This window comes from Opisthocomus hoazin, chromosome 7 (genome assembly GCF_030867145.1).
Source record: "Opisthocomus hoazin isolate bOpiHoa1 chromosome 7, bOpiHoa1.hap1, whole genome shotgun sequence".
NCBI lineage: Eukaryota > Metazoa > Chordata > Aves > Opisthocomiformes > Opisthocomidae > Opisthocomus > Opisthocomus hoazin.
Window position 1 is genome coordinate 10,424,236 of NC_134420.1, and position 288,358 is coordinate 10,712,593.

At 39.0% G+C, this 288,358-nt stretch overlaps 1 protein-coding gene across 1 annotated transcript; it reads left to right on the top strand.

The window, feature by feature from the left end:
• Nucleotides 1-16,443: 16,443 nt before the first annotated feature.
• On the top strand, nucleotides 16,444-231,401 carry SPON1 (spondin 1). The gene is made up of 16 exons (XM_009937171.2): nucleotides 16,444-16,863; nucleotides 30,240-30,346; nucleotides 70,470-70,603; nucleotides 93,875-93,948; nucleotides 94,609-94,731; nucleotides 99,419-99,567; nucleotides 195,370-195,434; nucleotides 220,281-220,482; nucleotides 221,577-221,717; nucleotides 222,061-222,136; nucleotides 222,562-222,744; nucleotides 223,082-223,252; nucleotides 223,368-223,535; nucleotides 224,397-224,561; nucleotides 226,168-226,431; nucleotides 227,297-231,401. Exons 1-16 carry the CDS (start codon nucleotides 16,641-16,643, stop codon nucleotides 227,458-227,460), a joined length of 2,409 nt encoding a protein of 802 aa, XP_009935473.2. The 5' UTR covers nucleotides 16,444-16,640; the 3' UTR covers nucleotides 227,461-231,401.
• The last annotated feature ends 56,957 nt before the right edge of the window (nucleotides 231,402-288,358 follow it).

The following is a 288,358-nucleotide window of genomic DNA, read 5'->3' on the forward strand; positions in this document are numbered from 1 at the left end:
ATGGCATCCTGTCTTGTATCAGGAATAAAGTGACCAGCAGGAGTAAGGGAGTGATTGTCCCCCTGTACTCAGCACTGGTGAGGCCGCACCTCGAGTACTGTGTTCAGTTTTGGGCCCTTCACTACAAGAAAGACATTGAGATGCTGGAGGGTGTCCAGAGAAGGGCAACGAAGCTGTTGAAGGGCCTGGAGGCCTATGAGGAGCAGCTGAAGGAACTGTGGTTGCTTAGTCTGGAGAAGAGGAGGCTGAGGGGAGACCTTATCACTCTCCACAACTATCTGAGAGGAGGCTGTGGTGAGGTGGGTGTTGGTCTCTTTTTCCCAAGCAACAGTATGAGAGGAAATGGTTTCAAGTTGTGCCGGGGAGGTTTAGACTGGATATGAGGAAAAACTCCTTCCCTGCTTGACCACTCTTTCAGTAAAGTGGTGGAGTCACCATCCCTGGAGGTATTTAAAAGATGTATAGGCATGGTGCTTAGGGATATGGTTTAGTGGTGGACTTGGCAGTGTTAGGTTTACAGTCGGTCATGATGACCTTTGAGGTCTTTTCCAACATAAACGACTTTATGATTCCATGACCCTTCATCTGAAACCTGAAGGAAGTACATCTGAGTGTCTGGGAAGTTAAGTCAGAAAGCATTTTGACTCCCAAAAGGTTACTTTTTTCTTCAGAGTTTTTTCCAGCTCCGTGTCTTAGTGCTTTTACTGGGAATCAGTTATGGATAGACTCCATATATGATGATGCTTGTCCTGTAACGAAATGTCCAGGTACTGAAAAAAAATCTTCAAGTAAGAAGATCAGAGATTTATTTTTCTCTCAATTTCAGTGAGATCAGGCTGCAGCCTTTTTAAAAAATATGCTGCTTCCAAAGCTGCAAGTTTAAGTCACATTTTATGTCATTACCTTTATGTACACACTACAAAAATGTCTTGCGTTTTTTTTAGATAGTTTCAAATTTTAAATAATTCTGAGAACAAGATAAAAAATATTTTCTTTTCCAAATGCTGTAGGGTTTTCAAAAGCTCTTGCCTGTCTGTTCAGAATTTATGATCTTAAACAAGATTACATGTACTTTTTCCTTATCGAACAGTAGAAGGTAATAATATAGTGCTAAGATCATTGGGATTTAGTTAGTGACAAATCAAAAGGTACTTCTGTCCATGTCATTACACACCTTAATGCTTTTAAAAATATCTGTTGAAAGTTATATGGCCTACCCAGTGCATTCTTTGCTATAAAGTTTCATAGGATTATTCCAATTATTAAATCACAGTCATAAAGAGCGCATTTGTCAATAGTTGTATTCTGATTAATTTTTTATAAATGGAGTCCACTGTGGAACAATGTGAGTAGTAACATGCTGTATTTCACTAAGTGAAAGAACATAAAGTTTCTTATCACAAAATACTAAAACTTCACTTTACAACTTCTAGATTAAAGTCTCAAGTCATTAATAGTGTACTTAAGAAGCAGAGGATAATTATGAGTTCTTAATGATGGATCTAACAAATTTAGGTGGACATAAAATAGGAATAGAGATGCATTTATGTACCTCTATATACTGTAAAAAGATAACTAATTAAACTCTGCAGTGTGAAAATTACTTTTTTTCACACGTTTTACTAAAAAATCGTTATCTGTAGATGTACTTACTCTCTATAGTAATATCACAGTTTGTTGAACCTTCAAGTTCAAAAAGGGAAGTTCAGAATTTTCAAGGCCTTCATTCAAATAATTTGGGTGTGTGTTATTTTAGGAAGTTTATTTCAGTACAAATTCACTTGACTTGTAATTTTGGATCAGATTCCTAACAATTATAAAGACTTTGAAGTGCAATCGCTACAATAACTGCTTTAGCCCCATTTCCATTAAGTTTGTTCTGACTAAAATTCTAAAATGAGCAAATTGATCAGAACGTCTGTTATTTCTAATCCTACTGTAGTCATGCTGAAAACATTCAGGTGGATCTGTTTCTTGGGAGGGGAAGTCTGTTGTATGCTGAAGGTTTTAAAAATATTGGAGTGCATTAATAATGTCATACCATTTGTAATGAAAGAAACGGTCTGTTGTTGTACAGGTCTCTTAAACAGAATGAGGTATAAAAATTAATAATTAGTATTTTCCACTGAGGGTACTTTTCAAAAGTTACTTCACAGTACTCTTACACAGATCATCTTCATAATTACCAAGTAATTTTTTCAATAAAAATTGGTATATTCTGGTTTTGATCAACAGTGGTCCAAGAATAATCTATTCAGTTAAAACGCTTCTGACCTGTTCAGATTGCTTTGAAAGTGGTAACATCGGTTGAAAGATAAGTTGCAAGTGAGGCTGGATTTAAAACTGAACAGCATTTCTGAGACTTGGGTACAGGAAAACACTGTTTTTTTCAGTCTGATACAACTTTATATGGAGGCATGTTTATCTATTTGCATATGTGCACACCTGTGTTCATATTATCTTCTGTAATTTATAAACAAAATATATAGAATGCAATTACAATAGATCATGCTTATGCAAATAGTATGCACTCTATTAGAATGGTAAGACATGATCAACATCTGGATGTTCTTTTATATTCACCCATAATACAATTTCTGTACAGTACAAGTTTTTCATGACTGGAATTGGATTTTTGTCCATTTTTATAAAAGTTTGTGCTGGGTCAACTGAAATAAAAATATTTTGGACTGCTGAGCTTGTTCTGATAAGCTCAGTTCCACAATTTAATTACTTCATATCCTTACCTGTGAGAGTAATGGATTACTTAGTTCTCTTAGAGCCCTTCATCATAACTTTATTTTGAAACTGTTTTCCTGTAAGAAACCCTTGACTTAAAACAGAAAAAATGGAAGAAAAAGGATATTTTCATTTGTTTATAAGGAATAATACAATGCTTATGAGATGTATCACTGACATCATATAAAAGAGTTTAGAAGTAAATTGAAACAGAATACTTTGAAAAATAAACAGCAAATGAAACAAAATATTGGACTGTTCCTAAATCAGAATTTTTCTGTGAATTGGTGTCTGCCCATCTCCAGATCTAGATCCTAGCTGGGATAAGTAGTTAGACTATAAAGCAGATTTCTGCAAGATGGAAGCTAGTTTTCAACTAGCTTGGCTAAGTGGCCTATCTGATAACATCATATGCCTGTTTTTTCAAAGAATAACAAAAAGAAGAGCTGTAGGGGAATTGTATTATTTTGAAATACTTTGTATTCATGGTAGGAATAGTTGTCTTGGACAAAGAGGAGGTGACTCCTGATGTAGCAGTCATAATTCCCTCATTTGAGTACATTCAGTTCCAAACGTTTATTGGTTATAAACCAATATGGGTTGCAGACATATATTGGTTATAGCTTTACGAGTGTTCTTTAGGAAAGCTGTGCTAATGTACAACAGATCCAATACAGGATAGAAACTCAGACCTTCACATTAAACTCCGAGGCTTGGTGTAGAAATGTGATATATAAGGAGAGTTAAATGCTTCTGAACAAATTTTTAGATAAGATGACAGGAAGCAAAATAAATACCCTTTAATAAAATATGAAAATAATCATAGGAGTAAAGAAAAGAACTCAGGCTGCCCTGCTCTCAGCTGGGATTATTGACCCCAGGATTTAGAATTATTTCCTTTCTCACTTATTGTACATTATTTCCTACACTGTAGGATAAGCAGGATAGCCAGGGAAAGGGTGTAGAAGTTGCCATCTGTGAGGGCTAGATACAGGGGGGCATTAATTTTGCCAGCCACACCAGTGTAAATTGGTCCGTTCAGGCCTGAATTCCTTCTCTCTCCGTCAATGTTTATTCTGTTGCAGTTTGGGTTATTCAGCTATTTTATGACACTTTCCTATAGGGGTTCACACAATCTAATTAATCTCCATATGTTTCTTACGTGTCCAGGTTTCACAATAACAGGCAGTACTCTGTAAATTTAACTTTTTTGGACTCAAAGGTGTTTGGAAGATGTAAATGAAATTATTGTAAGCACTTTTTTTTTAGGCTATTTTGTCTACTTCCTGAATATATTAAACTCCTCAATACAAGCTTACTGATTTTGGCCACTGATATTTAGACATTGGCAATTTTTGATTTTTGCCGATTGTGAGGTTTTCCCTTTCTTTCTGGTCATCAGAGTTCCACAGTTCTTGAAGACTTTGAAAGGACTGAACATGTTCTAGGTGACTAGCTGCAGCAGTAGTAGCTGCAGATATTACAAAGGAGGTCATATGTTTACTTTTATGTTACTGTAAAGTCTGTTACCTCACAAATATTGTGTATTATCTTCCGTGCTTGCTTTTCTTGTGCTAGGAAGACATAAGATAACCTGGACACAAACATATCTTAATTTTATAGTCCTTTCTTGTGGTTTATGTGTATCATAGTTTTATGTCCCAGTATAAGATTTTATCAGCTGAAGGTTTTGCGAGTCAACATTACATTCTTGAAGAGCAAGCATTAATTACTTTCACAATACCATCTAAAATAACAAACTTACACTTTTCAGAGACAAGCATAGGAGGGTTTGCAAGCACAGTAGTAGTGAAAAGTAAAGCTTGTATTGATAGATGTATATTTTCCAAATAAACTGGAGAAATGATATGAAGTAAGTACAATGTAAATTTGTAAGGATGAATGGACCATGCAACAGATGGAAAGAATCAACTGTACAAGTAAAAGATGAGGAATGACTAGCAAGGCTGCAGAGCTGTTGAGGGAGGATGAGATGGGTACAATCAATGTAACACAAGACAAAAAATTTCACTATTTCCAAAGTAGCAGACACTTTCCTGCATAAAAAGACATGAATTGTTCAAGAATAGTTGTGAAAATGATGACCCTGCTTTGGTATATTTTGAAGACTCTTTCAGGTCTGTTTTCTGTGCTTTCCAATGTTTTATTTTAAAAAGGTCACAAAGTGATACAAGCTCTTCTTTGTACTACAAATGCACTTTAATAAAGTACTCTGCACAACTGCAACAGGTCAGTAAGCCAAACTGACTTCTGTTCCTTCTTACCCCATATGCTTCGCTTATTTGTGCTACCATGATTTCAAAGGGCATGTTCATCTTAAACTAAAGCTTCTCAAATTTGTTAGATTTGTCTCTATGTTATGAACTAATTTGGTAAAAAAGCTTTGCTTAGCAAGAAATATGCTCCAGGTCAGATCAACAGGAACTGCAGGGTACTCTAAAGTTTTTCTAAAAATATTGGAGAATGTTTTTTTGCTTCTGATGTTTGTCCAAGTGATATAATAGAATTTTTTTAGCTATTTGGGACTAAAAGCACCTATTGCCTTTTTAACTAAAATTAGAGGGGACTGAACTTAATGATCAAGTAATTCTCTCTAGCTATATGCTCTTCTCCCGGCACAGCTCATCAAGTTTATGGCTTTGCATTACTCACAGTCTATGGCATTAATTATTTTTTGTCATAGAAATGAAGACTGATTTCCTCAAGTATTCCTGAAGTTCTTGAGTGCATAGCAAATTTAAAAGCTTAATCAGTCATGTTTTGAGTTTTCTTGGAGGGACTGGATCTTTTCCAAGGGTATGCTACTGTCTCCAGATACCTTTGTGTTCCTGTGCTTTTTCCAGCTTACCCATTGCAGTGATGAAGGCTTCATTTCATGTGCTCTTTTTATTTTGGATTTATGAAAATCATCATGAAACTCGTTTCTATACCATTAGTCTTTTGAGATCGGTATGGCCTGTACAGCACATTCTGCTGTTCTTACTTGCAGCACCTACAACAATCCTTTCTGGAGTTCTTTCTCTAATTGTAATGACTTACTCTGTTTAATGTCATACTTATATTCTTTATCACATGCATCTTCATTATAGCCATTTTGTGGTTCCTTTCTTGTATTTTTGGGTTATATTTATATAATTTTCAAGTTTTCTAGTGCTCTAAAAATATCTTAGAAGACAATAATGATCCCAATTACATTTGGGAATATTGAGAACACAATGTGCGTGAATGCTTGCTAGCTCAGATCCCAAAAGAAACTGGGATGAAGAAATACCTCTTTTCCAAACTCTAGCGCTACTCAGGTCCAGATGTAGAGCATGATCTGTGTAAGGATCTGTTTAGGCTTGACAAAGAGGCAATATTTGGGCCTGTCATGGGACTCAATTAGAGTGCCTATACAGGAGGCTCTAAAAAGCCCAGCCAAGAAAAGGTGTCTAGGAGGGCAATAGTGACTGGGGAAATCTAAACTTCCCAGAAGTCCTGTTTTGGACAAGTAAAATTTTCACTGAGTCTAGACTGTTACGAACGTGCCTGTATTACTGATTTCATTATGATTACAAGAAATGCCCAGTCTCTAAGACTCATGTTTAGGAATCAAAGAAAAAAATTAAGAAATATAATTTAGCTTAAATTTTACATTGATAGTTTATAGTGCCATAATAGTATTTCTATAAAAGCTATTCCTAAGACAGCGTTAACAAAAAAAAAAAAAAATTTAGCTTTAAACATAGTTCCTACAGTAGCTATAGTAGCATAGCAGGATTGAGTAGCTACGTGTGTGTATATATTTATATATTTATTTTTAGGAAAAGAGAAAGCTTTAGAGTCACCGACAAGTTAATATTTGCATATCTATTACATTACATACCAAGTAGCAGTACCTGTACTTGATAGTGGTGGAATTACATGACAGCCCCCCCCCCTCCAAAAAAAAAAAACCAAAAAAACCAACAACAAAAAAAATCCCAACCCAAACCACCCAACTCTGTACAGTATTGTCTTCCTGTCACTCTGAAATATTGGGGTGCATATCTTTCATGGATTCTTACAAATGCTCTAACTATTATATAAAGTTATTCTGGACTGAAAGAAACATGTTCATGTTAGGAGGATGAAAGACGGTTTAGCTCGAGGTGTTAAGCGGATACAAGCAATGCAAGTTGAAATAAGTAGTTAATTTCTCAATATTTGTCCCCAAAGAAACAAATCCAAAACTAGGACTGCTATCTAGGGTGTCAGTTTTTCATATTACGATTGATATATATGTATCTGTGTACATAATCAAATTTATTTTCTTACATTGCTTTGTGAGCACAAGAGTGACTAATATGGTCCTTCATCAGTTGTCTAAGAATTAATGGATGTAAATAATTACCATAATTATCTAAATTCCGGTAACTTCATTTACTCACTTTTTCTGTACTTTGATACAGCTTGGACTGTGATATGTATCAGAAAAGATGATTTAATCAGCTAAAACCCACTAGTACTGCCTGCGTTTTGTTGCAGCTGTCTCAAGAATTTTGATGCTCTGCCCTGTGTGACTGTGGGAACGCTACACTATAACCTAAAGGCCTTTGTTAACTTGCAGTCAATATCGCAAGTAATCTTTAGCAATATTAAATAAAGTAGGTTTAAAAAAGAAGTATGTTTTACTAACAGTAGAAACATTTTGTTGTGTACATACAAAAAAGGTATTGGTATAAAATCAGTATTTTTGGACACTTAATTTTCATATTTGGCAGTGTAAAGTAATGATGAAAAAATCATAATGACTTAAGGGGGTTGATCACATATGGTATTATATAATATTTTGCTTTGGACAGAGAAGACAGGACACTTCATAGTTCAAGAAATCCATTCCACTTCATTGCTTCTGTGATCCAATTTAAATTAAAAAAAAAAACAAACAGACAGACATAATTTCATAAATGCATTGGATTCTAGGACTTTTGAGGATGGGGTCAGAGTAGTGTATGTATTTCAGTGTCCAGAATGTCTCTTCAGAATTATTCTGATTTACCTAGAATTATTCCACATGAATATCAGTCAGTTTACAGAACTGAAGTCCAGAAGCTGTCAGACATCATTGGCTGCTTAGGCAAAAGACGTGACCTGTGAAACTGATACTGAAAGGAAATACAAATTTGTTGGCAAATTGCGAGCCATCATTGTGTTTGTAGTTACTAATAGATTGAGTCTCAAAGAAAGTGACATTTTTTCCCAGTACACCAGGTGAACCTCTTTCAGGAGATCTATAAAGGACAAGACACCCAGCTGCCATTTCCAAACATTTCCCAGAAAACAGTCTCTCTGCCTCTAATATTCCTGTTCTTATCATCAAAGTAAACTTGCAAAATACTTTCCAAGCCTGAGCCTGCAAACTCAGTGTAGTGCAATATGGGACACCAAAACCCCAGAGCTCAGTAGAGACCCTGGTTTATGGCACACTCTGATCTTCCTCTCCCACGCTAACTTCTGTTTATTCTGTAGGCTATAAAATAACTTTTTCACTTACTTATCACCCTCCTCCTCTCTTTCTGACACCTCCCTCATTCCCTCCCTTTAGCATTCTCTTTACTTCATAGGTACCAATTACCTTTCTTCACAGATATAGTCTAATGAATGTGTAGCTAACTAAACTCACACATTGTTGTGACCATGCATTTAGCATTGTAAAATAGCTGTTTTTCAGACCTGCAGAAGGGCTGGTGTGTTTGAAAGCTTTTCCGTTTTTTTTTTTTTTCATACCAGCCGGTCTGGGAAAAGATCCTTCTTCCTCCCACAAAACCCTGTTTTGCATTACTGGTTTGAAATTTTAACGTCATATGCTGATGACGATTAAAAAAACATGACATGTCCACAGAACTTCCATGGCAAGTACATTGTTAGCATAGTACCTTTGCCTAATTGATCGTCCATCTGTTTACTAAGCTAGAAATACTAGCTTTTCACATGTTAATTTTTCCATGTGTATTAATATATGTATTTAAAAAATTTTCATAGATGTATTTTTCACTCATTTGCTGTCAGATAGCTTAGATTCCTTTCTAAATTGCAGCTACAAAAATTCCTTTGATATGAAAAAGAAATGGGTCTGTAAATCTTTGGAAGATTTCCCAAAGTTCCTTTTAGACCTGGAAATCTGAGATTTAAGAAACTGTGCTGGAGAACTGTTGGGGTTTGTTTTTTCCTGACATCCCCATCTGCAAAATCTCTCTGCAAAGGTTCTGTGGGTAGTGGCTATCTGTTCTTCATCTGCGTTCCTAGTGACCCACATGAATATCCAGCAATATTTGACATAAGTGAATTTCACAAATACACCAAAAGAAGACTTTCTAAAAATCTTTCAGTGCTCAAAAGCTGCTTTAAAACCATGTTCTGATACTTGTAGAGCTTCATCCATTGCATGCAGCATAATACATAGTTATTACTTGTTCTTTGGCCATGGTTTTTATCTATAGATCTCAGTGTGTTACAAGGATATTTTGCTATCCTATCTGACTGGGAACTGAGCTACAGAGACACAGCGAGCTCAGATTCAGCCCAGCTGTTCTGTGGCAGAATGAATTCTGAAACACAAGTCTCTTCTTAATCTTACACTCTCAACTTGGCCGTACTCTCTCCCTGCTAGTATGTTGCTGATGTCAGATTAACACACACACACCACTGCCTTAGAATTAATTGGACTTCCAAGTATTTAATTTGCATTGGGTTGAAGATATAAACATCTGATTTAGACTCCCAGGGACAATGGGTCTTGTAATGGAAGTGTCAACACTATGTAAACGAGAGAAGTGCTGCTGCTGACAGTCTGTGATTCAAATAAAGCAACCATCTAATAATATATGAAAAAATGATGCATCAGTTTGCATGTTACAGTAAATATTTTCTTTAAAAGGAAGAAGGGCTACTGAATTCAACAGGAGAACAAGGACAAAATAAATTCGTAACATATAGCAGGGAGTTGTAAAAAGCTCGCTTTGGGAGATGATTCTATTTTGTAAACATCAGCGTGCTTGAGTTATAGTCCCAGTTTGCAAATGTGTCAGCGAGTTCACTGGTGGCACTACCTTATATTTCCGTTTTCTTCTGTCTCTGTTTCATGGTCAGTGTCAGAAATCCCAAAGAATTTTTCATCCCCCCTCTCTCTGGTTGGTTGGGGTTTGGTGGTGACGTTCTCGGGTTTTTGGTTGGAGTGGGGTTTTTGGTTTCTTTGGGTTTTTTTTGTCTTTGAAGATGATGTAATTCTTGGGTTTGGGTCTTTTGTGTTTATAGGATGTGTTACGTCACAAGGAGCCTTTTCTTTCCACATTTAAGATTTAATTGCTACTGTAATCTGGGCAAGTATTCATGTAATTTAGTCCTATTCTTATTAGAGTTGATTAAAGATTTAAATACTTACTATATCACTATAAAAATGCTTTTTAAAAAAGAGGATGGATTGATTGAATAAATATTAGGCACACATAGACCTTGGTGAATGTTTTTATAAATTATTTGTCCAGATATAAACCAATCATTTTCTTTGACTGCATCAGTTTTTCTTCCTGGAAAAATGTCCAGCATGGGAATTGGTAAAAAAAGGAGTTCTTCTGCATGCAAAACTGAATTTATATCAATGTTTGCACTAAATTTTTATCCTGGCCATTTTTGAAAGCTCTTTGCAAATTTTGGAGTTCAGCTACTGAAAAAACAGAAGTTTTATTTCGTATCACATATTTTAAAGGAATAAAAAGGCAGGGTGAGCAAGTCAAAGCAATAGCCAACCTATGGGTGTTTAAAAATTCGAGATCTAAGATATGGTGATAAGAAAATGTTGAGTAGCTAGCTCTAAATAGCAAAGATGCTGAATTCAGTTTGATTATTGTTCATTAGTATTGTAGCCAGATTTGTCAAGTTGAAGCACTGAGGTTCAAGACTGTTGGAAGAGAACCAGCAAACATGTAAAATCAGTGAGAGGTGTTTGAATAAATTACCAAGATGCTACCTTTTGGGTTGGGATTAAGGCTTTAAATCAATACAAACCCTTGCAGACTTTTTGCTGTGTGGTTTAGTTTGGAAGGAGTGTAGATGAACTTAGTGGTTGGGGTTTTTTTGGTTGGTGGGTAGTTTTTTGTTGTTGATTTTTTTGTTGTTGATTTTTTTGTGTGGGGCTTTTTTTGTGTGTGGGTTTTCTTGTGTGTGGGTTTTTTTGTGTTGTTTGTTTCCTCCCCTAGAGCTGAACTTTTACTCTGTGGTAAAAGGTCCTGGCTGAGGTGACCGTGGACAGAGTGGTGCTGGGACCGTGGCAAGGCAGTAGTTCTGGTGGGCACCTGGGTGAGGTGCAGCAGGGAGGGTGGTGGCACAAGCACTACAAGGGAGCACCAGGGAACATATCCGTTCCTCCCCACCATGGAAACTGGGAAGATCCTAAAGGCAGGGGCTGGTAAGGGAGATAGTCAGGTGTAGCTGGAGGAGATGTGACCTAGAAATTTCTGGCCCTCCTTGTTTGCAGCAATGAATTTCCTTAGGGGTAAATGAAGCCTTATGCTGGGCTTGGAGAAACTGGTTCTGTTTAATCTACTCTTGAGAGTTTTTAGGGATTCCCAAAATAGCTCTTGAGTCATTGTGTGGGATAAAGGGAGAGATTTTTTTTTTTTTAAAGAACATATTTACTCTCTGGTATTGGAAGGAATCCTGAGTTTAAATATTCTAAGAAGCCTGGGTCTTTCCTTGGCAAACCTCCTCCCCAAAATAGACTGAGTGGAAGATGAGTTTCTGTCAACATTTGATGTTGAAAGATCCATTCAAGAGCAGCCTTAGTTTAAATCCCGTTCTGCCTGGGTTACCCTGAGCGCTAGCAAGACTCTTTTAGATCTTTTGCAGCCTCTGTGCTATTTCAAACACACATCTTGTCCCACGGTTTTCCAGCTTCATTCAGTTTTTGCCCCAGTTAAGCTCAAAATGAACCTTAACAGACCTTTTCTCTCTCCCCCTGTTTCTTTGCTAATATGTATGAAGCTATTCTCATCATGTCAGAACTGAATATTTCTGTAAAATGTATTAGAAATGAAAACTCTCTGTATTGTCAGTGTAAAAATATGCTGAAGACATGCATGACTAAATAGGCAAATGTAATTGAGCTACTGGGATGTTTAATATTGGAGATGCACTTTATTGACTGACAGTAGAATAAATGGTGAACAGACCTTTGCAAACATTTACTGTCATTACTCTTCACTTCTTAGATTCCTAAGCAAAAGGAAGTTGAGAAGAGTGCTACAGAGCCACAAGAAATAATCTTAAGTGTCTCCCAAGCCCTTTCCTTTGTCTGATAGAAAACAGGTATCTCCAGATCTTTTTCTAAATGGGCTTCAAAGACAGCATGGATCAATTGGTATTAGAAAAGCGCTATTCTTACTATAGATAGAGGGGAGTTTTAGTAGCAATGGGATTATTATTCCATCTAAACTAATAGAGGAAGTTTTTATCTTGTTTAAGAAAAACTGACTGTGACTGCTGGGGGGTAGCAAAGGAGATAGAGATGCAAATTAGACTTATAGCTAGATCTATAGTAAGACATAAAGGTATAAAGATGGGACAGGGATATTTGAAAGTGCAACCCTCAAATTACCTGCTTACCCTCCCAGTCATCAAAGCTTTTATTGCAGATTGTTTTGCAGTGTTATATGCCAGTCATCTGATGCACTCTTGCTTTGCCTGAGCAGCAGCATCCTCTGTCTTGGCAGTGGTGAGCAACTAAACATTTAGCCTCTTTTGGAGGCTCTCCTCAACTTATGTCTCTTAATTTGGTAGCTGTATTCAATATGTGCTTACTGCAAATTTCCAATGTTGAGTGATCATCTGAACACTGAATAGCTGTTGATCCCAATACAATTAATGTCTTCTGAGGAAGAAAAGGTACCTGAGATCTCAGTCTCCAGAAAATGCATCCTAATTGCCAGGGCACCATCGCTTTCCTTTCTCTCTGACCATTCATTTGAGCTTTGGCTTGACTTTAAAAGTCTAATATTTCCATGGGGAACTGGGGATGCTTCTGGAAGACTTAGAGCTTCACAGTTAGAAGCTTCCTGAAAAGTGAGAGGTGGGGATTAGAAAACCTGCAAACCAAGCAGTGAATTGAAACCCACGTCTCTGTCATCCTAAATGAGTATCTAATCACCAGCTCTTGTGTAAAAGAGCAGGCATCATTCTTGCCAGTCATTTTTGAAAGAGATGTATTCTCCTGTTATTATTACCATATTTATTTATCTAATGTATTGAAGCCAGACTTAAGTTTCCAGCTCCTGGGTTTGGAAAGGTGAATCCTACAGCCCAGTAAAGTTATGAAGCATCTGATGTCCATGAGATTTAGAGCACCTGTCCACTTGAGGCTTCTTATTGGCTAGTATTGGTGGCTTCTGCTCTGTGAACTGACTCTTCAAAGGAGTCTAATAATCTTGTAACCAGTTTAGACGTTTACCTGAAGGACTGGTTTACTTTGAGGGCTAGGGGCCTTAAAATCAGATGTTGCATAGCCAAGCATTTCATTGCACATGTCTCCTTGTAGATAATTCCAAAGACTTCAAATAGCTACTTGAAATCATAGAAGCAGAAGGAGAGGAAAGAAAAATTTTAAAATGTCACCTACAATATCTTCAAATCAACGCAGGGATATTCTGCACTAGTTAGTGCAGTCTTCTAAAATGCCATTTAAAAATGAACTCCTTATCGGAAAAGCAAAAACTAAGAAAGACTATAGATCTTGTGAAATGATGACATGTTTTTGTTAGGAAAGCCCACTTTGTTGGGATATGGGGGAGGGGTGAGAGTTTCCTCCAACCATTACAGCTCCATCAAATGCAATATTACCCCAGTAATAATTGTCAAGCCTAATAGTCATGGACAGCAACTTTATTCATCCCAGAAAGTACACAAAGAGAAGCAGCACTGCAGTCTCTAAGATACAAAGCTTTCTCTGTTAAATTTGCCATGGATGGTTGGATTCATCAGTTTGCATGTGTCTTTGACTGATACATCATGCTGGATGCTTTAGGCAAATACACACTAATTAGTAGAACAAATAGAAAACCCTGAGGATGCCCATGCTTAATGACATTTCCCATATTCTAAAATGTCTCTACTACAAATTACTCATTTCATGGCTGTAGGCAGTGCGAGTTAATTTATCTGCATCAGCTGCTAAGTTGAAGCATTCACTTTAACAAAATACTGTATTATACCTTTCTAGGAAACTTTCCAACACTTTAGCTTTTAAACAAAAAAGAAACTAGAAGTCACAGGCCAGGCCAATTAAGGGATAAAAAGGTAAGAGATATATGGTCTACTGTAAGTTTAAAGAATCAATAGAGGCTGATGAATTAATTAACTTTTATTTTGTTTGGTACCATATAGAAACCAAAAAATTGTGAAGAGGACTTGAAATGAAATTCTCAGAGGAGCTTGGAGTTAGAGCCCAGAACTCTGTCTCAGAACAAAGGGGGACTATTCAGAAACATGTGTGGTTCCCGCCGTGAATGCTTCAGTTGGGTAGCTGCTTTTCAGTCAACCTCAGCAAAAGAAATGAGAAGTCAAGTATGGAGGATAAAGAAAATTCGCAGGCATCTTATACCAGTGTAGTTATAGTTGTCTTGTCGTTTTCAGTTGTGTATTGGTTTGCTTTTCTTCACTGGTAAATTTGACTGAAGAACCCGGATAAAGCGAACCTCGTTCTCATAAAATGAATGAGGTGAACATAGCAGTCAAATGATACCCAAGAGTCTATAACACTGCTGAACTGTAGTCACTTAATTACCTAGATGAACACGGACCTTCGGAAGCATGCAACTAAATATCCTGCATAATCAAGCTAACTCAAAGCTTCAGTAGCAAAAGTGGACTGAATATTGCTGCCCTAAAGACAGTGGATCAAGTTGCCCTCCTACTGGCAGGTTGGATGGGAGGGTAACAGTGAAGGGTGCAGATTGAGTGGAGGCAGATGACACTGGAAAGTCAGGATTGCTCTTTCTGCCGCATTCACGCTGAGAGGAACAGAAAAAGCAACTTGCACTGGAAAGACCACTTATCCTCCCATAGTGGAACACTTTTTTTGGCAGTGGAAGTCTCTACAGTCAGCCTTGCTCTCCGAGTGGTCTGGCAGAAGCAATTAGATGGTACCACAGCCACTGTTGCAGGTACCTAAGCAGGCATGTGCTTAAGAATTGGATGCTACCATTCAGTGTGGATACAAAAGCTTTGACTGCCACCTCTTTGCAAGCATATGGATGGACATTGTCAGTAACTCCATATTTGTAATAAAAGCTAAAATCTCATCCAACTGTTAACACTATCTTTACTGAACATATATTTTGAGGCTGTGATGGCTTACTTTGTTTATAAACATGTAACATAAAGACTAAACTATAGGCAAGCTTACAGTAGCAAGCCTCTTGGTACGTAATCTTCCAGAAAGTAAAAGGCTTAGCGTACTCACAGAGACCTTGAAGAAACACCTTGATTTGGCAGACAAAACCAGGTTGTTGCTAAACGACTTCCAAAGGTAAGTTTGGAACCCCAAAATTTGCAAGTCTCATACTAGCAAATGCCGTAGTAGGTACCAGGAGGGTTTCAAGCTGCTTGCTGTTTCCCATACTTCCTTAGAAGTGGTGCTTAAATGCAGTTGTATTCATCAGTCTGTCAGAGTCTTGTCCCAGAGAAAGTGGTTAGAAAAGGGTTTGTGCCCTCTTGTACATCTGGTATCCTAGTATTCAGGTCCTGATTGAGGACATACTTTCTGACTTTCCCCTCCACTTAGAATGCAGAGGAGGGAGGGAGAGAAGAGCAGCGTTTGAGGATCAAAACTCTGGAGTTAAGGACCCCAGGGGTCTAGGTTCACTTTTTTTCCACTGCTGTAAACTTCTTTTGTGGATTTAGATAAGTCATTCAGTGTCATTGTGCCTCAGAGCGCCCTGTACAAAGACAAAATAATGAGACCTGCCTCTCTCCTTTCTTTCTCTTGTTTTCATCTGTTTGGATTTTTCCGAGTGTCAGAGCGGACCCCCCGTGTTCACCTAGGTGGACTGTGTCCACAGCTGTCCTGTGTGCGTGCTTGTACACTTACATAGCCTGCATCTGATATGCACAGTTGCAGGCTGGTGTAGAAATGAATTCCATGTTTCTGGCACATCCACCTCCCCGCATCTCTGTCCTCTGTGGTACTGGAGATGCTTACACCAAAGAAGCTGCAGCCGACGCTCCTCGTAGTCAAGGGTGCAGAGAGCAAGCGCTTGCCTTGGTCCATCTGTGCTGATTTAGCTGATAATGCTTACCATGTCTGCTGGTTTGGAGAAAGATGGGGGTGGTGGGGTGTCAGGAAATTCTTTGAGCCTTGTTATCCCTACAGTAACTATAGACTTTGGCAGGAATGCCGGTGATTAATTTCAGGTCTGCGGGCTCAGCCTGCGCGGCAGCAGCGCTCCCCGCCGCTGCGCTGGGTGTCTGGGAGACAGCAGCGTCCTCCACCAAACCCTCTGAATTCAGCTCGCCTAAATAAACATTACCGAGCTGCTAATCACACGCTCTGAAACAAAACAGCACTTCATTTCGGGATCTGGGCAAGATCAGACTTCCCTCCCGCTCCCTCCCTTCCTCCCTCCCCTCCCCTCCCCTCCCTCTCTGCCCCCTCCCTGCTTTTCCCCTCCCTCTCCCCGGCAGCCGCTGAGCCGGTCCCTCCGACCCGGCAGGCTCATGCTGGGGGCCGCTGCTGGCTGGGGCTGACCGAGCCCGCCCTGCCCTGCCCGCCCCCCGGCCCGGCACCCCCGGCCCGGCACCCCTCGCTCCGCCGCCGGGCTCCCAGGCTCCGTCGCCGCCCCGGCGATAAAAAGTTGTGCGGAGCGCCGAGGATGGGAGCGCATCTGCAGCCCCTAGCCCTGCGGCTTCTGGCGTTGACTTTCCCCTTGGTGGCGAAGGGTTTTACTGACGAAACCTTGGAGAAAGCCGCGAAATCCGAGGGATATTGCAGTCGGATCCTGCGAGCCCAAGGCACCCGGAGGGAAGGGTACAATGAATTTAGCCTCAGGGTGGAGGGTGATCCAGAATTTTACAAGCCTGGGAACAGTTACCGGGGTAAGTTGGCCATCCTCTACCTCCGATACTAACGATAATGTCAGGACAAGCGTCTCTCTTACAGTTTAACGTGTCTCTGCCTGTCATCTCTGTATCCCTTTTGGCGTATGTGTCTGTGACTGTGTGGGTTAAGACGGGGTAATATACTCCCACGCATTACTTTATTGGGGATGCTTTCATGACAAGTGAGAGGGAGTTGGATTTCGCGGTATCACTTTACTCCCAAACATTAACTCAGTATTAAGAGGAATTACCTTCTTTTATGAATCCTCTCTGCCGGCTCAGTGCTACCCCAAGATCACAAATTAATGTGATACAAATCACACACTCTTCCCTCATTACCTACTTCTATAGGGTTTCTTCCTATCCATTTAAATATGACACAGTGAATAGGAGAAAATTTAACGTTTGTCAGGAAGGAGAGGAAACTCGGACCTAATTGTTCTTGCCCTGAAATATGAATGTTATTATAGTGAGTTAGCATATGGGCAAACAGTGATGTAGCATGCTGCCAACTTCCCACATTTTCCACTTATGTTTATCCCACCCCCCCTTTTTTTTCTGGGGAAATGAACAGATGGCTCAAACAGGAAAGAGGCAGAGACGGTGCTAATGACCACTGTAAATAAGAGATGGAGGGATTCGTTCTCTGCTGAGTATTTCATATAAAATCCTTGAAATTAACTTCCAAAGCACATTTCAGCGTGTTTTTCTAATTAGTAGGCAAAGGCAGTTTTTTGGTCACTTTTCCTGCCTCACTGCATAATGCCTTTGGAAACAAACCTTCTTGGAGTGTACTGTTAACTTTGTATTTTAAAAGCATTTTGAAAAGAATTAGGATTTTATTAGGTACCATAACTAAGGTACTTTATAGGCATCACTTTGGAAAACAAATTTAGAGAGTTTCTTCTAAGCATTTCACCTTACCTTCCTTAGATTCTGTGTAAAGAGCAATGTTTTCCCATTGTATGAACGTGGGAATCTTGGTATAGATAGGGAGAATAAAAGTGTGCATGTAGCATAATTATCACGTTCCCTTAAATGCTGAAAAATACATCTGCAGCAGCCGTTAACCTGTTTTGAACATCAGCCTGATTTTTGATTACTTTTTTTATCTCGTGAACAACTTGTTTTAATGTGGTGTGAGGAAACGCATTTTTCCTACAAATTGATTAACTGTTCCAGACATTAGCCTTAGTACCTTGAGTCTAAAAGATTTTGTGTTGCATGTCAGTTTTAAACGTCTACTAAGCAGGACAAAGATAAGTGTTAAGCTCTTTGACAGTGGCAAATGTGAGTGTTCTTAAAAAAGTTTTGGAATATACTTCTGTGAAAGTATTAGTGGATGTTTCAGTCATCTACCAAATAAGTTTCTATTATGTGGAAAAGTAGGGGTAAAGAACCTCCCAGATGAATTAGCAGAACTAATTTTGTCGAGATATTAGGTCTTGGCTCAATTAATAAAATCACATTAGTATATTGTATCTTCTTGGAAGTGGGAAAATTACTGCTAATAGCAAAAAAAAATTAAAATGTAGACCAAAGCATGTGCCCAAGTTTTTGGTATTTAAGGTTGAAGTATTCAGGTAGCACATAAGCTTATCTAGATAGTCATTTAAGGATGCTTTCTGAATGGCTGGAAGAACATAAGTAAATGTTAACGTATACATTAGCTATGGCAATAGTTAAAGCTAACAGCATTACAGAAAGTTTCAAGAGCTCATTTTCAAAGGAAATTCTGTAGTACAACTGGAACGTAATTACTGTTTTATACAAAGGTTAGAAAATCCAGCTAATGATAAAAAAATGCGGGATGGTGGCAGGTCTGTGGGTTTTTTCAGTCTGTAATTTACTGGATGTACAACACTGCAAAAGATTTGCACAACCTCCATTGTGTTGGAGCCAAATGCGCCTGTTTCCATGGCCCCTGTTTGATTTAATGCAGTCTGGATCCTTGGCACATTCCCTAGCGGGCTCCTGGAATAAACTAGTATTTGTACAAGGTGGATAGTGCAGGAATTAACTGTACGTACAAATGCTGTACTCCACCAAATGGGCGGTGTAGAGGCATTCATTTATGTTTGTGACTCTCTCGATCTGTGGGTGACGTGACACCCACGTAAGACCCTCAAGCTGCAATAACTGGAGGAACCATTGTAGCACTCTTGCAGTGTGGGAATCAGAAGAACACAATTCACAGCTGCCATTTGTCTTTTGGAAAGTTTTTATCACTTTCCTGCTGTTACTTGCCTTTAGATCAACCAGGATCTATTTGCCCTAAGGGGAAATCCTGGGTGGATCTTCCTGTATGGAAGCCTTGGTTTTCCACCTCTCTGTAGCTGTGATGGGGAAAAATGGCCCTGAGCACAGAATAATCTCTTTGAATGGGCATGCGCCTCCTCTGGTCTGCAGACACTGGCAGCAGTAGATAAGGACACTTTCTTCTGCCTCAGAGGAGAAATGCAAATGGCCTTCATCTCTCTGGTCTGGTCTCAGGCTGGGTCTGGTCTGGTCTCAGGCTGGGATACTGTTGCCTCTCCTCATCTGGAGCAGGCAGCCAAATGCATGTGGTGGGCAGGTCTTCCTGCAGTACCAGGTTTGTGGACACACCATCTTGGGATCGAGGTCCTCTCCTACCTGCTGGTTAACTTAGACCTTGATGTAGCTGCTTTTGCTTCCACTGAAGGTCAAAGTTCCCATTGCATTTGAAGGGCACAAATGAGCCTTCAGTTTAGATGGTGTTACGGGGTAATGATCCTTGAAAGTACTCAGTCCTAGCTTTATTGATCTGTAGAGTTAGATTAACAATTGCATGAGATTTCCAAGAAAAATAGCGTAAATTTCATCCTATTAAAAATATAAATGAAATTGCTTCTAAAAAAAGGCAGTAGTATGTCCACTTCGCATGCTAACATGTGATGTACATCGTTTCCTCCCTAATATAATGAAATTGTTATTCAGATGAAGAAAATGAAAATTTGGATAATGTAGTGTTTAGATACCCCTTCATGTGGATGCTGTTTCTGATGGAATTGTCACTTGTAGGTCTGTTCACCTTCTCAGTTTTCAAGGACAAGCTCAGTTAACATTACACACTCCAATGCCTTAGTTTGGGGACTTCTAGGAAATGCTGAATCTTTTTCTTTCCATTTCTTTCTTTCCCCCCCCCCCCAACATGCAAACATGCTTTTCTATACTTTATGAACAAACCCTCATTCTGTAAATATTTTAGCAATTCTCGTGTTTCACAAATCATCAATAAAAGTAGACATTAGAAGTGTGTTTGTTGGTACTTGTGCAATGTACAACACAGGATGTACTGTAGCGTAGGATGTGGAAAGTCAGATTTCCTGCCTGAAACCAAAGGAGCAATTGCTTTGATAATCCCACCTTTAGCTGGGGACACGGGGGGGAAAGAGGAAAGTGTTGAAGGTGTGTGCCAAAGTGCAACGTATAGAGGTAATGAGAGATTTGCCAGAGGGGATGGAAGAAGTCAAAAGTAACTGTTGATATGTAATCTTTCTTTTAAAGTAAAACCTTATCTTTGAGACTTGCACTGAGAATTAACTGATCTTTACAGGAAGTTTGTATTGTTCCATGAACATTAATTAACGTGAACACAGTGTGAGCAGTACTCAGCTGTTCTCTAAAATGGCAGTTTAGCCCAAGAAGGAGAACTCACAACTCTTAGGCAACAAGGAGCTGCTATCTCTTGTGAAAACCAGATGTAGTCTCACAGCTTCCCACTGCTGCCTGGGCAATGCAAACCTCCTTCTGTGCTGAAACAAACAGCCCAGAGCCAGTGACTACAGAACCGTAACAAGGCTCTGTATTTAGGAGTGCTTCAAATAAAGCCTTGCCCTGCAATGTTATCTTAGCACGCTGGATAGTCCAGAGAACTGTCAGGAATTGTTACAGCTCGGATGTTAGCCTTTGTTCTGGCCTAGCTCAGGGGTGACCAAAGCACACATTCGTCTTGGTATCTGTAGTCTGAGGTTGCATGAACGCTTAAATCCCCCACAAGTGCACTCTGCTTCTGCGGGTCATCGCCCCCTGGCCCCTCTCGTGTACGCCCATCATCGGCAGAAGGGCTCCTGGGGCTGCACCGCGCAGCCACTCGGGGACTGGACCCAGCTGAACTCTCCGGTTGGGGGTTTTTTGTTTTGTTTTACATTTCAGCTGGATGTGTTCCCTAGTTCAGATGACAGCACAGCTGCGTAGATGCGGCTGCTGTGCAAGCAGTGCGGGCTGGCGGTGGGCAGGAGCACTCATGTTGGAGGAAGCATGGATTTATTCTGGGTTAAAATGACTGTGCAACCACAGCATGAGTATTGCTAACCTCAGGCATTCACAAACTATGAGTCAGGCTTTGGAATTACCTTCCTTTTTTTTTTTTTTTCCTCCCCCCCCCCCCCCGATGTTTTTGTAGCATTTCAGATGTCCTCTGTTTTCTAGGTAGGTGTTTTGTTCGGAATTTTGAAAACTGTTTGGTTTGATCTGCAAATTTGTGAGGAAAAAGATGAAAACCGTTGACTCAATTCACAGCTGGATTCTCTGTTTGCTTGCATAAGTATTTAATTATTTCTGGTGTAACCTTTTCCTCATAGTGATTCAGACTTTTGAATTACGTGGAATATATGGAAAAATTTGTTGCATGTAAAAGACTTTTATGGCAATTAGTTTCTAAGAATCAGTGTACAAGTGTAATGCGTTCATCCTTGTGGAGTTTAGCAGTGTAGCAGTGTGCTGTTCTCAATTACCGCAGCTGAGAGGCTGGCTGTGGATTTTCATTTAGATAAAGCTGCAAAAGTTTGCAAAATTTGGCTAATAATTCTAATTATTGGGCAGATAATGAATTAATGAATTGGAGCCATACTTCAAAACATAATCAGAAATTTTGCTGCTATTGTGCTACTACTCAGTTCCCATATATACAATGTGAAAGTTTGTTTCTCTCTAAAAATGGTGAGTTTTAACCCCGTAAAAAGGTTCCATGGAATGAAAAGTGTGCTAAAAGTCTTGAGAGTTGGGGGACTTGCTATTATGCCCATTGCTACTCTGGATTGTACAGGTGTTTGCAGGTGTACAGGTCTAAACACGGCACTTTCAGTTTTGAACATTTTGTGTATCTCTCCAGTCCTGCTTTTTTCACCTATACTCAGAAAAATTAGATTTTTGTTCAAACACCATTGTTTTTAGACCCAAATACAGCTGCATAATGCTAGAAATCTTCAAATATCCTAAGTTTTATTTTTCTAGTTTTGAATTTCTCGATCAAAGAGCTCTCCTTATGTTCCAAATGAACTCTGGACATGTTCTGAAATCCGTATCTTTTAAGGGCAATCTGTAACTTTTAATAATGTGTTTCAACCACTCACAGCCAATTTGTGTGAGAGGGAGTCTCTTGTGAATACTCTTCTATGAAGCAGCATTGGTAGTTGCAGTCTGCACACGAAAAGTCTGGGTGGTCTTCAGTTTTTATTGTTCTAGTCAGGGTTTGAGAGTGTGACAATAGTGTACTGCAAGCAAAGTTGTCTGCATTCTGCCTGAAGTAAAAGGCACTTAAAAGTATTAGTAGTCCAGTTTTCTGTCTCTCTTACTCTAATTCAACAAGAATTTTTCTCTAAAATTTACTTCTGTTTCAGAAAAGGATTCCTATAAGGTGCTGAAAAGGGTTCAGCAGTTTTAAAACTCCCCATCTTGTCTGAAAGTTCTGCCTCATTCTATCTTTCTGATAGCACTCTAAAGAGCCACATCTGATGTAATTCTAGTGTTGCTGAGTGGTGCTTAGGTACTGATGACGGCAAATAGAAAAATCATACAAAGGTGTCTTGCACTAGCAGAAAATGAGAGATGTAATCCTGATGCCAAGCATGGTAAGATCAGATTTGTCAGCCTTATGTTATTTGTTCCCTGCTGGTGGATCCAGTGACACCCTCCTGGTCAGGACTGGTGTGTGAAGAAGGCTGTTTTGCTGGTGTGTAGGATGCTTTGGCAATCAGAGCTGAGAGCACAATCTTTAGAGGTCAACTTTGGCCACAAGTTTATCTTTGTGTCCTGTTCTGCCCTGAGGTTAAGAGAGAGGAAGGGCAATTTTAACAAGACAGTCTCCATCAGCTGGAGTACTGGGTTGACTGTAGCTGAGCCGGGGCAGGCAGTATGCTCATCTTGCTTTACAGGTTGTTCTGGTTTGGGTGCAGCCGGCAACAGAAGCGTCACGCGGCTGCCCCTCCCCCCGCCAGGGTGCCGAGGAGAATGGAAAGAAACCAGCAGAAACTGGTGGGTCAGGATAAGGGCATTTTAACAGAACAGCAAACTCTAAGGGAACAGCAACAACAACGATACAGAAAAGGGGAATACACAAAACAAACCAGCAGAACAGAACCACTCTCTCAGACCGAACCACCGCTCTGCCCTCCCGAGTCGCGAGTGAGTTCCTGCCGCGCCGTCCCCCCACCGGAACCCAGCATGACAGCACATGGTATGGAATACCCTGCTCTGTTTGGCCAGGTTGGGGTTGGGTCAGCCCACCCGGCTGTGCCGCTTCCTGGATTCTGGTGAAAATTAACCCTGTCCTGGCCGAACCCAGGACATTATCCACCCCTTATTCCATACCATCTACGTCGTGCCCAGGTCCCCCATTGTCCAGTTGATCACCACCACTTCTCCTGTCTCCGGATATCATTCCCTTAGTCTATGGATCATCTCTCTAAAGTGTCCGTTGAGTTCATTTAATCCATGACTTCAGGCTCCATCTGTCGTAATGGTCTTCCGTGGCAGGAGAGGTGATGTGTGCTGATGGGCGGTCACTTGCTGTATCCGGAGCTCACGGCTGATGTATCTGGTGTGGCCTGTGACCACAGTCTGCAGGTTGGAGACGTCGATCTCGATGAAGTTGCTGGGTGCAAGTTGTTGAAAACCAGGTCCAGTCCCATCATCGCTGTGCTCTGCTAGGTTTTTCATCAAAAAGTCCATCCTTCTTTAATCTGGATGATTCTTACTACGATACTACTGGTACAACACATAAAAATTATAACAGTGATAACAGACAGTGACAGGGTTATTTAACAATTAACTTTATACAATTTATTTATTTATGGACTATTCTCACCCAAAATCAAATCCCCATGAGGTACATATCGGACTTCCCCATCCTTCTGCATTACCCACCAGGTACACCCAGGTCCTTGAGCAAAAGCAATCCCGCGGACGGGTTTGCCTTTGCCCGAGGCAGGACTAACCCAAACCGTCTTCCCTAACATGTTCCGCATGTGCACTACAGGGACTTTATCCCCTTTCACGGGGCGCTGAGGTTTTGACTGGGAAGGACCAGCCCGGTTGGTGGACCCTCTGGTGTTAACCAACCAGGTGGCCTTTGCTAAATGGGTATCCCAGTTTTTGAAAGTCCCATTCCCCATTGCTCTCAAAGTGGTTTTTAGCAGCCCATTGTACCGCTCCATCTTTCTAGAGGCTGGTGCATGGTAGGGGATGTGATACACCCACTGGATACCATGTTCTTTGGCCCAGGTGTCTATGAGGCTGTTGTGAAAGTGAGTCCCGTTGTCCGACTCAGTTCTTTCGGGAGTGCCATGTCGCCACAGGACTTGTTTTTCAAGGCCCAGGATGGTATTCCGGGCAGTGGCATGGGGCACAGGGTAGGTTTCCAGCCATCCGGTGGTGGCCTCCACCATTGTGAGCACATAGCGCTTGCCTTGGCGGGTTTGTGGCAGTGTGATGTAGTCAATCTGCCAAGCCTCCCCATATTTATATTTTAGCCATCATCCTCCATAGCACTGAGGCTTTACCCGCTTGGCTTGCTTGATTGCAGCGCATGTCTCACATTGATGGATAACCTGTGCGATGGTGTCCATGGTCAAGTCCACCCCTCGGTCACGAGCCCATCTGTATGTCGCGTCTCTTCCTTGGTGGCCCGAGGTGTCATGGGCCCACTGAGCTATGAAGAATTCACCCTTATGTTGCCAGTCCACATTCCCCTGAGCCACTTGAATCTTGGCAGCTTGGTCCACCTGGTGATTGTTTTCTTCTGTGGCCCTACTCTTAGGGATGTGGATGTCCACGTGATGGACTTTTACAACCAACTGCTCCAGACGGGCAGCAATATCTTGCCACAATGGGGCAGCCCAGATAGATTTGCCTCTGCGCTGCCAGTTTTTCTTCTTCCATTGCTGCAGCCACCCCCACAAGGCACTGGCCACCATCCAAGAATCGGTGTAAAGATAGAGCACTGGCCACTTCTCTCGACTGGCAATGTCTAAAGCCAGCTGGATGGCTTTCACCTCTGCAAACTGGCTTGACTCACCTTCTCCCTCGGCAGTTTCCACGACTTGTCGTGTAGGGCTCCACACGGCAGCCTTCCACCTCCGCTACTTCCCCACAATGCGACAGGACCCATCCGTGAACAGGGCATACCTGTTTCTTATCTTCTGGAAGCTGGTTATACAGTGGAACCTCTTCAGCACGTGTCACCTCCTCCTCTGGCCATGCTCCAAAATCTTTGCCTTCTGGCCAGTCCATGATGACCTCCAGAATTCCTGGGCGACTGGGGTTTCCCATTCGGGCGCGCTGGGTGATCAGCACGACCCACTTACTCCACGTAGCATAGGTGGCATGATGCATAGAGGGGACCCTCTCTTTGAACATCCAGCCCAGGACCGGCAATCATGGTGCTAGGAGGAGCTTCAGTGCCAACCACTTCTGAAGCAGCTCGAACGCCTTCATATGCTGCCAGAATCTCTTTTTCAGTGGGAGTATAGCGGGCCTCGGATCCTTTGCATCCCCGGCTCCAAAACCCCAGGGGTCCACCTCGAGTCTCCCCTGGTGCCTTCTGCCAGAGACTCCAGGTTGGGCCATTCTCCCTGGCTGCGGTGTAGAGCACGTTTTTAACATCTTGGCCTGACCGGACTGGACCAAGGGCTATGGCATGAACTGTCTCCCGTTTAATTTGTTCAAATGCCTGTCGTTGCTCAGGGCCCCATTCAAAATCATTTTTCTTCCAGGTCACGTGGTACAGAGGACTTACAATCTGGCTGTAATTTGGGATGTGCATCCTCCAAAAACCCACAACACCCAGGAAGGCCTGTGCTTCCTTTTTGCTGGTTGGTGGAGACATAGCTGCTATTTTGTTGATGACATCCATTGGGATTTGACGGCACCCATCCTGCCATTTTATTCCCAAAAACTGGATCTCTTGTGCAGGTCCCTTGACTTTACTTCGCTTAATGGCAAAACCGGCTTTCAGAAGGATCTGAACTATTTTCTCCCCTTTCTCAAAAACTTCCTCTGCTGTGTCACCCCATACAATGATGTCATCGATGTACTGCAGATGTTCTGGAGCTTCACCCTTTTCCAGTGAAGTCTGGATTAGTCCATGGCAAACGTTGGGACTGTGTTTCCACCCCTGGGGCAATCGATTCCAGGTGTACCGGACGCCCCTCCAGGTGAAAGCAAACTATGGCCTGCACTCTGCTGCCAAAGGGATGGAGAAGAATGCATTAGCGATGTCAATTGTAGCGTACCACTTGGCTGCCTTTGACTCCAGCTGATATTGAAGTTCTAGCATGTCTGGCACGGCAGCACTCAGCGGTGATGTGACTTCATTCAGGCCATGGTAGTCTATTGTCAGTCTCCACTCTCCAGTAGATTTTCTCACTGGCCATATGGGACTATTAAAGGGTGAGCGAGTTTTGGTGATCACTCCTTGACTCTCCAGCTGGCGGATCAGCTGATGAATGGGGAGAAGGGAGTCTCGGTTGGTACGATATTGTCGCCAGTGCACATGCCGGTGTGGTTGTGATTGGCACCTGTAGTTCTTCAACCCTCAGCAACCCCACAACAGAAGGATCCTCTGACAGACCAGGCAAAATGGACAGCTGTTTAATTTCTTCCGTCTCCAAAGCAGCTATGCCAAAAGCCCACCGATACCCCTTTGGGTCCTTGAAATACCCTCTCCTAAGATAGACTATACCAAGGATGCACGGAGCCTCAGGGCCTGTTACAATGGGGTGCTTCTGCCAGTCCTGCCCAGTGAGGCTCACTTCAGCCTCCAATACACTCAGCTCTTGGGACCCACCTGTCACTCCAGAAATGCAAATGGACTCTGACCCTTTGAAATCTGATGGCATTAAAGTACACTGTGCACCAGTGTCCACTAGAGCTTTATACTCTTGTGGATCCGATGTGCCAGGCCACCGAATCCAGATCTTCCAATAAACGCGTTTGTCCCTTTCCTCCACCTAGCTGGAAGCAGGGCCCCTCTAATTCTGGTCAGAGATTTTGCTGCTCACTTGCTGTAAAAATGACTTGGAGGTCCCTTCCAGAGGATCGGAATCAAGAACAAACTGTCTACCTGGTCTGGAGAGCTGGCTGCTGGAAACTGGAGCGGCATTTTTCCTAAGAGAATCCCCTTTTGTGATTGTTTTACCTCGCAACTCACGCACTCGTGCCTCTAGACTTGAGGTGGGTTTTCCATCCCACTTCCTCATGTCCTCTCCATGGTCACACAGGTAGAACCACAGGGTGCCCTGTGGTGTGTAGCCTCTGTATTCCCTCTCCTGAGCAGAGAAACACTTGTCCCTAATAGCTGAGATGCAGGCCCTCACAGGTGGGGAGTAGGACATATTCTCTTTGAATTGCTGGACCTTCTGGGACAATTTATTCACAGCTGAGACAAGGGAGGAAGAGAGACTTTCCTCATACTGCCAGAGTCTGACAGCCACCTCATCCACTGTTGGTGCCTCCTTACCTTTCCAGTTTACTACTGCCAGGGAGTTGGCATATGAGGAGGGTGCGTTCCACACAAACTTCCTCCACATAGATGCTGTGCACTGGAGTTCATCTGGGTCTGTAGGTACCTGCTCATCGTCTGGTTCATAGTAGACCAGCTCCCGCACAGCTAATTCCCTCAAGTACTGAATACCCCTTTCCATATTGGTCCACTTGCCAGGGTAGCATACGAAATCGTCACTGAAGGGGTACCTCTCCCTCACGCCTGACAGAAGTCTCCTCCAGAGGCTGAGGACTTGTTTCTTTTTCCCAATGGCCTTGTCAATGCCCCCATCCCTGGCCAGGAATCCCAGCTGCTTGGCTTCCTTGCCCTCTAACTCCAAGGTGCTGGCCCCGTTATCCCAGCACCACAGCAGCCAGGTGACAATGTGCTTGCCAGGGTGGTGGCTGAAATCTTTCCACAAGTCTAACAGTTCACTCAGGGACAGGGACTGGGTGATGGTCTCTGTCTCTATCTCCTGCAATGTCCCTGGCTCATTGTCATCCCTCCCGGAGCGATCTGCTCTCTTTGCGTCTTTCTTTAGTTTTACAGGGGCAACTACTACCGGCACAGGTTGGTCATTGGGCTCAGCCCCGATGCCTGTTGCTGGAGCTGGGGCTGCAGCAACTGCCGTGCCTGCTGGGGAAGCCGGGACAACGCCAGTGGCAGTGGCAGCCGTGGTGCCGGTCGGGGGGGCTATGACTGCCTGCTGGACTGGAGAGGCTGCAGGGCCGGCTGGCGGGGCAGCTCCAGCCGCAGTGCCTGCCGCTTCGTTTCCCCCCCTTTCCCCTTTAAGGCACTGAACAGTGTTGAACAGGGCTCGGTAGGCGTGGGCCAGACCCCAGCACGTTGCGGTGATTTGTGTCTCTCTGGAGTTCCCAGGGTGGCAGCACACTTTTTGCAGATATTTTATTAGTTTGTCCAGATCCTGCACTTGTTCAGGGGTGAGTTTAAAAAACATCGGGGGTGTCCACTGCCCTAGGTACTTGCCCATGCTGTTCCACACACCCAGCCACTCACAGCTCTCCGGTCCCAGGGCAGGTCGCTGCACGATGTTCTTAACTACTTGTTTAGCCCTAAACAAAACGTGCAACCCATTCAGGAAGCATAACAATAGAAACCCGCTGGCCTGAGCATCCCACGGGTACTCGAAATTCTCAAAAGCCATTAGGACCAGCCTGAAGGAGAGAGGGGAGGCGAAAGAGTGGGGGGAGGTATCCCCTCTGGTTTTCCCCACAGATTGGGTTTGATTATTAACAAATTCTGACACATAGGATCCGAGGTATGGAAATGACCGCAGTGCTGCATGCAAATACAAGCCTAATTTCATGCACAGTGATATTATCATGTCATAAATCGATATCATACAGTACAGTAAAATCATAATCCTGATCCTTTTTCCCGCGATGATAAACAACACGGCAAAGAACACATAAAGCAAGTACGGATTTAAATACCAGAGCCATCTGATCAAAGTCAGAAACATTTTTACCGGGGACTGTTTAACTAACACAGTAAAATGTGTATGATAAATTTTAACAAAATGTAAGAAAGCTGTTTTAACACACACTGCTCAGCCCTGCCGTTATCCCTGCCCCACGCTGGGCGCCAATTTAATGTTCTGGTTTGGGTGCAGCCGGCAACAAAAGCGCCACGCGGTTGCCCCTCCCCCCGCCAGGGTGCCGAGGAGAATGGAAAGAAACCAGCAGAAACTGGTGGGTCACGATAAAGGCATTTTAACAGAACAGCAAACTAAGGCAACAGCAACAACAACGATACAGAAAAGGGGAATACACAAAACAAACCAGCAGAACAGAACCCCTCTCTCGGACCGAACCACCGCTCCGCCCTCCCGAGTCGCGAGTGAGTTCCTGCCATGCCACCCCCCCCACCGGAACCCAGCATGACAGCACGTGGTATGGAATACCCTGCTCTGTTTGGCCAGGTTGGGGTTGGGTCAGCCCACCCGGCTGTGCCCCTTCCTGGATTCTGGTGAAAATTAACCCTGTCCTGGCGGAACCCAGGACACAGGTAAAGAAACTTTCTGTGTACTAAATGCTTAGATCCTTGTCTATGCTCAGAGCAGGACAAGAGCTGAAGCCCAATGTTCAGGAGATGTTCCCTCACATCTAAAAAAAATCCCAAAACCACCCAAAACCAAAAAATGAACACCCCCCCCCAAGCAAAAACAACATCAAAAAAACCCACAAGTAGCCCCAAAGAAAAAAAACCCAAACATGTGTGTCCCTGCCCCTAAACCACCACCACCACTACCAAAATAACCCTCCTGTAGATCTGAGCAGATGAGCAGTCTGCTTTGTTTTCTGTTTTTTTTTAAAAAAGGGGTGGTTGTGTGAGTGTGGAAAAAAATAGCTGAGGTATTTTATGTCATGCCAGTGTTCTTCAGGTTATGTGGAAACTTGAACTGAATGGTTTTGTATTCTGGCTAGCTTTGCTCTGTGTCGTTAGCACTCTAGCTTTTGCTAACACCAGCTTAAAACACACACCTTTCAAGTTGGAGTGTGAAATGATATGTGAGTGGCTGATTTCACAATACTATGTTTTCATTATTTCTGTATTTATTATCTCTTAGTGACACTTTCTGCTGCAACCCCTGCTTACTTCCGAGGATTCACATTGATTGCTCTTAAGGAAGGAAAAGAAGGTGACAAAGAAGATGACCATGCAGGAAGTTTTCAGGTGAGAGGACTTTCCCTCTAGGTGTCTTCCCTACTGTATGCTTGGCTCAACCGGAGATGTTATTTGCACAGCATGAAGCAGACTATGCTTATGTAAACATAAATATTTGTGGATGAAGACATGAGAACAACATAGCATATTTTATATTCTATGAAACCTCTTCAAGAGGTCAAGGCTTTTGTACTGTTTCTTCAGCTTGCCTTCCCTCATTATTACAGTTGAACTTGACAACAGTTATTTGAACTAGAGTCTAGAACACCTGAATTTGTTATCCAAAGTGAATATGAAAATTGGTTTATTCATATTTTGTTTGTATTTCTTTGCCTAGATATTTTTGTCCATTCAGATGTAGATTATGCCTCCGTAAAGTGTTTGCCACAGCTGTAATGACTGTTTTATCAGTCATAAATTAGACTCCACTGTTTTATTGCTGCTCAGTAGTATTTTACTTAACGAACACATTCAGTGGGATGAAATGTTGTTTATCGTTATTAAAATGATCAGAATCCAGAGTGATGATTCACAAAATTTCAAGATCATATTGTGTGAAAGGAATTCTGAAAATTGAAAATATGCGTATTATTTGTGAAAGTAGGTAGAAATTGTGTAGGTTTGTTGTATGTTGGTTCTCAGATGAGGTATTGCTTGCTATTTGACTTTCCAAACTTAGAAATATTTTTGAATGTTATTGGTTATATGGGTAATAATATTGATAATAATTTTAACAATGATTTATAGATAGAAGATTTCACTTGCCTCAGAGAAGCACTTCTATGTTTTCAAGGGAAATCTCAAAAGTTCTGATTTTGGTGATCTTCAAGGAGACAGAAATCAGCTTAATCCTAGCATCTCTTCCTGAAGCATCTTCTGGCTTTTGCATATGGCAAATATGATGCACAAACTCAATATGTATTTTCCCTGTTTTCCTATTGAGTTTGCCTAGAGGCCTCTTTCTGGTTTTCACACGTTTTGTAAGAAAATCTAAAATAAGTGAGAACTTATTTGACATTGGAAGAACTCCAGCTTCCTTAAAATGAAACAATTTCCTAATATTATTTGGGAGAAATTGGTTTAGCAAGGACAGGACTTAAAAAAAAAAAAAAAGCCAGAATTAAGCTGGGACATTAAGATGTCCCTGGTCATTGCAGCGGCTTGGACTAGATGACTTTTAAAGGTCCCTTCCAATACGAACTATTCTATGATTAAAGCATCAGCTAATGTTAAGAAGTAGCAATAGTGGTGCTTCATCTGTTTTGAAAGAAACTTGTCACCATTCATTTCTGTATTTCAGTTGTTAATGTCTCTATAGCTGTGGCTAATGCTAAAGACATGGCCTGAGTTTTGCCTTTACAGTGAGGCATACGTCTAACTCGTAATGTAGCAAGAAACTCGCTAAGCTTTGCTGACGTACAGAGGAGTTTTGAAGTCAGCAGAGTAGGATGCAAATGGAAATTCTATATAGATCAAAAAAAGCCAAATGGATCTCAGCAGAAGGAAGATTGTTTAATTAGCTTTATTGTATGGATTGCAATCTGAAATCAGTATTCTAATTAGCAGATAAGAGTTTCCAATTTTATGCATAACTAAATTTGTATTTGTGCGGCACAAGCAGTACTCATTGTGCTCACCCCGCATTAGCACAATTAACTGAAGTTTATTCAGATAGTGCCTGCCAGTTCTGCCTGTGTTGATGCAGATTTAAGATTCTTATTTAAGTATCCAATGAATGCTTACAGTGATAAATACCGATTTCGGTTGTGTCATGGTTAGGTGCTAGTAACTAGAGGAGAAAAAAAGAAATTTGGTTGAAAGATTTGCACTGTATTTTTATTATAATGTGAAGATCCTAATGGTGTCTAAACAGCTGTGCAGAGTAAGAAAAAAACCTGTGTTTACAATAACTTGTGTGCCACTCGCAGTTATGCATTTCTGGTGCTCAGATGGAGAATATGTTATTTAATGAATTACCTAGTGGAACAGAACTCAGTGAAAATTGCTTAATAGTGGCAAGAGACTAAATGCTACTTCTGGACTGCTGATGTAGGCTTCTGCCTCCGTGATGAGACATATTTACTGTTCAAATAATAGTCAAAACAAAGCACATGAACGCATTGCATGAAGCAAATAGCTTCATTCATATTAGCAAGACTTTGCAGTATAACCAGGACAGAAAGAAATGAAAGCTGACCAAGTAAGACATATGCTTTCCCTCCACACCTCAGAGACTGTAAACCACCATATTTTCAAGCTTGTGTGCGCCACTTGCAGATCATGAAGTATGTGTTGCAGTGTCTTTCATGGGGAAAACCTGAATCCACGGTCCGTACTCGGGTCAAGATCCTGTTGGGGCTGTGGCTTCTGTTTTGCACAGCTATCGAGTGTTAAACTGATCAACAGGTGTAATGCCTGAGTACTACAGAGGGGCATGTGCTAGAGCAGCAAGGTGTTAAATAGGGACTTACATCTCGGTGACTGATATGGACATGGTACACTCAGGCTGGAAAAACATTGCTTTCAGTGGTCACAGTCATGCTGCAGCAGGCTGAGTGCTGCAGCCCTTTGCAAAGGATGAACACGCAGTAAGAGGCTGCCATGAGTTCTCCCTGCAGCTGGTTTGCCCTGCCTTTTACAACCTCCTCATGGCTCATTTACTCTTGTCTGACTGCAAGTCAGCAGGTACAGTCAATCTTCATTAATCATTAAGTTGCAGGGTCTTGAGCCTATAAATAGCACAGCTGTTAAAATTCTTGGTCGGACAGGTACTTTTTTACTGTACTTTTTTGGTTACCTTTATACTTGCTGGGGAGTAGAGACCTTTAGAGAAGTGTAGTTTGGACTCCACCCTTCTAAATCTGTTTTTCTCCGAGAAAACAGAGACTTTTAAATCTGGTTTTACTGTTGTTTGTTTGTTTAATACTGCCAAACTTCTTTTTCTTTCTCCTTGTAGCACACCCAGGGCATAATTTGGCTTTAAAATAAACAAATCACATTGTCTCCCACAAACACAAAAACATATGTTAAATAGCTACATTAAATATGGTCAGGGATTACAGATGCCAAATTCAGTCCCAGAAGTTTGGGGGTATAATAATACAGCTCTTACTTATGCCAGTGGTAATTGTACAACTCAGGGGCACAGTGCAGCACTCTGAAAGCTTTGGATGTTGTGTCCCATTGGCCTCTTTACACAAGCCATTCTCAAATGCTGTCATGCAGACTGCTGATCTTTCTGTTTTGTAATGTTCAGCAACAGTCTGCAAATTGTTTGAAGGCAAATTATACTCGAGGGCAACAATCAAACGCTGATTGACTATAGAATGATATCTATACAGGCCATTTTAATTAACACATGTATGCAATGCAATAGATTTAGTCTGGTAAATAATGTGGAATAACAGGAATTCAGTGCTGAACCTCATCTCATCTATCTTGCTCATTCTCTGAGGAATAATAATACTCTAATAAAATTCTTGGTGGATTATATCTGAATCTGTTCCGAAGAAGTGATCAACAACAACAAATTTATCTTTCCAAGTGGCTAGTTCAAACACTTCACTATATTGTATTTTACAGAAAATGTAAGGAAAACTTTATAGCGCTTTTACTTACGTTTAAATTGAGTCTTCACTAGTAGTGGTTAAATTGCTTTCGTATCAGATTATCTTCCTAAATTAAGAATTTTCTTGATCTCTTATGAGCCAGGTATTCTGAAGTTTCCTGTATTCTTTCTCTAACTCCACACACTCTCTACCTGTTTCTTATTAAAATTTTCATGATTTCATTGTAGGGAAACTTTTTTCAATTTTGCCATTTCTGCAATCAAGTTAAGACTTCAGTCTTATTTGTATTCCCCAGAATTGTACGTAATAGTTGATCTGGACCCTCAGCATAAAATTGTATAGAATTTAGATACAATAATCCTTTGGAGGATCATAATTGCTTCACTTGTCTTCATGCAGAATCCTCTAAGTGTATGCAACTTGCTTTCATTGCAAGAGCAGCTTGGTATTGTACAGGAGGTCCATGATAAAGTCCTAAATACTTTCCTGCATGTACTGCTGCCTACATCGTGTTTCCTCATTTTCTGCCTGTGCATTTCATTCTTTCTAAGTGTAGAGCTTTGCATTTGTCTTCTGAATTTCATCTTGACTGCATCTTCAATTTATCAAGAAAGTTCTGTACTACAGTCCTATCTTTCAAAGTGCTCACCATTCCTCCAAAAATTGGAACTATTTGTGGACTTCATAAATACACGCTTGACAATCAGTTAACATAAAATACTGTGTGCAAATATAACCTACTTTCTTCATATACAGTGATAAATTGAGTCGTAGAGACTCCAAATTAGACACTGTTCTGATTGTTGTGGCATAATTTGTTGTTGGAGTCTTTTGTTATGTCCGTTATTTTTGTGATAGTGTGGTGTTAAATGCATTCATGATAGTAGTGTTCTTGGAGGCGTCCTTTTGACTTTCTTTGATGTAGAGTGAATCAAGAAATTCTTAGTTTAGGTTACTGAATTTAATGACCCACTACTACATAATCAATGTAAGAACATAAGCAGGCATGGTAATTTTAGGAACTCTGGAGTAGTGGTGAGATAAGCAAGGCAAGAGGTCCTTTATTCTAAGTCATCCTTCTCTAGGCTTACCCTGAAACAATAGCCCCAGACATTGCCTTTGTTTTTGAAGACATGCTGACTGGTAACCATTTCTTTTGATGTGTAGCTGACTGATGGGCTTACTAAAGCTTTTAGATTAAAAGGTATTTTTACAGGCTCTTAAAAAAGCAGTTCCTCAGTTGCTGTGTTCCGGCATTTTATAGGAATCTTATATCTTTTTAAGCAGTTGATATAGTGCATTTTGAAAGAAGCAGCCTTAAAAGGCTTTTAGCCATGTCTCATGATTTATTAGTTCTTATATTTATAAGCAAAGTTGGTTTATATTTAAAAAAAAAATGACTGCAATTATTTCTTAAGCTTGCTATATTAAAAATTAAGCTATGTTGATGTAATCTTGATGTTGCACTTAATTTGTATGTTTTGGGGTTTTTTTTATCCTTGTATCCCAATATAAGCACATCAGGCTACTCAGTAAATGGCTTATTCTGAGATGTAGTTTTGTTTAACAAGTGTTCAGAACTTCCAAGAATTTTGCTCATGTCTGCATTCTGTACATTACCTTTCCCAGCATCTTATTGCTGAAACTGAGTCTTACTGCTTATAAGCTTATGGAAGTAATATATTTTTACTCTGTTTTGATGCAAAATGTTCAATCACCAGTGGTCTGCAAATCAGAGGGGGATGAATTTCCAGTTCATAGTGAAACTACATAGTTTAGGTTTCTTAGTAAAGTTTCCTCACATTAGTGAATGAAAACAATGTTCCTATCTAATTAAAATTTCAAATTTTAAAAATTCTTCAGGATTTTCATGGAGGGGGTCTGAGCTGTTACAAGGAGGAAGCATAATCCTCAAGTAATATATGATGTGAGGGGGCAAAAAAGAAGAATGGACACTAATTATTTACTTGTGTCTTTAAACCTAGTAATTAGGTGGCCATGAAATATACATCTACTTTAGATTTATTGAACAGAAAAGAATACAAAGCTGTGTATGTTCGTTTGAGACAGATGCTGTACCTTCAAAAGAGAGGGATAAAACAGTTGTATCCAAACCCCTAAATGAAAATTCTCTTTTTGAAGTATTGATTAGCATTCTACTATCAGCAGGAGATAAATCAATGTGAAACAGCTGTACACAGTCATTAAATTCATGATCCAAAGCTATAATTACAGGAATAAGTTAAATATGAAAGAATCAGAATATGCCAGGTATGTGATTTGGAGACTGAGAAGTAGAAATGAATTCTGAGCCTGTAAAATTTAAGTCTCTTGGTCTTTTGCATTTGCAAGAGTATTTCTGAATTTTCTTTCTGTAAGAATTATTGCCTATATTATTCTAGACAGAAAAAAAATATAGTAAAACAAGGTCTAGTTCACCTTTGCTGTAGGGTGGAATTGATTATCCTTGTTAAAACTTTTACACATTTTTCTAAAACTCTCCGACTTCCATATCGTGATAGTCAGGGATTAAATATGAGCTTAAAAAAAAAAAAAAATAAAGGGTCCTGCCACAGCCAGTCCTAGCATTGATTGGAACAAGTGAACACTTTGAATGAGATTAAATACAAAAATCTCCGGTAAAATGGAGAAACCTTAAGCTGAACCACTTATTGGCAAGGTTTTGGTTAAAAATTGTCTCTGGAGATAATTATCTTGCTTTAGACAGTAAAAAATAATCATTTAAAATAACAGTGATAAGCACCAGAAACTTGCAGAAGAGAAACTTCTCTATGATAGTGATTATTTGCTGTTGATGAGGCTGTAGAAAAAGTAAACTAGATTCTAACCATGTAGGGTTTTTTTTTCCATCATTCCTGTACATTTATTTTGTTCATTCTGGTTTGGGCTTGTGTTATGAATGAGGCAAATTTTTTTTATATTGTAACATTTTCCAGTTTTTGCATATATTGAATGTTAGCTTGTTATGCCTTGGGAACTCCCTCAACTCATTGTATACATAGTTGCCATGTCTTTCAGAATTAATTACTGAAACCACAAAATTGTTATGTATTTGATTATAGTGGATCTTTGAAATACTAGGTAGAACACATTTGCAAAGAGGAAATAAATATTAAGTTGTACTTGCTTGCAATGTAACTTAGTTCACTAGTGAGCAAAAATGGGTTTTGATTTCTTAGCCTAGGCTCTTCTTTTGACAGCTTGCTTATTTCTACTCTGAGTTTTCATGTATCTTCCTGGTTTATGTAATAGGGAAAGAGCTGATATCCCTTTGGGATTTAAGTGGCCCAGACTCTTCCACCATGGATGCTGGGAGGATGAGAGTCAACAGGTACAAGCTGAAACAAGGCAGGGTAAGAGCAGATGTAAGGAAGAACTTTTTCTCTGCAAGGACAGTCAGGCAGCAGCAGAGATTGCCCAGAGAAGACGGTGCAGTCCTCCACTGTTGGAGGTTTTGAAGACTTGCCTGCGTACAAGTATTTGTATTTCTAGTAATGTATTTTGATAATTGGAATTATGAACAGATGCCAACACATACAGTAGTAGCCAGTCTCTAGTGCATACATGGTCCAGTACAGCTACACTGTCTGTGGTCTGAGATGTGTACTAACATTGTCTTATATGGACATTAATATCAAACTGATCAAGTTCATAACTTTATCATAAACTGATCAAGTTCATAAACTTGCCTATATGTACCTTTGTGCTAAATATTCCTACCCTGAGCACTCAAACCAGAGACCTCCTTCCCAGCCCCCTTTGATAGGGCATATGCATGCTGATGGAAGATTGATTGTGTAACCCTGACTTCCTCTCAGGCAGCTCAATTTTAAATATGCTGGAGTACCTTTTGTAAGGGTTTTCTTGCTGTGTCAATACCATCGCTTTGAAAATTTTATATTCTTTTTTGTTTTATTTATTTGGCTGTAGTTTCTCTTTCCAGCTACTGAAGGTGAAGGGCTCTGGAGCAGAGGCTCGTGCCGAGGGACCCTTTCTCCGCTGGCAAAACTGCAGCAGTGAGGCGGCAAAAAGCGCAGAGAGAGAGAGAGAGAGAGAGGAGACCCCAGCCCCGCCCCCCCCCCCCCCCCCCCCCCCAGCAGGAGAGTGAGAGGTGCCAGCGAGCAGCAGCTCTGACTCAGCGGGGGCGGAGTCGAGTGTGACAGCGGCCAAACCCCCTCACGGATAAGAGCAGCCCCCAGGGAGCGCGGGCGAACAGAGGCGGCAAACAGAGGCGGCAGAGGCGGCAAACAGAGGCGGCAGAGGCGGCAAACAGAGGCGGCAAACAGAGGCGGCGCAGCAGTTTGCGCGGCAGTTCGCGCAGGCAGGGCAAGCAGGGAAAGCGAGTGGGCAGGGTGCAGACGCCGCCCCTGGCAACTAAAATAGTGGGCATCGCCTATCCAGGAGATATTCCAGCCATGGTTACCACCTGTGGTAAAGCTCTTGCTAGAAGGAGTGTGGGGACCCAGACGGAGGCCCCACGCAAGAACGCAGGTGTCCAGGTCTCTGGCTGCAGGGAGTGCCTGAGCCTGGCGCTCGTACCGGAAGACAGCAGAGACAATGGCTGTCTTCGGTGCGAGCAGGTGAATGATCTGCTCAGCCTCGTGGCAGAGCTGAAAGAGGAAGTAGGGAGGTTGAGGAGCATCCGGGAGTGTGAGAGAGATCGACTGGTGGAGCCGCACCCTGCCCTCCCTGAGGCAGAGGCAGCAGGAGGCAGCTCCACGAAAAGCAGAGAACCCCCTACCCTCTTGCCACCGAGCAGAAAGAGGGGACTTAAGAGAAGGTGGGGAATGGAAACGGGTCCCTGCTTGGGGGGGCAAGCGAATCTCGCCCCGGCCTCCCTCATCTGCCCAGCTGCCCTTAAGCAACAGATACTGGGCTCTGGAATGTGAGGGACTGGCCACAGAGGAAGTGGGTGAAGGTGAAGCTCCATCCAGGGAGTTGCCTAGGACGAGTCAGTCAGCCCCACGTATTATGACTGCCTCAGCTCAGAAAAAAAGAAGGGTAATTGTCACAGGCGATTCCCTTCTGAGGGGAACAGAGGGCCCGATCTGCCGACCGGACCCATCCCACAGGGAAGTCTGTTGCCTCCCTGGGGCCCGGGTTAGGGATGTTGCGAAGAAACTCCCTGGTCTGGTGCGGCCTTCTGATTATTACCCCCTCTTGGTAGTGCAGGTTGGCGGGGACGAGATCTCAGAGAGAAGTCCCAAGGCCATCAAAAGGGACTTCAGGGCACTGGGGCGACTGGTTGAGGGATCAGGGGCGCAGGTGTTGTTTTCCTCCATCCCATCAGTGGCAGGGAACAGCACTGAAAGGGGCAGGAAAACGCGCCTGGTTAATAGGTGGCTCAGGGACTGGTGCCATCGGTCAAATTTTGGCTTCTTTGACCATGGGGAGGTGTACACAGCACCGGGCCTGCTGGCAACAGGTGCATCGCAGCTGTCTCAAACGGGAAAAAGGATTCTTGGCCACGAGCTGGAAGGGCTCATTGAGAGGGCTTTAAACTAGGTTTGAAGGGGGAAGGGGACATCGCCCAGCTCACTAGGGATGAACCCAGGCTTGGCGTGCCAGGGTCAGGGGTGAGATTGACAGCCCAGCTCAAGTGTGTCTATACCAACGCACGTAGCATGGGCAATAAACAGGAGGAGCTGGAAGCCATTATACAGCAGGACAGCTACAACGTGGTCGCCATAACAGAAATGTGGTGGGACAACTCGCATGACTGGCATGCTGTCATGGATGGCTACAGACTCTTTAGGAGAGACAGGCCAACAAGGAGAGGTGGGGGAGTTGCTCTATATGTGAAGGAGCAACTGGAATGCATTGAGCTTGGCCTGGGGGCAAATGAGGAATGAGCTGAGAGCTTGTGGGTTAGAATTAAGGGACAGGCTCACATGGGTGACATTACAGTGGGTGTGTACTACAGGCCACCTGACCAGGAGGAGGAAATTGATGAGGTCTTCTACAGGCAGCTGCAAGCAGCCTCACAATCACAGGCCCTGGTTCTGGTGGGGGACTTCAACCACCCTGACATCAGCTGGGAAGACCATACAGCTAGGCAGGTGCAATCCAGGAGGTTCCTACAGAGTATTGATGATAACTTTCTGATGCAGGTGGTGGAGGAACCAACAAGGAAAGGCACTCTGCTGGACCTTGTATTAACAAACAAGGAGGGACTGGTGGAGGATGCGAAGGTTAGAGGTAGACTCCGCTGCAGTGACCATGAAATGTTGGAGTTCAGGATCCTGAGTGGAGGAAGCAGGGCGATAAGCAGGATCAAAACCTTGGGCCTCAGGAGGGCTAACTTTGGCCTCTTCAGGGAGCTACTTGGAGGAATCCCATGGGACAGGGCTCTCGAAGGCAGGGGGGTCCAAGAGTGCTGGTCGCTGTTTAAACGTCACTTCCTCCATGCTCAGGAGCGGTGCATCCCCCTGAGCAAGAAATCGAGCAAAGGAGGCAGGAGACCTGCATGGATGAGCAAGGAGCTTCTAGCGGAGATCAGGTGGAAGAGAAAGGTCCATGGAATGTGGAAAGAGGGGCAGGCCACTTGGGAAGAGTACAGGAATGTGGTCAGAGCATGCAGGGATGCAACGAGGAAGGCCAAAGCCCACCTGGAACTGAATCTGGCAAGGGATGTCAAAAACAACAAGAAGGACTTCTTCAACTACATCAGCAGCAAAAGGAAAGCTAGGGACAATGTGGGGCTGCTGCTGAATCAGGCGGATGTCCTGGTGACGGAGGATGCAGAGAAGGCAGAGCCTTCTTTGCTTCAGTCTTCAGTGCCAAGGCAGACCCTCAGGAATCCCAGGCCCTGGAGGTAAGAGAGGAGGCCCACAGAGAGGACGACTTACCCTTGGTTGAGGAGGACTGTGTGAGGGATCGCTTAAGCGATCTGGATGTCCACAAATCCATGGGCCCAGATGGAATACACCCACGAGTGCAGAGGGAGCTGGCGGATGTCATTGCTGAGCCACTCTCCATCATCTTTGAGAGGTCCTGGAGGATAGGAGAGGTGCCCGAGGACTGGAGAAAGGCCAATGTCACTCCAATCTTCAAAAAGGGCAAAGAAGGAGCTTCAAGGAAACTACAGGCCGGTCAGCCTCACCTCCATCCCAGGAAAGGTGATGGAACAGCTTATCCTGGAGGTCATCAACAAACATGTAGATGAAAAGAAGGTTATCAGGAGCAGTCAGCGTGGATTCACCAAGGGGAAATCATGCCTGACCAATCTGATAGCTTTCTACGATGACATGACTGGCTGGGTAGATGAGGGGAGAGCCATGGATGTTGTCTACCTAGACTTCAGCAAGGCTTTCGACACGGTCTCCCATAACATCCTCCTAGGGAAGCTCAGGAAGTGTGGGCTGGATGAGTGGTCGGTGAAGTGGATTGAGAACTGGCTGAATGGCAGAACTCAGAGGGTTGTCATCAGCGGCGCTGAGTCTATTTGGAGGCTGGTAACTAGTGATGTCCCCCAGGGATCTGTACTGGGCCCAGTCTTGTTTAACTTCTTCATCAACTACCTGGACGAAGAGTTAAAATGTATCCTCAGCAAGTTTGCTGAGGACACCAAACTGGGAGGTGTGGTAGATACACCGGAAGGCTATGCTGCCATTCAGCGTGACCTGGACAGGCTGGAGAGTTGGACAGAGAGGAACCTGGTGAGGTTCAACACGGGCAAGTGCAGGGTCCTGCACCTGGTGAGGAACAACCCCATGCATCAGTACAGGCTTGGGGTAGACCTGCTGGTATGCAGCTCTCTGGACAGGGACCTGGGTGTCCTAGTGGACGACAGGTTCACAATGAGCCAGCAGTGTGCCCTGGCTGCCAAGAAGGCCAGTGGGATCCTGGGGTGCATTAAGAGGAGTGTGGCCAGCAGGTCGAGGGAGGTTCTCCTTCCTCTCTACACTGCCGCAGGGAGGCCTCATCTGGAGTACTCTGTCCAGTTCTGGGCAGTTCAAGAAAGATGAGGAGCTACTGGAAAGAGTCCAGTGGAGGGCTACAAGGATGGTGAGGGGACTGGAACATCTCCTACGAGGAGAGGCTGAGGGAGCTGGGCTTGTTCAGCCTGAAGAAGAGAAGGCTGAGAGGGGACCTAATACATACTTACAAATATCTGAAGTGTGGGTGTCAGGAGGATGGGGCCAAGCTCTTTTCAGTGGTGCCCAGTGACAGGACAAGGGGCAATGGGCACAAACTGAAGCACAGGAAGTTCTGTCTGAACATGAGGAAGTATTTCTTCCCTCTGAGGGTGACAGAGCACTGGAACAGGCTGCCCAGGGAGGTTGTGGAGTCACCTTCTCTGGAGATATTCAAGACCCACCTGGACAAGGTCCTCTACAGCCTGTTGTAGGTGACCCTTCTTCGGCGGGAGGGTTGGACTAGATGACCCACAGAGGTCCCTTCCAACGCGTACCATTCTGTGATTCTGTGACTGATTGTGTAACCCTGACTTCCTCTCAGGCAGCTCAATTTTAAATATGCTGGAGCACCTTTTGTAAGGGTTTTCTTGCTATGTCAATACTATCACTTTAAAAAACTTTATATTCTTTTTTGTTTTAGTGATTTGGCTTTAGTTTCTCTTCTACTTTTTTTTCTTTCTTTCTTTGCCTTTTTCCTGTCTCTCTGCTTGGCTGTGGAAAAGTCCATCTAGCTTACGGCCATGCAGTTTTTAGTCCTCTTTGTTTAATCTAATCTTATTTATTCTCTTTATAGCTATTTTTTTCTTCTTTTTTTTTTTTTTTTTTTTTTTTTTTTTGCCTGCTGGGGAAATGCTCTTTCCTGAGAAAGACCTGAGATGGTAATTGTGTCACAGTAAGAACTTATGTTTTTTGGAAAGGGTTATGCCTAATCAAGTATTTTATTTGTTGATGTTTCAAGTTCTGCTTTTAAAGAAAAAACAAACAAACAAACAAACAACAAACCCAACTCCCCCAAAAAACCCCCAAAACCCCCTTAAAAACCCCCAAACCCCCAAACCAGGAAGCAAGCCTCTTGAGAATATGTTAGATAAAATTTCAGACTCCTTTTCAGATCCATAAGTTGGGTTATCTCAAGTCTAACTTCTGCCCTGCCTTGCAGTCTGTTGATGCATGCAGCTTACCTCTGCAGTGCCAGACTACATCATGGTAAGATATCAGTTGTCAAATTAAATCTCTTGTTAAAAATGAAGCTCTACTTGTTTATTATGTTTCTTGGATTAGCACTAAACTGCAAGACTTTCTGTTTCTAAGAGCGCCTGAAGAGGCCTATTAGAGAATTGTTTCCTAGCATTTGGCACTGATACTTAACAAATCAGCTCCACTTTGTGGGAAGAAGTGAAGAGAGGAAATGACACTGGAAGCACTGTCCCTTTCTGCTTTGGAGACTCCAGTCTGCTCTTCAGACACATCAGCATTGGGAGTCCCCTTCTGAGCCAAAGTCCAGTTCTGGGACTGCAAATCCCACTAACTCTCCCTTGTCAATTGGTAGAAGCTGTATGTTCTTCCTCTGGTTTAAGAGGACTTATCTATCTTGGTGACTCTGAAGAAAAGTATTTCAAATACCCCTTTTCTCCAGCTCAGGTAATCTACTGATCTAATTGTTATTTCAGTGCCAATATTTCTTCAGATGGCAACTCACCTGGGACAGAAATTTTAGTAAAGACATTTGGCAACAACCAGATGATGTACAATTACCCTAGGGTAACTGTCATGGGTTATAACTCTAGATATATGTAGCCTCTGGGTTCATTGAAATGTCTGTTCAGCATTTCTTTTGTCATTCATAACGTTGCCATCAGGCTGTCCTTCCTAGATTTCCCTTTTGGTCTCCTCAGTATTTACTAGCTTCATCTAAGGCACTCATCAACGACTCTAGATTGTTTGTGGCTCTGCTGAGAAAGATCAGCACTCTTATTTCATAAGCTCTTATTATCCTTATTTAATGCTCTAAGAATTATCTCTGATGTAGTTATTTGCTATTCTGCAGCATGAGAAAACCTTCAGCGTGTCAGTTCGGATCAACAGCCCCTTAGAGCAAGTGTGTGTTCTCTGCACTTCTACTTTCCATCAGGTTACAAAGCTTTTATCGGGTATTCCCTACTGACCTGGACTTCTTCAGTTGTCACTGCCTGTAATCTGAACTATGATAGCTACAGATTTGGACAATCGTGCTATCATGACACAGGGCTTTTAAAAGGAAGGGTTATTCTGGGGGAATGTGCTTATTCTGACACTTCTCTCCAAATGAGCACTGCCAGCTACCAGGCTACAAAGACTAGACTATAGAAGTAACAGAATTATGTCTATACTTGCAAGTCTTTTCTCGTAGTGTGCTTTCTTTTCCCTTCAAGTGATTTGGGGTGGGGAAGGGAGGGGGAAGGTGTGGGTGAAGGTAATGTTAAAAGCTGAGGCTTAACTTGACAGTTTCTTCAGACTGTATGGACTTCTCTACTACTTTAAGAAAATCCTGCTGTAGTCCTCTTTTGAGGAAGGTACATGTGTCTTCAGAGAGGTTCTGGTGACTTAGAGATGGAATGGCTCTTTTAAGTTTTGGAATTTACCTGCTCAACTTGTTCATGAATGGATGTTGTAGGGAATATCCCTTCCTCTAGGCTTCAGAATTAAGTGGGGCAATCTGTTCTCATCACAACTCATTGCTGAAATGATTGCTACCAGACTAAATGTACTGCTTGCTATGCCAGTTGCCTTGAGAACTACTTTCTGAATTCAGAAGGCAATTTTCCATTGCCAAAGTGACAATGTGTTTAACTTTCATTATTCTAGACTGCATATGTACCCTACTCAGACTTAGATGCAGTCCGCTCTGACAGACCTACTCCTTTACAATTGCTCCTTTTCTAATGATGGTAGGGACCTCTCAGTATTTGCAAAGGGATACTGTTTCAACTTCCACTGCTGTCCTGAACAGTTGTAATTGATTATTCTCTTTGCTGTGATAGCTCTTTCTCATGACCTAACAACCCAGGATCATTAGTCATCTGATTGCAGTGTATTTACTCTACATCAGAATGATGCAAGATCTGTCCAGGGAAATGACCATATCTTTTGATACTGGTGCATTCAACATATTTGCCTTTCAGTGTTTTACACTAATATACCGTCATAGATGTTTTTAGTCACTTCGCTTCACGTAGTCACAAATGGAAATCTGTATTGATGTCCTCAGAATGATACGCAAGGACTCATACAACTGAAAAATACACCTTCTTATCCTAAACACATCAGATGTTTTGCTTCAGTGCTAGTCTTTACTCAAGAGACTTTGCATAAATGTTTGTGATTAGAATGCTTGATTTTCTTTGTTTCATTTTCTCTGAGAACTGTACATTAAGGCCAGGATGTAGCTTTAAGAAGTCTTCTTTCCCTGACCTGAGTGAGACTATTTGGAGTCCTAGACCAAAAAGCCATATAACATTGCTTTTCCTCTCACACCTACTCTTGCAGAGCTCCAGGAACTTGCATCATCCAGCATGATGCTGGATTGCTTCAATGTAAAGTGACCTTGTTCATCCCTGGCTTGTGAAGTCTGGGATTATAGTGGTATCACTGACTGAAAGTACTTATACAGAAGGATCACTTCAGACGTACAGACCAAGTTCAGTCATCAGAATTTCTCCTGGTCTGTCACCCCACATCCTGATTCTCTCCAATTGCTTGCCATCCACCTCAGCCTCTGCTTAATGATGACCTGAACACTATCTCCTTCCGTTAACGTAAAGTCCTGCTAGAAAGGTTCTCGGTGCTCATCTGCTATGTAACCGTAATTTTTCAAAGGCCTCCTGAGGCACCACCCCAGTGAGCTGTCTCACCATTGAGACTCTTATTCAGTCCTGTCTGTTCTCCTATGACCTTTCTGTTACCCACCTGCACTGATCCCAGCCCTACCCCCTGCATCTCAGCCTGCATGGATTTCCTGAATGTGGTCATTGCTGCGGTAAGAGTGATGCTTCTATGGATGATTTCTCATCTGCTAAATTGTTCTCTGACAGAATTGCTCCAGTACCTTTCCAGGAATGTCATCTTAATCAGTCAAAGCCAGGAGATCTGGCTTTTGCTTTAAGCAGGAGACAAGATTATTTCTGCTTTTCCCCTTCCATGACTTGCTCCTTTAGTTCTGAGACCTTCCTTAAGGACAGCTCTTGCCGTCCACATTGGCTAAACCAGGTCCTCTCATTTTTTTATGTCTCTAGCAAGGAGACGCCAGGGAAAAGCCATAAGGAGATACGGTCTTACAACTGAGATGACTTCAGAATCAGGTTATTTCTCAAGCCATGGCATGGATGCTTCCAGCTTAGATAGCATCAGGACAGCTACTTATAGGACTGACTTACTAATCAAACACTACAAAATCAAGGATATACCATCATCATCCTGGAATGATAGAATCGTAGAATGGTTTGGGTTGGAAGGGACCTTAAAGATCATCTAGTTCCAACCCCCTGCCATGGTCAGCGACATCTTCCACCAGACTAGGTTACTCAAAGCCCAATCCAACCTGGCCTTGAACACTGCCAGGGAGGGGGCAGCCACAGCTTCTCTGGGCAACCTGTTCCAGTGCCTCACTACCCTCAGAGTAAAGAATTTCTTCTTTATATCTAATCTAAACCTACCCTCTTCCGGTTTAACGCCATTACCCCTTGTCCTATCACTACATGCCCTTGTAAAAAGTTCCTCTCCAGCTTTCTTGTAGGCCCCCTTCATGTACTGGAAGGCTGCTCTAAGGCTGCAGTCTGGGAAGACCTTCTCTTCTGCAGGCTGAACAGCCCCAACTCTCTCAGCTTTTCCCCACAGGAGAGGTGTTCCATCCCTCTGACCATTTTTGTGGCCTCCTCTGGCCCCACTCCAACAGGTCCATGTCTTTCCTGTGCTGAGGGCTCCAGAGCTGACTGCAGGACTCGGGCGGGGTCTCACCAGAGTGGAGTAGAGGGACAGAATCCCCTCCCTTGACCTGCTGGTCATGCTTCTTTTGATGCAGCCCAGGATAGGGTTGGCCTTCTTGGTTGCAAGTGCACATTACTGGGTCTTCTGGAGCTTTTTATCCACCAGTACCACCAAGTCCTTCTTCAACAGGACTGCTCTCAATCCATTCTCCACCGAGCCTGTATTTGTGCTTGGGATTGCCCTGACCCAGGTGCAGGACCTTACACTTGGCCTTGTTGAACTTCATGAGGTTCACACAGGCCCACCTCTCAAGCCTGTCAGGGTCCCTCTGTATGGCACCCCTTCCACTCTAGCATGTTGGCCTGCACCACTTGCCGGTATAGTTATGTAGTTTTGTTTTCTGAAATTATTCTTGACTTCTACTTGAAGTAATTGTGCTTGTGGAAGGCCCTGTTGCTGGGAATCACCCATGGTGGTAACCTACATCTCAACAATCATTGAAAGGGGGCAGAAAAGTTACTTGTGAGAAATTAAGTGGGTTGCACTTGTTTTTTTTAAACTATGTATCTCCAACCATTCCTCCTACTGCTCTACTTGTCTCGCTTTTCCGTTGCTGTGAGAGAAACGTAAAATCATGTGTTCCACTTTGCTTTCTTCATGGCTGTATAAGGTGCAGGACATGAAGGTACACTACAAGTACTGTGGAAGCAGATTTTTCTGGCTTAGGTACTTTTGATTTTAATTGATATAGGCAAGTGAGTATATAATGAATACCTATATAGGCAAGTCATTTCAAGAAGCCATTATTACTGATAACCCATTGAACTTTCTATAGAAAAAAATTATTTTACCAAATAAATTCCCAAGCAAATATGCTGGACAATATTTTGGTGTTTTTATGCATAGTTACTTTTGATTATTAAATCAGTAGCATATTAAAATTAATTTTAAAATGAAAATAAATCAAGAATAGCAAAGAAATTTCTGATCCTGTTGCACAAAAGCTAATGTTTGGCTCCTGAGAATGCTTTTCATAGTACTCAGTAATTAGAAAGGGAAATTCCCTGCTGGTATAGAGCTACCATTTTGTTCCCCGTTCCCTGCATTGTCACTCTGGGTAGGGTTATTATGCAATCTCTGGCAAGCTCATCCTACCAGACTGCTTACTAATTTGTAGGCTGTAGGTGTAAATTGAAAAGCCTTCATCCTGCTTCTGTTTACTTCACAGACTGAACTGGGCTGCAATTATTCTCATCTATGTGAACTGAGGCTCTGTTGTTGCTCTTGCTTCTTTTTTTTTCCTTGTGGGTGGTCACAGCTCTTTTGGACCTGCATTTCTTTTGAAAAGAAACATTTGAAAGAATGTGTTGGTAAGAAGTAGTTTTAGTACTTACTGTTCTATAACTTTAATGATTATATATCTTGATACAGTCACAAGTGTAGTAGAGGTTCCTTAGGGTATTGCCAGTGTTTATTCATGGCTTGTCAGGCACACATCAGGGTTTTGTTCTCTTGAAACTCATTTAATTTTTTTTTCTTTTTTTTTTTTTTTTTAATTCCAATTGTATGAGTAAGCTGACTCTGATTGTATGGGAGGCTTAATTACACATGACACTGCTTGGTTTAGCATGTTTCTCACAAACTTATTTTAACTAACCTACTGCTTTTGAAAGACGAGGAAAACAGAACAGGAGAGAGGGGGCAGAAAGTAGCAAACAAATGCTGAAATGGAGAAATGCTTTATACTGCAACATTTATTGAGTAATAGATCACATTCATAGGAAAATTAGCTATCTATTTTATACTATTAATAGAAGAATGCTTTCTGGGAGCTTCAGGGAGGTATTCTAAATGGTTGCTAAGGCAGCAGTTTGCCTCTTATAGGTGGTCCTTTCGCTCTGGCCTCTCTGTACATGATAGTGTGGGAATCCCAGATGTACGAATAAAACAAGAACCTGCAGTTAGTAAATTACTCCCCACACGAATCCTACCTGTTAAGTAAATCTGCCCACACATTGTGATAAATCCCAGTATTAAGATATTCATAAATATTTTCTGTATTTGCTACATGCATAGGAGCAGTGTATTTTTGGGGAGTACGCAAAGTTTCTCAGCTTTGAGATTCCTTCAGTAACCTAGTTTTATTATCTATAAAGGTTATACAAAGTACTTATATGAATTAGAATTGCATTATGATATATTTAGACAGTGGGATTATAAAATAGCATTAGCTTCAAATACAGTGTGTTCCAAACAATAATTTGGAACTTTTTCTTAGAGGTTATATAAGATTTCTATAAAGGATGAAAAAGACCTGTATGCTACCTACTCAAAATTCTCTCTATATTAATCGAATTTTTTCTTTTAGTTTATCTGATGCTCATCATTAATTGCAAAATGCATTAAACACACATAATAAACAACCAGATTTGTATGTGGTGCGGATGTTATGCAACCGCCAGCTTCCACAGAAAGAACATAGTGTACATCACAACATGTTCTTAGGTTTCTAAACCCATTTAGCTCTAACTGCCTAATATGAAAGAGATTTGGCCTTTCTTTTTGGGAACAACACCTGGTACAACCTATATGAAAACTGATCTTGGAGTATGACCATTTCTGCTCATATTTTTACATCCATATGCATCATGTACAAAAAAAAGTTAGTTTATGCCTGAGCCAAATAAGCCAGAGTGACACAAGTACGGGAAGGAATGTTGCAAGATTAAAAATATGGTAAACTATAAAGTCAGAATAAAATTCTGAACTCACTGCTGTTAAGATACTTGACTGTTAATGAAACTCTAGTATGAATTTAGAGAAATCATGGGTACATTTTTTTTTCAATTAAATATACTGAATCTTGTCCTAATAATATTGTGTTGGCAGCGCTACCATCTTTGTGTTCACATTTATGGATATAATACAGCTTTCAAATGTGCTTTATATTGCTTTTCTGCTGAAAATTTCAAAGTTTTTGCATAAATTAAATTCCATAAGCATTTTTGTAGAGTGTGGATTTATCATAACCACTTTAGAAAAGAGTCAACAGTGAAGTAACTTACTCAAGATCACATATCACGCTTTAGCCGTGATTAAACTTCAGTAGTTCTGCTCTTCATGTATAATGTTTGCCTCCTGAGTCAGGAACGCTTAAGTAGTTCTGTCTTCTTGCGTGTAAATACTGTCCATGCTTAAATAACTAGTGCACGTAAAAGGTAGAACATTCCAAGCATTAGTGTAAAATATAACATGGGGATTTTAAAATATGGAAACACAGTCTAATTCTGTCTATGTGGTGGGGTCCCTAAAAACAATTCCAGTAGTCGTAGCTCTTGTGCTGGTATATATCAGAAAGGTGAGCAAGTCCTGCCTACTACAGGATTAAAATGACAAAACCCCTCTGAATACCCTCTTATTTAGCATTCTAGGCTTAGTTACTTAAATCAGTAAATGGGTTTGGATCCATACTACGTTTTAGTTCTTCCTGTTGCTGGCACAGAACTAGAAACAGGAGCATTAACATGTATTTTGGATTAGTAGACTGCATGTTGTAATGTATACTGAGATCTGTATAATATGGAAGTATTGTGTATTTAGAAAAAAAAGTTAAAATAATCCCAGAAGTAATAAGCTCCTCATCTATTAAATATGATTCCTGGCCTTTAATTTTAATACTTCTCTAATTACATGGTTCATGTTCTGCAGATAAGTTTCATTTATCAAGTGTTGGTATCTCCTGCAAATTAATTTTTACCTTATATGTGGTTGAATTTCTGACCATCAGAAGTTATTTTTCCATTAGTTGAGCCAAGTTTTTTTCCATACTTCTTTATTAAAGTTGCTTTACAGTTTTATACCTCATAGGATTGTTTTCTTCAGTACTGGTGCAAAATTTCTAAGATTAGTGCACAAAAGATGTAGAAGCACAGAAAAACAACTGATCCCGAGTGCTCACTTTGAGCTTTATACAGCTTTTAAGTGAAATTTATTGAGAATAATTCTACATAACATTGAAACTATCAAATGTAAGTCTTTGAATAAATACTAGTGTGACTGGTCTTCTGTAACCATTGAGGTGGACTTCCTACATGACCAAAATTCAGCATTAGAAGCGAAAGATGGCATAAGACATCTCATGAGCTAGAGATGACCTGCTGGACCATTTTTAGTTTTTGAATTCAAAATCTGTGTTATTTCTAGTGCTTCCATGCTCATGTTCTGCAAATGTTTGCATAGACTGGTTAGACTATTTGTGTCACTTATGTTGAAATTACAAGATTTTGGGTACATTCTGTTCTCAGATAAAAGCTTTCACAGTTATATGCTTCAGATTCTCACATGGCAATCTAGACGAAAGGGACAGCTGTTTATATTCCTACTTACCAACAATTCAGCAGTTTAAGAGAACACATGTTATTGTTTGGGCTTATTCAGTGCTGCACTTAATTTTTGCATTATACTTATTTCTTATGGGACCCCCCCCCAAAAACACACAAAGTTATGTGACTGAAAGAAGCTCTGGGGAGACCTTATAGCAGCCCTCCAGTGCCTGAAGGGAGCCTGTAGGAAAGATGGGGAAAATATTTTCAGCAGGGCTTGTTGCAATAGGACAAGGAGCAATGGCTTTAAACTAAGGAAGGGTAGATTTAGACTAGATAAAAGGAAGACATTTTTTACAATGAGAGTGGTGAAACACTGGCACAGGTTGCCCAGAGAGGTGGTCGATGCCCCATCCCTGGAAACATTCAAGACCAGGTTGGATGGGGCTCTGAGCAAACGGATGTAATTCAAGATGTCCCTACTCATTGCAGGGGAGTTAGGCTAGATGACCTCTAAAGGTCCCTTCCAACGCAAAACATTCTATGATTTTATTCTATTTGTTCAAGATTGGAAAAACTACCTGTAGCAGATTAAGTGTAGTAAACAAAGACAAGGAAGTGCAAAGAATCATTTTGTATTACATATAAAAAATGAGAAATTCATTTAGTGTGTACTTCATAAAATCATAGAACAACCGAGGTTGGAAGCAACTTTGAAAGATCATCTGGTCCAACCTTTTGTGGGAAAGGGAGCCTAGATGAGATTATCTAGCACCTTGTCTAACCACATCTTGAAAACCTCCTGTGATGGGGGCTCTACCACATCCCTGGGGAGTTTTTTCACTGATTGATTGTTCTTACTGTATTTTTTTTTCTTATATCAAGATGAAACATCTGGTGCAACATGTAGCCATTGCCTCTAATCTCCATGAGGCTTCTTGTGAAGACAGAGTTTTTGTCCGCTTTGTAGCTGCCCTTCAAGTAGTGGAATGCTGTCATGAGGTTCCCCCTGCGTCTTTTCTTCTACAGGGGGAGAAGTGGAGGGAAACCTAAGTCCTTCAGCCTTTCCTCACATGGCAGGTTCTCCAGCCCTTTGATCACCTGTGTGGGCTTCCTTTAGACCTTACCCACTCTGTCTGCTTTTCTTGAATTGTGGGAACCAGAACAGGATGCATTATTCTAGGTATGGTCTGACAAGCGCTGAGGGGAGTGGCATGATCATGTCTCTGTCTCTGCTAGTAACACCCCTGCAGATGCAGCCCAGGATTCAGTTTGCCTTTGTTGCTGCAGTGGCGCGCTGCTGACTCACATTTAGCTTGTTGTCTACCAGAACCCCCAGGTCCCTTTCAGCAAGCCTGCTCCACTGCCACAGAGATCCTAGCCTGTACTGGGCTCTTTGGTTGTGTCATCCTAGGTGCAGGATGCAGTTGTCTGTGTTAAACTTCATACAGTTCCTGCTTGCCCACTCTTCTAGCCTTTTTTGTCTACTCTTTGAGCCTGTCCAGGTCTCTCTCTAAGATGCCCCCCCCCTGCTTCTCACATGTCCACCTTGCCACTCCGTTTAGTGTCATCAGCAAACTTGATGAGGGTTCTTTCAGTTCCATCATTCAGGTAATTTATGAAGATACTGAACAGTGCAGGGCTCAGCATCGATACTTGTCACTGCGTATTCCGTATGATGAGACTGATGAAATGTTGTCTGCCAGTAAGAAAAAGTAAATAAATATATATATATATATAAAAAACTTGTTTGTATGTTACTTTGCAACTTTAGAACTTTTAATGCAAAAACTGTAAAAGTTGCTTCTGTTGATATTTTTCAGTCTTTTAATTGCTTGTCTTCGTTTTCTGGTTTAAAGTCTCCAGGGAAGCGTGGAATCACAGAGTCACAGAATGGTAGGGGTTGGAAGGGACCTCTGTGGGTCATCTAGTCCAACCCTCCTGCCGAAGCAGGGTCACCTACAGCAGGCTGCACAAGACCTTGTCCAGGCGGGTCTTGAATATCTCCAGAGAAGGAGACTCCACAACCTCCCTGGGCAGCCTGTTAAGCACCTGAACTTGATATCTCCACTTAGCTATAGAAGCTCTCATCATTGACATCTATTAAAATGCAGCTAGAATTGTAAGGTAAATACAGCAGTTGTAAGCCCACGTGCTACTTTCCAACTTCACTTCTGGCTAGAATTGCTCATGTGAATTGAGCCCCTCAGTAAGCTCATGAATAGCATATGTCATGCTGCAGTGCACACAATGAGCACGAAAGCGCTGTGGTTCTCCTGTGATTGTGCCTGTCCAGTTCCAGTTCCTGTATGCTGCCATTTAAACTCTCTGTAGAGTTACTGGGTCAGTCCATTTCCAGGGAAGTATCCGAATTTTTGTTGCTTTCAAAAGCATGAAGGAGAGCACATATAGGTGAAGTTCAGCTGCTTGGGACCTCAGTTCTCTCAGTCTTTTCAGATGGCTCTTAGAAGCACAGTAGAAGGATGTTACCTCTTATATTCAATGGAAAACTGATTATTTGCTAAAAGCAAAGTGAACACTTTACACTTTATGCATAACACCTTTGCTGCTGCCTTCTGCCTCATAACTGTTGCTGCCTCGGCATATTTGAATGACCAGTGAGCTGAATGCAAAGGATAAGGTTTCAAGATTTTTCAGAATCACGTGTAGTATCATTCTACAGGTAAATAGAAGGTGTATATCTTGTGACTATCCAAGTGTCAGTAGCACATGAACAACAGGACTGTGAGTGTATTGAAGACAGTTTTGATCAGCAGTGGAAAGCATAGGCAATTTTGCTTGCTTTGCAATCAATGTTACAGTTTTCTTCTGTTGGTACTATATGAAATGCCACACCCAAACAATACAGAAGGACTATTAGTAGTAAAAAGGGCTACACAGAGGTGTCCTTGAATAACATAAATAAAACTGGTTGAAATGAGAAATTTTTGCTGTCAAAATATGCTACAGTGCTAACTAATTAAACAATTAAATTACTTGGAAATTTCCAGTAGAAAGGTCGTCAGAACTTTACATGCGGATAAAACTCAAGTATACTATTTTTTTATTACATTATTTGAAATAGGTAAATATTACAAATAAAATATTGAAGCAACAATACTTGAGACAATGAAAAATCAAAACATTTAATTTCAGAATGAATTGTTTTGAATGCATTTAAACTTTTCCAAATGCTTTAAAATGATATTTCACTAAAATGACGTATTTCCAGAAGAAAAATTTATTTTGCCAAAATTATGCTTGGAAACTGGAAATAGTGTAAAAAAAAACCCCATTTTTTCCTTCTACTTGTGGTTAGTAGCGGTAGGAGTTCTAAAGCCTAAATTTCAGTGTAGCAAGAGATGCTACCAAGTCAATTAGAAACTTAGTTTATTTTATAAAATACATTTGAAATAATGGAATGTCTGGGGTTTGGGGTTGGATTTTTTTTTTTTGGTTGGCTGTTTTTTTTTAATCTATTGTGCTTCAAGTGGATTTGCTAAGAGCACGAAGGAAAGCCCTGGAAATAGAGCCAAGGTGAATACAGTTTTTGCTCATTTGATGCACATTATAATTTATTCCATTCTTCATGTTCTTGATTCCATATACATTTGCCTGTTTTGCAGTGATGGAATATTACTAAAAAGGTTGTTGATGCTAGGGATCTGCAATTTTAAATTTTCCTTGCTCATGTGTCAAATTGATTTGGAAAGGAATTTTCTGGTTTCTTAATGAGTATCACAAAAAGCTGGGTTTTTCCCCTAAGAAAATGTACTTAGGTCGCTCAGTCTACAGCTGCATATATTGAATTTCTACTTGCCCTAATGAAATTTCAAATGAAATCAGAATTAAATCCCTTTGAGATAAATTTGTGGTTTTTTGAAAGGTGTTGTGCTGTCAGCTGCACATATGGTAAGATGGGAGTAGAAATTATTAACTGGAAGATCTTTTATAGCCATAATGTTGACACACATAAAGACAGTTTGTATTTCAAAACAAAATGTGCCACAGCATCAGAAGATGAAAACTTAGTCTAATGTATATATAGAGGGCTGCTCTGAAATCTGCTTGCAGCTTTAGCTCTCCCGTAACCGTGCAGTCAACCTTAGATTTTTACTTTGCGTGCAGCTTGGCAGAGTCAAGGCAAGAGTAGGCAGGTCGCGTTCCACCTTCCTCCTCAGACTCCTTGCTCTTCTCGTTCCTTCAGCACCAGCCCAGAGCAGAGCTGCCAGCCTGGGACAGCGGCAGGGGCAGCAGCTGCAGTGACTGTGGCGCAGTGTGCGAGTGGCTGGGCTCCTGGCTGGCACCCTCTCGGCAGAATCTGGGTGCACAGATGCCCTCCTCACCTCTGCCTCACTGTGTTTCAGCCTTCTGTGTAGGAGGAAGCCGCTTTGTTGAGGCACACTTCTGATTGTCATGCCAGTTTTACTGAGTGAGAGCTGCGTTCAATAAACCACATCTTCAGCACTTTACCCTGCTTGGAATTAATACTGAAAGCAAGATACCACAACACATATATATATATATATGCATATTTTAATTTTATTTTTTAAACCTGGCAGAGGTTGTCAGTCCTTATAGTGTTAATCTATGAACAAGTAAAATTTGATACAGTTCAGTTTCAGTTTACAGCTCATTTTTGAGTGCTTCGATTTACAGCTAGGAAGAATTTTATTATAAATTTTTCCTGATATTATTTTTACTCTATTTTTCAGAATCCCTTTCTGATGTTTATTTCCTTTAAGAAGACTGTACAGCTCTCCAGCAGAAATCTCATACCATAATGAAATATATTGCTATATTCAAGAGAACATAGAACTGTTTTTTAAAAAGAAGACCCAAAATCCAACCCTTGAAGCTTTAAATTACTTTTCTTTCCTGATACTCATGTCATTGTTTTGTTCCCATAATGAACATTTTGTGCAACACAGTGCTCAAAAAAAATGTCCAAACCATATTTTAATACAGATGCAGTTTTAATATTCAACATCATGATGTTTTTGTTTAGCCACAGCACTTAGCCCACTTGGACGGCAGTCAGTGTTAGAGAGAGCCTACCAAACTCTTGAAAAGAGAACTGAAGTCTGCCCACTAGACTCTCCTTTTTGTCATACTACGGCTTCACTCTTAACTGACTGCAGTGTGTCCCTCTGAAGCAGAAACTTCTCATACTGGAAGGGAGAAAGCATAACTTTTTGCTTTCCTTGAAATGCTCAGGAGGCAGGTTTAACTTACCGGAAGGGTACTCTAGCAAAAGTGAAATTAGGCTTTATAGAAAACTTTGGACACAGAGGCAGGCAGGGGAATTGTTCATGAATAGACTGTAAAATCCCTGATGATCTCTAAGTAAGGAAACAATTTGAGAATTTGTGCATTAGTAGTTCATCAGCATATCAGAAGTAAAAGGAGCCATAGCCTGGATCACTACCTCTTGCCTCTGCCTAGCGTGCAGGTATACACTCATGCACACACAAAGAGCACAGTAACTTCATAATTGCTCACAACTACTGTCAGTGCTGCCAGAAACCCTTCCTGACTTTCTGCAGCTCTTCTGTATGAGAAGGTCCTGGTTCGAGAGTTGATGCAAATTGTGAAGCAAAAGATTTGAGAGCTCTTTTAAGGAGGTAAATGCCTTCTTAAATTTATCTACATAAAGCCTGTAGTTCCAGATCACCAGTATTTTTGCTCTAAGTATGGTTTTAGCAATGGATTATGTGTCTCTGAAATAGATTATGTTCTGTACACAGTCATCTGAAGGCTAAGGGAATTTGTGTGGAATCTGCTTGAACTAGGTCGGGATGTGTATTTTGGCATGAAGAACATTCATGAGGAACATGAATAATAGCACATGTGCCAGAGCTGCTGATGCTTCAAAGCTCCAACACCAAGCAGGACATTAATGCTATTAAAAATATGTATTTTCTATAATCCTTAAATCCCTTCTTAACTGAGGAGCTCCAAGTGAGGTAGCTATTCTTGGCAGTATATTCATAATGCTGAGCAGTGTAATATTTCCTAAAATGAAGAATAAATGAAAAGCCTGAACAAACTAAGCAATTGAGAAATGCTGATCCAGTAAAATGTGCAGACTCACATTTTAGTACGTATTTCAAATGACTTTCATCAATTCTGGTGTACCTAATAGTGGAAAAGGCATCTCCTTTGTACTTTACTATGAAGCGTTATATTGTATTGCAGAAAAGTGTTACCTCTACAATAACGTTGTTATTAGTTATATCAGTAAGGAAGCCTCATCTACATTTAAGCCCATGTTGCACTTTGTACTCCACAGAGTCATGGTTAGAAAAGGTTCCTTTGACTGACAGTTAACACTCAGACAAATGGAAGAGAGAGAAAGGTTGATGAGCAAAGCAGGCTGTTATCATCACTCTGCAGGGAGAACCTGAGACGTAGAAAGGTGGCTTCAGTAGAAGAGCTATATACGTTGTTTGACCAGCTGCTATAAAATTTCTTCCTTATCTGATGTTTTATGTGTCTCCCCACACTTAACGTTCCTTTTCCTTTGTTTGACTGGTCTTGCAACTGTCTTCTTATATGGGATGTTGTTCCTGAAATAAAAATGGCAGTTCCTGAGTTTTAAATTGAATTGACAATGAGCCTTGAGTTACTTGCCACAGAACTTGAATGAGCAGTGTCTGTGTGAGCAGAAGACAAGGTCCATGTCTTCTGCGTAAGCCCACAGCAAATATTTCTGTGGCACTCACATTACTTGTGCATTGCTCATTATGATGCTAAAAATATTGTCAGTATACAACTGTGGCAACAGTACAGGAAGAATGATAATCATATAGAATGATAATCATACCAAAAGGTAATCATATAAATAAATTCAAAAGGAAGAGTTGCACCTCAGCAGTATCGTTTAACACCAACCTTACCAAACTACTGAAATGCAGTAATTAGTAGACAACGACTCTCACCCGGTCCATGTGGTTTGTTCTGATACGAAGCTCAGATTTTCTTGGCTGCTCTTGGTTAAGCTTTCTAGAACTGATGATAAGAATGGTGGATTTAGGACTAGATCATGTTTTCTTGCTTAAGTATAGTTTCATTGTGAACATGAGAATGAAATTTTTTTGGTTATTTAGGTTTCTCATCTGTTTGAGTGCTTAAAGCTTATTTTTATGGTGGATAGAAGTTCTGGACCACTGAATTTAAAATATGTTATTGACTGAACTTGAATGGTGACTAGAGATTCTTACTAATGAAATATCTATTTTGGTGAAGGCAGTGAAGGCACATCCTGTCAAACATTTATAAATGGTTGTTTTCTGCAAAGAATTGTATGCATTGATAGAAGCAAAGACACATGGTCTCAGGCTGGTAAAGACGATGGCTGCAGAAATTGGGGATGAAAAGTTGTGATCAGTTTCATATGGTTTTGACAAATTATTAAGAATGTGCTGGCAAGATTTTAATTTGCATATACAGAAGTGTGAATGTTGATTTTGATCTGAGTTTACAAATATAGTGGAAAAACGTGCTCACAGCAATCAGGTAGTCCTTCAGCTTTCCACAAACATATCCGTAAACATAATTCTAATTTATCTTGGATTCAGTCTTGCAAGGTACTGAGCACCCTGCCTCTGACTTTTTAGTGACCGTAAATGCATGCTTTGCATAAGACCTGGAAGTTTGGATGCATATTTGTAAATCTTTGTTTTATGCTGAGACAGCAAGTATCTGAATGAATTCTTTACCATATGGATTTGGAAAACGTGGGGAAAAAAATATTTTTTGATGTTTTTTTAGGGTTTGTTTTATGTGCATTTACCTCTGCACGAGTGGCCCACTGTGTCAACAAGGATTAATCTTTTAATCTCTAAAAGATTTTAATGAATTTTTGGTGGTGCCAGATGCAGCACCGTGTGTGTGCCTATATACATATATGCTGTAGTAACGGGGCCAAAGTACTTATTTTGGCTTAAACATAAACTCTTGATAGAGACATGTAAAGAGAGACTACTGATGAGCCCCAGATCAAGACGACAGACAAGACCAAGTCTGGGGATGAAGCTCAAAGGTCTGTCTTGTTCCATTTCAGACAAGGGGATTTGTTTATGAGGGTCAGAAATAAATGCAGAAGGAGTTTTTTTACTTGTTTTTAATGAACATTTTTAAAAGTTCTATGTTAGTACTCTCAGAACTGGTGTGGATCTCAGTCTTGGACTAGCAAACTGATGGTAGCAGGGGTTCATGATATTTTGGGGAAATGTTTCGGTCTCTTGTCTCTCCAGAAACGTCAGTGTATTGACGCTTTTAGCAGAATATATCAGTTATCACAGTTATATTTTGGGGAAAACTTTCCATCCAGACATAATTTCCAGTTAGAAGAAGAGGTCCATCACAAGTGACAAGAGGCTGTCGGTCTCGATAGATAGTTTCAGGTGTCCGAGTCATTAGAACAGGGATTGCACCAGGGAGTTTTGCAGCCCTAAAGAATGCTTCTCCATGAAGCAACAGTATATTTCAGGATTGATGTCTCACAGCCTCTTCCTCTTGGATCCTTTTGCTTTGTAAAACTCGTAAAACACTTCACTAGGCCAGCAGAAGGGACACTGGCTTTGCAGCTTGGAGGGAAAATCATCAAAATAAACAGAGGAGACATCTGAAGATACTTCAGTGCTTTCATTACCCAACAGTCAAGCCAGTTTTTCCGCTTGGTTCAGTGACTATATATGTGAAGTAGAGCAGATCAGAAGAGAGACTGGCTGAAAGTTGCTCCTTTTGTAAAAGCTCACATTGACAGTGAACTGCCTGATTCAGGATGGATATATAAATTTGCATCATCTGTGTCAGAACTAGAGTCTTCAGTGCTGATCCCAGTGCATGCTCGACTAGAAGGTCTCTCAGCTTTTGCAAGATAAATAAGTAAACAAGGTTTGGCTTCTAATCCCGGTGTGCAGCAAAATGAACATATAAACATTTTTCGCAATGCAAGGTTCTTATATTTTAGCAATATTTAGATTTATATTTTAAATTAATTGTGCTACAATCCCTTGATAGGGTGAAAAAGCATTCTTGTGTGTGGAAGATACAATTGTCAAATTGGAGCTCTGCCAGTTTGGTTCTGCTTCCTGGGTTCTGTGGGCATCAATGCACCAAGCTAAGACCATTTACAGAATTTGGCAGGGATTTTGGGGGTGTTTTTTTGGTATTGTGGGTGGTTTTTTTCCAAAAGTGAGACATCAGGTTCATACACAGTGGGCCACCACAACTTTATGGCTTCCCTGGATTTCTCTGATTTGAATTCCTAGCTGATTCTCTAAGCACTTTTCCATCTAATTTTAGCTGCTGGCACATCACAGAGCAGGTTGAAGGTCTGGCATCTCATGTTTAATCTCCTCCCAGAGAACTCCTGTCTAAAGTCTGAGGCCAATTTGAGGTATAACAAGCTGTTAAAGATAATGATGTTTTTATAAAGCATTTAATACATTGTTTGGAAAAAGGAGCTCAATGTCTATATCCCCACTTCACAGTTGAGAAACAGGCTACACTAAAACGGTTTGAGAAAGGTTGCTTAGCGATAAAAGTCACGCCTTACTTCTAGTCAAGTGTTGTATCCACATTGCTTTATTTTATATCACTTTCTTTTATGAGGCTGTGAAAACATTTCTTTCTTTGCACAAGCTTCCAAAGCCTTTGAAATATATATATAAGCTTATACTGCTTTCAAGTGATTGTTATCTAAAAATCCTTGATTGTGAGGTGGTTTTTTATGTAACACCCCCTTCAGCAAGCAACGTTTCTGCCAGGGTGAAAGCGCCTGAGACATCACCTATCAAAATTTATTTTTTCCCTGTGAAAATTTCTTATCAGATTGAAATAGTGGTTATTTTTTGCCAGATAAATAGTGTTCATACTGAAAGTTTGACAACAATAACACTGCGTGTAAATAATACCTCTGCGAAAGTATTACTTTCAAACTTACATGTATCTTTGTTGAAATTCATCGTGGTTACAGTCTGATTTGAATTGAGCAGCTTAGTTTTGTAATCTTGGAAGAGATCCTTCAGTTATAAGGAGGAGAGAAACGAGAAATCCGTGCAAGCCAGTGAGAAGCCTAAGTGGTTGTGCTTGGTTGTGCTCCATTTTTGATTTTTTTTTTAAATTTTGTTTTTTAAATATTGGATTTGTTTCTCTGCGGTTGCTATTTTGATTTGGCCTTGGCTCAGGTGAAGGGAACTGCAGCTAGAGGATGGCTCTAATTAGTTCTGACTGTTCCGGAGTGGGGGGCAGCAAAGGATTGCCACAGCACGGCCTTGCTTTGTGTCTCCATCATCCTCACTGTTACTGTTCTGTCTCAGGGCTGCAATAGGCTAGTTCTGCTTCTTAATCGTGGAACAGAATTTTAAAAGTAATATTTCTTCATTTTCATTTGACTGAGTGCTCGTAAAATGTACCCTTTTTTCTTCTGCTTGTTTCATGCCTCCAAAAGTAAACTATATTTAGACCATAAAGTAACCCCGATCTCATTGAAAAGCAAGTTCAGACTTTGAGCTACTGCCTGAATGTAGCGAAAAAAACCCCAACCCACAAGTTAGTGTGTTTGAACTGTTCAGCACAAGAGTCTGTCAGTGAATTTAGGTCTAACTTGATGAATTTATATATCAAGGTGAGCCAGAAGTCCTGATTCTTTGAAACTAAAATTTTCACTTTTGCCCAGAATCCTAATACATGATTTGAAATGTTACAAAAGGAGCTGTGTAAACCGAAAACAAAGCATGAAGAACATAGTTAGGCCATTTGTCATGCAAGGCACAGAGTGACTCATTGCATTTGTACAAAACTTCACGAGAAGTTCCTGTACGCAATTTACTTGTGCCGATGTCCCTAATGCTGAGACTGATTTGTATGCTCGGTTGCTTATGCCAGGGCACTCTCTTGGGCGAGAGTCAGCTGGTGCACTTTGAATCTTTATGTGCCAAGGTGAGAAAAGCAAGTTCAGTCCTCAAAACAATTTCCTATTTCTGGTTGGGATTGTTGGATAGCATTGGCTGCGTTAAGAAACTAGAATCTTTGAAGGGATTTCATAAGATAATATTATTTAAAAAGACTGCTGTTTCCCTGCTGGCACTGAGTATTTACTAACAGCCTTGCAAACGTGAAATGAGAGGATTTTTCTTAGTCAAAATAGCTACTTTTTAAAGAAAGTTATAGATGGAACACAGTGAGGTTTATAGCTATGAGAATAATGACAGCTTTCTGTGCCTAATGCAGTTTTTCTGTTAGAGATTATAAAAGTAATGTTTTCTGGCAAAAGCTGGATTATTGGTCAATAATACCAGTAATACAGTCTGATAAAGTAGCTTAAATCAATTTATCCAGCTGTTTTCGCAAGAATGTTAATGTCACAGCCAAGGAGAGAAATTCATAGGAATCAAAGATTAAATGTTGGACCATAAATCCACGCTTAGTGACTACTTAGATGAAAACTGTCTCAGTTCACAGCAATCTAAGTTCCTTCATCTGAGTTTCATGGATAGCTTTAACTTTATTGGCCGTTTTGAATTTATAAGCATAAGCCTTCAGCATAAGCCTTATAATTCAACATATTACAATACTGAGTTAACTGAGAGTGGTTTAAACTCCAGAAAAAATATACACTATAACATTTTACATTTAATAAATGCTGTGAAATTGTTGTCTGTCTCAGTATACATCTTTGCTTTTCATATATATTGAATTAAGTAAAGAAGAAATTGCTGTTTGTTAAATTTTACATAGTCTCTCAGGCAGGAAAGGCTGTTTAGTGAAAAAGCTGGCAGTGCTTTATATTTAATACACTTCAGGTTCTTGTCACATTGAACTGCTTTCTTCCTCCTTTTGTTTGAGTTGCACCTTAGAATAGACCCTACTGCCTGCCTTACAACAAGTGCAATATAGCTCTTAGGTTTGCTTAGACTGAACACTAGCGTGCAGTACAGTATGACTATAAGATTCTTGATAGCAAAAATTTTTGGGACATAAGATTCTCAGACAGGATTGTCTAAGTAGCTGGTTTTCCCTTTGATCATCCAACACAGCCTTTTTGGCAATGAGCGAACTGTTAAAATTGTTTGTTTTGAAGACGAGAAGGGCAGTTGGGCAGCATTCAAATACTTTTCCTTAGTACATCTCACACACAGATGTTTGGTTGTGGAGTTTCTTTTTTTTTTTAATTTCTTGGAAGATGATTTATAAATCCTTTATTTTTTCCTTTCCTTTTGCTAATATACATCAAAGATTTGATCTGACTGTCTCACATCATACTGCTTTGTAGAACTGGAAGGATGCTTTTTTCCCCTCCGCGATTCCAACTACCTTGTGCCTCGGATGCAAAATGAGCAGGTAGATGGACACAGAGGCAGGTATGTGGAGAGGCGTATAACTTGTGCTGGTACTGCTTTAATGGAACTTACCATCATGTCGCCTAGTGCGTTTTGTCTTCGCTGGATAAAGTCTGTGCTCAGGTAATGATTACAGAACTAAATTTGATTTCCAATTGCAACATTGTAGGATATCTATATAAATCCTGTTCTAGAAGCTACCAGGACATACTGTTAATCTAAAAGTCTAATTTAGTAATGCCTTTCTTCGGTGGAGTTGTTTTTCCCCAGTGCTCTCAGGAGTGGCTAGTTATCAGACCACTCCAGTCTTCAGGTGCAGTGCTAAAGATGGGAAATCTTACTGAGACCCCAACAGTGCTTGGTGGTGCTGTACAGCTTTGAATCATAGTCTGCATCAAGATAGATTACTGACATGTCATAAAAAATCACAGTTCTGATTCTTCTGATTCTAAGCACAGACTCTGAAGGAAAGCCTTTGTCCATTAGCCAGAGAAATCGGTTATGTGAATCATATCTTTGAGGCAGACTTTTTTTTTTAAATTGACTTTGTTTATCATTAGTTTTTCCTTCCATTAAATAAGCTCTGTTCTAGATTAATCCTTAAAGGCCAAATATTGTTACCATTATGTAGACCCAGTGTTCTTTTTCTAATGAGAGTTTCCTCAAGGAGAAGATAGTTTTGCAACATTCTGGAAATCAGACTCCATATTAGCTCTTCCAGAGAATAAGACTGCAAAAATGCTTATCTTGTGAACTTTGTCTGGGGATTTTGTTTGTTTGTTTTTAAGCTCGGTTGTTCCAGTAGAACACAGCTGTTTCAGTGAGTGGAAAGCGATGATGTGTCCATAGAACAAGAAATGCTGCTGAAGATCCTAGCCAGTGGTTTAAAGTAAGGAAGTGGACACAAGCCAGTAGAGGATTTATGTGACTTCGCCTCCTTTTGTACTTAATACTAATTCCTTTATTTGCAGTTTGATAGCATTTTGACTTTTTAAAAATACTGTTATAAATTTAACAATAGAGAGGATAATTGCCTGATTTAGTTTGACTAACAGTTTATAGAAATCAGAAATAGATAGTAAGCTCTATCACTCAGCATAAAATGTCCCAATTCTGAGAAAAGAAAACCACTCATTCATCTGTTTACCAACTAAGCAGTTGTCCAGTCCTGCTTTTCAGGAACACCCAAAATTCATCCTCAAACTCTTCAGTGTTTGGAATATGGGAAGAATGCAAGACTGAGCCTGGAGCTGGTAAATTCTCCCTTTCAATATCCTTATTTCCATGTCTGTAGATTTACCCAAGTTCAGCCAAGTTCTACTTTCTGTGACACTCGTGGAAATCCAGGTTAACTCCAAGAGTCTGATTCAGGATTTACACTAGTCTCCCTGAGGGAATAAATTGGTCCAATAATACTGCAATCATAATAATAAAAAAACATCACCTCACACCAAAACCTAAATAGAACATTAAGACTTAATGTTATTGTGTTTGTGGATTCAAGAGAATTAGTCACATAGAGATCCCCCCTCTGAGACCTCAGATTCTTCAGCCAGGTGTTTATTTTACTTTTTATGATTTTGGTCCAACACGTAGTTAATTTGCTGGCCCATTCCTGAAAAAGTAAGGCTTCCCATTACAGATAACCTGGGGTTTAGCAAGCTGTAATTTTGCAAATGCTACATTTTAATCTGCACGCCTCTTCCCTGCCAGTTCTTTCCTTCATGCCTATGTGGTCAGACTGAATTCCAGAAGAAAAATCAGGATTGTATACTTTTCAGAGATTACGGATGTTCCACCCCGCCCTCCCCGCAAAGTTGGCCAGGATGCTCTTGCTTTCTCCTGTGTTGTGTGTGAGTGCAGTAATATCATCCACCACCCTGAAATATTGTGTTTGGAATCCTGTTGTACAAGTAGTGAACCCTTTCTGTACTCTCCCTAAGAAATTTTATAAAGAATCAAAGCTCCATGGATATGGAAAAATCCCCATCTTTTTCACAAATATATTTGAGACGGGTTTATATTTATCTGAACTCCTAGAATCTGGAGAATTGTTTTGAGTTTCATAAAATATCTTAAAATAACTTTTTTAAGTCCTCTCAGATAAGCTGGCATTTGAGTTTTTCCACCTACTGTAGGAGTTCTTTACTGTATTCTGTCAACATTAGGAGTCTTTATTAAGAAAACTTCTGTCTAATTTTTCTTCAAAGGAACTCTTTTTGAAGGACCTTATTCTTTTATGATCAGGTTTTCCTAGTGTACAATTATTGCATAAATCTTCTTGCTTTGATGATTAGTGATGCACGAAATCGTGAGGTAGCCTTGAGGTTCAACCACTTCCTGTTCTTCCAGCACTATGTTCTAAAATGGAACCAGAATTTTAAAATTATTTTATTGTAGGCATCTGTATTCCTTGAGAAAATTCATAACTTGCTAGGTTGCAGGAATTTGGTAGGCTATAGAAGTGCAAAATATGCCTGCATTTCTGTGTTCATTTGTTGCTGCTGGAAAAGGGTATGGATGTGCTCTAACCTGTTGATTATCTGGAATTCAGACAAGTATTTCAGGTTCTGGTTTTGCAGTAACCAGAAATTTTACTTGTAATAACTACTCACAGTTGCTTACAAGTGCTTCCTTAAATTGTTATTCTATTCATTGTTGAGGGGCAAGAAGCGGGATTGACTTACCTGGAAACAAGAATTTACTTAACATGGAAATGTATCACAGATGGGTCTACAACGATGACTGCTGGAGGAATGATGTTTATGGGTGTGAAAGCAGCGAAGTTCAGTAGCTGAAAGTAGCAACTCTATACTTTGAGAACACAGGTTCATTTCAGTTGGGCTTCTCAAGAAACATTCATTGATGAAGTGTGTCAGACAAGTTAAACTACAGTTGGAAAAATCAACATATGTGAAAGGTTCATCAATCATTTTTGAATAGCTTTTATCTGGTTAGTCTTAAAATGTTTACACTTACCTGTAATTACTTAATATTTCTTGACCTGAATTGAACATATATTTAAAGCTTTTATCCAAGGATATGATTTATACTACAGCAGCAGTTTCTGACAAGAGAATATAGAACTAGTGTAGCTTATAATTTGCAATATTTCTGTTTTTCTAGAAAAGCTGTCCTTTTTAAGAACTTTCAGATAACCTCCTAATAAGAATTTTCTTGCCTTTATATAATGTATAATAGTATTTCATTTTGTATGAGATGGTATAAAATCACCCATTCTTCACTCAGTTGGGTTTTGATTGAGAATGAATTACTGTGAGATATCGATAAAAGGTTAATTGATATGGTCCTGAATGACTGATACAGCATTTCTGAGAAATAAGTAAACAGTTTTATTTCTTTATTTTACTGTTGCAGGAAAAAGGCAGACAGAATAAATACAGTAGAAGGCCAAGACAGAATTATAGATTAGGGATCTCTTGATGCTCGAGTTAAGTTGCATCATGTGGAAGCAGAAACCATGCAGTGACAGCTTAAGCCTATGCTAGATCCCATGCGTCCCAATGCTTCATGTGGATTAAAATTTAGCAAAGCAGTAGCTGTACACGTAGTTACACGTATTCTATGAAGCGTTAAAAAAGTTGAAGAATATTAATGGCTTTCGATTTACAACTCACAGAATCACAGAATGTTAGGGGTTGGAAGGGACCTCTGTGGGTCATCTAGTCCAACCCCCCTGCCAAAGCAGGGTCACCTAGAGCAGGCTGCACAGGACCTTGTCCAGGTGGGTCTTGAATATCTCCAGAGAAGGAGACTCCACCACCTCCGTGGGCAGCCTGTTCCAGTGCTCTGTCACCCTCAGAGTGAAGGAGTTCTTTCTCTTGTTCAGACGGATTGTCCTATGCTTTAGTTTGTGCCCGTTGCCCCTTGTCCTGTCGCTGGGCACCACTGAAAAGAGTTTGGCCCCATCCTCTTGACACCCACCCTTAAGATGTTTATAAGCATTTGTAAGATCCCCTCTCAGACTTCCCTGCTTGAGGCTGAACAAGCCCAGCTCCCTCAGCCTCTCCTCGTAGGAGAGATGCTCCAGTCCCCTTATCATCCTCGTAGCCCTCCACTGGACTGTCTCCAGTAGCTCCTCATCTTTCTTGAACTGGGGAACCCAGAACTGGACAGAGTACTCCATATGGGGCCTCACTAGGGCAGTGTAGAGGGGAAGGAGAACCTCCCTCGACCTGCTGGCCACACCTCTTTATGCATCCCAGGATGCCATTGGCCTTCTTGGCAGCCAGGGCACACTTCTGGCTCATGGTCAACTTGTCATCCACCAGGACACCCAGGTCCCTCTCCACAGAGCTGCACTCCAGCAGGTCCGCCCCAAGCCTGTACTGGTGCATGGGGTTATTTCTCCCCAGGTGCAGGACCTTGCACGTGCCCTTGTTGAACCTCATCAGGTTCCTCTCTGCCCAACTTTCCAGCCTGTCCAGGTCTCATTGAATGGCAGCACATGCTTCCAGTGTATCCACCGCTCCTCCCATTTTTGTGTCATCAGCAAACTTGCTGAGGGTTGTTGCATTATAAGGGATGGAGGAATTTGGCAGAAAATAAACCCCCTTGCTTTCTAACTCTCCTCACCAGAGTGGGAGGCTAGGTGCGGCTAGGTTTAAATTCTGAGTGATATCCAATTTGCCACTACCAGTCCAGTTGCGTTTAATATGTATATTAAACTACCACGATTCTAGATACACTAATAGCGGTTTGCACCTTCAGTCCAGTTGTGCTCATGAACTAGAACGGCCGCGCTCTAGGATTCAGTCGCATTCAGTGAGAAACTGTGACAACTGGCTACTTAAACAATGCAGTTTTATTTGTGCAGCAGATATACAGGTTTTTTGAATTGCTGGTAATAGTGACTGTCTGCAAGAAAGCATGTGCAAATATGATGTTATTAAGTATAAAATGCGTGAAAAGGTTATAAATAATACAGCCTGGCTATAAACATTAGGGAGTAACTCTCTAGAGAGATTTCCAAGATTCCTCAGATAAGTGCTTAGTCTAAGTCTCACCCAAGGCGTCCCAAGGGGGAGAGAAGCAAGACTCAGACCGTTGGACGATCCTGGTTGTCGGAGGCAGTCTGAGATGGAGTTTCCCTTGACTTGCTCACGGTGTTATCTTCTTCTTCGAAAATCCCCTATTTCCCTGGCTATTTCTACATTTAAGGTGGAGTCTGAGTGACTGTAGCCATACATACCGTTTATCATGATTGGTGTAAAATTCTCTCGCTTCACGTTTAAAGTTATAGTTTACAAAAAATCGAGAGCGCAGACTTGAAGAGGAGTGGTTGTACCTCGGAGACAAGTAGCCTTCGGGATGGAGGTGTGTTTTGGTATTAAAATGATATTAAAATGAGCAAAGTTCATGAAAGGATAACATTTTGGCAAGGTTTTGAAAACCTGTTGGCTCAGGGGGCCAGATGAGCTGCTTATCAGTTCTAGAGAACCATTTCTTCCCGCTTTATCATCACAGAGCATGGCCATGGAATCTCCACTCTGCTCCATCCTCTATGGTATGTTGCAGGGAGTTGCTGTGTTAGTGGATTCCTCGCATGCCTGCTGCAGTTGTGTCCCATCCTCAGAGCTCCTTTTGATTTTATGCTTTTCCTCAATGGGTGAACAATGCTACGTTTTTCATATAAACCTTAATTTTAAGATGTAAACCTTAACTTTACTAATAATTCCACAAGGGTACACTCTAACTCTTTAACTTATTAACCATTACCCTATTGACCAGCTAAATAGAGTTTCTCAGCACTCCTCTGGGCCAGTGCCCCTTCATTCTGCCATGGAAAACTAGAAATGTTTCTTGGCTCAGCTAAAAACATTTGGGAATGCTGGCACTATCAGTGGTTGAGACAAAGTGGCTGCCTGCTCACTAAAGCAGATCTGATCAAACTATAGACATTACCACGTTTTCAGAACGTCATACTATTTTTTGTCAAAATTCTTGTTTAAAGGTATATTTAGTGCCAGAAGGTTTTTGTGTTTTTTTGATTTTGGTTTTTTTTTTATTTTCCAATTGTAACCTGGTAGAAGTGTGTGTTATTAGAACCAGAATTCTGAAAAGGCTCCTTTGGAGTTGAGTCTTGTTCTAAATCGAGAAATACATCTTCTTTCTGAAAACGGTAAGGTTTGTAATTCATTGCCTGAATCTTGACCCAACATGTAATGTGAATTGTGGCTTCATTGAATGAAAGTGGACCACTGAGTAATTTTGAAGAGAAAATTTGTAATACCACAGCATTGCCTGTTTCCTAATAAAATTTGGCAGCTTCTGATGAATTTTCTTTGAGATCTGATGAACAGAAGGCTTAAAGTACAATCCATGAAGCACATATGTAGCGAGAAAACTATTTTGTCACAGACACCTTTGAGTAAAATCCTTAGAACAACACCAGTTCCAAATCAGCCTCTCTGGTTCTGTGTTGACTTATACCACTTAAAACTTTATGTTGAACGTCGATGAAATAAAAAAGCAAAAAGGTATGCAGATTGGAATAAATGATGGGCTCTGAATTATAGATTATTATGATTCATATATTACCTTTCTTGACCTGGAGATTCTTTTGATCCCTGAAGAATAATACTGTTTAAACAAAGGTTAGTTTAAAAAGCAAACACAAAATAAACAAACTGAAATCGCTGCTTCTCTATCATGTTCCATCTGTCCTAGCCAGTTACCTTAACGTGAAAAAAAAAATAAAATTATGCATCTTTTATTATTTTCAGTTCATTAACATTTACAGGAAGCTTCAGTAATCAGAATCTACAAAAAAGGTTACTTGCAGCCACACTCAGAAGGGACTAGCTTCTGTTCATACGTTTTAAATAAATTTACCGATGTAGTGCTGAGCTAAGGAGAGAGTATTATAAATAATCCCACTGAAGGAAAACATGAACTGACAAAACATACTAGAGAGACGCTGGCTATGTACATCCTTACCTGTTCACATTCTTTTTTTATTTCCTTAGATCATAGATGAAGAAGAAACACAGTTCATGAGTAATTGTCCTGTTGCTGTTACTGAGAGCACACCTAGAAGAAGAACACGCATTCAAGTGTTTTGGACGGCTCCTCCTACCGGTACAGGCTGTGTAATTCTGAAGTAAGTATTTTAAAGCATATTAAACTAACCAGGAAAGTAAAATTCAATTAATAATAAATCTAATATTTAGGAGATTAAGACTGGAGTTCTTAGGTACTTTATTGTCTTTTGACATACTTGACCAAGGCTAGTTCTACTTGCACATTTAAATGTTAGCAAGTTAGCCCAAGTATTCAAAAGTTACTCCAAACCTTCCCTTACCATTGAACTGGTAACCCTAATTGAACTTGGTAGGCTCCCAGCCATTTAGTTCACCTAAAAATTCTGGATTTTTAAGATCAAAAATGCATCCATCTCGTTGAGATTTGTGTAAAAAACATGATCCTAGTTGAGATGAATAATAGGAACGTTCTGTAGAGTCAGGATTTTCTAAATGGACCTTTATCAGTAAAAACAGATCTATTTATTTAGAGGCGAGTGCTTTCATTTTAGAGCTGTTGATCTTTTACTGATGTTTTCCTATTATTTCTACTGTCTATTTCTAAATCACAGGTATTCGTGCTTTTTAAGCAATAGACAAAGGTAAGATTATGTAGGTGCACTTTGCTTCAGGGCCACTTGTTTTTCTGTAGAAACTTTAAGTCACTTCTTACTACGAAGAGTATCACAGGAAACTGTCAGAGAAACATTGCCTTGTCTCCTAAGATTTTGGTTGTCACGTTTAATAGGACAAATCGGTCAAATATGCATGGACCATTGCAATTTCTTTGCTTGTTTTGGATCTGTGTCTGGGATAAGCCTTTGCAATTTCTAACATGTGGCATGCATTAGACCAAAGAATTTCAGGGAGTCTTATCAGGACTAGGTATGCCTTTAGAGGCACGAAACACCTCTAGGCTTTTAAGGAGATGCTAGCACAAAAGTTGAGCTGAAGGTAGTTCAGGCCAGTTCTGGAAAATGTGTTAAAATTGAAACTGATTTCTGATAAGACTTCAAAATTGCCACCAGCAAAACTGATCTATGGCTGCCCTCCTCTCACCCTGTGTTTCACTTCCTTCTCCTTCTGCTGAGATGAACACAAGAGATGAACACCCTCCTCTCCTGCTTCTGGGATGGTGATCTAGCCCCAGCCCTAACACTGGCTGTGAAAGTCTCAGATCTTTGGCAGTGCACTTCTACCTGCTGCCTCTCGACATCAGTAAAATAAATTTGTGTAAGATCATCTGCTTTAGTGCTCACTGAAGCAGTTCAAGAATACACTTACAGTCTTTTCTTAAGCTCAAGACAGACGTGTACATTGGAATGCAGCAAAACTGTGAAGCCTGCTGCTTGCTGAATGGCCAAACAGGTTGTGTGTTGAAGTTTATATATGGAATTCTTCAAGCAGCAGTCAAAAAGATTCCTTCTGTTTTGCTGAGCTGTTTATCAGTAAAGACATTTGCCTTTCCCCTCGGGACTTCCCCTCTTAGTTGTATAATAAATATTGCTTGAGGCACTTACTAGTAGAGTAGTGTAATAATAAGGTAATGATGTTTTATACATCCTTTTAAACAGACAAGATTTAAACTTTAATCCAATAATGATATGCAACAACACAAGTTGATAGTGGGGTTTTTTTATTACTGTCCTAAGTAAAATTGCCATTAGTGAAAAAAATTTAAAAATACCTATACTTTTCTCACTGAAACTTTAACATCTGTGGCTGAAGTTGGTTCAGGAGCCTGCCTGGGTCTTGGCAGCAAAGGAACGTGGTACAGTACCACCAAATGCAGGAACCTTGACAAATGTTTCTTCTGTCTCCTCTCTGCCAGTCAAGTCATGCTGGATGTTCAATATTCACATTTTTACACTGTGAAGTACTCCTATTATTGCAGAAAACTCAATAGAGATTCCAAAAAGTAACACAGTCGTAGCTGCAGTTCTGATGTTATACACACAAAAGTATGAAATTGTCACTGGCTTAAAGAAAGTACAGATTAAATCAGCGGCATACAACCTTCTCAAACTGCTGGATGTACACCAGGAGTGCCAACAAAACGATGAAGTGCCAATATAGAGTTAAATTGGCTGATTGGCACCGGTTTCCATAATCCATTTGGGCAGCTAAAAGAACATCTTAGAAATTGAAGTTCATGGGGAAAGGAAAAATTTTGGTGTTATGACTGCTTATTGACAGTGCATGTGGGTATCTTGAGCATGTACGTGCTGGTGAAAGTGAAAGGAAGTTGTTAGGTGCTTTCCAGTAAAATTTATCTGAAAAATATGAGCTTGCTCCCAGTGGTTGCTTTATTAACCTCAGAGGGTAAGTGCGTGCTCTGTTCCTAAGGACATTTCAAAGAAAGAATGAAACAGTCAACATTACTACAAGTTGCTGATGCCAGAAATTAACCTCATAATGTGGCATTTGCACTGCGGTGCAGTCCTCCATGGCACCATACATAGCAGTCGCTGATGTGGTTTTGGCATTAACAACACTTACATTTTTTCTTTTGTATGTAAAGCTTTGACCACATCTGAATTAGAGTTTACGGTTATCGTTCTTTGTAAACCATCTTTTATGATTAGCTCCTATAGAATAGCATAGAAATGTTGGACGCAGTTCTCAAAATTATTCTCTCACTTGTGAGATGTTAATGGTATAATAAAAACAAAAGTCTGAAAAGCAGTTGTTATTATAAATAGTTAAGCCCAAACTGATCATGGAAAAATTCTGAAACCTTGAACTTTAGAAGAAGCAAAAGCTCTGCGTATTTTTCTTTTTTCTGTGTGTGGTGGAATGCAAATACGTTTTTATTATCAATATATATCTGTTTCAGAGAGTTCTGATCATTTTCTTTTAGAACTTGCAAAACAGAAAGGCAGTTTTTTGGAGCCTGTTCTGAATCATAAGGATATACTTCCTTTTCACTATGACTTGGTCTACTGACTACAATATATAGAAAAGTTAAATGTAGCCACAAGTTAACCATAGCTGATCCATAAAAACTTCTTACGGTTTTAGTGCCAAATACTGGCATTTTTTAGATTTATAATGGTATAATTAAGTATAGAGGCTTCCAGGTAGTCTTCCTTGGACTAGTGCTGAGGTTTAGGAACACCTTTTTTTTTTCTTGGTTTGTGAAGTGTGATACTTGTGATAAAAACATTTGATTGCCACATTTGGCTATTATTCTTCTCAGTGCTTTCTAGGCATAGTGCATGTGATCATCTTGGTTGCAGCAAGCATAAAATGACACAGACAAATGGTAATCTGTAGTTCTCAGGTTCAGCAAGGGATGCTAAATTGTTTGACATGAGCATATATGTGTGCAAGGCTAGCTTTGTGGGTGATTGCTACTTTGAGCACTACTTTGCTTTCTAAAGCATATCTTTCTGTGTGAAAACTTAGCACAGAGGGGAAAAAAGGAAAAAAAAGGAGGGAGAGGGTTTAACATATGATGTTGCACTGTAATTGCTTAGTCAAGAACAATTCCTCCATTCTCTTCATTCCCACTAAGTAGTGACAGTGAAATCGCCTAAAGGTTCGAATCCTTCCAGACTCTTTGTTGAAACTGCCAGTGTACTGAATGTACTTCCAACATGCAAGCAACAGCTGAGGCTCTATTTGTCCAAGTGTTTCAGCCTATGTTTGAGTCTTGCTGAAGACAGAAGACTTCGCTTAGATGTTACACATTACTTGGGAGATCCTCAAGCTTTAAGCCCGCTTTACTTGCCTGGTGTATGCTAGGAATGCTGTGCAGCTAAATCCAGTTATAGGAAGGTACACAGACTCCATTATACTAGCTCTTAAAATGATTTCTGCAGATGGATGAAATGGAGAAACAGCATATTGCTTTGGGGGTGGCCGCGGACGCTGCAACACAATTTTAAGCGCCTGGATTTTTAGAATGACTTAATGGAAATGGAATGCATCATTGGCTATCAGATAGTGTAGTTAGCCTTATCACCATACTCGGTATTTGAATAGAAAGTTTTGCTATGTGGAACGAAGTTATTATAAAAGATAAATCAACAGAATGCACTTGGATCTTACTTAGCAAGAAGGATTCACTTGGTTGCCTCAGTATCTGCTAGCTTCAGAAGTTACCCAAATATTAGCACGACCAGGAAAGTGCTTACAGCAATATCTTTCTTGCTTATGGTTAAAGATATCTATTTGGACCGTTCTGAGCTCTCATGCTGTGCTCAGTTGGCTTGTTTTCTTGTTCACAATGCATCATTTAATCTTTCTATCCCTATTTACTTCTGCTTGTTCCTTGTGATTGATCAGACACTAAGGTGCCATGTGGAAATATTTTATCTTCTGATAAAATTATCTGTTCTAAAAATGGTTTACTAGATTTCTGGGCTCTTCAGAATGCATTTGTTTTCTAGTTTCTTTGAAAACCTACTGTTAAAACTTTCTTGAGATATTTGTAATTGTTTCTGATATGTGCAATTTATATAAAAACTAGTTATATAGACAATAGAGCAGTAGCAGGGCCTAGTGGTATTTATATCATCACATGGAAGTGGAAAAATTCTCAGGGGTTTGAACCAAACTGTTTTAGTATCTTGTATAAGTGAGTCTGCAAACAGTTTTAACTTTTTATAAAAACTTTTTTCAAAATTTTTTTTCTGCGTGTAGACTGTCGTGCTAGGTTTAGCATGTTTTACTTTTCAGCAAAAGTAGAATAGCACATGTGCATTTTTTTGGTTTTATATCTGACCGCAAATATTCAGAGACTGTGCTTAATTCTGTAAAAAAAAAAAAAAGCTAATGAAGATTTATCTAGCTTAATGAGGAAGGTGGTAAATATGGATTTCATTAAGTGATTACACCATGGACCAAAAAAAGACAATAAATATTTATTAAAAATTTCTTAACAGTGATGGAGAATCACCTCTTTAAGCTGTTTTTTACCCCCAGATTTTTAGATTTGACTAGTTAGTTGTATTCCTTGAGATAAAGTGTCTCAGTTCAATGTGGTACTGAACAAGCAGGTGTAAAGGTCTGGCCCATGAAATTAATGGAAAATACAGAACAAAATAGGTTTCTGCAAGTACTTTTTGAACTGTGTAATATAAAACAAGAGTAAAGTTTTATAAATTGCCTTAGCGTGTCTAATATTAAAATTTTATGGTAGGAAGAATCATGTTAATACCCAAATTGATTAAATCTGTCAGCTGGTGTCAATCTCATGAAGAGTCAAGTATTGCTAGATAGTAATTATCTTTTTCTTCGTTAGCATTTGGTCATTTTCACTGAGTCTGAGATGAATTGTTAGTGTTGTAAATGATGGCCACATGCAGATAAGTTATATTCAATTTACCATTTAGAAAAGAAACCACAGTTCTCTAGTTGGCTCCTGGAATAATCGAATTCTCAGGCAATGGATGTGTCTTGAGTGGTAAGTGTAATGAAAGTTCTTGCTGACAAATTATTTACTTCTACTATACATATAATGCTTAAAGAACTGACAAATTAAAATCCCGTATCTGTAAATAGTGTTTATTACCATTACGCTTGCAGAAATCCACTGTGTTTATCGTAACGCCTCTGCTGTTTGTTTCTGGAAATGTTTTTTATATGTTCTATAAAACATCTGTAGGGAATTGTTTTATAATTTTTGAGGAAAAGTATGAAACTTACTGTTTTTCTGCATCTGTAATTGTCTTCATGATTTTAATTACATTGGTATTTTTTTGTATGTGGTTAAAGAGTAGAGGAATTCTAAAGAATTGTGGTCTTCCAAACAAAAACTATGATATGTTTAGTATATCAAGTATGTATTGGGTAGTTGTGCTGTTGTAGCAAAGCTGTCACACCTATGAGGACAACTTCAATTCTACTCCATGGGTCTATGCCTTAGATATAATACTCAGTTTCCAACCTCCGCATGGATTCCAGCAGTCCTTTTTCTATGGAGCCTTCAAAGCTCTGAGGGTGAATGAACTCCAGCTAGAGGTTTCTGAACATGTACTTTTTGATTTCTTGTAGCTTCAAGCATAATATTCATTCAGGTCACTTGGCATCTCACTCTGAGTAAACACTACACTGAAATGTGATGTTGGAAAGACTAAAAGAAGAACCAAATGCAAAGGAACCAAATGTCACAAAACCCCATGAGTTCATAACTACATGTACGTACTGATACTGTCTTGATATGCAGCCAGATCTCTTCTCTACACTCGAAACTCATGATGACATCCAACCAGGGAGTCCTTGGGCCAGAAACAGAGCGTGAGGCATCTGGATAACAAAATCCACAAAATGCAAGAGCAGCTCTGTGGTGTGTAAATTAATATATGACCAACTCAGTAACACTGTATTAAGAGAAGTTTTTATCAAAAATGCCACATTGAAATGGTTAGAATGAAATGCATTTCAGAATTAATCTCTCTTACTCAAAGTGTTGGTATTATGATTCTCTGTCACAAAACCAAGTTGCACAAATTTACTCCTACCAGAAAGAAGTTCCATTTGTCAATGAGCTACTGAGTGGGCTTGTGTCAGTTGGACTCCTTTAAATGGGTGGAAGTTAAAGTGCTGCTTCTGAAATTGTTGCCAGTCATGTAGAAGGAACCTCTGATAAATAATCACAGAGTTGATCTTAAAAAAAAACAGTAAAGAAAGAAGAATGATGTACAGTTATGGCTGACAAATTTATATGTTACTTTTCAGGCTTGTCCCAAATGCCTGATCAGTATTCGTCAGTATCTATGAGGTGGCACAGGGAGGAGAGGTGGGGCAAGGTTTGAAATTATTCAGGTTGCTGGACTAAGGTGATTAAGCAGTGTAAGTAGATTCTTTGCTCCTCTCTGATGCTCTCACCACTAAAATATTTTGTTTTCTGTGCTAGGCTGTACTTACTTCAATGTGTGAGGTTTTCCTTGATTTGTCGGGATACTTACCTGAGTAACGTATAGCTCACGTCTTTTTGCGTGTGCTTAATTGGGTGTTTCTTTAAATGCTTTAAATGGGGTATATTCTTTAAATGCATCCTATTTGTTACAAAACACATGAAATACGATGATTACTTGTGGGTTGTATTTCTTAAAAAAGAGATTTGTGGATTTGTACTTCTTGAAAAATCACACTATTTATTTTGAAGCAGATGAGCTAACAGTACATAGTTGAAAAGCTATGAGGAATTCACTATAAAATTGTGCCTCTAAATATTCGAAGTGTAAAAACAAATAACAGAAAAAAACCCTGCTTGTTTGAATGGGATATTAAGCTTGTTATTCAGTCTTTTTCACTTATCCTTTCAGTCTTCTGGTGTGATTGTCCAGATACTTACATGTCAACAACTTTACATGACTGTTTATTAGAATACTAATACTGGAGCAATTGAGCACAGTTGTAAAGCATTTACTGAAAGCTTTCCATTATGACTACACATAACGACCAAGGAAAATGGAGAACAGTCTGCTTGCTTTGCCTAGCAAGAGCTCTCAGTAACAATTATATGCCGTTTATGGAATAGTAGAATATAAGAATTCTCATATTAGAAATAGGTATATTGATTTTTCCCAGTAGAATTAATGAGTCTTCTACATGCAGAGAAATTATCAAAATTCCTGTACTAATAGTTTTAAAGAAATAAATTTGTAATTTCCAGTTAACACATGACAACAACAGTAGCTTCTGAACTTCATTTTTGATAGAGATAATCGCAGTATAGCTTAATATTCCTTTGTGCATAGCCTAAAATATTTTATGTAGGCATTTATGTGTTTCTACACAATTAAGATAGCAATCTAAGATATCTCTGTACATCCTAACAGTTCTTAGAACAAATATAAGCTTTGATACATAGAAAATGTACTAATTTTCCATATGCGATTCTTTTGACCTGCTTTCATTTTTCCCCGTTCTTCACTTTTAGGAGTCGATGTAACAGAAATGTGCACAGCTTTAAAAGGCTAGAGACATAGATTGGAAGCGAGTAGATTTTGGTCCATTCCTGTCTTCTACACTGGGTTATCATAAACAGCTCAGCTCAATTTTTCAATGCCTCTCTTTTCTCAAAACCAGCTAGAGGCTAGTGACTATATACTACTGCAGGATAGAAAAGATAAAGTGTTAGTATTGCACTATTCTAATTCCTTAAAAATAATTTAAATGTTTTCTTTGTCCTCTTTTTTTTCCAGAACGAATAGGACAAAAATTTAAACTTTGCAATATGACTAACTTACAGTCATGTATGTCATTTTTTAGGCTAAATGCCCATGGGAGTTTACTTGTATTAGGAAGGAAGAATAACCTTCTGCATTTCTATACAACTCCTATATTTATATCAGCTCTAATTTTAGATTGTAAAAATGCATATTTTCATTTTAATATATACAGTAGCAGCCCCCTGGATCTACTGACTAAACACATCTACATTTAAAACAAAAATCCATTTCACTTTCACTTTCTCACAGATTTAATATTGTTTCTTTAACTTCACAATGGGAGCACATGAATTTGGAAAGTGTTGTAAATGTATTTTCTTGTAACTTTATGTTTCTCTAAATAATATTTTTTACAGCACAATTAATATAGTAATCCTATATATAATATATAATATATATATATATAAAATATATATAATCCTAGTTATACTGGTTTGTTTGCAAAGGCATAGTGTTGCTAAGCAGCTTAATGGTTTTGCTACTGAAAGACTTATTCCTTGAGGAGTGCAAAGCAACAGAAAAACAGTATTGAAAAAAAAAAGAGCAAGGAGAGGATGATGGCCTTTCCTCTAGTGGTAGGGGGAATATAGTTATGAAAGATAATATTTTTAACTATTTCACACTGTACCTTGAAAATACCTGATAATTGCATATTAAAAAAGAAAAAAAATCAGTGTTATGGTACACTTTGTGGTAAATGGAAGTAACGTGAAATTACTCTCATTGGTCTATATGGTTATTATTTTGCATGAATACTTGTATTTTTGTAAAATAAGCTATTTTTCAAATATAAAATATTGTGTCCTTTGATACGTAGTGGGGTAGGAATGCAGGCACTAGAAAAGTACATAATATTTTATGATAAGACACTGATATCTTTTCTCTTTTTGATCATCATTGTGTTTTCTCTAGACTTTCTGGGGAAATTCTTTGATTAAGATTAATCGTTAAGGTTAAGAGTTGACACAAACTCAAACAGAACTGATCAGAAGTCAATTGTATTCTCGCTTTATACTCAGCAAATATATAATCTTTCATTTTTATTTCTTAACAATTATACATGCGGAATTTCTTGGTCCTTCTAGATTCTCAACACTGTTCTAAAGATACTTACTACGTCTTTAAATTGTGCGCTCGGAAAAATCATATGAAGTAGCAAGCCAGGTATAGTGCTTTCTAGTAATTCTACTTTCTGGTCCAAAACTTTAAGATAAATACTGAAGCCAAAGCAAGTGGCGTTAGAAGGGACTTTGGTGAAATACCCAAGTCTTTTACTGTACATACAACAGCATGACAATAGGATGAACTGTGATTGGGTTGCCACTGTCCATTTCTGCTCTTCTTAAAGGTGGAGCCTTGGCAGTCCCCATAAGGAAGTGGTGCTAATACTTGCCCGTCATTGCCACTGTTTTCCTAAAATGATGATCCCTATTCTCAAGTGCAGTTACCCTTCTTTCAACCCAGGCCTTCCTTCAGTCTTCTTTCTGTGATTCTGTAATTCTTTTCTCTAGGCTACTCAACCCCAGCTCCTTCAATCTTTTTCCCCTTCTAGATATCCAGTTGTTCTCATTAGTCTTGTCTGAACTTTCTCCAAATGATCCATACCCTTGAAGTATGGTGCCCAAAACTGGTCATTGCAATTCTACAGATGCCTTACGTGACTCCACACGGTCTTAGAGAATGTGTTTCCACTGTGCTGTTTGCTGTTACACGGTCTTAGAGAAAGTGCTTCCACTGTGGTGTTTGCTGTTTTTCATAAAAAGAATAACATTTACTTATGTTCGTCTCATGATCCCACTAGACTTCCTTCATCCTGCTATCAAATACTTCTCCCATCAACTTTTTCCTTTCTGTCTTTGTGCAAATAATTACTCTTATCTAACACTAGGACTTTGTGTTTAACATTATGCCTCAGATTTATGAACTATTTTGCATTTTAAGCAACTGCAGCTTGATACATTCTGCAGTCAGCAGTCAGTAACTTGTTCTCTGTTCCATCATTCAAGTTATTAATGAAAATATCAAAGTATGCCTAATGGCACTGAACTTGAAACTTCAGTGAGTTCCAGCTGAGTTCTAAACATATGAAAAAGCAAATGAATTTGTTTTAAACATATGAATGTTGGTGACTAAAAAATCCTGCTATCTAATTCTGATGTGATTAATATGTATGCATTTTAAAAAAAATTATGAAAAATCTGCTAGCTTGATGTATCTGAGTATTTATGAATCTGAAAAGATGTATGAAAAATGAAGACAATGTTTTTATTCAATATTGACAAATTTGTGTTGGAGAAAGATACATCCTCAAAGAATTATTACACCTTATTTGCACATCCTGGAAAGGAAATGCAAAAGAACTTAAGACATGTAAGGATGGAAGTTCCCTGAAGTTTCTTGCACTGAAATCTGATTTTGTCTGAATTTTGCTCCCAGTAAGTGGGGAAATAAAACAGTAAACTCTGATTTCTTTCTGGCTAAGTCTCTAGCAGAGTCTGTATTTTCATAAATTTTAAGTAGTGGGATGAAAAAAAAAAGACTCCACAATTTTCTTGTTGTTTGTGGTTTGTAAATGAAAATCATTGTTAATTTAGGAGCCTGACAGCTGTAGAACATTTTCCATTTGGCAGCAGCTGTCAGTAGCACTCCAGTTTATTTTACAAACAGATGTTTAATTTGACTTCAATGCCATTGTCAGTTTTTGAGGGGAAACAAAGAGGAAAGGAGTAGAAATAATCATGATAGTCATAATTTGATTTCCTCTCAAAACGTAAAGCACAATCACTATTGATGACTTCAAAAGTGTTTTCATTTTTTATTACTGAATATTTTAAATCACTTTTCTTTTTATAACCACTTGAACTGAATTTAAGCTTTCTCAATGCATGGTAATTCATGTTAAGGAAATTATTTGTCTTATTCCAGGAACTGAAGGCATTATTTTAATGTAGTATACTACATTTTAAAAATATGTATTTTATTTATGAATCAAAATGTCATACTATTTCTACAGTCTACAGATAAGGAGATTTTTTTCTCTATATTGAAACAAGTGTACCAGTGGGCCACGCTCGCACAAACATAGTGTTGTTTTCTGTGGTCTCATAGTATTCTCATTTCACATTATTGAAAGTGAAGGGCAAATTGGGTCCAGTAATGATGAAATGAGATAATGAAAAAGCTAAGTAACATAATGGGGTTAGTTTTTAATTTTAGTAACCAATGATTTTATCCAGTATGTGCCCAGTGACTAGAAGGCTTTAATAAAATGTCCTGTTAGAATATCTTGGCAAGATCTTCTGTTACTCAAAGTATCTATAGACTCAGACAAGAGAGATGAAATTAGCAGTGTATGGTCTCAATCCTAAAACACTTTGGCAATTCTTAGATGTTACAAAGTCTAGTTTAAATTAGTCATGAAGATGGCACATCTTAGTGGTCATTTGCTCCTTTGTAATAGAATCTGTTCAGGTATTTCAAGACTGTGTTTCTATGGGGGTGTATAAGTAAACCTATAGTCAAATTTAAGAAAGAATACTGGGTGTGCCGCTTTGTATGAAATTTTCTACGTTAGCAAAATTTTTCTAGCATTCTGAGTTCAATATGTGCTGAACTGTCTGCATGCCCACAAAGACCTGGAACAGCTCTGCATAGCATATTTGACAGCTAAAATTTCAAGCACAGCTATATTTCAGTATGAAAGTCAAATGGCTGAATTAACAAAGTGTCAGATTCTGCCATCTTTACTTATATTGAATAGTATTTAAACTTTCATGTGGATTTAAATATATTAACTGGAGACTCTGTAAGGGTAATATATAGATAAGGGTCTCAGAACCTGAACACTACACTTCTCTTGATTCTTTTTTTCATATGAAGCACTGCAAAATCAATCCTGATTAGTTTGCTTAAAGGACCAGCTACATGTATTATTGCAGTTCTTTAGACATTATGAAAGGAAAAAAACACGTAGAAAAAGGAATTGTTCTTCATGTAAGCTGATCCTTGAATTGATTCTTGTTGTCTTTCTACTTATCTGGTTTGACAATTTTTTTAAGGGATTTGTGAAAAGATTGAAATATTAAATTCAATCAACAATTGGCTGGACTATTCTTTTCTTTCCCTTGCAGCAATTAAGTATCCACTTTTTCTGCCTTTTCTGCTTCATTAGATATGCATTAAGTATCTTTGGTGTCTGAACAGCAGCAGTCTGAGTGCTTTTTGCACTGTTTTTGTGAAGCAATGGATTTGTTGCTCAGTCAATTCACTGCTTCAGCAGAATTTAGTTTAAAGTCTTGCAATGCACCAGAAAGTGCACTTGATATTATTTTTTTTAATGGTTTCTGGGTTTTCATTTGCTGCAGAAAGAATGGAATTGCAGACATAGGGGCCTGTGTCTGGAGAAGGAATCAGCTGTTCATTAGGAGGATAATGAACTTGACACTCGTTCACTGCACAGACCGTGTAGGTAGCCTGGTGATACCCTTGCTATGTACCAACAACTCATTTAAGTTCTACAGATTACCTATCATAATGTCTCTTCCTGTAGAGTTCTCTGAAAATGGAATATACGCTCATTCTGTACGTAAAAAAAGGTGTGCTCTCTCATGCTGCCATTGCCTTGCAGTTGTTTGCTGTATTAAATATATGATGAGACAAGGAACTCGCATACGAAACAGAAAAATGTTCCACACTGTGAAGTTGATGCCATGTATTGAGGTACCACCATTTCATGACTGTTCGTAAAGAAATTCTCTTGTTCATCAGAGTTACTTTAGATAAAAAATACTAATGAACAGACATTTATCGAATTTCTCTGAGTAAATTATTGTCTTCAGTACAGTGAAGAAACACTCTTCGTTCTTGCCAGTTTTATAGCAATAGTGTGTATTTCTGCAGCACATAGTTCTACTCGCAAAGTACCAACTACGTTCAGGCAAGTAAATAAAATAAAGCTAAACTTATGAAAAGGAGACGAATTTCACAGATACTGGGATATGAGTTTTCTGCATTGTTTTTATTGGAAAGCAACTTGGCTCAGCAAGAGTAAAATTTTAAGTGCTGTCTTTGTAATTTTCTAGTTTTCCAGTGGCTACTCATGCATGAGAAGAAATTCAGGCTGTGATTCTCTTCTAATTAAGTGAAACTGAAGTTGATAATTGATTTCAATAGAAGGTTGGTCGGTTCTTACTAGAGTGTCATCTCACAATCAACAGCAGCATAAATTTGCAGGGCACGTAGGTTTTCAAAACACCCTCAACATCAATGTATCTGGTAATTGTACGTCTTAAATTTTCAAAGCATGTATTTTTACTCTTTCTGTGTGTTTGGTGGGAGCAAGTGATGACTGCTGTTAAGAGCAAAGTCAAATAAGTACACCTTATGTTTTTGTCTTGAAGATCAGGAGATTTGTTTTCCTTGTTGCTTCAGTTTTGAAATCTAAACCAACTATTGGAAAAGTTTAAATTGCACTGCTTGGCTGTCAGTCTCAAACATAATCAATCCACCTATTTCCCATACATCTGAAGGATCACCCCTACTTGTCTTTACAGGGCTTGATACCTTCCTTGCTCTGTTTCCTTCCATATCTCTAATTGCACTTTGTGCATCTCAGTTATCCACATTAAAATGTCTCCCTCTCAGACTTTCTAATGAAGTTAAGAATCTAATTAACTGCACTTTTGTTCCAAATAAAACTTGGCAGGGCTGGATTCCAGTTGCTAGTCTATGCCTACTTCTCAGAGCTGTTAATATAAAAGGTAATTTATCATCTTAATCCTTTTCATTACTACTTAACTACTATTCACAATGCTCCTTTAATATCTCTCTTCATGTGCTTTCCTTGTCCTGATGATTGAGGGAGATACGGACTGTGTAGCTTTTGCTTAATCCCTGATCCTTTAAGCATAGTTGTAATCACTTCCTCCATGAAATGAAGACTTTTATCTGGGTCAACAAGACTTCAGGATCCCCACAGAGGCAAAAGGCTTCTTGATACTGTTGGGTTTTTTCCCTCTCCCTGCTGCCATGTGTTGTTTTATAGAAAAGGCTTCAATACAAACCACATTCAGAAGGAACCGGTCACTTCTAAGGAGTTTCTTTGTCCCAGACTGTTTTGAGGAGCTAATCTATATCTATGTAATCATATCCGCAGTCGGACAACCCACTGCTGCAGCAGATACGCCTAGACTTTGTTCTTGCCCTTCTTGAGTATCTCTCAGACAAGTTTTGATCTATTTCCTAACCCCTATTTCTGTACCTTTCAGCATTGCTATTTCCTTAACCCTAAGAATATTTTTCTGATTTTTATGTAGTGTGTTTAGCAATTCTTTTTTCTTCATTTAGTTTCTTGATCCTTTTGTTTCCACTGTGCTCTAGTAACAGCTGTTATTGTTTACTTCCTATGTCCCAGGACGTCAGCTGCTTTAGATGCTGAATCTACCTTATCATCCTGTTCAGCTTCCTGATTCTGGTTCCTCTGAGCCTTTAGATGCCTAATTCACAACTAATCCCTATGGCAATTCCCGTGCTTATAAATCTCTTCTGCAACAATCCTTATTCAATAATAGCTCTGTCGCCCAGCCTTTACCTTTTTCTAACCTGGTCAAACATTCAATATCCTGTTGCCTTCACACAATCTGAATCAGGTAAAATCACAACCAACTCAGCCTTTTGTTATCTTCAAACTTCAGGGATTACTGTAGTCTGTTTGCTGGGCTGACCTCCTTAGTGTTCCTTGTATGTTGTCCTATTCGGGTCCTGGACACCATTTCCATCAACATACTTTGAAATTCCACCAGTGAACCAAAGGTGATTTGTGCTGTAACTTTGTACTGAAATCCTTCAAAATCTTCCTCAATCCCATGTGTAGGTGTTGTTTGTGAATGATTTGGCATTGACCTGGTACCAGGTTGATTAGGGCACAATAAAAGAGATCAGGTTACTGAAAGTTTCTGAGGCTAATCTGTGGTTCATTAATATTAATGTTCACAGAGCAATATAAGTATTGGAAGCTCTGTGTTTCCTGTCAATGATCCTGGCAGAGTATACTTTAAAGGAGACATCTTATTTGCATCGTGATAGGGGCAGTACATGCAAGTATTCCATTTTTGTGTTGTCCAAGCAGTTGGTAAGCATTCCCAAACATATACTGAAGACCACAGCTCTGGTATTGCTATTTTTATGTATTCATAGGTTACTGGGGCCAGCTTGGTTTTTTGATCTGTTGTAGCAAAACTGCTACCAGTGTTACTGGTGTGGCAGCTAATCAGACATAGGAAGGTTGTATTGAATTTGGCATTTTTAGGGCTGAAGCAGGAAGAGTGAAAACCCTGCTGTACAGATTCCCTGCCATTTCATTCTCCAAAAATCTATGTATAAAAGTTTTGCAACAATATTTGCTACAAATCCTTACTGCAACTAATTTTTGCAACCAGAACAATGGCATGAACTAGAGAATACCCTAACACTGTCCTCAGCCACAAACTTGTTGCAGCAGATGTTGGACAAAGAGTAAGAGAAGCTTGGTGAAAATCTCTCTAAGGACGTAGAATAATTGTATGGATTGATTTGATCATGCTTTGATAAGCATACGTTGCATGAGCAGCGTGGCCTTTCAGCTATTTCTCAAATGCAATTTGAATGTGCCTTCTTCCTATATACTGTCCCTTCAGAATGAGGAAAGTGGAAAAGTTACAAATCTCAACCCTTTTATCTTTATTGGTTCATTCTTTTTTTTCATTTCTCTGCACTCATATCTTTCAGCATAAACAACCAGTATCTCCTGGCATTAGCTGTCTGAATGTTAAGTAGGCTGCAGACTCAACTGTCAGCAAAAGCTCTTAGAAAAGCCCAGGTAGAAGAGATTCAGTTGATATAGGTATTAACTCTTGAAAGGTGAAAATTGTGTCTCAGCTGCACTAAGGAAAATGCAAATTTCTTCTTCATGGTTCCAGATACAGGTCCAATGAATTTGTGGTGTCAGACTTAATCTCAAGTACTAAAGTTACTGCATCAAAATTAAACTTCCTTAGGCAAATACATTCATAATATTAAGGTCTCTTTTAAGAAGTAATATTTAGCATTTTAACAGCAAATCAAGTTAGCTTAATTTCAGTGAGTGCTAATTTGTTCTGTCACCTATTGTGGCTCTTTAACCTCCAGGCTCCTGTCAACTGAAATGAGGTGAAGATTTTTCTGGATTTGAAAACATCAAATACTTTATTCCAATTTGGATTCCTGCTACTAAATACTCAATAGTCAGTATTTTAAAGTGGGTGGACCTTGTTAGGATGTTGCTCTTGACATACAATTTTTGTCTGCACAAGCAAATAATTTACTCATTAAGTTATAACTTCGTATATTGCTAGTTGACACCTCTTCCAAAACAAAAGTTGGAGAATGACAGCTCTGGTACATTTGGTTTTGTCTACTAATTCTCTTCCTTCCTTCCTGAATTCCCTAAGAATATTAAAGATTTAGAACTACGTTTCTGAAGTTTTGGGGAATTTTTTCAAGCTTCCTTAACTGGGCACTCATGATGATGTTTAACTTATTTTGCTTTTTTAATATAACACAGACCCCCCCCCCCCAACTTTATCCACCCAACTGGAGCCAGGGAAGGTGGCTTAAGAGGGGAGAGGAATATGTGTAGGATATAAAGATTGAAAGAAATACTGTAAAAAGGTAAATATGCTGCTTACTGTGTTACGGCTGTCCACGCTTGCTGTGCAATAATGGCAAAATCAGCACAGGCCAAGTAGTGACACTAAGGAACTTGAGGACTGGTGAAGAGTAGCACAAGTGGGAGGATTTGAAATGTGGCCTTTTCTTGTGGGATGTGTTTTCTGCCATGTCCTGGCATAGCAGGTAAAGCAGGCTACAGACTGAAAACGGGGGCATGGTTGCCTCTTTCATTTCTTGCTTCTCTTGAACACCCAGAGGAATCAAGTCTTTGAGTTCCCTGTGCAAGTGGGTGAGTGTCATACAGGTTGCATACGCCTTTTAAGCAGAAATAAAACAATGCTTGATAAGTTTTATTTTTTGTTTTATTTTTTCATTTTGATTTTAGGATTTGTTCGTTAATATGCAAGTCCTTTACATCAGTTCTTATCACAAGTTAGCTCAATGAATATAGCTATCAGGTAACACAACTTTGGGCTCACTAGCTTCAGAAAAACTATACTCCCACCTTTGATAGATTGTTTCCATCTGCTATACAAAAACGGTATTTAGAATAACAAAACAAATATATCCTCCAACCATCTAATCCTATCCAATCTTTTCTGACTTTTCTTTACAGTGTAATTTATAATACTTAGTTTTGCAGCTCAAGGAGATGCTATTTGCCACAAAAAATGGTGGCTAGCAAAATACCTAGTGAAGATAGAGCCTACAAATAGCAATGGACTTTAAGCAATGTGAAATTTTCTCAAGAGTTCTAGACAAACTCATTTGATTTTAGATTTAATATTTAATATAATTAATATTTAATATTTATGTCTTGTGGCCATTCAAGCAAAGAACAGAGAGCTTTTCTGAGGACAAATACAAGATAGCAGCATATATAATTGTGTTTTTCCTTAAAGCTTTTTCTTGTATTATATATGACGGCCAAATCAGTCCTGAAGTCAGTGAGCTCCCATGTATGCGTGTGATGGTAGACCCAAGTATGATGTAAAGGACAACCAAAAGGATTCTGAAGTTAGAGCAAATTTGTAAGACAAGTTTAGAGTACTTTGCTCTTGCTGTAGGGCTTTTGTCAGTGAAATTTTTTGGTAGTATGGGTGAAATGTTGAAAAATAAAACTGAAGAAGGATATTCTGTTGTATATATATGCACTGAATTTTTTAGAAGTGAGCAGTTTTTATTGTTTCTTATCTGACTAATCTATTAGAGAAAAGGTACTCAACCTGTGCGGGGAACTAAATGTTGAATTACAGCAACATTAATAAATTTAAATGTTGAATTACGGCAACATTCATAAACTTCACATTAATATTACTTTGTTTTATCCAACATCAAATATCATCTGTTTTTTTTCGCTCAAACCGTGTTAACAACGTACTTAAAAACAAACAAGTGAACAAACCCAACAAAATGACAACAAAAAATGCACCATCTGTGTTAGTTCCTATGTTAGGCATCAAGAAAGAAAAAATGTTACTCCAGAACTGACCCTTGCCAATGACTGCTGATGACAAAAATAGATTCTGGTGTAGATGGAGATTGTTCTTTGGTGAGACTGAGTGCAGTTTCCTAGTTGAAAATTATTTTAAAGAATGTAGTTGTCAAATATCCTACCAGTATAAAAATTGCTGGGCATCTAATGGCTAAAGAGTTGTATATGCTTTTAGAGGAATTTTAATTTATTTTTAATAAAAGTTCCCCTTAAATATTAGAAAGAGAAGTAAATGTTATTGGTAAACTTCTAGGAGTTTGCACATTTCCTGACCTTGTAAGTGTTTGACAGAAATGTAGGTTTGTTTTTTTCTAGGACAACACAGAAGGAAATAAACCAAGAACGTCCTAAATAATGCATTAAAGTTATGAAATCCACTGGCATGAAGAAAATTACAGCAGGTGTAAATATATGGTTTTCACCTCACTTTCTAGTGAGAAGATAAATGGTACATTTAGAAATTCTTTATCTCCAAAAGACAACAAAATCAAAAAAGCAAAAAAGATTGACATCATGTTAATTATTATTGTTCCTGATAATTTTCTGGGGTGGGAAACAACTTGTAATAGTGTAATTAAATTAGCAAGGCATGGAATAATTAAGGAAAATAATGTTTATGGCTGGAAGGGCAAGGTAAGGTTAACTCGTAAGTAATATAGAGCAGAAAAAGTTTCTTACCTGCAGCCCAATAGTTTATGATTATTTCTCAATATCCATGTGAAACTTAGGGTATCCTCACCAGCTCTGGCAAAACCTCTTTTATTAAAGCGTAACTCTAATATTGTATTTAATGGTTTTGATGTAAGCTTAAAAAATATTATAGGAACAATTCTTATACATCCTCTTCCTTCTTTTGTCACATCATTACACCCACAGAGGCAATTTAAAATAAGAATATTTCTGTTGATGTTAGGATTTGACAAAAAGAGTAAGGAAGGTGATCTAAAGCTGTTTCCATGGAAGAAAGAAAGAAAAAAAACACCAAACCCAAACCCAACTGTTTCTGGTATGACTTGAAGCGTTCCCCAGGCTGCTCTGAATTTTTATAATTTATGACGTTTCCTGTTTGTTAAATATCCCCAATGCAATTTACGTGACTTTAGTAGAGTTTTCACAGCAGGATGGTGCAATCATTGTGGAACAGTTGTGGAAAGGGAACTTCCATTTCCAGAGAAACCTTTCAGGGAAGGTCTCACTCCCCTCATGCTCAGGTGTGGTCTGACCAGGCTGAGACTCTGACCTGCTTGTATCCAACCTACAAAGTGCTGAAGTAGTATTGCCAGAACAAATATTACAGAAGTTACCACATATTCCTTGATTTTGCTGAGAGAACTACAAAACAGAAATAAAAAGTAACAATTTTAGGAGGTTTTTAAAAATAAAAACAGGTGCTACTAGGTGTATATATGTCTGTAACATAAGGTTTTGCTCCTTAGTCTGGTGATGGAAAACCTTTAACACAAATCCAGAAGCATCACTTTGAAGATAATAGGAAATAAACAGATTTTTGAAGTCATATTTTTTTCCTTTTTCTTTTTTATTCCATGGTATGTTGACAGTCAAAGAGAGAAATAGTCAGTTAAAGATCCACTTAAATCTGCTAATGTGTAGGGAAAAGCAATCGGATCTCCCCTTCACATAAAGTTCAGACAGCACTGGAGGTTGGAAATGGCAGGAAGGATTTGTGCAGACTAAGCAGATGTGTACCTTGTGTAAATTCTTAAGAGCTTTCTTGCCTCTCTGTACAAGTTAGCCTTTCCATTTTTAAGCTATTTTTGTAAGCCTCAATACCGAAGGAAAGAATCTTTAGTCCAAATCAGAACTTTGTAGAGAAATAAAACATCAAAAAAAAAAAGGGAGGGGGGGGGATGGAACAAAAGATAGTGATAGAAACTAGGCAAATACACTGATCAGATACTTTGGTCTGTCTTCAATCTAGAAGCTGATCATTGAAACTATGAATATTTTAAAATTTAAATTAATATTGTTTCTGTCTGTGTATTTGTGAAGTTGTGTACCTGCTTTCCGGTATTTATGCAGCCATCTGATATATCAATCTTGTTCCACTTTGAATCAGTAACATAACTCCCTTTTAGATTATTTGCTCCATATATAATTTTAAACACAGCTGAAGAGACAATGACTCAGAAAGCTGTGAAGCTTTTGTTGTTAGAAAAGGAACTGTTCCCTTGACATTTCACAGTGACAAGCTAACTGCAGCAAAAAGAATAATATAAGTACACTTCAGGCTTCACACAATCTTTTTACATTTCATTTCTAAAATAATAGCTTCTGAAATTAAATACTCATAATATCTTTGTTATCTGCGTATTTGGGAGCTCCTTTATCAAGCAACTGATTTCTTGTTTGTTTGGATTTTCCAAGTGTGGTGTTTTGTTTTGAGGTTTATTTTGTTTTGAGTAAGCTTTGGAAAACCTGTTCTTTAAAATTATATTTAAGGCACAGGATCATAGAATAATTTAGGTTGGAAGCGACCTCTGGAAGTCAGTTAGTCCACCTGCTTGATTGAAGTAGGTGTAGTTACATCAGGTGGATTGAGGAGGTTGCTCAGGGATGTGTCTGATCAAGTTTTGAATGTCTCCAGGGATGGAGGTTGCACAACATGCCTAGGCAGCCTGTTCCAGTGTTCGATCACTTAGAACATCCTTGTGCTGAGAAAGGTTTTCCTTGTATCTGCGTGGCATTTATTGCGTCCTCACTTGCCTGTTGCCTTGCATTGTACCACCATGCACTTCTCAGAAACATTTGGCTCTACCTCTTCTGTATCTTTCCAATAGGCTGTTGAAGACAACAAGCAGTAAGATCCTTCCTTTGCATCTTCTTCTTTAGACTGAGTGAACTCAGTTCTCTCAGCCTCTCCTCAGACATCATGGGCTCCATTCCCCTAATCATATTGGTGGCCCTTCACTGGACTTTCTCTAGTAATGCAATGTCTTTCTTCAGCTGGGCAACCCAAAACTGGCTGTAATAATCCAGATGTGATCTCACAAGTACCAACTGGAGAAATCATGTTTCTTGACTGGCTTGCTGTGCTTTTGCTGCAACCACGCAGCAGGCTGGTGGTTGCCTTGGCTGCAAAGGTGCACTTCTGGCTCATGGTCAGCTTGTCCACCAGGACCCCCAAGGCTTTTTCTGCCAACTTGCTCTCTGGCTAGCAGTTGCCCTGTACTGTACTGCTGTAACTGCATTATTGTATCCTATGTGCAAGACTGACATTTCGTGGGGTTCATGCCAACCCATTTCTCATCTGTTGCAATCTGCTTGTCTACTATTTAGTAGCTTTACCCTCTGGCATGTCAACTGCTTCCCCAATTTAGTATGATCTGCAAACTTGTTGAGGTTGCATTCCACCCCCAACTACGTCAATGAAGATGCTATTGCTCTAGTATCAATCCTGGAAGATGGCTGCTGGTAATTGGCCAGTGTATAACAAGATGAAGTGTCTTGACAATATATGAGTTGTGATGATGCATGTACATTTCAGCTTAGGTTGCTGCCACTTTACATTTTATTAATCGTCCTGCATGACTGTTTTCCAGTTTTATGGTACAGTTTGAAGAACCATGATTGATTGTGTATCAAAAATTGTAGGTGTTTCATTGAGTCTGTGTGAAAGTATTGCTTCTCAATTGCAGAGTAGCATCCAAGAAGTCTTTGAAATTGTCTTTGGTTTTGAATGCGAAGTCTGGAAAAACTAGCATAGAATGCCACTGTCACAGGATGGCCATTGGGCTCATATTCTTGCTAATAGTTGTTTGGGTGGTTTTCTTTGTTTTATTTTTCCCCCTTATTTTTTGTTAGAAACCTTGAAAAAGTTTTCTCAGAAAGCTTTCATTCTGCTTCTCACATACTTGGTCAGTCTTTTCTGGCAGCATTTACATTGTGCCATAACAGTTCTTGTATGAGTAAAAGACAGATTTAGCTAACTCTAGGTTTCATTCACTTTCTGGTATGTGCTGCAGGCTCGTATTTGTCCCTATTGTAGACACTTATAAAAAGAAGATAAAGTTTACATGTGAATGAAATTTTTATAGTTAAAAAGTGGTCAACAAAGCTAGTTAAGTTTATTTAGGACTGGAAGGGATCACCTGAGCCATTTGAACATACTTTCCAGTTTATTATAGTTTTTGACATTTACAAGATGATGGTTATAATACCAATCTGCAAGAAGAACTTGACCTTGGTGCTTTGCTGACTTACAGATCTTTGATGCAGATTATGGTCTCTCAGATGGGAGGCTAAAAATTAGCTACATTTCAGCAGTACAATTCCAGCTCTAAAAAATAAAGTTGCACAGTAACTCTGGTTTTCCCCTTATCATTTTCAGATTCAACCTCCCTGCCCTCCCCCTCCTTGCCCCAGACTAAGGCTTATAAACTTACATTTTGTTTGAACTATAAGCCTTAATAAAATATTCTAAATTTAATGAATTTTAAAGTGGCTTTTCTTTTGGAACCTTTGAATTGTTTTTAAAGACTTTAGCTTATGCTAGGTCTTTTTCTAACTTCTATTTTACATGATATTTGCACTGAATTGCTGTCATATATTGAAGTATTTGTCTCTTCAGAATGCCGTGTAATTTCCTACAACAGCTGCTTGCTTTAGCTGTGCTATTTTTCTGAAATTAAATATAATTTCAGTATTTTAATATAAGATTTGATTGAAATATTGAATATTCAGTTGATTGTCATGCGTTTCCAGAGTACAGATCTTCACCATATGACTATGATCACTTCTCTAGAGGTAATAACATTCTAATTTTCTCTAAAACATGACGAAACTCAAGTGCAAGTTGAAATAAAAATACTCTATGTGTAGTCCCGTGTTGTGTACATGTATTGTCAGAAGAGGGGAAATATGCCTAGGTCTTAACAGACTAGTTCTGTTCTTTTGCTACTTTATCATGCATTATCTTCTTCCTTTATGGAATAAATGTATTTAAAACCTTTTTTTTTTCCCCTTTATAGAGCCAGTATTGTGCAGAAGCGCATAATTTATTTTCAAGATGAGGGTTCTCTCACCAAAAAAATTTGTGAACAAGGTAAGGTAAAGTAAAACATCTTTCTTATCTCCTTATCATGTTCTACATATTTCTTTTAATTTATTATATCAAATTTAAATTTTGAGGCCTTGAACAGTTTCATCTGTGTTCAGATTTGGGATCTTCCATTCAATTATGTTCTTCCTTATCACGTACACTGTTCCTCATTCAATCTTCCTTGCCTTCTCCTATATGTGATACTTGCAACTTTTTACCTGGTCTTCGTGTGAAGCCCGTTTGCCTCCCGGGCACTCAGTTTATTGAATCCTTGGCTATTTCATCCTTGCCTAAGACTAAGTATTGCACTTCGTTATTGCATCCCGCTGGAGAATTTATATGCTTTGGCTGTCCAGAATTTTCAAGCCTATTTTGTTTTGAGGTCCATGTCAGATAAAAATCAGAAACAAATGCATTTTGAATCTGAAGATGACTGAAATAGTAGCACCTTCTTACTTAAAAATGTAGATTTAAGCCATTACATCCACTTATAAATATGATCCAGGTATTTCAGGATTCTAGTTTAGTGTAGCCCAACTTAAACAACAAAAAAATGTGTTTAACTTAGGTTTATTTACTGGAGTATTTAGTATGGCAACTTTGCTGTAATCTGTTGATTTAGAGTTGTAACCATTTTCTGTGGGTACTCTGCTGCTTTTTCAGACTCAGCCTCAGAAGGTGTGACTGACAAACCTATTTTAGATTGCTGTGCCTGTGGAACTGCCAAATACAGGCTAACTTTTTATGGAAACTGGTCAGAAAAAACACATCCCAAGGATTTTCCACGTGAGTATCATTCTTTTACTATTGTTGTACCATATAGGGATTGTGAAGAAGGTTGGAGCTTGTTGTATGACACAATGTTACTTATTTAGAGCTCAGCAGTGTAAATTACGACATACATGGAACACTGCTAACATTCAGTATTGAAAAGTCCATGAATCTTTCTGTGAATGTTATACATATAAATTATATTGATTTGTCTGACGTTTGTAACTGAGGTGTGTATGAGATCACATTTCTGAGATTTATTTGTGGTGAGAAAGGTTACTTTTTATTTTTTGTTTTAATTTTGTATTTTTTATTGAAAGCTTGGACTGGCTTATAGTGTACAGCTACGAAATGAGATTTTAAGAAAGAGGCCACAAAGAATGGGCAACACACTAACAATCTGATTTACAATCTAGCTAATCTAGCAAGCGTGTTTTCATTCAAAGTTTTGCTGAGCGCTGAATCGTGCTGCCCAAGGACATTAATTGGATGTATAGACCTTAGGTTATTCTGTCTGCTTTGTTGGTTGAGTAGACAGATAAAATACACATTCTGAGCTTTGCCTGTCTGGGTTTTTAAAGTTTCTGAACTACAGAATCAGGATTCTTGTTGCAATAACCCAAGTAGCTGTAACTGTAAAAAGCTAAAGTTACACAAACGTGTATTATGCATTTCTTTTTTCATTATTGACTCCACTGTCTGTGGCAATAAAGGCTAGGAAATTATTTGAGAACATGAGTCACATTTACTGGTCTTTAAACTTTGTTATGTTTTTTGTGGCTGATGTTTATTATATAGACTTTATATGGTTTTTATTATTATTTTCAAGATGTCAAAATATCATAATTCAAATATGGTCTGTGTGTCAATCAGCTCGTAGTTTTAACAGCCTAAGCAATATTGGTTATGTTGAGTCTCTCATAGATTTTAAGTTGAAGGTAGCATTGTTCAAATATTTTTGTCAGCCTTATACATGGGAGATAAAATAAGCCAAAACCAATAATTGCAGGACTGCTTGTTTAGGTTGTCGATTGATTTGTATATCTACTGAGTTTGACACTTTGTATGCATTATTTGTATGGATTCAGTTGGTGGTCAGAAATCGAGCATGGTTAGAAACGATTGAAAACTATGAAACTACTGTGACTTATTGATGTAATATTGGGGATAAGTGACTTTTTTCTTTTAAATCCAAGTCAGTGAGCACACAGAGAATGTGGATGCATGACTGAAAGTAAGCAAGTTGCAATAATTTGCCACATTAGTGGCAAACTCTGTAGACTGTTATCTCTCCCGAGGTACAAAGTGGTGAATTACAGTAGTGTTTTATTTTAAAAACTGGAAAAGTGTAAAGATAACCATATAATACTTCCAGGATTAAGTCCAGTAATAACAGCTGATAAGATTTTACAACGAAATTTCTGCAAGTTGAGAAAAAGGTCTCATCCAGATGTAGTGATGTTAAAAATGAAAAATAGTCATCGACATTATTCTTTAAAATGTTGAACTTGTGTAGTAATTGCTTTAAAATAAAATGCTACTCATGATGGACTGTGGTAAATCACTAGTTATTTGCTAAGCCATCACATAAAAAATTCTGCTCTACTCTTATACCATGAGTATGGCTGAAATAGAAAGCAGATCATAAAACTTCTATTTTGCATCTTTAATTTATGTTTTGAACTGTTGATAGAAATGTTTCTGGAAGGTACAGTGCAAAACTTTAAACGCTGGGAAACTATTTTGAAGTTTTCACAGATTCTACAGATCAGGAATAATTTTACATTTATTATACTAGTGCAATTAAAATACCTCTGTTTCATTAAATTTAAAAGCATATTGTCTGTTTAAAAGTTATCAGATGTGTAGGTGACCCTGCTTCGGCAGGAGGGTTGGACTAGATGACCCACAGAGGTCCCTTCCAACCCCTACCATTCTGTGATTCTGTGATTCTGTGTGTAGTCTATAAAGCATTGCATAGAATGAAACCACTGCAACACAATCTTGTCCTGAGTGTGCCAACCATCCAGTGAATGGAGAGAGGTGTACCACAGCTGTAGAAAAGGTCCAAAAGCTATTTATGAGAAGAATTTTGCTTTTGTGGATCTCAGACTGAAAAAAAAAAAAAATTAAACTGATTTGTAAACAAAGACTTAAAAAAAGTGAGCATGCTTTTCGGGTAATTTTTGCAACTTATCACAACTCCTGATAATAGGACTAGTGGAAGCTGAGTATTTAATTTGTCATTAAATCTGGGTCAAGGGGAACTATTAAATTTCCTATCACATTTTGGCAGACAGAAATATTTGTATTCACATATGATCTGTGGCTTAAAAGCATTTATACTCTCTGGGTATCACTCATATGATAACAGACATCTTATACTGCTCAGATCATTTCACGTAGACAAATTTCTTTGATGCTTAGAGGAAAAGGTTTAAGAGACTATTGAGATGTCTCTTCATTGTCATCAGAAATGGGAGGTTCAAGGTGAGGAGTGAAACATTTGCAAATGTTGCATGAATTTGTGAAAGTTTTAAGGTAGATGTGGTATATTTTGAACAGCTCATGTAGGCAAGTAGATGGGCCCAGCTGCTTTCTCTGCAGAGCTAGTATCTATAGGGAAAGGTGTTTGGTGGAAGAGGCTGGGCTCTGATTGCAAAGATATCAAATGTTCTTGATCTGTTTAGGATGGGGAGTGTGCGAAGCTTTGAGGCACATGGAACAGTTCACTGTCCATTTTAATAAAGATTTAAAGGCACTCTGGTTCCTCTCTGTAGTGACACGTTTTTCTTTTGTACGCACTATGTGGAACCTTCTCTTGTGAAAAGTTTCAGTAAGTGTCACTTACTGTATTTCAGGGAAAGCTGCTGTCTATGACTTGTGAGATAATTAGACCTGTGTGCTAGGAAAAAAGAATGGGCAAAACTGGTGGCCCTGTCACTGGGGCTGAAGGACAGAATCTCTCTGTGGTATGACAAGGTGCCAGTGTATATTTCAGGAACAATTGCTAGATCTTAGACCAAGAAACCATCTTCTGACACTGTAGTCTATTCAGCTATTACCTGTGGGGGAAGGGAGGTTTAGTTTTGCTTTATTTCCATTTGGGGATCAATTACTGCTTTAATGAACTCCGAACGCGTGAAGCATGCTACAGTCAGTAAGTATATTTTGGTCCAAGTTTAGCACTAAGAAAACTATGGAGGCTCTGTTTGCTGTGTTGCTAGGCCATCTCCCTCATCTATCTATTCTGTTTGCTATATTTTTCTAGCTTTTTTCCCCTACCATTGGAGTTCATTTTTTATTTCTAATCTATTTTCTATTCTCCTGTGATTAGGTTCCTGCATCTGACTTTATTCAATTCTCTACATTGTCTTTTTCAATTTCATTGTCCCACCTTTCACATCTTGAACTTGCATTCCTTTTGTTTACTTCATTATTCATTCTTCATTCATTTATTCTAGTTTTCAGCTGATTTTACTTCTACTCTCTACCTTTTGCATTGCAAAGAAGAATGTTAACTATTGTCTCATTCCATCATTCTGTCTCACTCATTTCCTAGTCTTTGCACTGTTACCAGACTGTCTGCTTAAGTGAGCAATTCATTTTCTCATCCTTTTCCTTTAAGCCCATATCTTTGCAGAGTGTTATCTGATACTGAAGCAAAATCATTTTTATTTCCAGTACTTCTGTGACTCCTTATTTCTGCTGAATTCTCTTTTAGATTCCATCATGCTTCTTGAACATTTTAAACTTTTACATTTTTTTCTTTTTTTGTTCAAGAAGTCCAGGAATTTGAGCAAGCAAACTCAGCGAACATGGAAGCGCCAGAATTCACTTTGCTCACTTCCTAAATTAAATGGAAGCCCTACTAAGGGTCAGGGTGAGGATGGGGGAAGGAGACATGTATACATGTATAATTTAAGTATGCAGAAGCAGAAAAGCAGCTATGTCAGTGCCAATAAAAGCAGTTCTTTACCAGCATTTCAAAAGTTTCCTGGAAGAAGTGCTGGACACCATTTGCCCACGCAAAGCGAATGTTTCACCTCTGTTTCAGCTGGAAGCTGCTATGGGAAGTTTCTGGCTGTAAGCCCTTTGTAGTTCCGTGTCTGATAACGTTCGGGCACAAAGCTATAAACAAAAATCTGTATGATAGTGTCATCACGCTTACATCTATCTTTTGCTGATAATCTGCTGTCACCACTCAAATGCAAATCTAGTGGACTGTTAGAAACCAGTAAGGAAAATGACTTGATGTTAAATCTTTGTGTCACCACTGAAGTCTTCCCTTGCAGGTTTCATCCTCAAAAATGTTTTACATGGAAACTTAAAATGAAAGAATTCTTAATCTTCCCGAAGAAGTGAAGTACCCAGAGAAGAAAAAAATATACTCAGCCTATCTAGGGGGGGCTGCTTGATTAGGCAGAATACAATCTTTCTTACTATTTCTGCCTGTGTTGTTATATCACATAATTACTGATGCACTATGCTATATTTCTGTAGTTCACTGGATTATTCTTATTACTCTAAAGATACGGTGTATTGATGTAGTCAGAACTGACAGTTTGCAACACATGCAAACCTTGGTACTGGTAAAGACTGGGCACTTCAAACCTTTCACTTTAAAAAAAAATTAGGAATTATACTTTGAGGCTGTCTTGATGGCTGATGTATTTTAGTTTATTTTTTTCCCCCCTGAAAGGACGCACCAACCACTGGTCTGCGATCATCGGTAGTTCTCACTCGAAGAACTACATCCTTTGGGAGTATGGAGGATATGCTAGTGAAGGTGTCAAACAAGTCGCAGAGTTGGGGTCCCCAGTAAAGATGGAAGAAGAAATTCGACAGCAAGTAGGTGTAATTTAGTGCATGCTTTATGAAATGCATCCTGCCTTGGACTGTGAATGATTTGTCATTGACAATGTTGGTGAATGTCATTTTGCTGGCTAATTTTCAGTTAAGCAGATTAGGAGATCTGCCTGTCTTTCTAGACTCATTCTTACTCTGGCAAAGATTTTTGTCTCTGAAAGGACAAGTAAGTCATGGTATTCTGAACTTAGAGAATCTATGTGTCATGCCAGATACAAGTCAGAGGTAGAAAAGTAAAACTCATCTTTCCAGGCCTAATCATGAAGATACATAGAGTTTGTTAACGGAATACCTTGAAGATAGCAAGAAGCGTGACTTATTGTTTTTTGAGGTGGTGATTTTTATTTTATAGTATATTGTAGAGATTTTTTTTTTTTGGTCCTTATAAGCACCTTTGCAGTTTTCTTCAGATTCATACAAGTTAGAATTGCTCTTACAGGAGAGTGAGGTGATTTTTGTTGCTGAGCAGGAAAACTTTACACAACTGCACCAACAAAATTTGGTGAATCGGGATTATGGTTTAAGGGCAAAAGAGCCTTAACAGTGTATCATCTTATAAGGGATTGATTCAGCTGAACAGAAATAAATCTGTTTAGTTTATAGATGATTTGCATTTTGTTACATCAAGGAACAAGGAACCAAAATGAAATATAGCAGGACACAGTATTACTATTAGGACGTCTACCTCCATGAAATGTAAGGACTCACTGGAAACTGAGCTCAGTTATAAGACAGAAAAAATGTAAATATTATTACACATAATAGAATTATACGTATGATTTTGTGTAGATGTATGTGTGTAGGTAAGTGTATATATAATATATAGTGATGATTGCTCCACATGGGAGAGAAGGCAGAAATTGCCCCCAACAGCTTACTGCCTTGTACAGACAAGACAGGAGCAGAAGCGAAACAGCATTCGGTAAGAGAAGTTACAGACAGATCTGGTTTACTGGAGCCCCTGTCTGATTCCACTTTCCTGACCTTCCCCCCAAACCGATAAAGTGGTACAGGTGAGGAGGCGGCCTAATCCTGTCATGAATGAGTGGTTTAGGCCGCTTAAAGAATAAATGTCAAAGGTATAAGCAAAAGTGGTTTTAATAGGAATTGATCAAAGTGTGATTTAACGAAGTTCGATAGGAAGGTTCACTCTGTTACTTACTACATGGAAGGAACGTACAAAGGAAAATCGAGGTAGAATTGAGGTAGAATGATTTACACAGAGATTGAAGATGGAAAAGGGGAAGGGAGACCCTCCCGTTGAGTCACAAGGTTCAGAATGGACCCCCTTTCTTTCTAAACTCATTCTCAGAGAGGAGCCTAGGTGTGGCTGGATCCAGACTTAGACCCAGACTTGTTCAGTGGTTTATGTCTAAAGGATTATATCTGTATGTTTCATTAGCATTAATTCAGCATGCAATCAAAGTTACCAAGACAAAATCAAAGTTACCATACTACAGGGTTATGCACAATGTCAGTCGCTTACCAAAGCGCTGCCATTGGTGAAAGATCTCTCTGCCTCAAGGAGCGTACCTTGAGGGGGGTCCTGGCTCAAGGGGAGATCACCGCTGTGCAGCCACACTGCACTAAGAAGGCTCACTAAGGCTTGTCATATTTATGGAATAAAGTGGTTGGCTTGTAGTCAACTTACATGCGGTGGGAAAGGTATACATGAGACTCCTTGTACTCACAGCTAACTTCGTTCCTTGATAAACAAGTCTTGGAAAAGCCACCCGCTATTCATGAGTTGATTGCATGATCAGTGTTCCAAGCTCATAAGCATCGATGCTGACTGCATCACTCTGCTCCCTTGTGGGTTTTCAGGGGACAGATTGAAACTAGAGGAGTTCTTGGCCCAGCTATAGCTCGGGCCTTTACCTCCTTCAGAGTCTGCACCAAACCACCGCCAGTCTGGTCAAGGGGTCGAGTGTACTCACCACAAGTCCGAGGAGGAACAGTAGGGTGGGACAGCAGGGACACACTGCTAGGGAGAGCAAAATGGGAGCCAAAGGGCTTGTTTTGGCATTTCATGTGCCTGCTTTTCTGTGCCAGCCTTTAGTGTGCTGTGAGAGGTGTGACCTAATATTTTATTGATATGCAATATTTTTAATGTATTCCTGGGACACTTTCTTCTTCTGCCAAGGGTAGTAAGAATTAAAGATTTCAAAACAGCTGGAATTTATGGAAGTATTTCTTTTTCAGTCATTCAGTGCCTGCAATAATTCCTCTGATTCTCCTGGTTCGCTCTAATCCAAGTAATGAACCAGTGTTATGACTGGATATTACCTAGAACAATGCAGCATATTAACAAATGCCATAACATTTTTATCAAGTTTATTTGACTTTTTTTTCCTTTTAACAAGTGTTTAAGCTGTGCTAATATTTTTAAGAGATACTGAGGTAAAGTTCTGCAGTCAAGACAACAGAGCTAGTATTGCCAGGAGCTAATTTGCCAACATTTCATTCAGGCTTTTCTCTTTCTTTACTGCAGTTTCTCCCTTGCAATATCCTTGCCTGCCTTGAAATTTGGTAGCATTGTTTCATTCCTCATGCTTCCCAGTCTGCCTCAGGATCCATTTCCCCCTTTTCCATTTCTTATTCTACCTTTATTTCCTGTATCTGTCTTCCTCCCAGCCTTCTGTTGTGGGGTGGTGGAAGGATGCAGTTCATTAAAACCACTCTCCCAAGCTGCTGTTCAGCTTTCTGAAAACACCAGAAAGACAGTTTGTGTGTTAATTTCTGGTGCCCGGACCCAGACCTCTATGCAGCAATGCAGGGCTGGGGCCTCAGCCCTCGCATGCAACACACCCACTGTGGGTAATACACTTCTTAAAAGGGTGGACTTGGATTTGGAAATCTGCTGTGCGTCTATTGTGTTTTGTTGGCAGTTTCTTAGGTGAATACATAGACGTATTTATGTAACTGGCATCTGTGGAATTAACATCATCTAAGGTTTTATTCAGGGGGAAAAATATCTATCTAATGATTTTTATGAATTTTTACTAAAAATTTACTATCCGTGTATGACACAAAAAAAGGCTTACTTAAAGTGAAGCTTTATTAGGAATTGTCCTAACTAGTATTCCTCGTTAACTAAAGATTCTCAAGTATGAGCATTTCTGCTCCCCATTTGACAGACTGATGAGTCATCATCAGCTTTTTTTCTTGATAGAGCACCTTTAAGTGTTCTGATTTGTGTAGTTACTGCAAAAAACCTATGTGATATTTTTGCCTGATTGGTCCTGGGTACTGTAAACTTGCTTTTTAGTTTGTTTACCTGGGAGAACTTAAAGGAACTAATCAGCGTTTTTGTTAAACTTTTCCTGGCAGCCTGGAAGGAAAGCCCATAAGAGTTTTACTAAAACAATCTGTCAAGTGGTTGATGTGTACAATAGGACTTGACAATCTGTCAAGTGGTTGATGTGTACAATAGGATAATTCATGCGTTACACTTCAGAGGTTATAAATGAACAATCAAAGGATAGAAAAGGAATTATGTGAGCAAAAGAATGTTCACTGATCTCATGTATTTCTGAAATACGTTCACTTTTTCATGTTGTTTTCAGAAAGTCTGATTTGTCCAGAACCTGTTATTTCATAAACTCCCTGGACAGAAACAAATACAAAATTTGAAAGGGGAATTAGAATGAAGTGTAATGCCAAATGTCGTATCCTAGGCAGATGAAACAAGATTAAAATAGAGACATAGTAATTTCTCTTTAATTTAAATGTCTCACACCGTAAGATAACTCATTTGGCTTTGCCTGATTATTTTAGGATAAATACTAAGTCATTTTGCCTCCATTTTATTTTAAAACTGGGGTAAGTAACACTGTGTACTTTGCCACTATCTCAATGAAATGCAGTTTGTACTCTCTGCTTATTCCCTATGGACACATAGATGAAATTCTTACAGGTTTGGTTTAATACTCTCTGAAATGTCAGTAAGTGGAATGACTTTTTCCATTGTATTCAGTGGTCTCAGATTAGAGCAGACTGTCTCCAGACTTTTGAGAAGAGCATTTTCTGCTTTCCAGTAAGATGCTTGTAAATTTTTTGACACACGATAACCTGTGAAGAGAATTTTTTAACTAAAGCTGAAACCTGAAATACATGAAACTTTCTACAGAATAAAATAAGAAATTTTAATTACTCTATCCAAACATTTATTTTTGCAAAATAGTTCTGGTTTGGATTTTTAAAAATATATCCCCGTAATTAAAAAAACAAAAGAGAAGGGAGTCAAAATTAAAGTAATTTCCTTGTTGGATCGATCCTGATTTATTTTTTTGAGAAATGTAATTTCAGGATTTCAGTTGAATAATTACCATTTCATTACCTGTTTTGTAACACAGCACTGTGTTCTTCCATGGAAAAATGATGTCATTAGATTTTTCTGACTGAAGCTGGTAAATCACCTGAATTACAAAGAAGAATCTGCAATATATTGATTACTTTTTGTTATATTGCTAGGCAAATTATTATTGTGTGTACTTAAACGGGCTCAAACTTTTGCTTTTTGAATTATCTGTTGTCGTGTACTTATAAAGTTTAAAATTAGCTAACCAACCAGGGAGGTTCCACTGAGTTGCACTTGTGCTTGACAGAGCAGCTAAAAATTGTCCCTGAACACTTAAGAGACCATGATACCCCTGACATTGTTTGAGAAGAAGGCTACTTTGCATTTGAAAGCTGTGATTGCTGCTGGAGTAGTTTAATCTCTGCTTGTTTAAAGCAACTAAAAAATAGAAGTAATTGCCCAACTGGGATGTCTGTTTTTGCTTAACCAAACCTTCAGTGAATGGCATCAACATCCCCACAGGGACCCCTTCCTCCTCGGTCCCCAGGGAAGGGATTTGAGTTCCCAGCCACTTTTCGGAGGCACCATCCTCTCTCTGTTGGAAAGACAGGAACACATAGGAAATACTAGTGTGGCCATAAAGTTTAATATGACAAGCACAGTTACTATTCTTACAAATAATCCAAAAGACCTTTAGGTGTCTGTGCAAAGCCCACGGAAATTTTCAGCAGATTTTGGACTTGGTCCCACAGTGAAGTAGTAAAACACTGTCCCAGCATGCTTTCTACTTTAGTTACAGCCTGTCTGTAGGTTTTTAATGTGATATTTAATCTAATTCTGGACAGATCAAGCTACTGGATTGTAAATTCATATCCAGACTTTTGTTTGCTGAGTTAGAGTCCTCTATTGCTCCATGCATACACCTCTACTGTGAATTATGGTACTTTTTATACCTTTTGAAAATGTTAAGTGGTAGATTTTCCATCCTTTCCTTTTGGGAGATATACCTTATGCAGTAATTTAAAATTTCTGGCATTTTTAAAATTAGAAGTTTTGAAACACCTGTTTGGTGTGCTAAATTTCATAAAGTATTTCTGCCAAAAAGAAATTGTTGTCTATGTCATAAAGGGAGACTTTGTCTACAAGTAAATAACTCGTACAACAGGGTTCAGAACACGTATTCTAGGGTGGCTTCTATCTTTTAATAAACTTCTGTTAGAAACTGTAATTAGGATGATTCACAGTTTGTGTTGCTTTCATTGAAAAACGAACAAACACTGTTCATTCCAATAGCATTCTTTTTTAGTACCTGATGATAATAAAGATGTGCTTCTCTAATAAGAAATGAAGCTGATGGTGTGTGCTGTGCCATTTTGCTCTTTGTGGACATATGATTAATTGCTGTGACCATGAGACCAATGTAGGCCAAAATACAGCATTCATTTTGAAAAGACATGTGTTTAAAAGGTGCCTTTTTTTCTGACAACTATTAAAATACACCAAAAAACCCTTTAAAAATAATATTTAATTTTCTTTTATATCTCATTAGTGACTTATAAGGCAGATACTTAGAGGTCGCTTCATTTTAAAGGAAAGGAAGAAGGAGAAAATCAACATTTTTCCTGATGTAACAGTAAATAAATTGTGTTTCTGCAAATCTTTATTTTTCTGAAGAAAATGTGGAAAACCACAGATTTTAATTTCTTCACTGAGTTTTATTTCCGTAGGCTTATATAAACAACATAGTCACTGTATTTTCCCATCAGTAAGCTAGTATATGGTTTCAGTGGTTACTGTAGTCTAATTGGAATTACACTGCAAAAGTTTTGATTACTTGTGCAACTGTTAAGCAGTCATGTTTTAGCTTTAAAAACAACTATACACATGGAATGCTTACTTTGAGATACCAAAAAGAAAAGAAACATTATGGTATGAAGATGAAAAAAAAGTCGTGTCTGTTTTTAATGAAAGCTTCACTTCCATTTGAGTCAGAAAAACTATTGTTTTGTTGGTGAAAATAGTGCCTGTAAATACTGGAAAATATGTCTCATTTGTACATATTTGAATAGTCCCAAAGCACCTTCGAGTAGTCTAAAAACCATTGAAGTTAATTTCTCTTTTACAAAAGTAAGCTCTGACAAATAAATATTAAGTGGTGTCTTATTATCTGGGCCAAAACATGAAAGATTCAACACACATATAATAGTTCATGCAGTCAGACAATAAAAATGAATAGGCAATTTTGTGCTTATTTGAGTACATTGAAAATATAATTTTGTTATGGATAAGCTCTTAATCATTAGAGTACAGTCCTTATGCTACAGTTACTCAAAGTATGGTTCTTCTATTTGGAGGATTGTGAGAGCTGGCAGATATTGAACACATTTTGTGCAAAATGTCCTTTTTATGATTGTGATAATCTCCCTGTTTATAGCACCAGGCGAAATATCATTTCGAAATTTTATTGAGCCTTGGGTCAAAACTTTAGCAGTATAGTGGCTTGTTTAATAGTGCTTTTTCAAGTTTTGTCAAGCTGCTTTTTGCCAGGTTTAGTAATGAGAACAGGAAAATGCCGTAAAGTTGCTGCAACTCATTCTCTTTGTCAGTAGAACTGTAGATCTTCGTGAAACATTCTAGTTACCATTGCTCATTTGGATTTGTGGTACATCTTTAATCCAGTTCTGTTAGTTATGTACAGAGCTAGGCTGGGTGCCTTATTGTCACAGAGAAATGAAGGACAGAGAATTTTACACCCGTGATCTACAAACTGTTAAACAACTGCTGTTTAGTTCCATGGTGGATGGGTATTTCCCTTGCAAGAAACAACTTTTGAGATTTCGTGTTACTGGTACAGTCGTGCCATAAAGAAGATGACAGATGTTGCTATTGTTGTTTCAAAAATGCTGTCTCAATATATTGGGATGTATGTTGCATTGCAGGCAATATCTTCATCTGCTTAAAATTAGAAAATGCTTTCGGAAATTGTCACCACTGAACAGACTCCTGTTAGGATGTTGTTTTTGTAGGAAGAATCTCCTGCTGACTTGTGCACACTGCCTGTAGCTATGCCATGCAAATGAAGCATCAAAAGCACTTCTGCCTCCCCACATTGAACACCTGGCTTGTGCTCTCTCCACAAAGTGATCTCCAGTCTGCTCAGAAATGTGGAATTTCCCCCAGTGAAAGTGACCTCCAGTCCAGCATTTCCATTCTAAAAGACAAATAATTTAAAGGAGTGATATTCTGTCAATGTCCAGGACACTGGTACCCTTCTTGGCATCCATGAGTCAATGGTGTTTGTAAGGACAGGCGGGTTTCTCTCCACCAGCTGCTGGGAGAAGGTGCAGGAGGTTGCTGGCCAAGGCTGCCTTTCTTAACCCCTTTTCTCAAAAGGTACTGACAATCTCCTATCTTGCCTCTTTCCTTGTCAGCTGGGGACTGCAGGTTGTCCTGGTAATAGACAAGTAGAGATGATATGGGGGAAAAAAAAATCCTTTTTTTAATTTATTTTCTGTGCTTTTAACAGCAGTTACTATTTGATAATAAAGAAGGCAGCTTGATTTTTAAAACTCCACGTTGCAAGCTGTCATCTTGCCTAACGAATTCCAGAGGTTTCACACCTCTAACTTGTGTGGGAGTCTTGGAAGTTTTGCCCTCTGAATAATTACTCAGTTATTGATGTGAAACAATCTACATAACCAAACAATGAGTTAGGGTTTTAACAGTTAGTTCAACAGTTATTTTTCCTTTCATTTACCTTAATTTGCCTTACTGCTTATTTTCTTCCATTTATCACAGATGCTCCATTGCTAATATAAACCAGCAAGAAATACAACTTTTCAGTGAAGTCCAATAATCAGGTTCTCTTTGAATAAAAAGCCTTCAAACAAGGTAGAATTCTTTTTGCAGAAGACAGACTCTTCAAGAAAAAAAGTGAAGTTTAACTCAAAGACTAGTCTTTCCTCAGTGAATTCTGGTGCTAAATCTTGCAGAAATGGGACCAGCAAAACTTCCTATGCTTTTTTAATGTCTATTAATGTTGAGAGGCCCATCAAAGCTTATAAAGATTTTCTGTGCCTCTTTGATAACTGCCTAGATTGCAGTAAAGCAATGCTAAAAGAGGGAAACGTTTGTTTCTGCTCATGGTAGATTCATTCATTTGGACAGTATGCAATAATTTTAGCTCTCCAGTACACAGACATAAAAGTCACTAGGAAGTGTCATCTGTTCAAGGCAATATGACTGGATTGCTAGACATTATTTGCTAATTTTAAAGTCTTTTAAAATATCTTGCCTTTTCATTTCCTGGAGTTAGATTTTATCATACTGTTCAGCTGTCACAAAATTATTACTATCCTGTAGCAGATTCATCCAGTGGAAAGATATGATGAAATGACTTTCAATTATTTTCTTTCAGGCTACCATTGCAGTATTTTTAAAACATGAACATTTCAGATGCATTGGTTCTTCTTGTGCTTCTAATACTGAGGGACAAACTCCATCTGACAGCACAAGTTCAGCACTCCTAACATCAGACTTTGGTCAGAGAAATCAGTCTCGTTACTTGCAACTAGTCTGTTTTGGAACGGTGGCTCTAAATCCTAACAAGACACAACAGATGCATTTGAGGAGCAACTCTAAGGCACGCAGGAACCGTCTTACAGCAACACAAGCAGAAAGTAGAGTAACACGAACTGTAGAAGAGCTAACATCGATAATGTCAAATTGTTTGACAGGCATGTAGAGCAGATGCTTAGGCTCCTCCTCCTCTGGGACACATCGCCTAAACTCCTGTTGACTTTAGCCAAGTCTGTTTCTTAAGGGTCAGAATATCACTAAAAATTAAATTAGGGAAGAGTTGACTTCTCTCTGGATACTTTTATCTGCAGTGGCTTAACCTGTGATTGAGATGCAGTGGCTGCATAGCCAGTGGCATTCAGCTGCCTATTGAAGAGGAGCTGCAGATGCTAAAGAAGTGCCTGAACTCTCATTAGCAGCACTTGTCAGGAACCACAGGATCTTCCTCTGTTTTTTCTCTTGTTGCATTGTAAATGTTGTTCAAAGGAACAGCATGATGTAACAGCTGAAGCTGAAGAGTTCTACTAGCTCATTTGACCTGCAGATGCTTAATTATTCAGATAAATTTTCAACTTAAAAACCAAAGAAGAACCCCCACAATGTCAAGTTCATCATTCTGGCATTATTGTTTTAGGGGCCTTTTGTTTGTTTGTTTAGGAACCTTAGTTCAGAACTCTGTTACTGTGATTATATTGAATGCTTGTTTCCACCTGAATTCCAGCAGAACACTCAGAAAAATAACACATACAAATATCATACATATTTCCATAACCAAATATGAATGCAAATATATTGAATGTTACTTGGCCTGTAGAATTTTCTAAGACTGCTCCTCTCAGTTAAATATATAGATCACAGATACTGATTTCAAAATCTGTTTATTGCATTTAATGTGCAATGAATAGGCATATTCAGGTAGTATGTTATATATGAATATATAAGGAATCAACTGGCCAAAGACGTTGAAAAAGGAGGTTATTCATCAGTCTTTCTTTTAGTTTTCAACTTTGTTTTCTTAGATTGCTTTTCCAGTCTGAATCTGTAAGGACTCTAATGTGTTGTAGTTTACTTCAGTCAAAACCAGAAGCAGGACTACTTGTTTTTAGAGGTGGGGGGAAGTTAATACTGTTGGCTAGTCTTTAGCTCAGGAAAGAATGACATGCTTGCACATTGTACATTTCTTTGAAGTTCACCAGTCAAACACTGACATAACATATGAATGAATTTAGGAACTATAATATATGCTGCAACCTGAAACAGATTGAAGAGTTAACATAGGGCTCAGATGAAAATGTCTGTTACTGTCCTTAATTTCTGGTTACAAACTCTCTGGATTCCTCTTAAAAAGATGTTATCGAATTCTCTGCCAGTCAACTCTCTCTTTCAAAAATGGCTCAGCTCATTAATTGTGTTCTTGCTTCAGTCAGTGATATCTTCAATAAATACCATTGTTTATGTCATAGGCTGTATTTTGTAATTCCAACAACATTCTGTGGAAAAAAGCCGTACAGAAATTATTGGAAAGGAGACAATCAGCACTGGAATATTTGTTACCTGCATTGACATTCACCAATATTGTAGAAAATGAAATAAATTATTGGTCTCAAAAGTAGGTAATTTGATAACTAAAAATATTCTATAGAAAATTTGTTTTGAAATAATAATTTGGAAATTTATGTGAGATAGTAGCCTGTATCACAACATGTAAGTCAATGCTTTGCCAGGACAAACACTGAGTACCTCAAATGCTGATTTTCTTCTCTATAAGTGAAAAGAGGCCAGCACTGTACCTGGAGAGGTCTATGAGGTGCTTAAACACCATATGCCTCCGCTATCTAAAATCTGCTTGAGCATCAGTAGCTTTTCCTTGAGACATTTTATCAAGGGGCTGAGTTGTCATTGACTCATATGCAGCCATGAATAATAGCATTTTGTCTTCTTAAAACACAAGATGCATGCATCCCTCCAATATTTAGATTAAGAAAGGCATTCAGGAGTTCTTAAAAATAATTTGCAGCCAAAATCTACTACTATCACTTAATTTCTTCTGGGCTTAAAAAAGCTACAATACTGCAAATAAATTAAATCTCTTGGTTATCGAGAGATGACTATATGACAAGACTTTGTGCTATAATACTCATGAAACAGCTTGTGTTGATGGCAAAATGAAAATGCATCTTTCTTTCTGAGTATAGGAGTCTGAATCCCCCACACAGACCTTCTTAGACACGTACGGAAGATTTTTCTTTTCATTTTGCAAATCAAATTGCAATTTTTGTACATCTCACATAAATTCACTTTAATAATCACACCCTAAAATCAAGGTTTAAAAATTGTTTTATGTCATTAGTTGAAAAAGAATGTTTAATTTGAGTTATGTAGGCAAAGAAATAGCCATAGTAGACACCTATTCATAAGATATAAAAGCCATCAGTAAATTATCTGTCAGCTGCCACTTTGGATAATTCCTGTTTAGTGTTAGTGGGTTTTTTTTCTTTATTTTTATTTTTTTCACACAAAAGATAGGGCAGAACTAGTGCACATGTCCAACTCTGATGTGCTGTCTCTCTCTCCCTTTCCTTTGCTCTGTCCTTTTCATATATGTTCATAGGCAAAGGGTGAAGAGAGAGTCAGGAAAGAACCGACAACCTTTGTCGCTTTTACTACAGAAGTGTTAAATGCTAGAATATCATCTAAGAGTATCTATCTAAGAAGAGCTAATTGATTTGATTTACATAACTTGCAATGTAGAAGACTGTGTTTCACTGCATCAATATCTAACACGCATCTGCCAGTCAGTTGCCATTGTCAGCCCTGTATTTCCACCTGGGTTTTAGATAGCTCTGTCATGAGCAGAGCTTCAGCGCTTTTGCTGCCAGGAGCAGTGGTGGTGCCCCAAAGCTGTGTAGGATGTTCAGAATGGTTTTGATCAGACACAAGCAATGGAATGACTTCAGAAAACCCAATACCTGAGTTTTTGTAGGCAACTTTTTGAAGTGGGCATTTTTACAGGTTATTACTTGTATTTTGTATGTGCATTTATGAGTGTCTGTAGGCAAATATACTCCGCTCATTTTGAATTTTGCATCGGTTCAGCATGTGAAAGGCAGGTTGCTCCATGGTTATTCATATAATATCAATGATATTCATGTTTCTTAATTCAGTCAGAAGCCTGCCTGTGTGGAAGTCAGTGCATCTTTGCACATTTGGGACTCATCTGCCTGGGGCATCTTTTGGATGTGAGAGGTGGTTTGAGTTTAACAGACAATAGTTCTGCTGTATTAACTCCCCAGGTGTAAACTGCTGTTCTGGAGAGGTGGCTGTCTTACATTTTAGCTTAGTAATGTTCCAACACGCTGAAAGACAGAAAAAAAAACAAAGGAAGGAAACCACACAAAAGAATCATAGTGCATCATAGTGTAGAGCAAGTCCTCATAGGTGATCTGTTCTACAGTAGCTCGCTGGGGCTTTTGTAGGCAAATTCAAAGTTACAAGCACATATCTAGAAGACAACAATCTAGAGCACCCTGTCCTAAGAGTTACTGAACTTTCCTTGAAATTACTGTGTATAGTACAAAGTTCATTAGAGTCAATTGAAAGGCTCCTCATTACATTAAAGGGAGTTGAATCAGCCCTCTGCATCTTCACAGCCAGGGTTCTTAGTTGGTTGTAATCCCCATGATTTCACTTGGAATATTCTGTAAACTTTCTTCTTCGAGTTAGCATGTGGGTTTGGGGCATACAGAATTTTTGGGGTGTATCATTTCATGTCCCCTCACAGGACAGAGGTCTAAATCAAAATCATAACTATTTATAAAGAAAAAATCGTTCCTACGTAAAATTCAGATCTGCATTTCAGAGTGAAATTCCAGTGGAAACAAGTGCCTGCTTTTATATGGGATAGATAGTGTGTTTGTAGTCAAGCAGGAGCAGAATTTATTTATATGTCTTTCTTTGCTTATCTTGCCTTTGACCAAAAATTAGTGGCTATTTTGTTCGTGGAATTGCATTTATACTTTTGCTATACTTTAAGAAGAAAGGCCACTCAGTCTCAGCACTTCTGCAACAATGTTAAGGAAAGATGGAGAAATGCATTTTCACTCAACAAAATAAGGAGAAAGCCTAATGTGTTCCATAGATACTCAGTTGTTTTAAATGTTTCCCTTTTCAGAACTTAATTACGTGACTGCTGCATTACTTAAGAGTTGAGAAGAACATGTCCATAATGAACAGAATCTGAACAGACTTTTAATGCATCTTTTTTAGCTCTCCCTGTGGCTAGGAGTGCTTATTGAGATCTTAATTTACAATAGATTACTGCTACTTTTAAAAAGTACTTTCCCACTCTCCATAATTGATGTATTAGTATATCCCCTAAGCATATTTTCTCGTTCGTCTTTCCTCCATTAAGATTAAACAGAATGGTCATTATATCATAAAGAAATTAAATACTCACTTCACAACTTACTGCAAAAAAGCTGCTATTATCTGTCAAATACAAAGATTAACTTTGCCTTCAGGTACATTTTTAATGGCCATTTAAATATAGCCCTGAACCACTGTAACACACAGTAATAGATGAAGAACTTTCTTTGTCAGGGGGAAGTATATCTTAATTAGGTGTCAGCCCCAGATTTTTTTGCTTAGATCATGCTCTTATCTCTGAAAGATTTTTATTTGTGGTTATCTGAATTAGTGACATAGTTGCAACGCAGGTTAAAATTAGGGAGACAATTTGTACTTTATTACTTCCTATAGACTTTTTAATAGGCTTCAATTAAAATGTCAAAGATCACATTCTATATATATTTCTTGTTCAATTAACAGTGGAGAATATGAGTTTGTAAAGATATGAAATAATCCAGTTTTCAGTATGTGAGCATAAATTGCATTTGCAAAGAGGTGTTCAAACATGAAACAACCCCAAAATTTTATTCTTAGAAATCCAGGCTTGCAGAATGGTGTGTGTTTCCCTTGTGCCCTATAGTACCTCGTTACTTTTCTCCACTGCTATTTTCTTCTAAGGGAGAAGAAGATAATGTTTCAAATGCTGAAAGTAGTTTTAGAAGAGCACCAGGGAACACAGAGGTCACTTCTATTTTATGATTGGATACTAACAGGTGTAAAATACATAAAATATATGCAACAGCAGAACTGCAAAGCTGTTCTTGCCAGCAAGGGTCGTGTTAACTATCCAACAAACTAGTTAAACTTTGCAAAAGAAATACGGTTTTAATGACTGATTAATTTTATCAGGAGAAATTGCAGTCACATTTATTGTATTGATTGTTTCATTATTAATGCTGTCATTGCTTTGAAGTCAGTTTTCACAGGCAGCTAGAGAAGTATCAATATTCAGTAGTTTTGATCATTACAGACAGTGAGGTCTGTCCGCCCATGCTTGGCTCTGGGGCATTTTTGTGGCTTCCTTGATATTACTGAAAGTATTTAAGATTTGGCTATCATTCAGAAGCATAATGATAAGCTTTGGGATATTCTTGTGTATATTTATTTTGTTAGTTTTTTTAAACGATGTTGCTAATTTTTGTAACACTTAAGGTCTTCCAAGGGAAAAGCCCTTCTATCAAGAAGTCTGGTGTGCTAAAATGGCAGTCTGTGATTTTATTTACAGGGATTAGCAAAATGACATGATGTCCATTTTAAAAGAACTAGTTTTTAGTGAAGAGTTCATGGAACGATTAAAGAAAATGGTCATTCTGGTTTTATAAACTGAAATTATAGTCAGCAAATGTTGTAAGATAACTTATTTTAATACCAAGGATATGTTTGGTTAGTGAGATTAAGCCTTTCATTTTAAGTCGGAAACATAGCTTTTAAGGTAACAATCCTTTGGCATCAAAGCCACCACTTTCTTTCAGTAGTGCTTTAGTTTTGTTAGCTGCAGACACCTTCCTGAATGCCCCAGATCTCCAGAGCTGTGTCACCTACCCATCACAGCAGCTCAGCTCAGGTGCTGATCTCATCTCAGCACTGCTGCCTTCTCCCAGTCTGGGAAGGAAGGTGCTCTTTTCTACTGGACTCGGTGTTTTGACACAGCTCTCTGAAGTTTGATGTGCCTTGTCATTTGTTTGGGAACGCAGCCCCTGTGACGCTTATTGGAAATGTTATTTCTGCTTTTTATCGGTTTTCCGTGAGTAAAGACATTCTTACTGATGCGTCCCTCACTTATTATGTAAAGCAGGTAACTAGCTGATTACTTGTGCTTCACTTAGCAGCATGATTGGATATGTGTCACTCTTGGCAATGTTGTAGAATAATCTTCAGAAGAAGGCAGTTTACTCGGAAGATGCTCCTCCAGTGTCACCTTCAATATCTTTTTTTTTTTTTTTTTATGGTAGGGGTTGGAAGGGACCTCTGTGGGTCATCTAGTCCAACCCTCCTGCCGAAGCAGGGTCACCTACAGCAGGCTGCAAAGGACCTTGTCCAGGCGGGTCTTGAATATCTCCAGAGAAGGAGAATCCACAACATCATTGGGCAGCCTGTTCCACTGCTCCATCACCCTCAGAGGGAGGAAGTTCTTCCTCACGTTCAGACGGATCTTCCTATGCTTCAGTTTGTGCCCGTTGCCCCTTGTCCTGTCACTGGGCACCACTGAAAAGAGCTTGGCCCCACCCTCCTGACACCCACCCTTGAGATATTTATAAGCATTTCTAAGGTCCCCTCTCAGCCTTCTCTTCTTCAGGCTGAACAAGCCCAGCTCCCTCAGCCTCTCCTTGTAGGAGAGATGCTCCAGTCCCCTCACCATCCTTGTAGCCCTCCGCTGGACTCTTGTTCTCACTCTCTGCTGGTCCCCTTGAGTGGGTCCCACTGTCAGTGACTGGCTCTTCTCTTTTTGTGGCATTGGACAATTACATCTACCTGACCAAAGCCTGTCTCTGTGCCCCGGCCTCCCTTCCTATACAAAGGCTCTGACAGAGCTGCAGTAAGTACCCTGGGTTGCCTCAGTGGAGCTCCACTGGAGACACAGGCTAGAATTAAATTAGCAATAAATAACCAAGATAATTTGCTCCTTTGACACTTATCTGTAAATGTTTTCTGCGGGCCTATACGCAGCACAATAGCAGTGCCATTTCTTATGTATTGGTTGTGCAAAACAGAAGAAGTTAGTTTGTTATGTGTTCAGCCTTGCCTTTATTTTTCACCACATCTTTCCTTCTAATCTTACTATAATTGCAGTGAAAATGTCTTAGTAAATGTATATCACCTTGTTCTGAAATTGTTTTTCAGGCTTCTCTTAAAGAACACCTGTGTTTCAACCTCTCCCAGATTGTATGCCATTATTTGATTTATTCTTCTGTACCTATTTTTAGGACTTTCCAGAGTTTGTAGAGTCCATATTATTTTCTTTAAATAGCTATTCAAATTAAGTGAAGGAATTCGGCTGCAGGCCTTTTATTCATCCACAATATGATATGAGAAAATTTTTCACCCTTTTTTTTTTCTATGGAAGGTTTAATAAACTAGCTGGCAAGTTCCTTTTCAGTTTTTATTACTGCTTTTCTGTCTTTTTAGCACCTTTTTCAGGAAGACCAGGCTTTGTTTCAGTTCTAGTATTGTTTTGGCCAACGTACACTCAAAAAAAATTACTGTGAGCATTGTTAAATTTACAAGTAAGTTATACAAATTCCTAATTACTCCTAATATGTTTTGAGTGTCCAGCTGTTAACTAAATGCCCTAACCTTTCTCATGTGCTAGTGCCTTTAAAGAGAAATGAAAATAGCAATACAATAAACCCCAACAAATAACAGTTAAATGAATTGCTTTTCATATCTATATGCCACAGGTTTGTTATCTGTTCGATAAAGTAGTAAAAGTATCTTGCTCTTTACAGGAAACATTAGAGCTTTGTAATCCTGTAAAATTTTATTTTTTAGTAGCAGAAGAAATCGGGCCTTCTCCACATAATACAGTGCTGTCTTTGTGCTGGAAGAACTCACAGTCAGATTTCAATCTACGAGAAAAATCTCTAGAATACGGATGACTGAGAGGAGCAATAGCTCTGTTATCTGAATATTTGTGGCCAAAGATCTTTTTGTTTTTCTAACCTTCTGTTACTGGCATGTAATAACGTAAATTCTTGTGGATATGTGCGCTAGATGGTAGGCCTGATTGCTACCTGTTGTTTTGCTCTTAGATGAGCTTGCTGCTTTTCCATTAAACCCAGGTTGGTTTAAAGGATTTAGAAGAGCTAAAAGTATAGAAAAACATAGGGAAAAGATTGATGGGCAGTTTGGGGTAGGGCAGCAGTAGCTTATGTCCCCTGAATCTTAGATACTCTTTGGAAAAAAAGAGATTACTGGTACTCTCTTTTCTTATTATGGTGTTAGGAGAATAAATTAAAATGTATTCTTTTAGTATATGTTTGTGAAACACATAAAAATACAGGGAGAGAGTCTGGCTTATAATTTCTTTTATACATTTTGCTTAACTGGTGACATAATTCCTCAATGTCATCATTAAGGCATGAATTCTTTTCTTACAGTGATGTCCAGTAATATTTTCTGTTCACAGAATGTTCATCTAACGGTTTCATAGCACTTTAAAAATATATAATAAAAAGAAACTTTGTAATACTCAGGTTGGATAGAGAGATTTTATCAGTGTAGAGTGGTTAAGTGCCTTGTATATGTTATAAATCAGTGATTAAACTGGGAATTAACTTTTGGACCAATTTAAGAACAAATATATTTGTAAAGCTTTTCTTGGTTGCTATGTAGAAATTCTTCATAATCTCCATCAGTAAGTATTTTTATGTTGATATCCCTCCATTTTGTGTTATCTTTAGACAGAAATGTGAAAGAGGAATATTATGTTCCAGTATAAACCAAAGGCGAAGTCAAAGGGTCTTTTCTTTGGCCAGTGCCTTTGAATAGTGATTTTGACTGTACATGACTTTCAGGGTTGCTTCAAACTGATCTCCTTCATTATTAGGTGATGCTGAAAGAGCTATATTCAAAGATAAATTTCCACCGGAACTTGACACTTAAGACTTCGTGAGAATATTAGCTAGTAAGATAGGATGGGTAATATAGAATATATTTTGCTACCTTTTTTTAATTAGGTCACAGGACAGTAACTTGACGGCTGTCTAAGGCAGAAAACTAACTGCTGGGATTCCTTGGCTCTGGTAGTGCTATTGCATCCTGCAATACTGGACACTTCAGTCTATCTTTTGATACCTGTGACAGATAGTCAGCCTGTGAATTGACTGTAATGTTAGGCAGAACATGTATATGTTGTGACAGTTAATATCGTACGTGCTTTTGTAAAGCACTTGTAAAATATTATAAAGTGCTATTGATCTACACCAATGCACGTAGCATGGGCAATAAACAGGAGGAGCTGGAAGCCATTGTACAGCAGGACAGCTACGACTTGGTTGCCATCACAGAAACGTGGTGGGACAGCTCGCATGACTGGCATGCTGTCATGATGGCTACAGACTCTTTAGGAAAGACGGGCCAACAAGGAGAGGTGGTGGAGTTGCTCTGTATGTGAGGGAGCAACTGGAATGTATTGAGCTTTGCCTGGGGGAGGATGAAGAATAAGTCGAGAGCTTATGGGTTAGAATTAAGGGACAGCCTCATATGGGTGATGTTATTGTGGGTGTGTACTACAGGCCACCTGACTAGGAGGAGGAAGTTGATGAGGCCTTCTACAGGCAGCTGCAAGCAGCCTCACAATCACAGGCCCTGGTTCTCATGGGGGACTTCAACCACCCTGACATCAGCTGGGAAGACCACAGAGCCAGGCATATACAATCCAGGAGGTTCCTGCAGAGCATTGATGATAACTTTCTGATGCAAGTGGTGGAGGAACCAACAAGGAAAGGCACTCTGCTGGACCTTGTACTAACAAACAAAGAAGGACTGGTGGAGGATGTGAAGGTTGGAGATAGACTCAGCTGCAGTGACCATGAAATGGTGGAGTTCAGGATCCTGAGTGGAGGAAGCAGGGCGATAAGTAGGATCAAACCCTTGGACTTCAGGAGAGCTAACTTTGACCTCTTCAAGGAGCTACTTGGAGGAATCCCATGGGACAGGGCTCTCGAAGGCAGGGGGGTCCAAGAGTTGTGGCTGCTGTTTAAAAACCACTTCCTCCATGCTCAGGAGTGGTGCATCCCCCTGAGCAAGAAATCGAGCAAAGGAGGCAGAAGACCTGCATGGATGAGCAAGGAGCTTCTAGCGGAGATCAGGTGGAAGAGAAAGGTCCATGGAATGTGGAAAGAGGGGCAGGCCACTTGGGAAGAGTACAGGAATGTGGTCAGAGCGTGCAGGGATGCAATGAGGAAGGCTAAGGTCCACCTGGAACTGAATCTGACAAGGGATGTCAAGGACAACAAGAAGGGCTTCTTCAGCTACATCAGCAGCAAATGGAAGATTAGGGATAATGTGGGGCTGCTGCTGAAAGAGGTGGGTATCCTGGTGATGGAGGGTGCAGAGAAGGCAGAGTTACTGAATGCCTTCTTTGCTTCAGCCTTCAGTGCCAAGGCCGGCCCTCAGGAATCCCAGGCCCTGGAGGTAAGAGAGGAGGCCCACAGAGAGGATGAGTTTCCCTTGGTCGAGCAGGACTGTGTGAGGGATTGCTTAAGCAATCTGGATGCCCACTAATCCATGGGCCCTGATGGAATGCACCCACGAGTGCTGAGGTTGCTGGTTGATGTCATTGCTGAACCACTCTCCATCATCTTTGAAAGGTTTTGGAGGACAGGAGAGGTGCCCGAGGACTGGAGAAAAACCAACGTCACTCCAATCTTCAAAAAAGGGCAAGAAGGAGGATACAGGGAACTACAGGCCGGTCAGCCTCACCTCCATCCCAGGAAAGATGATGGAGCAGCTTATCCTGGAGGTCATCAACAAGCAAGTGGAGGAAAAGAAGGTTATCAGGAGTAGTCAGCATGGATTCACCAAGGGGAAATCATGCCTGACCAATCTGATAGCTTTTTAAGACGGCATGACTGGCTGGGTGGATGAGGGGAGAGCAGTGGATGTTGTCTACCTAGACTTCAGCAAGGCTTTCGACACAGTCTCCCATAACATCCTCCTAGGGAAGCTCAGGAAGTGTGGGCTGGATGAGTGGTCGGTGAGGTGGATTGAGAACTGGCTGAATGGCAGAACTCAGAGGGTTGTCATCAGCGGCACTGAGTCTAGTTGGAGACCGGTAACTAGTGATGTCCCCCAAGGGTCAGTACTTGGCCCAGTGTTGTTTAACTTCTTCATCAATGACCTGGATGAAGAGTTAGAGTGTACCCTCAGCAAGTTTACTGATGACAAAAAACTGGGAGGAGTGGTAGATACACCAGAAGGCTGTGCTGCCATTCAGCGAGACCTGGACAGGCTAGAGAGTTGGGCAGAGAGGAACCTGATGAGGTTCAACAAGGGCAAGTGCAAGGTCCTGCACCTGGGGAGGAACAACCCCATGCAGCACTACAGGCTTGGGGCTGACCTGCTGGAGTGCAGCTCTATGGAGAGGGACCTGGGAGTGCTGGTGGATGACAAGTTGACCATGAGCCAGCAGTGTGCCCTGGTTGCCAAGAAGGCCAATGGCATCCTGGGGTGCATTAGGAGGAGTGTGGCCAGCGGGTCGAGGGAGGTTCTTCTCCCCCTCTACTCTGCCCTGGTGAGGCCTCATCTGGAGTACTGTGTCCAGTTCTGGGCTCCCCAGTTCAAGAAAGATGAGGAGCTACTGGAGAGAGTCCAGCGAAGGGCTACGAGGATGATGAGAGGTCTGGAGCTTTTCTACTACGAGGAAGGGCTGAGGGACCTGGGGTTGTTTAGCCTGAAGAAGAGAAGGCTGCGAGGGGACCTTATAAATGCCTATAAATATCTGAAGGGTGGGTGTCAGGAGGATGGGGCCAGACTCTTTTCAGTGGTGCCCAGCCACAGGACAAGGGGCAATGGGCACAAACTGAATCACAGGAAGTTCCGTCTGAACATGAGGAAGAGCTTCTTTACTTTGAGGGTGATGGAGCAGTGGGACAGGTTGCCCAGAGAGGTTGTGGATTCTCCTTCTCTGGAGATATTCAAGTTCCGTCTGGAGAAGGTCCTGTGCAGCCTGCTGTAGGTGACCCTGCTTCTGCAGGAGGGTTGGACTAGATGACCCACAGAGGTCCCTTCCAACCCCTAACTTCTGTGATTTTCATGGAAGAAAACGTTCTTAATACTACAGCCCCATGCAGGAGGAGTCTGACAGTGAAAGAGAGATAGGAAGGACTGGATCATTTGAATGTTTCTAAGGTAAAATGCAAATAATTTGATCATCATTTGAGGAGAAATACGAGATTCTGTAGGAATTAATTAGAATCCTTTTAACAGTTTTGCCCTTCTGCAAGTGTGGACGAAAGGAATTTGACCTGTTTTTTAATATGATAGCTACAACTTGATGATACTGCCTTCATTTCTCTTAGTTTGTGAGGCATGATAAAATAAGATGGGTTCCAAGCAGTGGGATAATTCTATTTTCTTCACAGTATATGAGAAGAGAAAGGCTGCCATGTGTTGATGAGATCATCACTTTAATAGCAGCCATTTATCTCAGAATGCTCTCTGGAGGTAAACAGAGCGATCACTTTCAAAGTTAAAAGCATAATTCAGCCTGGCTGTTCTCTTAATCCTGTTCTTATTAAGGTGGCTTGGTTCAGCTGATCTTTTTAAATGGTGAAGAATGCAGCAGACTATTTTTTCAAGAATGCCCTTTATACTTGTTTTAGCTTGGATTCAATAGCAAATGCAAAAAGAGAAAATCACTTTTTAAGCAAAAGGCTGATCAGGCTGGGTCGAAATACACTGAAAAAGAGCATTCTTTATGTTGCACTTGGGAAATGCTGGCAAAAACTTATTTTGCAAATGACAAAAAAAATCGTAAGTTCTGATCAGGAACGACACAGATCACTGCAGTCAGTTTTGATGCTAGAAATAGTGCTGCTTTATACATGGAGTAAACTGGTTGCTAAGGAATAGGTAGTGTGAGCCTTTTCACATTGAAGCATAGACTAATACCTCTGGGAGATTCTTATTAGAAGCTGTTTATAGATTAATTGAAATGAATTCAGAGATAAAATTATTAGAAAATGGGAATATCTGCAAACTCGAGAACAAGGTGGTCTTACAAGAACTGAATCTAACAGTCTGTCTGATGGAAGCACTGATAAAATTTTTCTACAGCTGTTTTGGTTGCTGATAGAAGGGAAACTCATGCTTTCGCATCCATACATACAGTTTTGTACTTACGAGGGTGGATGCTTAATACTCCAGTTTTTGTTTCTCTTCCCAGTGAGATTTCATACTTTCCTCTAGTGTAGCAGCAAGGAGCCCATCTTGTTTCATTCTCTTCCAAGTAAAGAACAGAGCTTGCGTTCCCTTTCTTTTCCCTTTTCTGGGTACTCGGTTTATCCAGAGCAGGATCTTAGAATGAGAATCGTGGTGCATTGCTGTGAGTTTTGTGGATGTGGATATTTAGGTGTTGACTCGTAAGTACGCTTTCACTGAGTTCACAGAACCAAAGAAGAGTACACTAGTCCTTTCAGTACTAAATTAAAGAGCTTGTCTCTTCAGATGTGTGTATCAAAAAATATCTCTGAGACATTTTCCCATAAAGAAAACACTTTCACAGTCAGGTAGGATTGTAATTGCTTGTCCATAATTCAGAGAGAGTTTCTAATGTGTCCATCAAAACATTCACCTGGCAGCAGTTCAGGTCATCTTATATACATTTTCACAAATTGTAGCTGTAAATGTTGCAAACAAGACAGTCTTTCTCAGAAAACTTTCAATGAATTAGTCATCCATTTGTAGATTATTTCCGTAATTATTTATTCCCTAATGTCCTTCTTCTTAATGTATAGCTCTAGAAGTTGGAACTGTTGAAGTTTCTCCTCTAAAATAAAACCACTATTTAAAGAAAGAAAAAAAATTCCTTGTATATAACTGGCTACTAATCACAGACATTTCTTTTAACTTTTCACATTTACTTGACTTGAGTTACTGAGTTTAATAATAGTCAAGAAGCAAGTATAGACATGAAAAAAAAGAGAAATAGTTAACATTGAGGCAAAATGTATTGATTTAATTAAATTTCTGTCATATGCCCCAGAAAGAAATGTCAAATTAAAGCCAGTTATATTGGTTAGATATTTCAGATCTGACACAAATGAAGTCTTTATTAATTCCTTGATCCCTAATTGTTTTATTTGCATCACAGCACACCGTAGTTCTTTGATGTGGTTCTGCTCTCGCTCCCATTGCAATTACTTAGGGCTTGGGCACAGGAGAGAGGAATTCAAGCCTATCACCTTAATTGCTTAGTTACTTGTAATATCCATATATTACCTGCGGGATTTATTTGATGACCACTGCTACTGCTGTCATCTGAAGACCCAGCTCACAATCTCTTTTATCTTGTGGCACATCTTGAAGGCTAGGACATGCTCTTATGCCCAGTGTATATATGAAGAACTGGGCACAGATAAAGAGGTTTGTCAAAAAGGCATGAGGGAAGTCTTTGATGGAACAGATAATTACTCCATTGCTTGCTATCTGAGGCTACCTCTGAGAACTTGAAGGAGCAGAATAAAAGCCCTGACTCCTTAGCTGGAGGCCTTCGTTCTTGCCCTATGTGGTTGTAACTCCATCTCTGCCTTATTTGTCTCATCTCTTTACCCGTGACTCCCTTCAGAGGAGTCAATTTTCCTTCGTTTCTATATCTTTTGGGTTTTTTCATTTTGACTTTTTTTTGTTTTCCTGCCTTCCTTGTACACCCAACTCAATCATATTCTCCTTCCTTCTTTTAGAATGTCATGTTTTTCTGGAAAGAAAAAAATTAAAAGAATATAGTTTAATTGAGCTATTCCTGCCCTGCTGGAGTTATGCAAATATGCTGTTATTTAATTTGAAGAAACTAGAAATGTGTGCATCATGTAGCATTGTTGTTTCATCTCTTGACTTCAGATCCACAAAGCCACTAATGTTTCATAACTTCTCTCCAGTACTTATTGTGGAGATTTGGAGTGTAAAGTAAGCAGTTTTGCTAAAAGAAAAAAAAAAATCTGTGTTTTTTAATGATTTTGAGCAAAATCTAAAAATTACACAATTTTGTGTGCAGAAAAATTCTTAAACTCCTAGGTTATTCAGAAGATTTAATTTTGGTAAAATAGGTTGCTTTTTTGTTTGTGGGGTTTTCTACCAGTTTTACTGTAAGCTTGTATATTATACGGTTAGCAAAGGAGCATCTGAAAATGTAGCATAACTACTATGTGTTGAAGAAATATATACAATTAATGATTTCAAACAAACAAAAAAAAACCCCACTTCAAATTAAGAACATAAATATTTTATTTTAAAATCTGAAATATGATGATTCAAAAAGGCTCTTGTTTTCTTCCTAAATTATTTTTTGGCTAAACTGACATTTTATTGCAATTGGACTAGAAAATTTATTTCACATGTTGAAATGACCAACAGAATGAATACGAATGAAAAATGTCATGCCCACTTTATATGGCCAGCATTGGGAATCCAAACAGTTAATACAAGACAGAAGATGAACTAAAGCAATTTAGCTACCAGAACAAAATCTATATTGAGGAAGATGAACTCCCTCCGACAGATGAGGGAAGACAGTTAAGGACAAGTGTGTTTCTGCTGAAGAAGCATATTACTAGAATCATGTCACATTAATGAAAAACAGAATTATACTGACAAACAGCATATTTTCCATCGTTGCAGAGGGAACTAATCTTGAGTCTTGACAGGCAGGATGCCCCCAAGAAAATATCCTGTATTACAGAAGATCAGCCTCTGCCAACAGTGTCAATGCTCCCAAATCAAAGCTAACAGAAGATCATTTCTTTCTTACCTTGGAAGCTGGTCTTCCCTTCTTTTTCCAATACACAAATTTTTTCCAAATTACAGTTTGAAACCCAGGAGAAAACAGAATAAGAAGACTCTCATAAACACGAGAGAAACTTGGTTAGTCAAATGCTTTTCTTTTGTTTCAGAAAAGAATCTACTTCTACAGTGCCAGCCACAATTTTAGATGAAGATCTTTGAAAATGTCACCAGAGTTTTGTTTGAATCTCCTGTGAGAGTGTTTCAGCCCTGATGATCCCTGCCAATTTGGAGCCAATAAAGCTCAAAAATATTCTTCCAACATTTATATAGTTTAGATTTTTTTAATTTCCTGGGTTGAAAGAATGTTGCTGTGCTTAGCTGCAGTTGTTGCACAGTGAAATGTTCTGTACACCTTTTCCCCACCATCACTGGGTTTTTAGCTTTTGTGTTGACTGTGTAGCTGTGCCGTTCTTGCCGCCCATTATTAACCAAGTAGGTGAGGCCAGTGCGGGGCCCTGCTTTTCTTGGCTTCAGAGGAAAATGTGTAAAATAGTTATGCAGATATATCCTTGGTTGGCTGCTGGCTCACAACATGCACAGGTCTGATCACTACAGGGATCTAAGCGTATGGAGCTGTAAGCACAACATGTCAGCGTGTTTTCAGACCTGTATCATCTCACATGACAGACAGAAGAGTGTTTGATTTTTCCATGAAAGAGTTATTAGTGTGTATACACCTCCATACTAGCAGTGATTTTGACCCTCAGAACCTTTGGCTTCCTGTGAAATCAGACTTTTGTTTAAATGTTAATAACATTTGAGTGGTTTGAGTCCATTGGTACCTGCTTTCACATGCAAAATTACGTCAATCAAGTGGAAATAAATTTAATAGGCTTAATGGTGCCTTTGGAGTTAAAGTAGCTTGGCTGCAACCTTCTGAGTCATTAAGGTGTTTTCTGACAATGCAGACTAACAGCAGTATGACTTTAATGCTACTGTGTGAGGAATTACTCATTTTTAAAAGGCTTCAGCAAACCTTTATTCCTTTATCAGCCTCCATTCTGTCCGGCTGCTAGACCCTGTCTGTACTCCAAATACCCTACCTTCCTCCTTGTCAGGGAATTTCTAAACATACATATATCTGTGGACCTAATTGCTGTTGAATATTTTTCCAAATGTGTTTCCCAGGAAACAGTCCAAACCATAAAAAATCTGAACCATAAAAATAACATAACTGTGAAGTTAAGGTATTTTTGTTGTCTGTAATTCCAGTCTTTGCTTTAGATATTGCTTTAGCCACCTTCTTTTTGAAACAATTATTTTGAATGTAATAATAATGATCAATTAAACTGAAGTTTAGTCACCCATTTCTTCCGAGCCAGCTCCCGCATCATCTGAAAATAAAGCATGTCTTAATGGAGCAATGGGGTACCTTGTTTATGCTTACAGTGTTTTGCGTTATTAATATCCAGCATAATTTTTGTTAAATGGCTAAAATAGCTAAATAGGAAAGTGTAGTAGTGTGCTGGGTTTGCGTGGCAAGGTTTTGGTAGTGGGGAATCTACAGGGGTGTCTTCTGTGAGAAGCTGCTAGGAGCTTCCCCCATGTCTGATAGAGCCAATGCCACCCGGCTCCAAGACGGACCCACTGCTGGCCAAGGCCTAGCCCAACAGCGATGGTGGTAGTGCCTCTGTGATCACATCTTTAAGAAGGGGGAAAAAACCTGCTGCACAACAGCAGCTGGCAGAGAAATTGAGAATATTGAGAGAGAAAATCCTGCAGACAGCAAGGTCAGTGCAGAAGGAGGGGCAGGAGGTGCTCCAGGTGCTGGAGCAGAGGTCCACCGGCAGCCCGTGGAGCAGACCACGGTGAGGCAGGCTGTGCCCCTGCAACCCATGGAGGCCCACGGTGGAGCAGAGACCCACCTGCAGCCCAGGGAGGACCCCACGCTGGAGCAGGGGGATGTGCTCAAAGGAGACTGTGACCCCGTGGAAAGCCCACACTGGAGCAGGCTCCTGGCAAGACCTGTGACCCCATGGAGAGAGGAGCTCATGCTGGAGCAGGTTTTGCTGGCAGGACTTGTGACCCCATGGAGGGCCCACACTGGAGCCGTCTGTTCCTGAAGAACTGCACCCCATGGGATTGATCCACACTGGGGCAGCTTGTGAAGAGCTGCAGCCTGTGGGAAGGACTCATATTGGAGAAGTTCATGGAGAACTGTCTACTGTGGGAAGGACCCCACGCTGGAGCAGGGGCAGTGTGAGGAGTCCTCCCCCTAAGGAGGAGGGAGTGGCAGAGACAACGTGTGGTGAACTGACCGTAACCCCCATTCCCCGTCCCCCTGTGCTGCTTGGGGGGAGGAGGTAGAGAAATTGGGGGTGAAGTTGAGGCTGGAAAGAAGGGAGGGGTGGGAAAAGGTGTTTTTAAGATTTGGGTTTGTTTCTCATTACCCTACTCTGATTTGATTGGTAACAAATTAAACTAATTTCCCCAAGTCGAGTCTGTGTTGCCCATGGTGATAATTGGTGAGTGATCTCTCTCTGTCCTTATCTCGACCCATGAACCTTTCATTATATTTCTTGCCCCGTCCAGCTGAGGAGGGGAGTGATACAGCAGCACCTGGTGTCCAGTTGGGGTCAACCTGCTAGAAATGGGTAGGTCTCATAGAGCTTTGGGTGTGTCAGGATCTTGTATGGATGAATTTGAAATGTGTGGTATTGACTTAAGGCATTTGCATGTGTAAGGGCCTCACTGTTTTTCCAGATGGACCTATTGGTGTATACCAGCTTTTATGCTGATTTTGCGTTTGAATGATGGAAAATTAAATAAATGCAATAATTTCCCAGACACAATTATAAAACTGACTGAGAGTGATGAGGTATGAGGGAATGATACTCTTGTCACGTCATCCTTGCTGTATTAACAGATGATAGTGATTGTAGCAAGATTGAAATAATATCTTAGGTAAAAATTAATATTTATAAATTTTATGAAAAAGTGAAAAAAGTGGCTATTACAACAAAAACCTAGAACAGTAAAATAAACCTCTCAGTTATAAATAGTTCTTCCTGATTTATCAAAATCCATTTAAATCGGTTAAAGTAGTAAAAAAAAAAGTAGCTATAGGAAATAGTCTCAGAGAGGAATTTGCTGCTTGATAATATTTGAAATTCACATGTTGTAGCTGGAACAGGAGTATTATCGTCACTCTTTAGGGAAATGGCCATAGTCTTATATTTTCCTCAAGAGCTACAGCTTGTACTTCAGAAGTAGTTCTCAGGTTTTTTTACATTATCATTTTTTTCTTCTGTTATGGCTAGAATTAATGTTATTCTCTGTTTTTCTGTTACTGAACCAATATTTCAGGAAATCACAACATTGACTTTGAGGTGAAATGAGTGCTCAACATTTGAGTATATCTCATTTAAAAAAATCACTTATTTTACAAGCATTTTTTATGGACAGGTGTAAAATAATGGTTTATTGTGAAAAGTAAATGTAAAAAATATGACTATTTAATTCAAACAATTTATAATCAGATGTTTATTATATCTAACTTGACTTTCTAACGGGAATATAAAACTTATACCCAGATATTTAGCAGTCAAGTCTTAGGATTCCATGTAAAACAAAAATGTTTGCATACAGGTGAGGTAGCTTGTTATGTGTGGAAATTGTTAGCCACCTAATGTGCATATATAAATACTGTGCAGTTTCCACACAATTTCCACCAGTCACGGAATTTCAGTGCACCAAGCAATTTAGGAATATGACACCTTTATTATCTTTCATCTTTGTAGGTTTTTGTATCTATTTTTATCTGAATATATATAAGAGGAATAATATTAATGATTTGGAATATAAGTAATTGGAATAAATAGATTTTTCGTTATGGTTGTCAAATGCCTGATTTCATCGTTCAGCTAACTTCCAAACCTGTTTATTGCTTTGTATACGTCAATCCTAATTGGCAATGTCGTTTAAGTATACGGTTCTGATAGAGTAGTATACTTTTAGCCAGGAGGAAAAAAAAATACACAAGATTTTAAACTTAATAGTTTTAATTTTGAGTCAGTCTTCTGTGATGTTTAGTAAATATATTTCCCTGACCAGGTGCTAAGTTACAGAAAGTGCTGAGCATGAGTGTGTTTTTGTGAGAAAAATGCCATTTATTGTTGCTGGCACTTAGTATTTACAGAGCTTTGCTGTGCTTTGAAAGTAGCCAGCTTTTGCTTCTTCAAAGTCCTGCCTCTTGGTACTGAATTAGCCTCTGACACTGACAACCATAGACCACCTTTCCTCTTCCTGCAATTCCTTCCTGGGAACTCCCCAGTGGAGATTATCCGGGCATTAAAGCAGGGTTTCTGTTGTGCCCAGCCTCTGGAGAGACACAGAGCTGAAAGAGTGATTGTGAAGATCGTCCTGCACTTTTGATGGCTCTCCTTCCAAGAAAGTTCATGAGTACCATTATAAAACAGAAAAGAAAGCCAAATGGTATACAGTGCCAGGCACTGCGAATCCAGCTCCTGTCTCACTGGAATACAGCTTCCCTGTGAGGTCTTCCTCTAGAGTGCTTACTGCTCAGATCAGAGTTGTCCTTCCAATTTTAAGAATGTAGGTATAAGATTACAAGATCATTTCGTATACCATTTTACTTCTCTTTATTACCAGGCGAAGACATTCAAATGCCGTGATGAAAACCCTCAGTTTCATGAAAGTGGTTTTAAAATCAATTTAGAAGAACTGGGAAAATTAAGATTTAGAAGAACTGGAATCTTCCTCTTTCTGTAATTATTTTATATGCTCATTTTTGAGTGATTAGGGTTATGTTTCAAATTACTGTGTTATAGCTACAAGAACTGGAACTGTTTAAAAAAGAAATTTTTAAGTCACCAGACTTGCTGATGTTTTAATTTAAACCTTGAATATTATTATAGTTTTGTCAAAACTACAAGATTTTCAACAGTGTATAACCTTCCATCCGTCCATACTTTACCCCTTTCTTTAGTCTCTAAACTAGTCTTTGGTGATGATATGTCCCAGTTACTACTTTTCCAGCTGTTGAACTCAAGACTAATCTCTGTGTTTATCACAAAGTATTTGGGGGTAAAAGATGAAAGCAAGCAGCTTTCCTCTTGCTGACTCCAATGTTATATATATCTTCAGTATACTGTGGCCTCTTCTTTATATTTGTTGAATTTTATATTCTCTGCAGCATGTGTGCTACTGGGTTTTGCATCTATGAATTATAGAAGTTAGGGCGTGTGAACATAAATGAGATCTCAGCTTCTGAAAAGATTTAAATACTTGCTTTTCTTTTAGTCACATGTATTTATGTGTCTTTATTATGGATCTTGAACTGTAACATTGTGGTTAAAATATGTGAAAAGCATAGATACTCATTTTTAGGCTGGTTTCCTAAGAAACCGAAGTTTGTGTGATTGTGCTGTTCATCTGTCAGCTATAGATCTGAAAACTATTGAGCAAACTTGAACAAGGAGTAGAAACTGAAAATGATTATCATTGTGTTAGAAGAAGACAATTAGAGAAAATTGTCAGAAGGTTAGAGGGGAAAGATGTAGATGAGTATCTTCCTCTGAGAGGAGGGCAAGCTGGCATGACACAGGCAAATGCTCCCATTCAGGCTCTCTGTGCTTGGTGCAGAGATGCTAAGAAAACTTCGAATTTCCTTCTTGCTGCAGTCATGTTCAGACACTTACTGTGTTAATATTTCCTACCAGAACAATGTAAAAAACTTTCCTGAAATGCCAGTGAAAGATTTCTGCTTTTTCACCTCACATTTCTAAGTGGAGCTTGAGCAATGTGAGCATCTTTCACTGCTCTCAGTTTTCTGTACAAATGAAGGTAGCATCTCATTTTCATCTTTACTAAAATACAGGAACAGCTTTATGCTGTCCTTCCTGCACAGCTTCCCTTGCCCCAGGATATGAACGTAGTTAAGAGTACCGCAGTTTGAGAGTACCTTACTGTGACACTGTCTCAGACTGTAGCTTTCACCAACATAGCAGATGCACTGCTGCCCTTGCCGCATGTCCTTGGTGGTGTACTCTGCACTGGAGAGCTGTTAGAGGTCTGTCAGCTCAGGATGAACCCCCATCGTAGAATGACCGTTTTTGCTAGGTGTGACTGAGTTAAAATAAACTCATCTCCCAACTTCACTGAAGGTGTCTCACACTTTATTCAGGTAAGAATACTTGGTCTCTTAACAGAAAATACTTAAAATTTGTTGAAGGACTGACCTGCTTTAGATTATTACCATCTCACAAAAAGAGTATTGTCAGGTTTGTAGCAGATAGCCTGTTAGATTGACTCGTGGATATCTCAACTGCCTCAAAACCAACAAAGCAGGTTCGTGAGCATCTGATCTCATTACTTTTCCATGCATCAGTTTGGACACCAACAAAAGTTTTCCTGTTTTCCTTGCACCTTTGGAAGAATTATCTCCAACAATGCAGAATGGAAAAATTATGGATATTGAATGTTAACGTCACAATTCAGCATTTTAGTATATTTCTTGTGCTTCAGGTAAGAGCTTTCAATTTCTTTCGTCAGCACATTCAGGTCATCTTATAATTCTCATCTTGTAGTTCTTGGATATATCAGTATAATTTGTCAAGATGTAAGTTCCTCCAATGGCCCTATTGTGGCTGTCCTCTAGATGGCTGAGTTTAGGGTCATGTTTTCAGTCAGCGCAAAAATATAACTCCACTGAGTTACTGAAGTAATGACGACTTAAACCAGCCCAGGATTTGCTTCGTTGGTTACATTTAAAATGTTGATAGTAATTAATACTAGGCCTGTTAATTTCTGTATGTATTATAATCGCATTTTCTTGGCTTTCTTAATTTTCCTTTCTTTGTCATTAAAGTTAATGTAGATCCTCAGGTTCACTGCTGTCTTCTATTCTGTGTGATAGATACACCTAAAATTATGTATTGGGTCTTTTTCTCTTCGTTTAAGATCAAAGAAACAAACAAAAATCCTGTCCTGCTATCATTATTGTCATCATTCAGATCAGGAATTCTTTGAGAATGTGTATAAATTATTTTATTTTCCTAGCATCATCACCTTGTACAGGCTTTAAAACTTTTTAAAAAAAACAGTCATTTCATAGTCTAGTCATGCCCTAGAGAGTCCATGACACATTCAAACACAGGGTTTCCCAATCAAAACTCTATTAAGGTTTAACCAAATTATGTTTTTAAAAACATCAGTCTGTAGAACTCACCAGCTGAATAAAATATAAAGCTTTAATTGCAATAAGCTGGGAGGAAATAGCTGCTAAGGATGCTGGTTTTGGAATACTTATTATGGGCTGAAGAATCCATTGATCAGAAAAATACTGTGTGTAAAATATCCTTAACCAAATATTAGGAAAATAATATAGTTGGATGCTACTAATAGATCAGGCTTTCTGATAAAAGAATTGATACATATAGGTGGAAAAACTTGAAGATGTCAAATATTTGGTGTGGTCATTAATAAGAATTTAAAACCACTGGATTAACTAGAATTAATTACATTTTTAAAATGCAGTGACTTAACTGTGCTGTTATTACAAAATAATAAACATGAAATCAATGAAATTTTATAGCATTTGTCAGGGGATATATTAGGCAACCTAGAAATTGATTTCTTTATATATTAAAAAGAAGGAAATTCTGATAAAATTTTACAAGCTTAAGATGAACCCCGTGTCTAATACGATGAGCAACTGAATTTCTAATAGCAAAGCTGCTTAGTTCTGTATGTGCAATATGTTGCAAAGCTGGTCTTTTATTATGTTAGTCTTACAGACAAATTATTTTAAGGCTGAAGCAATAATAACTGAGGAACATATTTTCATTATTCTTCAAATTGAATGCAATATTTTAAAATATCATAAAGAGTTTAATGAAAAGGGGAAGTGAAAAATTTGATGAGATTGAGAGAGGAGAACCTTGCAGTGGTAGATCTGACATTCTCGTTCATTTCATCTTGCTATGCAATTACAATTTTTAAGTTATAAACACTTCAAAGCAAATTTACACACTTGCTATATCAAAGACATGCTCATAAGAAGGACAAAAACTTTTAATTTTAATGTTTTAATCTTGGAATTTTAATAAAGTGTCCTGGGTTTGGCCAGGACAGGGTTAATTCTCACCGGACTCCAGGAAGGGACACAGCCGGGGGGTGGGGGCTGAGCCCACCTGGCCAAACAGAGCCCGGTATTCCATACCACGTGCCCTCACGCTGGGTTCCGGTGGAGGGGGGGGCGTGGCGGGGACTCACTCGCGGCTTGGGGGCGCGTGGTGCCGGTCCTGTCCGGGAGAGAGGGTCTGTTGTGCGAGTTTGTGTCCTATTTTCTCCTTATCTGTATCGTTGTTGTTCCTGTTCCCTTTGTTTGCTGTTCTGTTAAACTGCCCTTATCCCGACCCACCAGTTTCTGCCGGTGTCTTTTCATTCTCCTCCGCACCGTGGCAGGGGGAGGGGCGGCTGTGTGGCACTTTTGTTGCCGGCAGCAGCCGAAACCAAAACATAAAGATACACTTTACTGTTTTTAAAAATAAAAATCAGCCCAGTGACCAATAGGCCTGTTCATAACTATGTGAAAAGTACATTTTCAGATCATAACAGGGAGAGTTTTATGAATTGTTCAACAATGTCTGATTCTTCAATAGCTTCCTTTCAGTGAGCGATACCTCTAATCCTTGAGGTAAAGAAGATTTTTCTTTACCCTGAGTGCAGGAAGCTTAGTTGAAGAGTTTTATCCCATCAGAGGTATCTTAACCGAATGGTTATTTTTCTGCTGTATCCTATTGTTGCGTATTATCACCAAGGAAGTTTCTCTGAATTTGGCAAGCACAGACAAAGAGCAGCTCAAATGTGCCTAATGCATTTTGACAGAACAAAGAGATTTTAAACCCTGCATAATTTTGAAAATATGGCATCCCTGTATGGCATTTTGGAGGCTTCTGCACTGCCTACAGTCTGATAGCTCATTCTGTGAAATTCCCATACCTCTTCCCTAGTCCGTTCTCATCTCAGTCAATTCTGCATCTCAAAATCTTAGCAATTAATTTTCATTCCTGGTAATCCTCCTATCTTCTCCTTAGCACACCACCTCTCTTCCCACAGCAGCTCAGCCAGGAGATTGCTAATGCTCCACTCGGGGTTAGGAGGCAGGCAGATGCGGCATGACTGCTGAATGAGGATTACCTTAGAAGGAACATAAGGAAAGAGGACAGATGGCACCAAAATGATCTAAAATAGCAATTGCGTAGGTAGATTTAAACCCCTGGCCCCCAGTGCACACCTACCAGGGGTAGGGGAAAATCAGTAGACTTTAATAGAAAAACTAATTCGCTATTTACAAGAGGGGATGGTTGGTTGACAAGGACTCTGAGCAGAGGTAAGAGTGCTGGGTCATCCTGCCTACTTGTGGTTTGACCTGCCCTGCAGCTTCATGTAACCTAAAGTTACAATCCACTATTCTTCACCTTTTCCTCAACAAGTAGTTTTTCCTGGTGGTTGGTTCTCTAAAATCAGCACTGATAGGGAGCACACAAATTTCCCTCTCCTACACTAAATAAAATAACATTTTTGATTTATTTTTGGAGATTTTAGGAGAGTTCTACTTATGGCATGCAGCCACACTCATGAGGAATGCAGGGGAAGGTGGGTGAGCGAGTAGGTGGAGTTTCATCCATAGCTAGAGAAATTGAAAACCGCAGAGGAGAATGGGTGGATGTACAGCGAAACGTGCACGTTGACATCCTGTGTAGAGTGGATCTAGGGAGTGTTGCTTATTGCTGCCTGTGTTCCTCTACTCCTCTTGCAATATAAAGCGAAATCTGATGTTTCATCCTTGTGGGTGGAAAAAATCTTGTGGTTTTATTCTGTTGTGATGAATTTCTGTTCAAGCCCAAACCTTGAGAGTGTAAGTTAACCCGGAATCACAATAAAGAAAGAAAATCTGATATTTCTATGTGACGGGTTCTTTGAGGTCTGCTCATTTCAGAAGGCAGGGCTAATTTGAGCTACCATATGCCAGGTTGCAGATGGCACTGAAGAGACTTTAGCAAGTCGTACTGCAAAGCTCTCTCTTCTCAGAGGTCTATTGAGCTGTCTTCTATAGGTGGTTATGTATGTGAATCTGCTCACCCGAACCTTTTGCTTGGTAGCTGCAGTTAGAGATGACTAATTGGTGCTTCCATGTTCAAATGAGCTTTGAAAGTATCTATTTGCTTGTTCTTTTAAAATAGGGCATCTATGTGGAACAGTCCTGTACAACTTTATATGAACAAACCACATAGTTCAAAACATTCAAATAAAACCGCACAGCTTCACAAGGAAACAAAGTTTCCCAACGCCAGCTAGTCCACTAGATATAATCACTGAGCAAAAATACCCAGATCTGAAACTCTTTGAAAGTGCTACATGCTGCTATAGTTCTGTCCAAATCCATTTTTTTGTACTAACTTGTGGGTTTTACCTCCAGCTGCAAAGCACATTGTTTTCTGGTCACCGAGATTAATGCAGATTTTCCTGATGAGCCTTTATGATTTGTTGCATTTTTCTCGTGCCATTCTCAAGAAGGTAGCACATCTTCATTCCCGTGACAGCCAGCAGTATTACAGAGCAAGTGCCAGCTGAATGGGAACAGAGCTCATGCTTATCTATGATACCTTGGGGGAACAGAGCATTTGTGAAATTCTTCTTGCCTGTCAGAGGAGTCGAGGCGTTTTCGTCCTCTCTTCTCAATTCACTTTTCAATCTCAATAGCTTATTGGAATGACAGGGTATCAAAACGTCTGAAAAGCTAATACCATACATCAAGCACCTGTGTATTGCAGAGGTCTGACAGTGCTAACAGAATAGATGGATTTTGTATAATCTCTGTCTCCTGAAAAGAATAAAAGAAAAATATTATAGACTTGACCTGTGATCTCTCAGAAATAGTCTAAGGTTTGCCTGGGTGGCTTGGCAGAATTGGACACACTGAATACTGTTCCACTCGGTATTTAATAAGCAGAAATGGCTCATGTAGAAGAGTAGTCGGGACCATTCTGTTAAACATGAAGGAAATCCTCAGAGCATTGGTCCCATTTCTTAGAGCTGGTGTTCATTCCAGTTGCTGTGCTTGTTTCAGGAATTCGAGTTTCATTACCACACTACCTCTGACATGTTGATAAGCCTCCTAGTTTTCGGTGAAACTCGGAAGAGTTTCTCTTGTTTCCTATTTTCTCTTTTCAACTTAAGAAAATTATCTACTGTTTCTTTAACTCCATCCACCCACTCAAAACCTCCAGTCAGCGTGACAAAGTGTAATATACGTGCTGCCCACCGAGTGTTGGGATGCTGCCCAGAAGTCCTCTCTCCAGGCACCTCTCAGAGAGGAAAAGGGCAGCCCTGCAGTGCGTCTCATGGAGAGTGGGCTTCTGAGAGCTGGTGGCTGCAACAGGGGCGGAGAGACACCAGGGTACGGAGTGGAGATGCAGACTTGGGAAAAGACTATGAGTGTAGGAACTAGAAGCAGAGAAGATGTTGATAGCTGGGATTGACACTGATGCCTTTCAGAGGGAGTCATAGGATATTTGCCTTTCTTGTTCCCCCACTATATGCATTATTTGGGCGGGAACACAGTGGGCAAAAATGGGTCCCATCAGACAAGGACTCAAAGGAGCTTGCTGTCTCTGATGCCTGCCTCTTCTCCACCACTTCTCTGCACTAACCCATTTCTTCCAGATGCATCATCAGTAACGGCAGACTGAATTTTGAGCTTTCCCTCCAGGGATAGAGATGAGAGTGCATTTTTAGGAGAACTAAGTTGTTCAAGCAGATCCTTCCTTCACTTAACACAGCTTCTAGTACTGGGGAAAGACCAGCTTGGTGAGAAGATTGTTTCAATATTGATTCAGCGTAAGGGTAGCTGGGAATTCAGAACTGCGAGTGGTAAGAACAGATCACGCAAATACCAACATCCTAAGAAAAGTGATTGCTGAAAATGTCTAAAAGATCTGTATGTATGTGTAAGTTTGCAGGAGTAACACACTTGTCTATCAAAGATCCTCGCGGTGTTGAATTGAAGCAGAAACATATGTAATGTGTCTATGAACAAGGAAGTTTGGGGAGCTGTTGAATTATGCATTTTCTGGCTAAATTGCTACTTAGTGCTAGAATTTGGCTTATGAAAGATGCAAACGTGTAGACATCTATGTCAATTTTACTATGGAGGAAGCACAGTGTAACATACAGGGCGTGTGCTGGAAATGAACCTTTTCTTATGCAGTGTAAAAATTATACTGATGCACAACACTCAGTTTATCAAAGTAGATTTTCTACTTACTGTGAAGAAAGCTTGTTGCTAACTTGATTGTAGAGCCATATTTAGGAAAAAGGACCATGAGAGATTTGAGAGAATTTACGTCATTAGGAGTTTACTATGCAGAGTACCAGTTACAAAGAGATGGAAAAAGCTTTAGTAAAAAACATTTCTTAATTACTTCAGCACAGAGAATAAAAGCATTATTTTTGAAGGAAGAAGCCAGTGAGAATTTTTCTGTCTGATCTTTTGCCCTTGGCTTGTTTTGTGCAGCCTGGCTCTATTTCATATCTGACTGCCATTCATCACCTACCCTGGCTGGTACAGCAGTCAGTTCTGGTAAGCTAGCCCTAGTAGTTATGTTTTTCTGAAGGCTGGATCATTACCAGCATTGCTGTTGAAATAATTGGAAAGGCATGAACAAATGAAGGGTGTAGTAAAATGAAAAGCAGTGATTTCCCCTCATACACAATTAAAACATCACAAATAATCATGTGAGGATTTACTTAGGGTGAAAAACATTGGCACCTCTTAATAGTTTGTTCCTTTGTTTTCAGTTACCACAAGTATCCAAGGACTGGCATTAAAGTAATTCTAAGTGGAATATTAGTACTGAGTACAGTACTAGTAGGCCTGTTTTTCCTCATTGCTGTTCCATTTATCGTATATATACTTTGCCTTTTACAAGTTAATTTGATATATATTGCTCCTTTACTATATGTAACTCCTTAAATGATTTGCAGAACACCAAACAATTTATGCGTCATGTATGTGTTGCCTAAAGTATTGTACGTGAACTTATTAGGATGATGAAAACACAGTATCAGTCATAATGGGATTCCTTAAGATCTCAGAAACCACTTTGCCATGTTTTTTACATTAATTGCTTTTTTTTTAAAAAAAAAGGATGTTTTCTCCAGAAGATGCTAGACTGATAAATACAGCTGTTCCTTGTGTGCCACCAAATTCACGAGTGATCTCTCCTGTGCTTGAGACTTCCCTGAGCTCTCAGTTAAAGTTAGACCTTTCCTAATCCTAAACAAATGCTGTGATTGACTCAGTTTGCTTCATTCCTCTGAAGGAACAATAAAAAATGAGGAAGGGAAGGGGAAGGAATTTAGATGTCTTTCCTTGTCAGGGCTACATGCTGTTTTGCTAATATTTTAAGTAGTTGCTTGCCTAGCTAGCTATTATTTTCAAGTACATCTCATTCTTGCTGTGTACTTGTAGTTATTTAGTTTTTGGTTTTTTCTTTGTTGCAGGCTGGGGGGAGATTCTACAGAGAGCCTGGAGCTATTTCAAGAAATGCCTTTAACAATGCCAGTATAAAATGAGCTCACTGTAACCAGACAGTGCTCTCAGAGCCAGAGAAGAATTTCTGTGGTCCCTAAATAAACAAAGTCTGTTACAACAAACAGACATTTGTAGCTCCCCCATGGAGGCAGATTTCAGTGTGCTGCAGGATTTTCTTACAGCATGGTAGAAACATATCTGTGTCTATATGAACATACATATAAGAGAATCAAATAACCTCTCATTTGTTTGGAATTTATGGCTTCCTATGCACAAATTTGAAGACGCTGTGATTTACCACTTTCTTACTTCATAGCATACTAAGTTGTACTTATTTAATGTTTGGATGGAGAATTCCTAGCTCTTAGCAACAAGTTTGATGGAACAGCTGAACTAGTTTATATTGTAAAGAATTAAAACCATAGTACTTTACTGATAATTTTGTCCAATATTGGCAAGATTTAAACAAGCAGAGAAAATTTGTAATAATCTTTCATTTCTTTTTAATTCATAAGTATCCTCCTTTAAATTATGCTTTTCCTACAGCTGTATTTTTAGGGTTAGAGAAAATAGTTTTTGATCTTATAAAACAAAGCATAATTTGAACTGAAGTGATGTTATTTAGGTGATAAATCTCTATCCCAACCATCTTTAGGTGGGAAAGTAGTACAGTATTTACTAAGAAATTATGTTCATGAATTGAAAGTCAGAATTTAGTTGTGGACCGGTTTTACTGATTTAAGAACAGTATCTCATTTCTGAGCAGTATCTCATGTCTGGCAGACTTTCTGATTCACATTTTCAGTGCAAGATGTTACAATTGGTAGAGGAAACATCAGCCTCTAGTGAGCAAACTAATAGTGATTTAGTAAGGTTTTGAGAGTATTTTGGAATAAAACAAGAGCTTCCTGTGGTAGACAAGAGACTGAGTTAAAGGAGTACTAAATCTTTAAGTCCTACACAAAAAGATTTAGGGAAAAAAATGTACGTTGGGGCTTTTTTGCAATAGTTTATGATTATGACTATCATTTTGGATACAAAATTATTTTTCAGAGATTTATGGAATACAGTAGAGAGAGACACTGTGGAAAAATATTAGCAAAATAGAATTCTGGAATTTCATCTTTACCTTTGAACAATTAAGCACCTGCTAATGAAACTGGATAAAAAAACTAAGCAGGTTGTATAGAAGGCACACTTCTTTTACTAGCAAATACATTTACACCCACCTAGAAACACATGCACACACAGAGTTGTCTAAACTTCTGACTCTGAAAACTTGAACCAAGCCCAAAAATCAGTTAAGGCTTATTTAGACTGTTAGTATCAGTACTTAGTGTCATCGTTTGCAAAATGACAGCAATAGCAGATTTTACTAAGAATTTTATTGATATGTGAGATAAAGTAAAATCCATCTCATTTGCTAAAGTAGCTTTGCAGCATTAACAGCAAGGAGAAGCAAACAAAACTCGTTCATTGCACAAATGCCTCTCCGAACACACCCAGTAGAATTGCAAATGAAAAATGGGCATCTTTGATATGTATAAAAAAATTCTCATCATAACTACACATAAAAAAGTTATATTGGCTAATGTAGACCTTAGTGTTTCCTAGTAAACCTTTTTTTTTTATCATTCTAGATTCAATAATAAGTACTTTCTCAACTGCTCTTCTATTTCGTGACATAAACGCTTCAAAAGAGGAAAATGAACTACACTAATCCTTTTTTTTTCCCCGCTCCTTGTTTAAATCTTTCCAGTATTCTTTGAGCCCTACCGTATTGATTCACTGTTAGCAACAAAGATTCAAATTAATGAATGAAGAAAAAAATATTGGAATATCCAGTATCTTCACAAAGTTAGGGATGTTTCCTTTAACATTTATTAAAATTTGCATAATCTTGCATTATTTTGAATCTGTGTTACATATAATGTTCTTAAAATAAACATTGAGATAATTGGTCTGTGTACCTATAGATCTGAAGTAAATACCTAAATCTATTTGGATTCCCAAGCCTGAAAATATACTTGTACTGTTTAGTTAAAAATGCTGGGTTTAACTTTCCATTTGCATAAAAATGTTTTCAGAACTGGCATAGTTTGCTTCTGCTATATATCTTTCTTGTACTCTCTGTTTTATACGCCTACTGAGATCCTGTACTGCAATTACTGCGATATGGGAAAGCAAGTTTAATTTTACAGTGGAAATCCGACATTGGGTAATCACATTTCCTATCTAGAAACAGATACGCATTAAGAGCAAAAATCCTCCTATTAGATCTATCAAGCAAATCTCAGATAAGTAGCAGAGACTATGATTTATCTGAGTTTATCTACAGAAATACTAATGTTATCCCCTAGATTCTTTCATGCTAAATATATCTTTTTGAACTTACCATCCAGCCCAGGACCAAGGAATTAAAAGAAAAAGGGAAGTGGGGGAACTGTGTGAGCATTTTAGACCTTCTTCCATCTACCCAGTTTCAACTTTTCCATTCTGAAACTGGGTGAAACTAGGGTCAGGTCTGGCACAAACAGGAGGTGGCCGGTTTTAAGCCCAGCTTTCGGTTTAGGTAGGGCATGAGGTCCATGCCGCCCACACTGGAGGGCTGGCTGCTGGGGCCTGGGAGAGCGCAAACTGTTGCATCTCACAGCGCTGCAGTGAGCAGCGGTTGGTTCTCCCCAGACGGAGCCAGGTGTGGGTCTGCTGGGAGGTGGCTGGACAGCAGTCTGCTATCTGTCCAAAATCCACACAGTTAATGTCCAGCAGCCCTTCTTGGGTGGAAGTTTCCTCTCTCAGGTGCCTTCACACTAACTGCGTGTACTCTTCTTGTGTGCCTGGAGTGGAAGTCGATTTACACATCTGAAAGCAGAGTGAGGATCTCTGGCAACGCACCAGCCCCTGATGCTCACTCAAAAACATGTACAGCTGTTCTAAGGAGATAAGCTATCAATCAAATACTGACAGATTAAAGTAGTTCTTCATAACCAAACTGCTACCCAGTGGTGGCAGTCATTCATAGAGTCTTTAAAATAGTATTTTTTATTTTTGTTTTTCTTTTATTATACATACAACTGCAAGTAGCATTATGTATCTTGCCTTTTTCTGAAATTGTATACATTCAGGCAAGCAGCAGGTCTTATGTATGTAAGTATGTTTACGTGGGAATAACTTACATTTTTTTTTTCTAAGTGTTTTAATTAATTGACTTAAATCTTGACAGCATACAGGAGTTCAGAAGAGGCCTAAAGGTCCTCTTCAGGCATATGCCTTGCTTTACGACAGTCAAAACTGGAGAACAAAGTATCTTTACATGAGAATAGCTCCAACTATTGTCGTAGTTGTTTGTGCAGTGAAGTATTTCATTAAACTTTTCCCTCCAAAGCCACAAGCCTAAAATCTCAGTCAAACCACAAACAGTCTTGTCCTTGAGGAGTTTTCAAGACAACTGCCTTTTGATCAGATTGGTGTCCTCTATTCAGGGCTGATACTGCAAACAGCTGCAGCAGTGATGTGGGACTATCTTGCACAGCAGCTGACTGTACTATGCTAATTTAGCATTAACCTCTCATTTTAAGAACATTCATGTAATAGGTGGTTTGGAAAAACAAAATGTATTGTAGACTGCAAGAAGGAAGATATTTCATGTGACTTGAAAAATAAGCTTTAAATGGAGATAAATTTTTCCTAATTGGGTCGATATTCTTTCTGCCTAATTTTAACCAAATCGCTAAGACACCTACGCTTGGAGAGACGTTTCTCATGCCCTGTACAATACCCTTAGATCACAGGCATCTCCACAGGATTAAGCCGTATTTTGAAGGGAAAGGACAGATTGAGGAAATTTACAGTTAGAATGTTTTTCTTTCTTTATAAGAAAGTACAAGACAGATCATGAAATATGGAGGTCTATGGCTTCTTTGTGAAGAAAGCTCTTATCTTGTTTCATCTGAGAAGAAAAATGTTGTATCTTGTTTCTTAGAGCTTTCAATGTCTTTTTTTACTTCTCTGCGTAGTGTAGGTATATAACTGCCCAACACACAAGCAAAGACCTATATAAACATTTAATATGCAGTTTGAATTAATTTTATTACTTAACAGGAAAGATGCCGAAAAAGCCCACCAATTAGTTTTACTTGGTTTTAAAACAATTATGCAATTTCCAATAGCCAAAGATGGCACAGTAAAGTCTTTTATTGCCTGAAAATAAAAGAACAATCTAGAATCTGCTGCTGTTCTGTAAACATTTTTTTTAAAGAAATTATCTTACTAGCCAGCTCCAAGTTACCTATCAGCTGTTAATTTCCACACAAAAGAAAATCAGTTCTCTTCATTCCTTTCCTCTGTTACCTGTTTAAGATTTAAAATTTTGGATCAATGTTAACACATACTGGCTTAGTTCTTTTGGAAATCGTTAAAAACTACTAAAAATCCATAAATATATTGCATTGTAGACATAGGAAGTTGAGTGGGAGAGCTGCAAAGTACTTGCTGAGTAAAGATGACATTTCAGCAACATTGCTACTGAAAATCAGACAATTTTCTGCCATTTCTGATTAAGATGCCTCCTGTTTCTAGAATAATCTGGTTTTAGTTTTTTTCCCATTTAATGTTTGTTGGGTGTTTTGGGTTTTTTGTCTTATGTTTACATACAAAGGGGATTTGAGATTGCAGATTTTTTTTCCATTTAATTGGAGCACTCATCCTTTTGCTAGATTGGAATCTATGACTGTTTCTGGTCAGAAACATAGCCTCAAAGTGTTCTTCAGCCCTTCAGTGTCCTCCAACAAGCTGTGTTACACCTCTTGGGCTGTGACAGGAATGCTGCCTGTAGGGCTATGCCAATCTGCTCAGCAAGAGAGTGGCAGATAAAGGCTGTGAATGGCACTAAGGCTATCAGGGTCCTGGATTTTGGACAAGGTGTTACAGTTTGGAGCCCCTTCTGAATTGAATGGAAGAGGTCTTTCCTGAGATGTTGTGGAGAAGGATTCCTTGATCCACTTCAGACGTTCCCAGATAAAGTCTGCCTGATGCATGAGCTGGACTGACAGCGTTGCAGTCAAAATTGTAAGACTGAGAGTCAGTCTGGGACACACCTGTAATCTTGAAGGGTCATTCTCTTACAAACCCAAGTATATTCAGTGCTTCTACACTTACAGTTATAACATATTGGAAATTTACAACTTTGGCATCAAAAATTATAATATTGTCAGGCATTATACATTTATAAATAATTTTACTCATATAGTAATGAAATTTTCGCTGTTGCTTAATTTGAAAGTATCTGTGTTTTATTTATATTGAAGCAGTGGATTAGGTACTACTCTGTGTGAGTAACAGGTAAAGGTGGTCTTTTATGTTTTAGGGCTCATTTTCCAGCGCTGTTTTTCCTCTCTGTTACATTTTAGCTGTAGAGACTTATGCTACAGACGAAAAAGCCCTGCAGGAGAACGAATCATGCATGAACTTTAATACAACTTTCTGTTTGAACATGATGGCTTTTTCCACCTTTCTCGTCTGAACGGTCAATGTTTTACTGAAATGTTGGCAGATGGGGGGCAGGAAGGGTGCCAACAGATGCTAACGTTTCAAAAACAACAAGAGAGGAAAAAAAAAGACAAGAAAGAAATAATAGCTGGACAGTACTGTTTTTCTGGAAAAACGGCCTTTCTCAAACTGCTCTATTCTCCTTGAGCTGTGGCTGCTTCTAGTCATTTCTTAATGTGTAAGCACAGCCAGGCTTGAAACTGTTTTAGGCTTTAGGTTCTAACTGTTCCATTTATCTCTAGCTTGACAAGGTAGCATGGTAACCATTATATTAAGCAACAAAAGAGAAGTCATAAGATAAATTGTGGCTTTTCTTTCTGTTCTTTATTCTTGTTTTTCTGTAACCGTGTAGAGCAGACATTGTACAGAGTTTGATGGAGTTCGCAATTCTCAACATATAAGAATGAAGAAGTGACAGTTAGTTTGTTTTGACAAATCTTTTATATTAGTGCTGTTTTATCATTTGTCCCTGCAACTCATAAAAAGCAATAATACAAATATTAAGATAATGACTTGCAGTAGGCAGACTAATGGTTCATCCCATGAAGCACTATGTAGAGGCTGAGAACTTTACTAGTGATGCTGCTTCCTTACCTGACCTATTTTAAGATTATATTCCCTGCATGCTTTCCCCCTTAATAAAACCTCACTACATTTGTATTTTTTTATTTGTGATGAGGTCTGTTACCTCCTGAGCATGTTCAGAGTTACGTATTTTGAATTATGATCTCTTAAACTCAACCTGTTTAAAAGAAGTGTAAGCTACTAGTATATGACAAAGATAATTCCTGCCATGTTTATTACAACAAAATACCTTTATAAAAGATCCTGAGTCATAACACAGAATTTTTCAGTCAATGAATTTCTGGTCTTCATATAGATGAAGTTATCATTCTTGGTTTGGGCTTGTTTCCTTTTCTTAACTGGTGTGCAATTCTGTGCTATTCCAAGTAAATCTGACCCCTTTATATTTATCTGTTGCAGACTAAAGCCTGAATTTGATATGGATATTGGGCTGAGTTTTACGATGACCTTTTTTTTTTTTACATTGAGTGAAGTGTAATGATGTATGAATGTGTGCATAAGCATTACAGTTAGGAAATCAGGATATAAACAATGCCTGCTTCATCTGCCTGGTTTGAAATAAGGTTTAACAGAGTTTGCTTCCTGCTATGCTTAAATTTGTTGAAATGTTCTGCTCTCTGTTGCTCCAGTGGGGATATTTTTAATTTATTCTTGGCTTATGTTGCTCCTTTCAAAATTTAAAAAGCTAAAAGTCCATCAGTCTAAATTTTGCAATCTAAATCTAGGAGACTTCCATCAGCATTGTAATTAGAAGCTATCCAAGTATTTAAGTAGTGAGAAACTAGCATCTGTTTAATAAGTATATATACTTTTTTTTTTTTTTTTAAAAAAGGGGTAGAGTATGCTTTATTCTTTATTGGCTTACTCCAAGGGAGGTATCTTTAAAGATTTGATCGTTTGTAGGAAGATTCAGGAAACTTGCATCTTCTGTAGCAGCTGTGTCCTAACAAAAACAGTATTACGCAAATCTTCCATGAGCAAATTTCCAGTTACATGGCAATTTTGAGCGATAAACACATAATAAGAATGGGTCCACCTATAAAGAACTGACAAATAAAAAGGGGAAGAAGCCTATCTATGTTGCCTAACAGATTCATGGTAGAGGTGAGTCTTGCGGGATCAATAGATCTTTCCACTATGTAAGTCATTAGTCACTCACCGTTACACTGAGATCTACTGCCTGACTAAACATAGTTTCTCTTTGACGAAGTCTAATCTTCCGGAAAGAAGTCTAGGCTTAACTAGGAGACAAGGCATGGGGAATCAACTGCGTTTCTTGATAGATTACTTTAGTGATTAATCACTGATGGACTTTTAGAAATGTGAACAGGTTTCTCCAAGTCTCCTGAAAGAACTACACCTAAAAAGACTGCAATGCTTGAGAGTATTAGTAAATCAGACCTGATAAGTCATAAAAGTGCTCAGTTATTGTTTCAAGATCAGGCATAAATGATACTTTAACTTACAATGGCAGGTTTTATTTAAAGCTAAATCCATGAAATTCCTGTTAATATTACAACAGTTTAAATTTGGAAAATTTGGTTGGAACATCTACTTTTTTCATGCTCTGAAATGTTTTCTTCCAAAGTCATTTCGAAAATATATTTTTGAACTCTAATGTTTTATTTCAACAAAAACTAAGTTTACCCTTGGCAGAAAGGAAGAGAAAAGCCAGTAAGACAAATTTGTCTGAATAACGCATGCAGTTCTTAAAGATTTTAAGTGAACCAAAATGGAATCTTTTTAAAAAAGAAAAGAAAAGAAAATGGCTGTCCATGGAAACATTAACTGAGGCAAATAAGATGTTCAACAAATTATGGGGACTAAAAAGGGAATTTTATAAACAAATAAACCACATTGAAAAAACCCCCTAAATGTATGTTTCTGTAAAAGAATTCTCTGACTATTACTAGACAGTTAAACAATGACGGAACCAAATTTCTGCATTGGTTTTCACTACAGGCAAGATGAAGATAGCTATCTGACATGTATTCTTTGCAGGTATTTTAAGTGAAACCTTAATTTTTTAAGTATTGTGTCCTCTAGAGATTAGTCTGCATTGATATGTCTAAATTACAATAACTCATCGTGCCTGAGTGTAGTCATTTATAACTGAGGAAGGTTACAAATGAAGTCACAAGTATGCTAACAACAGAGTATGAGCTGTCATTGAAATCAGTTATCATTTAGCAAGATAAACACTGAAATAGTCACGTTTATACATGATATAACAACTTTTTTTTGCGGTTGTTAATTTGACTAGTTAACCTGTTAATGAACAAGTAATGTTAAGAGTAAGTCATGGGGCTTATGCAAACACAGTATTTTTGTATTGAAAACCCATTTCAGATGATTGCAAGATGGAAGCATCAGCTTTATGAGAGATACAGACAAACCACAGTCAGAGGTGTGCTGTTTGAGGCAAAGTTTCATGATACATACTGTATAAATATCTAAGAGGTAACAGTAAGAGAAGATATTTGAACTACTGATGAACACTTTATGGCTTCAAATTCATAGGAAACACATAAGAAAATATTTCGCTTGTATCAGCTCCATGAAATTACAGATAGTCAAAAGAGAGAGCTAAGATATAGAGACACATACGACTGTTTTATAGGATGGATAATAATACAATATAAAAATTTCATATAAAATAAAACTCACTTTGTTAATTTGGATGCCTGTTAAAAAAATTTCTAAGGCAGTTACACATCTGCGTAGTGTGGGGACAAAATTTAGTAAAGTACTATTTTTACTCTTTCAGGAGTGAATGAGGGAGTTTGCTTTCTGTACAAGCTATAGGCAACAAGTAAAACATCTCAGTGCTTTGGTCTGAAAAAGGTAAAAAAAATCAGTCACCTTTATTATATTACACCTTGCTGTGACTAAAAGGAAAACCAGAACTCTGGCAAAACTTCAGTTTCTTTGAAATTCAACTGTAGCACTGAGCACTGAAGGTCCTAATATTTTTCACAATCTATTTTGGCAGCAATTAGTTTCTTACAGTCCTTTTTTATCCTTCAGCTACTGTTAGGGTCTCTTGGCCTTAACTGCCTCTTAAATGTTTTTTTCTGTGGGGAGTATAAAATAAAGAATAGTATATAAATGTTATTCAGGAGTTCCTACTTACTTATTTTCTCAGAATATATGAACAATGGATTAAATTAAAAGGCTTAAAATACAAAATGGATAAGAAGTGATGTTTATTCAGTGTAGTTTTGGCTCTAGAATTCATTGTCATGACCCTTTCTAAGTCCTATTCTAAACAATTATTTCAAAAGCTGCGATTAACATTTATTTTCATATACACATTTGGCACAACTAAGCTGTATAGAATAAAATAAGGACATTGAGATTTGAATCCTAATTGCCTGCACTTATGAAGAAAAATTGGCTCGTAGAGACTGCATAATTGTTCTTTCTGGATTTGTTCTATATTTTTGTGAAGGCACAGGAACTCAGCACACAGGACTGGATATATTAGAATCTATATTTTGGTGATCTTGGCAGTAGTTACTTAGAGACACTGAAAGACTCCATAGTTTCATAAAGCAAGGGACCATTCTGGCATTAGCACTAGCGGTAATTGGTGAAATTTGCATTTGGCTTTTTATTATCAGCATGAAGCTTCTGAAACACAGGCAGCTTTTTCTTCTTCTGATTTCATATCTAACACACAAGAGTTGCTTATCTGTGCATGGTTGCTATCTTTTTCCTTTTGCTACAATTCATTTTTCTGGCTTATGTCCACCTTTTCCAGAAGGCTGACAATTTCCAACTTTATTTTGAATATCTGTATTCAAATGCAGATTTTGTCTTTGTAGCTGGGACCAAGTAGAAGGTATCTTTGAAGAAATGCTAATAAGAGTGCTGTGATACAGCACTGCACCTTAGACATACCTTCCTTAAGAACATTTGTTTGAAATCTAGACTAAAAAAATAAACCATTTTGCTATTATCAACATTGCTTTAATGTGCTCAGAATAGTGCATCATATAAAACCAGAAAAATTGATGGGTGATAGTGAGCTGTTCATTTACTGTGCTGAATGTGGGAGGGTCTGCTTTATTCCTATACATGAAGAGATTTTGAAAGAAACAGCTATTTATGTACGTTTTGTTCTTTATGATTTAGCTGATTACCATCCTGCATTTACTGAAATGACACACCAGCCCTGGGCACATGATAAACAAGGCTGAAAGCTGGTTTATCGTCTGCAATGTAGAGATGCAGAACACTGCAGCAAAGAAATGACTTGGATGGGGAATTGCCATCAGGGTAGCTTGAAATCTAATGTACAGAAATTTCTTTAAAAAAAAAATAATAGGAGAAAAGACTGCAAAGGCTGTAAATGACACTCTTCTGTGAAATTTGAAAGAACCAGAAAAATTGTAGGTCTTGAAAGGTTCTGTCTCTGTAAGACAGAAAACTTTCTTCATTGAGAAAAGATCACGGAAGAGAAAAATGTCATGCACAAGTCTACTCACAAGATACTGTGTGATTTGCTGCATTTATCAAGTTACATAATCATACTCTACAATTGCAAGACAGCTTTAAGGTTAAAGAAAATTCTTAACAACTTTATTATTCTCTCTTAGAAGCAGGTAAAGTCCTTTTAACTGCATTCGGTATCATTTTTGATATGGACTCATTAGAGTTCAATTAATGTATTTCTAGAGATAGCTCAGTCATCCCAAATTGCTTTTCTGACTGATGTTCAAGCCTTTGATAGCATACTTTGTGTTTGAATTGAATTTTGGAGAGACACTAAGCATGCTAATTAGATGCTCTTTGTGCTCTAAGAGGGAGGAAAAGTAGAAGGGATAATTTTTAACATTTCAGTTGAGCACTGTTTGCAGTGCACATACCTCTCTCCTACGATATTGCATGCAATTAGAAGTAGACATTTCTAGCATTGACATGTCCACTATCTAATCTGAATTTGCTAAATGTATATGTGCCTTTGGATAATATGCATCTAGTACAGAGTAAATTTTTAAAAATCAATTTTTAAAAATATTGTTCTGAGTTATTATTTAAATGTTAATACATTCTGGTACAACACCACTGTTTTATAACACTGAAACTGCACAGATACTTGACTGGAACAAAAGTACAGCACACATCAGCTAAACAGGGAAAATATTTATGTTCGCTGATCCTTGTTTGTACAACCATGACAATTTTTTTTTAAATGTTTTTTTACAAATGGGGCAACAGCATTAGGGGTCTCAGTAATGACAAGGAGAGGAGGCAAAGGGCTTTGTCTGCGTTACTCACAGTCACTGGAGCGTGCTGGTTGGGCCAAGTGCCAGGAGGCATCATTGCCTGTCAGCATCCACCAATGCTTACATTGCCACTCCTGTGATTTAGAGCAGCACTAGGTGCATTAGTAGATGCACCTGAGGAGATGAGGACAAATACTTTCCTCTGCAAACATGTTCGTGTGACCGAGAGTAAAACAGCAAAGACCATCCTCCACCTCCTTTTTCATGCTCCTAATTCTCTGCCAGGAGTGGTTTGGATGTGGAGTCTGACCCAGGCACTGCCTGGAGCATCCCCGTGCCTGAAGCCTCAGGGCCAGCTAAGCAGTCAGCCAGAGCAGCCAGCCACTTCCCAGATCCAGAGCCTGCCCCGTAAGCACCAGCTGGTTAATGGTCCCGATTTCATCTGACGTGGTGACTCTCAGTCTGAGGTCTCCAAAGAAGGTGGTGGCAGGAAGTTCAGGGATAGCAAAAATGTTAACTATGTACACACACACACACACAAAGAAACCTGAAAGGGAGAAAAGGAACACCTAGCAAAACAGAGAATGGAGTAAGGAAAATAATAACTGTACCAGTGAATGAGGACATAACACAAGAGAGGAGAAATCAGGTGGAGGAAAACAAATTTCGTAATTACTGATATAAAGAAAATCAAAATACAGCCCATGAAATGAACAAAAGTGGTGTTTATTGTCATGCTCGGAAAGGCCTACAAATTTAATTTGCAGTTGTTGGGGAAATTTTAAGGCATTAGAAAAATAAAAAAGAAGTGCAGGGAGAAAAAATAGAGAGCAAGTTACAACCTTTGTAACGTGCCCAGAGTGGCAGTGTTTGAAAGTAAGGAGTTAGGTGAAGGAGGTGGCACAGCTGAGCAGGGGCTTCCTGGAGAGCTGCCTTCTCCTGGCAGGCTGCACGTCAAGGCAGGCAGTCCAGGCAATGACCACCAACAGAAAGATTATGGATCTGCTAGAGAGAAGGGATCTGACAGTTGTGAGAAGATCTGGCAGTAGGGAGACATAGAAAAATGAAGCCCCAGATGAGAGAGAATTGAGGTCAAAACAGGAACAGATGTGCACTAAAAACAGAAGGACAGGGAAAAGACAGATGCCAGGGAGGAGGGAGAGACATCTTATTACAAGAGAGATGGAAAAGCAATGATAACACAAAAGGAAGAAAAAAATCACAGTGCAAATTAAGAAGCTTCTGCCCTCTCTTTTAATTCAAGTCATTCTTATTTAGCTCTGACTAAATCACCCCTTGAATCCTCAGACTTTGTTATTACTTGGAAAAGAAATGAACCTTATGTAAAGGGCATCAGGGCAGACATAAATGAATACCTCTGCAAACTCGAGATAATGACATTAAGGGAATTAGTAGAGTTACAGTCTACATTTAGTTCTAATTAGACAAAAGATAGCAGCCAAATTACTACATTAAATTTAGATAGGCAGTTCAAACAAGTTACAGAAATTGTGGAAATATATAACTTCTGGGTCTAGTATGATTCCCTGACTACTTCCTAATGTATCTGCTCCATTCTGCTATTTGTTCCAAATAATTTCATATGGTCCAGGGAACGAGAACCTTCCTTGGTGGTAGGCCAGAGCCTCACCTCAGTCATACCTGCATCTGAGCCCCCAGCAAGCACCTGGCTGACAGTTTGCGTGTGGCAGTCCTGGTAGTAGGAGGTTGTTTCTGGCAGAGGGAGAGAGAATGAGAGTGAAATTTCCTTCCAGTAGCAACAGAAAGGAAGAACTATAACCAACCCTGTCAAACTTCTTCAGCCTTTCTCTCCCACAAACGCAAAAGTGTTCAGGAGGAAAAGTATCAACTCAGCAGCTTATCCATTCTCTTTTCCCTATTTTCTACAACATCTCTAAAGAAAAGACTCCTGAGCTATAGTAACTCTTTGGGACTCTCTATGAAAGAGAAAGAACAGTGTGAGAAAAAAACTGGAGCCAGAAATGTGATTTGCCTGAGAATGGATCCTGGGAGACCATCAGAGCCAAATTGGCAAAGTGGATGGAGAATTTGGACATTTCCCTTTTTTGTTATGAAACGGAGTAACTGTACTCAACAACCTGGTTGTTTAACTTCCAAGTATTAGTATGCAGTAACTAGTGAATATTACAAAATGTTTATCTTGGCAGTTCCAAAGAATTCCTCAGAAATAGTTTTGTGATTCCCAAATACTTAATTTTCTTGTTTCACTCAGGTTAGGATTTTAAAGAGACCAACTTGCCTCTGAGTTACAACCCCAAGAGCATTCCTACAGCACTGGGACGTAATGGCAACAAACTGACCCTGTGAATAGATTTTGGTTGCTTCTTGAAGTACAGCAATTTGAACTGATGCTTTGCATATGCATAGATAAGCCTTCTGTAATAGCAGGAAGAACACGTGCTTTTTTTCTCTGTCTTAATGAAAGACTGCAAAGGATTCATTTTTTTGTTCCTGTTGCTACCATTACTAGCTTTATGCTATGCACGAATTTTCAAAGAACCAGGAGAAAGTGGTTGGACATGATTTCTTACACTCTCTTTCCGTTATATTCTCATGTTTACAGCAGACTTTCTCCTGTTCTTCCCTCTAGCCGTTTTGTTATTATTCTGCTTTTAAATTCCTCCCAGTGATTTTCAGTAAGCTGTAAGTACAGTCTTTCATCAAGTAGAAAAAGGATAGTTGGCAGATTCTCTACATGTAAAAATAGCATTTTGTTTTTATTGCATTGCTATAATAGAATTGTTGCATTGGTACCAATTAACGAAATTACACCGGTAATTAACTCACCCAAATTGGTAGTCTATGTATATGTTCTTCATTTTACATAGCAAGGATTTCCCTATTAATTTCTCTAGATTTGTAGCAATCCATTAGCAGCCAAGCCATAATCAGTCTTATCCATTTCATGGACCTCATCTTAAGGGGAGGAGAAGCCCACAAAAAAGGCTGGTTTATGACTTATCTTTGCCCTTCTGCCTGAATTTTTAAACCCGTTTCCACTTGTCTCTGAGCCCGCATGTCATTTGCCTTATATTTGTGATTGTGTAACCTCTTTTAGCAGCTACAGTGTTGTTTCTGTGGAAAAATAAGTGTGGGTGTAATTATAGGCAGCCCTCAAAAATGGCTAGTGTGAAAATTTGGGGGTTTTTTTTCAGCTTTTTTACTTCCTACAAGAGGCTACACCTGTCCATAAACAATGCACTGGTTATAGAGAGGGAAGGCAGGAGATAACACGGCAAGTTTGAGACTATGATAGAAGGAAGATAAAGACCATTCTCTGCTGCAAAAACGCATGATGTGTGCGCAGTACAGCCTTGGCGCTTCCCAAGGTGTTCTCTTCTACTTTGTAAGGCAGCTTAATAGATGACAAACAAATATAACTTGTCTTTTGTGGCAGAGGAGGACGTAATGGAGCTAGTAAGGAGAGTCAGAGGGAAGAGCCCAGCTTCCCTCCAGCAGTTTGCACACACAGGAAGGGTAAAAATAGTACCAAGGAGGATGAAAAATGAAATCTTGACAGTTCTCCAAGTTTTCAGCAGCAACAGAACGGGTATCTTTGCTACACAGTGGTCCAAAAGGAAGTAAAACAAGGGTGAGGGAAACTCGAAAACAAGAAAGACTGATAGAGCACTTGTGTACAGTGGAGGGAGGGGTGCAAAAAAATGATTCGTAGGTGTCAAAAGGATGCTGTTGTCCTTAGGGCTGTTGCAGAGCCTGGCAGTATTTTGTATGTAGACTGAAAATGCCAGTATTCGCACCTTGATCAAATATGCATGAGTAGCAACATAAAGCATACACCAACATAACATCCCTGAGCAGAAGACTGCATTATGGTCCCATTACTAATTCACAGAATTTACTGTTCATTTGCAAATGTTCCATTAGAGCCTCCTGACAAAACTTTCCATAAACATATTTGTGGGTTATTAATCTGGGACTTCTTATTTCTTGACAAACATGTATAAGAACTGCTGGAGACATATGGGTGGTTCCCTGTCACTGTGAATGGAGTGCATGGTCTCAGCACAGTGGCTCTGTAAACAAGCTTTTATTTGGGTAGTCTACATCATCAGATCCACATAAGCACGTAGTCCATACTGGCATTTGCAGGCATTTCTAGGGAGTCTGCAACTTTGCATACATAATGCTGCAGGATGCTGATACAGAAGGCACTTTCTCTTTGCTTTTTGTGTCACCTACTACGTGTGAAAATTAGCTAGAGCCATGTAATCTAAAAGTACCTTTGTCTCCAGGCATTTAATGAACTGTCTGTCCTGCAGTGTTACCAAATTTTCATAGCTGTTACAGATGAGAAATTTATGTTTCCAGTAAAGCCAGTGAGAAAAATAGTTAGGAGAAAGAGCATTGACCTAGGACTCCTTCTGCCTCTGTTTCCCTCACCCGCTCTATCCTAATTAAGCAAACTTCTGGAAAATTTGGTGGACTACAGAGTCATTTGAAAACTGAGTAAAGATGTTAAGAGTTGTACTTTTAAGCTTATACCATCACAACTATGTATGTTTATATGATCCATAAAGTCTGAGCCAGAGTCTAGTTTTGAGCTTTAATTTGCTTCCAGTTCTGATAGTTGAAATAGTAAGGTCTCCAGGCACTTGGGGACTTCCTGATCTAGAGGAACTAATTCTTTCCCTAACTAAAGTTAATTCACTCTATGTATAGGCTGAGAAGAGGCAGAGGAGAGCTGAGAACCATTTGAGGGAGCTCTGCTTGGGCACTGGAGGGAGGCATGGGGAAAAGCGTCACACTCAGCCCCAGAGATCCTGTACCCTGCGAGCCCATCGGGAGCCAAGGGCAGCGGCTACCGTTGTGTCCCTGTTCCCCAAGCTGAGCAAAAAAAGCCATCAGCACAGCACAATCCTCTTCAACCAGTTCTGGGAAACACCTCTCAGGACTCATCCAGCCCTATCTGGGCCACTGAGCTGCAAGTGATAGTATTCTACCTTATGCCTGTGCTTAACTGCGGGGGCGATGGCAATCTTAAATTTATTATACATTTTTAATGTAGCTCTGGGTAGACTGAAGAGGAAGTGTGGTCCCAATTCCAGAAATCTAGAGCATTCAGTTGCATTTTGTAGCAAGCGCAAATGAGCAGCCTGCCTCACTGCTGAGTAAATGGACTAGGACTCTAATGACCCTTTCTTGAAGACAGGAGGAAAACTTTCTGATTAGGAAGAAATGTCTGCTGAATTGGCTTAACTCCTTCCCCCTACATTCTTAGGTGTCCTAAACTATGTGATATAAATGACCTAATGCTGGGGCCAATTTTAGTGCACAGTCAAAACTGCCTCAGGGAAGATTGTATCTAGTATTATTTATATTCATTTTTAGACAATTGTGATGCAATGAATATTTTCACTATACCTAGTCAGTGGAGTTCCTTACCTGAAGAGTGCTTGTGCTAACCTATTCCTTAAAGAAGCTGTTTCAGCCTTTAGAAAAAGGCTTACTGCTAAAGATTTCTGTTTTCCTTGTGTAACTCTTAATCGTATCTCCTGGTAGTGAATTCATTCTGCATGCATTCTGAAAGCAGGATTTGTAAAGCCCTATAGACTTCGTTTGCAGTGTATGTTTTGAGAAAATGCCAATGGATTTCAGTGGAAAATTTCAATGGACTTCAGAAACAGTCTAAAGCATGAGGAAAGGGTGTTTAGAAATACTGTGCCATACTCGGGAACCAAAGCTTCTTTGAGACCTGTAAATATAGGAAATATATCTAGATAAGAAAACTTATCTTAAAAAAATAGTTAAGGTATATATAAGCATCAGAAATTCATAGTTCACATAATATATGGTTATAGCAAGTGGTTTTCACAGATACATTTTTGGTTTTAGTATTTTGAGTTTGCTACCCACCCGCTGTGCAAGGTTCTATAAAAGAAGTTTCTTTAAAATGCAGTCATGTTCTGAAAGGACAGTTGAGTTCTGGACTCATTCTCATTCAGTGATTTCTGTATTCAGTAGGTGTTAACTATAAACAAAAGGGCTATTTGCTCTACCTGCAATTGACATGCAGTCTTATATGTTTTTAACACCTATATTCTCCTGTACTAAATAAGTCTGTCCCTGACACTGAGCAATCTGATTTTTTCTAAATTATGGCCCTGATTTCATTGATCTAAACCCCTTGTTGGTTTGACTGCACTCAATATCTCACAAAAAATTTGTAAACATTCCCGTTAATAAGAAACAGATCTACACAAGTCTTCTCAGATCACTTTAACTGAAATAACAGAAAAGATGAGCAAAATGCATTCTTAATTCTTCAGTCAGAAAATAGGACTACGTGCACCACAGGGAACCAGACCCACTGTGTGAAGCTCTCTAATGTTTACAGTGTAGTTTTTTAGAGCAGAAGCATATATAATTGAAATTCTGTTTCAAGGGGACCTGTCATAGTATTTTTGGCATATGGAATTACATTCCCTTAATGAACAATTTGAAATCACTATCTCTTTCATCCCGTTAAACCTCCAGATGTTCTATGTGTTTGTGTTCTTATTTGCGAAGTCGAGAAACACTATTGCCATTGCAGAATAAAGTATAGAGATGGAAAAGAGACATATTTGCTGTGTGCATGCCGAGTACTTGCTGCCTATTTATGGTGAGATGGCAATGCAAATATTTGCAAGCTATCATGCAGGAGATTTGCTTTCTATAAAATTTTTATATTTGTCTGTATTAAATTATCCTAATAAACCGGTTTGCCATAAAATTTTACTTCCATATAGAGTATACAAATAATGTATGTAAAGTGTACAGAAGTTACACAAAATACTACATGTGACTTCTAATTAAATGGCAAATCTGTTATTAGGGTGATGGATATCTTAGGAGACTGGAATAAAACGGAAAACACGACTGATAGGCACAGTTCCAGCTGGAATTCACCCAAGTCAGCAGTGCTGGGAAATGGTGCATCATCAAACAGGAGATGATGGCCATTTTAGAAAGAAGTTTTGTATCTTCAAATTCCTAAGTCATCTCCCCAGCTTTACAACTAATGCCTGTGTTAGCATCTCAGAGAAGATGCCAGTGTTTGTAAAGATGCTGGTGATATGCTATTCTCTCCCTTGTAAAAAGTGATCTTGCTACTTAAAAGTTAAGATGGAAAAGCTGGATTGCATGAGGGAAACAAAATCGCCAGCTCAGCCGGCCGTCCTCTGAGAATGAATTTAGTGGCAGAGGAACAGTAAGAATCAAATTTTAGGACTGGAAAGTCCCAATCTTTCACATGCAAAACCCACAATATAACATAACATAACATAACATAACATAACATAACATAACATAACATAACATAACATAACATAACATAACATAACATAACATATAATATAATATAATATAATATAAAATAATACAATAGCTGTTGAATGTGTTTCATATTTAGGTCTAGAAATGTCAGTAAATTGGATCTGTATAGTGAATAATTTCTGGAGTCAAAATTCTGTCTCTCTTTTTTCCAAAGCTCAGTAGAGCAAAAGGCTTAGAGCTTTTTGGCACATAGATGACAACAAAAGGTTTGATGCAAGGGAGTTCTGAATATATGGAATAAATACAGCTGAAATAATCTACCAGTGGAGTAGGAGTCTCTAGTTCCACATCTGTTGTTCTTATCTCACTAGAAGAAGCCCTTCACAGCACAGTTTCTACCATGTCAAATAACTTGTCTAAATAATGCAACATCTGATGTTCATTCAGAGACTGTGACTAGAAAGGAGTAAAACTATTTTGTAGTTTGGGGTCTGCCTGCACAACCCACAGAATTTTACCAAACCCTTATTTTATGTATGCATTTTTGAACTATATATAATCACACTCTAAATACTTCAAGTCCCAACAAAACTGCCAGATAAAAGATACATAATTCTCGTGTTTAATAGCCTTCCTGGTAGAAATTTCTATCTTCATTCAGAGTTGGATTTCTCCCATGACAGTTTTCAAACATTGCATATTCTTAGGGCTTTATTTGCCAAATGGGTTAAGCCACATTTTTTGACTTTTTTGCATGACCACAAACCCACTATCTGCGCCATTCAGAAACGTTAAACCAATCACTTCCTCTTCCGAGGAAACTGTTCCATTTGTCAGAATACATAAAGTATTGGAGGAGATCTCCATCAATGTCCTGCTGCAGTGTTGCTCCTTTCACCGAATCAGGCGAGAGCCTCAGGGTGACTCCAGAGGCTATGTGCTTAGACATCTGCTGGGAACAGGCATACCAGTGCTTCCATAAAGACAAGAATTGGCTCTGTCAGAAAGATGGGATTTGTTTCTCGGCACAGATTCAAATATGCCCAAACACACTTCTTACATAAAGAGGACTTCTGCTAGTCCTGCCTCTGTTGGTGGTAAGGACTTACAGTTTCCAGTTCTTTTTCAGATATAATTTTTCAAATGTCTTGCTTGTTAAAGAGGTAATGTGTCTTGGTGGGGCCTGGGGTATGAAGGCTGACATCATGAGGGTGAATGACTCTGTTTCTGGAGGGTAGTGATTTGTTCAGGGCTTGAGAGAAAACCCTGCCAGATGGGAAAGCAGGTCTTTGCTGCTGCTGGATCTCAGCCATTCCTGAGATGCTCCAGGAGGTTCAAGTGAGGAGCCAGGATGTCGCTAGGACTACAGCTGGCCAAAGTCATGTTGGACACTTGGCTTCTGGAAACAGCTGAGAGTGGGAACCTGTGCTCCTCCTTTATGTTTTCTGGTCAAAACTATTTAGCAGACTTGCATTTGATCTGAATTTCTCAGAGGATTAGGACAATCAAATTATTATATCCAGCGTTATCAAGCTCAGAAGATGATTTTTAGTTCAAAAAATAAATAAATGAGTTTTCTGTGGAAAGTTATCTTCCTCAAAGAAAAAGCTTAATTTGAATTTCTGTAGACCTCATGTATTTAGAAAGAAGAACACTAATAAGAAAATAACTTTTTCTACTTCGTACTACTGAGCAAATAGAAATCTGACTAATATTTTAGTTCGTATTAGTTATATAAAACCAAGCATTCAGACAAGGAGTATACTTTGTAGTCGCTACTAATTAGATCTCTTCAGTTAGAAGTGCCTGGTGCATTCTTGCTGCCCGCCTGGTAAATAGGGGTCATACATAAACTATCAGAATTGAGTTTCAGAGTGATATCAGCTTACGGGAATCTAGCAAGGAAAAGTATTTTAAGTGCTGCTTTTCTTTCTTGCTAGTGTTTAAATAGGGGAGCAGTCTTGATTTAAACTTTGATTTACCGAAGTGAAAGTGCAGGATTTCTAGAAAAATATATACAGGACTTGTGTGTATCTAGAAAACGTAAAATCATTTAAGAAGTAGTTTTCTGATTTCTCAGGTACTCTGCTGGGCACATTTAAGAGATGCTAGAAGTAGCAAAAATAGAAAGCTACTCATTTTGCTCACTTCCTCTATGCTAGAATAATCTTTACCAAGTTTCTGCGGAAGTGTTTTACTGTAGCATCAGTTATGCCAGAAATTCTAACTTATTGGAACTCGGCTATTTCATGCTCAAGTGATTCCTGGAGCAGTAGGGGAGATTTTCATAAATACATGATGGGGCAGATGTTGTACTAATATCTGTTCAGTGAAAACGGATTCCTGGTTTGGCTCCACATCTCTGCCTGTTTGAGATAATCACAGTGAAAGTGAGCGGTAGTGACATGCCATTAAGTCTGGTACTGCCGCACACTGGGGATCTTTATCTCCTGCTACTTTTTTTTAATGCTGTAAACTCAGAATAAAATCAGGGGCGCGCTGGCAACGACAGTTTGAAAACAGTCTGTATTTCTCAGTTACTATCGCGTTCCGTAAAGAAATATGGCAGTGGTCCATGGCAAATCCTATTATCAGAATAATGATGTGATACAGTCCATTAGATTGTGTTTAAGCACTGATAAATAAACATACACTTTTTATTCCCTCCACTTTCCACCCCTGCTATGAGGTTCAGTATTCAGGGCACTCACATGTCCAGCTTTATATATTACAAGTCTAAACAGGTTTACATAAAGTTAAACCAAAGTGAGTGTATAAAAACAGCAAAGGAGTAAGCTCAGGGGAAAAAAAGCTGGAAAATAAGAACTCTGTTACTAGAAAGAAATACTTCTGCAGAAAACGTAATAGGATTCATAACCATTTTGACTTTGTTGAACAACTTTATCCATGTAACTTTGAGGAAGGTTATACCTGACTTCTGTGCAGTGAAGTCCAGCTAGGGAGAAATGTGCTTGTCCCCTGCTGTACGAAGGCCACCCATGACTTCAGTGGTACCTTACTTTGAAGAGGCGATCTCCTCTGGAACAGCATGCTCCCTGCGCCCCGGAGACATGTCTGAGAGGCACAGGAGACAGGCAAGTCCTGCCACACGTGCATGCCTGCAGCCCTGTGCTTAGATCAAGCCACGTGGCTCTGGATCTCTGAATCTTTGAAAGCAGCAGCTGATGTTTTCTTTCTGCCTATGTAGAAAGTTTTGGGATTTTTTGTTTTCCTTTCTTTGCATCTGTTTGACAAGGAAAACTCATCTTTAACCAGGTTGTGTGTGGGGGTGTTCATTTCGGTCTTAGTCTTATTTTTTTCTCTTCTATGGAGACCTAGAGATGAAGAACACCTATCTCTTTTAGAGATGCTCTTTCTGCAAGGGCAACAGCTTTTCTTTCCTCCTCTCCTTCCATTCCTTCATTTTCTCTCTTTTGTTCTCTGCCTCTTTTGAAGAGATAGAAGAAGCAAAAGCCCTTAAGAACGTCAAAAATACTTGAGGTGACAAAACAACGTTTGGAAGGAAAATTTGGAGCAGATAATTCTTTGTTCTTAGCCCTTTAATAACCAGAAATGAAAAGAACTCATGTTCCAAAATCTTACTATGTCACTGGCTGGGCATCTCTCTGTAAAACTCAAACACAGATCTTCATGTCAGACGATATTTTGGGGATTTGAAAGATAGTCACTGCAAAGACTGGGACATACTGATTTTGCTCTGAGTGTCATTTGTTTGATTAGAAGTTACTTTCAAGTTGCTTTCCAAAAGGTACTTGTTTAGAAGTTATTTTCAAGCAAATTAATAAAGATAGTTAAAAAAGGCATACTTCTGGAGAAGATTTGTTATTTGCACACTTTTCCAATAAAGCCAGGTCAAATTTCAGCTTCATGGGTAATGCTTTACAATGTATAACCAAAATTTTGGATATTGTTGGCTTAATCAAGAGATGACGTAGGACTTTCTGTGTTTAGTATGTTTAGTATGTAAATGGGGAACCTCCTTATCTCCATAGGAATATAAAGAGGCATGACTCCAGCCTGAATAGACTCTGAGACACGTGATCTCCCTTGTTTATTGTTTTTGGTGTACTAATGTGAGTGTGATGCTTTACAGTTAAATTTTGCTGTCTTGGTTAAAGGTATTGCCGTCATCAGTAGTCTGCTTGACCCCCTGCTACAGAAGATAGTATGGTATAAAGGTGTATTTGCCTATCCTCAGATGCCTAATGTGCAAATAATATACTTGCTTAAAATGTACATGAAGATGGGCTTGTGATAACATTTCAAACTAAGATTTGGGGATTTGAGAAGAAGCAATGAGTTGCAACCTGCTCACAGGGCCACACGCTTTAAAAGCTGAATAAAACTTTCAGGTCAAATTTAGATCCAAAGACGAGTCTGAAATTTACGAATTTGTGTTCTGGTGACTTAGATTTTCATAGTCCAAAATTGCTTCTCTAAAGATTTGATTGTATGAGAAATGCAAGACTAAGTCACAAATTCAAAAGTACAGCCATACTGGCAAAAAATTAAATCCTATTTTTGTTGATATCAGTGGCAACCAGAGAATGTGTCTGACCTTTTAAATAGACTTAATCTTCCTGAATCACAGATATAATGTTTGATGTGACAAGGGCAGAAATAAGGAACACAAGGTCAAAAAGGATTGTATTTTGTTCTTTCAAAAGGCTAAAATGAAGTAATTTCATTGTTTTAATTTACAAAAAATGCAAACAATAGTTTGTTCATTTAGATAATAAAATTAAAGGAAAACTCCTGCTGAAAATCTTGAAAACTTGTTTGCTGAACGCGGTTAATATTTTCCTGGTGCTAGCAGAAATGACAGGAAATTCCAAATGTTACACTGAATGTATTTTCTGATAGGCCTATTTTCCCTAGTTCACGTACTATTTATTGTTAATTATTCCATTTTTTTTTCTTTTCTGTAATTCTTTAAATGGTGGTTGCACAGATATGCTGAAGAAATTAGTATACCCATCTACATGGGATCTTCATAAAAGAAAAATTATCTTGCTCTTATTGCAAACTTTCAAAATATTTTCCTAAAAGAAAGAAGAGTTTTTAATGCCCATGGCTATGAACATATGACTATCAGAAAATGTCTTTATCTTTCCAAATGCATTGGAAAAAGCCCAAGCATTAAAAACAACTTTATGAGCTTTTATCAAGCTCTTGTTGTCAGCTTTTATCCATTTTGTAAGCTTTTAGCTGGTATATTTAGTCCTGAATACTGACTATTATTGGCCTAAACCTGTCGATTTTCCTCTTATAAATCAAACTGTTATTAAATAACAGAACTTGATACTAATAAAACCAAGTCTTCACTTTTAAAACAATAAACCAAATACTAGACAGTATTGAGGAGCCCAGAAAGATCAAGATTTGTCTTCACTGATAACATTTCTCTTCATTAATAAGTTATGCTGTAAAAATGGTCCCTGGGAAAACAGCAAAGAAGTTGCTGAAATGGGGAATTATGTAGCCAATTAAAAAAATATATTTTCTTTATATCTTTTTGTGCTCATTTTCAGGCAATTAGGCTGCAGGTACATTCGTTTGGTTGGTGAACATTTTACTTTAAAATTCTGAGATTGATGAGCTATTTATTAAAGTAATTCTAACTGACAGCATAATTATGCAAGGGATTATTGTCTCTTCATTTACTTTTCTGCAGTGATTAGCTTGTGATGTTATAAGACGCATTTATGAGAATGACTTATATTTATAATGTTTTAATTAAAATTGGATTGGGAAGCAAATGGGAAAATTTACATTCAACATCTACAGTTGTGTCAAACATGTTTGATGGCAGTTGTCTTTTTATTAGCTTAGGATAATTAATTGGGGTATTTATGTACTAATATTACCTAATTAACTCAGCATTGAGATCATTAATTTAGTTAACGGTTGTCCAAGAAAAAAATGGTGTGGTAGAATAGCCAGTTGCTTTCATTTCACTGTGTTGTTCTTGGTTACATGATTTTTTTCAAACAGGTATTGTCTTTTAAAAGGATTCAGAGAATATATCTATTTTATTGGAGAGGGCAATTTTTGCATTTTACCCATGGAAAAACAAGGTACAGTGTAAATTGTGCAGGGAGAGAGCAGGGCAATTGAATGGTGTTCACTTTCAAAGATGCTGTTAGATATGGTACACCATCCATCAACAGCAACTGCAGTCATTCGTATGCTCTTACATTCAAAATGCATATTTCTTTTAAAACACACCTTATTACAATATTACTGAATATCTGATGTGTGTAAGAATCAGGCGTAAATGTTGGACACTGAGCAGATATATATAACTAAAACAAAAACAAAAAAATACAAGTTCTTCTCTCATTCATGTGCGTGCAGAACCTTAGGTAAAAGCAAAGTTTAGTTCAGCCTTTCCAAAGGATAGTTTTAGGATGAAGTATGGAGAATTATGTGCAAGATACCTAATTAAAAAGCATTCTGCCTTGCTTTCCACATACTGAGTAGAGTTCGCTGACATTTCAGTGATGCAGAAGGTGTTTGGGAACTTTATGTTCGTATTTTTGCCCATGTGTTGCCTGTGCCATAAAGAGTGTGCGAGAGCTGCCCCTGAAAAAAACCCACCAGTCTTGCAGGATGGGGGTTTGGAATGAGATACTCCTATTTTACTTACTTCTACTTAAAGAGTATTAGTTTATTTTCTTCTGTTAACAAACATCTAAATTAATGTCAGATCAGTTCTTAACAATTCTGTGCTTTAAGCTTTACTCTTATGAGCCAAGTAAGTGGACATTGTGGGATGTAAAAATAGAGTGGTTTGGAAAAGAAGCATACTCAAATGCCTAAAGTGCTTAAAATAACAAATGTCATTGAACTCTGAAAAGTGGTTCTGTGAAAAGGATACAGGTATCTCTGACTCATAAGGACATTTGGTCAGTTTTGGAGAGGGAAGAAATATCCAGTCAAATGGTTTATTGACTTTACAGACCAAAAGGTCAGGTCAGAAACCCGCAGGCTGCTCACTTAGACCGAAGCAGGTCCTTACAAATCCCTACAGAAGCTTTAAAAGACTGTTTTTCTAAGCCCTTTCTACCTTCTAAAATTCAGCTCCTGTACATGTGTGTTTCATTGCTCCTGTTCCTGAAAATTTTGCTTTACCTGTGAGTGTATTATAAATCCTGGGGACTGAATGAGCCTACTTTTTTATCAAAAGGCAGTAGCACAAGCTGAACCAGTGTCAGCTTTGGTAGCCATTTCTTCCCGCATTTTTTGTTTTGATTTTTTTTTCTGTGTCTGGAAGCCACTAATAGTGTTTGTCCACATAATGTGGTGACAAATACTGTAATTTCCCTTCTCCTATTTGTTATTTACCTGATTACACACAAAAGTCTGAATTAGTATTCTTCATGGTTCATCTCACTTGATTAGCCACAGTTTCCTAAGCCATTTCCATAATTAGTTTTCTACGATCCTGTTCCTTTGATTATGTATTCTATATGCTTTGTTCCTAAACTTCAGATATTATATTTAAATGTCTTTATAAACCTATGCAGTGAATGAATCTAACTCACTGAGTGTCCTGTGCAGTACAGTCGATCTGTTCTTAACTTTCTGCAACATGTTGACAGATTTTGCGTTGTATGAAATTTTTTAGCAAGTGTTCCATGTATTTTTTTCAAAATTACTGCTAGGGTTATACATAGCTGTGTGCTGAGGACACGTTATTCTTGTGGTACCTTCTAAATATGACTCCGTCGTTGATTATTTCCTGTTATGTTTTGAAATTTCTGGGAGAAGGAGGAAATCTGCAGAATAGAGCATGCTGAGTCAGGAAATCCACATTCTTCTGTAGTATTGAGTTTGAGAATACTTAATTTTTATTTATTAATTTTAATAATAGTCTGATCAAAGACATATTATTTATAAACTTCTGAAGTGCTTGTCATTATAGTATTCAAGTATCTTCTACAGAATTTTTAAATGAATAGTTATATTCTCTTGTTATTAGGAAAGTGCCATTATCCCTATGTTATTAGCTAGATAAATATTTCAGTGGCGGCACACAGTACGTGTTTTGTACTGCCACTGAGGTAGAGGTTGTACGATGTGATTGTCGGTAAGTGGTAGCTCCAGGCATGGGTGGCTTCTCAAAACTTTTTTATTTTCCCATATGTATTTCAGAAGCGTCTTCATCAGTGAGGTCATGGGGTGTTTAGGAAGAATACCGTACCTTAGAAATAAATTATCCGGTATCAGAAGGGTGAGAAAATAAGAATGATCTAAAAAATGTTTTAGATATCCACCTACAAAATAATGGGTATATTCCTCTATAGCCTTTAAATAATGCTTTTCTTCAGTATCCCTGTCTCCAACGTGAATCTAATCATGCCAGAGGAGCATCGTTCTGCGCCTTTTTGACAAAAGAGAACCTGAGCAGTCTCCTTCCTAACCCTGCTTGACAGCCACAGGACAAAAGTGCGAATAGAATAGCATGAATTTTTGTTTTTAAATCATCTTGTGGTTGGAGTGGGCTGGGGGTGGGTAGAGCAGGGGTTGTATTTTTAAATAGCAGTTGTTGACACCTCCTTTAAATGCTTCCAGTAGCACTAGCATATGAACACAGTGACTAACAGTGCCTGACAATTTTGGTTTTACTGCAGTCATTGCTTTGACAGGCCTTGACTTTCTGCCAGTTCAGTTGGAAAGAGGCTCTATATCCCCTTTGCCTCAATGGCTTTCCAGATTCTCTCTCTTTTCTAACCACACATTTCTTTGTCTCACAACTCTGATTTTTCTGGACTAATGGCCACAGTCACCTCTTTCCCCTTGCCCCATGGCCACTTGGGCTGCCTCTGCTGTTAAATCATTAAGACACATACACACATTCCGAGAAAACAAGAGAGAGATAATTACAACATTAATTGATCTTTTACCTCATTTTTTTTTTAATAAAAACATCTGACTTGAACGGGAGGTGCAATTGCTTGGTACTTCTCAAGATTAAGCGTAGAGTCAATCTGTCCATGACCCCACCCTGACTGTGACCCAGTGACCTGTCCCACGAATGTAGTATTGCTGTAGTATGTCAGTCTCTTTAGACTACGTATGAGCTCCCAGGGAACAGCTGGAGATGCTGGGTGATGAACAGTAGAGATTTACCCTTTTACCAATTCCTGCCACGGTGTCGACATAAAGCAGGCAAAGCTGTGTGAACTTATATTTGTTGAAAGAAATACTTTATCAAGAAAATGAAGGGAAAGTCAAGGAGCAAGATCAAGGTTCTCACTAGTTCATCATACCTTCTTGTTTTCAAGTTTAAGTCCATTATTGTCTATAAATATCTATAATTTTTAGTTTCTGAGAGGAAGTAAGGTTACTGAAGTTAGTCATGCCCTCAAGTACTTAAGCTCAAGGGTCCCAACTCACCATAAGCCAAACAGGTGACTATCAGGAATTGTGACTATTTACAAGGTGGGCTAAAATGAGCTGTAGATGTCAAGTCATTTTCAAATTGTCATGTATGTCCAATGCAAAATCTCACTCTCTTTTCTGTTCTTCTTTCTGGGAGTGAAAAGACTACCTGGGCACGAATGAATTATTATTTCACTCTTAATGGTGCTGCCAGGTCCAGGCTGATTATGTACTAAGTATTATAAAAATGATGCCAGCTTTTCATGTTTTCTGGCTTGTTGATAGCTTAGAAAAACACAGTGTCTGCCACCATCAGTCTGCAGTGGAGGTGGAGTTCACTACCAAAAGAAAAGTATAACGGAAGAAAGAGCATTTTTTATCTCCTTTTTGTTGTCTTATAGTCACCTAATGGCAGAGTATTTGTGAGAAGTATATTTTGTCTGCAGTAAATTGATAGCACAGATTTATTTTTTTTTTTGGTCCACATGCATGAACACTTCATTGTTAACAAGTAGGTAAAGATTGAACATAGACTAGTAGGAAAACACAAAGGAACCAACACAAAAACCCAACAGATTACACTCATTTCTGAGCTTTCATGGTTTCTTTGAAGTCAATGGAATGATTTTTACCTATGTCAGAGGTGTAGTTGTCAATATGAATACTTTCTAAAGGAAGTTTTTAAACTGTGAGCAGAATCCACAACAGCTAATCATAGCATGAATCATCAGTTATAAAAACATCTCATTTTCCTTTGACAAGCAAATATCTTCTGTAGAGTGCTCAGGTCTTCTGTAATGAAAGAATGGAGAACATCTAGGTACTTTATCTGAGGAAAATACTGTAAAGCTTGTAGAGAAAATGCTGCGTATTGGGGAAGAAAAAAGTTTTTAGAGGAAAAATATGTATTAAGTATTCGTACTCTATGATCATTATGTTGTGCAATAACCTAAAAACTACCATCTGGCACAAAGAATAATGAATACAAATTATATGTTCATATTTATGAAGATTATTAGTATCACTCTGGTGAAATGGCTGGAAGTGGCTTCCCATTTGCTATTTTTTTTTTTTAATTATCTGCTTTCTAGTAGCAGTGATAAAAGTACATGAAAACAAACTAATAGGAAATTTAATAGGATATTTATCATTTCTCCGAAGAAATCTGCTCGATATGGTATTTTGGGCAACATACCCAAAACAACTGTCCTGATTCTCTTCTAGGATTTCCTGTCTCTGAAGGCCATCTCTACTCAGTGCCTCACTATTGTCAGTAGATTTTCATCCACATAGGACATTCTCCGAAGGATGGATGCAGTAATAGAATTTTTTTGGATGGGCCCAAGTGAGATTCAAGTAGTGTGTCATTATCTGGCGACTAACAATCTGAGCTAGTCTTTTAGCATATGTTTCCTTGACTATCTCCACTCTATTAACAGACATTTAAATTTACAAGGCAATGTGACAGTGGCCTTTAAACACATCTGGCTACATGAAAACGGAGTATGAATTTTGGATATATATACATTTTTTTCTGGTGCTGCAGCTATGCTCCAGTTTGGAAGTACATTTTTTACATTACCCTGTATCAGTACAGAATTTTACTTTATAGCTCTTTGATTTTGAAATCTAAGGCTTTTCTGAGATATATATTGGATATTCATTTACATTAAACTTTACATTTCAAGCAGAGTGTTATGTGGAGTAACAACAGAAATTTTACTGAAGAAAAATGAAAAATTCCAAATATTGTATTGACCTGGGCTCAGGTCAATTCAGTTCCAGTTTCATTTTGATGAGTTTTCTGGCCCATTAGAGATGTAGTTTGTTAGGCATAATTAATACTTTTCTACTTACAGTTTTTATACAAACCCCAATATATATTAAATTCAAATAAAAACTCTTAAGTAACTGCAATAAACTGTCAGCTCAAAACCTCTGATTATAAAATAAAGCCTGTATCTTTTGTTGTTAAATTTAGATGAATTGAAACAGCTGTCCTGGGATACCTACAATTCATGTCTCATTCATATAGCCACAAAATGACAAAATTTTATGTCATTTAATTTAGTTGGCTAGAAATCTTTGATCATTTAGTTTTCTCAATGTAAATAAAATCTGATAAAAGCAAGCTGACAGTAGTCATTCTTGGATCTTCTGGAATTCATTCCAGTGAGAAACATTGTGGGTTTGAAGTTTTCCGTGTTAAAAAGGCATACATTTTTCTGTGCAAACCTCTACCTGTAGTTAGAAAGACAGTTAATTTTGGTTAAAGATAATAAAGAAAAGAGTTACGCTTGACTGATTTTTCAAGCCAGTTGTTATATTCGGGTAGTCTGAAGAACCTGGGGGACAAAGTTCATTCACAGATCTTCAATATACTGAAAATATTCTCAACTTGTAAAACAAGTGAAAATAGATTGTTGGGTGCAGGTTGCTTAATGCATTGTTGTTGAGCTCAAATGAAGATCTCTTTGTACAGTCACAGAAGTATAAAGATGCCTTATTGTAACCGTATTGCAAATAATAATAATCAGGCTACTTGTGCTTTGTGTTCAATCTCTATATTCATGTGGTGTGGGAAAAAGAAATTCAGAAATTAATATTAGAGTTAAAAAATGCCAGGAGAGTTATTTTCAGTCATATATGAGGCAAAATATTATCTTCAGTAGAATGGTGATAGATTTTTTGAATGCAATGTTTTGCATACTAAATGGAATCCTAGAGAAGGCTGACAAACATATTGTAGTTAACATTTGATAATAACTGTAAATGAAATAATTATGAGCATAAGACAACTCTGTCTATAAACTTTTTTCAGCTGGTTTGATATCACTTTTTCCATCTTTGAACAAGAAAATTAATTGTGTTGCTCAAGTGTGAATTTGAAGCCTTAGAGTGTCCTCTTGTTTTCATCATCAGCACAAGTTTATATTCAGCCTTTGAATACAATTGGATGAGATTTCCTAGACTTATGAGAAATGTTTTCCATTATGTCTTCCTGTGTCAGTATACAGGAACCGGTCATGTACAGGATGAGAAGTACAAGCACAGAGAGGTCTTTTCAGTGAGAGTCATGGGAGAATCACAGAACTGTTGAGGTTGGAAGGGACCTTTGAGATCATCTAACCCAACGCCCTGCTCAAGGCAAGGTCAATCAAAGCAGATTGCTTAGGGACGTGTCCAGTCAGGTTTTGAGTCTCCAAAGAGAGACTCCTCAACCTTTCTGGTTGAGTGGTGCCAGTGTTTGGCCACCCTTGCAGGGAACCAAAACAAACAAATGAACAAAAAACACCCCAAAACCCTTTTGTATTTTTAAATAGAATTCCCTGTTTGTGCCAATTACCTCTTATCCTGACACGGGGCATCACTGAGAAGAGTCTAGCTCCATCTTCAACCCCCTTGAGCCTTCTCTTCTCCAGGCTGAACAGTCCCCACGCTCCCAGCCTCTCCTCCCATGACAGAAGCTCCAATCCCTTAGTCACATTTCTGACCTTCACTGGACCCACTCAACTGTGTACATAGCGCTTTTGTAATGGGGAGCCTAGAACTTGACCCACAACCCCAGAAGGATCTCACCAGTGCTGAAGAGAGGAGAAGGATCATCTCTCTTGACCTGCTGGCAATGCTCTGCCTAATGCAGCCCTGGAGGCTGTTGGCTGTCTTTGCCACAAGGGCATGTTTCTTGGTCATGGTGAACTTGGTGTCCACCAGGACCCCCAGGGCCCTTTCTGCAAAGCAATTTTCCAGCCAGTCAGCCCACACAGTCTGTACTGGTGCATGGGGTTGTTTCTCCCCAAGTGCAGGACTTTGTATCTCCCCTTACTGAACTTCATAAGGTTCCTGTTGGCTCATTTCTCCAGCCTGCCAAGGTCCTTCTGAATGGCAGCACATCCATGTTGTGTACCACCCAGTCCTGCCAACTGTGTGAAAGCAGGAATTTGCCAGTAGCTGATTTGAGAAGTGGTCCATTAAAAAGTTCCCCCACCTGCAAATAGCCTTTGCATACAACAACACATAGAGGCTTTGTGCTCTCCTGATATGTCATTATATGAGATAAAAGTGAGCCTTGAACCATATGCTCCTTGAAAATATTGTGCTCATCTTGTTATATCTAGAGTATATTCTATAGGTCAGTACAATCAAAAAATAAAATAATGAGAAAAAAGGGCCATCAAAATCCCCAAAGCCCAATTACCCCATCTATTCACTGTTTCTGAGGTGAATTAATGGAAGTGTTTGTTGCTGACAAAGAGCTGAGAGATAAGCAGTAACTTCAGGCAAAAACTGTCAAACCTGTTCACTTCTTGAAGTCACTTAAAGAGCTCTGTCATCCTTAGAATGGAAAGGGCCATGGGAGGGCTTATAGGAATACAGCAGTCCCTAGATTTTAACAAATAACAAGGTGCCACCTGCAGAACAGAATAAAGGAAAAACCTCTCACATCACTCAGCTTTTCTGCGAAGGCTACAAAATTTTTGTCAACATTTTGATTTATATGTTTTTCATAAAGTGTTTTCTGCGAGTGGTACCTTACTCCAGTATAGCTCCATATTAATGCACAGCATTTTGCTTCAGTACTTTTATTGTTGAAGAGGAACTTTAGTTCACTGTGGCATTTTGGAAATGCTGTAGCAAATGTTAAAGGACTGTGATGCAACAATCTAATACAATGTAATGTAACAATGTAATAAACACTATAACAATTATCATTATGGCTAAGTGGCTAATGCTAGCAATAAGTGAATTTTGAGGTCACTGGCAATTCTGAAGAAAAATGTCCAGAAATTAAGAAATTAATAAAATAGCCTAAACAAATGCCAGAATACCTATTTTAGGTTGAACAAAATTCAAATCAACCTCAAAACCCTCCCACTCTTTCAGTGTTCTGTTTCAGGGCTTGCTCTGAATGTGCAGGAAAAGCGCATTCAACAAAAAAGTGAGAGCAAATGTTGGAAAAAGGGACTTTGGGGGATGTTTGCACTCTTGCAGTCTCAGATTTGCCATGGCTCAGGCTGGTGGCCTAAATGCCCCTCTGCTGAGTTATGGCCAGATGACTTGTACAAAGTCACAGACGCTGCCAACGAACCTGATTCTAAGTCAGCATATGGCAGAAGGTTTATTTTTTCTGCTCCATTGCTTTTTTTATTATGTTTATTTTTCTACTGTTTTAATTGCAAGTTTTATTTTGTTTATATGTATGGCTCATCACTAATGTATTTTAATGTTTACTGCATCATCTGGGAAAAATAGAATATTAAAAGCTATGTAAATCTGTTTATAAACATGCTACTCTTTGCCAAGGGAAAAGCATCCAAGATGTTTTAACTGACAGCTCAGTTCAAGCACGTGCATCTAATCTCTGAATATCTCAGTGTATGAACAGTACTCACATTTACCCATTTACAGTCACATCTTCACTGAATCCATTATAAATTAGTATACACACCGATAATAGGTACAGTAAGCTTAGCAGTAAAAACATGTTTGTAAGCAAAGCGCACAGCAATAATCAATGTTCATTTTCATGAGCAGTGTACAATCTAATAAGTCACAGTGCAGAACAAAGAGAAGGTTGTGTTATGTTACTCAGTGAATGACTAGCTGTGAAAAATTGAATTTTCAGTGGATTTACCAAAGGTCAAAGTAAGGGATTATTGAGCTGGAGAGGTCTTTCTTCCTCAGACTGAAAGAGCTGCAAGCTAAGATTTTTCTCTTTCTTCAGAAAGCAGAATGATTTTGAGTCAAATGAGAGAATTAAATATTTAAAGACTGTCAACAAAACACATCTGTAAGCATGCACATATTTGTTAGAATCTGTGAATGTAACTCACTTTCTGTTCAGCATGCAACCTGATTTTTACAGTTGGAATAGCTTTGCACCTAAACATACAAACCATAGGGTTTGGGCCAACAGGGTAAAAATGCCTTGTTCTTTCATGGCAGAGCAATGCATTACAATCTTTTCCAAAATGAACATTGTGAAGTATTGGTTTCAGTAAGACTTTTACTTGTAGGAAATCTGTGTTCCCAAGTGCAGCACACACATCTTTTTATTTAACTACTATGTACTCGAAGGGCCAGATTTTTAGATAGACTTCAGCATGCATTTGTATAAGCTGACCATACAAATAATTTTATTTAGGTGTACATAAATTCCCCATTACTGCAAATGTATATTAAGAAAATGAAATACATGAATTTAAGTGCTGAAAGTATTATTTTACACTAGCAGAAAATGAGAATAATTGAACTTTTGACAATTAGGGGATGCTCAAAAACCTCAGTCAGAAGTTTGGTTGGCTCAAGTAAATTGGTGTCACTTACATATATACCATGAAGTTTTGCTAGGAGGTTTGTTAGTAAGATGCATTCTCCATGCTAGATAGACCCACATGCTTCCCAAAAGCCCACAGAGGATCCAAACCAAGACCACTCTTAAATGTTGATTTTGCACCTCTTTTTAACAGTGCCTCTCTACAGGATGGGGTTTAGATGTTCAAGGAGACAGCATTGGAGTTTACTTTTCAGTCATGCGAAATGTGGATAGTAATCCTGTCTCCCACAGATCTTTGGCATCCTGTTTAAATGAGACTATTGCCTTTATTTTTTGTCCATTTTAAGACAAAATATCTAGTGGCTTAATAACAGCTGTTGCTCTTCAACATGTACTTAGAAATCTAGTTTAGGATGCTAATTTGCTTAAGGATGGAAGAGAACTATTTTTTCATCTTGATAAAAGCTCTTTCTGCATCTTAATCTTCTAATCAACAGTAACAGGCTATGGAAATATGTAGTGTTTTTAAGAGGGACATTCCTAAGTACTCATACATGATTTTATAAAAAGTATGAAGCATTTTAAAATGCTCTTCCAGCATCTCAAGTATTTCTGTTCACCCAACCAAAAAGTCCGACTCACTCTGACGTCCATGGGCAATTGTAATAGTTGCTGACCTCAAAGAGTGGCCTATAATAAACATGCAGTTTAAGATAGCCACATAAGCTGTTCATAGCTGTCCAATAGCACAATATTTGCTTTTCCAGTGAACTGGAATATTTTTTCTAGCTCTGTTTGGCTGTTTTCCTGTTGGGGGTTGTTGTTTGTATGTTTATTATCCAAAAGTAAGACAGTACTGGCTGTCTTCACCTCTCAGAAAACTGGCCAGGGTAATGCAAGAACCTTTAAATTGAGGCAAGGCTCCCAGCCTTGCAAGAAGCCTGTGATTCCCCAGCTCACTCTCTGGGCAGCCGCCGCAGCCTACAGGCAGCACGCATAGCAGGCAGCTTGGAAACCCAGAGCTGCAGCAGGGAGAATCAGCCTCATTCCTACTCCACGGCGGGGAGCCAAAAAATCCTAGAAGTCATGACTTGAGCAAAAAGCTGAGTCCCCTGTGGAAACAGGCAGTGTGCGCCTGGATTTTTCAGACCTTTAAGTACCAGTCATGAGCAAATTAAATGAGATACCAGGCTCCTAAGCAGCTTGCTAGATGGGAAGCATATTTCTAGCAGAAAGCGGCCCAAATTTTGAAGGAATTAATCAAAACAATTAATCTCTTTCCACCTCAGCAAATTAGTATTGTTTCACTGAAAAATTGTCATCCAGCTGTAATGATATTAACCCTTGATTTACATAGCGTCTTGTACATTTCAGAACAGACTTTCTGTTCTGCAATGAATACCACTTAAGAAGTTGTAACAGGTTGCCCTAAAAAAAGGATAACGTAACTTATTGCTTTAACACCGTGCTTTAGCATATTGCCTTAATCAAAATACCATCTCTTCTTTCCCCTCCTCTCTCTTCTCCTCCTATTTCTCTCCATGTTCGTCATTCTGGGATAAGAACTTGTTACTTTCTGACAGCAGCATGCGGTTGTGGCTTTAGGTGAGATGGCAAAATCTTGTGTTTATTGTGTAAATGACTCACCCTTTCTGCCAGTCACAGTTTCTGGTATTTAACAGCACAATAGCTGCTTTGATGGATTGGATAAACTGAAAGCCCTTCTAACCACGTAACATACTGCTGATCAATAACTGTAAGGAATGTGTAGGAATAAGGCATATAAACATGCTTCCTTTGAAAGCATAGTGGCTTTGGGCACACTGTGGTCAGCATGTAATGACCTAAGATGTCTCCAAAACCGCATGAGTTAAACTAGATAGGCAGGGACTAAGTACCCTCCAAGGACCAGTACTGTGAAGGGAAACTTACCTGTGTGTCTCTACCCAGTGTTCAGTGATTGTGTGAGTGTAGCATAGTGCAGAAGTACCCAAACTAACTTTAAACTAGGCTAGCTATGGAAACAAAGAGATCTGCACAAACTAATTTATCCTACAGAGAGAAACCAACGCTTGTCCCTTAATGTAAATCCTTTTGGTCTATCAACAAGGATAGGGAAGGGAACTGGGAAGAAACTCTGTTGCCATACCTACAAAGCCATTAATTTCTAAATGGTCTCACATATAACAACCTTCTTTCATTTCCACTATACCAAGTATTATTGATTTTTGCTGCTGCAGCAGTACCTTGAAGACCTCACCAGTGCCTCTAGGCATAGATGTGTTATATTTTTACAGGCATGTAACAGAGATAATCCATGCCCTAGGCAGCCATCAAGCCAAAAGACAAAAGGATGTTAAAAATATTTGGGGAGAAAAAGGGAGTAGCAAGGTAGTTAAAATTGCACATGAACCAGCAGGCAAGAAGTAATACAGAAAGAGGAGGATGAAGTTGCATTAGTATTTCTACCATACCATGTGTGAAAATTAATTAATGTTAATCACTGCAGCATTATAGGATAAAGCAGTGATTTTAATGCTTGTGGTGTGAATGTGTTCATTAACAAAAGACTTGCTTGTTCTTGCAACAGGCATAAAACAGGTCACTATAGACCCACCAAATACCATCTTGTTAGTGAATCAACACTGGCGTGCTTTCATCATGTTTTGTGATATTAATTAGCTGAGACAAGGTAGCAGACATAGCATTTTTAATGGTATTGAAAATATCTAAAACAAAAAGCAAGAAGTCACATTTTATTCTGCATCACCGCACGTATTCAAAGCTGAACGGGCTGCTGCTATGACTTGCTCATCCACAGATGAAGGTAGTGCAATTTAGCAGATCTAATTTCAGCTAACAATTATTGTTTTGATAACCACTACATGTCTCACACATATACAAGCCTCCCTGGTCAAATCAACATCTCCTGGAAATCCAAGTTTCAGCTGTCTTTGATCAGCAATAGAGAGACATCCACACCCTGTAAACTTCTGTTCTTACTCTGCCTTAGAGCACTGGAATATTGATTTTAGTCTGTGCTTCTCATTTGTTCAGTTAGTGTAATTGCATATGAATGTTTCTTCTTTGTCTTCCTTTTTCTTCTTATTGTAATGTTCTCACAGCTCAGTCAGTAACACTGGCTTTCTGGGAGCACTGGGGAGATGTCTGAGCCTGATCATCATGACAGTGCAACCATAGATGGGTCAAGACAATCAATGAGCTGAATCACTAGTGCCATGTTCCCACTGAAGTAGGCATTCCCCAGTCTTAGACTGTCATCCCAGAAAAATACTATCAAGAGAGATGTCTATTCTTAAGTGCCAGTTATCGGTCTTGTGCCTAGTTTGAATATATCTATGCACTTCTGTTTCATGCATAGATTATCTGTGGCTTTAGAACATATTAGAAACTAGATTAGGGCTTGCAGATTTTAAGTGTATATACACAAGCTCCATCTCTATAGCTTATAGTAGCAAATCATTTTGATGTTCACTGAGTTATCTTGTTCTTTGAATTAATATCTTCTTTTTATATCTTCAAAAATCATACCTACCCCTCATTGACTAGGTCTTCCAATTTTTGTGCACGCTGTGTCCAAATCTTTGTTTTTCATGTTCCCATGGCAAAAGGAGCAATCACTTAGTAGACTTCAGTGTGTAATAAAAACTCACTACTACATTAAATAAGACAGGCAAATTCTTGAAGACATTTATGCTACATTTGTGTGAGGTACAGTAGAAAAGAATAATTTTCTATTCATTATTGTTTAAAATAGCACCATTTATGTGTAATCAGAGGGTTTCAGAGTCCTATATATACAAACAAAATAATGAAAGCACTCACATGCTATAATTGCTGTGTAATAAAATTATGTATTTAAGCCACATAGTGTGTTGGCTGAATGCGTGTAAGAAATTACAACACTTCAACTGCAGGTTGAAATGTATCATTGAAAAGCTGATTTTATGTTTTATATATAAAGTTGCAGAATTACAACAGTAAAGCTAACTTAAATACTATCAATGACTAGCACTCTATTATTTCAATAAATAGAGATCTGGTTCTTCTAAAATAATTTCTGAAGCTATTGGCACAATTTTTTTCTTTTTAAGGCAATGTATTAAAACTACTATATTCTACATTAGTCTGCACAAGAGTAGCTGTAATTCAAGAGTCAGTCCTCCATTCATCAGAAAAGAACTTTATGACCAGAACTTTGCCTACAGATATGTGTGTATAATGAATAAATGAATAATTCCTACCAGATAACAATATTATAGTCTTTATTGTTCTGGGACCCTCACTTACAAAACAGCCTAGAAATTTCAAACATTTTGATCTATAAGCTTTTACTGAATTTTAGTTCTCTCAAATCCTACATACATTGATGAGAATAAGTCCTTTACCGCCATGAGATAAAACATGGATCACCATGCAGGCAGATATCAAAGAAGAAATGCATGGAGAAGAAGATAAGATTGGAAAAGTTGTTAACCAGTTTCATGCTAATTGATCAGCTGACAATGTTGAGAACAGATTGTTCTACAGACATCCAAACATCAGCTGCCTGCTGATGTAGATGTAAATCTAATGAATGTGTTAGGGGAATTATTTCAGGCATTTTATTTAATAATAAGTCTGTAAGTTATAATGTATTTCAGAAGAAATTATACTTCAAAGATGAATAAACAATTAATTATTTTCACTTTACATTATTTCAAGAAAAGCCATCTCCTACTAAAATGGAAAATCCCATCTTCCACCATTGCAAGCTGATAATGGTTTTGGACATTCTTTAATCCCACCATAATAATAACAATAGCTTGTGGTGATTTTAAGAACTAGATTTTCCAAGGCCAAATTCCTTGTAGAGCATTTCAATTTCACAGCCTGGAATAAAAGCCCAGGTTTTTGGAAAAAGACACTAAATACTAGGGGTTCTACAAGCAAGACAGGCTTCTTGCCTCTCAACAGAATGCAGATTTGTCTGAGGGGCCTTATATTAAAATACAAACAAATATAAATTTCTAAACAGATACAACAGTATGTTCCAAGTGACTCCTATTAGATGTCTTTTCTGGGAATTTATTTGTCTTCTGTGAGATCTGGAAGTTAGACTAATAAATTTCTCCATATTTGGTAGCAGCTGACAGCATGTCCCACTGCAACTGGCTCTCCAGTTGTGAGGTTGAAGATCATCATGCCTTTTTCCCCAGTCTCTTTCTAGAATGGTCCTTTTTGATTCATGGAAATCCTTAGCAATATATTTCACAGGTTTCACTTTGAGATAAATGGATCCACTATTTCCCTCCCTTTGAAATTTTCTGAGACAGATGTCAGCAATAACCTTAGTACTTCTCTGAATCTTGTTTCCTTTTTCTTCCTTCTCTCTTCAAATGAATCAAAGGGAAATAGGCTTAGAAGCTGTTCAGAACATCCAGATGTAGCATAATAAAAGGGAGAAGAGGATATGATCTTGAAGAATCTGTCATAGTTTTTAACCACGATAATTGCAAATATAACTGAATTTCATGCATCTTGCCAGGTACTTTGTACTTGGAATACATGAGTGACTATCATGTGGCATGTCACCATCTAAAGACCTGAAAGCTGCAAACACCCCAAGATGCTGAACACATCTATTTTATTTTATTCAGCTTAGAGCCTAAAATATGCCAGGTACTTTCCATGCACAGAGACAGTTCCTGTCTTTCACTTTGTGTCATTATTGAAAAGAAATCCATGACATTTTGTTGGTGAGTCTTTCTCACTTCATAGAACCAGCTGTTATGGTGCTTAGTGTAAATCCATGTGACCGAAATTCTGTATTCGCTGAAGTCCCCACAAAGTTCTTTTTTCACCTTCAACGTGTTGTTCTGGCATAAAAATTTTTGCATGTGGACATGAAAATTTGCTGAATGTTCTTTTTTTTTCCCTAGAATGTTAATGAGATATAATGTGAAATTGAGCTGTTTAAATTTATTTTCTTAATGATTATGCTGCAGGTAATTAATTCATAAGTCATTTCTAGGCCCTAGAGATTTCTGTGACACATCAGAGCTAATGTTGTAGAGATAATGGAATTAAGTGGTATGTAGATGGTCCAGATTCTGAAATGCTGGCACTGTGCATTTACAAAGCATTCTGTGGACTGCAAAATGATGGAGCTCCTAAATATATCTTCCCTTCTTTGCCTAGGTAAGCAAACAGATGAAAAAACAAAACATGCCGAGTTAATGAAGACTGTCAGAGCTCCCTACTCTAATACTAGCAATAGATTGCAGTAGGAACAAACACTTAGCCTCTAGTTTTCAGTCCCGAAAGTTAGATTCTATCCTTAGAAATGCTTGCAAAACTTTCAGTTTCAGCAGATAAATATTTATACTCGAAAAGAAGAGTTAGGCCCCAAACTGAATTGACTACATGTTTAGCAGTTATCTGTGGATTTTCTACCTTCAGTCCGTAACTGAAGAGTGTATGTGTGCCATTTGAAAGCGGTCAGAACGCATTTAAAATCAGATCACGGCTGTTCTGAACGTAGTTACAGGAAGAGCGAGAGGGCATCTACAGTTTGAACCTCTCCAGAAAAGTAAGGAGATGACTGTCACAACTCGGTTCCAACTGGAGTTGTCTGGTTAATGAGTAAATGGAGACACTGGTTGGTAATGCTTTCTCGGGGTGGTCTCTCAGGGCTTGCCACTTTGGCTTCTTCCTGGGCCTGCTCTTTCAGAATTCGGTGGCACAGGAGGACAAGGGTTACAAACTGCTCCTTGAAAAATGATCTCAACTTATTGTTGTTTTCAGCAACCAAACACATTTCTAGTACTGAATAAACAACACCCAGATTCAAAGTAATGTTAAGACCCCCATGGCAACTACTCTGTTGTTATTTGCTCATTAGCCTAAAACACCTGTTCCTTCCCTTTCTCCCCTCCTCTCTGTTCTTTTGATGATGATTGCTGCAAGGAACAGAAAAAGACCTTTGGAAGGGTAAAAGTAACTGGAAAAAAACAGAAAAAAAATCACACCCCACTGTGAAGTTGGACTGCGCTGGGTTTCCTTGGCAGATACATAGAATCAGAAGGAATTGTGAGCCACAGATATTATTTTGGCTACTTTTCAGTTCTGCATATCCTATACAAAAATAACGTTACAAAAATGTACAATCCTTCATCCTTCATTCAGCCAGATTAATAGTGGCAAGATTCATTGTGGCCAGTAGTATACAAATTGAAAGCAATTAGCTGATACGACACCAGTGGACATGATTATCATTTGTGGTCATAATGTTGCACTGTAATGAAAGTGCATCAAATATTTGATAAGATTGCATAAATATTTTTAATATCTGATACTTCATGCATGTGTCAAAGAAACAATATACAGTGCATTCCCAGGACATTTTTTCAAGAAATATTGGTTAAAATCAACTCAACAGAACATGGATAAACTTGTACATCCCACCTTCGTGAATGTTTTCTCGCTTCACGTTTCCATTGCAGAGAGTACATTTTTGCAATGGATTGTGATGTTTTTGTTTTCACTGATTATAATCTCTCCCTGGAGAAATACCAGCTTACCTATACACTCAATTTTGCTCAGATGCAACATAAATGTGCTCCTGCAGACAAGAGAAATTATATATACACATATCAGAGGACAAAAATGGACATTCTGCTAAGATCAAATCCCTAGACTTTAATTTTGGCAAGCATTGAATTCAGAACTTGTCTTTGCAGCTGAAATCGAAAACTGGTAAAACAGTCTCTCAGGCTTTTGTAAGAGAGACAGAAATAATCTTATATTTGTACTGTCCCTGCTGGTCTTTTTACAAGAATCTCCCAAGAATGCTCAGCTAGAAGATACTTCAAGGAAATGACTTCTTCAATCATCACGCTAAAATGTAAAAGATTTGGGAAGTGTGGTGATATTTTCATCAAGAATGCTATTGTAGGAAATTCTTTTATTAAGGAATTGTGAATTAACTTGTTTTCCTTGCTTGAATGCTGAGGTTTCATTTATTTTTGCACTGCCTTTAAAGCAGCTGTTAAGAAAACAATAGGACCACTCATCTAAAATAAAATCATATAATTAACAACTAAATCACTGCTGACACCGAAGTGTATTTAAAAGCAGCTGCAGTCAATAAGACAGTTGTATGTTAGTTCACAAAAATGAAAGGTATGCAGCTGCATGGGACCAATAATGCTGGATGATTTATTGTAGAAGAAATGTGCAGAAGAAATCAGTAGAATTGTGGACCTGAAAGCAGAAAAAAGAAACTGTGAATGTTTAAGGCTTTTGTAAGTGGAGCCATAGGAAGCAGTGATTAAAAGAACAGTCTGAGAAAGGCTGATACAATCAGCACTGTATTCCTGATCAGCAAGAGAGGTATTCAGAGCAGTTTAGAAGTCCCTGTATCCAGGTAGGGTGCAAAGAACTATACGTAAAACAGGTGGAAAGGAAAAAAATCTGAATTCCTTCAGTAGTCTGATCATATCTTGCCAAGTGTTAAATTCTGATTCACTTAGCCATGCTTACAGTAAGTAGTACCTTCCGTCAAAAACAATCATAACTTTTGTATAATTCAGTTATTTGAGAATAAACTAACATTATTTGTGAATAATATGTACACTCGCAAATGTTCTTGCCTGTTGTTTAGAGCAACTCTCACTCAGAACATGAATACTTGGTAAGGTGTAAGCCTTGTTGGCTGTTGGGATCTTTTCCGATCTTTGGAATAGTCTTTGGGTGAGAAAGAGGTTTATTTTCATCTCTAAAACGAGCAGAACATTTTGGAGAAATCGAAGCTGGGTTGTCACGAGCATTAAACCTTGGCTTAGTAATACTGGGTTTTGGTGCCAGAGTTTTCACAAATGTTTGTATGACAGGAAGAGATAATGCTCAAAATTTAAGGTAATTCTAAAGTTTGAACACTGACTATGTTTAATTGACAGTTGGGTGGTGGAGAGGAGATGGACCATGTGAGACAGCAGGAACTGCTCCTAAGCAGAGTACTGGATTTTAGTTCCCAGGCTTTGAAAATATTTTGTAGGTTTTCCCGACCATCAGAATATATCTTCCTGGAGACTGGATTTCCCTTTTTCTTGACTGTGTGATATTTTCTTTTTATTTCATCTGCATAGTTCCTGTGAAATGTTACGACTTCTGTTTGGTTTTGGCACAACAAGTAGCACTGTATGAAGTCTGCTAGTGCACAGAAGACTTAGTTTTGACATTACAGTTGTCAAGGCTGGATGCAGTGGCAAAAGGTCATTTGCTTTATGACTGCAGTAGAGACGAATGAGGCTGAATTAGTAGTTTGAGAGATGTTTTTTTGAGGGGTGATGTGTTTTTTTCAAGCATAGATTATAATGCAATGATTCCAGAACAAGATGAGCTATAAAAGTCTTCCAGCTTTGTGGATGGTGTTGGAGGAAAGGAAGTGTTCAAAATTCTCATCTATCTTCCTTAGATAAGTGTCCTCATTTACAAGCCCATTATAGTCAGGTGCATATTGGAAAGACACACATTTATTCTTCCAAGCCAGCTGCATGCCCATCAATGGCCTGGTTAGTAGCATGCCTTTTAGGTCAGTTTTACAAGGGTTTGGGTTTTATGAAAGATGTAATTTAAGCCACAGATTATCTCTTTGTTAGTTAATACAAAGTTAATATAAGTGATGTATTTCACACATAGCTTGATTATGCTTGCTGAATTAATTAATATTTTAACCAGAAATTCAAATTGACAGTCCAGATTGTAGATGGTGCCAGGTTTGTATGTAATTACTTAGATTATCAGAAGGTGGATCATCAAGTCATTCAGTATTGTAGAGAAAGCTTGCTGTCCCTACCTTTACTTGTGGATTAGCAGGTGTCTGCCACTTCTTCAGAGTTATAGATAAGATCAGTGGTGGTATGGTTGTTGATCTTATTTCTTGCAAGGCTTGTTGTTGCATCATCATAGTGCTCGAAGTCAGTGAACATGCTTGGAGAAAGACTTTCGGAACTGTAGGTGGTTTATTTGGTTTGTTAACTTTGCTGTAGTTTCTGTGTCTGTACGATGGTGCAAATGATTTACAGGAGAGCTCTAGAACTTTGTTATTGTTTAATGCATTTTTAAATTCCTTCAGACAAGGTGCCATGAAAATACAAAGTGCTATTAATAGGTTCATCAGACTTTAGAGAATGCCACAGTAATTGCATATTTAATAGTCTTTCAATAGCTACTGTGGTGCAACAACTCAGCAATTCTGTTGTAAGCAAACATTTCCTTCAGTTTCTTTCAGTGTGCAATTGCAGTGTCGGGAGAAGACAGGGTGGAACCAGCCTGTGAATTTTGTATGCTTTTGGATTAGAAACATGAACGCTAAAGACAATCATCCTGATTAGCCAAAGGATGATGTATCTTTAAAGTGACTCCAATGAAGTTCAAACACTGGCTTCATGATGAGATGTGGCATTTACCATGCTTTGCTGCTCTGATTATTAACCACTTTGGAAGTTTGCCCTGCAATAACGGAGCAGTTCTAATCTCTTTAGAAAGTAGTAAAAAGAAAACAGCCTAACTTTATTTTCAAGGATAGGAAATTATTTTAATAAAGTGGCTTAACACCTGGAATTAGGACTTCAGTGGAGACCAGATTGGCCTGCTACTTTTGTACCAATGCAGAAGGGAATGATGTTTGTGTCCAGTGTTCTGCTGTAGATCCCCCAGCAGGAGTCTGGTATGAGAGGCGTCTTAAGGGAGAGAAAAAACAGGATGAAGAAAAATAAATATCTTTATATAGTATCTCTGATTTAAAAGAATTGAGCACAATTCAAATACTGTACGATTCTGATTACAGAGTTCCTAGAAAAGAGTTTACTGGATTCCTAAAGGAATACAAATGAGATGATCACTGCAGTAACTTGTGCTTTACTACTCGAATGAGAAGTGTGCTTTTTTTTGCTCTGAACCTATCATGGAATATTAAAAACTCCTGTTTCATGGCATAATAATGCATTGTGTCATTTCATGATAACATGACTAACAACTAAACTCTAAAATTTAAACCGTAATTCAGCACATAAGCTTTGTAGATAAGCATATAAATAGGTCAGTGCACATATGATTTCAAAACAACCATGGGAAATAGCAAGGGATGTGCATCACAATAAGCATTTTTAGCAGTGCACTTAGTACACAGCTTTAAGGTGTGTCCTTACCAGTTAGTGGTATTTTACTGCTAAAATGAAAATACTTACATTTATCCTGACCTCACTGCAGTGATTGTTTCTCATTATTTTCTTATTTTTAGAATTAATAGTTTGGCAAGCAAGTACAGTACAATGTGGTGAATACCTCCTTTTAGAGCTCAAGCCTCTATGTTATGTTCCTTAATTTAGAACTATTCTGATCATAAAATAGCTACATGAATGCTACACTCAGAAATTTGATGTCCTAGCGATTTTCCAGAGTACTTTAGAGATGCTCCTATAAGACAAACACATTTATTCATCTTTGGCTTATTACAGAGACAATATTACCCAGTTATCTCTGATTACTGTAGGATGACATACAGCATTGTGGCTACAGTGTTTAATTCTTATTTGTCTGTTCTGTTTTTGCTGTTCTAAGTAAGCAACTAGAAACCAAACCAGTGCTTTCTACAGTGGAATTAATAGCTCTTCCCTGGTATGATAATTACATCAATTGCAGATGTCACTCTAACAGATGCTTCTACTGTTTTAAAAGCTGTAAATCTTACATATTTCCTGTTCTAATATTAATTCTGCTCAATGGCACTTGTAATGTATAGCGACATTATCTAAATATACCTGAAGCTCTTTAAGCAACAAGTAGTGTGGGCACCAGGCAGGGAGATAACCTTCATCTGACCTTCCACACTATTTTGAGGGAACAGTTAGTATTAAATAGCTTACCAAAAAAAATTTAAAAAGTCGTAATAGCATTTCCCAGCTGTCTAACTGCTGGAGACCCAGAGTGTATCGTCAGAGCTGGAAGGCAATGTTACCTAGCTCAGGCCTCTGGTATTTCTAAGAAGTAGCAAGGAAACTCTTCTGGGTCAGTCTCAGTTTCTGGATTTGCCTCTATGTAACATCTACCTAAACAAGACCTTTCTAAATGTATACAAATCCCCACTGGGGAACAGGACAGGAGAGTTCCTTGTCTGAGAAAAACAAAAGCTATTCACTCTCCTAAAAGCTAATCCTGCCCTTGGGATGAGTAGTGCAGTCTGTTTCCTTCTCTCTCTGTCTGTCCTGAGTTACAAGAGTGCAGAAGCAAAGATGAGGCAAAATTACAGTACACAGGCAGAATGAGGGATATCAGACTGCAGCTGCTGTCCGTGGAGGACTACATAGATAGTGCTTTGTAGGTTAAGTTGTTTTTCAAAGGGAAAGGAGTTGCAAGGAAAGGAGGCGGTAAAGGCACACCCTGATGAGAAAAATGGCAACATCTCCACTCCTTGGAGAAATCTGTGACATTCCTCTTAAAACTCTGATCTCGTAAGTCCTGTCAGAGATTGAGATGACTTTATCCAAAATCGGCGACAAATGTGTTTTGGTCATTAAATTCTGAGACAGGTTAATGTCAAAGCATAAAGCATGAGACGACACAGTGCCAGAGAAATGGTCCACAAGGGCCGCAATCTGTTTGTCACGGCAATGGCTGAGAGCGTATGGGGGAAGGAAGAGATGTGAAATTGATTTCTCTAAAAGAATTTTTCTTCTCAGCTTACAGAAAATATAAATCATGATAGGATCCTTAATTCCTTAATTTGTTTCAAGGCTACATTTTTGGTTGCGTTATTTTTCTTTTTTGGAAGGAATGGGAAAGGGTGGCTTAGACACAGCACCTTTACTGAAGGGAAATTGAACTGTTGTGATTGCCTCCCTACAGCAGTTAAAGCACATTTAGAATGTTTATATTGTACATTCTGAATGAAAAAAACCCCTAACATTGATTTGTCAAAATGCTACCAAGGGTCAGGAAAGCTCACCTCCTGAGCTAATTTGCTGACCTTTAAAATCACTTGCTATTATTTAAATAATTATTTCTCCTTTGTTCACACTACTACATTTGGCTAATGTCTGAGAGAAGCAGCAGGGTGAAAAATTGTGATACCTGAAGTCTCACTGCCAGCACTTACCAGAAGACAGAATTGTTCTCTGTCCATGTTCTCTGGGCTGTTTCTCAAAGCACACTCAGCTTTCTCCTGACATTTGTTGCTGGTATTTAAGCAGTTGAAGCTCACTTGTTCATAGCATGCCCAAGAACCTGTCTCAATGCTTTCATCCCTGACTATTCTGAAACTATTTGAGGGAGTCTGAGCAAAAAATGGAAATGCAAATCTGATGATTGAACCTAGTGCTTTAAAACACTTTTATCATTATCGCCAGGGAAGGCAGTTTTTGTCTTGCTGCTTGCAGGTCGCCATTTGATTGCATACATCTGCTCTATTGTGCACAGAATGTCTTGGTGTGTTGGATTGTTTTTTGTTTGGTTTTTTTCCCCTGTTTCTTTGCTGGTGTGTTGACCATTTCCAGACCATTTGTGAGTTTAAAATAACAGCAGCTTTAAAGCACTTAGATACAGGTTTAAAGGCTAGTTTAGTCTAAAGGATTGATGACATTGGGAAACTTAAGACAGCAGGAGGACAAAAGGATATGTATTGGATAAACCTATGAAGGAGTGGGTGGAGTTACACCACTTAAGGTCAGCTTTAAAACCTAGTTTAATCTCTTACTTTAAAAGACAACCGTTCCTAAATGTAGTAAAAAGATCTTCCCTTGTTTTGGGCAAAGTAATTTAGGATCCAAAAATTTTTCTGTAGTCCTAAAGACAGCAAAGCATTCTATGTACAATGAAGCAAAATGTGCAGTAGAAAATCAACATGCGATCAACAAGTGGATTCACAAGGGAGACCCGTTTCCTACAGAATCTGCTCAGCCACAGAAAATGAGAGCTCAAATACGCAGAGCATACCTAGAGCTCATTAACACACACTGCTAAGCTTTATACTATGCAAAACTGAATTATTGCTTTATTGGGACACCCTAGATTATGTAACTGCACCTTAATGGAAATAAAATAGAGCATATGATTTTCACTGTTGCCATTAGCAACAGTTCTGTTATTAATTTCAGCCTACATTCCCCTCCTGAAACAACCACTTCATTGAAAGAAAACCCTGTGGGACAGGTAATGCAGAAGGTTGTTGGTGCAGAGCGAATCAGTGCTTTTGGGATATATACTAAGAGTAACAATGAACATTCTTCTTTTTGCATCCCATCCTAGTAATTTTTAACAAAAGCAGGAATTGTAAATCCTATAATTTTCTTTTAAAATACTTTTTTAAAAGTTAATTGTCAACTAGCGTCTGTGCAGTCACCATCCTGAATTGTTACTTTTACACATATTTCCATATTTTCTGGAAAATATGAACAGTATCCACATTTTGGCAAAATTCTCAACCTGGTTATCTAACAGAGAGCTTTTTCTTTGTCAAAATGAATACAAAATTGCTAAGTATCCAACTTAGGAAAGGTTTCCTGTACAGCACAGCGGTTAAGCTGGGGAGGTCTGAAGCACTGTGTTACTTGCTCTCCTGAAACAGAACCTATTCAGGCAGTAACATTCAGTATTGGATTTAAGTGCTCATCTTTCTTTCCATATTTCTTCAGTTGCAGCCCAGCAGTATTCCTTTATCTATCTCAGCCCCAAAACTGTGATTTTGGAATCAAGAGTGCATTTTATTAAAAGCCTGGAAATTCCCCCAGACTTTCGTATTTGGTGAACTGAAACACACAGATTTTATATTCCCTGAAATGTCATTACCTATTTTTTGAAGAGAAGAAATAAGACTTTTTAATGAAGGAAATGGCTATTTGTACAGGGAAATACTGAATTTTTATATACTATGATCAAATAATAAATTCCATTCAAGCTTATTTATATATCTTACAATATGTGTGGTTTTCTCAGCTTCCACTAAATCACTATCATAAACATAGAGAAATCAAAATAAAATGGGCAAACACAATGCTGGTATGCTGGTATAATTCCACTGACTGAAATGTACTTTTGTGGTTGCTTAAAGTAACCCCAAATCTGTGCTACTTGCTTTAAGTATAATCTGCCTGAAATCTAAGCAGTCATAGAATTAATCGGAATTTGGTTGTCATCCAAATAAAGTAATTTGTGACTAAAAGCTTAACCTTTTCAAAAATGCTCTTTTTCATGAACTAGAAACAAACAGCCTCTGCAAGTTCTTTTATCAAAAAATCTCTGCATGTTAAAAAGAACTGCATCACAGCACTGAGGCTTACGGCAACCTCAGCAACCTCTTTGGCTGCACCCACAGGAAAATAGATGTGTTCCATGATGTATTACCAGCTCAGGAGAGCAGTCTTGCAAGTAAGATTATGTAATGACAATGCTAATAGCTATGGAAAATGTCTGGCATGTTCCACGTAAACAAGAAGTCCTCAGAAACCTGGGCAGCCTCAAAGCAGCCTGATTGCTTATGTAGTTGATAAAACATGCCCATTCAGAGTGCATTACAGGAGATCACAGTTACTATAAAGCAAATATGCATTTTAAGTATATTTACGTGAAGATGAACTTCAGAGCAAATAAAGCTGTATGCAGCTGCTTTTATCCCGGAAATATTTTATCGCCACAGAGCAGACAAGTACTTCTTTATTCTTTTGAAGTTTTTACACATTTCAGTAATGTTCCTGCATCCATGACCCTTTTTATTCAAATACATCTGTAAAACTGAGGTAGGCAAGATGTCTACAGATTTTATCAACTAGGAGAAAACATGCTGTATTTCAACTAATGTCCATGGAAATCCATAATGTGCTGGGCATTAATTAACCAGGTATTTTGTGTTAGTTGCTAATTTAAAGACAAAACTGGTCTTTATTTTTCTTTCAACCTGGAGAGAAAGTGTGCATTTGTGTTGGGGTAATATAGTACTTGTTTTTTCTTTTCCTCTGGTCTCGTAATGTATCTTCTGGCACATCTGTTGCTGCAGCTGAATTCTTCATAAATGAGTATCATACAATTCAACCTCTGCTGAAAGCTATGCTATTGAATCATAACAATCCTATGACATTGAAGAAGGTACACCTTATTCATAACTTAAGTAGAATTCAAGTACATGTACTGAAAATTGCAGTCATATCCCTCTTACCTGATAACATCTTTCTAGCATTAAGTGGCTATTAGATAAAAGGATCATAGTCCAGAGCTCAGAACTCCTCCAGCAAGTAGACTAACCATGAGTCTTGCACTGTAGCCCCAAAATTGAATCCTTTTTTTGGGTTGTTGTGGTTTAACCCCAGCTGGTAGCTAAGCCCGACACCCTCGCTCGTTCCCTTCTGGTGGGATGGGGGAGAGAATCAGAAGGGTAAAATTGAAAAAAACTGTGGGTTGAGATCAAGACAGTTTAATAGGTGAAGCAAAAGCCCCACGCACAAGCAAAGCAAAACAAGGAATTCATTCACTGCTTCCCATCAGCAGGCAAGTGTTCAGCCATCTCCAGGAAAGCAGAGCTCCATCGCACCTAATGGTCACTTGGGAAGACAAACGCTGTCACTTCAAACATGTCCGCCCCCCCTTCCTCCTTCTTCCCCCAGCTTTATATGCTGAGCATGACACCGTATCACATGGAAGATCCCTTTGGTCAGTTGGGGTCAGCTGTCCCAGCCGTGTCCCCTCCCAGATTCTTGTGCACCCCCAGCCTACTCACTGGTGGGATGGGGTGAGAAGCAGAAAAGGCCTTGACTCTGGGTAAGCACTGATCAGCAGTCACTAAAGTATCCCTGTGTCAGCAACACTGTTTTCAGCACAAATCCAAAACATAGCCCCGTACTAGCCGCTATGGAGAAAATAAACTCTATCCCAGCCAAAACCAGCACAAATGCTGTGATAGTTCCATCAGTAGACGAGGTAGCAATGTCAGCTAGATAGTTTTTCACTCAGCAGTGGGGACAGTGCAAGAGAGTTGTAAAGACAAAGCCCCTGGTAGAAAAATGTACCTATATAAAGGTATAAACACTAATAGAGTATTGTAGCAACAAACGCTATCACCTTTCCTATTTTAGAAGAAAGGTGTCTGCTCTCAGAAGGGAGCTTCACACTGTCAGTCCCAAGTAAGCATGTCTGTTTAGTAATGCGTGAGGTATCTAAGCCCAGAATAGGAATAACTGTAGCAGCCTCTTGTCTTTGGTGCTGAGTCTTCAGGCTTCCTTGTAGACTACTTGGCTGCTCAGAGTGTGCAAGAAGATGTTCATATTTTCTGTTAAATGCCTCCTCCAAACAGCACTTTGTAACTCAACATCTAACTATACAGGGTATGTAGCAACAAGGAACCAAAATTTGAGTTAGCCTGAAACTATTTTCATGAACTGAAGTTTTAGGGATACTGAAGACACGCTTTTCACATCCTGAAGTGATTTTTGTGTGTCTGCAGAGGGCAGATGTGGAATAAAGTCTATTTATACTCATCATAGAAGACTGATGGGTTTTAAGAGCACCCAGCTATCCCTCCAAAGCCCTATATCATTCTCATTTTCATAGCATTTGATTCCCCACAGAAGACATACTGTGCATTATACTTTTTCATTCTCACCTTATCTCTTTCTCCTTCTATGAAAAATTATTTTTTGAGGGAAAGGATGAATCTGCAGTGCAGGTGCTATCTTAAAACTCGGATATGTAGGTTTATTTCCAGAAGACATTCGATTCATAATCTGTGAGTCAAGGATAATGCTTTTTCTACTTTTGAAGAATCTTGTCAAAAGAAGTCCAGTGTGGATAGAGAGGCATTCAGATATTATGACCATGAGTGTTGTGGAAGGAATTAAATGTTCTCTGTTCTAAAACAATCCAATGAATGCCAAGCAGTGGCAGTGTGAAATGAGTGAAATTAAGCTCTGGCTCAAAACAGGTGTTTTTCATTCCCACAGTTCATTGAATCTGACTTTGATTTTGATGTCTGTCATTTGTTTAGCTGAACGGAATCAAATCATTATTATGAAGTGCTAAGTGATCTGCACAGTAACATTTTCTAATGTTATTTGGCACACGTAAAATAAAAATAATAATAAAAAATATTACTTACAAAAATAACTTCTAGTACAGAAAAGATACTTATCACGTTTGTTACCAAAAAGCAGCAGGAGCACAAAAAATAGTTTATGTGGCTTTCCAGATCCTACTAATCTCTCTCTTCTTCTAAAGGTATTCAGGTGACACTTAAAACTTTTGCTGAAAGCTTTCATTACATTTTAATGGATATTACCCTTTAAACAAGTTGTTTTAAATACCCTTGGTTGAGAAACACATCACATTCTATATCATCTGTGTCCTACTTTCTGTTCTTGAAGATGAGGAGATGTTTTTAATCTCTTGTAAAATGCACAGCTGAACGATCTAATTTAGCTGTGGTTTCATACCACAGGGTTCTATTTGTTGTCATTTAATGACTGTTCTGTGTGTGCCTTCATTTGTACATTGCAGGAGCGAATGTGTGTAAAGTAAATGATTAATTTTTACCAACTTCAGAATGTCAGTAAGGCTGTCTGTATCAGAATGACATTATCAACTTTTTAAAATCATGCTATTAGAACTTATAGGAGGACAGTACTTTCAGAGGGAACAGCTATTGAGTCAAGAATCCACTCCCAGCTTGAAGCACAAATGTACAAAGTGGATCTGGAGAAGCACGTAACTGTTTGCTATTTTTGCATGTTTGAATTTAGGCCACAATCCAAAAAATATTGAAGTCAATCTAGAAACTACTTTGGCTCCAGTGGGCTTTTTGAGCCAGTTTTTTGAGCATGTAGAGAACGGGTCATTCTATTTCAACTGGAAGCTGAAATCATATCATTGACCTAATAACTGAAATTGAAGAAGAGGCTTCAGTAGGCTCCACAAAGATTTTATACGAAGTTTTGTAAGTGATTATGCATATAGTACACTTTTCAAATTAAGATGCCTGAGAGCTTATACTAATTCAATTATTAAATCATGACTTCCTGCTTATAGGAGCAGCAGAGATGCTAAATCAACGGTAGCCCTCTTAAATGTGAAAGGGAAAGAGTGTAGCAACTTTCCTCCTGTATATCTCTGTAACCACCACCAGGTAGTCTCAGATTCACTCCTTGACAACTTCCATATGCACAGAGGCATAGCATAGGCTTGACAGTTTTCTCCCTTTTTTTTTTATCTTTTATTGTTGGAAGAGGTGTGTATCAGACTTTACCTAAAGGATTTTCAGCAGCTCCAAGCAAAAGCAGTGGTGCCCTTCCCTTTCACTTGTTTTGACATTCTTACATTTCGACATTCTACCATTTTGCAAATCTTTTTCAAAATTTAACTGTTTCATGACTTGGGAATCATTGCTTCCCAGCCAAATACATAAATGATGACAAGACAACCTGCAACATACAACAGTGAAACATCCTAGGTTTTTTTGCCATATTTTGATGTGAATTTCAGAGTTTGTTTACTTCAGAAATCAAAGCAAAACTTAGGGAATGTGAAGAGGAGAGAAAAATGGGTATAAATGTAATACCTAAGAATGTAAGCTCTGAGAAAACATTAACTAAATTTCATAAAAATTATGTAATGTTTTAAGCCCCTACTGTGAAGACTGTGCAATTGGGTTATCCAAGGCAGTTGGGTTATATCAACTAGTATTGCTATTGTATATTATTAATTTGTGGTTTTCTCTTCTGGCATTTCATTTCGGCTCTGAATCAGAAGTTAATCTCATTCTGGCTCTGAGAAACATACTCTAGTTGAAGATGTCCCTGATCATTGCAGGGTGTTTGGACTAGATGACCTTTAAAGGTCCCTTCCAAACCAAACTCTTCCATGATTCTAGGATTTCATACCCTCTCAGTTTCTACCATCCGCCAAGAAATTAGAGCTACTGAAAATGAAATTATAGTGAATGAGAAATTATAGCTAATGAGACTGGCCAGCAAATCCAACCACTGTGTCTTTTCTATAGATTACTCTCTATCTATAGATTGTTTGCAAGGCTGTGAACTTGTGTGGTTGATAGGATCTGTTTGCCTGGGCTGTTTATCACGTTCCCTTAAAAATTAGGAGGTCAGCTGGAGAGGCTGGAGTTAGAGGAAGGTCACTGCTTTTCTGGAGAAACTCCCTGAGCCCACTCCCTGCAGGAGGCTGGAGAGATGCAGGCTGACAGCACCACGAGTGGCAAGCGGAGCTGGGTTCCCCAGTCTGGCACAAAGCCTGGCATGCAGACCTCACATGGCAACAGCCTCACAGACAGCAGAAGAGGCAGCAAGCAGAATCTAATGTATTGTTTTCCAGGATTTCAGCTTCTTGACTTAAACACTTGTCCAAGGAAGCTCTTTAGTGTGCAAAATATCTACTCAGGTATCTGTCTATCAATGCACATGTAAGTAAATATACACTGGCATTAACAACAGTATAGGTGTTACATTTTTTTAATGTTTTTGAAAAAATAGAAATGTTACAAATTGTCATCATAGAGACGACTGCATAGTTAGAATATCAGTCTGGAATAACAATGATTTAACTCAAGTTGCTGCCTAATCTTGTGTAATAGTCAAGGAGCTCTAGGTACCAAAAATGTGTATTTTCATTCCAGGCCTATCAGAATGCTGGAGTCTGCTTTTGATTTTGGTTACTGTTCTGGAAGTGTCCACGAATTCAGCTCCTGTGTCTGAATTTTCACCTTCCTTAAAAATTCAGGGATGTCTGAATGCACCACGCTTTGTTCCTTCTTTCCTTCCCTCGGCACTTAATACTAAACTATTAATCATGGTTCATCCACTCTTTGTATGCACTTTTAATTTGAATAGCACATGTTAAAATGCTTTCAGACACGAGTGATTTGGATTTTACTGACATAATTATTGGCTTCTATTAGATAAGCAGTGTATTATTTTAATAAACATAACCATCTACGCTCATAACAGACTGTCTTTGGGATGCACAATACACAGTTAATAATTCTGAATGCAAATGTGTTCTCAAGGCATATAAATGAAGATATGCCTGGCTGAAGAGTCTTAGGATGTTGGAACAAGAAAATTAAAAATTAAGGCAAATTCCATTGACAGATAAAGCCAAGTAATGTCTTTTAACTTCAGGGTTTTAACTTTATACATTTAATCAGTTTTCTTTTAAATCACTTTGAGGGGAAAGTTGTCTCTTCCATTTTTGAATGCATGGAGGTAGGAAGAAGGTTGCCGTAGATGAACCTGGATGTGATGCATCTCTCCTGCATGAAGGGTGTCTCTGCTTGGTGCCACCCAGCCCAGTGTGGAGGCTGGGAGAGGGTTGTGCTGGCAGCTCAGCCTGCTGCTACTCACCCCCAGTTGGCCCTCGTGAATCGGCCTGCTGGCATCACTCTGCTGCGTGCTGTTTGATTGCTCTCTTTCATCATAAAATTCCCTTTATTCTAACTATATGAGTAGTATGGGAGTTTGATCAAGTCTTTTTATACTTGCATATATGGAGCGAGACTTTCAGATATCTTAGCTCAGGACATTTAGTGTAGTATAGACTTTGGCCAAGCACCTGTATTTTTAAAAAGGATTGTCAAGAAATGGCTTATCCATCCATTCAGGTTGAGGGAGAGGTCATGTCACACGTGTATTCCTGAGATTGAAAACATGTGTTACAGAAAGAGCCCATTAGCACTGTAATTGCCTTGCTTTGGTGAAAAGAGGGTATCAGAAGATATTGAGAGTAGCAGAAACAGCCAGTGAAAGTTGTTTTCTTTAAACAGGGGTGTATACGGACTAGAGCTAGTCTGGGTTATCAGAACTATTGCTATCAGGCACGAAATGGCATTATTATCACTAAACTGAAAGGTCAGCTCTGTTGGAAGTGCCAATTACTGGTAACGTATGAGGTGGGTTTCTTAGTCTAATTGGGAAATATTTTTAAAAGAAAGCAGAAATCATGTGAGTGAGTGGTGAACTTTGTGTTCCTCTAGGTGAATTACCAGGGTGGATTCCTAAGAGAGATGGGGAAAAGGCTGCTCAAAAAGTGTGATAGATGTCTTTTGGGCATCAGAGCCTTGTTAACGGTCTCCTGCCTTTGTCCTGGGTTTATTGTACCAATAGGAAGTTTAGAACTGCTGATGCAGGAATTCCTACAGACTTTAGGAAATAATCTCTGTACAAGGCTTTGCCAAACTGTGGGCTTCCACAGGTGGCTGCTATATTTCACCCTGTAATTTTTAAGTGAGTAAATAGAGAGCAAAGAGAAAGTGCTATCAGTGGCTTTGCTTGGGGGACATTGCAGTGCATCCACCATGGACTCTTTACATCCTTACATATATAATACATCATACATGCTCACAGGGTGAGTTAGCTTGCCTAGAGCAGCAGCCTCTAGTTTTTGCCTGCCTCTTGGCCCGTGTATCTGTAATGCATTAAGATCAATTTTTCTGTCTTTGCTTGCTTTAACCTGGTAAGTTCCTCTAGCCACAAGGATTATCAGAGACTCACAAAATCAACAGCTCAGGATATACTTTTTGCTAATAAACTACTACATGTGGATTAACAGCCCATCATACAGCACAGTTACATTTCTATGATAACGTTACCAGAACAAACTCAGCTTGGTCACATTGGTTTGGGCTATTTCCTCAATGCAAATCTTTCCTTATTTACACCTGTCATCACAGTGCACCGCTCCAAAAGCTCTCCCTTCAGCTCATGATGCAAAAATAACATGGTCTGTGAACTGCTGTTGATGTTTCAAGATCACTTCAGTTCCTGCAGAAGGGAAGAGCCTGTGCCCAAGGTTTGACTGCCTTTGCTTGTCACTCTTCCCTCTTGCATTCATGCAGGCTCCTTGATGAACCCTGCGCAGCTGAGGGCACAAGGTGCTCAGATAACAAAAAGCACAAAGCATATTTCTCATAGTCAGAGTCTGGAGGCACAGTTTGATCTAGTACCTCTTACTTTTTGCTGTAAATCATATTACTCTCATTGTCAAATTGTCCCAATGGCTTTCTGGTTTTGTCTCTTCACAGAGCGATGAAGTTTTAACAGTCATCAAGGCAAAAGCACAGTGGCCTGCCTGGCAACCTCTGAATGTGTAAGTAAGTAGGGAATAGTATGTCTCAATAGCCTTGTGTTCAGTGTTGGCTGATGGACCGCTCTAAACCCATTGTCTCATGTAATCATTCACTCTTGTAAAGAAACAAGTCAAAAATATTTTGATAAGTGAGGTGTTTTTTGGGGTTTTTTTTTGCCAACAATTGCTTCTCTCCTTCTTTCTTCTTTAGCATCTCTTCATTTTTTTACATGCTTTGGTTCACTAACTGTTACAGGAGAAGGATTATCCCGTGGAGTTTGTGCCTTCATAGAACAATGATGTTTATTCAGTGCTTTTGGTTAAAAATATATTGTTCTATTCTACATGTATTTTTTAGCATCCTGTGTCATGCACTGTGACAACACACTGTGTCAATACAGCAAATCCTCAATCCACCAACAAAAAACTCTTAAAGGACTAACTTAAATGATTATCTGAAACACTCTATCGTTTTGATCCTGATGGTGGTATAACCTCCATCACATGTAACATAGTAATCCTGATGGTGGTATAACCATGGTTGTTTTACTGAGACTGCTAACTAGCTTCCCAGGATCCTCTCTTTGGGCTCTCTGTCACTGAGCTTGAAAGAGGACAAAACTCTTCTTTCAGGATACTCTTGAATTTACTGGTTGTCTGGGGCAGGGAGCATCGGAGTGGTGGTTCCTACGTAACTTGTCTGTGCTTGGTCTAAAGTTCATACCAATTATCTAGGACCAAATGAGTAAGATTTATAAGAAGTGACTAAAGATGAGAAACCAGTATAAGGGGTCACCCCATTAGCTTAGAGTCAGGTTATGTCCTTGGAGAAGCAGGGCAATTAGTCTACTGCAAGACTGTAGGGACTAAGTAGTCCTTTTTCTTCTGTAAAAAGTATAAGGGAAGCAGTTAGTGGAACACTGTGTCTGGTTTTGTCATCTGTATTTCAGAATGCATGTGAAAATTTGAAGGTCGCAAAAAGCTGCAAAAGAGTTCAGATTTTAGAAAACATCCCCTACTGTAAGAGGCTTAGAAACTCTCAAGCAGCTTAGGACTTAAGCTATTCAGTTTATCTTCTCATCCCTGCCAAAAAAAAAAAAAGGTTAGGAGGTGAGCACAGCTTAAATAGTGAAAAGATTTCTGATAGCTGATCCTTCTTTAATATAGAAAAAAAGCCCAACCCACTGCGAAATCCCTCACAGCATGGAAGCTAAGGAAATGTGTGACAAGGAAATTCTCACTGAAGGTATGGGAAAGGGCTTTAATAGTGTGACTAACCTTCAGAGCAGCTTACCTGAACATGAGATGGATTTTCCATCACTTGAATATATTTTAACCCTGAGACAGAGTTGTAGGCTCTGCACAGGAATCGTTATGCAATTGGCTGGTGTTATGCAAGTGGTCAGTCAAGCTGACACTAATGACTTTCTTTATTTATGCTCTTATTCCCCTGAAATTTTCAGTATTTGGATTTGGTAGTATTTGCCATGTAGTAGTTGTAGATAGCAATTTTTTTCCTGCTGCCTTCCTTCTATTCACTCCAAATTAACACTTTAAAATGGAAATTTTTTTCCACTTCTCTGTTCTACTACGGTGAGATCTCTGACTGAAACAAGTCATTTATTTTTTCCCTCCAGTTTCAGATACTTTCCTGAAGCAACATTTATGTATAGTGTTTCTGTATCAAAGTGAACAATACTACTAGGAATTGACTGCGCTAGGTTCTTGGAAAGTTTTGGCACTGACAGGCGAGCAGGTTTGTACTTTGTTCACAGAAAGATGGAGAGAGGATCTCCTGCATCAGAGTCTCAATCCATCATCTTTCAAATACACTGAATATATTACATAACAAAAATCAAAGCTGATTAAAGTATGTTGCCCCTGGTCATAATAGTTAGTTTAATACAGCACTGAGAAACTTCACAAAAAAGTTGAAAGTGAACAACACCCGATACTTTCTAGGCATATTATTTCACGGACATGTCTGTAAATGCTTCTGCAACATCTTCCAGATGCTCTTCCAGTCAATTCTTACCTTTTCTATATGGTAATTCTCACCTTTCAGTAACAGCAGAAGTGAAAAGTCTTAGTGTCTGTGCTTTCAAATGCTGTGCAAGTGTTGCCCTAACAAATGTTCCTTCACTTTACAGGCCGTGTTGCATTTTGTTTTTTAGAATAATTTTTTATTGTATTTTGTCATGATGTCCTTCTTTACGACTCCTTTTTAAAATACGATCTAAGCTTCAACAGAAGACAAAATTTTCAACAGCCATTAACTTCCGGTGTTAATTTCCTATTTCCTGTTATGGGTGGTCCTTCTTGGAATTTAGATTAGAGTTGTGCAAGTATTGGATAATGACTCTACTGGATAAACATTTGGTCCATTATTATGCATAACACAGCCATCTTACTAATTAAGAATTGACTAAAAGTCATGAATAACCTTCTTTTGCATAATCATTAGTTGTATATCTAATATACAATGCGATGTGAGAGTGGTGCCAAAGTGGCGTTACAATGTGTCATAATAAGCACAGCCTAAAAACCTTCCTGAATGTGTTTAACGACATTTATAAAAATCATAACACTAGTGAGCCATTTTACGGAGGCCTAAGGTGTCAAAAGTTGGCAAATTCAGCCTGCTCACTCTTCAAACCTTATCTCCTGATTCCATACAGTGATTTTTATTGGTAACACTATCCAAGTTACAGTACCAAGTTAGTTACAGCAATTACACTTAAAATCAGAGGGAGGTGGGGAACAATTACCTCCAAAACTTCTGAGAGGACCACAAGAGTATTAATCTCTTTGCACGCTGTTGTGGAGAGTCCGGGAGGAGACACCACGGACACCGGCTGCCACCCCAGCCGTGCACGTATCTGAGACTCACAACCCACAGTTGATGGGGCTGGGGCGCAGGGACCTTCACAGAGGTGGTGGCAGACACTGTCATGGAGGGGAGACTTACAGGCTCAGTTTTCGCTCGTTGCAGGCACCAGCTCAGTCAGATCCATCCCTTTGAATGGAAATCCAAGAGAAAAGAAACCAACTGGGAGCACGCACCCTGGCTCAGCACAGCCCTGGGCACCAGCCCCACTGTCCACGCAGGTTCATCTCCAGCCATCCAGGATGGGCACTGCGCCTGCCCCTGGGGCTGCCAGTCCCTGCTCATCTTTCCAAAACAGCAAGGGAGACTGCAGCGTCTTCTCCTGTCCTCACAGAGGCTGTAGCAAGGCAAGCTGCTAATTCTTGCCCACATCTTGAGCAGCTGGTGAGCCCTTCCCTTTCCACTCCAGTCGCCTGTAATAGCGTGTGAAAGGATGGTATTGGTGGGGCATCTCTCAGGGATTCATCATGGAGTTAAACGGCTTTTCTTCTACTCTGTCGATGCCAGTCAATGAGGCTGTTACTCCTGATGTTTCAAGCTCTGGACTGAGGGCATGAAGTGTGTAAGTCTGTGTCTAAATCTGATGATGATGCCAAAAGCCTTTGGGTCATGACACCAGAGATAAGAAGGGAAATATAACTGGGAGCTTTTCTTCTGCTTACAGGAAGAAAATAGAGAGTTTTCAGTGCAGATCCAGTGGGCACAAACTGTCTCCCCAGGGAGAGGTCTGTGGCTTCAGACATGAGTTCAGATGCAAGAAATTACAGAAGGGGCTGAGACAAGCTGCCAGCCCTAAGCAGGGAAGGATGTAATCACACTAAGTAATTTTCTCAAATGCAATTAATGTTAATTGCAATTGATGCTACATACGCTTTAACATATTGTCGTCTCCCAGTAAAATATAATGCTGTGGAAACTATATCTTGCCATAGACTTAACATATCACTGTCTTTTATCACTCCTGTCCTCAGTTCCTGTGTATGCCTGCTCTTTGTCACTGTTTTTCTTTTTCTTTCCTATCACACATCTTCATTATCCTCCATTCAGTTTCTTATCCAAGGCACCAACATGCAAAAAAATCTCCTGAGCTGCTGCATGCAGGAGACAGTTTTGGGTGGCCTGTGTGAACTAGTTTTATGGTTGCCCAACTGAGAGCACAGTATTGGTAGCACAAGAATGAGTGCCAGACCAAGTAATAAAACATTTTGCTGTTGCTTATGTTTGTATTGCCAAGTTGTGTGTCTGAAATGATGACTTTAAAGTACTTGCAGAGAATGCATTCTTCCTTGAGTGTAACGGTATCAGTATACAGCATGCTGTCAAATGGAAGTAGTTTTTCTTATCTTACTTGTATAAACAAGAGCACAGCTCTTTGCTCCGTTCCTCTCAGCTGTGTTTCAGGCAGAATCAAATTTTACTTTCACTTCAGCTGCAAAAAATTAGCCTTTGGCAGTATGGAGGATGAAATACAGAAAATACAGATAGTACAACTGGTATCCAAACCTGCATATCCAGCACCTGTAAAATAATCAAGCCATGACAGAGAATTTGAGGATAAAGAAGGCAAGACTTTAAAGACAGTATGTGTCAAATTCCACAGGAACTGATATCTTTAAAAGTCTTGCCTTGAATTCCCTTCCCCGAAATACATGCTTTTGGGGCTGGGGCGGGGGGAGCTGTGTTTGTTGCGCCTTTAGTTCAAATCCAGATGTCTCTATCGTGACATCTCCCTTTTTCATTCAACACACACTTTTGTCTAAGTAAGAGCTTCCCAGGATAATCCACCAGAAGAAAATAAGCACAAATCCTGATCAACTAGTCCCACTCTATACCGTGAGTTGCAGAGTCAGTTACAAGAATTAAAATGGGACCCTTTTGGGAGACGTGGGGGATAGTCAGTTGTTCAGCATGGAAGAAACTGTCAATTCCACATCTTACCATGAGCTGAATTGTCTTTAATGTGGTGAAATCCAGGCCACGTAGTGTTGTCAGGCACTTGCTGTTTTTACAGCTGCCTGTTTTTTCAGTCATTACGTCCTCTGTAATTCCTCACCATCAGGGAAAGGCATTACCCTACGTGTATCTTTCTTATATATAACAGCATGTTTGTCATGAAGGTTGAGGGGTAGGAGTAAGCAAATTCTTCAGGTAGATCTCTGATTTTCCAAAATGGCAGAACCTTCAAGCCAAGATACCACATGCAAACCTGGAATATTGTTTCGCCATATAGTTCTCAGCTCTCTGAAAAAAAGAGTGGAATTGAAAATGGATAGTTGGACAAGAGTGACACGTGAAGAGACATCTCTCTGGGTAGTTTCAGATATTTTAAGAATATGTCCAGTATAAGTATATGGCTCTTTCTTACTATAGGCAAAGGGAGAAGTATACGAATGGTAATTCTTGTGTCTAATCACTTTTTTGTAGTTCCTGTAAACCAAGAAAGCATTCAGCCCTATGCAACACTGTGGAATATAGACTTCCATGTACATATAGCCTAACACTGATAAATACAAACACGATCAGACACAGGATGGAAATTATTCTCCAGTATGTCATGTATTCCATTATTAAACACTCAGATCTTATAAAATACTAAATACCAGTACATATAGTGTGTCTTTTCAAGTATTTTCATGTGTTCATTCTGGCTTTTCCTGATACATAAAAGGCAATATTGATTCTGTCCTAAAACCTTTCAGATTCTAAAAAAACTGGCAAGACCTCACTTCCCTGCATAAATTAGCTGCCTATTTCTGAGTCCTTTCCTGCCACAGTTTCAGTCTGCAGCCCTAGCTAGGAGAAAGAGTATGTTTGGATAGGGGTCTCCAGCAGTATGATTGTAATTATTACTAAGCACATCACATGTTTACTAATTTTTCCAGTTTGTTTAATTATTTTAAGGTTTAGTAGGTCAACCTATAGACAATGTATTTCAATGCAAAAATTCAAGATATTTTATCTAGGAAAAATAGCATAGTGAGATGTGGCATTAAAAGGTTGGGCTTTTCTGAAATATTGACAAGCATTACTTTCATATTCCTCTCATTTATTTTTTTCTTTTGTGCAAAACTACCACTGCTTTCCAACCTTTTTACCTCCTCAGTCCATTCTTTGTTACAACCAATGCACATCGAAGTGATAGGCATTTTTCTTTATTATAATTCTGAACTATTTGAGGTTTTGAAAATTATCCTCTCCTTCATTATGTCTGTCCTGTTTCCATTTCATTTCTCCATGCTGTTTGTATGAGTAGTTGTGGTCCTGTGGTTTTCCTCCACCTCTCGACTGCGTGCAGAGCTGACTCTCTTTTCTCGTCCGTTTAAGCAGCTCTTCCCCATTTATTTGGAGATTACCTGAAAACACTCCAGTAAGCACTTGAAAGTGAAGCATAGCAGAAAAGAAGGCCTATTCCTTTATACTTCAGATGGATAGAACTATTTAGTCCAAACAGTTAGTATGGTTACCTTATAAACCTCTACAAACTATCCCGTCAATCTTCTTCCATTTCAAGTTTTCCATATCCTTGATATCTTTTTTCTGACTACAAAAATATTACGGCTGTTTTCCCTGTATTGCAAGGAGGACATAAAAAATTGTGACGGGATACTTCCAAGTATGTTTTTCAGCATCGAGATAGAGAACATGACTAAACTAGGCAACAAAGTGAACTGTTCCAGCAATCAAATGAAGAGTATTCCATAGGAAGGAGATGGGAAATGCGAAAGTGCTCTGATCCAAAATTGTTTGAGTTGATGGATCATACCAGCTGGAGAAAAATATGCTGACGTGCTCTTTTGCATTTTCCTTCTGTTGTTCTTGAGTGAAAGCTCTTTCAGTCTTTGCTTTCTTCCAGAATTCTTGTGCAACAATTTGAGCAAAAAATTTATGTTTTGATCCTGTAGTGAATTTGCTATGCTCAATGAGTCTTCATTACAGCATTTGGGAATCGAAAGCCAAGCCACAGATGAGTAGGGAATTTCATCTGTCTGGGGTTTCAGCATTTATTTGTTTCTCATTTTACTTCTTTTTTACTTTTATTTTTTACTTTCTTCCTTTTTTACTTTACTCTAATCTTCTGCTATTCTTGTGCCCACAGAACTTCTCTTCCTTAAAGTAACCTCCATATTTAGGTTGAATGATTACTTAGATGTTGTTAGATGGAGAACCACTTAAGTTAGAAATGGAACTCTTTACTGTCTCTGAAATGTAATGAAAGAACTCCCTGTCCTCATCATATGCTTCATTATTAAATATCTCAATTTATTGTGTCTGATATTCTACTCTTTACAACTCACACAGCCTTAATGTGGTGTTGTCTCACTGATAAATATTCTTGTGTAGAACTACCGAAGGTTACGTATATAGTTGCATTATTGAAAGAAGTCTTCAGCATTGAAAACAGCTTTAATAACAGTTTGTGACTACATTAATGTTACTGGTATTATCTAATCAGTTACATCACACGGCAGAGAGCTGAAACATAAACATTATCCACGGAAACATTATGTGTTGCTGAACCTCTCTGTTGACCTTCTCGCATGTTGCAAGTTTTCGTGAGCTTCACAGGGAGAGGCTAACTTACAAAAGGACATTTAAAGGCATTTAGGCAACCGTTTGCTGAAAAAAACTGATTCTCAAACTTTCAGTTCCTGAAGTGTTTACATACTTAAATAGCTATTAGTAACATTACTAAATGCATAAAAATGCAACCAACTTTCAGTGTTTCTAAAGCTCACTACATTTTCACAAGGGTGAGGAGACCTCTATCAGGCAACAGATCACAACTAAACCATATAAACTTCCATAATTTAGTTGTCGTCCTGCCTATTTTATCAGTAAGGGCCTGATCTTCAATTATAACTTTAAAGTCAGCCACACACTCATATGGTCCTCAAAATAAAGGATATTCCCCAATATGGAGAAGACTCTCCTGGTACTTGGAAGCTCTAGGTTTAATTCTCCCTTCCTCCTGATGAGATTTGAATGGTAATGCCTACCTCCGAATGTAAAATTCAAACCAGCAACCTACACAGCGAGAGCCGTTTACTATCACATATCATGTTGTTCTAGCTCAAGCCTTGCTATTTTGCATGGAATTAAATACTTTTTAGCCAGAGTAAGAAAGCAATCACTAGGATTTTCCCCTCAAGGGAGGAGAGACACAAGAGTTCTCCAAAGGACATTAATCTCTAAAATGTTTGCTAAACAGTGTGTTAACCTGCTTTGTAAGATGGGGAAGGGGTTACGTGTGGAATAAGTACAGATCAGTTGTATGTTGTCACTAATTAGAAATCACTCTGTCATCATTCTGTAGCACTTACGCAATGATAATATCTTTCTCAGTTCCCTGGCTGCCTTGGAAGAGAGACTGTTCCTGGCCAACAAAAATATTTTGTTCTATTTCCAGGTTTTTAGCCTTTTTTTTTTTTTCACATTACTTAAAATAGGGTGCATGAATTAGGTAATTTTTGAAAATAAAACATTTAGATTTGTCTCCTTTTTTGACTGATATTTACTGAATTCAACTTAAGAAACAATGTTTCTGCTTAACCAAAACTGCATTTTTAAAGCAAACGATAATTTGCTTAGATGTAGTCAAAATTTATTTTCCATTACTTGCATAATTTCTCTGTGCTGGAAATAGGAGAAGAATACATACATTTGCATTACATTCATAATAAATGGAGTAGTTTTTTAGAATGAAGATTTCAAGCAGACATTTCCTTTTGTGTTGTTCTATAAAATAAATATGTTATTTGAGGAATCTTTTTAAGATATTCTGAAAATCTTTCAGAAATAATGTTTTTTAGGATTTATGTAATTGATCTTTATACCTATCTATCTGGGGAATTTGAGAAATTAATTTACTTACTCATCTATGTGAATTATCTATTTCTTTTTAAACTGCATATGTGGATAAAACGTACCTGCACACAAGTCACAACTAAAGCTAGCATTTTTCCTTTACTAAAACCTATATTAAAAACCATTATAGGCTATATTCAAAATCAGTACCTTGCGCTACCTACATTTGGGGTAATGTGCTCTGGAGAACTTAATGCGGAGACTTGTTGTTGGATGAAAAAGGAAGAGATGTACAGAGCAGTTTCATGGCCTCATTAACTCCAGTGATCTCACTGGAGTTAAAAAAAAGACTTTTGTTTCTCCATGTTTACTTGTTGCCTCTGATTTTGGTAAATCCAAGCTAGTGTCAACAATGTGCTTACTCCCTTGTATCATGTTTTAATTTTGAGATGGTTCACTGCAGTTAATTATTAGAAATATTAATTTTAAAATAATTAAGCAGTTTGTGCCAGAGACATTTTTTAAAGCATTTCAGGTAAGGGTCCGTATCTGCTGCCATCACGTGTGACAGCAGCACAGGTCTGCGCCAGCTGAGCCAGTCAGAACAAAAACTGCAGAGAAGGTGCAGCTGTGCAGCCTGCAGACCAGGTTAGAGACTGTGTTCAGAGTCCAGGGCACAAACTCACACCAACACCTTTGCTGCCATATCTTGCATCAGCTGCTGCTTGAACGCACCAAAATAAAACTGCCTCAACTGCCTATATGCTATAATTGCCCCTTAAACGACCTTCCTACAGAAATGCTTTCACTTTCTGTAGGGAATGCTACACTTTTTGTAGGGACAGAAAGTACGTGACTTGTTCAGAGCCCATACTGTTTGTTTAACTGTTCAGGAAATCCACATTACGAGCATATGGCCTGTTCAGTTGTGTCATTTTAAAGCTAGCCCACCAGTTTGCACAGCCTGCATCCCGGGGATGCTGTGTGCCAGCTGTCTCATTGACTTGCTGCTGCTGCCGCACCACTGAAGCCAGCCCTAACAGAAACCCTTGCTCACTGTTCTCCTTTGGAGCCAGACGTTTTGCTGTGTCTATCTCAGAATCCCAACGGCAGTGCCAAATGCTGTTCTCTACTAAATCTGTATTAATCAGCATTGAGAGGGGAAGATTCAAATCAATGCACCTTTCAGCTTTGATAACAGAGAGGCTTTAGATAAAAAATAATGAAATGCTCAGAGCCCTAGAGACTACAGACCTGACAACGTCTGTAAGTTAATTCTGTGAATTAGTCTTCCTAGAGCATCTTATTAAGGGTTGATAGAATTATTCACAAGTACCACACCAAACTCCTCACAGCATACAAACTAAAATTCATTGAAAAGTACCTACTAATTTTCTTCAATCAACTTCAATAGCAAAGACAGTGTTTTGAATTTTGAAGTCATTCTAGTTCCTATTCATCCACTTAAAATATTTCATATGAAATGAAATTGTACCCTTAGTCCTTTTAAATTATTACGTAGTCACAAAAGTTTTTTTTTATGTGAGTAAATTCTGAGATTAGTTGTTCATTTTCAGTTGACGTAAGTCTTGTGCTGTCCCATTAAGAATGCTGAAATGCTTTCCTGTCCTGCCATGCAATGCGCTGTCCATAAATACCTGCTATTGGTACCAGGATGTAATTTATGAAAGTATACATCAGAAATTAGTAAATTATTCATTATTAATTAATCAAGTCCTCAAACTACCCAGCTGAGAATTAAAAAAAGACATGTTTGAACACACATACTTGTATTTGGGTTTAACTGGCATTCTGAATGGCTGAATGGCAAAATACCGGCTGGACTGCAATTATCCACCTGTAATAGGTACAGTTTAAATGTTACTTGTTGTTTTCTCCAAAGTGGTAAGAAAAGCCTATATCATAGTCCTTTAATCATCTATCCACTGTATATCATTAACATTTGATTACACAAATTGCTTATAAACACTGTTCCACCTAATGATTTGGATAATAAATAATGCATGTATAATTTCACCTAGTGTGAATAAGTGTCAGCAGAGGGTTACATAAAAATAAGGAAGCTTATTATTTATTGCTATTTCTTATATTTCTTATAATGCTCGTTCTTCTTGCATACTTGTTAGACATTTTCTCCTGATGGGTTGAATGCTGCATCTCTCTTCCACCTCACCTGTACTTTTATGAAAGTAAGGTTCAGATATTTTCTTACTTTACAAATTTATATATCCTTCCATAGCTGCATTTAATCCATCGAACACCTTATGACGTGCGTGTGGCTACATTACCTTTAAGTTTCTTTTAATAGGGAAACGTGAGTGTAGTTAACTCTCTTGTTATAAAAGTGTACTGTAAAGCCAAGCAGCTGCTAAATCCTTTGATGAGGAACGGGTGAAGACATGTGAAAGGTCACATGGGCAACTATTTGTTACACTGTGGGTGTAAACTGGTGCCTTCAGAGCATTTGTGACACAGTGCATCTTCAGTGGCTCTGCCTTTAGGGAGCTGGGCTCTGAAAGGAGCACACGGAGGAGCTCACAGTCCTGCTTAAAAAAAACCCTGCTATTTTGGACACCAGTAATGTTTTGATGTTACAACAGATTTTTAACGATATTTTCTTTCCTTTAATACAGTAGCAGAACTTTGAATAGTACAGCCCTTGCAGAATCTATTAGATATTGAATCATTATATAGAATGCATTATAAAATTAATAGCAGTACCACTGCAGAAGAAGCAAAACAGTACTGTAAGGCTTCACGGAGACACAATCTGTACTTACAGAGTTCAATATTCCTTCAATTTTAGATTTTTTTAAAATCAATTAATATCTATACCACAGATAAATTCTTCTGTCAGTGTGCATGGTAATGCCATTAATGTTAGTTGATTTACTCTAAAGCTAAGGTGCAAATAATTTCATCACTGTGTAACTATTCATTTAGCACGTGGCACAATTTCATACATTTGACTTTACCCACGTGAGCAGTTACCTAAATATGATCTGTGAGAGTACAGCCTCTCTCCCTACAGCAAAGTGGATAGCATGAACAGTTCAAAAAGAATAACTGATTAAAAATGAAACTTAAATCACTACCCTGCTAAGATAGTGTCAAATTGTTGCCTGAAGCAAACATTAATGACCATTTTAGGGATTCCTAGGGGCAAAAGTAGCTTATGTTGTTAATTGCAGCTAACAGCTTACAATATCAACAGACCTTTGACTATAGTAGTGTGAACGTTACTTGGCTAACGCATGGTTAGGAAGTCGGCCATAAAAACCAAACCAATCGTTGCCATTTTAACAGCAACATTACAGTACCCATAGTGCACTGAATTCACAATAACATGATTTTTCAGTCAGTAACAGCTGCATCCAGGAAAATAAAACTGCCAGGAAAGAAGTAATTAAATTTGTATAAACCTGTCTTATTCGTAACAAGTCATCATGAACAACTGAAAACAAAAGGATATCAAATTGCTAGTAGGTAAAGCATGAAAAATTGAAACCAGGAATAGGCCGATGAACTGTCTGAGTTACAAATTTCTTCTCAGTGACTTGCCATTTTAATGAAGTGGGATGAGTGAAATGTGGTTATATTTGCCATCACACTGGATCTATGTTATCCTAAAAGAAAATATATTAATTTTTGACTGAAGAATTATGATATGCTTTCCTCTTGACAGATGAGTTGATGTAAATTTTGAGATGCTTGAAAGTATTTTTTTAAATTCCTAAGTGGCTCTCTCCAAGTGCAGATATGCTTTTGTAAGAATGAAAGTTGTAACGTTGTATTGTATTGCCCAGGTTTTGCCTTAAATAGGTGCTCTGGGAATATTTTTTAAAAATTTTGTGTGAGGTATGTCTTGCCTAAACTCAAACCCCTACTTTAATTCTATGGTGAAAGCATTAAAATCTCTATAGTGTATGTATTTATAACTGTGAACAGTCTTCATAATGAATAGTTACCTAAGCTACCTACATCCATAAGAAATACACTGCAACAGGAGCAGATCCGTGGAGTAAAACAGTTCTGAGGAAATGGCACATTTTGGGGATGGAGATTGCTTTGGGTGGCCGCCGCACTGGCTGCATGGAGCTTGGCTGCCTGCCAGCAGCAGGACTGCGGGGGGAAACCTCCAGGCTGCACTGATGGGAAGGAAATCAGGTTTGCATGCCAAGATTGCTCAGTGATATGAACCAAAGCACAGTGGGAAATTCATCTCAAAAATGCACCTCTGATCTCAACTAAAACACCTATATACTTGTTCTTCTGTGCTCATATGGCGTGCTGCACAGTGTCATTACACACGTTACAATTCACTGCTGGCACAGAATAGTAGAAAGTGATTTCAGGATTTGCCCGAAAATAGCATGCTCAATCATTTTCTTGTCTGACTGAAATTGACCCACGGATTCATTTTATTTCTTTACAAGTGCAAAATGTGCGAAATATTATGTATCAATTATAATTCACCTGGTAGGATACTGATTACTACACCTTGTTTTCAATTGGTTTAATTTCACTGCATGTTAAGTATTGAAATTTTCATGCCAAGTGAGAGGAAAATACAATGTTTTACTCATGTTCAAAATGTTATAATAGCTGTTTAACTATGAAGGTCTTGTATTGCCATGTTTTGGAAAAAATGACTTGATAATCAGTGAGTTGAAAAACTCATCCACATCTGACCACGTCTAATGAATGAGATCTCAGCATTCCTATGAACACTTGTTAACATCTGGCAGCTTATTATTCCTTCAGAAACTGGCCTTATTTCAGATGCCACGTAAAGCGTAAATGGATGAACAAAAATTTTGTGGAGGCCACCATGGAAGCCAGTGAAATGCAGTGAGAACAAAATCAGAATGCAGAGCTCAGACTGATGGGGGAAACATTGTCAGATTGAAGCCTTCTGGAATGCAAAACAATTTGTAATAGTTAAGGGTGAGATATTTGGGTGAAACTGCAGGAAGAAGTGGAGGAAAGCAGTACATATGAATTGGCATTTGCACACTGTGTTATGGCCAACAGTGTTAGTCTTGCCAGAAGTAATCAGAGCTTATATAACACAGACAGATCTAGATGTGAAAGTCTCATTCTTTCATGATTCCACAATAAGTGATATTTTCCTTATATTAATTACAAGTAAAAAAATTATCTTGAAGTCGTAAAACTAAGAAATGGTCAAATTCCAACCTATTTTCTTAGAAAATAACTTCTTTAAAGTAAGAGCTTTCATCGAAAATTACAGCAAAGGCAAAAAGAAGCCAGTTCTCAGAGGAAAAATACATTATCTATAGAAGGAATATAAGCACATCAATTAAAGTAAATATCTTGTTCAAATTTATGTGCTCAATTTTTTGGATGAGATCTCTTGTCATAGTCCTATGTGGGAAGAATGCTTTCTAGCAGAGTATTTGTTATGTGATGATGATGAAAATGCTTTGTCTTTAAAAACCTCAGGTTTCATGGTCAAATACTCACAAATGAACAGGAGTGTCATTTTAAAAATTAGTATTTCTGAGTTTAGATTTTTCAAAAATCTGGCTAGTTATAGTTGTGATAGTAACAATATATTCTTGCAGAACCTTTTAGGCATTCTGTGGTATCTACTACTGCAAAGAGATACACCCATAAAAACCTGAAAATACCATGTTCTGGTAGCTCTGTGCTTTTCAGTGTAATGCTTTAATAGAATGGATGTACTATTTGAACCTTATAGTTAAAAGTCATCTTAAGTAGTTTGATGACATGCATCCCAGGAATAGAATATGATGGTAGCCTGCAAAGATTTCTGTTTCTTTCCCTCACCCCCAAATACAGTGTTCTATAAAGTATATATTTTTACTCTTGCATGGCAACATTTTATTTCAATAGTGCCACTACAGCATGTGTGTCTTTACTTTTCTGACAATCTCGGGAGATTTTTTACCCCCACTGTTATCTCTCACTATCACATTGTGCTGTCTATAAGGAAAATGGGATAAAAGCCAATATATGTTAATCCAGATATAAATGAAGTTTCCTTCCACAAAAGGACAGTACAGTACTAGGAAACATTTTCAAAGTTTGGAGATTTTGTGTACAAAATGATGAGGAACGAGAAGGCCAGAGTTGCTTGTTTCTATGGCAACACAATGGTCTGTCTAGCTCAGCTATTTTCTCCCTTTATGATTTTATAGATAGCTGGGATTAATCCAGTGAGGTTTAAAATTGTCAAAAATAGAAGAATTCTACCCCCTGGTCTAATCAGAAATAGTAATGCATAAAGGACAACCTGATATACAAAAAATATATAGGAAAAAGTCAAATGTTGTGACTTCTGATAACATGAAGGCAAATACATAAATCTCTCTGGAGCTGCAAAACAATTCTGAGTGCTCCAGCTTTGCATTTGGCTAATAGTTAAATTCCTGTATTTTAAGTCAGAAAACTTCCTGTGGTAAATCCTTCCTTCCCGCGGTACATCATTCCTCCAAATTGTTGATGAGTAGTCTTAAGGACCACCATTTTCCCTAAACCATGAGTTCATCCCCGCTTGTATGACTTGAAGTCCTTTGGAAGTTTCATAGAAGTGTCAGTAAACTCCTGACAGCTGTATTCAGGAGTAATTTATGTTGAATAAACAGTGTATGCATCAGCAAAGCTAATCAAAACACTTTTGTTAAAAGGCTTTGACTTCAAAATGGATCTAAATAGTAAATTTGTGGTTTCACATTGAAAACAGAAAATCTTCCTAGTGTTTTTAGATTTTTTTGAATATAAACTCTAGACTTTTTCCAAAAAGCAGAAATATTTGTTTCACCAAAACAAGAACTACTTGAAGTAATTCTCAGGCAAAACACATTTTAAAAATCCATATAAAATAATTGGCATTTTTAACAGTTTTTATAATGCATCTAAATCTGAGATCGGGTGCAATTTAGCTCAAAATGCATGTATATATTTGGATAATTAATGTAAGATAAAAGCTTTAATCGTATGAATTCTCATTTTATTAATATTTTAGAAACTTAACAGGAATGAGTAAACCCAACACCATATGCTGCCTTCACAACTTGCTTACTCTATTTTAATGGCTCTACAGAGCTTCATTGAAATGAGAAAAGAACATAGTCTCTTATTTTTCACAGGAAACAGGACTTAATAATGCTGGGTTGTATACTAGCAGCACAAGGCTGCAAATTTCTATCTCTCCTAGCATGAAGTCAGATGCTATTGTAAAGTCCCATGTTTACCTGAGTCTTTGTATTTATAGTTATATACATTTATTGTGTTGACTAAAAAAGCCTAATCACAAAACTACATCACACTTATGAAAATAATTAATGTCTTAACTGTAATGTGTATTATTGAGACTTAGGGAAACTTCATTGTTTGACAGATGGTCTGACACCCACATTAAGAAATTCAAAATTCAATCTCAAAAAAACTAAGGAAGAACATATGTGTTTGTTGGAAAAGAAAAAAAAATTGTATCGATCATTTTTTTGTCAGAGCGAGCACATATGGTAGTTCCATTTTCCATCACTTACCATTTACTTTCTATTTAAAATTCAAATGTCACTAGGCAAGGAAAAAAGTTGGGTATTAAATAGAAAAGATTTAACTAAGAACAATCACTGCAATAACTTTGTACTAATTGTTCATGGAAATTAATGGCCATCCGATTAAATCAAACTTACTCATCCCGTTCTATCCTTGCTTTTGTTTTCTTTACATGTTCCTCCCATTGGTAGTTACTGTTTTATGATTATTTCCCAACCATCTGCTGTCTTTTCCTTGAGTCAAAATAATTTCCCTTTATAATTTCATGAGTAATCATGTATGCATCATTTTCACGTAATTATATGTCTACTTACTAATCCTAACTCCTCATTCTTGTGTAAATACTCACCGAGTAACTAGAACGATTTGCCATGTAAATTTAAATTTCTAGTGAACAGAAATCTATATGCAGAATTTCAAACTTCCAATTGTTATCTCTCTGCATTCTTACGAATGTAAAGATAATTAAACACTTACTCTAATTCACATCTCCAGACACCAAAAGGCATATGTAGGTGAGATGGATATAGCTGCTGAATGAAATGGAATGTATATTGTATTTATAAAGGTGGTGAGATGTTGGACATTTCCAGAGATTACACTGGGACTGGGGAAATGTAAAATGCAATTCTGAGCTTCTGACACTTGCAAAATAAATGGTTTTGAAATGCATAACAACACTATTTTAAAATCTTTGAAAGGAATTTGAAGGAGTAGCGACATTTTGTAGATATTTTAACAATTAGCCTCATAGTAATTTTTGTTAAAAGGAGCTATTTGCTGTAATCTAATATTCAGAATAAATTTAATTCATAGCAAACCAGAGTTCATTGCTAAAACAGTCTCATAAATAAGCCTGTGCTGTTTATCTGATACTGTTACTAGGAGAGGAAAGGATCAGAAACTTGGCTGTGATGGTTCTTCTGCCGGGCTGAAGAACTGATCTTTCATCAGTGCTTCTCAGGACGAACAGGGCATGGTGAGGGCTTTGTAGATTAGCCAGGTGAAAAAGAGATACAAAGCAACAGTGCTTTGTAAATATCGCTGTAATTACTCTGCACAGACAATATGCATCTCCAAGCCTCCTAGGAAGTGAAGAAGAGAGAAGTTTCCTGAATTCTTACAGTTCAGAGTCCTTTCGCTTTGTAGTCAGCCTGGCCTGGATAAAACACAGTAATGCCATATATTGCAAAAGGATTCCTGAAACATGGCTTGGTTGTAAATGCACAGAAAGTGATTTAATAAGTGATGTGAAGTTATTCTAAACAGCAGCAAATGTTGCCAGCACCATGTGGGATAACCACACCTAACTGGTTTGTGACAAACTGCAAAGACCACACAAAAAAATCAGCAGTTTTCAGAAACTGCAGTCCTAACTTGAGATAGCTGAGAGTATTTTTCAGTGAGGAAAGCCTGTTCACATTTGTTAATCATATCATTAAGGTCTACCCATTCTGAAGGTATTAAATCAAATAGCTGGTATATTAATGAATAATGAATATAACATTGTTATCTAAAGTAGCTTTCCAGGCATGTTTAGATGACAACATGAAAACGTCTGGAAGATGTGCTGCACAAAGTCCCTGCCTTTTGTATTGTGTTTTTAAAAACACTCAGATTAATGATATTTTAGAACAGCATTTGTTCTAATGTCAGTGGTAATAATGTAATCCCTTAGTTGTGCATGCAATTACATACCTATCTCTTTTAGATGTTTATAGACACTATTCTCATTTTAAGAGCTGACATACAGCAAAGTAAGAGCTTATTATGCAGGCCTTTTTGTAGTCCAAAAGGTAAATGTGTAAGAATTTGTTGCAGCATTTTTTATTCTTTTATTATGAAATAAAATAGCCAGACTGTTACTGTCCCCTCCTCTGATTTGGTGCTCTGGCACAATAACAGCTTGTCATTAAAGTGCTTTTCAACCTGCTTATATGGATGTCAGTCAAATTTCATTGACTCAAGTGTTCATTTTATTATAGCTTTTATTTTCCCTGGCTCTTTTGGGACATACACGTTTAAATTATTCATTAGGTTAAATGCTTACCTGCCCTGTATTTAAGCAGAACTTCAGAAGGATTCTTCCCTTTAAGCTCAGGAAGTGTGGGCTGGATGAGTGGTCGGTGAGATGGATTGAGAACTGGCTGAATGGCAGAACTCAGAGGGTTGTCATCAGCGGCGCTGAGTCTACTTGGAGGACGGTAACTAGTGGTGTCCCTCAGGGGCCAGTACTGGGCCCAGCCTTGTTCAACTTCATCAGCGACCTGGATGAAGAGTTAGAATGTACCCTCAGCAAGTTTGCTGATGACAGAAAACTGGGAGGTGTGGTGGATACACCAGAAGGCTGTGCTGCCATTCAGCGAGACCTGGACAGGCTGGAAAGTTGGGCAGAGAGGAAACTGATGAGGTTCAGCAAGGGCAAGTGCAGGGTCCTGCACCTGGGGAGGAACAACCCCATGCACCAGTACAGGCTTGGGGCGGACCTGCTGGAGAGCAGCTCTGTGGAGAGGGACCTGGGTGTCCTGGTGGACGACAGGTTAACCATGAGCCAGCAGTGTGCCCTAGCTGCCAAGAAAGCTAACGGAATTCTGGGATGTATTAGGAGGAGTGTGGCCAGCAGGTCGAGGGAGGTTCTCCTTCCCCTCTACACTGCCCTGGTGAGGCCTCATCTGGAGTACTGTGTCCAGTTCTGGGCTCCCCAGTTCAAGAAAGATGAGGAGCTACTGGAGAGAGTCCAGCGGAAGGCTACGAGGATCATGAGGGGACTGGAGCATCTCTCCTACGAGGGGAGGCTGAGGGAGCTGGGCTTGTTCAGCCTGAAGAAGAGAAGGCTGTGAGGGGACCTAATGTATGCTTATAAATATCTGAAGGGTGGGTGTCAGGAGGATGGGGCCAAGCTCTTTTCAGTGGCGCCCAGCGACAGGACAAGGGGCAATGGGCACAAACTGAAGCATAGGAAGTTCTGTCTGAACATGAGGAAGAATTTCTTCACTCTGAGGGTGATGGAGCAGTGGAACAGGCTGCCCAGGGAGGTTGTGGAGTCTCCTTCTCTGGAGATATTCAAGACCCGCCTGGACAAGGTCCTCTGCAGCCTGCTGTAGTGACCCTGCTTCGGCAGGGGGGTTCGACTAGATGACCCACAGAGGTCCCTTCCAACACCTACCATTCTGTGATTCTGTGATTCCCCACCTTCTGTGCCACTCTGAAATTCTGGTTTTATGTCCAGGTGTTGATATCTGCGTATAAAACTTTGTTGTCCATATAATGGTCCTAATTCTTTTACCTAACTTCATAAATGGTTCTCTTAATAACATGTCATTTAAATATGCCCCCTTATTTGTTCTGTTAGTTGCAGACTTCTAGGAGAGTATATTTTCCATTCAATTTTAGATCTTTATTTTCTTAATTTCTTTTTTTTGAAGCTAGTGCACTTTTCAGGATGTTATGCTTTTAAAGTTTATTGAATAAAACAGATGTTGTGTAGGTGCTGCTGGTAGGCAGTATGTGCAGAGTTGGTAGTTCAAGGGTGTGAAATGTGTTTCCATGCTTATAATGTTATTTGTATCAATAGCAAAAAGTTCTAAAGACGAATAGATTGTTCATCCTGGAAAGTGTATAGCTGATGTAGTGTAAATCTCTGAAAAAGAAGGATGTAACTTTTGCTGACAGGTGGTATAATAGGCAATTCATTTATTATTTCCCTAATATTTGCAGTTTTCATGATCTGTGTTACCAGCTAAATTGTCACCATAAAAAAAAAAAAGGTGTTTTCACATCATCCGCATCACCTAGAACTGACACTAAACAAGAGGCAAAGTGGCCCACAGTGCTCTCAACTACCTGCCGCCTTTGATGGTCATCAGACTTGGACTGGCTTCTCTTGTGTTCATAATTTTTTCTTCCTATCTGAAAAGGCTACCAGGTTATCCTCAGTACAAGCAAGATCAGATGCTGGTATACTCAAATGAATCTAGTATCCAGACTTTAATAACAGGTTTAGGATGATTATACATTAATAAAGCACTGTGAAGAAATCTGGAGAGGTTTAAGTTATTTCAAACTACTATATGCTCCATGTTGTTATTAAATCCATGGAATCAATCAGATACTTTTTTCCAGGCATAAAATACATAAGACTACCTGAATTACAGTTTTATTTCAAACAGCTATCATAACAATCGTTATTTTACACTCTCCTGTTCTCTCTAAAATGCCCATGTAATCGCAAAATTATTTTTTACCCACAGCTGAAGTCAGAACTTGGATAACTGTGCAGCACTACACAAATTCAATCTTTCTGAAGATGTTTCAGGCTGTTGACTTTTTCCTCCACTGCTGCGTAACAAGTATCTAATACATTGTTTTAATATATTTGAAAAAATTATTTGCATTTGTATTGCCACAGCTACAATTGTAGTATCAACCTTGGTGAGTTTAACAGCTAGCAAGAGATTCTCTGCACTACACTGCACTTTGCAGTGGAAATACAGATGCTCTTCATGTTCAGTACTGTCCTTATATAATAGGCTTTTGTGTTGCTGGAAAATTCTTTATGCATGGGTGAGGCAAATATCTTTCTTATATGAACAGAGTACAAACAGCATCCAATAGTAAAATTCACACTGTTTCCAACAGTACAAACTCAACCCTATAAATAGTCTCATTTATTGAGATAGTATCACAGAGATGAGGAGGATATGCTCAGGCTGCCTTTTCCTACTTCTTTTAATTGTGTATTAATCAAATACTAAATCAAACGTAACCTCAAAGTTTTATTCTGCAAAATATTATTTTTACTAGTTCTATCCAACAACTCTCCACAACCACCTTCTTTATCTTTTAAGGGGACAGCAGTAGAACACAACAGTATTGATTCAACACTCAAAAATACGTCTCGCAGCAAGCTGAGTTTTCTGTCAAAGGCTTGTCAAAGGCTTTCTTAACCTCCCTACCCCCAGCAGTGATAGCAACTAGGTTGTCACTTAAAGAAAAAAAAAAACAACCTGTAAACCAAAATCGTGCTTGCACTCTTTCAATCTAAAAAAAAAACCCCACCAAAAAACAACAAAAACAACCCACCACAAAAAAAGGGGAAAAAAGAGCATTTTCTTATGCTGACAGTATATGGCATCCCTATAGCTGGAGATCCAAATCATGCTAAGAAAAACAAAATAGAATAAAAATAAAGAAAGTGGAAAACATTAGGATGCAGGACACTATCTAGTACTTTGCTTCACTCTGTACTATGTGACAGGAATTTTCAGCAGGCTGATCAGGCTCACAGTGGAAAAGTACTGTCTGCTTCAGCCAACGAGCGCAGGATTCCCCAGCCCTGTGGGGCTCTCAGGGTTGTCACCTAGACCTCCTAATGTTTAGGATTTGCTTTGCAACTCGTATTTGCCACTGGTTTTGTGCACGTACTTTTGTAGGGGAAGGAAAAGAGACATAGTTGTCTCTTACAGCAAATTTGTGTCAGTGGCAAACTTCAGACTTTTCCTGTGAGCAGTTATAGACATGCTCAATCTGTTGCAGAAGAAAACTTTGCTTTAAAATTTAAAATCCTTAAAATGACAATCTATACTGTAGTGAAAGCAGAGATAAAGAAGATGCTCTGCGTTCCTATTTTATCAGGTGCGTTGACAACACAGAAGTGAAAAAGGTCAATTTTACAGTGCACTTGAGTACATTTTCACACTGGTTTCCTTCAGGGAGATCCATAGGCCAGTCGAGCCAGAGGCATTGTTGAGCTATGCATGGAAGGATTTAGGTTCCTGCGAGCTTCATAAATTCAGTATTCATATGGCTACTGGAAAAGTTTTAAATTTGTCATTTTATTAAAAAAAAAACCAACAACCAAAACCCACCAAATATCTCTATTGCATAAGATCAACCAGTGCATATCCCTATGCTTAGGTAGTAGTTATCAACTGTGCCTTAGATCAGCCCATTTATCTTCCTTAATTACAGCAGCTCAAGAAGGACTGTGAATGAATGTTGGGCAATATTATACAAATGTGGTCCAAATTTGTATGCATATGGCTTACAAGTATTCACGTAAAAATTAACAGCATAAAGTAGCAAGTGCAAGAAATACATTTTCTGGTAATACATATTTTAAATACTTCATTCTTAAACCCTGCATGTAAAAAATTTTTAAATGTCCAATCTAGAACGTTACACTGCACTGCAAATCACGTGTATATGCATTGTGTAAGATTCTGCACGAGTGGAGGAAGGAAGAGGTGAAAACCTGCCTCCCTTCATCTTCTATTAATCTTTACATTTCTGTGTTAAACAGTTACAGGATAAAATACAGTAAAGTGGCCATAAAACTAGCTAGCTGTCTTAAAGAAGAAGCAGAAGATAGGTAATTTTTGTGAAGTGCTCTGAAACAGGAAAATTATGGGAGGCTCAGGTTTACTGATACAATTTAACACAAGCAAAGGCTTGTAGGCAGAGTATCTCCTACTGAAGTGTTCCTTTATACAGTTTCAATATTGATATAGTTGTAATTTAAATACACAATTAATTTTGATTTATATTAATAACACAATTAATATTCACTTTCCTAACAAAGCTTTCAAAGCCATAACTGTACGTGCCTACCACAAGAATAACTAGTCAAGTGATTTCCAACCCTCTGCCTTTAAATGGTATGAGTGTGTCTCTCGCCTTTCCTGAGAGCGTGTGTGCACAGAGCGTTGAAATGCAATATCACACAACACATGCCAACTAACATAGTACCAGCTCAGGTGCCAGATGCAGTAGTGAGCAGCTCTACACTGCCCTTGATGCTTCCGCTTCAAGAGCTGACTTGCGTCTCTGTTCTGCATTGTCCATATTGGTCATACTCTTAATCGAAAGAGCAGGTATACAAACACACATCTCTGTTATTTTTACTGTGTGCTATTTAGACTTCTGCTGTATACTGTTTTAAATATAAAATTCCTGTAGGGGATTCTTAGAAACCCTCATAATGCAGTAAATCCTTTAGTTAACTGAAGTCAGTCAGCAGGCTTTTTAAGACTAATCACTACTATGTACTTGACAAATCTAGCAGGATACTGTATGCACAGAGTGAAGCTGATACTGTCATTCACTATTTTATTACTTCACATTAGACAAATTGTTCCATTGAAATCAGAGTTTTATCTGTCATGAAAAAAAAGTCATTTGTATCTCTTTCTTGAAAGGCAGGATTAATGTCATCAAACACTTAGAAATTCTTCTACCCAGAGTCTTTAATTCAATATAAGATAATTTACACAGTACGAAACAACATCTAAAGACTCCAGAAGAGAAGTGGCCAGCACATTTCACCCATTAGCAAATGCCTACTTCTACAACTTGCCTCTTGAAAGGGAACTGGATACACCAACTTAGACATCTTACATTTGAACCTGCGTGATAACTACTCAAAGTAGTTGTCTTTGAGCTGTTCTGTTTTTTTTCTAATGTGCTGAGAATGTTATGAGCAAAAAAAATACACAAATGAAATGCCGCATTTTTACAGGGATGCAAGCACTGACAGGAAGAATAAATGCCTTATGACTGGAGAATAACTGTGTATGTGTATTATGTATGTACAGCTACCTAACCCAAAAAGGAAAAATTAATAACAATGTAAAAAAAAACCTTACACTAAAAATAAAGATGGTCTTTAGATGCTCATAACGCAATGTGTTTTGGCAGAAAACTGAAAAAAAAAATCAGCCTGACTTGATTCTGTATTGATCAAATCCCTGTAACTGAAGAAAAGTTGAGTTGACATCAGACCAGTATTTGGTAGAGCAGAATTGCCAAAAATCATGTTCTGACTCCACATTTGCTGTTGCTCATAAGAAGGATGCCATGAAGAGGTCCAGCTTTTCATCTGTGAACAGAAACCTCCAGTTCATGCCTGATTATATATTCCATTTGCATAGGAATGTGATAGTTGCTCATCAGCATCGCAGAGCACTGCATGATTCAGCATAATTTCTTCCTAAGGGAATGGCTGACAAAGGCTGGATAAATAGAGGCGCTTTCACATACACTGGCAGAGACCTGCAAAAGTCTTGGCTGAACTCTCTAGGTCTGGCAACAGCCATTAATCTCTCGCTTACATGAGCACTGAAACGCTATTAATGAGTGCTTTTTCACACACATACACACAGTAGCACTTCCGAGCACTTTTGGGATTGGAATCGGCATTATCTTTTTCAGAGGGTCAAAAGTATCCCAGCAATGAAAACCTTGGGGTTTTTCCCTGCTATTTTACTTCAAATTTTTGTAAACGTAGTGACAGATTTTTTGTTATTATTATACGACTAAGGCATAAGCATGTGACTGCAGCTCTTTATTGCTCCATCTCTCTCACTCATTAAACTGTAAATTTGCTTGACTGATGTCAAAGCTGTTTCTCAGATGGTACGTGGAGACTGAAAATAGAGAGTGCTGAGCAGGAGTCCCCTCCCTGTCCTGCTTCTCCATCTCCACAAACCAGGCACACAGTGTCACGCCAGTGGTCAGTGTATCCCTGTTTGAAGCACTGGTTTCACTGCCCTCGAACAGCAGACTTGACTTCAGTTGGTAATAGTGTTCCTATGGCCAATTTGCAGGAGAGCTGCTCCCTCTGCTGAGTTTTCTGTCGATCGGCACCGGCACCTGATGTCCTTCCTCACCATGCTCGGCCCCAGCCCGGACTGGAACGTGGGCCTGTCCGCCGAAGACCTCTGTACCAAGGACTGTGGCTGGGTTCAGAAAGTCGTTCAGGATTTAATACCCTGGGATGCTGGCACAGACAGTGGTGTTACCTATGAGGTATGTGCGCTATTTCTAATATATTAAAACAGTGAAGTTTACCTTAAAGAAGTTAAGAATGAAAGCTATTGGATCCACAGTAACACCGTATATGCCTTTATACTACTCTAGTAAAAATTTTGCTTATAATGAACTAAAAGTCATTTAGACAGATGCTAGCTACAGTTACTGTTGGTCATTGTCTGAATTCCCTGAGCATTATTATTAATGGGATAATATTACATTTACCTGAGATATTATTATATTCATCTGTTGAATTAATGGAGGACTTAGTTTGCTCAAAACTAAGCATTAAGGTGTCCAAGCCCTTTGATACAAATCTGCGTGCCGTCAGCAGCCACATCAACTTGAGTTTTCTACTGTTTCAACCCGATGCCATCTATTCTGCTCGGCACAGAAAACTTAACTATTCCTTACAGCAGGGATTGAAACTCTGGACTTCTCATCACTACGAGACTCTAAAATCATCCATTTTCTCTGTCTCCATCACTCTGTCAGTCTAGGAAGAGATTCACATCATCGCCAGGTAAAGTCTTTTTTTTGACCAAATGAGTTACGTCAAGTTACTGTGCTGGTTAGGTCTCCATAGCTGACAAGCATACCTACACTGTGTGTCTATACACAGTGTATACACACTGTCTATACACACAGTATAGACAGCTGAAGGTAGGCAAGAGCAGTCACATCCTCAAATACCATGCATATTCCCTTTTCAGATGGCAGAAGGTGGTTGTTTTTTTCTTTCAAACCCAGTCTCTTTAATACCTAAAGAATGTCTCCAGTTATAATGCAGATCTGGAGGCAGATTGAAGATTTTTTTTTATCAATGTAGCTATCTAACCACACTACAAGGTGTACATCATAATGTGAACCCAGCTTCAGGGTTGAATCCCAAAATGCTAGAGAAGTGCTTCCTGAAAAAAAAACCACAAACCCACATTACCTTGAAGTATGAATGTATCGAGTTCATCTTCTGTTGGAATTACCCAATTCAGCATTTCAGAGAAGTTTTAATTGCTGCAGATGATTTATATTATTAATAAGAGTTTTTAGGGGTTTTTAAACCTTTTTTTTCTTTTTCTTTTTGATTGCAGTCTCCAAACAAACCTACAGTGCCTCAAGAGAAGATCAGACCACTTACAAGCTTAGATCATCCTCAAAGTCCATTTTATGATCCAGAAGGAGGATCTATCAAGCTGGTAGCCAGAGTTGTCATTGAGAGAATCGCACGCAAGGTATACTATACATATAAAATTCTCAAGCAAGCAAAAAACCTCACTTCATAAACCAAAAAAACAATCCTTCCTCTCCCCTCCCTCCAAATCTACGCTTCCTAACCTACCCGCAACAAAGATAATGGTAGAAAAGAACTAAAACTATCTGAAGGTATTATTTCTCCTACTTCTGGTTATTACTGCGTCTGCTTAATTGGGGATTTTTTTTTAAGTATGCATAGGAATTAGAAGAGAAAAAAGTGCTGCAGATGCAATAGTGCCTCACAGTACGTTATTTTAGCCCCTCTCGCTGCATACACATATGAGTTTCCTGTATCCAATCTCCACAATAATTTCTTTGCAGGGGGAGCAATGCAATATCGTACCTGATAACATAGATGATATTGTGGCAGATCTAGCACCAGAGGAAAAAGAAGAAGGTACATTTTAAATTAGTTTGTGCTGTTCTAATTTATATTTTGTTCCATTCTCCACTGTCATTTCTAGATACTTAGGAGCAAAAGTCCCACTCAGTGCCAAAAACTGATTTAAGTTTTCATGTTTTCTGGTATCTACTATTAGCCTTCCCTTATACACCAAAGAAATTGCATGTATACCCAGAAGATGACAATAATAATAAAAGCAATAAAAGAGAGAGGTCTTTTAGGGTTCAAACAAAAATATTAGGTTTTTTAAATGAAAGGTGGCAATTGGTCTCTTTTTTTTTTCTTTTAGGCTAAAATAAAGATGGAATACAGGAAGAAACAATGTATCCTATTGGCATCTAAAGCAATCACCAGCCAAGTAGAGAGAAGCAAATGGAAGACTATTTTGAACATTCACTGTGCCTTTTCTTACTTTTTAGATGATACACCTGAGACCTGCATATATTCAAACTGGTCCCCATGGTCAGCCTGCAGCTCTTCTACCTGTGAAAAGGGCAAGAGGATGAGGCAGAGAATGCTAAAAGCTCAGCTGGACCTCAGCGTGCCCTGCCCAGATACCCAAGATTTTCAGCCATGCATGGGTCCAGGCTGCAGTGATGAAGGTAGTCAAGAGGAAGGGGTGGAGGAGAACAGCTTGTAGGGTTTACTCTTCCTTTAAAGTCCATAAAGCTGTTGGTTGCTGTAGTATGACTCGGGTTATGGCAAATAGAGGAATAATTGCTGAAGAATACATATTCAAGCTGTCTCTGGTTGATTGTGCAGTTCAGCTGAGTCGATGCATGAAGTACACAGAAGAATAAAGGAAAGGAGTAAAGTAAGCAACAGAGAGGACAGACCATGAGAGGCAGCAGAAAAGTGATACTGCACACAAATGGGCAGCTGCAGATTTGCCAGCAATTGCGTTAACATTAGCAATTGAAATGGTTCTCTGTATTTTAGATGGTTCCACTTGCATGATGTCTGACTGGATTACCTGGTCCCCCTGTAGCATTTCGTGTGGAATGGGAACGCGATCTAGGGAAAGATATGTAAAACAATTCCCTGAAGATGGCTCTATGTGCAAAGTGCCTACTGAAGAGACTGAGAAATGCATTGTAAATGAGGAATGTTGTAAGTATTTCATTCAGCTTTGTAAAATCCATCCAATAGCAGGAGCACTGCCCAAACATTTTTTTTTTTATATGAGCTCTACTAATGAATGATTTTCTCTGTCCGTTTTGAATAGCCCCTAGCAGCTGCCTTGTCACTGAATGGGGAGAGTGGGATGAATGCAGTGCTAGCTGTGGCACGGGGATGAAGAGACGACACAGAATGATCAAGATGACTCCAGCTGATGGATCCATGTGCAAGGCAGAAACTACAGAGGCAGAGAAATGCATGATGCCTGAATGTCGTAAGTGTCCGTGAGTTAATCTCTTCCGCTATAGGAAGGCATCATTTATGACACATTGCTCCATCACACAAAGAATATAGCTAAACCAGAAGCAATGTTGCTTTTTCTTGTTCTCCTTAAAACTAGATTCTTTAAGGAATGTTCATTAAATACCACGTTGACCAACAGTGTGAGAGCAGAAGGAAAAAATACTCAGTGGTATGCCATTGCTGTATTATCCATACAGTGACGTGTATATTAGCAAGCCATACATGAGCAACTCTAATTCATGGAGCATAAGGCTAGAATAAAACAGAGCTCTCTCCTTGTAGCCCATGAACAGTTCAGAAATTGAGGTGCTCCGTTTGTGCAGTCAGCCAGTCTCCCCCTTACTGTGAATATTAAAATTGGTTTTCATTTCTTAAGAAATGTTAAAATTTTCAAGAAAGGCAGAAAGAATTAAGTTAAAAGAAGATTTTTGGTAGATAAAATATGGAAATATCACATTTTCAACTATACAAATTTGACTTCCAATTCTGTCCACTGCAACAATCCTTTTTTTTTTTTTTACAGGAGTTATGATTGAAACATACCTGCTTAAACTATTTATTCCCCTGGAACTCTGCAGATATAAGATATAGAAAAGATAGCAAAGAAAAATGTATTAAAACCAAGCAAATCTTTCAATTTAATACACTGTTTTCTGAGCTTCTTCAGAAGCATCATTCAGCTTATGATTCATCTTGTCCAAAGGGACAACAAAGTATAGTTGGTTGATAACACATAAAATAGAGTACATTTTCTACCTGTATTATTTTCAAAATGCATACCTTCATAATTTTTGTATAACAGGAATTCATTACCTTTTTATTTTCATGTTAGATACCATCCCGTGTCTACTGTCTCCTTGGTCTGAATGGAGCGACTGCAGTGTAACATGTGGGAAGGGAATGCGAACCCGGCAAAGGATGCTGAAATCTGCTGCCGAGCTTGGAGACTGCAACGAGGAACTGGAACAAGCGGAAAAATGCATGCTGCCAGAATGCCGTAAGTGTGGGAAACTCTCTGGAAGAGGAGGCTAATTATGTCTGCTACTGTCTATTATGGGTCAAAACTCTGCCAGCTTTTTTTAGCATTGTTTCCTAGATGCTTACAACAGTTCTTTCTTCTAAGAAAAGTTATTGTATGGACAATTATTTCCTGCTTGCCTTTAGTCATGAAACGTAATTTGAAATTTGTAGGTAAATGCTCTCTGGAATCAGGAATGCTATAGATTGTTTTCTGATTCTGTTTTGGAGAGGGGTCAAGAATAGTCCTTGCCTCCAATAACCAAATGATCCAATCCTCTCTTGCTTTACATCCATGTATTACTCCTAAGTCTACCCACAGAGGAATCGGTAATATGTGAGTTTTATCACGTGTGGATTTTTTTTAAATGATTTTCTAAATTATTCTTATTGTGCACTTTTGGCTAATGAGAGCTGGAAGACAATCATGGCCTAATTTCAGCTTTCCTTATTTAACCCTATACTGATGACCGGTATTGTTCGGGGTATATGATTTCTCTGTATTTAACACAATACCATAGCTTTAGGCAACAATGTATTCTCTTCTCAGTAGTAAATAAGTCAGAATTATAAACCCTACTTTTTACTCAAATGCAGAATGGGTTCTATTGAGGAAGGAAGGATGGAAGCAGGGAAATATGAAAGGCCGGAAGGAAGCATTAAAATCACCTGCGTGAGTCTCAGCTCACAGAAGGAGCGCAAAAGAAGCTCCACCTTCAATACATCTCTGAACTGTGTCACAAGCCTTGTTACTGATCTACATCCCTTTGCAACCCGGAATATCATATGAGCCAATGGATGGTGTGGCTACGTCTGTGCTGATTTTTTTTTTTTTTTAACCTTTCTCCACTAAAATCCCCACTTCTTGGGTGGTGCAGATTTCTAGTTGCTTTGCAGTCCTTGTGAAGCGCGATAGCCTAAGACACTGCTGCATGAATAAGATATGATTACTTTTAGTGTCCTGTTGCCAGCTGGTTTATGAGGCTTTATAACTAATTACATTATTTTTCACAGGAAGCATTGGCTAAAAAGGCTTTTACACTGTAATTTGCTAATTCAGCCTTTCTTAGATAACATGAAATATCATTTTGATTATTATTCACTGGGGCTGTAAGTTTTAAGCAGTGCTGAAAGATGAAAACTTTTAAGACACAATGTTATTAGTGAAACTTGCTTATTGCATAACACTACCAGTAAAGCAAGACTTAGATCTCAGAGGTATCAGATTCTTTGTAAATATAACTCAATTTTTAACAGCTTTGCACTATGAAACAGACATATTGGTGTACAGAATGGAAAACTGAAGAAGGCACAGGAGAATTATTTATATGTTCTTTGTAATTTTACTGATCTGCCAGCACCACTCTTAAAGAAAAAAATTGAGGAAAGTGTCAAATAACGGTTCTGCTAGAAATGGATTCAGAAAATTTCGATGTGCAGCCTCACAAAATTCACTTGAAAAGACTGGAGGCTTAAGTTGGATTCCTGTATTTAGAATGAAAAACATAAGGCACGTCTGTGTGTCTCTTCTTGATCTTATGTTTAGATCTCAAGGCCTTCATGTAATATTTTCTCTGTCTTTGCAGCCATTGACTGTGAACTCACAGAGTGGTCCCAGTGGTCCGAATGCAATACCTCATGTGGAAAGGGCCATATGATCAGGACAAGAATGATTAAAATAGAACCACAGTTTGGAGGAACAGCATGCCCAGAAACTGTCCAACGTACAAAATGTCGAGTAAGGAAATGTCTGAGGGGCCCAGGTATGGAAAAAAGGCGCTGGAAAGAAGCCCGGGAGAAAAGGAGAAGTGAACAAGCAAAAAAAAATATAGATAGTGAGCAATATCCAGGTGGGTCTGAAACCATTATTTATTATGCTCATGTCTAGTTGTCTTTTCTTCATAACAGGAGTTTCAGAGCAACTCCACTTCATGCTGCAAGAACGTTTTCAGCATTTCAGTCTAGGGAAAGTTTCAGCAATAAAATAAAGCACAGCCACTTTTGGTGTTTTCCTGTCATCAAAAATGTGCAACATAAGCGTAGGACACAATGGAGAAGGGCTCACATCTGTCCATGCATGCCCCATCACTGAGAAAATTTTACCTTCTTTACTACAAAGTGTGGAATATGAAAAATCTAAAATTTAGACCTAGCAAAGGACTGATTGCAATTTTTGCAGACCTGAGTGATAGTCTTTGTATCCAGTTACCTTTGAATTTTGAAAGTATTTGTTCCTGGATCCAAAACTGCATTTCAAAACTGAATTGATTTCCACCTCAATAATCTGATTCCGACTCAGACTGCTCTGAAAGATCTTCTTGGACTGCTTTTTCAATAAGGGACAATATTAACAAGCACTGATGCCTCAAAATCCATAGAACACAGTATCCTGTGGTATAGTTTATGTTTATCTGGATATATATTACTGCCAAGTTGGGGTTCACGCTTGACCAACATTTAACAGTTTCTTAATTTTATCTGTGTTTTATAATGTAGACAGTAGATTTCTTTTTTAATACATTTTTTTCAGTGTTTGACAAAGATACCTTGATTACACATAGCTGGGGTTTCTTAATTCCTACTGTAATAAACTAAGCAATATGCTATCTTAGATTCAAAAGATATGACTGTGCACACATGCATAGTAGTACACATATTGAGATACGTAGGTTAGACTGAGATACCAAATCTTAATCAAATGACTTATTTTTTCAGTTTGTAGGCTGAAACCATGGACTGCTTGGACAGAATGTTCTACTCTCTGTGGAGGTGGAATTCAGGAACGCTACATGGTGGTAAAGAGGAGGTCCAAAAGTACTCAGTTTACTAGTTGCAAAGACAAAAAGGAGCTAAGAGCATGTAACGTTCATCCTTGTTAACAAAACACAAGGCTTCCAAGTGATGCACTCTGAGCTAAATGGAAAGTCAACCTTGGTTTGGTTTTTAAAACAAAACAAAAAAATATATGAAGTGTATATTAGTTTTCATTTTTGCAGTGTGGTTTGCTTTTTAGTCTTGCTGGTGCAAGAAATATATTTTATAAATATTTCCTCACAGATTTATGCTGAGAGTAATTCTTTGGTACTCCAGCCAGCCCTTAATGCATAAAAATAGTAAGTCATTATGAGTCATTTAACTGAAATACAGACATATCTGTTGACATGGAATAGCCATATAGAAATACTACTTGTAAAGACATGGGATGCATGCGTATTAACACAACTAAGTTAAAGTGACGTATTTCATATGTGGGAGGATTTCTCTCTCGATTTGATTTTGAAAAATCCAAAGCAGTGCCTACGTTATTTTACAACTATGCCAAGGAGTAATTTCAGTAATGCTGGTTCAGTAATATTAAAGGTGCATGTTTATCTTTTTACACTATTGGGTTGATAGTTATAATAATGATCCTATATACTCTTCTTCACATGGATGCTATGGTCCAAGCAAAATGGTCTTTGCTTCTTTAAAACTTAAAAAGTAAATAATTTGCACAGCTCAACAGTGATGTTTGCCCACTACATAGTCACAGTCAAAACAGCACACAAAGAAAAACATGTGAATGTCATAATATATTTAGGATGCCATATTCTTTTGTTGGATCTATCCACTGCCTCTCAAAATGGATACGGAACTGCTAGAAATTGGTCCAAACACAGACCATCGCAACAGCTGTGTGCCGGAAAGCCTTCCACATCAGAGACACTAAAAAATTAGATTAGATTTTGTGAGACTGTTAATCACAGGTGAAGAGAGAAAGAGGTTTATAATATAATAAACATGGTAGAAAAAGGTGAGCCAGGTTCTCAGGCATCCATTATAACAAAAAAAGGGAAGGAAGCCTCTGAAATGAAACAATGACAGCCTCTTAAGACCTTAATTACAGATTGACACAAGAATCTGTTTACAGCAGAGTTATTTATGGTTTTTTTACTCAGAGTATAGGAGGAGCTAAAAATTACTAAATTTATGAGAATTACTCATTTGTAGATGTACTAGCCAGGATAAATATCTTCCCTGACCACTTGAGCGATCAGCAGACTGCCTGAGATTAGAAAATACCTCCTCATCATTCTAATTGCTTTTGCTGTTTTACGCCGTCTCCTGCAGAGTTTAGCTCCCATCCCTACATTTAATCAGGTGTAGGACCAGCAAGACTTTGGGCTTCACTTGTACATAAGACTGTCCTGTAAGTTCAACAATCTGACATTAAAGATGAGAGGTGAAGGTGATGGGTTATCTTTTAGTCCAGGAAAGGCAGCATACACCTATGTCTCTACATAAATAATAACAATGCACTGAAAATAAAGACTGTTGATGCTGACTCTTAAGATGAGCTTCAGACAAATGAACAGAGAAAAATATATTTTAGAGTCTCTTTAAACCAGCCTTGAGTAATTTACTCACTTCCTTAACACTTGGTCACTATCCTGAGAATCTGACACACAGGTTTTAAGTGTCCACATTTGATGTGAACCACAACCTGCTGAGGCTGTTTAACCTCACCATCACTGCCCTGGGACTCCTCTCCTTACCTCCCTGTGCCGGGATGGGCTAGACGGGCTGCTTACATTACACTGTGGGACTCTTCATCTCATTTCTCCACTGAATGCCGGAAGGGTTGCTCGGGACTTCCACAGCTGTCACATCCCACCGCCCTGAAGTATTATATAGCTTTTTATAGACCTGGAATGAAGGGAGGGCCAGGGAAATAATGGAACCAGCCGCAGTGTTAGTTAAGCCTCTCCCACCGCTGCTAGATGAAATGGGTGCAAGCCCATTGTGAACCAAACCAGGAGGAAAAAAAAAAGAAGTAGTTTTAATGCTAAAACCAAACACTACATTTTGCACAGCTTGGCTCATTTAATAATATTAATTCAGATAGTTTGCCTCCTTGTGCCTGTTGAAAATTTCTGCTGTTTATGTCTATAGCACTGTCATTACAGTGTAGCAGCAAGACTGTCCCCAAGTAACATATTTATGACCTTACCTTGCACACTACCCTTTTATGATCAAAAAACCCCAACAAAAAAGCAGTGGAATGATATAGATACTGGAAGAGTGACCAGCTGAGCATATTTCAGGTGAAGAAACAGATGGCTGCAGAGAAGGACCACAGCGACTAATGCTAGGCGCTCAGCCAGGGCAGAGCCGCATAGGCAGTCGACACCCACACACCACCTACCTTTGTGAGCCGCCCGTGCTGAGCCTGACAGAGGCTATCCCAGCTGAGGCTGATCATTCAAATAATGAACTTTGACAACGAAATATCTGACAGAGTGGGTTTTGTAGGCTTGGATCTGTGAGAGCTTGGGGCAGAGGAAGCAGGAGAAGAAAATTTCTCCTGAATGGGAAAATGCTATGAGTTTATGGACTATATTTTATCTCATCAACCCTCACGTTACTCTTGTTCAAGCAAATCTTGCAAAACCATTTCTGCAAATAATCAAACATAATGTTGTTATTTTCATTTTCACGTTTGTTCTAGCTCATCAGGCTGTTTTGTCTTTTAATTACTCCCTCTGCCACAGGCTACGTAGTCCAAATACACCTTTAGGTATGTAGGAAATACACAACATCTTTCTGAATATGCCCACAAAAACTTCCATTAAAACAATCAACCATTCCTCTCACTGTGGTTCTTACTAATTTGATTCTTCAGATACTTTATTTTCTCTTAGAAAGCTGTTCAGTGTGATTTCCAGTCATTTCTCTTAGGCTCATTAAAGTTATGAATGTTGGAAACTATTTCCCCCCACCTTGTTAATACATGCAATGACAACGTAGATTGCACTGGGTCAGAAAATGTGTGATCATTCCTGCTTAGGTTCAGCTTTTCACGATGTTTTTCTGTTGAAACATTTTACAAGTCACTTGTCTTTCTTCTGACTTGATACAAAAGAAATATTTAAGCTTGTTACATTTTGTAAAAAAAAAAAAAACCACAAACAAAAACAAATTAAAAATAAGAGGCTGATTTTCTATTCAGAAAAAAAAGCTCTGATATACAATATGTAGAAATAGTCCATTGTTAACTGTAAACTTTCTAGTAGTGTGATAGCCACTGATTATCAGTCAATAAAAATGAGAACTGCCGAGTCTCTTATCTCATGAATAATACTGCTGAACTGAAAGCACAGATACCACTCCAGTTTTGTAGACCTCAACTATCAGATTTTAGCATTGTGTGTATGGGGTTTTTTGTGACATACAAACTGTAGAAGCTTTACACATAATAAAAAAGAAAAGTTAGGGGCTTAACAAATGTACAGTAGGATTCTGTGTGTGCAGCATACAATTTAAACAAAATTTTGTCTGATTGCATTTTTAGATTTCCTTCGTTGGTTTTTTTTGCTGTGGAATTATGAAAAAGCTACCATGAATATTTCTTACCAAAGTCTTGTGTAGATGTTTTGTAGCTGTCTGGCTAACACATTATTATTATTATTATTTTGGAATAAAGACATCTTTACTATGAATTTTACACCTGTAAGAGATTCTGTTCAACTAGCATGATTATGTACATCAAAAAACCCACACACTTTTCAACATAAGGAGTCAAGTCATGCTCTTATTTATATTTTACTTCTGTTCAAACTAAATGGGATAGCTGGAGTGAGCTGGATTTTACTGAGGTCAGTCATTCTTTCCTCTTAGAAGTTACTTGCATCAAGCTTTTTGCTAAATAGTTTGTTGTTCTTTAGAAATCACAGGATAACTTAGGATCATTACTCAAATTACCCTGTATTACTCTCAGGCAGGTTTTGTTGTTGTTGCTGCTGTTGTTGGTTTTTAATAAAAGAGAATCCGTTTAAAAGAATACATTTCAAAGCCTGGCAATACACAAATGGGAAAATTGTAAAAAATGAGCTTTCAAAAATTCTGAGATTTTGTAAGATTTTCAACTGATATTTTACGCTGTTAGAAGAGCATTCAGGTGCGCTGCGAGTGCATCCCTGATAACTACCCAGAGAAGTACATCAGTTAGGAGGAGCCACTCGGCAAAGCTGCCGCTGTAGAAATATGACTAGAAGTAACATCTTGCAGCCCGCTAGAAGTGACCATAGAAAACACCATATTCTAAAACTAAAGCGTAACAAGGCTGAGGTGGGCCTAGAGGTAGTTGCCTGGCGATGACAAGCTAGGAGTTGCTTATCACAGACTGAAGGCAGCCTGGTGCAGTGACACTCCCCTGGCATTTAGCTGCTTGCTCTCACCAGAAAAACAGTCGGTATTTCCACGCAGCTGTGTTGAGGCAGGTTTGTCAGCATGTACAAGAGCAGCATGAGGCACCGCAGCAGAACTGCTCGCCTGCCGCGAGCTGCCTCCCGACCGAGCGGCTCTGCTCCAGCGGCGCTGGGCGACTCGAAGGGGATGGTGCCTACTGCCAGGCCCCTCCCTGCAGACACCCTGCCACAGCAGCTTTCGGTTTTTGTAGCCTCTTTCAGAAGAACAAAGACAGACAAACTCACCTTTCTGTAATTCCTGCTTTGGTTTTGTTTGCAAATAGTGGAGTTTCAGCAAAAACTGCTGATTTTGTCTGCAGACAAGACCAACAGCACTGAGCCTGCCTGGCCTGAGCAGAGCAGTCCCTGTGGTGCCAGGGTAACAGCAGCCTGACTTAGCAGGACAAGTCAGCTGGGCACCTCCATGTCATGGACAACCAACGGACAGAGATGGACTTTTCTGAAGGACAATTTACAGTATCCAAGTTAACCCACTAACTCTTTCTCCACTGACAATGTGAAACTAAGGGAATTTATGGAGCAATTTAATGTTCTGGCATACTGAATGGCAAGACATCCGGAACAGCAATCATGATCATATGGCTCATAAAGCTGTATCAGAACAGCTTTTCCTCGGAAGGGATCACAGAGCGCCTACATCAGCACAGTGAACACATGGCCTCTTTAAATGCTAGCCAACCAAGTGACCGCCTGGGACCTGCTTAACAGTATGCCTGCCCTAACTTAGGATGCTCTCCTTTGCATGGCCAACCCACCTAAACCATAACCAGCATGGCAGACAGATGATGAGTAGAGCAGGTCCTCAAATGTGATTTGAAATACCAGTAAATCAACTAATTATCCTTCTAGAGGTACCTGCCATTCTCTGGGCCACAGATACTGAGTCTCTGGGGTGGGAAAAAAATAACAAAACCCTAAAATTATGCACAGCTCTTAACTAAAATCTGAAGCCTATCATTGCAGACTGCTTGACAGCCATCACTTCTGTTTCTGGTATAGTTATTAATGCCTGTACTGGGTTTGCATACCAAGGTTTTGGCAGTGGGGAAGCTATAGGGGTGGCTTCTGTGAGAAGCTGCTAGAATACTGGGCTCTCTATGCCTGATAGAGATGATGCCAGCCGGCTCCAAGATGGACCTGCCACTGGCCAAGGCCAAGCCCATCATCAACGCTGGTAGTGCCTCTGCGATAACATTATTAGAAGCGGAAAAAGTTGTTGTGCAACAGCAATTGCAGCAGGAGAGAGTGAGAGTATGCGAAACAACTCTGCAGACCTCAAGGTCAGTGCAGAAGGAGGGGCAGGAGGTGCTCCAAGCACCCGAGCAGAGGTTCCCCTGCAGCCCGTGGAGCAGACCATGGCAAGGCAGGCTGTGCCCCTGCAGCCCACGGAGGTCCATGGTGGAGCAGAGACCCACCTGCAGCCTGGGGAGGACCCCACGCCGGAGCAGGGGGCTGTGCCCAAAGGAGGCTGTGACCCATGGAGAGCCCATGTGGGAGCAGGCTCCTGGCAGGACCTGTGGACCCATGGAGAGAGGAGCCCACGCTAGAGCAGGTTTGCTGGCAGGACTTGTGACTCCGTGGAAGGGACCCATGTTGGAGCAGTTCGTGAAGAGCTGTACCTGTGGAAATAACCCATGTTGGAGCAGTTTGTGGAGGGAATATTTCCCATGGGAGGGACCTCATGCTGGAGCAGGGGCAGAGTGTGAGGAGGAGGGAGCGGCAGAGACAACGTGTGATGAACTGATCATAACCCCCATTCCCTGTCCTCCTGCGCCACTCGGCGGGAGGATGTAGAGAAATACAGAGTGAAGTCAATCCCAGGAAGAAGGGAGGGGTGGGGGGAGGGTGTTTTTAAGATTTGATTTTATTTCTCGTTACCCTACTCCAATTTGATTGGTGATAAATTAAAATAATTTCCCCAAGTTCAGTCTGTTTTGCCCGTGATGGTAATTGGTGAGTGATCTCTCCCTATCCTTATCTCGATCCACAAGCCTTTTGTTATGTTTTTCTCTCCCCTGTCCAGCTGAGGGAGTGATAGAACAGCTTTGATGGGTACCTGGCATCGAGCCAGGGTCAACCCAACCACAATGGCACAACGTATTGCTCTTAATTGCAAATCCATCTATAGCGTATGCATCTGCCTGTGTGTATAAAGATATATATATATATATATATAGCATACAGTGCATACATACTCACACAATTTTTTGACCTTTTTTTCCCACTTAGGAAGCAGCATACCAACTACTACCTCTACCTTCACCAGTAAATTGAAGCGTGCTTAAAAATCTCATGCTTCCAAATTTCAGGTACTTAGTGTTCTTTGCTCCACATGAAAACCCATTTAAGATCTTTATTGAAACGCTTTGAACTTTGGGACTCAGTCACTTCATGCAGTGTTGTAGAAAACAAAGCAATTACAGGCCACCTGAATGATATTGAGTTCTGTCTCCTCTGGTTTCCGAAAGACAGAACAGTTTGTGCCATAACTGATGGGTACATTAACTACTCAGTAGGCAATGACATTTTTCACATGTGGTCTAGACAGCTTAATGTATCTAAAATGCTAACGCTTGGAGCTCTGCATTCTTCTCATCTTCTTCATAAAATTCCTAGGGAACATCATCTACTCCACCATCAGTGATAAACTTGTAAACACTGAGACAGGAAAGTCCTCCCTTTCTGCTGATTTGTCACATTTGCCCAAGTGGAAAAAACGAAGCCTCTCACAGCTCCCAATTTGCTTCCTTTTCATTACCAAACAGCAGGGTATTTTGAAACGGGTCTTTTAAAATATACATTTGATACAGTTTCAAAAAGACCAAAGGTTGTTTCCAAACACAGTAAGCATTTCTCACCACCCCATCACTTCACCAGTTAAACCAGCAGCTGCATTGCAGTCATAGGCCTAAGCACATGCATATAAAGAAAATGAAAGCAAATAAGACACATCACTAAATCACAGAATCTTTCCAAGCAATGCTCTCTTCCACCTGACGACCTGGATGATGATGCAAAAAAAGTCATTCCCTGCCTGTGCCTGTAGTGGCTGGGGCTAGCATGGAGAATGTGGTATGGTTGAGTCTATGCAGAAAGCACCAATACCTCATAGAATCATAGATCAGTTTGGGTTGGAAGGAACATTACAGATCATCAAGTTCCAGCCCCCCTGCCATGGGCAGGGACACCTTCCACTAGACCAGGTTGCTCAAAGCCCAATCCAGCCTGGCCTTGAACACTGCCAGGGAGGGGACAGCCACAGCTTCTCTGGGCAGCCTGTGCCAGTGCCTCACCACACATAGTGCAGAATTTCTTCCTTGTATCTAATCTAAACCTACCCTTTTCCAGCCTGAAGCCATTACACCTTGTCCTGTCGCTACAGACCCTTGTAAAAAATCCCTCTCCAGCTTGCTTGTAGGCCCCTTTCATGTACTGGAAGGCTGCTACAAGGTCTCCCCAGAGCCTTCTCTTCTGCAGGCTGAACAGCCCCAACTCTCTCAGCCTTTCCTCATAGCAGGTTTTCCATCCCTCTAATCATTTTTGTGGCTTCCTCTGGCCCCACTCCAACAGGTCCATGTCTTTCCTGTGCTAGAGATTCCAGAACTGGATGCAGGACTCCAGGTGAGGTCTCGCCAGAGTGGAGCAGAATAGAGGGGTAGAATCACCTCCCTTGACCTCAACAACAGTTCCTCTGCCAATATTGCCTGTATAACTAGACTGGACCTGACTAGCACCAGGGTTAGGGTTAGCAGAATATAAAAGTCCCAGAGCTGACTTTCTTTCAGGACCATCCAGCTTTGGGGAGGCAGCGAGCACCACCTGGGGAGAGCCTGTGGCTCATCCCTGCATCTGAACAGCTTAGGGCTCAGCCCAGCAGAATAAGGGGTCCCAAAAGCCTCATCTAGCTCCTGGGGAGGTACAGTGAGGACAATGTATAAGAGCAGCTAGTGGCACATCTACAAAGTCCTCCTTAAGTGCCCTAGAAAGGACTAATGAGGTTAGGGTTAGGATTTATGCTTCTGTTGAGTCAATATAAGCACTGAGTCAAAGGAGTTTGGCCAACAGCTGAAAAAAATGTAGATAACAGATCCCACATTTTACCCACGAACCTTGAGTTATTAGATATTATTTGCTCACAATACTTTATCAATGTAAGTCAGAAGTTAAAAACAGCAAAAAAGAATTTTTTTACTTACAGAAGCCTTTAGCCCACTTGAGGAGTGAGGGAATCAAACTAATGTCTAGAAAAGAAAAGAACGGGTCTAGGTTATAATTTAAACATGTGAAAGCGGTCTATGTCATGAGTTCAACAAGCATAAAATGTTACAAATGGAAGAATATATTTTTTATACCAATTACATAAAAACGCACATGGACAACAAGACGTATGAGTACAGGAACAGTACTTCTAAGTGCAAAGAAACAGCTAGACCATTTAGAAAGGTCAGAACACTTATGCTCTATCTCAGAAGTCTCCCTTCAAGGAAGGGATGAATGTCGTATCATCTACTTGCAAACATAGTTTTGCTTACTTTTCTATGACATGTTTCAACTTCTAGTTTATATCTACCTTAAATACCGTGAATGAGCATAAATATCTGTACGCGGGTCATTCCAGAAGGACACAGTGCTGTCCAGAATGGAATACTGTTATCAATTTATGCACATACACAGGCCTGAAATGTCTTTACTGAAACCCTACCTACCAGGGAAATAAAATCACAGCCCACTAGATGGCACTGGAAGCCAACACAGACAGGTGCGTGCTTAAAAAACATGGTAAAACCCCAACTAGGCAGTAGAGTCTGTGTGCACAGCACCACTGACTGCAAGGATCTGCACAGGCTGTAAGTCAACATTTTTCTCTTTGTATCTGCCAGCTCACAACGGCTGACACTGAGAGCCTTACCACAGCTTAGCTGCTTGCAGACGTGCCAGGCACCTTGCAGGGAGACATGAGTCTTGTCCCAACCATCTCTAATTAGCAGTAGAAATGCTACCGGACACAAATTAGATGGGAAATGGCTGAGGGGAAGGTAGTGAAATGAGCTAGCAATGTCTTTTCTGCCCATGAGCACAGACCCCTGTGGACTGATCTTCCAGCGAGACATCCATACCTTCCCCTCTAGAGAAAAAGCATTTACACGAATCTTCAGGAGCAGCTATGTTTTAGAAATCCTACAGCCCAGGAAAGCAACCACTTAATTAGGAGGCAGAAGGCCTAGGGCTTCAAATGCTCCTGGCAAGGGAGGGCAGAGGAGGTGGGGTTTAAAGTCATCCGAATGCTCATGCTGGGGCTGTCGCTGAGCTTCCCGAGCCACTTGCAGCGCTGCCACAGAGGAAAACGCATTGGCTGAAGCCAGGGTCAGAATCACACATGGGGTTTTGAGGCTGGGGTTACTCACAAGTCATTTTGGTGCCTAGTTTCTTCTTGCGTAGAGTTTTCTGTACTCAAGACAGCAAAGCACCTGTTATAGTTGTGGTGGGATTATTTTATTCACTGCTATTATGTAAAGATAAGCACTTTCCATGTGAAAATGATTTAGAACTGTTAAGAAATCTGAATGACTTATTGCAGCCTGTGCACAGAAAAGAAGCCCCAGCCTTCACTTGGTTCATTTGAGCACAATTGGCAGCTACACCACACAGTACTCCTACCTGTGTAAAATCTCTTCTGGACTCGCATAAAGCGTAACTTACAGGACTGGAAAGCTTTTATCTTCTTGAAAAGCATTTAGAAAGCATTGCCTTTGTGAAAAGCCATCCAAGAAGAATTACTGTGTCATGTGCAATGATCCACACGCTATTAACAAATGGCAAAGTACTCTTTAACATAAATAATGCAAAAAAGGAAAAATCGGTAATAGTCATTCCGTACAAGTTTTAAGTCATGTCCAAAGCCACGTCCAGCTTCATGCTGCCAGGCAGCATCGCTTCCCTGTCCTCCTGTAAGCAGGACCTGCGGCAGGCACCATGCTACGCCTTCCATCAAACATGTTCCAGCCGATAACAAACCATGCTAGACCAAATGCAGTGCCATGCCGCAGCAGGGATTTCAAGCTTAGGACAGGTGCTCCTGCAGCAAAGCTCTTTCCGTGAGCCCTGAATACCACTGCCACACAGACAATAAAACCTGGTGGTGAGGAGAGCGATGGACACGGTGCACACTTGCCAGGATGCTGAGAAACTGCTTTGCTCTGGGAACCCTTGACCCCTCTCTGCTGTATACACCGCAGCTGAACAGCTTGCTTAATGACGTGTTTGTATTGTTTGGTACACAACCCCCAGCCCTCTACAGCACCACGCTGCTCTCCCCGCGGGGAACCCGGAGAAACATTGACTGAACTGGCAAGGAATGGGGACCAGAATGGGCACCCCGTGCCCTGGCTGCGGCATCAGCTCCAGTGCAGCGTCAAAGCCAGAACAGCAGGGCAAACGTACCAATGCAGGGACCGCTGTCAGTTTGCCCTTTTTTGTTCAAAATCAGATCACGTAAAGCCATTTGCTGTGTCATCTGAAAGAGATCGAATGACAAATACATCTAAGATTTTAGGTTTGAAGAACAAGAAGGTTCAAGTTCAAAATGCTTTATGTCTTCCTTCGAAACAACAAACAAAAACATTGGCTTATGCCACCAATTGGATATAATACATAAAGTTTTTTTGCTCAGAATCAGAAAAGGGAAAATAAATCTGAAACATTAATCTCTTGGAGGTTAAACTGAACTTTAAAAACTTCATATGCAAGTGCCAATTAAGGAACATTTTCACTGCAGCTGAAATTAAATATTCTAAATCTATTGTTTAATTTCATGAGCTAACTATTTCCAAACAGCTTTTTCTCCTTTTTCACATTAAAGTTTCTAAAATTAAAACAGTTTGACAAGTCAAGAAAACAGTGGCCTTGTCTATTTTGATGTAATTTGGAAAACATTGGTAGTGTGAGTCACCTAACAAAGCAGAACATTTTAAATTCTTTATCAAAAACGATAAATAATTTTTTCAATTTTTGCCAAATAGGGAAAAAAAGATCAAAATTGCAATTATCAGTAAGAACAACAGGTACCCGTATTACTCCAAGTAACAGTTACCAAACCCATTCTCATTTACAGTAGGTACTGCTCTAAAACTATGGTACAAATTTTACACTGGCGATTAGAATATACAATGCACAAAGAATACTCCTAACAAATTTTTATTTTATGAACTACAAAAACCTTATTTACTCATTTTAGAATTTAAAACGTTAAACATAACTGCCCGCCAACTCAATATTGCTTTAAAACATTAGATCACTCGCTGAGGTTTCTCTTTTCAGTTTATACTCAGACCATTAGCCGAAAATTTATAGCATGCACTGGCTTACAGAGCATGCTGCCTGCAACACTGCAAGAAGGGAAAAGTTCTTGAAGGAGTAATTCGCGAGCAGAGCTGTACTTCTACACAGCCCCCCTGACCACAGGACTAACAGGACACATGGGAAATGGGTTTCCCCCGCTTTTGTATTGCTAGAAGCTGAAGTGCAGCATTTATTCCAAAGCAGTATAAAAAAAAAATGTCTGGAACTTGGTTGTCTGTCTTCTATATGTCTGGTTTATATGTTGAAATACATCCACAATGAATAGTTTGCCTTCCTGGAATAGTTTGCTCCCAGATGTAGTTTTTAGAGCTTTTCATTTCTATGGTGACCAAAATCAGACTAGCTTCTCTAACTGGGGACAGCTTAGTTATTTCTGTCCTGCTGCAGTGATCTTTATGTCTTCTATTTATAATTAAAAGTTACAGAAAAAAAGAAAAACAGAGCTTACTGTACAGAATACACCTCTAATTGAAACAGAGGGTGTATATTTTTATGTTTCATTAATTCCAGGAAAATTAATTTCAATTAATTCCTTGAGTTCCTTCAATTCACTGCTTGAAGCTATTTCCAAAAGGAAGAAACATGCAGAAGGAACACCTGCGACCTCTGCATCCAGACCAGGCTGGAGTCCCGGTCCGAGCCTCCTCCAGCGTGTCTGCAGGCGGCAGCATGAGAGCAGCTACCAAGCACGGTGGCTTCGCTCTTCCCAAGCCACCCCAGCTCCAACAAGGGCTCAGGCACAGAGCTGGGTGAGAGAGAAGGGTGATGAAAAGGAGCAAGCAGAGCTTTTGACTTTGAGCGTGTTACGAAGCGAGACCTGCTGCGAAATGCTGTCAGGCTCAGCAGCACAAACGCACGGACCTGCCAAGCGCCAGCAGACAGCAGCGAGCGGATTGGATGGTGCCCCTAAAAAACGACGGGCTGCTGCAACCCGACGCTCTAGAAAGTTAGGTCAGTTCTTTCTTCAGGCACCTACTGAACATAGCTCCAACTCAGAACAGAGTCCTCGTGTGCTCTTAAAAAAAAAAAAAAATAAAAAAATCACTGTCTGTTGAGAGCAAAATTTCTCTGTTAATTAAGACAGTACTTTGGAGTAAAATCACTTTGGCATAGATCCAAACAAGAACTTTAACTGTTAAAATCATCAGCATTGTGATGCTTAAGCTGCAGGTACACAGCCCACAGAACATACCTGCAACAACAATTTAGGCATATGAAATCTCGTGCTGAATGTTTTAGAGGAGTCGGGCCCCTCAGGATTGATCCCACAAATAACAGCACAGAACTGATTGCTCAACCCTTAATTTTCAAACTGCTCCTTTAGTTCTATTGTCTTCCCTGAGCTATTCCTGCTGGCATGAAGCGATTATGTTAAAGTAACTGAATGCTTGGTGATATGACTACAGAAAAGCTAGAACAAAGCACAATCTTAGCTGAGCAAACTTTCCCTGTGGAAAAACAAAACCTGTTCCCTCCCCTCACATCCCAAAAGACCAGAATGTTACAAAAGCAAGAACTGTGTTGCTATGACTACTATAAATTAACATCAACATCTTCTCCTTAACACTTTCCCTCTTAAAAAATCTAGGTTTTAATCTCATAAAGTATTTTCAAATCTTTATCTAAAGTTTCCCATATCGTGTTTCTGATTTAACATATGCTAAAGTTGTTCAGATATTTCAATAATCCATTTAAGACAATATGTATTGCCCTTGCCCTGGGTCCTTGCCTGAGCTTGGCTGTGGCTGCTCTTGCACCACGCTGGCCTTGGAGCTGCCTTGTGGTAACAGGCTCGTCTGGTGACCTGGAGTCATGGCTGACCCTGCTACTGTCACCAGACCCGCTCCGCCCTTCCTTTTTGGGCAGCTCAGTTGTAACGCAGCAAACGCTGTGCCCTGAGCACACGATGACTACGAAGCAGCACAACTGCGAGATGCTGCACAGCTGCGGGTGGGCTGGTGTGAGGCACAGCAGGGAAACGCAATGCTACCGCACGGCTACCACCTGCATGCAGGTCCTGTGGACTCCCTTCCTTCAAACTACAGTGCTTTGCTGCCCAGCTGTCCCCACAGTGTTCTGGGAAGACAGGCAAGAGACAAAAGGTGGGCTGCAGACCCAAAATTACTTTGTGGGACCAGCTCTCTGTGCCACCATGCTTCATTTGTAAAGAAGGATCGATAATAATTTCTCCTCACACATTTTTGCCTGTTTAGATTCAGAAGCAGGTTGGATCATGCATTGTTCTATAGTATGTCATTTAGCGTAACGAGTCTTTACACCTTTCTCACTATGTATTTCTTCAGTGTAGTAATAATAATGTCTGAGAACCTGATCTCTGCAAAAACGATTCCTCCTTGTAGAAAAGAGAACTTACAAAGTGAATTGATAATACTTTCTTCCCAAAATAGGGTTAAGATTGTGCATGTTTTGAATCCTATTAGTAGATTACATTATACAAGCCAACATCTGTAATTGCTACAGTGAAATTGCAAATTAACCCCCTTTAAAAGTAGGTCAGCTCACACTACCTAAAAGATCAGTACTGTGTGATCAATCTTAATATCGTTACCAAGTAATCTGTAGAAAACTGTTTGGCAGACAATGCACTTTGACTCCATGCCCAGGCCTTCTGCTTTGTGATTAATAATTGTGCTATTCCCCATTTGTCCCCTGATAAGTTACACCTGTCCACCGCTTAAGCAGACTTCATCTGAAATTCATGGAAGCATTAAATCACTGAAAGGGAAAGAAGAATGAAAGAGGAGAAATGTTCTCAGTATTTAAGGGAAAAGTTGCTGGAAGTTGACATTTCAGACTCATTCTTTGACAATCATACACTTTCAGAGTGCTTCCAACTTAATGCTTTCCAGATATATACAATACTTTTTACATGTATGACTCTGAACACGTGCTTAGCATTAAAGGAGATTTTTGCCACTGTATTATTATCCGACCCACCAAAGGAACAGAATCTGTTGTCTACAGGTCAGATTAAATTAGGCGGCAGTCCTCCAAGTACCGGCTGGTAAACCTGTATAATGTATGGATAGTGGATATTTGCACCATGCCATTTATTGAAACTATGTATTTCTATCCCATAGTATTTTCTTGAAAATTTATTGACTGAATCACTGTTGACTGATATACTGCTGTATGTGAACCAACTCTTTTGGCTGCTGCCAGTGCTGCAGTTCCTCTGGATACAGGAGGCCAGCAGAAGGCTCTTAGCTGCTCAAGATCTATGTCTGCATCTATGTCTGCCCTTCAGCTGGGATTTATACATGGCATGGACTTTATTTTGGATTAAATGCAACTGTGGATATCATTAATGATTAACATAATTACGAGATAGTTCACTCAGGTGGTTGTTTCATACCACGAAACGGGTAGCTAAAAAGGCTTAATGGCCTAAAACAAGCTGAAAGTGCCTTCCTCCGCTGCTTCTTTTTGACTAACAACTGTTCCACACCACCAGTTCTGCCAATGCAACTATCTGTGGGACCAAACTGTGCTCAGGGTACCACCCTGCCTTAAAAAGAAAGCGAACACTGAGGGGCTGCATTGCTACTGCACCTGGACAGAGACGAACAGCGGGCAGCACAAATAGCCTTAAACTGAGATCATTGCAGGATACTTTGTTATGGCTTCGACAGACACACAGTAGACAGCACCCAATACACAGAAGATAAGTTACATAAATGCCAATATAATTTATATATTAACAACACCCATAGCTGTTTGCTTCATCTACTCCAGCATCTGTAATAACATAGCATTTGAAAAATTTAAGGACAAGAGCAGGGAGGATTTTGAGCTTGTATTTAAATTCTGAGGCATCACAATGTTATGCACAGCTGCATTTTGCTTCGTTTATTTTTCCTGACAGAGAATATTTCCAGTTAATGTTTTCCAAACAGCTTACTGGCATAAGATGTTGCCACGTATTGGCATTTTATAACTGTGGCTAGCTCAGCCATGCAGTGAGCAGAGCAGTCTACACTTACCCACCCTCCAAAAAAATCTTTTTAAATAAAGAACTCGACTGTTCAGAACTGGAAAAATACTTTGTCCAAAATCTTACTAAGAAAAATAATGGGTGGGTGCTTTCAAAGTAATTTTGGTGTTTTCTCAGGCAAAACTTGTGAATATGCTTATAACCTAGTTCAATACATTTCCTGCATGAGCCTATGGAAGACAAACTGCCCAGTGATTTCAACAAGATTTCAGTGTGTCACAGAGGAAATAAATTTGAAGAGCACATGAAGGAGCTTCTTTGCTCTTTCAGAAACTCCTCAGTACTTGCTTGCGTTCTCTGATTTTAATATTTAAAGAAATATTAATCGATCTCTCTGGGAGACCTATAGAACTGAGTGCATCTCTGGCTGCAATAAAGCCAGCAGAAATTGTATAAAAACATAACATTCACATGGCTGATACTTAACTCTTCATCAAATTCCTAATTCTTTATATCTCCAAGTCACACATTTCCTGCAGCCAAGAGATGACTAAAATGATTTAACTGAATTTCACAACTTTGCAGAGAACAATTGAGAACAGCAGGCAAAACTGCAGCAAAAAAGCAAACATCTTTCCTCCCCTCCTCAACGGGACTCTATTTCAGCGACTTGCCTCACAAAATAAACAACTTTCCCAGTACAAAAAACAGTATGAATCTTGTGATTTTAAACTGAGGTATGTAAGGGTTTTGTTTTGCTTATTTTAAATCCACATCAGAAAACACCAATGTTTTTTTATCAGACACAAGCTTCCAGTGTAAAGTTCTCCTTGCAGCCTTGAAAGGACCTTGCCTTATGTGTGCTAGAAAAGGTGGGATCTAAATGCACAGATACCTTCCTCTGCCAGTTGGCTAAACCAGCAAGCTTTATTCACAAGCATCTGATAGTAAAATGTACAGAAATACAATCCCCATCCCTTCCCCTGAGGTTAAGAGGTTCTTCTCATCAGAACTGATGAAGTTCCCCTGTTGAAGGGTGGGAAGGACATTGCACATTGTACTGGCATAAGTAAAAAAAGGCAGCCCATCTAAGTGGGGAAAAACACAGCCAAGGAGGCTCGGTTTCCTGTCCTGCTCTCCCCAGAACTGAGGAAAAGGGCTGGGACTGCAGAAGGCCAGATGGAGGAAGACGCTTCCATGGAGTGGTTTAGCAAATGCTCTGTCGCCTGAGAGCAAGACTTTCTCATCTCAGCCCTCTCTACACGCCTTCCAGCCATGTGCTGAGCCCAGGATTTGAACCATCTGTGCTACATCTCCACAGTAATAATCAAGCATTTTTGTTGGCCGTAAAGTTGGAAGGAAACAACAAAAGAGATAAAGTGTAAAAAAAGCCAAAGAAGTGACAAAATACATTAAACGGCTGGAGAAAATAGAGCAAATGAATAATACAATCGTTAACATCTCCATGTGCCAGGAATTTGACAGGCAAAACCAAGGATGACTCAAATATTTTCAAAAGTTTTTAAAAACCGAGCTGTTATTCACAAATCTGACTTGATTTTATTTTTCTAGAGATCCTTTGTTTTGTTATCTTGGGTACACACTTCGTACATTGATGGTTTTATTTTACACACAAACAGAAAGCCAGAAGTGCCAACGCTTGCTGATCTCACAGAGAACTAACAGTCCTAAAGGCAACAATGTGATTTCCCATAATCTGCTTCTATACCATGAGTAGTTTAAGTGGCTACAAAAAAAAAAATGGGGTGGGGTGGGGGAAATGAGGTCCCATTCAAGTTTTAGTTTAAACACTGCTTCTTAGTTACTGTCAAAACACTATCAATATGCATTTGGAAAACCCTTCAACAAACAGTGGCTAGAAGACATGAACACCAGTAATAATCCATGCAAACACAAGAAGGGTTAGTCTATTCCTCTTTCAATCCCAAGGGGTCATTATAATTTTTGTACATATTATCAATGCTACGTGTCTTTCCTAGGCCCATTATTTTATGTAACAGCTGAAAAACTAACAGCCTTATGAAGCTTAACACTAACTCTACATTTCTACTAGAGGGAGGTTCACAGGAACCCCCTCAGATCAATAAGCATTATACTTATTAATAAATATTTGCTGAATCAGGCCCTCTGCTTTTTTCTGTATGAGATACGGATCCAGTTGCATCTATACAGTAGTTTACCATTATACTATCAGTGCCCTCAGGAATGATGAATACTTTGACATGCTATGCTTAGATGACTTTCCACCTCGGAAGTGTCTACTTTTAGCATATGTTGAACGGCGCCTTTTGTATACATTTAACTTCACCTTCCACACAGGCCACCTACTTTGAGAAGTCATAGTCACAGAAACCATAAAGAGCAGACCCATATTGTTCTGTAGCTAGCACTGGTAGAAACTGCTTTTGTTGACTTCAGTTGCCCGATATCTGAATTGGATTCATGTGTCTCTGCTACTATTAACGCAACCAGGTCATGTCAAAAATCCCAGCCTATTGCTCTTTGCCCCTGAATACAGAAGAAGTTGCCAGAAACAAACCCGGTCCTAGACGGGGTTGGCAATAAAGTTTAAGAGGTTTGCAGTTAAGTCTTTAAATTGATATTCAGATGCTAACCCAGTTAATTGAATACACAGCTAGCAGTAAGAAGAGCTTTCATAACATACCTTTTAGTTTGCAGATACTTGTTTTTCTTGGGGGGGAGAGGGGTTATTTCTGTGGATTATTTTTCAGAGAGAAAGAGGGCCAGGAAAGCATACTGCTTTTCTCTTACTTTTCCCCCCCCAATCCCCAAGGAAATTTTATTGTCAATGTTGCACACTTCATTTTTTTGTTTGATAGTTTAAAGGCTCTTTACCTTTAACATCCCAATGAGTTAAAAGAAAGTTTTGGCCTCAGTTTATTCATGGCATAATTCCACTCACTCTAGTGAAAAAACAGCAAGAATCAATCTGTTCTACAGCGTTCTTTAAAAAAATTATTCTAATATCATGTAACTTTTTAATGAGTTGTAAATTCAAACTATTTTTCACAGAAAAAAAACACGTAACCAAATTATAAAAGGAGAAATCATGTAAGACCTTATGAATCCTGATATAGGCTCTAATTCCTAGGTGGATTAAGTACAGCTTTTTTGCCTGCGATTACAGAAATCCTATTTTTGTTTGGATCACTCAGAGGCAACAGAAACACTTTTTTCTTCTTCTCTGGTTAAACCTCAAAGCCACAAAGTGTGGGGCGAAAACTGCATCTTTTTCATTAAACATCAACAGGAAATCTCTGCAACAATATTCTACTTTTCACTCAAAATAAAACTAGTAAAGCATCGCTACTTCATGTTAGCTGATTCTAAGACTTACAGAACTGATGCACCCCACCCATTTCTGTCTTTTGCCAGCTCTATTCAGTCTATATTTTGGCCCTCCATATATTATGATCATGTTAAACTGTGAGCAAACATGAATAATTTAATGGTAGAATACTACAAAAATCAGTCATTCCAAGGAAAATGTGAGGGAGATAGAAGAAACTCATCCACCCTACAAGCACTGGAGAGGCAAAAGTCTGTGGAAAGAGGCGGCGGAGATGTTCTGCTTTTAGATGGTGGAAATGCAACAAAAAGGCAGCGCTCCAGGTGTGCCACCTGCTCCTTGGGTCTGACCTGCCACATCTACTGTCAAAATACATCTACATTAGGATAAATTTTTAAGTTGTCCTGGAGTGATGTCATGCAAGAATCAAACCACTGTAAATATGGTGCTTGTCATCATCTATTAGTTTTCATACAAGACGAACTTTTACCCCACTCAGTGATTTGATCAGAGGGGAAAGCACTTTAAACGAGGAGAGAATAACCTTGTACCCTTCAAATGCAACACAGATATAAGTGCAAAGCTTAAGTGTCTCAAAAACTGAACCACAACTTATGGTCCTCTAGAAAAGGAGTTGGCAGAAAGGAGAATAATTTTCACAGAACTGTATCAGCATGTAGATAGTATAATCCTAAAAAAGCTAGAGGGGAACACTGGAGAAAAAGCTCAGTTCTCTCCAATAAAGCAATATGATCAGGTGAGGCAGGTAAAGTATTCTTCTGATGTCTTCTATCCTAGATAAAATCTGGTTCTATACATATGACTTCTGGCATATTCAAGCAGAAGTGGGTCCATCTACTTTGCCTTCCATTGCCCACAACAAAATTGTCTACTATTGCAAAAAAGTCAGACGCTGCAAAGGCAGGGGAAGAAAAGGGAAGGATTATGCTGAAAGGAATATACAAACCTATAAATGTTTTATTTTCATTGAAATATAAGAGCATATTAAAAGCATTGGAAAATAATGGAAACTGAATCACAGCTTCTTCATATACACTCTGGTGCTGCTTCTCCTATAAGGGTGGTCCTGATACAGTCCTCCTCCTGCTCCGCAGATAAACTTAATCTATCAATGCATTAATAGATTTCAGACTGTCAAAGCCACAGTATCTATATACAGCCTCTGCCAAAGTACATATCTTCACATACACTCCCATCAGTCTGCTATTAATCAAAGATGGCAGCCACTACTAATGGCTTGCTTTAATAACCTGCATCCATCACCATGCAGACAGGGTTTGCATACAGTGCCACAGTTACATATGCTGAGCTCAGCTGTGAGCACATTCATACTGCCCTCCTGTACAGCTCACATTTATTCTGTTGCCACTAGTCAACATCTCATCACCAATAGGAGATGCAGATGCAGGCAGTGCTAGACTGACACAATGATTTACCAGATTTACTGCAAAAATAATGGCAGAAATTTTACATTTGCTAAATCCATATAGTGGATTTTGTAGCTTTCAAAAAATGCCCAAGTACTCTGTCATGTTTTCCCAGCTGTGCAAAGGAAGTTATATTTTCTCTCTAATACGGAAATGGCTTTTACAGTCCTACAGAAAAGGTTGCTTGTAAGATTATTTTCATGTTCTCAAGCATGCAGTAATTCTCACACTCTACACATTTCCCCTGTTTCCAGCACAATTTGATTTTGGTAGGTGATTCATGTAACAGTGGCTTCAGCTTAACCCTTTTGAGTGCATCCATCATTCTGGTTAGGATCATAGGTAACAGTGCCCTCTCAAAAGCTAAATAACGTACTTGACTGAAACATTCATCTGTTATGTACGTATTTTGCACTCAAATACCTTCACCTAATAACTCATGAAAGCCTTTAGTATATGAAAATGATGAAATTAAACATGATGCCTTTCTACAGACTTCTTCCCATCTCAGAAGAACACTATTAGGTAAAGCCATTGATTTTATCTAAAGGGATATCTCAAGCTTCATCTACTAAACAATTTCATTAAACATTCCATCCATAGTAGAAGTAAGGTGCAATTTCAAACAGCCCGGGACTTTAGCTGCCTTTATCACTACTGACATGCAGTAAATCCATATTCATTCAATCTAACATAAATCAGATGATCTATAGGTTAAAAGACCTCCCAGGATGTGACTAGCTGCACATGAGACTGGGCTCATGAATGACAAAATGGCCTTCTCTCACCATTGCTGTTGGTCACAGCATTTGTGAAATGCTGGGTAGCAGAGAAATACTGACCAACAGAGCAAGAATAACAGTTGCATAAATGGAGAATAACCTCAAAACAACAGGCCCATATCATCACCAAATCTCACCCCCCAGAACATGCTTTGTAGTCTTTGACAGACATTGGTTTCAGAAGACTGAAAAAGAGATGAGGCAGCTTTCATTGCACGGAGCAAATTTGGAAATACTTCTCCTGCCAAACTGAGAAAGCAGAGGTGGAAATTTCTCTCAGCTGCGGTACAAACATCCATAATTCTGGCATCACCTACATTTTCAGAGGTTGATTGGCCTTGAAAATATGTGCTGTAATGCTGTGTAAGGAAAGTTCAGGAGGTACTAGCTGATGATCTTGAAGAGAGACAATGTTAAATATTATGTCTTCTATAGAAAACATGAGAGGCAGAAATACCTCTATCTGCTCTCCAACATTTTAAGATCATGATATGCTGTGCCTTCATCAGAAGTAAAATTTTACTTGACTGTGAAGTTATTGCATCTTTCTACTCACAAAGCAGTAGGAAACAATGTGTTCTGGAAAAAACATTTGTTGGAAAGCCAACCATTTGTTTTTCATGAAATGGGTTCAGCATACATACATATCGGCCTTACGAGTACCACAGGCAAGATTACATATAACAGAGGTATTTTTAGAATCAAGAATGACAGTTCACACTCTGTGGTCCCTTGTAGCACACAATCACTCATCCAGCCCTTTTATCCAGCTTATTCTCATGGTGCTTTGCATGCATGACCCTGGGAGGCAGACTGGGGCTGAAGAGCGAGCTCCAGCTTCCCGCAAAGGAGGTTATCCGAGAAGGAGACCTGATGCATGCAGAGCAGCTACTAATCAGAGGAGTTAAAAAAGGACTATGCTCCCTTGTTATAATCCCCTGTGGGGTCTAGGGCTGTTCTAATATTCTCATATCATTGCCTCTGGGCCTGGGGTTTTTTTTCCCTCCCCCCCCCCCCCTTTCTTTCTGTAAATCAAAAACACGATTTTGTTCCTGCTACCAGTCTGATGTACACATGATGCCCACACCAGTGTTTTCATGCTGAGTATTTAAATGCAGTAACAGTATTCACATCGGTTCTTACAACAAATCATGCCCTCATGAGGATACACAACACTTTAGGATCTAGTAAAAAAAGTTTCAGTCAAGTTTTTATAAACTTTATAAGGACTACAAATACCACCCTCAGAGCAAGTTATGGTTTTATTCTAATGACTGCCCTTAGCAGTAGGATTTAACCAACTTCTGAATCAGTCAGGCTGTCTTCAAGGAAGGCAACCACATCTTCCACAGCACGCTGACTGAAGCAACCCTGTTCCATCCACCCAGAGACAAAAAGCTCATTGATTTGAAATGCGATGTCAGTACACAACTGAGCATTAACTGGAAAGCTTTTGAAGGGGCTACAAATAAATTATGTTAAACAGAGATTAGCAATGGAAGCTTCTGTACTTTTCCGAGTAGCTGAGTACAGCTGACAAAAAGTAGTGGGTTTTTTTTCCTGAAACAATAGAGTAAGGCAGTCTTTAGAAAAGCTAGTTAGCTGAAGGTACAAAGACTGAAAAATATTTATATCAACTGGGTTCAAGGAAATGAGAACAGCAAGAAAAGTGCTATTCATTTGCACATACATTTGGTTTTTTTACTTATTCTGCAGAAAAAAAATGGCTCCTGGGCTGATTTTTAAGATGCTGGCTGGAGGTCAGCACCACGTGTGGCCCCCTAGCACCCAGGCATTCTCACCCAACTTACAGGAATAAAAATTTTCTTTTTATGCAACATGCATAATATATTATCATATAATTTTCTATGCAAAACTCTTCTGAAATATTATTTGACATAATTCTCCTGTATTTATTGTCTGTCTAGGACCACTCTCTCTTTTGTCATACATACACATCACCTTGCATAATGAGTTTAAGAATCAAATTCTGACCTCAGCATGGGTATATTATTACTCTAGAACAGAGGCGTTGTTTGAGAATAAAAAGGACAGGCTAATACAGTAGTTGTACAAGATCTTTCATATCCATGCCTTTCAATCACAAAAATAAAAGAACTTTCCTCTTTCAGATGTTCTTCAGCTGCTGATATGCTGACAAACACATGAACAGGACATTTATTGCTCTCAGATCCCACATTCTGTGAAGCAAACCTGTAATCAGAGGTACTACTCCGTAAGCACACACCTTTGACATAAGGATGAACCCACAATACACATGATATCTCAAGCCCAATGTATGTGTTCCTGATTCTACGTTAGGGAATAAGGGCCGCATAAAGCTCTTCCACTCACCAGTGTTTTCTCTCTTGTTACTGAAAGTACAAAGCTTTCAGACCCACATTCATCCCACCTAGCCCCAGGCACCAAAAGTTACCTACCTTAGAAGTCATAGGCTGTATGAACAGTCAACCACGAAAGACAGGACCCTGCAGGGCAGGATTCAGATTTTCCAATTCATTGCACAGGGCTCTGTTAAAGGCATCTAAGGCAGCTTTTCTCAATTGAGTATCTAAAGTTAGCTGGGATAAATCCAAGCCTCAGTCCTGAGATGACAGGAGAGGAATAGATTTGCACCACACTAGTTAATTCCTGTTCTGAAACCCCCAGCTGTAGCTGAAGCTGCCTGGGAAAGAGAAGCCATCTGCCAAAGGTCACAGACCCACCAGAGATGCCCTTTTGCATGAGTCTGCCTGCCTGCATCCCTCTGCCCAGCTAGTTACTCGGTCTTCTCTTCTCCTCTTCTTATGTTTAACCTGTTCTTGTCTTTGGCTGTTTTCTACTTTATTCTATGAGCCATCCTTCTTCATTTCATTGGCTTCTGTATCTAACTGGATTCAGCTGCAGGGTAAAAGCACCCCAGAAAAGATCAGGACCTTACACTGTAAATCAGGACAACCTTTGTGTTCTCCTGTCTTCCAAGTTGTCTGAGATACTTTCCTGTGTCAGACTGAATTACATATACAATAATGTGTTGTTACATATGTTTAATGTAATGCAGTAATAAAACTCCTAACTCCCATATTACTCCTGTCTCTTACATTAACATCCCTTTCACTCACTCTTTCTGTTTTGCCTCCTGCTCCGCTTTCCCTCTATGTGGAAGGAGGAAACTTTTTTTCTTTTTTTTCTTCCCACGTTAGGAAATATAGGTTCCACCTGCATAATGTCACCTGCCATGTTTTGACAGATATTTAAGACAGCAGACTTTAGCTCAGTCAAAATTTCATTGTAATTCAAAGTTTTGTTGGTGAAAGGATACCATATAAATGGAAACCTATCACACAAGTCTTTGGTGCAGTAGGATTCCCACTTTTTACACACTAAATATTTTCTGAAGGGCAAAAACCTTTCCTCTTCATGATCAGAACTCAGTAGTAACTGCTGAACCTACACCAATGAAGGATGCAGCAACTAAAACACTTCATTACGCCTTCTGAGCACTGCTCAAACACCAGTATTTACCTCTGAGGCTGCAACAAAATTGTATGTTTCTGATCTGGCAGAAAGAGCTTTCCAGAGTCAATACTCATATTGCTGTGGGGAAACACATCTAATCTCTACATAATCTCCATATAATTTTTTTATTATTATTTATAAGACAATACAGTGGGTAAATAACAGCAGCTCCATCTGCGTGCTGCATTCATGAGAAGATGATTTCAGAGAGCAGCAATTCATAAATCAGCATCCTCAAATGAAAGAACAAACACACCAGCCTCCCACCATACTAACCAGACCAAGATCAGGAGTTTTTTTACTTTAGGCACTGCACAAACACATAGCTGGTAGGAGAAGATGCTCCTCCAAAAGCTTTCTATCTAGATGAAGAATCTAGGAAAAGAATTGGAGGGAAGAGCGGCACAATGCAATGCATTCATACAAATGTACGAATGTAAAGTATGTTAATAGCTTTAAATAGACTTCTTAACAGAAAACAATAATTAATGTTTCTGTAGCTTCAGTAACATTAAAAAATGTTACAGTGATTTTTCATTTTAAAAAAATTTGAACCTGAATGAATGCACTCACCTAAAAAATATTTCATGAAGAATATCAAAGTAACAAAGTACCTAGAGAAGTATTTGTGATCCTTTAAAGCCAGACTTATCAAAATTTTAAACATTTTCTAGCAATAACTCTGAAAAACCCTTAAGCAGTTGTATCAATTCCAGTGAGATCAGTGTCATCATTAATATTACACACTGACACGGAGATGGCTTTGGCAACCATGCATGCCTCAGCCAAAGAAAATAGTGCCATTTAAGCTATGGGATTTTTTGTTGAGGTTTTTTTTATTTGGATGAGGTGATCAGTCTCTGAGGACTTCTATTGCTCTGTGAACATTAGCAAAACAAAGCCCACACTCCAACTAATGAAGTAACAAAGATAAAAGGTAGAACAGACTTTTCCAGCTTTGCTGATGGGGAACCTGAGACACAGAAATATGAAGGTTATAACCCCACAAAAATTTAATTCTTGTGCAGTGACCTATAAAATGCCCTTTAACTGTTACCAGAACAGTCTGATGAAGGACTTTGTGCATACATGTTTGTCTTCAGAAGGGTGGGACCTCCATATCACGTTAGCAAGCGTTCATGCAGTTTGTACAATGGAAAACCCGCTTTCAGTGATGTTCTCAAAAATCCACTAGTTGTTTTTTTTTTATAAAAACATGATTTCAGCTCAGATCTGCCTTTTAGCCCTAATCCGATGACAAGTACTGATGGTGATCTTCTATTAACAATATTCTTTTTCTCCAATTAAATATTTTATACTTCAATAACACTGTAATCATAATTTTTTTTTTAAAAAAAAGGATGGTTAGAAAACTAAGGCCAGCCTGCTTGGAATGTAAAGGAAGATAAGCATTCATTACAGCAATTTTATATAATGGGAATTATTAATTTGGCAAGACAATTGCTCAGTGGTGATGTCTATAATCAGGTGATTATAATAAAACAAATTCTCTCATCGCATTTGTAGAGTGACAGTAGAACAGCCCTGCAGTCAAAAAAATAGAACTCCAATGTTTGCAGTTTCCTCAAATTTCTATTATAAACTCAGTTTATAGACTAAATTTCAGTAGCAATTTCTTTTTTTATATCTGTATCATATGTGCCTGTGTTCTCTTTTCATTATTACTGTTAAAACTAGGTTACAAAAAGGACAGACGGGCAATAAAGCTGGCAAATTTGATGCAAATATAAATTATATATTGAAAGCAAAAATACCTTATCCTCTTTAAAATTATAGTTTCCACATTAAACTAGTGGTGGTCTGTCACCACTTTGCCTTAGAATAATAAAAGTACACAGAGAACATGTATCTGCTTAATTACCATGGTTTCCAAAAATGTGCACACACTTAGTTTAAAGACCAGTAAAACTTCAGCAGTATTATTTTCCATACTGAGAGGTGTGCGAGGGATTTTTTTTTTCAGGTGTAGGGTCTCAGAGCACAATCCTTCTATCCTGGGGGCATTCCTTTGCTTACATATAAGCACACACACACGTGCATGCAGACCACACAGTGTAACAGGCTGAATGCGCATGACTGCACAGTATCTAGAACCTCCTAATCCTCCTGTGCAAGTATCTTTTTCTACTTTTTAGGTGTTATCGTATTTGTTTGGGAGACTGGTCTGTCTGTCTTAGATGTGACAAATAGATAGAAAACTCCACAGCTTCAATATATCTTCCAGCTATACCAGATGGTATAATAAACTACCTATCCCTACAGTCATCCCTGTTCCTGGATCCTTACAGGATAGTTGAAACAGAAATATACTCAGTTCAGATATTCTGCAGTTTTATTCTCTACAGATACACTGAAGGAACAAGCAATACACGTTTAAATTCCAATTTACCTACCAGGCACAATGTTTTTTTCAGGATGACTGCTTATAGAACATTAAAACACCCCATTAAAGTAAAAATGAAAGAAATCTGAAAGCAACAGCTGTTATTCTATCTTATTCAAGGGATTTCAAAAATACCCAAACCCAAGAAGCTGAAAGAGCAGGTGCTCTGAGCAAAAGGCAACGACTGGATTTGGAAGATTGACAGAGAAAGATAGAACTTGCCAGGCATGGATATTGTTTCATGCTTTTCTCCTTACCACCTCAGCCACATTAAGATGTTACAGAGACTCTAAGCACTTGTCTGCTGGACACAATAAATCATTTTTCTAGCAGTAGACCAGCAGATTATTATTTATATTCACGTTGTCATTGCACTGCCATATGCCAGGCAACAGAGGACATAATGTAATAAAAAAATGGGAACTTCCAATGAAACTTTGAAATGTTGTATCATTAGTCTGTGAGAACATCAGATGATATAACGGATGGCAAAAATTATTAAAAATTATCTATATTGTTATAAAAACTAAAACCTTAGTGTAGCTAAGATTTGGAATATTTACGATGATTTAAGATCACCACTGTCTGCTTTTCGTATGGACCAGAGAAATATTAATCCCATTTTACAAGTGGCAAACTTCAAAAGTTTGCCTAAAAACTGACTAAAGAGTAAAACTCCTGAATTCTTGGCTCTTAATTAAGCCCATGGCTACTGGGGAAAGGAGAGAAAGACAGAGTCCCTCTGGCAAAATGGCAATACTACTGTAAAGTAGCAGCGATCGTTTTTGGGTTGATACTTCTCTTTCTGAATAAATATAGCACAATGGTCTTGCAATTCAATAGCTCAGCAGAAATGAAACTTCTGTATGAATAAAAAGGATTTGGATCATACCTCCAGACTTTTGCCAAATGATAAATGAACCAGTTTCCAGAGGCTGGAACAAGTGGAAGGAAACATATATGCTGAACGATCACTGAGGAAATGGAAGCTAAAGTCAGATTGCTTCAAATAATTTTCTGAAAGGTTTCAGCAAAGGTTATACAGGATTTCAAATACAGAAAGCAAACAGGACAAGAATTAGCATTATTGCTGGCATTTCCAGCATTTACTAATTTGAGTGCCTAAATACTGAGAAATGTCTGCATAATTTCACTATTTAAATCCATTGGTGGAAGGTGCACTGACATTTTAGGTCAGTCAATTTGCTTTTAGTTCAGAAATAAGTTTTCTTCAAATTCGGCTACGAGAATGGCAAGAAAAAAAAATTCAAGGACAGATGATTTGTGATTTTGCCTTCTGTTCAAGCAGGGTTTTTTATCCATACTCCATCGAGGAAAAAGAGAAGATATTAGTTAGAGCACACAGCAGTGACATGGTGCCTAGGTTCTTCTTCTTTTTATTTCAGAACTTGAACCGGTCACTGTTTCACTATAGCTTGGATAGTCTTTCTTTCCATTTGAGGCTTGGGAGGACTTCAGTAGGACACCCAAGTATGAGAGACCACTTGGATGGAGAGCTCCAAAACGGAGAAGAAATCTCCCTGTTATTTGTACAGGTGATAGCTCACAATACATGAAAACAAAACTAAACTAAAACCTCATTGATGATAAGGAAAAAAAGGCAATATTCTACTCATTTATTAAAAAACAAAACAAAAAACTATTACACAGCATTAGACAAATTAAACCTTGGAGATCAGCTCTATCAGTAACGCAGATCTTATGCTCTTTCCAGCACATAGTTTGAAAAGGTTATTCATATGATTTTCTTTGATCTATGTAGATTGTCATTCTTTTTATCAAAGCCTATTGGAAATTTTGCTGATGAGATAACTGTAAAACTAATAGATTCAACATGAAACTTGATTAAGAGCAGCCCACTTGATTTCAAGAATGGAGACATAAAAAGTACTCAATTGTCTTGCTGGAATTTGTGCAATTCTGGGGGGAATACTTTGTATAAACAGAGTACCACCTGGACCCAGGAAATTCTGTTACATTCACACAGTGAAATTTCCTTTTAATGAGTCCATGAGGGACTGGACTGGGGGAAAAGCACCAGAAAGACAGAGCATTTCGGAAAATTTCATTTGCAGCCTTTATGCTACCACCCAGACCTTTTAGAAAACATAGATGCATTTAGAAAGCATAGAGCAGACGATACACTTTTATTTCTGGGGGAAAAAAAAAAAAAATCTAATAATGAAGTAAATCTCCAACACTTTCAGTTCTAATTTATCAGACTGTCTTGGCTCATAATAGATCATAAGTCATGGCCAAAAAGTTCTTCTCCACTTAATATCCCTCTTCTGAAGGGTTCTTTCCTTCTGATTAAAGATTTAAAACTTTAAATTGCTCTGATTACAAACTGCCAAACAACTTACAGAACCAAACCCAAAGCATTTTCAAGAACTTCATTAGCACAGCGTGCAGCACAAACACGAACCCTGCAGCAGACTGAAAGATGTGACAAGGGCACTGGGACAGGGGAGGCTGCAGCAAAACAGGCATTGGGGTGAGACTGCACCAGTTTTGCCTGCCAGTGGCAAGATCTTGAGCTAAGAGAGCAGTTGCAGCTGTGGAGTGACTTAGCTTTTAGCTTTAAAGCACAAGTCCTTTTCTTTTATGAAGTGAGCTCATCCCTACTCCATTGCTCGTGTGTGTTATGCAAGTGAGATGCATGTCTGACACTGATGTCAGCAAAGAAAATCAATCCATCTCTCTTCAAACAGCATTTTTAAGAAATTAATACAGGCTGTTTCTGCTGGCTGAAGACTCCTGTCCTAATGCACTGCCTAAGCTTTCCCCTTCAGCTGGCTGTTTAGCAGCAGGAGCCTTAATGCAAGTGGGAATCATATTGCGAATAAACAGTCTGACTGTTGAAAGTCTACAGGTTCATGTGAAAAATACAAATTAGCATGCAATTCTTCTATATATAATAGAAGCCAACTGCCTGGAAGAATTTATGCAGTTACCCACCTTACAATTTAGTTAAGACAAATATTTCCAGTCAGAAACAACACAGTAGTTTTTTGACAAAGGCGACTGTGGAACTACTTAAGTCTATGTGAGGAAAAGCTGTTCTGCTGGGTACCAATCAAAATAAACATGTGTTTACGTGAGGTGCAGGAGGTATATTTTACCACTATATAAATTATGGAGTCTCAGTATCTAGGGTTTAGCTATTATAATGCTTTTGACATTCACCACTGTAACACTTAAAAACACACTCTTTTATCACTAAAAGAACGAAAACATTTTTCAGTCCCTGAAACCAATAAAATCAAAATCTTATCCCAAGCAAAGTTTACTTTGAATAAGGAGGAGAACAAAAGACTCCATAAACCCCCTCAAAGATTCTGCTTCTGCCAGTCTGTTGATACGAAAGGCCCTTGGACCCATCAGCCAGTCCCACACATCAGAGTGGAAGCAAAACACAGGCTAAGAAAACACTAGCGAGTACGCTTCCAGACCTGCAGCTGAGAAGCCACAGCATAGCTGGGACATTGTGTGTGCTGACAGACACACAACCTTACATATCTAGTTTTTTATCAATTAAATTTACTCTGAGTTTAGACTATTTCAGCCACACATATAACATTAAGGAGAAAATCAGTAAAATAAAAAACCTAAAAAGAACTCACTCAAGCCTATTTCATGTCTTGAAATATGACAATCTTCCTAATAAACACATTTTTAATGGGACAACAAAAGTAAGTGCTACTAACCTTCAGCTCTCTACATACTGATTTTCATACTCCTTTTTTCACAGTTCATTTCAGTGCATAGCTATAAGTGAAAACCAGTAGTAACCATGTTTCATTATACAGAAGTGAAGAGGAAAAAGGGACTACAGTTTACTGTCAGATTTGCAATTGTATAAGCACAAGCACACTAGAATAACTATGCTCCATTAGATCCTAAATCCACCTACTCCGGTCTTCTACCTCTAGCAATGGCCAGCAGTGGGTAACCAGGAATGGGAATAATGCTGGGGCAAGCAGACTGTGCTCTTTGCTCCAACATACTCTGCCAGCCTTGCCTATGCAATGAGGGAAATAATCATGAGATAACTGGGTTTTCTCCACACTGACAAGTGACATCTTGGGTTTTAAGATGCTGCGGAATATTATCCCCAGACAATAACGCTCCATGCTTTTTGTGTTTCGCACCTTTAACTCCCCATACACATGCTTAGAGCAGGAACCCAAAGAGATGTGAACTGTGTGTTGTTAAAACAGAATCCAAACAGATCCAAACCAGAATCTAATCTTCAGATGAGGGTCAACATTTACTTACAGGCTGTATCTCAGCACACTCTCTCAAAGTGAACATTTTAATTAGTAAAGACTTTACACAAGAGTATCCATGCGTTTTCTGGGTTCATTATAGCAGATCAGAAGGGGTAATGAAACTGTTGCCTCTTGGCTAGAGTTGGCCATGTTCATTTGCCCCCGCAGGAGCTAACCTGATATAAAAAACAACTTGTGACGTTAGCAGAGTAAAACAAGCCAGTACTGACTACAGAGGAGGATTCATACCTCACCACTGGACTCCCAGAAGATATTCAAGGATAAGGAACAGTCACAGTTAAGCTCCATTTACCTGAAATTCAGCTCAAAAAGGAGGAGGAAGGCGAAAAATGTTTTCCTGTGTTGCTCTCACCTCCAATACAATCAAAGATTTGTGGAATGCGTTTTGGTGCATTAACGCCATGTAAAATAGCCACCTGGAAGTCAACGCCAGCTCTAGTTCATGCAGAGCTTGTGAAGAGCCACCACGTGTATCCCTGCAGCACAGCACTGAGCAGCGTGGACCCACCTGCAGCCAGGGCGTCCAAATTGGTAGACACAGCAACGTGGTATTTCTTAAAATAAAGAGCTGATCAGCACATCAGGCTAGGCTTGTATCAGTCTCAGGGTTAATCTACATACAGTTTAGTATGTTAACAGGGGCCAGTAATATCACAGTAAAGCTGAAATCCCTCTCGAAATAAAACAACATCAGTAATTAAACCATGAAAAATCCTGCCTTTCCCATTTGCTGAATTTTCTTTGGTTTCTTTTTCCTTTAAACACTGTGGTTGAAGTTTATACCTCATGTCACATTACCTCACCTACAGAAACCTGAGAAGAGTGAGAGAGTGAGCATTAGGAAGCGTATGCATCTACTCATGTATCTATAAAGCATTGAGTATTGGTTCCCAGATGAAGCTCAATACTATCAAGATGGCTACAAACAGACTGGCTTTTTTTTTTTTTTGGCCTCCTGTGCAATAATCCCATGGAAAGCTTTTCAACAAACTGCAGGCAGGAACTTGGACATACATGAGTAGGCAAAAGGCTGGAACCTCAAAAATCAGTGTAAAACAGCAGCTTCTAAACATGCCTGGTCAGCAACGTCAGTCGGTGGTATGGTCCAGCTGCAGACTTGCGTCCTGCATTGCTGTGGCTTTGAAGAGAAAAGACCTCCACACAGACTGTGAAAGGATTTATACATTTCTGCCTGCTGAATGAACCAACAAGTCTATCCAGGGCTGCTGCTGACAATTCTCAGCAGTAAAAGTAGCTATTAAATCTTGAATTAGTTTGAAGTCAGGCTCATTAAATTCGGAAATGAGCTACAAAGATGTTTTCAAAAAGGATGAGTGAGTTAGTCAATTTTTAATTACTTGTCAAGGAAGGGTTTTTCAGGAGGTCCTCTTCACAACTATGCAAAACAATAAATATAACACATTTACAGCTGTTTTCATTTTCATGACAAACACCCAGAATTTGAAGGCAGTACACAGATCAAAAAAGGCTTACTTCAACCAATATTTACACAATATTCTGTCGTCCAGCACAGAGATAGAAAAAAGTACAAACACAGCATTCTGTTCTTCTTAAAGGAAATAATCCATGTACTTACATTCAAGCAAAAATAATGAGACCTTCTGTTCATGTCATCTTAAAACTTCCTTACATTCCAATCATACAAAGATACGCTTTGATCAAACTCTGGCATTTGTACAGCAAGTTCAACTGCTCGAAGATTCTGCAGGTTATTAATTGTAGCTTTCACTGCTCATTCTCACATTAAATCTGTCTGCACTGACACAAGGAAAGAAAATCAATAGCAAAAAAGTTATTTACTGAAATTATTATTCATGCCAGTGTATTTTATGGTACTGAGTGCATTAGGTTCTGGCTTGCTTTAGATCTGGAGTTTACCCTGGGCAGCTTCCGGCACCCCGCAGCAGCCTCTCTCGCTGACCTGCTGCGGTTTCGAAGCACAGGGCATTGCTGCCTGACAAGGCCATAGGAGCAGTGGCAACAGACAGAACAGGAGCCCACACCACCATCAGTGAATTTCAGGAGATTACTTCCTTCCCCCATCATCCTTCAGCAATCCCTCCTTCTGTGCCATGGGTAACCCAGAAATCCTTTACCCAGTGCCTAGCATCAATTTTAACATGTGCAGAAGCTTTTTCTTTCTTTTTAAGCAGATGTCTGTCAAAATATTGTGCCATAAGCACATGCTGCCTTATGCCTCATCTTGTCATGGGGGCGTGTTCCCCCATCCCACCTGTCTCTGTAATCAGGAGACCTTATTGCACATTGAAATGTAAACAAGGCACATCACACAAACACTTTATCACCAAAACATGTGTTTGGCTTCATCAAGGTTCCCCCTGCACTAGAAATCACTTGCTGCTTTTTAATCTGACCAGAGGACATCCTTGCACTCACTAAACCCTTTACACAGCCCTAATTGCAGTACCGGATGGCTCTTGAGCTCCATAAATAATAATAAATAAATAAATCATGCCTGTCATGCAGTAGCACTGGGTGGCTGTTTTCAGCAGATGACAGGATTTTTATTTCCAGAATAGCAGAAAATGGAGATTTTGACCCTCAGAGAAAGCATGTCAAATGAGAATCTTTTGCTTCAGAATAATTCTTTCGTCTAAAGCTAGATTAGCTTCAATAACAAATTACTGAGGAAAAAAGACTTCCAGTAACCCTAGGAAAGACATGACATGACACACTAGCAAAGAGAAAGTAGTAGTCCGTGAGAGAATGGAGAAGGGAACATTACACATTATTACATGTTATTATATTAAACATATTATATTATACAATTATTACATAGCAGAGCTCCTCGATTACACCCAGCTCTGGGGTTTAACCCTGACTTTCACTGGACAGATTCTATCCTTCCCTCACCTCTCTTCTGAACACACAAACGATAGGTATTCTTCTTCCAGAGCAGGAGATCTGGACATCTATGCTAGTACTCAGAGACTGCAGAACGTATCAGTACATACAATGTTGTATGCCACATTTGTGAAACATCCCTACATATTTTGAAGTGTATTTCAATGACAGGCTGGCTTAGCAAGGTCATAAACAGTGTAGTCAATTATTATCAGTACATATTCCTGCAGTACTCGAAAGATTTCAGATTCTGACAACCTATTACTGAGAAGTAGATCCTTTCTGATAAGAAGATAGAAGACTAAATTTGGAATATTTTCTATGTTACTAAAATTAAAATATTGAAAACTGAAAGTTCCAATTAATCCAATCCCCAATTTAAGGTCTGACATTTTCAATTTTTCTACCCTGAACCAGAAACGTGACAAAATCAGTTTAAAGAAAATAAGAAATAGTTAACCAGTGGAACTTCAGCTTTCGACGTAGTTCCAAATACCACAACAATCTGCAACACTGTTGTGGTTTGCTAAGTGAAACCTATTGATAAACTTCTCTCTTATGAATTTGCCTGTCTGAAAATGAAAAAAACCAAACATGGAGTGATTCATTAAAAAACACATCAATAAGTAATTTAAAACACATTCTAATGTAAATACTAAGTACTGACCATATTGCGAATTTCTACTAGAAATTCTGAAGAAGCTGCCAGAAATCAAATACTCTTTAAGGGTGAGCTCTGCTACACAGAAAAGTCATTAGGAGCAACCATTTTTAATTTTATTCTTGTTAAGTACAAACACAGCACTTTTATTATAAAGCCTCAAACTTGGAGACTTTAACATTTCATTCTAAAGGCTTACCAGGAGTTTGAGATATTTAGGTTTAGCTTCAAAAACAAGCATCAGCTTTTAAAGTATGATGCAGCACGAAGCTGCATGATTTAGCTGGGTAAGTGAAGATCCCAGTACAAACCCACATTAGCTTCTATGTAATCCTGGAAGCAATGGCCTCCAGCAATCAACTCCCAACTTGAATTTCAGATTCTCCAGGTTTAAACTTGTAGTCTACCCACACCCCTAGTGCTGCTTTTTCTTATTCTGGGAAAACCGAACAGTCCCATGACTATTTCTTAGGATGGACACAAGCAGGCATCGGGAGACCAGGTAGGCACAGGACTTCCTCAGTCCAGAGGGACGCCCTTAGCAAAATACTACAGGACATATTTTTCCTCTTGTGGTCTTTTGAATTTGCCTTGCCATAATGACACAGCATCAATAGCTGTAACAGAAATTGCCTTCCAAAGCCCCCTTCATCCCTCCCCGCACACGATCCTGCAGCAGGAGGTGGATGGGGGATGAAGCATCTCCAGAAGAACCTGGTGCTATTTCACTGCCTAGACTAAAGCTCAAACCACCGAGCTGAAACATCAAAGGGGATTCCACTATCTCCACTTCTACTCAATCTGTGAAGAAGAGTGCACTCTGGACGCTTCTTTAAAAGAGACACCAAAGGTATCCAGCTTCAGCAGATAGCACAGAAATATGCACTCCAAGTGCACAGCGGCGAGCTCCTGTGGCTCTGATTTAAGGACTATGTGTTAGTTTTCTTTCCTGTCCTCTCTCAGCTCATTTAGAGTAGGTACCTGTAGATTGATCTGCTCTCTTGCTATATTCAAATACCCTTGAGATGTGCCTAACCTTATTTTGCAGCATCTCTTTCTCCAGGCTTTAAGTTCATGCAGTCACTGACTTCTACATCTGTTTCCTAAATCTGGGTGCTGGATTCTCTGTTTGTACAATCAATAACAAAAAATGTCATAAAACCTAAATTCAAGGTATCCTGGATTTTTATTTTACCTCATTTTTCAGCCAGCTATTAATCCATGTCATTATTTGCATTTAAATATAAAAGTCTGAATTCAAAGTACAAAAAAAATAATATCACAGTTAAAAAGAAAATAGCTTATCTATACTTAGACCTAATGTTGAAGTATTCTTTCAAAACACATCCAAGAATCTGGCAATTCTATTTCTAATCCCAAATCCACCAAGATATTTAGGTCCTTAACTGTTTAGACACTTCACTTAAACCAAAATCAGTGGCACTCAATGATATCAGTACGTTCACTGAACAGTCCCTTATCATGATTAAGTTTCTTCACTTGACATGAATATTCAGTATCTGTCACATGCAGGGACTGCTGCACGTCTCATTATAGTAGAGTTGTATACACAGAATATTTCTGACCTTTGAACACTCACGGCTGATTCAGAGCAACTTGTTATGTTCATTAAATTCTTAGCATATCTATACACAGCTTTTATATACTCGTTAGGTATGTAGGTCCACACACAGAGCACGTACTTTACAACCACTGCACTCCAGTGATACAGAGCACTTTGGATATAATAGCATTTGTACAGAATATATTTATTAAGTTTTGGCTCAGATGCATTACTACAGGGAAAAGCAAAGTCATGCCAGGATGTGGTTGGTTTGATAAATAATGGAAGGAGATTTCGTAATACAGAGCCTATTATCACTTCAGCATAAAACGCAAGGGAGGAGGAAAGCTAATAACAAAGTAGCATTAATTTCTCCTAATGGAAAGACAGGCAGATTTTCCCCTCAAGAGGAGCGGGATTAGGGTTTGTACAAAACGAAGCAGGAGTAACAGCCATTAGTTACTCCAGGTTTATTAGCTGGTGGAAAATTCAGCACAGCCTGCCCTCACTCTGCAAGATGGTGGAAGCAACAGGCAGGAGGGGTAGCATGGGGACTCTGCAGCCGGCTGAGCTCCCAGACACAAGAAACTCTCTAACCAGGCTGCTTGACAATCCCCTGCCCAACTCCACACTGCTAACAAGTGATGACATAGCGGGCAACTTCTCATGATTTCATTTAAAAAACAAATCAATAAATGAAATTGCATTAGTCTTCTCGAGGACTGAAAATCCCTCCAAGGTTTTGCTGTTTTCAGAATAGTCCTGCCAGTGAAAGGGTTGTAGAAAACACAGGAATTTGTGATGAGAATTAAATGCATTTAAGATTTTTAAACACTCTACTTCATTCCATATGTACTTCTGTGTTCATAACCCTCTGGTAAAGCTGCTGTGTGTTCTGTCAATTCTATCTCTTCAACCATACGTTGCTGCCATCAGCTTCACTTCTGACCAGGGCGGTGTGCGGCTGTGATGTAATCATGCAGTACAGTTGTTTGAACAGCTCAGTGTTATCTGGGTATCTGTTTGCCATCTATCATCTAGAACTTCATACTGCTTTCCAGATCACTCAAAGGAATTAAAGATTATCAGGACATAATTTCTTTCCTTACAATTCCTTTTCTTGGCAAAAACAGAAAAAGAAGTTCCATGTGTTTTAACTGAAAATCCCAAAAGTATTAGACTACAGAATCATGCCTAGGCAGCTGTATATATGGGTGTCTGAATCCATATGTCTTAACTGTCTTTCCCTGAAATCGAGAGCAATTATTGTGTGGAGGCTGTATGTAAGCATTTTGAAACTAAGCCTCATCTCAGCCAAAGCAGACGTCATCTCCTTTTGATGCAATACAATGCAATCAACACCTCTAGGAAACAAAAGCTTCACATTAGGGCTTGCAGAGAACAAAAGAGTGGCCTGAGGGGCAGACAATCAGTTTGCACAGAACTTGCTGTACCCCTGTTATCAAGACAGAGAACAGCAGCAGAAATTAGTCTGAAGTGAAATTTCATTTTAGTATTGCTCAGTCTGTGACCAAAGACACCACACTGCATTGAGAATCGCAACGCTTGGAAGGCTGCTGGTGAATGCTACTAACACTTGTCATTTCAGCATATAAAGGGAGGTTAACTTTGCACACAAACTGAGCAGGTATTTTCAGGTTCAGTTTTACAGTTTTTCCCATCACTAAAGGCAAACAAAGTCCTTGAACTGTTACTGCTCTTGCAAAAATCCCCCAGGAGCATCCAGTAGCAAATAAAAGGACTGAGAGGATTAAGCACGTTGGAAACAGCCTGTGTACTGTAATTTGAAACACTCAAACTGCCACCTCCTGCCATCACCTCTGCGGCAGCGGCCGCTCATGCTGCTGCCACCGCCGCGCCTCCGTCTCTCACCGTCCTCTGCCCCCGCGACACGGTGTCAGCAGCGACAGCAGCAGTGGGACACCCCGCGACAGTGGGAGCGGCAGCGGGGAAGGCGTCGGGAGTGCTTGGGGCTGCGGTAGGTCGCGGGAGCAGGGCAGTCGGGCGACCCGCGCCTGGGAAAGGCTCCTCGGTCCCCATCCGCCAAAAACCAGGATGGAGAGGTGGACTAATGGCCCAGTCTTATGATTTTACAGGAATGCCGCTCTGCAGTTCTTTGGCCAAAGACAAAACGTGTAAAAATGTCAACCTAGAACAAAAAAAATATTCCTGCATTCTCCCAAAGGAAAGCACTTTTCCATCTGAAATGTAGTATTTGACTCTGAAGATACTTTTAATATACTTAGCAGCATCACATCACAAAACTTTCACTCAATTTTCAGGACTGTCTTGTAGTCAATTTTTTTAAAATATTGCTGTATGGTGGCATGAAGCATCTATTGTTGCATCACTCATAAAAGAGCTCAGACATTTGGAATAGATTGAAGGTTACTAATCTAGTCTGACATCAGAGAACTGAGGTCTAAAATGTTTCCTCAGAGGAACAAATGTCTGTAATTAACTGTATTGCGCTAAAAGATCTGAGAACAGCCATTTTATTTCTACAACCTGTCCAGTGCCTGCCTTGAAAGTGTTTCCCTGTAAAAAGACTTCAACAGCGTTTTCTTTATTCAATAGTATGGAAAGAGATTTTATCCCACAGTAACTACTACCTGGATACATTTGCTTGCAACACATATAATTAAAAAAAAAAAAAAAAAAAAAAGCCTTAAGAGAAATAACTCCATTATATTTCAAAAACAATTAATTCGGGCATAATTCTGCTGATATGAATATTCCCTGCTACTCTTTGGTTAATATAGAAATTGGACTTCCATTGCATTCAGGAGGTGTCATGGGCCAGCAAGCGTCATTCTGAGCAAGGACTGACAAACCACAGGTTGTCATTTCACCATTATAGCATCCTCACTCCTCATGCTTCACATTCTCTATTGCTATCATCAAAGTAACGAAGAACCTGAGATGAAAGGTGGTAAAAAATTCAGTATCATTGCTCTGAATTCTTCTGTTCCAGCTGCTTGGCTCCTCACTTTGAATTACAATCCTCTGCATAGCCACAGTATCATAACTGACTGCATCAGAAGTGATTAAGACATTACACAAAAATGAAGGATTATCAAACTGAGGGAATCCTGGCTGAAGTACAGAGAGGAACAGATGAGTAAATCTGATCCTGTATGTAAAATAAAGAAGTATAATACATGTTCAACAAAATAAACTACCTTCTGTGACACAAATTAGTGTTCCTCCCTTGACTTTCCTGATGAGGATCTATGGTTTAGCCTTGTCATGTATCATCAGTAATTTCTTCGCAAATTATTAATTGTGTTTAGGTATTCTTTTCTACATCATTACATTGATCTCTTCACTGCAGCATCAGCAACACTTTTCAGCATAGACACAGTGTCCTCCCCAATGCTTTCAATTTCAGCGTTATACTATAGTGACTCTCGCACAAGACAGTCCTTCTTGAAAAATTAAACGCTTTAAAAGTTATTTAGAGCTCTACCAGTTAATCACCAAGGATCTGACGTATTTGCTTTAAATAACTGTTCTTCCACTTCTAAACAGTTTTGGCATTTATCACATTTTCCAAGCAACACATTTTCCAAATTCTTCGACTCCAGCTGCAGCTCTTCTACCTTTCTGTGTCTACTGTTTAATGCTTCCATATAACGAGGCTAAGTGTAAGTGTTATCTCACAGGCAATGCTCTGAACAGCAGACAAGAGCTTTTCAGCTCTTTCATATGGCTAGCTGTCTTCAGTTTGCTAGAAATAAAATGACTGCAGATCTCATTTACCACAAGTGTTGAACCTATGTCTTTGTATTTTTCTCCCAAGGTCAACTGAAGAAACGGCAAGCCAGGCAAAGACAGCAGACACAAGCAACTGTGTTTACTCATGCAGTCTGCTTGAGTGCAAGAGCAACTACACTCTAAACTAGCATTACCTGACTTTATGAAGTTAATTCTCCATGATCCAGCCAACATGAGGGCTTCCACTCTAAAGTGGTAGACAAATTTCTTGCAGCAAAGTCCAAAATCTCAATATTGTCAATGCCCTCCAGAAAGTGCCCATTCTTTATTTTAAAACAGAGATGTTCAATCAATGCAATCCCTGAAAAAGAAAACTGCTAGGTGAAAAGAAAATGACTGAAGTCAAAATCTGCAGCAGTTAACACGGTCCTTCTTGCCAACAGTAAGTGACAGTAGGCAGGCATTTCTTACATACTTACAGCATTATGACTAGTAACTTACTTGAACACAGACATCAACTGGGTAATCCAGTCCAATTCTCTGCTATTTCAGGCAATAATGTTGTATAAACCAGTTCATACAGCCTCCTGGTAAGCATTCTTCCCCACTAAAAACCTGTACATAATCTTTTGCTTTATACAATGCTGAAGACTATCAAAAAGTATCAAAAGTGTGACAGTTGGTGCTTTAATAAGTTGCTTACCGATATTTGTGATGCTGCCATACATGTGTAGCACTACATCACACCAATACAGATGCTACAAGGTATTAAACCAAAAGGATTTACTTTAAACTTTGAGAGCAGTATCACCCTGTTTAATTCACATGTTCAATATTCTAGTTTGCTAAGTAGCTACTTCTGTACATAACCTTCTCAGAAGATCATATTGCTTAAAGTTAGCTTAATTCCACATGCTGTCAACACACAAAATTACCTTGCCAGTTGTATACATAACTGCCATAAATAGAACAAAACAAACAATTTTGGTCACCTATCAGCTAGAATTACTCCATGTAGATTTTTGAAAACACTCTTCCTTTCCTGCACATCTTAGACCAAATTGGTGCCAGAATCATACAAGTGAAAGAAACTCCCCTCCTCCTCTTTATGCCTCTCTATATGAGAGGTACATAACTGGATGAGAAGACATACAAAAGTGTGTCACTATAGTTATACTGGACTCAATTTCAACAGATTCAATCAAAAAAATCATGAGACAGCACTTGGATTGCTTTTCTCCTGCTTTACAATATACTGACATACATTGAGCTTTATTGCTTCTGAAAGCATCCTTGCAGCCATTCAATGAGATTTAAAAACCTTCCAGTGACGCAATCCTTATTGCACGTTAGATGTTATTGAAGTCTCTCATGCATACTTGGACCTAGTCTGAGCAATACTAAATGTGTCTCAAAAAAGTTACTATGCTGATGGCAGTATTAATCACATTACAACTGTACCGAGAGAGCCCCCTGACACCGAAGCCACACTGAGCTAGACATTGTATGTTCTGACAGCAAGAATTTGTGCCTGGCCCTAGGAGCACACCATACTAATCGACCATGCAGAAGAAATGGAAGAGAAAAATGAAGTTACAAAGGCTCTTCCAAAGTTCATAGCCAAGCTAGGATTAGAAATCACATCTTCTGAATCAGAGGCCAGTACCCTTTACAAAACCTGGTCCTTCAGCCTGCACATGCACTGCGCAATGAGACAGAACAGAGACACTGTAAATCTACCTTAAATCGCATCTCAGATTTCTCCTGCACCTGAGGACTCTCAGAGCCATAGTATTTGAGCTGCATCTGCCACTTTCAACCCTCACTAATGACAGGGTCTCCACATTTGAAAAAAAACCCTGGGTGCATACTCATCTCGTAGACCCTCTAAGAACAGAAGTATGGAGCCTGACAAATTCTCCCTGGCTTCCGCTTGCTGGTAGTCTTGCTTCAGACACAAAATGGAAAGTGGGGAAAACTGAAGGTCCGCTCTTAATTTCTTTTTTAAAAAACTAGGACCTGAGGAAGTTAAACCATTTCCAGTGGGATAAAACCATTCACTCGATTGTACAATGTGACTTTTTATCTGCTTTTCTGTTTCTAAGGGCAATAAAATCACATGATGGAAAAAATGAATGGGTATCCCCAAGCTGTCCATCCCACTGGATGCAGGGAGTGACTGAAACAAATGCAAAGTAAATTGCCTACATAACATCGGAGCTGAATCCCACAACAAACTAGCATTAAATCTGCTTCTTCACTTTCTAAACCCCAGAACCTCCTAGGAAGAAATAAAAAGAACAACATTTTAAGGCATGCTGAATTACAGCCTATTTCGTAGCCTACTGTGCAAGGGACTACCACACGAATATATATGATGAACCCTGCCCTGAAAATAATTTTTTCCTCTTTTCAGAATGGATGGAGGTAAATGAGGCTATTTTAACTCATTCAGAGCTAAAATGGCCTGTCTCAACAGTTCCCTCAGAAATATCTTCCTTTTCTCTATTACCTTCACCTGTAGCATAGCCACCTTCCTACTCATGCACGTTTGCAAGGGAAATTAGGCATGTTGCTGTGGTTAGCAAATGACACAATTCTACAACAATCACTCCTGTTTCAACCCAAGCTTTGAGGAACTGATAGTTTCTTCACCACGGAGCATGCTATTCATATCATGTGCAGCATGTACATTTCGATGCTGCCAGCTCAAGCTCAGACTATTTACTTTGCTTTTATTTCCCATGTTAAATGTGTCTTCAACCCTCTACTCAATTCAGTTCTCAGCATCTGAATAGGCAAATACATCACAGTTCATCTGGATTATCATTTAAGTCTTCAGGTCACCAGCTAGCTTCCTCCTGCTGATTCACAGGCTTGAACCTCAATAACCACCACTGGTTTTGTTGTTTCAGAAAAATCTAACAGCAAAGGGAGTCATTAAAAGAAAAAATTGTACTTCTTCCAAATAAGAAACAAGGTAATTCAAAGCTATATAAATACAAACTCACACCTGGAAGAGACAGAAAATTAATTGCTGATATATGCATAGCTAACCTAAGCTGCAGGATAACTGTATAAACTTGTACAAGATTGGACATTCACCCATTATTTCTGCTGCTTCCACTGTGTGACAATTTCCCCCGCAGCCTGTGTTGCTGGTAGCCATGGCAGCCGCGCATCCCGCTGGGGGCCTGCCGAAAACACCCTTCACGTGGGGACACAAAGCAAGAAAGCAGAGTGGGCAGAGGAAATAACAGTTACAGGGTTTTGAAGTCAAAAGGGTTGCACTTCAATATTTAATCAGAAAAGACATGTTAATTGGAGATTATCAAAAGTGAAATAGGTCAGAAGACAAAGATATAAGTGATAATTAATGTACTACTAAAATAAATGCTGAACACCAAAACCAAAACAAGCCCCCAAACAGTAATTCTCTAATGAGTAAATAGTGAATCATGCATCCTTTTTATGCCCTTTTCCGTATGTTCTCATACACAGTCAGTTGTATTTTCAAGAGCCAGTAGAGAGGACCTTTCAGCTCAGGTACCCAGAGAGCAGGGGAGAAGGGAGGATCTCCAAGGGGCTTTTTTCCAGGCAGTCCTTCCTTAATTCTAGCCACTATCAGCTTCCCCTGTATATAATTCAGCCAGCCATACAGAGGGAACAAAAAATTTTGCAAAAACGCCACATTAAGACTCCGTCAGAGAGGAAAATAATTTGAAGTTTCAGCTAGCAGCACCAAAGTGATGCCAGGGTCAGAGGTGGCTAGTAGCACAGGACTGAAACCCAGTCTGCCTCCACAGAAAACCACCAGACTTTGAGCATCCTGAGCGTGAGGATTTGTTTAGACTAGGAGATTGCTAGTATGTGCAACCAAAACATTTACAAATAGCGCATCTTCTCCCTGAACAGGGAATATCACAGTACATGCTAGGCCTGTAAATCTCTTGGTGGCATTTCTAGTACAAATCGAAACAAATCAATCCATCCCTCACTCCATCATCACCTGAATACTCACCTGTTTATGCTTAACAACAATAATAATCTTTCCCCAAGGCTTTGTCACTAAACCCAAATACTATTCTCCTGAACTTCCTGTTGCAGTAAACTCTGGTGGAAGATGTGAAAATAAATGTCTGACAAAATAACCGTATTAGAGGCCATATTAAACCCTGACTAGTCAAGAGAGACAAGGCCTAAAACAATGCCTTATACATATAAACAATGCCTTATACAGCTATTTCTGTCAGACATTTATTTTAAATTCTTCCACTAGAATAAACTGAACAGGAAAATTCAAGTACTGCATTTCATATATGAGGTACTTGAGGAGTATTACATTCAACCAACAAAATCCTTGAGAATCACTGAGAACTTGTCACCTTTGAGATAATAATACTGGGCAGAGCAATTATTGTTACTACAGCTAACAGATAAAGCAGGAATTTCACTGTGAGGAATAACAACAAAACGAAAAATATGTATAAGCATTTTATCAGAATGTTTGGGGAGGTGAATTTCTCTCCTCTATCTATTATTTCTATTAATAAATGAACACGGAGAGAAAAATACACTGTTTGAGAAATGGTCCTGATCTTCTAGCTACTTTTAATATGTGAAGAAAAATACCACTGCAGTGCTTCACGTGAACACTAAATAACTTTCTGTAGCAAATCTCAGTGGACCTACAGGATCCAGGAGCAATTTGAACCTTGTGAGCTGAGGTGGATTGTAAACCCCTGTCAAATCCTTTCCTTCCACAGAAAGGAAGCCTGGCATCTGTACATCCTACAGTCTCACACGCCACCACATCTATCCAGGGATGAAATCCAATGCAGTCCCAAGGACCATGAGTCCCTGAGTCATGATCTTCCTTCCAAGGTGCTCATTAGAAAATGCTAATCCTTTTTATGGGCAGGTGGCAAAGTAAAAGTGAAGCCATTACTTTGCTGCTTTCATTACCTTTACTAGTAGTTTTTTCATTCCATTTCCTCCTACTTTATTTTTATCTGTTTTGAACTGCCCATGATTAAATCAGTAAAAACCACTTACCTAAGTGAGTTACAGGGGAAAAAAAAAAAACCAACAAAACACACACACACAAAATGACAAAACCCTCACCAAGGATCCAACTGTGAACTTTTTACTCCCACTGGTAACTCACAGAGCACAGTACTGATTAATCATTAATTACCCAGTAGTAAGAGAACTTTTTTATCAACTTAAATGGGCTGGGTGCTTAAACTTAGAAAAAGTCATCTTTTGGCAACATCACCTTCTTGACAGAAAGTTTGGGTTTGGTTTTCTTTGAGGACTCAATTTGTAACTGAAAATCTATTAAGTCCAGTATTTTCTCAATATGAGAAAAATAGACAATTTTATTCATTATTTCAGAATTTGGAATTGTCTAACATCTCTTATCTAAAGCGCTCCCTTCAGTATTTGATCAGGTAGGGCTTTAGCGTAGTTGGAGTGTAAATCAATGTATAGTAATGTTTCTGCACCTTAGCTAGAAAATAAGAAATACCACAGTGAAGTCTCTAGCATAAATGTCAGTATAAAGCAAATTTAAAAATAACCCCCATCAGATCTGAATGTATAGCTAAAAAATTGTTTTTCTATGAGCTTTTCTGACACCGAAATATTCAATAAACCCAGAATGCCAACAGATAAGCATTTTGTTGAAACCAATTTATTTCGATTTCAAATGTTTGAACAAAACACTGTGCATTGTATGTGGGTTTTTTTCCTACTTGCATTTGCACCATAAAAAGTTCAAGTCTCCTAGGCAATTTTTATATTGTATATCAAATCCATAGAAAACTGGGGCTTGAACTCGAATGTCTCTCTCTTTCAAATGGAAAAAATGATAAAAGCCTGAGCCTTACATTGTAAATCTCCTAGCCTTCCTCTTGAAACTGGAGGATGGCTAAGATCACCTCCTAAGTCTTAGCAGGAAAACCACTTCAGGCTGAGAACGTGTTTAGGAAGCTGCTCCTAACTCCTCCTTGAGCTGTTCCCCGCTCCTTTCTGTCACATGCTTGTGGTGCATGAGCTCTCTGCTAACCCTTCTTCAGCTGCGTCGCAAATCTGTTAAAAGATACTTCCCAACAGCCTTCCCTGCCATCATTCTAACAAAACACGAGGTCCTTGTGACGTTCTCAATAGTCTTGCTCAGGTCCTGAAAAATTCTGTAAATTTATGATCTATTGTTGTAAAAAAACCTGCATGCAAATGACTGCGGTTGAATTTGAGGATCTTTCCTGTTTCATTTCCTGGCCCTGGGCTTCCATTTCTGCTTTTTCCAGCCTGAAGAAAGAGCACAGTACTTCCCACATCTGTAGGACGCTTAATCAACTAAGCTCTAATAATTCATGTCTTTAAAGCATTTCGAGATTAGTATACAACAAGCAGCACAGAGATACCTTGGTAGGTTATTTGAATTAAATTTAGCTGAGATTAACTAAAAAGAGATCAAGAATTTGAACAGAAAATGTGGGAAAGTATTAAATAAACAAGCCTGCATTTAAATACTAAAACGCAGCACATTTAGAGTTATTACAGCCTCAGGTAATTGATAAACAATCAGTATTTCACCCGAACATATATTCTATTGTAGAATTACTGAAATTACAATACCCAATATTATTGTTTAGAGAGAAGTTAAATGCTAGGGAAAGCTCTCTTTTACGTAAACACTGTTTTGCCTATAAACTTAGCACAAATACCCTGCTCAAACACATAACCAATTATTTTAATCAGATGCTCAAGCAAAACCCCCACAGCCATGTACCTTGCATCCAGTGACAGCACTGATAAGTGCTTGTCACAAGATGTTAATTGCATCCCATTAAAAATACTCAAACAGCCTGTATGATTTCAAATATTGTGTGCCATTTGTCTCTAATTGGTCCAAAGAAATATTTTTCTGTATGTTCCATTTCCATGTGAAGTTCAAAAATGTTCCCGAATTTGACGAAGACAAACACTTTGATGTTTCTTTGCATTAGCGAAATCTTTATCCAATAAATTACAATTATGTAAATACTAGCCCCCCTGGGGTATAAGTGCCTCTTTGAGGCATAAGATGATTAGAGCAGAAAAATTATAATATTTGTCCATGACCATGCTATACTTTCCATCCTCGGGAAATTCTGTTATCAAAGAGTTTAATCCTATTCTCACTAAAGCAAGTAAATTTGGGCACTGAGTTAAATGAAAGAAGAATTCACTTCATCCATTCAAGCAGCACTCTGAAAACCCAGATAATAGTAACACCCCTGGTATGAATATTTAGTTGCAGTTTTTAACGCTGTCCTTTCACAGTTGTGAATGCTTTTACTATTAATGTTCCCTTTCTAATGGCATGAAATCTCAAGCTTTTCTGAAAAACTCCTCCAAAATGTTACTAAACCCAGATAACAGCTGGACAGAAAGCATGCATGCCTGTAATCACGTATCGTGGTATTGCCTGGTGAAGGGGCAGCACACAATTACATTGCTCTTGACATTAATGCTTAGCGGATGATGGTTTGATCTGATGCTTGCAAGGCTACGACAATGATTACAGGATTTGTGCGATACAGGCAGCTGCAGCTGTACGAGAAGAAGAATGCATGTGAAAAAAAGCATGCTGGTTTTCGTAACCCTGATTATATCACCGTGTCCTTTCTGTCCCCCTCACAAAAGGCGTAGTTTGTACTCTGCTCCTGGAGGCTTTATATTGGGCTTAGGAATCTGTTTGAGGTAGTAAGCAGCAAGCAGTTTCCTCTGTTCCATCCTTCGCTCGTATGATTATAAAAGGCTCCAGCAAAGCTTAACCTCCTTTCCCTAGGTGCAGGCCAGCTCGTTTGTGATTTGGTGTAGCTGTTTCCCCGAGGGTTTTCTTTGTCGAAGGCTATGAGACAGACTAAATTCCCAGGGAATGCAAAGGAAGGCCATGCCTCTTAACAGCAAGCAACGCACTAATGGCACAGTGGATTTAAGCCTGTTTGTACTCATACAAGCTTTTGATGAGAAAAGGATGAAACAAACATTATCTGAAGATTAAGGCTTTATCCTTAAAGACTGAGGCCAAAGACAGTATAGTCTCCTAAATCTTTTACACATGCGTGTTCTGAAACACATTTAGGAGAATGAATTACTGTAGAAATTTTAAGCACACTTTTTCTTTTATACATAGAATAAAATGAAAAGTGGATGGTGTTACATGCTCATACTATTCCTGCTTTGCTGAATGGTGATTGGTACCTTAAGTGTCTAGCACAGAAATAGGACAACGTGCCAGACTCCAAAGGTGCTGTGAAGCTTTCTGAGTTTGAACCGTTTTCCAGAATGGAGATTATACATTTGAAGTTTTGTCACATGCTTTCAGTGGCTAACTCCTGCTCAGAAATATTAGTTATACATACACTTTTGCATGAAACTAGCATCTTTCTGTGTAAGCACGACAGTAATTACCATGAACACTGGGCAGTGTCTGCATATTTTTTAAAGATCTGACTCGGCAGGTGGTTTAGGGGTTGAAAGTTAGTATGTCGTAGCAGATTCTGAACTTCCGGAAAACTTTTGGGTAGGGCTCATGGAAGTGCTCAGCAGAAGCCTTAGCTGTTTTACTGTCCTAAAAATAAATTGCATCAGATATGCTTGGTGACTCATACACAAAACCCATGAGGTAGTGCATCTACATTGAAGGTGAAGAAGGGCAAAACCTACACCTCGAAGTGAGGACGCTGCTCCAGGTTCTGATACAACAGTGGCTCCCCCCTGTTGAAGGCTCTATAAAACGATAACAAGAAGTTATTTTTAAGGAGCAGCGAACCGGATACTGTGGCTCAGCAGCTGCTTGCTGAGATACTTTATTACTGTAATTCAGGCTAGGGCCCAAGATCACTCACACCTCTGTCTTGGAGCATCAAGGTCAGCACTGCCTCTCATACACCTAGACCGATACCAACCCAAATGGACTAGAAAAGTTATGGAGTATTATGGGCATATTTGACATTTGTACCATCAAGTGAGGACTTCTGCCGGGATATCTGTTGGAGCACAAGTTTCACATATTTCTATTTTGCATACATTATGTTATACACACATATATGTATACATGTGTATTTATTATATTATACGTAAAGATGAATCTTTGTTTTCCCCACTTTATGCTATATTCTTATTTTATGCAGAATTAGTACTCATGAAGTTCACCAGTACTCAGATGAAGAGATTAAGCCAGTGGCATCTGCTGATTTTAAGAGGAACTCCTAGTCATCTGAAACTAGAATTTACCATTTTCACTAATCCAGAAGCATTGGCTAAGTATCTGCAGGAAGTTAGAAATATTGCCCCAGCAAATCCTTGCAGGGGAGAGGGATACTTGAACCCCCAAGTGCTGTGGGAGAAGAAAAGCACTGATCATAACTTTGGGAACCAGGATATTCCCGTGTTGCCTGTGACCAGCGGGCCTGGCTCTGCTCCAGCCCACGAGCCTACTGAAGTATCTCTATCGTAACAGATCAATGCACTTGAGTACAAAGTAGATGAAATTATCTTTCTAGTCTACTGAATGCAGGTCAGTCACTCAGCTTCTTTTTTAAAAAAAAAAAAAAAAATTTGTAGAGAAAGAGCCCAAAAGCCCTGCCAGTCATGTTTGCTTTATCTTATGCCATAGCCTCCTTCATACAAGTAAAGCTGCAAAATATTCTGTTGAGTTTGTTTACCTCAAGTTCCATAAACTCCATACTGTTATTGAAGTCCAAAAGAGTATAATGAGAATTTCTTTGAAGAGCATCATTAAAGAACTCAAATACATTTTTGCAGTGGCCTGCATTTAATAAATAATTTTGGGATAAAAAATATGTTAAAATAAATTTTGCCTTGAAAGCCTTACTTAGGCACCTCCCCTCTACACTGCTGGCATCCTGTGACTGCAAAGTAAAGCACTATCCAACCTCATGCTTCTAATCTGACCGTGATAAACATGGCTGTCCATTCTTAGAAAAGGAACTGTCCCTCACAGGGACGACTGCAGGTACATTCAGACATTTGTACACCATGCAAACAGAGAATCTGTTCAAACTTTACTTACTGTTTAGTGACAGATTTGATTAAGATTAAAGTTATAGACTTTGGCCCAAACAGTCTACCACAGTGGATATTTCAGATACACATTACATGTGCTAAAATAAACTCTAAACTATTACTGCTGTTAACAAGCTGCTTCTTGACTCCACTTTTACCACGCTTACTGAGAGCAGTATATTATTCTGTAAGTGATTGCACCTAATTACAATGTGACCACTGTAGGGTGAGGCATTATTCAACAGGGTTAGGGAAGGAAAGTCAGGATCTGCTACTTCATGCTCTTTGTTAGCATCTCAAAGAGAAACAAAACAAAACAAAGCAGCTTTAGCCAAATAAAATATTTGAAAGTATGCTTTGATTTCCCCTAAATCTTCAGCTTGATGGGGATCTGCCAGGGCTTTACACAATAACTACTCACGCATGGCCTCTGTCAACAAACTGCTATTCATTTAAACTTTCTCAGCAATAGCATCACACATTTTAATTGCTTTGGAGACTCTCTAACCAATCTGAATGCTACCTGATCTTAATCAACATTTCTCACCCTTTTTCAAAGAGTTGATACTGCACCAACCTACAAATCTGAAAACATTGTGGTGGCTGATTGGACTGTCACAAAGAAGAAGGAAAACAAACAAACAAACAAACATAAAACCCAAAAAACAAACAAACAAAAATTTAACCAGCACATATTCCTAACTTATGGTCTTCATCAAATCAGCGTCAAAAAATGTTACTACAAAAACAAACAAACAGAAATCAAAGATCTCCTTTATGGCTATTCATTGCTCTTGAGAAGTTACCTCCTCATTTAGAAGATTTGGGACCTACTTTCCCAATGTCCAGGCAGTTTCTCTGTAACTTTTCTTTCAGCAGTGCAGGTGTTCCTCTGCTGGCAATTTTCAAGTAAAGCAAAATTTCAAAATTGCAAAAATGGGAACAGATGGTTTGGACTCCATCCTCCTTTTCCTCTTCACAGACAGCAGAAGTCACGCTTACAGAGAAGTTAGGCTTAGAGAGGATTTTCTCTATGCTCGTAAACCTGGTAGGTGTCTTCAAATAAACAGATACTATGCAATCTTTGTTACTATAATTATCACATACAGAAAACTGAAGAGACAACAGACCAGCACAGGGTAATGGAAGAAATAATACAAGGCGCTGCTGCGAGAAGACTAAACTAGATTCCCCAGTGTAGGCAGGTAGCTAAAAACATGATAAATTACTACTGTGTGATATATGTTTCTTAAAATTGGAAGAGAATGGACCAAAACCAGCACTAAGAGTGCTGTTGTGATGCATGAGTTGGAAGGAGAAATAACTACATTAGAAGTGTTCTAGATCCCTTTCAACAGCAGAAATCAATGTAACATAGTCAATTAGCCCAAAACACTTCGCATAATGTATTTGGAATTTGCATGATGGATGGTTTATGTAGCTACATAACAAAGGTCAGCACAAGAAAGTTGGTTTCTTCAACTTCTGGAAGTATGTTCCTCACAAATGTAAAACAAAAAAACCCCAAACCTAAATCCATATAACAACATTTCCCAGTGATAAAGTTGGGCATTTCCTCCTGCATTTAGGCTTTCAGACATTATACAGAAGTAACACCCTTAAAATCAACAGGAATAGTCTGGGCCTATGTGCAGCAAGCACACCTAGCAGTTTCACAGCAGTCAGCGAGACTCCTCTCAAGCTTAACTTAAGCCTGGGTGACAAACTCTGAGAAACAGCCTCTAGACATTGGATCTCTGTAAGCACATACCCTGTTATCACGCCTGTGCTGATCCATTCCGCTCTGCCACCCTTTGAGCCCTGCACTGCAAAGCTCTCCAAATGCACACCTTATTTCAGTAAGACATTTCACATGCAGGATTGACACACACTGGAGTGCCTGAATGAACAGGAGCCACACAGCAGAAACGTTTTATGGTCATTGCCACACTGTTCTCTCCAGGTAACACCGTCAGATCAAGAACAGATCAGTGATAGGGTAATGCAGCAAGTTGCATTGAGATATTGAGATTGTAGCCACTCAGCAAAGTGCCAGTATCTGTCTCAAGAGCTAGTTCTTGGTAGACAAGGAAAAGAGAAAACTCCCCCTGCTAAAAGCCACTTTTCTTCCTACAAAACTGCAATAAGAGCACACATGGAAGCGCTTCTCCTGGACTAGAGATTGGTTTGTGCAATCAAACATGACTTGCAAGACTATGAATAACGTCTTGTGACCCAAAGACAAACATCTCAAAGAGTAGAGGGGTTTTTTTTCAAATTTGAGATACAGGAAACTTTAAAGAAATCCCAAGTAATTGTATCATCTTTAGACTAAATTAATATCAGTGTATTCTCCTGATGCAAATTCAACCATCTGCCAAACTCATTATGGAACAGGAAGTCAAATACATAATCGTTATGATTTAGCCTCAGTTGGCAACAAAGAACCACGCAGTTGCTCTCTCACTCCTCCCCCTCTCCCAGGTGGGACAGGGAGGAGAATCAGAAGGAAAAGGCAAAACTCATGGGTTGTGACAAAAATAGCTTAACAGAACAGCAAATGGAGAAGAAAATAACAACAATAATACTGATAAAAAGAATATATAGCATGCAATGTTCTCACCGCCCGATGCTCAGTTTGCTCCTGAGTAGCAGAGTAGCAAATCCCCTTCCTTCAGCCAGCTCCCCACTTAAATACTGAGCATGACATCACATGGTATAGAACATCCCATTTGATTGGCTGGTTTGGGTCAGCCCAACAATCTTCTTGTGAAAATTAACCCTATCCCAGCTGAACCCAGGACAATAATACATTTCCAAAGTATAAAATATTCAGCGACAGGCAAGACCTCAGTCTGATCATTAATAAGCCACATGCTGGTACAGTTACATAGTTATAACTGCACGTCTTGCCTTCACTTTTTCATTATTTACTTCAGCAAAAGATGGAATTAAACCAAAATTATGTTGTTCCACTTACACCAACTTTCAACTAAAAAAGTCTTTTTCTCTGACCTAAACTTTACGAAAGCCCCTGACAAAGTCTTTGTCAGATAAAACTTCTTATTGAACATGATTTCTGTGGTATTTGTCACTAGTATAGCTCCTCCCTTCTTCACGAAATTAGTGTTATTAAGAGAAAAATGAATGCTGTGCAGTTTCTTCAGTACAGACCTCTGCCACCAAAACAGATCTGTGTCCCTGAAAATATTAGAAAACCCAGAAGGAGCCACAGAAGTACCTTCAGCCAGCTCCTTCAGCACTCGGCAGGTATGAAAGAAGTTTCTGGGAAGGTTCACAGAAGTACCTTCTGTGGCAGTCCAAGATGTTTAAGATCACTCTCATCCATTACAAAAGCCGAACAAAAACAATTAAAGCATTAGATCCCATTGCACATACCAGAAGTGCATGTTCAGTTTATCACTTTTAATCATACAATTAAGTCATAATCAGGTTACACGGAGCAAGACACTCCATCCTCTAGGTCCCAACTGTTCCCTCAGAGAAGAGGTTGCAGCTAGGTGTTATACAGTCATCCTGGAGTTTACAGAATTGTTAGCACTGCCTTCTCCCTGTTTTCCCCGCAACAAGGATATTCTTGTAGTGGGTGCAGAACCTTCCCAGAAACTTCTTTCATGCCTGTCGAGCGCTGAAGCGCAGACCATTGTGTAGGGAGGCAAGAGGAAGAAGAGCTGGAAACAGCCCAACTAACATGTAAAGCAAAGGAATGAGACCAAGTTGAGGCTGGCACTCAGAGGCTGTGTGGTACAAACTGCCAAGGTAAGGGAGGAGACTGGTGGAGTTTCAGGCGGAGAGAAGACAGGGGGATCCAAGGAGAAGGCAGGTCACCTGAGGTAGCATGAATGTACCTTGACAAGGACTCTGCAGTGGTGTGGAAGTAGGAGCAAGTGGAAAGAAGGTAGACGCTGAAATTGGATTTGATGCTAGATAGATATGAAACAGATAACATAAAAAATAAATAGAGGATTATTTAGTTATCTGTATATAATTAGAACAGAAATCATCTCACTTCCAAGCAGGGAACTTCAGAATTATAAATTACTCTGGACAGGAGGCCTGCTTCCTAAGATATTTAGAGCTACTTAAATTCAGTACCAAGGCTATGGCTGCTGAAAAATTTATTTTTTAAAAATTTCACTCCATAGCAAACATTCATAAAGTACTCCCTTCAAATGGGCCTGAAGATGATGAAATTCCTGTTTTCTTATCTGTGGTTTTGAAGTTCATATTTAATAGTGGATTTTATTAAATTTTAATTTGAAAATGCATAATTTATATCCATGGTTAGCATAGGTGAATAATTCTGTCACTCATGACCTGCAGCTCAAGCACTTATCGCCGTTCATACTAGCTTAGTCAAGTGAAGGTTTAATTTTATAACTCTTCGTTACACCCAAGTTTGCCAACCAATTTAGCATCCATCCATATTAGTAATCAGTATGGTGCCCCTCTAACCATGCCTGGAAACCGCCAAGAGCCTAGGGCAGAGGGAAGCCAGCCTCCTGCGTGCTCGGGCTCCCTCTTGTTTACATCTTTGGAGACTGAAAAGAGCAGTAGAAAGCCCTGCAGAAATTCATGGCTGAGAGGTGATAAGAAGAGTTTCTATAACTGCATTAACCAGAACTGATTTCATGAATGCCCCTAGTCCATTTCTGTGCTGAGACAGGCTAGGCTGAACCACCTTTGGCAGTGATTTATAATAATTTAATTGACACTGCATTAGAACGGACTGTCAACGATCACTCAGACAGTAACCAGAGCTCAGATGAGACAGTAACTAACAGCTGAGCTGAAAGATAGTTTTAGCTGAGACTTTTTTTTTTTTTATATCAATTTGCAGTTACTGAGGTGTAGAAGACAATATGGGACAAGGATTTTAGAAAGAAATTACCAGTAGACGAATACGTAAGAATTGCCTAGTGTAAAGGTACTTCTTGAGCTGCAGATGTGCATCAGTGAATCTCCAACACTAACCTGAACAAAGCAAGACAAATATCTACAGGCTCCCTCGTCAGTGACCCTGGCTCAGACCTATCTGGCCAACATAACATGAACAATGCAGAAAATTCCCTGCCCTGTAGGTATCTTTGCTAACTTTGAGGGTTTGTGCCTTAGATTCTTCTACACTTCAATACACTACTTGCAACATGGAGAATAATATTATAATACTATATAATACTAAATAAGTTATTACATATAATATTATAGAATATTATAGATAATTACATAATATTATTTCCTTACATTAGCAGGTGATACACAACACTCGTATTGGATTAAGCACTGAGGTCACTGTGCATTAAGAATTTCCACTACACATGTCATAGGGTCAGATACCTGAGCAAATTTTGAAAGTTTTAAAATCTCATCTTTAGTCTTGGATAAATAAAAGAAGCATATAACCAAAAAACCATTCCCAGTCATTTGCTTGTAACTGTTGTCTCCTGCTTATGCAGCTCCAATACCAGAGGGCAACTATCAGATGAACAGATTAATATTGCATAATTTCCATATTTAGTCCCTTTTCTACAACAATCCAGGAGAACACTAGGAAAAAACCCAACAGCATTTTCATTTACAGTTCCCAGCCTTCAACCTGTGATACTATAGATGCATAACAAACTTCAGAAAAGGTCTGCCTAATAATAAACTATTTACTATTAGCATTTCAAATATTGCCATCTCCCAATTGTACCGCAATTATAAAAGGCAATTGAGAATATATCTGAAAATGTATTTTGGAATTTTAAGCAGTTACATTGACATAAGATTGATGCAGTGCCTCTGAAATCAATTAAGCTGGACTGGCACAAAGTTGGGGAAGAACAACAACATCAGTGGGCAAAAGTTAGCAAGATGATGTGTCTTATTTGGCAAATATCAAGTATTACATTAAAGCTTTTTCATTCCTATTTTTCAAAAGTTTAAAAATAATCTGTAACAAGTGGCAAATGGTCAGCTACAAATGCCTGATGTCCCAGAAGCCAAACACTTCAATTCCATGACCTGCTTACTTCAAAATTAACAATCAAAGAAAATCAATCATTTGTCTATAGCTTAAACCCTCACAGAAAAATCCCTGTAACATCCACATCAAATCAATGGCCCAGGGTTGGCAACATTTGCTGGTGATTGAAGTGTAACTTTCTGCACGTTGAAGCTGGACAACCACTAATACTACTAATCTTTCCTTCTTTTATTTCTGCCTATAAAAGATTTCCATCAATACTGGATTGAGACAATAATTTAAGTATATCCATAATTAACCGCAAGAGAATTGAAAAATGCAAATGAATGAATACACAAGATGACAAAAAAATATTTTCTTTAAAAAATGGTATATTAATTTTTTTTTCCCCTAGAGCAAATTTTGAATGTATCTGGACTTATTCACTTAATTCCTTTTCAGCCCTCTCTAAAACATCACATATCTGTACTTTTGGCCCACAGATTTTGGCCTCAGCGTTGTACATCTTTTTCAGGCCAACATTCCATCCTATCCCTCTTCTAGGGAGATAACATCCAACAGAAAAATAATTTCTCTTCCTTAAACTAAAACCCAGGTTAGATCAGCCCCAGTTACGAGACAACTGTCCATACAGTGCTTTTGGATCCCTGCTCTGAGAGGCTTCCCTGCCTAAAGACAATGAAACATCCTCTCCAACCCCTGGGCCCAACTACTTGTGGAGTTCATCTCTTCCTTATAAGACATTGTGGCCAGTCCACTGGTGAAAAGCACCTCTGCCATCCAGGCACGGTATCTGTCTATACTGGTGTGACCTGTGCCTGCATAACCATGAAGCTGAAGTCTCCTCATCCCGAGGATGGTGCACACAGCACCTCTCACACTGATAAGCAAAATTCAGATTAGATCACAGAGCAGTTGAAGTGACTCCAGGACCATGAAGGGACAAGCCACCACCCAGCCTGTTTATAACTGAGAGCAGAAGGTGATAGTAACAGTTCAATATTCTCTTCACTTCTGTACTGTACATTACCAAAGCACAAACATGAAAACTAAATATTTTGCTGGACAGTATGTAACAAGCAGAAAATGGTCCACCATCTCTGACATGCTCTGGTCCCTGGCTTCTACGAAGCTTGTAATGTAAGACACAAGATATGTAATAAGCAAATGTAATGAGTGACAGAGTAAGGGAATAGGTGTCAGATTTTAGTTTAGATTCTCTGTACGCAAAATTCATAAACATAATAATCCTAGTGTTGAGTAGTACAACATTTATTTGAAAATAAAGGCAGTATTATTTCAGTCATTAATAAAAGCAATTTACTTGGTCTCTGTAGCTTCAACAGCAGCCTAAAATGACTAACAAATAGGTAAACCCTAAAAAAAAAAGCAGATTTTTGACATGCAGTCTATCCTAAAAAGAGTGACGCATGTAAACTTCTTTGCAGTCTAACAAAGTAATGTGAAATACCGTAGGAGAAGGAGAATCTCAAGTTTTATACCAGACTTTTTCATTAGTTTATCAATAACCTAGACTAATGTCACTTCTAGCTCCATTAGGCCATAGACAGCACTGCTGTATGCCAATTTGCAGTGGAGACAATGGCAGGAGAAATCACAGCTTTTCCATACGCGGCTGGGTGATGTGTGATCCAGCCCCTCGGCAGCCAGCGACTCCTCTCTTCCTACTGGTAATGAGCAGGAACTGTACCTGTGCAAGGCAAGTGCTCTGCCTTTCCTAACCACAAGTACAGAAGAAGGGGAGCATGGCCAGACCAGAGGTCCATCTAGCCTGGAGTCTATACCCAACAAAACCCGCTCTCTGGATTTTATCAGGTTTTATAGAAAATTGCCCGAGAACTGAATATTGTACACTTTCTTTGGGAACTGGCATGGAGTCCAAAAACATTTCCCCTTTTCAGAACTGCTGCCTTTCCAGTGGTGCTACTACCCTCCTGTTACATCATGCTCTACCCCACAGCACATGCTGCCACACTGGCAGTGCTGCAGCAGCTCTGCAAGACGTGCTTGTGAGACGAGTATGCAGCATACTGCTTCATGCTGAACGCCACCGACACTTCAAATCCCGACCCTATTCCAGTCTTCTGAGTACCTGCTGTAGTCAAGTGACTTCAAGATTTGCAGTGCTCTCAGGAAAGCAAGAGGAGAACAAGGCAGTAAGAGGGCGCTCAGGAAAATACGTAAAAAAAGTGTGTAACATACTGCGATGTGTTCTCCAGCATCCTGTGATGTGTAGCTCAGGCAACTTTTGAGACAGAGAACATCTTTGTATTTAGCCCTCAGTAAGTTCCTCTTCCATTAATTTCTTTGATCTGCTCTTGAAAGCTGTGTATGTTTTCGGAATTTATGTCATCTTATTGCAAAGGCTTCCACAGCCTGATTACACTGGGTGAAAAACACAGAAGTAAAAATGAAGATTAAGTTTCTGCTGTAGGCTTATTTTCTCCAAGTGCTCCTTCTACACCTTGATCATCTGTCAGCCTTACTCTCTAGCTTCCACATTTTGATGTATTTGAAAAAAATACTTTATTATTCATCTTTATTCTGTCTGCCAGATGGTGGCTTTTTTTCCCTTTTTCTCTATCAGCCACTGTATATTTCCCATTGGAACACAGATTCACCTCTTGGTAGGATTTTTTCTTGCTTCTTACAGTCCCCTTACTCTGCTGTTTAACAACGCCATTTCTTTCTGGTTTTGTTTCCCAAAAACTTTTAGTAAGTATGTTAGTTCTGTTTTTCTGGTACAGCATCCTTGAATAGCCCCCATCCTGCCTGTAAGAAATTTACTTTGGTTTAAAAACAATTCTATATCCTTTTACATTATAAGTCTCAGCATTTTTAATACTCCTTTTTTTTATTTTTCTTCATATAAGCCTGTCCCTCCTGCATAGGCTTCCACTGTTCCAGACAATTCCCTAAACTTGAAGAAATTGTTCCCCTTGTCCTTGTGGGCTCTCTCCCCCATACTCCCAGCCACACATGGAAACTTCACCTCTCTATCTCCTTACCTGTGCTAACTTTCAAGTGGAACTAGGGGCTGGTGACTGTAGAAAAGGGCTAAATACACTATGAACCTCTCGTTTCAACCCTCAAGTGGCCTGTGATTGTACAGGATATTTCCATTCTCCCAGATTAACTACTAGTGCAGCAGACTGTCTTCCTTATTCTCTGTAGTCAATGTTTTTGCACTTGCTGACTTCTTCAGTTCGGAGAGCACGACTGCTGTCATTGCTACTTTGGGGGGCAGAACCAAACAGTGTCCAGGGAAATGGCATAATACAAGAGCTGACAACTGCAGAAATATGACCCGTTTCCCTTTGCAATGCGAAGAAATGTCCAAGTCATGACACCAAGAGATGTGCCCTGTTTGTGCTAATTTTTGTATGCCTTTTGATTTATTTGGAAGCAAATCTTCATCCTTTTCCAACCACCAAACCACAATAGCCTCTGAAGATTTATATCGCAGAATTGCTAATTAGTTCTAGTCAACTAAAAACAACACTACTGACATCTCAACCTACCAGTTGTGTGGGAAAAAAGGAGATAAAACTTAGGCATGCAAATGCAAAGAGTAGTTTGATGCTTATTAGAAACAAACCATACTCTGAACTAAAGCCCTTGCAATAGCTTAATCAGCAGGGAACACAATGGCAAATGAAGGTAAAATTAATCCCCAGTGTTAAATTATCCTAACAGAAACATTCAGCAATTTTTCATCTGTTTCAAAACAGTGACTTTTCCACCACTTTTATAGAACTAAATTATTAGTAAAAATATTGCTATGCATTTGTTAAAAGCTATAAGAATTATATAGCACTACAGGAAGGATTTAAGGAATACAGGCACTTTGCCACCACTGCAGCTATGAATTTTAGACAACTTTAGCAGCACTGTGTGCTGATTCAACAGCTCCAAAACAAGAAGTTAGCCCGAATTTGTCCTGTTGCTTTGAACTGAGCTATTTTTCACACTTATTTCAAATGTGTTTTCCATAAACAGTCATTACAACTTCAAATTCAGCAAAGGAAGGAATAAAAGTTCCAACTCTCATTTATTTTGATTTAATGTGCTAGAAAATCTCTTATGATACTTTGAAGGCAAGAGAAGTGGTTGGATTAGAAAGGAGTAAATTCTCCCAACTAAATGTGACTTTGATAGATACTAAAATGGCATTTGCTAGGTAGTACTATCGGCACAAAAAACACTTAAAGGAAAATATGAGGGAAATGCATTAGAGTCTGTACACACATAAAGTAATTCGATATGTTCTCCTCCCAATCTGCTCTAATACAGCAATCAGCAGTAGAACAGACAGAACTGCGCTTTGTTACTTTTATCCTACCGTATTGTGTATTTTATTTATTTTGCTGTTTTAAAGTTCAGAGCTTATGAACACCAGTAACTGCAATGGCAGTACGTTCTTAAGTAAGTTTTAGTCCTGTCAAATACAAACAGATTCTTTTCTCATTTATTATAGTTG

Bases quoted from the DNA above. Each gene is read 5' to 3' on its own strand.
- SPON1 (XM_009937171.2), top strand. From the start codon at position 16,641: ATGGGAGCGCATCTGCAGCCCCTAGCCCTGCGGCTTCTGGCGTTGACT. The intron at 94,732-99,418 runs GTGAGTATCATT...CCCCCCTGAAAG, and splicing joins ACATCCCAAGGATTTTCCAC to GACGCACCAACCACTGGTCT. The intron at 99,568-195,369 runs GTAGGTGTAATT...GTCTCTTCACAG, and splicing joins AAGAAGAAATTCGACAGCAA to AGCGATGAAGTTTTAACAGT.